The following is a 255,382-nucleotide window of genomic DNA, read 5'->3' on the forward strand; positions in this document are numbered from 1 at the left end:
GGAGTTGAGTTTGTGCTAAGGGTGTTAAGTAGGTTGCCTTGTTTAGTCCTCAGGACTCTGCAAACAAAGCACCTCATCCCTATTTCGCAGATGAGCAAATGGAGGCGCAGAGAAGTTGGTGATGAATCTGGAACTCTAATCCAGATCTTTCCGACTCAGAGGCCAGTTCTCTCAACCACAACTTTGTCCTCCCAATTGGCTAGAATGAGGACACTAATGCCCCTAATTCAACTGTACATTACAAAACAAGTTTTCAGTCCCAGAATCACAGTATTACGGGAAATATTTGGGCTCCTTTACCGTTTTTTAGTTTTATCATCACCAAAGCAAGGAGATGTTGGCAGAGCTGTCCCCAGCCATTCTCCTTGTCCTTCATTTGATGGCTATTTTCTAGCACCTTCCACGCACATGACCCATAGTGACAAGGTTCACATGGGCCGTCAGCGGGACACAGTCCCGCCTTTGTGGAGCTAGAAGAAGGAGCAGACATTAATCGTATAATCATACAAAAATATACATAACCAGACGCTATAAGATGGTCTGGAGTTGCCATGAGATTATATGCAGGGGCCTGGCTTGGTCTGGAGCTTTTATGATGTGAATCATTTTCCCTTTAATAAAAGTCAAATATCATTTACAGGGCACTTGCAATGTGCCAGCCCCTCTGCCAATCATGTCCTATACACCTCCTCCAATCCTGGAAGGTAGTTTCGTCATGCCCAGTCCACCGGGGAAAACACTGAGGCTTCAAGAGCTCAGGAAACCCGCCCAAGGTTGGCAGTGGGCAAGCCAGGCTTTCAGGGAGGTCTTGCCAAGCGCCAAAGCTCCAGACCCTTCTCTGCTCTGCGCTCCTGCCTGCAAGGGTCTTCAAAACGTTGGTGACTATTGTCACAAAGCGAGAAGAATTTGAGACGTGCACTGTCCTTCCACTGAGAATCTGTGGTCAACCTCAGCTGGCTCCCCTCCAACCTATGTTCTCTGGGCTACTGGGCTGCACGTATCCCTCTCTGGTCTAAACCCTGCAGAGCACTCCAGGCTCTTGTTATAAAACTGTTCAGCTCAGTAGAGCATGCTGGGGACCGTCTCTAGGTTGACCTCTCCTCCCCTCCATATCCCTGCTCCAAAGAAGCGCTCTGCTGGCCCTTCCTGTGTCTGTGATGCCCCGCCTCTCTTGCCCACCTGGCTGACTCCTATCTTCCAAGGTCATGTCCTCCAGGGAGGCCTCCCCTGATTCCTTCAATCTCACAGGCTCCTTCCTGCATGCTGTCTTTCCAGCACAGCCTGCATCCCCTGGACTGCAAATGGCGGGTGTTGCCAACATGTCCCGCTGCTGGGCCTGGAGCTCCTGAGGGTCACAGATTCCACCCAGGCCAGGCCTAAGCCCAGTCCCTGATGCTCAAAGCCACCCATTAAATACCTACAAATTGAATTAAATTGACTTTCATCTTCACAGAAGGTGATAAAAGAAGGCCCTTCTTTTTTCATAGCACTTTACCATGTTGGCTGCAGCATTTAGAGTTAAGCCAGATTCATCAACAAATACTAACAATCTAAAACTCAGTGATTGCCTTTCACCATTTTCACTTGCCTAATATGTATAATTTGACTAGTTTCCCTTTCCTCAAAATATGAATATCCTTATGGAATAAATTTCAACAACACTTTTTTTAACATAAAAAATACTGTCTTTTGGAATATTTTAATTTTATTCATAATCTGTATTCTATTTCATAGACTAGCTCTGCATGTCTTTTATTTAACTGAATGGGTATCAAGAAAAAAATAAAGAATGGTTCAATTATTACAGGTGATAATTAATTTCTGAAATTAAAAACTGTCGTCTGTCCAATTGATTTGCAAAGAATAGCTTAATGGACAAAAGAAACTGCATAATATGCCTTCTGGAAAAAAAAGTCAATAATTTTTTGGAGGTAAAGGCATCTTTTCAAGATAATGATTGGTTTCAATTTTTAAATCATACCAGATTTAATATAAAATTATTTTGACATTGTGCTGGTAACCCATTTGAAAAAGAACCTGAAAGAAAGGAGTCCCCGCTTCCTGTGTCCCCCACTTCCCCTCCAAATAAGTCAGGGCCCCAAAGTCCTGGATGCATAAATAAATCAAGATTATGTTAATGACTAGAGCTGGGCGCAATGGCAGGCTTTGACAATTCCAGGCAAAAGACACCAGAGGGCACTACAGGACCACGTTTTGTAATTTCAGACGCCATTTTACCCTTGGATTTGAACAATAATTTCTCAAAAAACTGTTAACCTTCTGAGCTCTGGATGTGGATTTATTTATTGCTTTCAATATCTTATCGCCACTAAGCTTAATTAGCTAGGCTTGGAAGGTTACTTTAAAGGACAATGCTCTAAAAAGGCAGACACTATTCGGCTTTCTCTTTATTTTACCTTCCTATAGAATGTCGGCATGTGGATGAGCGTGTGTGTGTGTGTGTGTGTGTGTGTGTGTGTGTGTGTGTATGTGGCGGGGGGAGGGGGGGTGGTTAGCAAACATTTATGATTGAAGAAACCATTCAGGGAATCCAAAAACTAAAATGCAGGATTCCACTGCCTCCCAGTCCCCGCAAAAAAAAAGTGGTTTCAGGTCAAAAAATTGTTTTCATTGTTATTGCTTGTGTAACTCTCTTCAATCATCTATTAATTCGATCAGCAAATATTTATTGAAGCCTCTAATGTGCCAGTACTCATGTGCCAGGTCCTGGGCACACCATGATACCTGAGTCACATCTCACCCCGCGGTGTCTCACCCATGATGCAAAGGCAGTTCTCTTTACTCCTGTGAGCCAGATTTAGCCTTAGAGCATCAATATCCATAAGTGAAAAGTGACACTTCAGCTTAGATTATTTCTCTTTTCACTGCTCTTCAGAATTTTTTTTTTTTTTTCAGAAGAAAATAGTAAAATCACTACTTTCTAGATGTGACCGTCTCAGCCTGAGCAAGAAGGATCAAAACTCTCTTGTTGGAACTGCTTTCTCAGTGACTGAATTTTTATGAATCAAATAAAATGGTTGCTTGTGGGTTTGGGGAATGCTTTTTTTCCTTCCAAAGTCCCATATTGATTAGAATGAATTACACTGAAATTTCACAAGTGACAGAAGAAAGTGCCACCACTCTTGGTGTCTAACGGAGCTGTTAAGCAGTGCTACCATCCAGGGTTGGGGAAATGGGACACAGGAAGCCTGTTTCCTCCTCCTCCAACAATACTCCCAGCCCCATTGGTTTGTACAAACAAGTATGTGAGACCACGTGCTAACATAGACAAGTTACATTCCTTACCTCAAGTAATACCTACAAGATGGCCCCATTTCCCAGCTGAGCAAACTGAGGCTAAAGGTTAATTATTTGCCCAAGGTCACACAGCCACTACCCAAACCCAAGTCTGTCCACCTCCAAAGATTATGTGCCTTCTGCTACCCAGTATAAATAACCCAAAAGAACTCAAATACTGTTTCTTTTGAAGATAGATGGGGCAGACACTGCTGTGTGCTTGCCCTGAGCCATGCCATCTTCTTCCTGTGCACACAGCTGGAGTACATTTCCCAGTTCGCCGTGGGGGAAGGTTGGCCCTGTGAGTGGCGTCTAGCTAGTGGAATGTGAGTGGCAGTGAGGCCTGCCCACCTCCTGCACAGTCCTTCATTTTCCCTCTCTACCTGTCACAGCCAGATGTAGAGTACTCAGCAGCAAACATTAAGGCCCCTAGGGACGGTGGGGCCACAGAATGAAAGGTGCCTGGGTCACTGAATCACTGCATGGAAGCTGCCCAAGAAACACTGACTTTCAGTGGTTCCAGGAGCAAGAGATAACGTGTTTTGTGTTAAGCCACTGTGACACGGGGTTGCTTGTTAAACAGTTAGCTTTTGATACATAATACACAAGGAAAGATAATGGCTTCTCTGAAGGTGTCCATTTGCTCACCAGGGGACGTGCCTAGTTCTGTGGTAGTGAATTTGTTCACAATTTCCCTGGGCATCAGGAAAGAAGACATTGAGGTAGGTGATCTCTAAGGTCTTTCCCCGACCTGAGAAAAGCCTGTGGTTCTGCGGTGCCCCTCTCTCACCGGCGGGAGCCCATCTCCCACCACTCATATCTGCAGGTGCCAGCTAAGTTACCTGGACCAGGAGGGACTTAGCCCAAACTCTTACCCATCCAAGAGTCTTCCCTCCCACATAACACCTTCCCTCCACTCTGCTGGGCAGCTATACACAGATATGCCCCTCGGCAGTGGCAGCAATATGTAAGATGCCCCCGGCAGGAGGACGAGGGGGAGGGCTTCACATGGCCCGGCACCACCTGTCACAACCTTCTCTGCTCCCTGTGTAGCCTGTGTGGGAAGATGAGCACCTTCCTCCAAGAAAAGGGCTGAGTATAGACCGAGACCTTGAAAACTGCTAGGTATCCGAAAAGTGAATATGAGGAATCCTGCTCTTTGAAAGCACTGCTTCTTCGAGTGATGTCACTAACATCTATGAAATACCATACTTAATCTATTGTAAGTCTACCTCCAGTGACTCACGGGATCTCCTTTTCTGTCACTGAATGTGATATGCTCAAAATGAAGACAATGTTAACGTAGGGAAAAGCAGAACTGAGAGTTTTAATGACACAGACTCCTGGCCAGATCAGGAAAGGAGGGTGTCGTTCGCGGCATTTGTGATTCCGGCTGGGTCTCCCGTGCGGAAGTGAAACTCGCCCCCTGCTGGCCCGCCGCGGTGCTTTCAGAGGGAAGGGAAGCCAGGACGCCCGCGGGGATGGCTGCCCAGCTGCGAGTCACACACGAGCATCGCCCATGCCCGGTGCCCCCGCACTGCCCATGATAGGGACCTACTGAATTGGATACTAGTGGTGTTTCTAGAAAAATCAGGGAGGATTGAGACCTGGGTTTTCGAGTGACAAATTGGGGACGCAGATGAAAAATGCAGGACTCAGTTGCATATGGTGGCAGTCTTTGACTGCCTGGAGAGAAAGAGAGAGAGAGAGAGAGAGAGAGAGAGCGCGCTCACTATCAATATGATTAACTATTATAGTGCACAGTGTTTGGGGCTATCCATTCCTTCCCCTCCTTCTTCTATCACAGATTCCTCCCTCTCTGATTTCAGAAGAAGGAGTTAGGGAGGTCGGTGAGTGCCTGATCTAGGCCACTCAGCATCCCCCTTCCTCCACCAGAGTCCTTGGCCAACTAAAAACCATTCCTGGGAATCTTCTGCGGAACCCTGCCCCTCTACCCTCCAGCCTGCCAAGCCCTTTTTCTGTCCCCTGCAAACTAACCACCAAAGCTATTGATGGTTCCCACAATATGTATTGTTTGAATCCACTAGCACCTGACACAACCCAAATTGTGAATTACCATATTACCAAGGGTAAAACCCAAGGTTAATGATGAAACAAATTAATGCACAGTTTAAAAATATGAAAGTGTTCTATGACTACTACAAAATGAAATAAGGTTAATTAAAGTAATTTTCAAAATATTAACAGAACCATAGTTCCAGCAAGTATAAGAACATTATCAGCACATTTGCATCATTAAAGGATTTAAACAATTTATAGAGCCATAGATAGAACACTTACATTTGTGAAGGTCAAAAAAAGGATAAACTATTTAGCTTTATTTTTGTAAGCCTATTTTGTTTTCTAGATACTGTGGCATTATTACATCTAAGAGTCAAACTGCTCTAAGTATTACTTGTAGATTTCTATTTATGAAAGAGGTTATCTTGCTTATAGGAAAAATAATGTATTAAGCTTAACCATTCACAAATGGACAGTTATTTGTAGGTACTTAAACATGAAGATCTATCAGAGCATGGTAATTTGTCATTTTTAGTGCTTATTTGACTGTCTATAAGAGCAAAATTGAGTACAAAATGACGATGTTTCTGTAGTGCCACTGCTAGTTTGATTGATAATGAGAAGATACAGCTACCATTTTTAATTTTTAAAATGCAAGATTATTCTGGAGTAAATTAACCTAATCACATATCGCAAGTAAATTAATGTCAGTTCCTTACTTAATTGCAAAAATAATATTAACCTAAAGAATCTAAATCCACTTCTGACACATATTCAATTTTTATAATGTTACATAGATAGTTTTTCTGGATTATATGTAATGGTTTCCAGCATTAGCTTCTCTGCTAATTGGAAACGTTGGGAATGGGAGCATATATATTCCAGTGGTGTTGAAGAAGGTTGCTTCCAGAATTGATCTAGCTATATTACAATTCGGACACCATAAAAGAACCATTGGGTATTTTTCGTGGTAAGCCTGCTATAAACTCACCCAATGAGAACTTCTCAGGGCTTTCATTCTCCTGGCGTAAGTGGGTTTTTTCCAAAGCAGACCAACAGCTCTCACTTGGAGAACTCAAGTTTTCCAGCTCTCATTTCCCCAGTCTGCCCCAAGCGAGTCAAACAGTGTCAGTACTGTCTCCAGCAGCACCTTGAGGGCTGGTGCCTGTGTTTTCCCGAAATGAGGGTAGATGTGGTTCCTGCAGACTGGAGGAGAGTCCCTGAACTCACAAAATGTCTCCTCGGCCTTAATGCTTTCCAAGTTGGGAGATTTATGTCGCAACCTTGAGAAGGGCAGAGTAAATACAGAGCCTGCCAGCTATTTGTTTTCCTGTTGATGAATTCCCCAAATTCAGACTGGAAGCCCTCCAAGAACTGAAATATCTTCAAAAGGCAAAGTGTTAACCCTGAATCCTTCGGCTGCTTTTGCCACGTCCTTCTTTCCCACCCAGAAAGCTCCAAAATATCTCTGAGGTTGTGTTTGCTGTATGTGAAGCTCTCCGATGACTCTTCCTTTTTATCACACAAAACAAGCCAGGGCCAAAGACCACGGAGGAAGAAACCAGCTGACCACATGGTGCAGGGATCTTGCAAGAGCTTCTCCTAGTTAGGCTTCCTAGAGCCTCACTCCTGCAGATTCAGTATAGCTTTCTTGAGTCATGAAAGTGATTCCACTACCTAGTCAAACTTTGCTAGCTTGAAATATTTGCCACATGCTCTATTGCAATTGTGGTTTTCATCTTTAAATCATACATCCTTAATCTTCTCCTTGGAAATGTAACGAATTAGCACTATATTTTTGTTTGTTAGTTTTTCCTGAACATGAGCCGTATAGTTTATGAACCAATCTAGATAAAATGATCACTTTTAATCCCCAAATCACTCCTTATTTTTAGCGTTTATTCTCACTGGCTGCTTTTACAATTTAAAAGTTGTTAAATATAGTCTTTTTTCTGATAATAAAATTATAACATCTTATTTATAGAAAACATGGGAAATGGGTATTAAATGTAAAAAATTTTATTTGTAGTCTCATTACTCACAGTTAAGCCTTGTTAACATTTTGGTATACATCTTGTTTGTCTGCTAGTTATTCTATCTGGATGACGACTTTTTTCACTTGGTCTTATATAATAAATATTTTCACATTATTTCCATAATTTTTTTTGTTTTTCTTTTTTAGACAGGGTCTCACTCTATCACCCAGGCTAGAGTGCGGTGGCATGATCATGGCTCACTATACCCTTGAGGTGATCCTCTCACCTCAGCCTGCTGAGTAGCTGAGACCAGAGATGTGTACCACCACGGCAGCTAATTTTTGTATTATTTGGTAGAGACAGGGTTTTGCCATGTTGCCCAGGTTGTTCTCAAACTCCTGGGCTCAAGCAATCCACCCACTTCAGCCTCCCAAAGTGCTGGGATTACAGGTGTGAGCCACTGCACCCAGCACCATATGTTTTTAACTAACCTTTTATTGTTGGAATTGTAAGTAGCATTCCAGTAAACGTATTTCTACGAAAACCTTCAGCCACATATCACATTAATTTCTTAGGACAGATTCCTATAAGTATCTGGGTCAAAGTGTAGAAACAGTACTAATGTTCTCAATACATTTTGCCAAATTGCTTTTTCCAAAGGATGCATATCAATTTGTGCTCCCACCACAGTGAGACTGGCTGGCTTGCTGTGCCCTCATCCACATCGAGGATTGCTGTGTTTGCCTCTGGGCCTACACAATAGACACCTCCACTGAAACAGGTGGTGTGGCCCAGGTTTGGGAAGGGCTTAGACTCAGGTCAGGAGACCTGGCCTTCAGTTCGGATTCTCCTATTACATAGCTCTGTGACATTGTAGAAAACCCTTAGCAGCAAGAATAAAAATTGGGAACAGACTACCCAAATAAGGTAATGAATGTGAAAATGCTCTGTGAATGCAAAATGGGAGGCCTTATTATGGCAAGGCACCTATCTGTTGCTGCTGGTACCTAAATTTCAGTGCTAAAATTAGAAACTGGGTTTATAATGTAAATTAGAAACAAAAATAAAATTTTATGGAAATATTGATTTAAGGTTTTCTTTTTAAAAATAAGAGATAGGTGACTTTTTTACTAGCACACTTTCTTCCATCTCTTTCTGAGCTCACCCCCAAAAAATTCTGTAGTATCTGAATCCCAGGTGAGCCTGCCTAACTTTAATGTGTGAAATAAAGTTGTATATTGTCTTGGATTATGCAAACTAAGCTGGTAATGAAAAGTGGTTTTTTTATTTTTGTTTTTTAGAGACAGGGTCTTGCTCTGTCACTCAGGCTGGAGTGCAGCTGCATGATCATGACTCACTGCAGCCTCAACCTCCTGGGCTAGCATCATCCTTCTGCCTCAGCCTCCCGAATAGCTGGGACTACAAGCAGGCACCACAAAATCTGGCTAATCTTTTATTTTTTGTAGAGACAGGATCTTATTATGTTGCCCAAGCTGGTCTACAACTCCTAGGCTCAAGCGATCCTCCCACCTTGATCTCACAAAGTGCTGGGATAACAGGCATGAGCCACTGCACTCAGTCATTAACACGCTTATGAAGGGTGGATTTGAGTGTAATTGGCATTTAGATGGAGGCAACATTAACTCAAGACATTTTTCTATTTTAACTGTTGCAACTGAATACAAAGGCTTCCCTAGAATCAGGCCACTCTGTTCCTGCCATTCCAACACAGGATACTCTATCCACATTTTTTCCTGCTTCTCCTCATCCACATGGAGCCATATTTCCTCTAAGGTTTACCAGGATCCACCTTCTCCTGAAGTCTTTCCCAACTACTCCAGTGTGAAAGCTTTACTTTCCAAGAATGCTTACCTATGAATCCCCTGGCTTGCTCCAGAGTACCCCTGCTCTGTAAGGTCCTTTCATCATTTCATTTCTAGAGTGTAGACATTTCTTCCCCATCTAAGTCGTAAACCATTTGAAGAGACAGTTTCTTCCTTTGCATTTGAAGCACCATGTATATTCTTGGCCATAAACTAACTTGCCTGAGGTTGACAAAGAAAGAAAGTTTTACCCAGGACCAAGAGTCATTTTCCCAGTAATTCTCACTGGGGAAACTTTCTCTAGACTTTGCCCCTCTTGGCGTGAGGGGTTTGGAGGGCAGGTCAGTGCCTCCAGCTACATTTCTTCTGGGAATTATTTTCCCCTCATTAATTGTGCTGACAGGATTAAGAATAGCTCAAAAGCCAGCGGCAAAGGCTGACGTGGACAATTTTGTTATTTTCTCCTTTTATTTCCTCACCCTACTCCTTTTGTGTCACCCTCCCACTCCTTGGCTAGATATATGTCTTTTTTCTTATAAACGGCACTGTTTTTTAAAACAAAATGACGAGGTTGCATTTTCGTATCATCATTATGATTCCTAGAGAAACATTAAAGTTATGAGGGCAACAATGTCTTATTCACATTTTGGAGGGCTGAAACTCAGCTATATTTTAGTGACCATTCTAGATATGTTCCCATTTCTAGAGGCTTAATCAGGGTGTGTGTGATTGCAAGAAACAGAAACCTACCCAAATTATTCAAGTCAAGGAATAGAATCAAGCTTCAGGGAGGTATACCAGTCTTTCCAGCGCACTAGGCTTGAGATCTTTTATGATTTCTCAAAGGGATCCCTGGTTTTAAAAGCATTGAGAAGGACTGTGTTGGACTAAGAAATTGCTACAACAATAGAGAGGTAAAATTCCTTGCTTCTCATCAGGCAGCTAGTAAGGTTCAGAGAACCTTTCTAGTTATTGGGTGCTGCGGAAAAAGGTTGATGATATCTGCTTTCAACTCTAATGGAATATAAAGATTGTAACATGTGTGTCTCCAATTGGGGCATCAGGCCCCAGGCGATGACCCAAAACAACTTTCCTCAGATTTCAGAACACAGTTTCAAAAAGAGCATTTGGCAACTGTCCCGAGAAGAGGTTCTGAGAAAGAGCTCAGCAACCCAGCCAAATACAATCTCCTCCCAAAATTAGGCCAAAGTTGTCAGCAGTTGCTGAGGACATCAAGGCTAAAGTCAGAGCCCTGACCAATTAATTTGTAAACAAATTCATCACTGGCCTCCTTTGGAAACCACTCCATGGGATTTATCTGCCCTATTGGCAATCATGTTTTAAGAACATATACTAGGGGGGAAAGTTGAAATCTAAGTTTGTGCTCACCACTACCAAAAGAAATGATTCCATGATCCAGAACTTTGAACCACCCATTTCTTTCCATGCCATTTGACATTTCACTTCCTTCTTAGCTTCTTTTTAATTTTAGAATCATCTCACAGCTAATTTTAAAAAGCTAGCAGGTAAAGCCTCTAACACCAGTCTTCCAGCAGTTTTGGGAATGATCTAGCTTTGCCCTGGACCCCAAACTCAGTCATGCCAGGCCCCTCCTACCTACCTCCTTTCAACCTAGAATCTTCTCAGCTTCCACAAACTCAATCAGAATGAAGCTGAGCCTGTCACTAATGTTGTTAATTGTGAACAAAAGATGTGGTCATAGTCTACCAAGATTTAGTTCCAATGATGAAATAAATACTACTTCTGATTTTATTCTTTTGTAAAAGACCAGTTCCAGGGGTTGAGCTAGTAAGATATACCTTCTATAAGCTGTAGACCTTGCTTCATAGGTACCACAGCTGCTGAACCAGAGGGAACAAAAGGGAAATACAGCAGTCTTCTGGACTATCAGAATTTCTCTTTCTGCTAGTATCAGATGAGATGAGCCATGTGGAAGGGTGCTGAAAATAATAAAGCACTAAGGAAATGGGAGCCCATAAAAGAAATATTATAAGGGAAATCATGTCGCCTATTTCAGGCAGAAGTTGAATAAATACTCTCGTTACCATTTTGAATTCAAAGTTCAAATCAGAGGCTGGGCATAGTGGCTCATGCCTGTAATCCAAACATTTTGGGAGGCCAAGGTGGGCAGATCACTTGAGGCCAGGAGTTTGAAACCAGCCTGGCCAACATGGTGAAACCCTGTCTCTACTAAAAAATACACAAATTAGTCCAGCGTGGTGGCACATGCCTGTAGTCCCAGCTACTTGGGAGGCTGAGACAGGAAAATCCCTGGAACCTGGGAGGCAGAGGTTGCAGCGAGCCGAGATTGCGCCACTGCACTCTGGTCTGGGTGACAGAGTGAGTCTCCATCAAAAAAAAAAAAAGTTCAAATCGAAATCAAGCTAAAATCAGTCTGTGGAAGAGGCAAAAGTATTCTCCAACTGGGCCCTACGCTTGGCAACATTTCCAGCCTTGGTTACAGTTGGGCTGGGGGCCATGTGACTACCTCTGGCCAAAAGACCATGAGAAAAAGGGCTGATGGACTATGTATCACTTTGGTCCAGAGTATGCAGTAACAGGAATGGGCCCCCCACACTTGCTCACTTCTGCTTCAGTGATCCTGGAAACCACATACTGAGATGGCAGGAACCTGCATTCCTGGGTCACTGGATGGAGAAGTGCCCTCCTACTTAGAATGGAAAGTGCAATATGAAGGCACAAAACAGAGATTTCCATGTTTATTGAATACCATAGCACAATAAAGCCTGTCTTTTAAAGTATATTGACTTTTTCTTTTTAATTAAATTTCTTTAGGAACTTAGTGCTCTTTGGAGATGCTCACGATGAATGGAAGTGATTGTAAATGGTGCAGCTTCTGTACCAGGTCTATATAATCAATAATCTAGGTAGTTTTAAAAAGTCAATTCCAAATCAGATAACACTGTATACAGTGAATAAACATCTAACCTAATGGCTCAGTGGATTAAAACAGTTGGCTTTGGCACTCAAAGTTCTCATTCTGATCCAGTCATTTATTTTCTCTGAGATTCTAAGTAATTTCATCTCTTTTCTCTGTTTTGGTTTTAAGATGTAGAGAAGGACCTGCTTCAGAGGGTTTTGGTGAGCAATAAAAATAACGATAAAGCACTTTTCCGGCACAAAGTGCTGCATAAATGCTTAATGATTTCCTTTAATGATATCATGGACAGGGGCACTGTACTCTTAAGTGAAATATTTTCATTTGAGTTATAGCATGTAATACTCTAGATGTCAAGGTCTGATGGATGGTTGAAATAAGGATCTTTTGCTTTTTTCTGGAGTCCAGATAATTTAATCATTTTTCCTTCATCTCCAAAAATTACCTAATTAAACACATGCAAGACTCAGATCTCAGAGTAGGCTAATGATGGTCCATATAAAGAGAGGGGAGCTTGTCGGCTGCCATGAATGATACAGTCTTAAGGCCGTCAGTTTTGTTCATGAATTCTGCTCTGAATGAAAACACTCAGTTGGCCTTTTTTTTTCTTAATTTACTCTTTTTAGAAAATCATAGCCTTATATTATACAGAGCCCAAATCAGTCTCAAGAGGCAGGCATTTACTTTCTAATGAACGTGGGCATTTTATTCTCTAGAGCATGAATGAGAGCATTTGGTCAATGGTATCCATGAAGAGGCCCCATTCTTCTCTATAAAGAATAAGAAGGGAACAGGCAGGGACAATTCTTTGGAGGTAATGGTCTTTGATTTTTTTCTGTTTCAAAAATGCAGTTATATAATCATCTATTATTTTCTATGTGTATCCTAAATATCAATGAGTTGAGAAGTTCCACCCTACTGGTCCATTTGCAAACCTCTTGGAAATATGAATAGAGACAACTCTATTCACATAGATGTTCCACCTCTGAATTATTCCATCTCTCAGATGTTAGATGTGGCCTCTCCCCTTCCCACTCATCTTCTCATAATAGCTCCCATTTACCTAATGTTTACCTTATGCCAGACTTTTAACATGCAATTAACATGATCTTAGGTAGTTCATACCATAGTCCTGTAGGGTAGGAATTTTTTTAACCCATTTATCAGATGAGGAAATGATACACAGTGAAGTTCAGTAATTTATCTTAAGTCATACAGCTGTAAGATGTAGACCCTGAATTCAAACCCAGGCTAGCTGCCTCCCCAGTCTGAGCTATTAACCTCAACACTAATGTGCCTTTTCACGTAGCCTGAGCCCCACATGTTTGAGGAAAGGAATGGGGAAGATGGGGCAAGGAAGGGAAGGGAAGAGAAGGAAACAAAGGTTACTGTGACTTTTTTTCTTAGAAAGAATGTTTAGAACTGGAAACAATTGCAGATTTTCCAGCTATTTCTATGGTTTTTAGAGAAAAAACAAAGAAACAAACAAAAAAAAACCGGATTTCTACACAGTATGTTGGGTCCAGAATCAGCGTCCAAGGTTTCCAATTCTCATATATACTCTTTCCACCATAGACCTCCCACCTATCTCCACCCCTAATTTTTAAAATAACTTCTGCGAGTGAATTTACATCGTATTAAGAATACATAAATAATTTCAATTGTTTTAGTGGCCTAGAATAGCAGTCTGTATGAATGGTAAGACCAACCCTTAAATTTCTTCATTGTTCCTTCAACCAACATTTCAGAGCATCTACCTTGTGCAGGGCTCTGTGTCAAAGGTCAGCATATAGTGTCCAAATTGTCTGATTGGTCTCTCCCTGCATTGAGGAGTTTCCAGACAAATGAATCTAATGGTTTAATGAAACTGACTCTTGGCCAGGTGCGGTAGCGCACGCCTGTAATCCCAGGACTTTGAAAGGCCGTGGCAGGTGGATCGCCTGAAGTCAGGAGTTCCAGACCAGCCTGACCAACATGGTGAAAATCCGTTTCTACTAAAAATACAAAAAATTAGCCAGGCATGGTGGCAGGCACCTGTAATCCCAGCTTCTCTGGAAGCTAAGGCAGGAGAATCGCTTGAACCCAGGAAGCTGAGGTTGCCGTGAGCCAAGTTCACACCCTTACACTCTAGCCTGGGTGACAAGAGTGAAACTCCGTCTCAAAAAAAAAAAAAAAAAGGAAGAAATTGACTCTTCTATCATATGCCACCCGTCAAGAGGGAAAAAAAAAAAAGTGAAGGTGATCCGAAATGATTCTTTCAATAGTATCCTTTCTATATTCAAATCTTTTATCCATTTCTGTAATACCCAAAACCCTTTTAGTTATGCTGAAGGAAAGTGTTTTATTCATTGCAAATTCTTGTTGCACAGCAACTATGTACAAGGAAGCTTCTGGGCACATGGTATGCATCCCTGAACAAAATGGACAAAAATTTCTACCCTCATGGAGATTACATTCTTAACTGGTGGAGGCAGGCAGTAAACAATAACCATAATCAGCTAGTAAATTACATATTATGTTAAAAGGTAATATGGGTTAGAGAAAAATGAAATAGCCAAGGGTAAGTGGGATTTGGAGTTCAGAAGGGAAGAGGGACAGGTTGTCATTTTAAATAGGATGGGCACAGCAGGCCTCACTGAGGATCTGTGAGCATTTTTTCAGGTGGAAGAACCTTTCAGCAGAGTGGACAGCTGGTGTACAGCCCTAAGTTGGGAGCAGAAAGGAGGCCACTGTTGCTGAGCAGAGTGAACAAAAGGGAAAACAGGAGGAAACGAGTCAGAGAGAGAAGCAGGGAAGTAGGGGCAGGGTGTGCAGATCACGTAGGGCCTGGGAGTCCACTGTAAAAACTCTGGCTTTACTCAGTGTGAAATGGAGAGTGCCTGGAGGCTTGTGCACAGAGAAGTGATATAATGAGGCTTGGATTTTCAAAGGAGCCCTCAGGTTGCCGTGTTGAGAACATACTTCAGGGGGCAAGAGTAGAGGCCAAGAGACCAAGTAGGAGACATTAAAGCATCTGACCGAAGTCATCCAGTTGAGAGACCATGCTAACCCAGACCAGTGTGGGAGCAAGGGGGTAGGAAAATGACTGGATTCTGGATACCATGGGTTTTCCTGGCAGATTGAATGGGGGAAACACAACAAAAGAGAAAAGGCCTGGAGGATGCCAAGGTTTTTAGTCTGAGCAGCTAGAAGGCTGAAGTTGCCAGTTACTGAGACAGGGAGAATGTGGTTGCAGCTAATTTGCAGTGCTGTATTCAGGAGTTCGGGTGCGGTCAGGTTTAATTTGAGATGTCTAATTAGCCCTTCAAGTGGAGGGGTTGAGTAGGTAGAGATGTGGGCCTGGAGGCTAGGAGGAGGGCCTGAACTGGAGGTGTGAATTTGGGAGTTAGCTCCCTCTGAAAGCCATGAGGCTGAACGAAACCACAATGGAGCTCATGATGTCTGGCAAAAGCTGGTGAAAACCAACTGCTCATTCAGTTGGAGAATTTCATTTTCCCAAACACGTGAAATGACTAAGAGCAACAGACTGTGTGACAATTATAGTCATCCCTCAGAACCTGTAGGGGTTCCAGGATGCCCAGCGATATCAAGATCCATGGATGCTCAAGTCCCTGATGTAAATGGTGTAGTATTTGCATGTCACCTACACACACACTCATGTACACTTTAAATAAATTCTAGATTACTTATATTACCTAATACAAGGCCTAGATTTCACTTCATTCACGTAGATTAAAGGTAGTACTCGGTGTGGGCCAAATACACATTTTGCTTTTTGGAATTCTATGGAATCTTTTTCTGAATATTTTCAATCCACAGATTGTGGATTTCGTTGAGTTCACAGATGCAGAACCACGGATACAGAGGGACAACCATATTTATTTTTGAAGGACCCCAGAAAGAAAAAAAAATCAGGGTAGAAACTTCCATTTCTTAATTAATTTTTCTCTACCATAGTTACAGCTTTTGACCAGCGGCCCCAGACCTCTGTACAGAAAACTCACAAATGTTTGGGTAAAAAGCAAGAATGGAATTTCTCATGTGCATGAAAATATGCACACAGACAAAACCAGAAGGTGCAGCAGAAACCCAGAGGCCATGCTCCTTATTCCAACCCCTGGAAGAGTAGTTCATGCCCACAGAGCTGGCCCAGCCTCCAGCAGCCCTGGACACAAGGACAGAGGGAGTTACAGGGCTCCTGGGTGAAAGAGACCCCCAGGTAATCCTTGTGTAAGCTCAATTGCATGGGCAGATATTTACATAAAAACGGCTATCCTTTTGGAATCTACCATCTTTACCATCAGGAATTGGGAGGCAGAGTCCCTCCTGCTGCTACAATCTCAAAATTGTAAAAATGTTTGGATTGTGAGGTTACCAGTGCTGTGTCATTGATTACTTTATTCTTTCAGTGAGTAGCTATGGAAAGCCATTGCAGCTCCATCCACACACAAAGTGGGTAGACAGGCTGCTCTGCAAGAGGCAGTGGTTGTCTGTTTCCGGGAAGGCTCCCGCATCTTTGCTCATCAGGGAGTCACCTTCTCTTTTTTGCCTCCCACTGGCCACCTCTGCATCCTGCCCACACAACCAATTGAAACTTTCTGGCAAGACATGAAACGTGCACTCAGGAACTCTCTCTGTTGCTGCAGTTGGGGACAGCTACCGTCTGCATTTGCTTCATCCCCCCAAGTCACAGGCACTGCAGTGTGAAGGATGCTACGCTGCACGGCCGGGCAATTAGATCCCTATGATCTTCGGCTTTGCACCCTTCCCCAGCGGGCACTCGGTTGCTTCCTTCCCTCCACAGTGCTTCAGTTGCTTCGTATCAGAATGATCTCTCCTTTTGCAGCCAAATCACACAAGCCTAGGTGTGTGAGACTCAATAATACAGATGTTGTGTGACAGTGAACCAATCTCTTCTTGCTTCCGGATTTTAAATTCCCCTGTAAGTATAGATAGGAGACCCATGTGCCCTACACTTCCACAAGCCAGTCCTCTCTTTCTAAGCAGTCCTCCAAGGAAATTCTAATTCTGCTGGCATCAATGTGGCTGCTGTTATTGCTCATAAAGCTATCCATGGGACTTTGTGGCAGGCGCCTTTACTAAGCTCTGTAATTAATTCTTGGAAAGTCATAGAAGGAGCTTGTTCAGAGCACTGTTAAATCAAAAGCAGGCTTCCTGTTGGCCTGCTCAGATGGAGCCCTGGTATGTTAAAACAGATTATGAACCAGGCTGAAGAAATCGAACAATCATTCATTCCTCTAGCAGTAGAATCTATGTGCCACCCAAGATATAAATAGCATGTGTGGGCCATACACAGATGCAGAGGTCACTGCTCCCCAGACACATGGAGAGACCATGGAACATGAACTTTAACCATTGGCCAAGCACTGGTTTGCTGTATGTGATTTTCTTTAACTCATTTGTTGGCTTGTTTGGTCATGGACTCTGAGGTTGTTCTGATAAAAACATTTCAGGGAGATGTGTGGGTGTGACATGTATCATGTAGCCAGAGGCAGACAAGTCAAGCTGGTTGGTGGGCTCTGGTTTATATGCATGAGCTCTGATTGGATAATAATAGTAAAAGCTACAATGTATTGAGCGCCAGCTACGTTTCAGCAGTGTTTGACCTTTTTGCACACATTCTCCCAAGAGCTCTAAAAGGACAGAGTGATTGTCTCTATTTTACAGATTGAAGCCCACTGTTGTTTGATTGTTAAAATGCTTACACTACATTATAATGTTGTCATGTGCCACAAATGGCTTCATGAGAATGCAGTAGACTACAACTTTCTTTCCCTGTGCCTAAATAAAACTGCTTCCACAAAAGAATGGTGTCTTATACACATTAAAGGCTAAATAAATGTGCTTATTGACTCAGTGAAACTCACATTTATTCACTCGTTTCAAAAGAAGATATGCCATTTCCCTATATAGCAGAACTGGGGGTAATTTTACCCACCACCAGCTCCCTGCAAGACATTTGGCAATGTCTAGAGTCATTTTTCATTATGACAACTTGGGGAGTTTTTGCTACTGGCATCTAGTCAGTAAAAGCCAAGGATGCTGCTAAACATTCTACAATGTCCAGGACAGCTCTCCTACCCAACCCCAACAAAAAAGTATCCAGCTCAAAATGCCAGTGGTGGTAATCTTGAGAAATCCTGATCTATACAGACAAGGTCCACCAATAGATCATCATTTGTTTATTGATATTGATATCATAAAACTTCAAATTAATAAAAGAAAAATGGTTAATCCCATAGTATCTGATACTAAACTGCATACTAGAACTAGCCAAAGATGTGTTCTTTACATTCCAAAATCCAGAAGAGAATTTTGCACTAAGACTAATACCACATACCTTAAGTTGAGAGATTTCTGACAAAGATTGGGATACCAAGCCGGTATCCCAATTTATACCGGTATAAAAATTGGCTGCCCCCTAAGGCCTGAACAGAGACACTTCTGGAACTTGACCACAGGGAGAGCTCCCCAGCACAGAGCACACATGGAGGTTCTACAGAGGCTAAGTCCTATCCAAGATAAGACTGCATTTTTAAAACATATGAGGTAGGCAATGCCAAGAAAGACACTCTATAGCCTCAACAAATAGGAAAATTCAAATCTAAGGAACTAAAGCTAAAAGGACAATGTTTATAACTTTAAAAAAAATAAGCATTTTAAAGTGTTTACAGAGATTAAAAAAAACCTATATTATAAAAATAACGTGGTAGTATGAAATCAGAACAGGGAGATTTGAAAAACAAAGATTCTACCATTTAACAATGGTCATTGAAATAAGAAATTCAATAGATGAGTTAAAATAGCAGGTTAGATCATATTAAAGATAAACTTACTGAATTGGGAGAGAAATCTGAAGAAATTACCTTGAGTGCAGCCCAGAGAGATGAAGACGTGGAAAATATAAAACAAAAATTAAACGACACAAAGGATAGATTAAATAACTATATTTGTTCACTATTAGAACACAAAGATTCTCAGATTTCATTTAAACCCAAAATTTGGCCATGTGCTATTTATAAGAAAGATATTCCTAAAATGACCCAGAAAGGCTAAAAAAAAAAAAAGAAAGAAAGAAAAAAGAAATTCTAGGCAAATAATAACCAATAGAAAACTAGTGTGGAATATTAATATTAATAAAAATATAATTCAAGGTGAAAATAAATAGGAATGAAGAGACATTACTGAAAGGAGCAACCCATCAAAAAAATTCTACCAACAATTACTTTCATTTACTTAGTAAATGTATTTGAAACATATAAAATGAAAATAGATTTACCAGGAGAAACTGACAAATCTACAGCAGAACTGGGAGATTCTAATATGCTTCTCATAAAATCTGAGTGATTAAGCAGCCAGAAGCTGTGTAAAGAATAAATGATACGGGCCAGGCACGGTGGCTCATGCCTATAATCCCAGCACTTTCAGGGGCCAAGGCAGATGGATCACCTGAGGTCAGGAGTTCCAGACCAGCCTGGCCAACATGATGAAACCCCGTTTCTACCAAAAGTACAAAAATTAGCCAGGCGTGGTGGCACACGCCTGTAATCCCAGCTACTCAGGCAGCCGAGGCAGGAGAATCACTTGAACCTGGGAGGTGGAGGTTGCAATGAGCCAAGATCACACCACTGCACTGCAGCCTGGGCGACAAGAGCAAGACTCCATCTCAAGAAAAAAAAGAAAGAAACATTAATATTTTTACTTCATTGTACACAAATGTATTTTACACCATTAAGTTGTTTCTTAATTGGAATGTTCCCAATTGGAAAACAGTTGCACAACACTTCATTCTAAAGGAAGAAGAGGCATAAAAGGAGAAAAAAAATAAGAAGAAACCCTGCATTTTAGATCTTCCTACAAATAGCAGGTTGCTCCAGGAAAAGACCAAAGCAGGTGATAAAGGTTTGTGCCACCATTTCAAAAAGAATAAAGGAAAGGGCAGCACAGACCCTGCATTATCAGACGCCACCATTATAATCTGTCGATCTCACACATCAATATGTAAATAACAGAGGCCAAGCTAGTTCCTCCGCAGGTTGCCTCAAAATTACCACAGCCAGGCAAGCTAGAACAACACAGATTATAAATCAAACAATGAAATGAGCTCATTTAACACTGAGAAAACAAGTGTTTCTAGATAACTACATATCGTGCAGGACAAACAATTCTAGAAACGGGAAATAAATGGGTGAGGCAAAACTAAAAGGAAGAAAATTGGATGAAATTCATCAGGACTAAAAATATTGGCAGTTTCAGGGTAGAGGTATTAGCTGAGCAATAAGGTGAGAGAAATTGACACAAGTCTACATTGTCTGCACTCTGAGGTAGGCCACAGGGAGTGCCTGTTAAGAGCTCTGACTGGCTTCAAACTGCCTTGGCTGGATTTTGGTGGTAGCAGTGGGTGGCCTGGCGAAATTTTCCAAGCCCCGATTTTCTTATCTCTAAGGTAGATAGCTTCTATCCCATAAGGATGCTATGAGGATGAAATGCAAAAAAAAAGTGTAAATAAAGGGCTGAGCCCAGTGTCTAGTACATTTGCATATGCTCATTAAGTGTTAGCAACAGTACATAAACTTCAAAAGATTAAGAAAAGCCAGACGGCCAGTTGAGAAACAGGAACAGGAACTAGATATTGTTACTAATCCCCTGTGATAAACTCTGTAGTTCATGTTAACACAAAAACAAAAATTTGCTTCTATGAACCATTTTTAAAAGGCTCTAGGCCAGGCGTGGTTGCTCATGCCTAAAATCCCAGCACTTTGGGAGGCTGAGGCAGGCAGATGGCTTGAGCCCAGGAGTTCAAGACCAGTCTGGGCAACATGGTGAAATCCCATCTACAAAAAATACAAAAATTAGCCGGGCATGGTGGTGTGCACCTGTAGTCTCAGCTACTTGGGAGGCTGAGGTGAGAGAATCACCTGAGCCCAGGAGGTCTAGGCTACAGTGAGCTGTGATTATGCCACTGCATGCCAGCCTGGGTGACAGAGTGAGACTTTGTCTCAAAATAATAATAATAATAATAAATAAGATATAATGCTCTAAATTTTAAATGTAAAATGCTATAAAATCAGTGTGCAAGTTTCCAGTATGGAGTCTAGTTACTAAAACAGATATTTAATTTATCATGACAAGACGTATTGCCAAACTGAGACTATTGGCCATGGCTGTGTGTCCACCGGCAACTTTAAGGGGTGTGAGATCAGGTTGCCTGGGCACCCAGTTATGCTGTCTCTGATTGGAGGTGAACTGCATTCTTTCGAGTGGTGAGCGTGTAGACCCACTCTACATGATTTGGCAAAAAATAATAAAATTGATTTATATTTGTCAAATGCATTCCCTTGATAATGGCTTGGTGCCAAAATATCGTTTTCTGAGTTTTCTTTTCAAGAATTTGGCTTTGGAATATGGAAATTCCCATGATTGAGAGTCCACTCAGCAAGAACTAATGAGCCCTGAATAATGATCACCCTCCAAGAATTCCCCTCCACCATGTCCGTAAAACCCCTCCAATTGGCGATGGGTTCCACTGCCTTTTAGTCAGAATTCAGTCTGTCTTTATGGAAATTTTTTGACTTCATAATTTCTCCAGGTTGTATTTTAAAGAGTCTTATTCACCTACAAAATGAACCAACAGATAATCATCTTTTCCTTTTCGAAAGCAAGTCTGGTCTCTGTTCACAAATTCCAAATATACTAATCCTAGAAATTATGCATAGGCAAGATTTGTATTTCCAGAGAATTTTACTTTCAAACAAGGTGAACTGTCAAACTGTGAATGTAGCTTGTGGAGTGAATGTCTCCCCGGGAAGGAGGCTCCTTTCCTTGAGGGGAAGGGAAGTGGCTGGTCTGGGGCTTTCTCATTGGCCCCTGGGTGCAGCTTTGCACCTCTGGTTAGGGGCTGGCCGCTTTGTCTTGTCACAGAAACGTATCATCTGTTTTAATGCTGACCTGTAATGTTTTATTCACATTGTAAATCTTTTATCGCCTGTGACTCCTGTGAGATTTCTCCTTTTGTTACCGTTTTTGTTTTTTTTTTTTTTCTGATTGGTATTGATTCTCAATTTTGCCAAAGGGTTAGGAAACCTACTGCCCTGTTGGCACAATTGCAAAGAATCCGACTGCTGTTTTCCTTCCCACAAAAGAAGTATCTGTAGCCATTTAATTACGTAGTTTATTTTTAAAGCAAGAATGAAAGAACCAGGGATCATCTTTCACTTAAATTCAGCTTAGCGTGTTCTCAGAACATTAGACATTCTCAATTCTTTCAGTTATTGAAATGGGTGTCCTTGTCTGAAAGCAAATGAGTGCATTTGGTTTTACCCAGTCTAATGTCACAGATTTTATTGTATGCTGTTTTCTTTTGTCAGCTAGAAATAGAGTTCATAACCTCAAACACTGTCAAAAAGAAATAAATATGCTCCGTGGGAAAAATAATAACTCTTAGACATTTCAGCTGCAGAATAAATCCCTTCCATCGGACACAGCCTGCATATAATGGAAACCCCAAACTGCCTTAAATGCCCTAACAGAAGCTGCTCCTGCATTTATATTTAGAGAATAGCAAGGTGTTCCCTGACAACTGAATGTTAGTATAATAAAAAAGTGTTATTCATAGGTAACAACAAAAAAGGGTACGCAGGGATATGTCTAACAATTCATGTTGTCACAGGCCAAAATAAGTGTATGTATCCAGAGAGAGCTGACCATCTAGATTAGAGAGAGATGTTTCTTCAAAGGAGAAGACCTGTTCTGGGTCATTCAGAGCTCCAGAGCTCATGGTACTCCCTGCTCCACAAACACCTTCCATTCGCCCTTCTCCCTGCCATCTGTGGACTTCCACCGCCATCAGGAACTTCCACCTTTCTAGAAGTCTGAAGCTTTAACACTCCAGTTTTCTGCAAGGTACTATGGCCAGTCTCAAAGGATTCTTCAGTGGAGGGAACTGGAGGGAGGAAACCTGCAGGAAAGAAGCAGAATCCTGCTGAAGTGGAAGAGGTTGCTTTCTGTACACGGAGAGGAAATTGTTGGTCCAGTCTTTCACTGTTCAATTCCACCCCAAGAAACAGACTCAGATCTTGGGCTCTCTGGAAATGGTGGAAGTTTCACAATGTGGCCTATGGCTCCCCACTCCTTCTGGGTCTCCTTCAAACACATACCCACCCTCCCCATTCTGCAATGCTGCAGTGGAGAAGAGGAGAGTTATTTGGCCTGTGACACGGAGTTGACTCAGATGCCCACTCCACATCTTCAGCACTACCTGGGTGGTAGAAAACACCAGGGCATCCCTACTTTGGGTCAACACCAACTACTCTGCCAGTCTGAAGAAGCTCTGGCTCTTCCATAAAGGGAAATGGGTGGGTTCTTGAATGTACAGTGGAGACACACAAATCTGGACTGCATTAGAAAAACAAGCAAGAATGTCTCTACCCATGTCTACCAGACAGATGCGGCTCCAAATGTGTCAATCAAAGCCACAGAAGTGCTGGGGTAGAGGCCTGATGCCTTCAGGTTGCTTAGTCAGAAGTGATGCTTTCTTGGGTTTTGCAATTTTTTTGGAATTTAACTGCCCTCAAACCTCAGCAGCTTAACTGCAGGTTAACATTAATACTGAGCCCAGGAGACCTACTAGGTTTCACCTGCCCACCAAAGGACCTCGTATCCTCCTGTCTCCATGGTTATTTTTGGAAATCTCTTATGAGTGCCACATTTGCTAGAACAAATCCAACTGCATTCTCCTAGGTGTGGCCTCCTTGTGGGAGACTGTGAGCTCCTGGAGAGAGGTGCCACGTCTTGGCCTCAGCTGCTGTGGCCCTGATAAGAACACTCTCTCTGCCATGCTATCGGGCATGGTGGGCACCACCATCACTCTTCAGTCCACCAGACGCTGAGATACTACCCCTGCTTTCCTTGCAGAAACCAAGAGATGTCCACTTCTCCCACTTAGGACTTACCCCTTGCAAGGATCCACATTGAGAAATGACCCCTTCCACATCCTCCTGCACCCACTATCTCTATACAAGTCTCTGAAGCCCTGGGACTTTAGTGAGGATGGGAGTGGCCTGGGAGTTCGTTAGAAAGGGAGATCCCTACATCCCACCCCTAGAGATCCTGATTCAGCAGCTCTGATGAGGGGCTAGGGAATCTGCTTTGAAACGAGTTCCTCAGATGATTCTGAAGCAGGTAGTCTGGATGACACCTTGAGAAAAGTGGGAAGAGACCACACGATGAGGAGTAACACACATTCGGTTTTCTAAAGAGAGGAGCCAGCGAACATTTGGGGAAACTCCGTAATAAAAAACGTGGCCAGTAAAAAATGGCTAGTACATAGGGGGCTAAGAGAATAGGAATAGCATGTAAAACATTAGAATAGCAACCCTGGTGAGGAATCACAACCTAGGGACTGCACAGGAAATTAACACTACACCAATCCTCTTAGCCTCTTTCCACCCAAAGATAGGGGCTCCAGGAAAGAATCCACCAGTTACCGTTTCCCATTCACCATGTTCTTAATTGACCAAGCTGCCCAAATACGGCAAGCAGAAAAGTAGTATCTATTGGGATGCTCCATCCTGTGAAGGGGGAAATAACCAGTTTAATACCAAGCAGCTCGGACCTGGCATTTCTATACGTCTTTTCACCTTGTGATAGAACCTTAGCTATTTGTGCCACTAGCCCTCCACTGCCACACCCTCACCCCACCCTCCTCTTCCTGGCACTCTTCAATCTATCTTGTCCACTCCTAGAGTAAGGAATGGGCTTTAGAAAACAGGCCTGAGAGAAGGAAAAAAGGAGTGGGTTTGGGAGGATTTGCGTTATTTCAAATCCCAGAGTAGATTAAATGTACTGAAATTGTTTTTTATCTCAATCATTCCTGAATGAGTCCAGTGATGCACAGCTCTCCTCCACTCCTCTTGCTTTGTGATGAATGTTGTAATTGACCCTCCAACATTCACTCACCCCCATGATTGGCTGAGGCCAATCAGCACATGGGACCTGTCTGGTCACTGTCCAAACTGTGTCCAATGCCCGGCCCCAGTAGAAATATAATGCAAGCCACATATGCAATTTAAACTTTTCTAGTAACCACATTTTAAAAAGTACAAAGAAACAGCTAAAATTATTTTTAGAAATATATTTATGTAACTCAATACCATATACCCAAAACATTATGTAAATACAGAATCAATATAAAAATTATCGAGATATTTCACATTCCTTTTTTCATATCAAGTCTTCAAAATTTAGTGTGTTGTTTATACTTACAGAACACCTCGATTTGAAATAGGCACATTTCAAGTGCTTGATAACCACATATAGCCATAATTGACAGTGTAGGACTTTAATTCTATATTTTAGAGTAGGGTGAGGAAAAGAGCATTCGTTCTCTTTCCCCTGTTTTTTTAAGCTATGAATGAGGAAGCATATTGCCTATGGCTTCTTGCAGCCATCTTATGTCCATGAAGTGATCCAGACTGGATCCTGTGTCCTTGATCACATAACTAAGCTTTGCTACTCCAGAGTCTGCCTGCCTCTGAACTCCCAGTGATAAGACATGATTCATTTCTCTATAGTTTAAGCCATTTTGAGTCTGACTTTCTGTTAAATGCATCAGAAAATATGCTAATCTACATATCCCTCCCATTCATATTGTATAAAGGAGTATATCTAGCCCTTGTGATGAGTTTTCTTGTCCTATCAAATAAGTAGACACCAGTCAAACACGTTTTTCAACCAGGCTACAAATTGAGAGAACTGGTGAAACTCTAAGTCTCCTATTTCCTTGAACAGTTACTACTATCTTCACTTTTGTTTGAATCCTGTGGCAGTGGATCTATTCTTAACAAAGTTAAGGCAGTACTTTATATTAAATATTTTAGAAGCAAGAGTAGACTGATTTCCTTTAAGCACTGTGTTTCAAACAAAATGAGTCCATCCTTGGATATAGACCTCATCACAATAAAACAAAATTATTTGAGTCCAAAATACAGTCAGTGCAAACTTGATGTGGTTATATAAACAGGAAAAGCCTCTCCAAAATCTCAGATGTGGGAACTGCATGGAACTCTGAAACTGAAATATGAGCAGTGGGCAAGTATCTAATGAGGGTCCCTTACCTGGGGTAGAATGTTGCCAACTGCTCTCTGATTCTTCCTGTAAAGTTACCAGGATAAATGCATGTAGATGGCCCTATTTAGAAATGTCTAAAGCACTTACATTAACAACGAAGAACGATCTCAAATCAACAACCCAAATTTACACCCTAAGGAACTAGATAAAGGACTAACCTCAAAGTTAGCAGAAGGAAGATAATAATAAAGATTACAGCAGAGATAAACAAAATAAAGAATAGAAATCCAGTATAGAAAATCAACAAAACCAAGTTGGTGCTTTGAAAAATTCAACGAAACTGACAAAGCTTTAGCTAGTCTGACTAAGAAAAAAAGGAAGTAATATTCATAACCAAAATCAGAAATGAAAGAGGGAACATTATAGCTGATTTTACAGAAATAAAAAGGATTATAAGGGAGTATTACAAACAATTGTGCAGCAACAAGTTGGATAACTTATATTAAATGAATAAATTCCCAGAAGTACACAACTTATTGTACTGAATCATGAAGAAACAGAAAATCTCAATAAACCTATAACTACTAAGGCAATTGAATGAGTAACCAAAAACCTCCCAACAAAGAAAAGTCCAGGCCCAGATGGCTTCACTGGGGAATTTCTACCAAATATTTCAAAAAGAAGTAACACTGGTCATTCTAAACTCTTCCAAAAAAATTGAATAGGAGAGAAAACATCCAAACTCATTCTGTGAGGCCAGTATTACCTTGACACCAAAGCTAAACAAAGACACTCCAAAAACAAAACAAAACCAAACAAAAACTGCAAACCATTACCCCTAATAAACACTGGTACAAAAAAATCTTCAACAAAATACCAGCAAACAGAATTCAATAGCACATAAAACGTTTATACTAACATGACTATGTGGGATTTATTCCTGCAACGCAAGGATGGCTCAATGTATAAAAGTCAATCAATATAATATATTGCATTAACAGAATAAAAGTAAAAAAAAAAAAACCTCATTATCTCAACTGATGCAGTAAAAGCATTTGGCACATTTCAATACTTTTTAATGATAGAAACAGTCAACCAACTACAAATAAAAAATAACTACTGCAACATAATAAAAACCACATATGAAAATCACACAGCTAAAATTGTACTCAATGGTAAAAGACTAAAGCTCTTTCTTTAAGATCAGAAAGAAGACAAGGATGTCCACTATTGCCACTTCTATTCTATACGGGAAGCCTTAACCAGAGAAATTAGGCAAGAAAAAACAAATAAAAAGCATCTAAATTAGAAAGGAAGAAGTGAAGTTATCTCTGTTTATAGATGACATACTCTGATATTTAGAAAACCCTAAAGATTCCACCAAAAATGTCAGTTAGAGAAGTGAAGTTTTAGGATACAAAATCAACAAACAAAACTCAGCTAGATTTCTATACACTAACAATGAACAATTAGAAAAGGAAATTAAGAAAATAATTCTATTTATGATAGTATTAAAAAGAATAAAATACTTAGGAATAAGCTTATCCAAGAGGCAAAATACTTGTACACTGAAAACTACAAAACATTGCTGAAAAGAAGACACAAATAAATGGAAAGGCATCCTGGGTTCACAGATTAGAAGAGTTAATACTATTAAGATATAAGTACTATTAAAAGTAATCTATAGATTCAATACAATCCCTATCAAAATCCTAATGACTTTCTTTTTAGAAATAGAAAAATCCCTCCTAAAATTTATATGGAATTTCAAGGGATACCAAATAGCCAAAACAATTTTGAAAATGAAGAACAAAGCTGGAGTTCTCACACTTCCTGATTTCAAAATGTAATACAGAATTACAGTAATAACAACTATATTATGAGTGAGGTACCGGCATAGCGACAGACATATAGACCAATGGAATAGGACAAATGGGCCAGAAATAAACCTTCACATATATAGTTGAATGATTTTTGACAAGGGCCCTAAGATCATTCAATGGGAAAAGGAAGTCTTTTCAACAAACAGTGTTGGTAAAACTGGATAATCACATGCAAAAGAATGAAGTTGGACTCTTACCTTACACCATAAACAAAAATTAACTAAAAATGGATCAAATACCTAAATGTAAGAACTAAAACTATAAAACTCTTAGAATAAAACACAGGGAAGAAGCATCATGACATTGGATTTGTCAATGATTTCTTGAATATGATGCAAAAAAGACAGGCAAAGAAAAGAAAATAATAGACAAATCAAACTTCATCAAATTAAAAAACTTCTGTGTATTAAAGGAAAGAATCAAAAGAGTGAAAAGACACCACAGGGAATGGGAAAAAATATTTGCAAATCATACATCTAATAAAGGGCTAATATTCTGAATACATAAAGAATTCCTACAACTCACAACTCAACAACAAAAAGCCCAACAACCTGATTTAAAAATGAGTGAAGGACTTGAATAGATATTTCTCCAAAGAAGATATACAAATGGCCAATAAACAATGAAAAGATGCTCAACATCACTAATTGCTAGTGATGTTTGTGTCTTCCCAAAACTCATATGTTAAAATTTGAATCCCCATGGTAATTATATTAGGAGGTGGGCTTTTGGGGGAGTTGATTAGGTCATAAAGGCAGAGCCCTCATGAATAAAATCAGTGCCCCTTATAAAATAGGCCCAAGGCAGCTCTTAAATCCCTCCCATCATGTGAGGACACAGTGAAAGGCGCTATCCATGAGAAAGTGTGCCTTCATCCGATACCAAACATGGCTGCTTGATCTTGGACTTCCCAGCCTCCAGAACTGTGAGAAACAAATTTCTCTGGGTTATAAGCTACCCAGTGTACAGTATTTTGTTATAGTAGCCCAAATGGACTAAGACACTAATCATTAGGAAATATGCAAATCAAAACCACAATAAAATACCACCTCACACCCATTCAAGTGGCTACTATCAAAAGATCAGAAAATAACAAGTGGCAAAAAATATGGAGAAATTGGAACCCTTGTGCACTGTTGGTGGGAATGTAAAATGATGCAGCCACTATGGAACATTATGGTAGTTTCTCAAAAAAATTAAAAAAAGAATTACCATATAACCCAGCAATTCCATATCTGGTTATATACCCAAAAGAATCAAAAGCTGGGACTTGAAGAGATATGTGTATACCCATGTTCATAGCAGCATTATTCACAATAGCCAAAGGGTGGAAGCAACCTATGTTCATCAGCAGATGAATGGATAAACAAATTGTGCTGTATGTAAATAATGGCATATTATTCAGTCTTAAAGATAAGGAAATTCTGATTCATGCTACAACAGGAATGAACCTTGAGGACACTATGATGTTAAGAGAAATAAAGCAGCCAGAAAGGATGCCATATGATCCCACATATATGAGGTTCTTAGAGTAGTCAAATTCACAGAGACAGAAAGTGGAATGGTGGTTGTCCAAGGCAGCGGGGTGAGAGATCAGGGAGTTACTGTTTAATAGATACAGAGCTTCAGTTCTGCAAGATAAAAAGAGTTCTGTAGATGGATGGTGTAGTCATGATTGCACAACAATGTGAATATACTTAATGCCACTAAATTATACACTTTAAAATGGTGAAAACAGTAAATTTTGTGTCACACGTATTTTACCACAATTTTTTAAAAGTTCAATTCTTGCTTGTCTTAGTGCCCATGAGACTCAATCATCATAACTCAAGAAGGCCATTTCAAATATAGTATTAAAACTTTGATTTTTTATCTTAACATGTAATCAGGGCTGCCACCCCTTTAAGATATAAAGAACCGCAAACAAGATGTTTTACAAACTCCACAGAGAAGCAATATAGTATTCACATCTGGATTATTTTCTCAGGAAAATTTTCACCTTCAACTCATCAATATCTCCCTCTTTATATCTATGTACTTTGTTCAACCAACATTTATTGAGGGCCTACTGTGAGCTAGGCACCAAGAATACTAGGAAGTCCTGGGCTTGAATCTATCAGGCCTCCTTATGTTGAGAATCTACACTTGAGCTAGATCTTGCAGGATAAATAGAATTTGCCAAGTGGCAAAACATAGGGAACTGCATTCTCAGTAGCTGAAAGGGCATGTGCAAAGGCATGTAATTGTGAAAGGGGAAGGTCCATCCTAGGAAATGGGAGACAAGAAGGCATGAGTGGAGGCATGAAGCCAGGGAGAACAAGTTTCCAGCTCTGCCCTGCCTTCTTCTCACATAAGCTGCCTTTCCAATATTAAAGAGTTACCTCCAAAGAGTTCCAATGGTAGCAGAATTAGGTATCTGTAAGTCTCTGTGGTCCTGGGGAAAAAAGCAAGGATGAGTATCTTAGGTCAAGGAAGGCAAATGCCTGCACACATGCCACCGCCACTCCCTTCTCCCAATTCCACAGCAGGCACGAGTAATGACTTATCTCCCAACTCCACAGCAGACATGACTAATAAATAATTGTGCTCTTTCTCTTCAAGGCTACACACAGTCTTGTAACCTCAACACAGAGCTCAGGCAGGCAGAACCAATGAATCAGGATGGCACAGGAGATAAAACCTGTTTAACATCCATATCCCAAGGAGTAGCATGCTTTGGCTGACCCATGTTGAATATACAACAAACAAAACCTTGACCACTTGTTTGCAAACTCATATCTTCCATGTGCCAAGGACCTAGTACATACCATATGTATTTTATCACATGGACTATCCACAGCAGCCTAGCAAATCAGGCATCTTTATTCCTGTTGAAGATGAGAAAAGTGTGACACAAATATCTAAGTAATCTATCCAAGAAAACAAGATTAGAAAGAAGCAAAGTGAAGATTTGAACACCTATGACCAACTGTACCACATTGCCACCATATTGTGCTAATTAATTACATTTTAGGTATTATTTTTATTGTCACATTTTGCAATTTAGCATGGATATTGTTGAGAAGTCAAGAAATTACTCAAAAATGAAGAATATTCACAACGTCAAAAAATAAAGGTCAAAGGGATATTGGCCACAAATTCTAAGAAAACTATGCATAAAACTGAACAAAGTTTAGTCAGTATGAAGGTCTCACACGACACTTAATCATTGGTCTTGAAAGCTTATGATAGGTTCAGAAAAGTTATCTTGCTCTAAGAATCAGGCATTTGCCATTTTCCACATTTTTTTTCCCTCTGTACCGGGCAAGTAGGACATGATGCTTTTTCTAGCATTAGGCATTCAACAGCATTTCAGTTCATCCCACGGGAGCTCTTGTCTAAAAAGAGAAACCACAGAAGGCTCTTGCTACCCAAGGGTAATTGCTATTACCTATACTTGAATCAACTTGATTTGGGTTCAGTGCCTGTCCATTACTCAGGGGAGAATTCCGCTCTGGGTGGAGAACATGAAGATGGTTCCTCCCTGAGGTCTCACTCTAGGCAAAAGTTGACTATCCCAAAGTATCTATCCTAACTTGTGTTTGTTGGACAAAAACTGTACCTGTCTTTTTCAAGTATTTCTTTTAAAGATATGTTTTATTATGGCAGAATTATTTTATAATGCTTGCATTGTATTTTCAATTCCTAAAACAGTATTTGTTATGTACTACTAAAGAGGGCACTATTAATACAATTTCTGTAAAGTTTTAAATTATTATCCAAGTATTTTAAAAATTCCCTTTCTATGTAAACATTCATCACCACAAATAAATAAATGCATCCTTCAATATTTTCTCCTACGTATTCTGAATAAGTTAATGTGTACTTGGCAGGGATGCAACACAACTCATGTTACTGTCCCTTAGGGCTTCAAGTGTAAATATTTTCCAATGTCAAGATCTACAGTCACAGCTGAAATCCAGGAATCGCTAAATCCTCATGCCAAAGCTGATTAAAACACACCAATCAAGTTGTAAGGAAGACAGGTTTCTTGTAGAGATATGAATAATACATGAAATTTAGGGAGTCAAAATTATAAATCTGGGGTCACTGGTACACTCTAAAACCAGCTGCAGCTAGAATGGGCACTCTCAAGGTAATGTCACATGTGAAGGCCTGGGAGAGGGGGCTTGTGTTCTAACCCTAGCTCTACCTCTTCTAATCCATGTAGCTTTGACTCTGATCAGTAAAACGGAAATGAAAACGTTGCCTTGCCTCCTACTCCATACAATTGTTATGAAAAGCAAATGCAGTAATGCATTTAATGTGCTCAGAAAGCCATAAACTTCTCTATCAAAGGCAAAGTTATTTAGACCCTTGCAAAGGCTGTTAGCATTTAAATTACATTAAGGAATACTAGAGCTTTATATATTCAATTAATCCTTTAATCTCTTGCAATCAACCCTCCATCCCTGTACACCATGACACCTTCTAAAGAACGTCTCAACTTAGAAGTTGAGAGAATGTGGAGGTAAAGTCACAAATGAACTAAAAAATAAACTGCCACATTCCATGTCTATGAACTTTATCTCTTCTGATTTCATTTTTACCATAGATTCCCCCTCCCTTAAAAATGCCTATGAAGGGGATGTTTTTAAAATCAAATCGTATTTTAAATATATGAGGTTAGTTCACTTTGAAAGGGCATGCAGTGGTGAATCCATTGAAACGTGAATTATTCTCAATCTATCTGCTGTATAAATACAGATTTTTATATCCTGGGTTTGCTTGAACTATATATACACTTGAGCTGAATGGGCCCCAGGAGTCATTTATTTCTCAACTTCAACTAACAAATTGCTGTTCTCAGTGCATGATCGCTTCAGCAGCAGCACTGGGAAACAAGAAAGAAGGCGATGGATCAGGTCTCCAGTGCGTGGGGATGACTCATTCACAACTCAAACGCACGCTATTGTGGCATTCAGGAAGAGGATTTCTCCTCTTCTCAATGAAAGGCAGTCTTAGTCATAACTAGCTAGCATATTGTATTAACTCTCGACAATATAGTTTTCTTAACTACAAGCTCCTAGGGGCAGATATTTTATTTCTTATTAAGCATATAATTTACCTGTGTAAAAGTACCACATGCAGTTTGTAAGTGCTACCTAAACATGAATTAATAAAACAAATATTCAGAGAAAAGAAACAGTAAGCACCTAGAGGATTAGGTACTTACTCTAAGGATTAAATAACATTCCTTTTTTAATAACTAATCATGCATCGAACCTAAAACAGGATTATCACTTTGGTAATTCAAATGCCATGAATATGAATGAATATCGTTGGGTCCTCTCCCTCTTGCATCTTTCTCTCTTCCAGAATACTTTCTTAGCATGTCTTGCTAATGAGTTGTACACTGGTCTTTCAGCCAGAAAAATTGAGGAACACACTGTTTTAAGAGTACCTGGGATTGTTTTAATCAGAGATGTTAAGGTATGCAAACGTAGAAATGACTGTCATAATGAAAAAAGTTTATTTTGTACTTACAGGTCTCTGGAAACTGGAGGCATGGCATGCTGTTCAGGGCCACACCGGGAAGCACCAGGGCTGGTCAGGAGATAGAGAGAGTGAAGGGGAAACATGAGTAAGAGCCTTCACTGTGGTTTCCACAGGAAGAAATGGGCAAGGCAGAGTAAGCAGGCTTAGGTTAGTTTGAATAATTTCATCAGGCTCTGGGGCTTAAGGGTTATCCCTAGCTGTCTGGTGTTTGGCCCTGGGATGATTAGGGAAGGTAAATAGTGGCCCACAGTGCAATAACCCAGTAGAGGTTGTGGTTGGGAGTAGGGGCTCTGGATTGGTTGGTTTGCATATGAAAGGTGTGCTTGGAGGTGAGTTGTTTGCTGTCTCCAGGAATGAGCTATCTCTGGAAGGGCAGTCTCTCCAGGGTTATCAAGGCCCCAAGATGTCAAAATATCTGAAATACAGAATGAAAAGACATGATTAATAGACAAACCCACTGTAACTCTCTGAAATGATACAGGAAGTCAGGGATTAGATCCAAACATGCACTTTACCACACCCCTCACTTCTGACCAGGAGTTTTCTCAGGAAGACTCTTTCTGAGAATGTGGTAGCAATACAAATTTGAGTTATGGAAATAGGTTTTCTAAGACTTTTCATTGAATAACCATAAAACCAGTTTTTCAAGCTGATAATACTAGGAAGTCCTCAACTTAGAATATGTATCAAGCCCATAAGTAATGTCGTCAATTAGAGTTAGTTTCAGCTACATGTGACTGAAAATCAAATTTGTAACAGTGGCTAAAACCATATAAATCGTTGTCTTTTTCATGTAAATAAAGTCTGGAAGCAGGCAGTCAAGGGTAGGTATAGCATTTTGTTCCACTAAGTCCTCAGGGATCCAGGCTCCTATGAGTTGGGGCCAAGCCCCCCCAGATTCTCTTTTGGTCCCCATGATCCAAGATGGAGGCAATTACGTTCCAGGCAACAGGATGGAGGAAGAAACAAAGGATAAGAGAGTAAAAGGCATATACCAGCGTCTTTTGTGGTTCCCAGAATTATCACATGACATTTTAGTTTTCTCCCATTAGCCAGAACTTAGTCACATGGTCATACTTAGATGCAAAAAATACTTGAAAAACATATTTGTTATATAGCTCAACTAAAAATCAAAGAATCTTATGATTGAATTTGGGAGACAACTAATGGTCCCTGTCACAGCATTCTGCTTTGAGTTTCCATCCCTCCCCTTCTATATTCTCTTCTCTTTGATGCCACCCCCAACACCTCCAAGAGTGGTTGGCTAGACACTCTTCAAACCAGAAATCTGTCCTTAAACTTCACTTTTTCTCTCTCTCTACACTCAGGTCAAAACGAAGTCTGACTTTTCGACTTCCAAGACTCTTTTGAGCAATTTCACAAGAGGGTCTTGCTGTCACCTCCTAACTGGTTCACCATCCTCCAGACTTACTGCCCCTTCACCCTGCCTGATACCCCCACACCCATTCCAGATCATGCTGTGCTCTACAGCAGGAGCCACTTTCAGAATGCTCCCCGGACCATTCCAATTCCTATTCCCAGTCAAAACATAGGCATGTTTCTTCCTGCCTAGAGTCCTGCAGGGGTGCCTCGTGGCCTTCGACTTAAAATTCAAATCCACAGGCATTGCATATGAGACCCTCCATGATGTGTGGTCCCCATCTGTCTCTCTCACTTCATCCTCTGACTCCTGCACATACTATAACAGCCCTACAAGATCTCAAACCCACCATGCAATTTAAAGACTCCATCCATGTGTGCATGCTGTGTTATTTGGAATGGTCTTCTCTGATCTTTCCATCCAGGGATTTCTGGGTCTCCCTCAGGCCTAGGTTATCCATCTTTGGGAAGTATTCATTGATTCCCACTCCTGGCACCAGACAGGTACTGCTTCCCCCAAGGCTTATATATACCCACTGGCCACAATATGGTGCAGTGATTTATTTACACACTTATTTATCATATCGAGTTCTGAGTTTCTGCAAGATAAAAACTGCATCTTACTCATCTTTGTATAACTAATACTCAACAGCATCTGTTGAGAAACAGGTCCCTAGTAAATGTTCATTAAAGAAACAGAACCTTTGCTGACGGGGAGATGCTGTCTGAGCTTGGAGCTCTTACAGCACATTGGCATGTCCACGGTTGCATGTCCCTTCACTCTTCAGTGGCAGTGGCTGGTGTCACTGGCCAGAATCTCAACTGTGAACTGTGCTATGCACCACTTGGCCAGGGGCCATTCCAGTCACAGCTGTTTGGAGGCACGTCCATGTACTTGTGAGTGTTTGTTTGTAAAACAAGCAGGCCAAAAGCCACCATTGTGTATCAAATATTTCAAAGTCAAATTAAGATCCTTGTGGATGACAGAACCAGTCTTAATTTTTACAGTATACTTTGATGGTGACCGTATCCTAAAATGCACCATTGTGAAGACATCAACCCACCAAAGTTTGCACTGTCTGTTGTTAAGATTCAGATTCTATGCAGATTCTGCAACCTCTACCCCACTCATTAAAGCATCTTTGGCACTTTTTTAATCCATTCAGTGACCGTTACGCTAGAGATTTTTAGCACAAGGCAGTTTGAAGTAACTTAAATGGTGAATTGAGATGCTGTGGCAGCTTCTGATGGCAAGTGAACCACGGAATAAAAGGTGGCCCAGGAGACCCTAAAAAAGGGTCCCTGCTTGTGATAACACCATCAGGTGGGGCCCAGCTCCCAAGCTTGCTGCAGAACTCTGCAAAATGGTCTTTGCTGGGGCAGTTGGGTGTCGGGGAGGGATCCAGATTGGGATCCTAGCTCCACGTCCTGGCTTTGCCATCTGCCAGCTTTGTAATGCTTGAAGAGTCACCTGGCTGCTTTATGCCTCCATTTCCTTGTAAATTGGAGAAGTACCCCAGTTACTTGATTGTGAAAATTAAATTAGATAATTTATGTAAAGTGGCTAACACAAAGCCCGATCTCAATTAAGTGCTCCATAAACGTTAAAGATTAATTCTATTGTGATTAAGAAAAGAGTCAGTATTATGGACCCAGACTCCCTGGGATTGAATCCTGGCTCCATCATTTCCCAGCTGTGTGTCCTTGAACAAATTATTTAGTTTCTCAATGCCCCAGTTAACTCATCTATAAAACAAAGCTAATACTAGGTTATTGTGAGGAACAACTGAGATGAGGTATATAAAGTGCTTACGACAGTACCTGGCACATTTAAAAAGGGAGCCTCCTGATCGGTGCACTTTCCAATGTGTCTTTGAATAAGATATACAGGATCTGGGTATGTTGGCAGATATAGTGGCAGCAGTAACTAGGATTAGAGTTAATACTAATAGTACTAGTAAGCAGCAGCATCACTTTATCAATTAGTAATGGCTTCCATATATTGCATGCATATTCTATGCCGCACACAAGCATATGTGGAAGCTTCTCCTTACCTGTCTCCCTCCCCGACTCCCACAAAGCTCACGTGATTTTCCCCATGAGGCTGACACTGGACCCAGCCAAGGGCTGGTCATGTCTTTTGATTTAATAGTGTGTATATATCCTTTCACACAATGCTTAGCATCAGGCTGGTCATAATCCCAGAAAACACAGTCCATAATATTGAAATCTAAAAAAATCAAAATCCCTAACATCTAAAATCCCAAAACAATCACAATCCTGAAAAATTTAAATCCCAAATATTGAAATCCCAAAAGCAGAATTCTGGGGAAGGGATTAGTGCATCTTTAGTCATATGCAGGATAGTTGCATCATGTTAGTTGCATCGTGTTGGGTGGAACTATTACCTTGGTATTGTCTGTATTTGCATTTGGCAGAAAATTCAGATGAGTGGATGGGCCATTCAATAAGGCATTAGGGAAAACTTCAGTTTAAAAATGTGTAATTTGCCTGCATTGGCATTACTTCCAGTTGATGAAATTCTGAGCTTTGAATAAATTAAAGCTTCATTTGTCTGAAGAAGCCAGCAATTTTTGGCTGGTTTGAAAATAATTATGTGCAAAGCAAGGTAAGAAGACATGCAACAGTGTTGCCTTTGATCACCAGTATTGTTTCTGCCAAATGTGTGGTTTACATATGAGTGCATGCAGAATGGATTTCCATCGACCCAAAGCAACACAGAAGCATTGCACAGAAAATGAGAAAATGTAATAGGGAATGCTCATGTCAGTATATATCAAATCATAGAATTTGAAGAGCAGTGTTGCATAGAAAACGAAGATGAAAATATTCTTTGAGGAGAGCCATGTCCTTCAAGAAAAGAAGCAGCGATTCATTTATGACTCAAGACTTCAAAAATATAGTGAATGATCATGAAAGCTGGCCAGCTTTTATGGACTACCTCTTTGCAATTGCCCATAACCTAGCCCTGTAATATACCTTTTCACATGTCAATTTTTTTTTGACTTTTTATGATTTTTTTCATTTTTTTCCCACAATTGTCAGCATTATTTTTTCAAATTTGATAAGCTATGTATTTCATCTTCACATCATTTTCAACACTGGAATTGTCGAGAGAGTTCTAGTTCATTTTATGCATTTTTTGCAAATTTGACACCATGAAAGGGCATTATCACAACATTGACTTTATGTGGAAGTATTATGTGTGCACATAAAAGTGTAAAAACTTCCTCAATAAATGACAAGATGTCCTTTTTGTACATCTGCATTTGTGAAAGATAAAATTTCTTGAGATCTTGGCTCTTTGGGTGGCTACGTGGGTGTTGGTGACCCCTCACAGTTTTTGCTCAATCTTGTCAAAACTTAGGTTGTCTGTCACCATATTTCAGGTGACCACAGTTATAAAAATGAGTGCACACAATTACCAACCATAGTGTTGTGCATCAATACATTTTGCTTTTTGACCTACTTTTTTATGAATATCGTTTGTCTGCCCATAACTGTTATACCTGTCTTGGTACAGCTGAGTGTCTACTCTTGTAAAAATATATATGTTATTATTGCCTATTTCATTGTGGAAAGTGGCTTATGAAGTGTTCCGTCATGTTTTTATGCTACTCAAATAAATCTCCTTTTAAAATGTAAATAAATATATTTTAAATGATTTAAAAATATTTTTTCCAGAACTATATTTTTGGGATTTGATTTTTCAAGATTTCAACATTCAGGATGATGGCATTTGGGATTGTGTCTTTCAGAATTTTGCCCAAACCCAGCTGGCATATAGTAGGTGCTCAACAAATATTTGTTGCAGACATGAAGTACAACAGGGCTGCCATGTTGCATAACTTAGGATGCAGTATATGTGGTGCTCTAGGCTGTTCCTAGAGCAAGGTTCTACCAAACTTTAGCTGTGTTCCTACAAACTCCCTATGATGAAGCTGTCACAGTTATCTATGCTAGTGCCTGAGTATGAATTGTTTCAGGATTACAGCTACAGAGTGGTTCATAAACCTGTAACTGTATCTTATTATGGTAGCATGACTTCCTGGCCTCTATTGTTGACAATCCAAAATAATTGCAAATTTTCATTATCACATTAATATTTACATATTGATCATTTAAAAAGCAGTGATTATTTAGTCAATATTTTATAAATGATCTTCACACTTTTTTTTTTCTATCTCTCCAGAAAAAGCTTCAGTATGATTCTGCTGAATGTCAGTTACAGCCAGGCAATATTGTCATATATTTATTATGTCACACCATCTATCGCCTTCCTTTTAAATCTAATGTGTAGTTTGGATTTCAACTGTTTGTTTACATAGCTACTCCCTTTTCCCATAAGAACTGTGAAAAACTATGTGCCCCCAGCACATACTTAAGTAGATACTTTATATTTTTCATAAGTCTAAATAGTTGTAAAGGATATTATTTCTGGTAATTGAAAACATTGAACAGAAGTTGGGCTGAAGGTAAGGGAGCTGGGAACCCTGCATGGGGCTGCTGTGCACTTGACTCATCCCTGGCCCCCAGTGACTCCAGGGGAATGGCTGAATTGACTAGGTGAGGAGCAACTCACTCTCACTCTGGGCCTCTAGAATCCCAGCAGGATGAGAACCCTCATCCACTACAGATAATTGAGTTGGCAGGAAGAGCTTCTTAGAGTAGTGGTAGGGGAAGCACACCAGTTGATGAAAGCCCAGAGGGTTTGGTGGGGGAGTGTCTGTAGTGGAGCACGGCCAAAAAAAATTAAAACCCACCCAAAAGACAGCAACTTCAAAGATTGAAGGAACACCAGGCCACAAAGATGAGGAAAGAACCAGTGCAGGAACTCTGACAACTCAAAAAACCAGAGTGCCTCTTTCCTCCAAATGACCACACTACCACTCAAGCAAGGGTTCTGAACCAGGCCAAGTTGGCTGAAGTGTCAGAAATAGAATTCAGAATAAAGATAGGAACAAAGATCATTGAGATTCAGGAGTACATTGAAACCCAATCCAAGGAAGTAAAGAATCACAATAAAATGATACAGCAGCTGACAGACAAAATAGCCAGTATGCAAAAGAATATAACTGACTTGATACAGCTGAAAAACACACTATAAGAATTTCATAATGCAATCATAAGTATTAATAGCAGAATAGACCAGACTGAGAAAAGAATCTAAGAGCTTGAAGACTGGCTTTCTGAAATAAGAGAGTCAGACAAGAATAGAGAAAAAAAGAATGAAAAGGAATGAACAAAATCTCTCAGAAACATGGGATTATGTAAAGAAACCAAACTACAACCCACTGCTGTCCCTGAAAGAGATGGGGAGAGTATAACCAACTTGGAAAATATAATTCAGCATATCATCTGTGAGAAATTCCAACCCTAGCTAGAGAGGTCAACATTCAGGAAATGCAGAGAACCCCAGTAAGATACTTCACAAGAAGATCATCCCTAAGACATATAATCATCAGAGTCTCCAAGGTCAAAATGAAAGAAAAAATGTTAAAGGCAGCTAGACAAAAAGATCAGGGTCACCTACAGAGGGAAACCCATCAGACTAACCGTGGATGTCTCAACAGAAACCTTACAAGCCAGAAGAGATTAGGGGCCAGTATTCAATATTCTTGAAGAAAAAAACTCCAACCAAGAATTTCATATCCAGCCAAACTAAGCTTCACATGTACACAGACCATTGACACTATAAAGCAACCACACAAACAAGTCTACATAATAACCAGCTAATATCATGATGACAGGGTCAAATCTACACATATCAATATTAATCTTGAATGTAAATGGGCTAAATGCCCCAATTAAAAGGCACAGAGTGGCAAGCTGGATAGAGAACCAAGACCCAATGATATGCTGTCTTCAAGAGACCCATCACACATGCATTGACACCCCTGGGCTCAAAATAAAGGAATGGAGAAAAATCCAACAAGTAAATGGAAAACAGAAAAAAGCAGGGGTTGCAATCATAGCTTCTGACAAAACAGACTAAACCAACAAAAAATCAAAAAACACAAAGAAGGGCATTATGTAATGGTAAAGGGTTTAATAAGAAGACCTAACTATCCTAAATATATATGCATCCAACACAGGAGCACCCACCTTCATAAATCAAGTTCTTAGAGACCTTCAAAGAAACTTAGACTCCCACACAATAATAGTGGGAGACTTTAACATCCCACTGACAGTATTAGACAGATCTCAGAGGCAGAAAATAAACAAAGATATTCAGAACATAAACTCAGCACTGGATTAAAGGAACTGGATAGACATCTACAGAACTCTCCACCCAAAAACAACATCATATACATTCTTTGCATTGCCACATGGCACATACTCTAAAATCAACCACATAATCCAACATAAAACACACCTCAGCAAATGAAAAAGAACTGAAATCATAACAACCACTCTCTCAGACTACAGCACAATAAAATCAGAAATCAAGACTGAGAAAATCACTCAAAACCATACAATGATATAGAAATTGGATAACCTTCTCTTGAATGACTTTTAGGTAAATAATGAAATTAAGATATAATCAAGAATTTCTTTGAAACTAACAAGAACATACCAGACAACATACCAGAATCTCTGGGACACAGCTAAAGCAGTGTCAAGGGGAAAATTTATAGCACTAAACACCCACATAAAAAATTAGAAAAAAAATCTCAATTTTTTTCTAAATTCACAACTAAAAGAACTAGAGAGCCAAGAGCAAACCAATACCAGAGCTAGCAGAAATGAAATAACCAAAAACAGAGCTGAAGTGAAGGAGACTGAGACATTTAAAAAACACCATTTAAAAGATCAACAAATCCAGGAGTTGGTTTTTTGAAAAAATAAATAAAATTGATAGACCACTAGCTAGACTAATAATGAAAGAGAGAAGATCCAAATAAACACAATTAGAAATAACAGGAATATTACCACTGACTCCAGAGAAATACAAATAACCACCAGAGAGTATTATGAACACCTCTAGGCACACAAACTAGAAAATCTAGAAGAAATGGACAAATTCCTGCATATATACAACCTCCTAAGACTGAACCGAGAAGAAATTGAATCCCTGAACAGACCACAATGAGCTACAAAATTGAATCAGTAATAAATAGCCTACCAACCTAAAAAAACCCCAGTACCAGACGGATTCACAACCAAATTCCACCAGCTGTACAAAGAAGAGCTGGTGCCATCCCTACTGAAGCTATTCCAAAAAATTAAGGAGGGGGTACTCCTCCCTAACTCATTCTATGAGACCAGAATCATCCTGATATGAAAAACCGGTAGAGACACAACAAAAAAAGAAAACTTCAGGTCAATATCCTTAAATGAACATTGATGTAAAAATCCTCAACAAAATATTGGCAAACTGAATCCAGTAGCACATCAAGAAGCTAATCCACCACACAAATAGGCTTCATCCCTGGGATGCAAAGTTGTTTCAACATACATAAATCAATGAATGTGATTCATCACATAAACATAACTAAAGACAAAAACCACATGGTCATCTGAATAGATGCACAAAAGGCTTTTGGTAAAATTCAACACCTCTTCATGTTAAAAACACCCAATAAACTAGGTGTTGAAGGAACATATCTCAAAATAATAAGAGCTATCTATGACAAACCCATAGCCAACATCATACTGAATGGGCAAAAGTTGGAAGCATTCCCCTTGTAAACGGGCACAAGACAAAGATGCCCTCTCTCACCACTCCTATTCAACATAGTATTGGAAGTCCTGGCTAGAGCAATTAGGTAAGAGAAAGAAATAAAGGGCATCCAAATAAACAGAGAGAAAGCCAAATTATCCCCGTTTGCAGACAATATGATTCTATATCTAGAAGACTCCACAGTCTCGGCCCAAAAGCTCCTTCACCTGATAAATAACTTCAGCAAAGTTTCAGGATACAATATCAATGTGTAAAAATCACTAGCATTCTTACACACCAACAACCATGAAGCTGAGAGCCACATCAGGAGAACAATCTTATTCATAATTGCCACAGAAAGAATAAAATACCTAGTAATATAGCTAACCAGGGAGGTGAAATATCTCTACAAAAAGAACTACAAAATGCTGCTCAAATAACTCAGAGAAGACACAAACAAATGGAAAAACATCCCATGCTCATGTATGGGAAGAATTGATATTGTTAAAATGGCCATACCACCCTAAGCAGTTTATAGATTTAATGTTATTCCTATCAAACTACCAATGATATTCTTTACAGAACTAGAAAAAGAATTTTAAAATTCAGATGGAACCAAAAAAGAGCCTGAATAGCCTATGCAATCCTAAGCAAAAAGAACAATGCTGGAGGCATCACACTATCCAATTTCAAACTATACTACAGGGTTACAGTAACCAAAACAGCATGGTACTGGTACAAGAATAGACATATAGATGAATGAAATAGAATAGAGAGCCTAGAAATAAGGCCACACACCTACAACCTCTGATCTTCCACAAAGCTGACAAAAATAAGCAATGGAGAAAAGACTCTGTATTCAATTACTGGTGCTGGGATAACTGGCTAGCCATATGCAGAAGATTAAAACTGGACCCCTTCCTTATACCTTATTCAAAAATTAACTCAAGATGGATCAAAGACTTAAATATAAGACCCAAAACTATAGAAAATTCTGGAAGGTAACTAGGAATACTATTCTGGACATAGGAATGGACAAGGATTTCATGACAAAGACCCCAAAAGCAGTTATGATGAAAGCAAAAATTAACAAATGGTATCTAATTAAAAGTAAAGAGTTTCTGCACAGCAAAACAAAAACAAACCTATCAACAGAGTAAATAGATAGCCTACAGAATGGGAGAAAATATTTGGAAACTATGCATCTGACAAATGTCTGATATCAAGCATCTATAAGGATCTTAAACAAATCTACAAGAAAAAAACAAATAACCCCATTAAAAAGTAGTCAAAGGACGTGAACAGTCACTTTTCAAAAGAAAACATACATATGGCCAACAAACATATTTTTAAAAGCTCAACATTACTGATCATTAGAGAAATGCAAATCAAAACCTCAATGAGATACCATATCACACCAGTCAGAATGGCTACTATTAAAAAGTGAAAAAATAACAGGTGCTGTCAAGGTTGCAGAGAAAAAGGAATGCTTATACACTGTTGGAAGGAGTACAAATTAGTTCAACCATTGTGGAAAACAGTGTGGCCATTCCTCAAAGACCTAAAAACAGAACTGCCATTCAACCCAGCAATCCTATTACTAGGTATATACCCAAAGGAATATAAATCATCCTATCATAAAGACACATGCACGTATATGTCTACTGCAGCGCTATTCACAATAGCAAAGACGTGGAATCAACCTAAATGCCCATCAATGGTAAACTGAATAAAGAAAATGTGGTCTATATACACCATGGAAAACTACGCAACCATAAAAAAAGAACTACATCACGTCCTTTGCAGGAACATGGTTGGAGCTGGGGGCATTATCCTCAGCAAACTAATGTAAGAACAGAAAACCAAATACTGCATGTTCTCACTTATAAGTGGGAGCTAAATGATGAGAACACATGGACACATAGAGTGGAACAACACACACTGGGGCCTACTTGAGGGTGGACAGTGGGAGAAAGGAGAGGATCAGAAAAAATAACTAATGGGCAATAGGCTTAATACCTGGGTAATGAAATAATCTGTACAACAAATTCCCATGGCATGACTTTACCTATATAACAAACCTGCACATGAACTCCTGAACTTAAAATAAACATTTAAAAAATTGAAATGTTAAAATAGCAACATTATTCTTTTATATATCTCCAGTGAAGCTTAAATGTCATGGCAATTTGATTCCAACAATTATTCACTTAAAAATATATGAATAAGCTCTTATTTAATCAGAATATTGACGTTTCCTTATTTCTTGAAACTATAATGCATTCTACTTTCCCTACAGAAGTATTATGACATAATTTTTTTTTCTTTTTTTTTTTTGAGACAGAGTCTTGCTCTGTCGCCAGGCTGCAGTGCGGTGGTGCAATCTGAGATTACTGCAACCTCTGCCTCCCAGGTTCAAGCGATTCTCCTGCCTCAGCCTCCTAAGTAGCTGAGATTACAGGTACACGCCACCACGCCCGGCTAATTTTTGTATTTTTAATAGAAATGGGGTTTCACCACGTTGGTCAGGCTGATCTCAAACTACTGATCTCATGATCTGCCTGTTTCGCCCTCCCAAAGTGCTAGGATTACAGGCGTGAGTCACCACGCCCGGCCTTATGATGTAATTTTTTACACTTAAAGCCTTTTTACTGATTATTATACTTCACTGCAGTCAAAGTACATATAAAAATTGTGATTTAAATTTTAATTTCCCATTGCCATGATTTTCCAAGTATTAATTTTGCTAGATTGAGTCTTCATTATAATTATTACTAATATACAACTGATCAAAATAATGTAACTTTGTAAGTTTTGATAATTACTAAACATAAGAAGGAAAATTTTTCTGAAATGTATTTCTTCATGAGGTTAATGGGAAAATTTTAGGGCCTTAATTGAAAGAAGCAGCATGGATAATATCTTTTTTGCTTCTTGCCCATCTCTTCCATCTAGAATGGAAGCCCATGAGGACAGAAATGTTTTACTGTTGTGTTCACTGCAGTAACTCATCATCCAGAACTGTGCCTGGTATATATTAGGTTGTTTAATAAGTATGTATTATGAAATGAAATCGTCCCTTTGCTATCATAAAGGTTTCTATACCCAGGCAATATACTTTAAAAGATTTGGGATGGGGGAGGGTGGTGCCTTTCTTTTGTAGAGTAGCAGAAGGATGATGGAAAGGAAGAGAGGTAGGAAAGGGTGAATAACTCCCAGCCCAGGGGTTCTGATGCAAGTCTGTTTTAGGAACTCAACGATAGGAAAGTTGAGGACACATAATCCAACACTTCGATGCCCAAGTGCCCCTTACAAAGTCTTTATATACCCCCCTGGTGGGCATGCCCCAGTCTGAAGATCTCTGGATTTTATAACAGTAATCAAAGGTGCCATGCTATTGTTTTTAAAAAGAGAAGGTGTGTCGGCATCAGGAAGAATCAGGACAACAGCTTCTTTCTATTGTAATCATTCCAAGCTGGAAGCTTCCCAAACCAGGATCAACCTAAAAAGAAATGATGGAAGATAAATGTAGGCTTTAATTTAATCCCACAAGAAAAAAGCTTGGAAAACAGTTATATGGAAGGACATAGTTATCTCAACTTCACATTAAACATTAGAGGAGCCAACATTAGTGAAATGAAATTGAAATTATGTTCACTCTCATAGTCAAGATACACACAGGCATATACACACAGATTAGAACCCACAAACTCATTCACACATTCAATCATTTACGGAATGGTCACCATATGCCTTGCACAGTGCTGGGTGTTGAGCTATAGCAACAAATTATGCACAAATGGACCTGCCCTCATGGAGCTTAGAATTGAAGACAATGTGGCCAATGTGCCAGGCATTGTACGATAATTTAGTTTCAACAAATTCTACTTCAGAAACAGAAAAAGAAACCTAATGACTTAGATTGGGGAGGAAGAAAAGATATGAGAAAATCAAGGAAGAAAAGATATGAGATAATAAGTTTCCTATTCTTTCCTGTTTTTCCTAGTGAAGTACAGTTTTTCAAGGTAAATTATCCACAATGCATTATAAAATATCTAAAATCGTTTGAAATCCACTACGTCAAAGCTAAAAAGACAAACTGAATTCAATTTTCGGTTTTCACAGGGTACAGATAAATCCTGATCAATCAACTGTTAACATCAAATGACTTAACAGCCCAGGCTGGTCTTGCTTAACCACTTAACCATCCTCTTCCTTTTGTCTAATCCCTAGATACATCTCAACACCCTAACAAACCAGTTCTCTGGTGGCCTTTCAAAAGCTGCATTGGTTGCCTTTCCTCTTGCCTAACACACACACTCTCTCTCACAGCTTAGGAAGACTGAAAAATCTGAAGGCGTATTTTCTATAGCACTTCAGCTCATGGTAATAACTTCAATATAAATGTTGACTCATAGGAAAACAGTAGCCAACTGAAAGTGCAGCTTAAGAAATGAAGCACACAGCAAGACCTAATCCGCAGATACCAGTTCTGTCTCCATGCTCCTGCAGGGGGTCAGCCTCACTCACCACTGAGGAGATGGAGCATATCCTTTTGACAGCATGCAGCAGAGTTGGGAAAACAATTCTAATGGAGCCCTAATTAAGGGTGCCATTTCTACCATGAAAATGAACCCAGGTCCAGTCCAAGAGGTATCTGAAGGACACAAATCCCCTCCCAAATGCATTAAGTGAAAACAGCACCTCCATCTTCTTCTCACAAGCCTCCTTAATAATGTCTGCAGTTATCCACGTACCTCCCACCTCCAGGCAAGGCGTATGTGCAACTGAACCTTCAAGTAGAGACGTAAGATGATTTTTAACTTTGATTAGAAGCTTTTCAAGATAATCTCTTCCTGTTTTGTCCTCTGGCAAGAGCTCCCCTTCCTTCATTTGGTCACAGAGTGGTTTCCTTTTAAAAGAACTATTCAGCTTTTGGAAAACTGACAAGAAGAAACTGGGAGAATTCACACACCATAGAAAACTGGGTACATGGTTGCTAATAAATTTCATTGTCCTTCTATCTCCAGCCTCTCCACCAACAGAAAGACACAGAGGGAAAGAGAAAGAGAGAGAGAGAATGAATTTGAAGTCTGAAATCTTGTAGTTCTTTTGAACCAGTCAGTTCTTCTTGTTCAGAAAAGAAGAGGAAGGGCAGGAGTGGCTATGGGCGCCAGAGGGAGGGTTAGTGACTCAGTCCTACTCTCCTAACAGATTAAACACCAAGGAACACAAACCTCGGAACCAGACCTGGCTCTGACCCTCTGCCCTGCCCCTTGTAGTGTGACAGGGAAGCTCCAGTTCCCTTATCATACCTCAATTTTATCCAGAAAGTGGCGGCATGAGGAAAATGCCCAGCATTTAGTAAATGCTCAATCAATATTGGTGGAAAGATTCCTAATAACAATTATAATAATACTAGGTAACCTGATTGATGATTGGCACTAACAATTTTTTTTTTTTTTTTTTTTGAGACGGAGTTTCGCTCTTGTTGCCCAGGCTGGAGTGCAATGGCACAATCTCGGCTCACCACAACCTCCGTCTCCCGGGTTCAAGTGATTCTCCTGCTCCAGGCTCTCAAGTAGCTGGCATTATGGGTATGTGCCACCACGCCTGGCTAATTTCATATTTTTAGTAGAGACGGGGTTTCTCCATGTTGGTCAGGCTGATCTCAAACAACTGACCTCAGGTGATCCACCTGCCTAGGCCTCCCAAAGTGCTGGGATTACAGGTGTGGACCACTGCGCCCGGCCGGCACTAACAATTTTAATCTGTTCAACAATTCTGTGAGCTGCATACTATCATTATTCTTGTTTTAATGACTAGAAAGCTAAGAAACAAAGGTTAAACATCTTGCCTAACGCCACCTCGCTACCAAGAGACTAAGCCTATGCTTGGCCTCGAGCAGTCAGGCTTAGAGCAGGACAGTCCAATGGACCCTCCTGCAATAATGGAAAATGTTCTATCATCTGTGATTTCTGACACAGCAGCCACTAGCCCTGTGCAGCTGTTGAACAATTTAATGTGGCTGGTGCAACTGAGGAAATAAATTATGAATTTTATTTAATTTTAATGAATTTCAATTTTAAAAGCTGCTCCCATATCAGACATCACAGCTCAAGAGGTCCCACTGTTAACTTCCAAACAAAGCTCAGGTACATCCAGTGTAGGCAGGAGACTTCAAAAATGACACTAATAAAATTGGGACTAATGTGTCTATACATGCGACTGTAATGTGGGAGAGGAACACATCTCATTGCTAATAATATTGCCATATTATTTCCTATTTGCCTTCTACACATATGACAAACTTATTTTTTCAGTCAAAAAAATCTATTTTTAAAAAGTCAAATGATCAAAAGTGTATAACCTATTAAGCAAAAGTTCCTTTCTCCAGCATCACCACCACTGCCCCCATCCTGATCCCCTTCAGACCAGAACACACAAATTCTGTATCTATTTGAGTCTATATGTACATGAATGCACACAGAGGAATAAAAATGAGATCCAATCCCCCTTAACTGTTCTACGACATTTTCTTTACAGAAAATTACATCTCATTCACCTTCCATGTTGATAGAATACATATCTATCTCATTCTTTCCTAGTAAATATTTTGTTGATGGCTTTATCCCAATTTATTTAATTGGTCTTCTATTAATGGAAATCTTAATTAATTCTCAATTTTGTCTTTAAAAATAATACTGCAATGAGTGTACAACCACCACGGTGTTGCAGCTTTTTAAGACTGCTCCCTACACGTGGTTCAGCGGACACTGTTGTTTGTCTACCCAAAAGACACCCCTCCCCCTCTTCTTTGCTAACAGAATTGACCTGGTTCAGGGTTCACCCCAGCTCCTCATGACTCAGACTTAGGTCCTGATTGGTCTAGGCCACTTAAGTGATCCCAATTTCATCAGCAGTGATTGGTTAATGCCTGGGCATCCAACTCAATTCTGCCCCTTGGCAAATAGCAGAAAATGGCTGGAGGTCTTGAAAAAACAAAGTGCTCAGGGACATTCTTCTGTGAGGGCTGCAGCCATCACATTGCCACAAGAGAACCTAGTCTGAGAATGAGACAAAAAAGCCGAAGACAGCAGAGGAAAAAGCTGGAAAGAAGCCAGATCTTTAATGCAGTGTTGAGCTGCTGAATTAACCAACCTGGACCCTCCCTACCTCTGGGCTTCTTGTAAAGTAAGTTATTTTTTCCTTTCAGCCAGTTGAGTTTGGGTCTACGTTAATTAGAACCAAAACTACCTAACCAATACAAATGCAATTGGTGGTTCAAAGCGGATGCAGATTTTATTCTGATGGGTACCCTATAGTCACTTCTATTTAACCTATTCACAGCATGAACGCCGAAAATGTCTCAATGGCATGGATCATTGTCCATCCTCTAGAATGGCAGCCTTCTGCTACATCCAAGCTTATTTGAACGGCCCTCCCATCAGCATCCACTGCCTGATGTACACAGATGATACTGAATTAAATATAAAACCACAGCCGGGCATGGTGGCTCATGCCTGTAATCCCAGCACTTTGGGAGGCCAAGGTGGGCAGATTGAGTTCAGGAGTTCGAGACCAGCCTGACCAACAAGGTGAAACCCCGTCTCTACTAAAAATACAAAAATTAGCCAGGCATGGTGGTGCACCTGTATTCCCAGCTACTCGGTAGGCTGAGACAGGAGAATCGCTTGAACCCGCGAGGCAGAGGTTGCAGCGAGCCGAGATCATGCCAATGTGCTCCAGCCTGGGAGACAGAGTGAGACTCTATCTCAAAAAAAAAAAAAAAAAAAAATATATATATATATATATATATATATATATATATATATCCAGAAATCTGGTCAGACTAAAGATAAAGATCTTCCAAAGCTACTCATGTTACACACAGAAAAGGATAATATTTTAGGGCACATTGGGGTAAATGGATAGTGATACTCAAAGCCAAGCGTTTTTCACCTAAGGATTCCTGCTACCCTAGTAGGCCCTGCCTGGCCTCCCTGAAGGAGAGAACAAATTTGGGGTCCACTTGAAAGCCAGTCATGGAACACTGGTTATGAGGTCTGCTCTAGAAGGATTCATCATATGCTGATTCCAAGCAACATATTTTTTTCTACATTTTAACGTCTCTGAAATTAGGATGCATTTGACAACCAATAACATCTTAAAAGTGCACTCAGCCAGGTGGTAGGCATGATATCACTAACATTTTCTACCTTTGTTCAAATTCAGACTAACAATCTTCTATTGGTCCCTTCTGGTAAGACCGAGGAGACCCCAGCATCACGGTGAGTTACTGTTTAATGAGTACAGAGTTTCAGTCTGACATGATGAAAAAGTTCTGGAGGTGGATGGTGATGATGGTTGCACAACAAACGATGTGAATGTACTTAATACCACTGGAACGTACACTTAAAAGTGGTCAAAATAGTAAATTATATGTTATGTATATTTCACCACAATTAAAAGCAGGAGGGAAAAGGCCCAGCATTAAACTTTGCAGAAAGAGCATCAGTGGCTTGGATCCAGAGACAATAGCAGAACACTCTTTTAAGAAACACTGCTTCTTGGCTTGTGTTCTTAATGATGCAGAAGATGACACTATGCAAAAAAAAAACAAAAACAAAAAACAAAAACCAGACATGAGGACCCTGAATACGAGGAAGTTTTAGGAATTCTTCAACCAACTTTTTCTCTTATAGGTTTTTTAAAATGTATTCATAGATGTGACATGCGACCAAAAAACAAACAAACAAACAAAAAACGATGCTGGAAATTTCCCATTTGACCCTCCATGTCCACACCCCGCCATCTTAACCCCTGGAGGCCGCCCTCCTTGGACCGTATCAGGGTATTCACTCCCTTGGTTCCCTCCTTGCTTAGCTGTGCGTTGGCAGTGGCATTTGGTTTCCTCCACCAAATGCCCCAGCTCCTGTCGGGCAGCCCTCTCCTAGAGCCTCAGCTCCCCCCAGGAGCTGTTCTCTCCAGTCGCCCCTTGATGGCTGGGAGTGGTCACAGCTTCCCACTGCTGCCAGCACCAGAGTACTTCCCTCTTCCTGGCTGGCCTCCCTCAACCCTGCCCACACCCTGTGTAATATTCCTTTCAGCAGCCTCTCTTCAGTGCCCCCTTCCCTTTGGAGTGTGCTTTGGCAATGGTTAATTTCTTAGATTTGACAAATGAGGGTGAAATTTTCAATATGCTATAAAGAGTTAAAGAGATGTTTCCAATATTACCCTTCCAGAATTAATTTGGGATTACAGCCAAGCAAGTTTAATGTTTCGAAATATCATACACAATGCAGCTGAGCGCCAATTTTATTCCCTGGGTTAGTACTAATCAGCAAAATGTATGTAAGGGCCTCAGGAACAGACTGCCCTGAACATTCCTGTGTGTTGCCCCAGGTCAGTGGGTCTCCCTGCTCTCATATTATGCCCACCCACACCCCTCCTGTCTATGCCACTGGCTTTCAGCATGTCTTCTCTGCATGACTCTTAACAGCTTCATAACTGGCTAGTTTGCCTCCCGACAACTCACCCTGCCTTCTGCTGCCAGAATACATTTTCTACAAAAGCAGAGCTGATCAGGCCATTTTCCTGCTTACGGGCTTTTGTGGATCCCCATGGCTTCCAGGATGCAGTTCAAATGTTTATAGGTACCACACAAGACCCTTCCTGGTTTACCCCTGCCAATCTCCTAGCCTCATTTCCTGTTGCTCATCTGCCTGCCACACATAAAGACTTGCTGATTCCCAAACACATCATACTGTTGCATATTTACATAAGTCTGTACTTGCTGTTCCCTTGAACTAGAATGCCCTTTCCTCCCTTCATTCAGGTACCTCCTACTCATCCTCCAATATCCAGCTGTCACCTCCTCTGGGAAACCTTCCCGGATATTCCAGGTTGATTTAGCAGCATGCTGTGTGTATCACACTGAAATGGCCTACATCCAGGAGCTGACACATGGTAAAGAATTCAAAGTTCCTTGAAAGAATGCATTAATGCAACTTATTTTCTGCTTCTATTGTTTTTCTTGTAGTACACCAACTAGGACACTTTTTGAAGAAACTGCAATTCTTCTCAGCATTCAATTCTGTCCAGTGGCAAAAGTGATCAGGAGATTCAAAGTAGTAAAAATAATCCCCAAAGTAATGCTACCACTAGGCCCTGGAAACCAACCTTACATACTACAGACAGACTGAAGATTTGCATTGAGCTAAGCCCTAATTATGTTCAGTGTTCTTAACTTTAAACCTAGACTCCCAGGCTTTGTACTATGCCATAACCAATTGGACAACTAAATGATACCCGGTACAGCACAGCTGCTAAGATCACAGACTAATCCAAACTGCCCAGCCACTGTCCAGCTATGTGTCTTGGGCAAGTTAGTTAATCCCTTTATGCCTCAGTTTGCTTATCCGTAAGATGGGAATGATATTAACAGTACTGACCTCGTCGAATAAATGATTTAACATATGTGAATGGTTACAACAGTGCTTTGCACAAATTAAGTACTTCTTAACCAGCTATTTTTTGTGTTTCTCCTATTAACTGGCAAAGAAAGAGGAATATCTAAGAAGCAAATCAGAGGTAATTTCAGGACTGTCTCTTTGCTGTGTGGAGACACTCCTGGCTCTCCTAGTGCCCACTTAATTAATTCACAGATCAGAATTGCAAGACCTAAGTCTAATATCGCCCGGGGTCTGCAGAAGAGACACTGTCCTCCTTCCAGCTGGCTCCTCCAACACAACCAAACCAACACGGGTTGTTCATTCCTCACACATCAGCTATAGCTGTGGGAACAATGAGTTCTGCCTTTTTTTTCCCTGTCTACTGCTTTCATATTTAAGGTCACCCCTGTGTCTGCAGTGATTATCCCAGGAGATCTCCCTGTATATACCTCCCCATGAACAAGAAAATTTACATCAATTAACAAGAGACAAGCTTAGGGGAAGAAGTGCTTCCTGAACATCACCTGTGGACTCGACTATAGCACTCTTGTGGGATCCCAACAAATACGTTGTCCACCCCACTCCCAACTATTTAAAGAATATTTGAGAGCACTCAAATTCTTTGGCATAAAGACTCTTTGAAATGCAAGGTTATGTAGAATCCTAGAATTTTACTGCTAGAAGATGTGGTGGGAAATTATACAAAATGGGGAATCAGTGACCCAGCACCGTGGCTTCCCAGCTCCTCTGTATCCCCCCATATTTCCCAACCCTTGCATTTGAAATTTAAAATGTTCTTTAAAAAGTTAAAGGCTTCCAGTGTCGAGTGATAGTCATGTACTGCATAAGGATATTTCAGCCAACAATGGACCAAATATATGACAGTAGTCGCAAAAGATTATAATGGAGCTGAAAAATTCCTACAGCCTAATGATGTCATAGCTGTCATGTCATAACATGTTTTTTTAAATATAGGGTAGCCTAAGCTTATGTTTATAAAGTCTACAACAGTGTAATGTCCTAGGCCTTCACATTCACTCAGCACTCACTCATTGACTCACCCAAAGCAACTTCTAGTTCCACAAGCTCCATGCATGCTGTGTCCCATATGGGTGTAACTTTTTTTACATTTTATATTGTATTTTTACTGTACCTTTTGTATGGTTAAATAAATCCTTACCATTGTGTTACATTTGCCTACAGCACTCAGTACAGTACCATGCTGCACAGGTTTGTAGCCCAGAAGCACTAGGCTATGGCATACAACCTACCATCCAGGTTTAAGAACACTCACTCCGTGATGTTTGCAAAAACAATGAAATCGCCTAACACCACATTTCTCAGAACCTATCCTCACCATTAAGCGATGCATGAACTAAAGTTTCAGCTGCACCTGTTTGGTTCATTCACATGAAGTATCTAAAATAAAGACAGGAGTGCCAGGGCCATGCAAAGTAGGTTGCTACTGATGGTTTCCTTTGCCCAGCGATCTGGGTTAAATCAACACCACGGCCTCCCCAGCGTTTCTTGTTCCTCCTTCCCTGACATGTTTATCACCCTTCTGATTATATTTGTATTGTCTACCTCTTGCATGAGACAGACCTCCAAGAGGGCAGGGTTCGGGGCCTATTTTGTTCACTGCTGCATTCTTAACGTCTAGAGTCACACTTGATGCTCGGGAGGTGAAAATACACTGATTGCTAAATGACTGAGGTCTATGAGACCATGCCAGGTTTACAGTAAACACCCCAAGACTGCCGATTTTCCCAGTTCCTATTCCTGGCATCCTTAGCACCAGAGTAAACCAAAGCCCTCCTGCTTGGTTAGTCCTTAACTCATTTGTGGTCACAAACAGGAGAAACACAAATCATTTAAGCATAGAGGTCAAACCAGACTGAATCATGTCAGGGACGCCAAACCTTACCTTTCTCCGGAGGGAGAGATCCTGACCTAATTCCTTTGTATGGATGACTACTCTCCCAGTCAACCGCTCCACCCTTTACCCTCCCATTCTCCTACAAAGTTGATTTAAGTTTTCTTAGAAGTCCGTATTTTCAGACTATCTTGTGGAGATGTACAGACATAAGAACCAGGAAAGAGAATCCTCTTCCTCACATAAGCACACCTCACACTCATCTCAAATGAACACAAGACGTACTTGAGTTTGGATCACTTTATTTAACTGCACAGAGATAATTCAGCCATTTTTGGGTAAAGGATTGAGGAACAAAAGCAAAACGGTCACTGATGGAAAAGTGGGAGAATGGATAATGGCCACACACAAGAGAACACATGCTGCCTTAGGATCAAGACACAGTATTCCTGTGAAAAGCAACTGGTAGGTCCTGCTATTAAGCTCTAACATCAAGCAACTGAATACTTTCTCCCTCATTGAGCCTTCCTCCATTATCATCCCTCTCCCGATGATAAACTGGAATATACCTAAGTAAAAAAAAAATGCTGGCTTTATCAAGGGCTTCCCAGAGACACAAACAAGCAACCCCAAGGCTTCCGAAGCATCCCATAAAATATATCAGAAGGCCCTTCCCTTACCTGTCAGCACCACGGGCACAGGAACCATTTCCTTTTTTGCCTACCACCGTGCGTCCTGTGCCTGGCCAAAAGCTCATAAAACCAAAACAGGGCAATGTCTATGGAACAGGACTACAATTTGGTGCCAGTCACTGACCCGCTATACAGAGCAGGTTATTGATGGGAACTCACGAACCCAAACCTCCATTCCACTAGGGATAAGAGAGCAGTCCACCTAAAGTATCTCCACAGCCCAAAAGCATAAATGTCCCCCTCCCCCAGTGTCTTTCAAAATGCTTTCTTGGAAAAAGTTCTTCCTTTCCATTAATAAAACTTACTTTAAAAAACAAAAGTGAACTGCACCTAAATCGGAAGCAGAATTGAGACTAGATCTCCAAACTCAATCCCTGCAGGCTGTCATTTATTCAGCAGGTCACTTGAGTAAAAGGACCATTATCCGTGGCTTCTGTACAAATATATTTCCTTCTTTAAGGGTAGAGAGTTTAAATTCCTGCAAGGCACTGCACACTAACACACCCACTAATAAATCTGCAACTCTCCTCTCCTGGCTCAGTTTAAGTGAGGCCAGTCTTTCAGTACCTGTTAAGCAACGTTGAAAAGTCCAAAGCTTTATTTTTTTCTTCTTTAAACCAAAAACTTCTGCAGTCAGGAGTCCACCAGGGTAAGATGAAGTAAGAGATTTGGGGTAATTTTGGTCCCATTTACAGTGTTTAACCCACTGGCTTCAAGGGAATTGGTCAAGTTCCTCGTGCTGCACTTGGACCCCCTCTGGCCTCGCCCCTCCCCCAAGGGAAAGGCGCAGCGACGTGGCCACCAGGGCCACTCGGCCTGGCGTCTGGAGCACTGGCGGTAGCGGCGACCACAGCCTCTAGAGACAAAGTTCTGTAGTGCACTGACTTCTATCATACTCAGAGTCGGAGTGTCTCAGAACTTTGCCTCAAAAGACCAAACGTGCTGTCTTTCTCCAGAAGTTTCTTCCTGCAGGTGTGCTCCCCCACCCCCCAGCTAAGACAAAGAGTAACTCGTTAAAAGCAATTTAGCTCAGGATGCGACCGATAATGGAACGGGTCAGTAATTATGGAAAGTTACTGCCGCAGTCAGCAAGAGCAAAAGCCCAACAGAAACGGTGTTTTAACAGCCCGATTCGACAAATTCTGGTCGCAATGTCACAGCAAATGGGCTGCAAGAATCGCACACTCTCCTTCCTTCCTACCCGTCCTCAGATTATAACCCCCATTCCTGGTCGAACCCCCACCTCCCCGGTAGTTATTTAAACTTTTGCCAGCAGCTAACTCACTCTACCTAACTTGTGGCAACTTTTTACCTTCCCATTTGGAAAGCTGGGGGCGGGGGCGCTGCACGAGGACGAATTTTCGGAGCTGGAAGAGTTAAACGGGGGGAGCAAATACAGGCCCGGGAAAAGCCCCGCAGATGGGACGGCCCAAGAAAGCCCCGCTTTGCGGGGCCTCCCCTGAGACTCCCCTTCCCCAGCCATTCCCAATACTCTATTCCCGGTCTTCCGGCCGTCCGCGCCCAGCCCCGGGAACTCGGGTCGAAGCCGTCCCATCCCCTCCCTTCTACCCACCCACTCTTTGGGATTCTCCCTGCCCCATCAGGCAGCGCTTCCCGCGGACCCCGTTCCCGCACAACCTTGCACACAGTCCCCAACAGGGCTCTTCTCCCCCGCCTGGCACCCCCTTTTCCCTGCAGCAGAAGCGACCACTCTGTCCCCCATTCTAGCAGACCCCCTCCCCCCACATACCGCACCTGAACAGCTGTTGCGCGCGTGCAACAGGTCTGGAAAGTGCTTTCCCATCTTCCCCCAAACCCTCGCCACCGTTCCATCCCCCGCCACCCCTAAGAGCCAAGGCCGGAGGGGCAGTGGGCTGCGTCCCCCGGGCCGGGGAGCACGGGCGGCTGGCGGAGTGCGGGGCGCCCAGAGGCTCCCGGGGCTAGAGGCGGTGGTCGCGCTGGGCCGGGACGCCTTCGCGAGTGGCCCCTCGTGCGCCCGCCGCAGGCTCCCCAGCCTGCCCTCCAGCGCCAGCCGCCAGGCATTCCCGGGCCGGCTCCCCCCTCGCGCTCCGCTCCGCTCCCTTCCATCTTGACTTTTGCCGACGTGGAAATTTTGGGTTTGGAGACGACCTGCGCTCTTATTGGCTGCCGGCGGGCGGGGTCGGAGGTCACGGCTGCTCTCGCTATTCCGCGCCAAGGGGAGCCGCACAGCGGCTCGTGTCAAGTCAGCAGGTTCCCTCCGCCTCCCCCGGGGTCACGTGCGCCCCGGGCGGGCCCGGGAAACGCCTCCTTATGCAAATAGAGTGGCCGCACGGGGCTGGGGGCGGGGGCGGGGGTGGGCGGGGGCGCGTGGGGGCGGTGGCTGGGGCGGGGGTGCGGCGGGCCGGCCCCGCCAGAGGCGGTGCTGGGAGGGCGGGGCGCTCCAGGTGGCCACCTGGCTCGACTTCCGCCCCGCCCTCCTGCCCACCAGCCTCTACCAGCCTGCCTGTGCCGCCTCCCGCGACATTCGGGCCGGGCTCTGTCCCCGGCCAGCCCCGCTGGGCCCAAGGAGTTAGCGTTTTGCAAGGTGCCCCTGAATGCCCGCTTCCCCCGGAGCCCCCTCCTCCAAACCCAACCCAAGCGCTGCCTGGGCCCGGTCTCTCCTGACTGGGGAGGAGGCGGCGGCGACGCTGCCTGCAGGGCAGAGTGCGAAATGGAAACCTCGGGAGGACAGTTTCCTCCCCTGGCAGGGAGTTGAGAACTAAATGCGAGATTCCCGGTAAGGGAATTCTAGGACAAAGCAAAATCAAGAATTCATCAAGGTTAAAAGTCGTTTCTTTTAATAAACTGCCCACCACCCATCCCCAAATAAAGAGGCCAAATTGCTAACTAAAAGTAGTAAAAATGCCAGTTCTGCATTTTTTTTTAACACGTCTACAAGGACTAACCGAAAGCCCGGTTTTCCTCCGCCCTGACGTCTGCTGGGTACTGGGCACCCGAGACTGAACTAGGGGACACGTACTCCTTCCCGCATCTAGATGGGGGTGTGACTCGGGGGCGCCCAGAATTCCCTAAGAAGAGGTCACGGGCACGTAGAAAGAATCAGTTTTAACGTGGTTCCCCAAGCACGCCAAAGAAGATGCTTTTCTAGAAAGAAAGGGAAATTGATGAATGACCACGTGACCAGGATGTCTTCCTTCCTTCCCTCTCCCCAAGGAAAAGAAAGTAACTGCATTGCAAAGGTAGAGCCCATGTTATAAATCGGACTCTGATGCCGGCTTGTAGTCACCAAGGAAAAAGAAGGGGACTGCATTTTTAAAAATATAAATATTTCTCAGAACTGGCCTAGTTATTTTTCCCCTCAGGTAACAAAGTATGTGTATCATCTTTATAATGGTTCCATCTTAAGTCTGACCCAGTGATACAGAAAAACATAAGATACGTTTTTATGGGAAGATTCTTACCTGGAAAATTCTTCCCATCCACTCTTCTTAATTTACTTTCCTTCTCCCCATTTCCCCCTATGGAAAGATAAATCATTGCTCCTTCCAACTGTTTTATCCTCAAGGATCTTTGTCTCCACTCTCCTTTCTCTTCCCTCTCCACACTTGCTTGTTTATCTGACCATTCCCGGGTTTGCAGGGGCCTCTCCCCAGGCATTGTCTCCTCAGCCCTCCGCCCCCCACCCTCGGTCAAGGCCCGGCGGCAGTGCTTGCTGGGCCTCGGAGTGGGTCCCCCCTCTGCTGCCTGTTATGTTGTGTGCACTGGAATATTGATTTTTCAGTGTGTGTGCGCCGGCTCTGTAAAAATCAATATTTCAGTAGCTCGAGCACAGCGCAGGGCAGTGTAATGGAGCCAGCCTGCTGATGTAACGTGCGGGGTCCACCCTCAGCGATTGAGGTCAGTCAGAAAATGGCAGTATGTTTTCCCATTTCATTGTTTGCTTCGGAGAGAAGGAGTTTGCATACCATTGTGTACATCAGATTCCAGGATGAGGTAACCTTACTACTGTTGGGTAACAGATGAACCAAGTTAGAAAAAAGACAACGAGGTGATGATGGAAAACCTCCGATTATCCTTTGTAAGAACGGATCTTAATAAAATATTGGGGGAGGAGGGGAGTTATTGTCTGCCATCAATCCTACCACATTTCACAATGAGAAAATGAAAATAGGCTCACTCCAGGAAAGGACTGGAGTTGATCTTTTAATACTGGATATGTGGGTGCTTATTATTCCACAGCCCCTAAAATATGCTTCTGATTAAAAGGACGATATTTTTCGCATGACTTGAAGAGAAAAAACAATAATGGTCCCAACTTGAGGGCTAGCCTCATGACATTTGCAGCAGATGTGGAAAGACAACTGGCCTTGGAGTCAGGAGGGGGTGTTCTCACCAAGCACCCCTATAAGGAGAGCTTTTAGTGAGTCAGTTCACCTCTATGGGCCTCAGGGAATTTACCTATAATTTAAAGGTTTAGACTAAATCACCTCTAAATACCCTTTTGCTCTAACAGCTATGAATCTACAGAAGAAATAGTGTTATAGCTAAAACCTTCAAAAACAAAAATACGATTGAGTATGTACCATGGATAAGAAAAATAGCTTAATACCAAGAGTGTTACAGAAAAAGAAGGCAGAGATGCTCCGACTTCTGGTTGCATGTTTTATTTTACATTATATTCCAATGCAATCTTTTTTGGGGGTAACTTGACCTAGCATTTCTAATTTTAAGAGTTTTTCCTAAAGAAATAATTAATATCACTAGAAAGATGTTTATCACTGCCGGTAGTACAATATTGAAACATTAGAAACAACCTATGTATTGAATAATAAGGGATTTATTATATAAAATATGAGGAGTGGTATACTTATTGAGTGGGATACAACTATTTAATATGGTGATGCTGAATGACTATCAAAATAATATGGAAGGTTTGCATTCATTGAGATGGATGTACTATTTAAATCTCTATGTGTCCATGTATGCTTATGTCATAATGGTAACAGATACGGGCTCTGAAGCCAGATGGCTTGAAGTCACATCCTGTCTCTGCCACTAGCCAGCTCTGTGGCCTTGGCCAGTTGTAAACTAGGTGTATTAGTTTCCTATTGCTGCTGTAAGAAATTCCCACAAACTTAGTGGTTTAAAATAACATACATTTATCCCAGCACTTTGGGAGGCCGAGACGGGCGGATCACGAGGTCAGGAGATCGAGACCATCCTGGCTAACACAATGAAACCCCGTCTCTACTAAAAATACAAAAAAAAAAATTAGCCGGGCGAGGTGGCGGGCGCCTGTAGTCCCAGCTACTCGGGAGGCTGAGGCAGGAGAATGGCGTAAACCCGGGAGGCGGAGCTTGCAGTGAGCTGAGATAGCGCCACTGCACTCCAGCCTGGGCGACAGAGCGAGACTCCATCTCAAAAAAAAAAAAAAAAAAAATACATTACATACATTTACTGTCTTACGGTTCTAGTGGTCAGTCCAAAATAGGTTTTGCTGGGCCAAAATCAAGGTGTCGACAGGGCCACACTCTTTCAGAGACTCAAGGGGAGATTCTGTTTCTTTACCTTTTCTAGAGGCCTCTTGCATTCCTTGGCTTGTGGCCCCTTCCTCTGTCTTAAAAGCACAGCACTCCATCCCCTGCTTTTGTCATCACATCTGACTCTCATCCTCCTGCCTCCTTCTTTTAAAGATCCTTATGATTACATTGGGCTCACCTAGATAATCCAAGATAATCTCCCCTTCTCAAGAGTCTTAATCACATCTGTAAACTTCCTTTTGACATATAAGGTAACACAGTCACACATTCCACGGTTTGGAATGTGGATATTTTGGGGCTGTCATTCTGTGTACCTTGTTGGGCTAAAGTCAAGGTGTCAGCAGGGGTGCCTTCCTTTCTGGAGTACCGAAAGGAGAAATCCATTTTTTGGTTTTTCAGTTTCTAAAGGTTTCCTGCATTCCTTGACTCTGGCCCCCTCCTCCACCTTCAAAGCCAGCAAAGGCTGGTTGAATCATTCTCACATCCCATCACTCTCATGCTGCCTCTTGTGTCTCCCTCTTCCCTTCTGATTGCATTGGGCCTACCTGGGTAATTTAGGATATTCTTGCTATTTCAGGATCAGCCAATTATCAACCTTAATTTTGTCTGCTATCTTAATTCCCCTTTGCTGTGTAACATAACGCATTCACAGGTTCCTGGGATTAGAATGTGGACATTTCAGGGAGGTTGTCATTCTGCCTGCCACACTGCCTATGACTGATGGTGATAATCTACATCATAGGGTTGTGCAGAAGATTAAACAGTCCACACATGAAGAGTGTTTACAAAATGCCTGGCATTTTGTAAGAAGCACTCTATAATAACTAGCACAGAGTAAGCATTTCATAATAATGATCCGTTAGAGTTATTATCCAGAAAGGAAATACAAAACAGAGAATAGTTGCATCTGAAGGTGGGATTAAAACTGATTTTTATTTTCCTCATTTTGCTAATTTTTGTTTTCTTTTTCTACCATGAACATGTATTATTACTTGGGTTCTTTAAAATTTTTTAATATAAATAAGAAAAAACCATTAAAGGAGGTTGTCACATAGGAGAATAATTTAATTTGGGGTTAGAAGGTCCAAGTGCTCACCTCAGCAATGGTATGAACACAAATTGTGGTACTGGGAGAGTAACTTTACCTCTGTGCACTTCAGTTTTCCTCCTCAGTAAAATGAGAGAGATGAACTATGTGTTTCAAATGGTCTTTCCAGTTCTAAATGCTCTACACCTGACATTTTAAAGATCAACAGATTGATAAATGGATTTTAAAAACCCATGCTGCTTAGTACATAAAGAACCCTGGCTGCTTTGCCTATGGAGTAGCCATTTTTTTATTCCTTTACTTTCTTAATAAACTTGCTTTCACTTAAAAAAAAAAAAAAAAAAAAAAAAACTCCACAACATCAGTAAGAAAAAAGACAGCCCTATAGAAAAAAAAGAATGGAAAAAGGCATAGACAAGCATTGCACAGAAAAAGAAAAGCAAATGGCAAATAAGCATAGGTAAAGATGTTAAGCCTTATGAGAAACAAGGAAATGCAATTTAAGACTTCAGTGAGATATCATTTTATACCCACTAGGTTGGCAAAAATTCACAAGTCTGACAACATCAACAGATGGTGATGATGTAAATCAGTGGCACTCGGGGTCTTTTCACACAACGGGTTATTATACAGCACTGAAAATGAATGAACTACAGCTCCTCACAAAGCTATGGATGAAGCTTGGAAACATAATGTTGAGCAAAAAAAAAAGAAGATGGAAAAAAGCAAGTCCCAGGAGACTACAGATATAACGATGCCATTTTTATAAAGCTCAAACATAGCCAAACCATATATTTCTAAGAAATTCATAAAGTGATAAAAAGCAAGAAAATGATAAATAGAAAATTCGGGATAGTGGTTGCTGGTAGGATGTGGAGGGAAGGAGGGTGAGAAGAACCACCCAAAGGTGAATGCAATTGGCAATGTTCCAGTTCTTAAATTGGACATAACACTTAGGTTGTAAGTGTTCAGTGTATTATGTTTTGTGATTTGCATATGTGTGAGAGAGATATATTTCATATGTACCAAATATTAGATTTAATTTTTTTTTAAGAATTCTGTTTAGGGGCTTCTGTATTCTAATCTAAGATGCTTTAGTTCTTGGAGTTGAGGCTAATCACTAAGATTCCCTTCAAACTCATAAAAGCCAGCTCTTTATTGGCAATTTGCTATTTGTAATCCCTCTAGTTAAACAGACTTCATAACAGCCACCTACATCTGGGCTTGTGCAAAAAATGTTTTCAGTTTATGCTCCAAGTGAGCCTCATTTTCTCTGAGAACTACACTGTACTCCCAGAGTTGGGGGGTATACCAGCAGGAGCAGGACCTCCAAAAGTCTCTTGCAGCGTGCCCTTTGTGTGCCCCTGGAGCCCTTCCTTCATCTTGCCTGCAGCTAGCCATTTGGGCAGCTTCTGCAGCTAGGGCTGAGCTATACAGTTCATAAATATCCTGCTTAGCCCATGTGAATTTGTCTCTACTCCGATTCATTACAGTTTTGATTTTAATGCTGAAAAATCACATTCTGTGTGCTCCTGACTTGTCTTCTGTTGTTTTATAAAGTTTGTCCGTCTGGCCAAGACATCATCTAGGGTGGCTTGGTCTCACAGTCCTGCAACAATCTGGTATTAGTGTTATTTTTGACTTTGATTCCATTGTCTCCCAAAGAATAAGCCAATTTTGTTTGATGTAGTTTTCTACTTCCGTGACTCTAAACGAAGCATTTGGAAGTAATTATTAGAACTCACAGGTACTTTAAATATCAGTGTTTCCACCGGAAGGATTGGCTTACATAGGGTTCACCAAATGAAGTGATGCTTAGCTCATGGAGGAGGGATGAAGGTGGTCTCAGGGCAGCAGTAATATCTGGCACCCAAACATTGCCACCGCTTGATCCACCTTTGGATGTTGGATGCTACACACACACATCAGTTGGGTGGAGTACCTTTTCTTTTTTTTTTTTTGAGAAGAAGTTCTACTTTTGTCCCCCCAGGCTGGTGTGCAGTGGCATGATCTAGGCTCACTGTAACCCCCACCTCCCGGGATCAAGTGATTCTTCTGCCTCAGCCTCCTGAGTAGCTGGGATTACAGGTGCCCGCCACCATGCCTGGCTAATTTTTTGTATTTTTAGTAGAGATGGGGTTTCACCATGTTGGCCAGGCTGGTCTCGAACTCCTGACCTCAGGTGATCCGCCTGGTCTTAGCCTCCCAAAGTATTGGGATTACAGGTGTTAGCCACCGCGCCTGGCCTGGAGTACCATTTTCTAAGATCTGCTACCTAAGGTGGAATGGCCCCCAGTTCTGTACACTTTGTGTGAGGTCTTCAGCTTTGGAGATACAGATTAAAAAAAAAAAAAATTTTGTCATGAAAAATTGCCAAAAAATATACCAAAGGATAAAGAATGTGGTATAAATATAATCCCACAAAAATAGATATAAAAATTACAGGAGGAGAAGTGTAAAGAAATCTGTCACCCACCACCAGTTTCAATAATTAGGAACTCATGACCATTTGTGTTTCGTTTGTACTTCCCCCATGCTCCCCAAGATTATTTTGAAGCAAATCCTCAATATCATGGGGTGTAAATGTTGTGAATGGATCTTCATGACAAGCGTTCTCAAAACTCCTGATAGGATATTAGGAATGGCAACACTGAGTGTAGGAGGCCTTTCTTTGCAACGTTATTACATGCTGTTCATTCTAATTAATTAAATAAATGAGAAGACCAAAGTTCTTTGCAGTTGAGACTCGCTTTAACTTCCCAGTAGAAGGTTTTCTTGAATAAATTTAACATATGGAAAATTACTGCAGGACTTTATAGTTGGGAGGAAGGGGAGCAATAGAACAATTTAACTTTTTAAAAGTTTATAATTCCTCAGTCTCACCATCAATGAAATATTGAGAGAGTCCATGAAATAACATCAGTCTATTACAGTAGTCTTAACTGGTGTCTATGATCCATCCTACATGAATTGCCAGCATTATTTTCCTCAAGCCCACCTTTGCCCAGTGTTTTAATAAATGTGAGTGCCTATTATGTACAAAGCATTGTACTAAGCCCTGGAGAGCATTAAAAGATGAATCAGATATGGAGATATGGCTCTTATTCTTTTTTTGGTTTTGTTTTTGTTTTTTAAGACAGGGTCTTGCTCTGTCACCTAGGCTTGAGTGCAGTGGTACAATCTCAGCTCACTGCAACCTCTGCCTCCCAGGTTCAAGCGATTCTCCTGCCCCAGCCTCCCTAGTAGCTAGAATTACAGGCACATGCCAGCACGCCCAGTAAATTATTATATTTTTAGTAGAGACAGGGTTTCGCCACGTTGGTCAGGCTGGTCTCGAACTCCTGACCTCAAGTGATCTGCCTGCCTCACCCTCCCAAAGTGCTGGGATTACAGGTGTGAGCTGTGGCAGCCAGCCTCCTATTCTGTAATAAAGAATTTGTCTGGTCTTTGTCCTGGGCTCCTGGGAGCTTAGAATTTTCTGAGAGATAGGAGTGCCTTGGTTATTCATGGTGGGTCCCGAGCCCCACCTGAGTTCTGATAAGGAGATGACCTAGGGTGGGGCTAGTCATGATGGAAAAACCGACTATGTGATGAGGCTTTAAGCCAGGAGATATCCAGGGAAGGGAGGGACTGGAGATTGAATTCAATCATGTGACCAGTGATTCACACGATCATGCCTACATAACAAAACCCCAATAAAAATTCTGGGTGCCCAAAGCTCAGATGAGCTTCCTGGTTGGTGAACATATCATCGTGCCCAGAAAACTCACATTCTGCATCCACACTGAGAGGACACAGCAGCTCTGCATTTGAGACCCTCGCCCTCTGTGTCTCTTCATTTAGCTTGTCCTGATTTGTGTGCTTGATAATAAAACCGTAATTATAAGTACAGCCCCTTCCCTGAGTTCTGTGTTATCAAACTTGATGGGGTCACAGGAACCCGCGAGTTTGTAGCCAGTTGGTCAGAAGTGCAGGTGGTCTGGGGACTCCCGAAGTCCGGCTGGTGTCCGAATCTGACGGAAGGGCAGTTCTGTTGAAGACTGTGCCCTTAGCCTGTGGAGCCTGCGCCTGTTCTGGGAAGGCAGTGTCAGAATTGCATTGCAACATTGCATGGAAGGCTTCTAACTTCAAACATTTACAGGTTAGTAGAGGAGATGAGATATAGATGCTAAAAAACAAACAACATAAAAAGTGTCATGTAACAATTCCAAATGTGCTGTGGGAAACCGGGGAAAGGAAAGACTCTGGAGGGGTCCTTGGGGAGAAGGTGGTTCTTGCCCAGAGTCTTGAAAGATAAGTGAGACTTGGAAATGCAGAAATTGTAATAACAGACAACATTTATTGGGTGCTTACATGTAATAAATTATTTAATATACACAGTCCTCTGAGGTCACACTAATATTGTTTCTCTTTTACAGTAAGTTGAGGCATCCAGTGATCAAACTTGCCAAGGCTTACACAGCTAGGATTTAAACCTAGACAATAGGTGTCCAGTGGCCACTCTCTTAACTATGTCGCTCTACTGCCTTTGAACTGGGAGGAAAGAACATTCCAGGAGGAGGGAATAGCAGAAATTGATGTGAAAGCACATAAGGGAAAAAATAATTTCAGATAGGTACTTAAATGCCCAACTAAAGAATCTGACCTTGGCTCAGGAGACATTGGGGAACCTATGGATCTTGGGGACAGGGCTTTATAATGGGATTCTGTGGACTTTGAAGCACTACAATGATGTAAGGAATTGCCATTGAAAAGCATGGTCCCCTCCTCCAAACCAGAGAGTTGCTCTTCCCCTTTTAAAATAAAATCACTTTCTCCTTGGTACTCTAGTTGTGGTGTACAGACTAGAGACTCCAAGGAGGAACTATGTCATTCTCATTTTTGAACCTCCTGTGACAGTTGGCCTAAGGCACTCAAGTATTTGCTGAATGATGGATATTATACCAGGTTGAACCATATTAAATTGCCAATATTTGACCCTTTTTGACCTTCAAAAATGGCTGTTTATTATTTCAACCTGTTTTAAGAATCATATTACAATCATGCTGTAGAGATAGACTGATGTTAAAATTCAAGTACATTGCTGTCAAAGGCATTAAAGTAGAAATTAGAAACTTTATAAGGAAATAGTGTTTGGTTACAAACTTAATGTTGTACAGATTTAAACTAGAATGTGTATATATATATATTCATATTCATGTATATATGAAAAGAGAGACATAAAGGCCTATTTATAGGTAATTTCTACAAAGACAGTTATCTATGCAGTCTGATCATGATTTCAAATCAGAAGCTCACATCCCATTCAAATAAGGTTTATAAGTTTGAGGTAAAGCCCAGCATAGTAGATCAAATATGAAGGAAGAGAAAGAGAAACAAGAAAATTGGATAAACTTTATCCAATAGTTGACAGTAAAATAGTGTTTCATAAAGGATTATGGGAGATTCTCTCAGTGGGAGAGAAAAGGTTATTCTTTAGCCTTCTTCTACCGAGAAGTCAGGAAATTTTAAAAATTTGGGTAGGTGTCATGTTAGAGATGATGCCATCCATCAAAGGAAGAAGACAAGCTGATGTTAATGTCACTCCTAAGGCAAGAGACCTGTTCACATCTCCCCAGGCCCACATAAACCCTCTCACTGAGCTCATAGATGGTTCCACAGAGGGTCAAGAGTCAAAGTTGAACCCCCAAGGGAGGCCATCATCTGTGCAGCTTAGCCAAAAGAAAGGAACTAGTGCCCCAGACGGCGTACGTCAAGAATGCACCAAGTTGACCAGCCACCCTCAAACTTCCAGAGAGGAGTCTACACATATGTAAGAATCACAGCTCAAGGAGAATGAGAATCTACAGTAGATTGAAGCTTAACTCAAAATCCTGCCCAGTGAGCCTGTCTTTAGTCAATGTGTTTGTTTACTTTAACTGAACAGGAGATTGTAAAAGACAGTTTGTTCCTGAAAGCAGCTTAGACCTATTTGTTTGCAGACTCTCCTGAAACAGACCTACTAATGGGAAAGATTTTCCTAAAGATTCTTTTCCAAATAGAGTGCTCTAAACTAAATATTCAAAAGAGATCATTGTTGCCAAGCTAGAGGAAGTGAAGGAGCTGGATTGAGATGTAAATCATATGGCGTTCAATTTGCACACAAAAGGTGTTTGCTTCAGAGTCGGAAGGTAAGAATAAATTAAGTGCAAAACTTTCCACCTACATGAAAAAAATGTTCATCAACTGGAATTACTTGTATCTTAATTTACAAATAACTGGGGAATTCTATTACAAATTCCAAGCTATTTAATTTTTCTAACATCATATTCAGAAAAACTATAGCTTCTAACCTTTAAACTTAATAATCAATACTCGTTTTACCTTTTAGATGCTGATCTTATAGATGGAATCTATAGTGTAGTTTACTAATACTCTGTTAAAATGTACAATTGGGCCAGGCACGGTGGTTCATGCCTGTAATCCCAGCACTGTGGGAGGCTGAGGCAGGTGGATCACTTGATGTCAGGAGTTCGAGACCAGCCTGGCCAACATGGTGAAACCCTGTCTCTACTAAAAATACAAAAAGTTAGCCAGGAGTGATAGCGCGTGCTTATAATCCCAGCTACTCAGGAGGCTGAGGCAGGAGAATCACGTGAACCTCAGAGGCAGAGGCTGCAGTGAGCCAAGATCATGTCACTACAATTCAGCCTAGGTGACAGAGCGAGACTGTCTCAAAAAAAAAAAAAAATTACAAGCCCCCTTGACGGCACATTTTGAAGATAAGTCTACCAATACCAGGCCCCTCCACCAAACCACACAACCACATGTACAAGCATCCTCAATCCCTCTAAAAATCTCAATTTGAGGTCCTATGGAACTAACAGTACATTCCTGAGAATTGTTTATCTTTACTCCAGGTTCTGTTCTAATCTCAGATTTTTTTTTTTTTTTTAACAAGGGAAGAGAGATTTGGAAGATTGACTCTTAAAACTGGAATGTCTGCAGGGCCCTCCCTCCGGTTGCTGGCAATCCTACTAAACGTGAGACCTCTGCCTAGCACCCCAGTTGCTTTCCCTTGATCTCACTCCCTTTCCTCCCTTTCGTTCCTCCTGGCCTAACATGAGGCAGAGCCTGTGTCTCCTGCAGCCCTTCTTGCTAGGAGACATCAAAACCCCATGAACTCTTTAGGGAAGCCGTAGCGCCGTTCTCTGAAAGGAAAGGCCAGATTCCAAGCTCTTAGAATGCTTATCCCTGGTTTTCAGTTCACTCTCTTTATTTCCTGTTTGGTGCCTTCTTTCCTGCTCCAATCTCCACTGGGCTAAGGGGTGCAGACGAGTGCCTATTTTCTTGGCCTATATAGCTTCCCCACCCACCCTCTTGTTTCTCTTCATTAGCAACAAAGCTTTTTCTTCATCTTTAGCAGTAAAATAATGATATAGCCACCATTTTGGGAACAGTGCCTGGAACTATATGGAATGACACATCCACCCCAGCGCTCAGAGCTCCCCATCCCCTGCCTTCTTCCCATCTGACATAGTATATGCTTACCCAATGCTTTTTTCTCCCCAAGACTGTAAGCTCCCTGAGGGCAGGAACTTTGTCTTTCACCCCTGTTGTCCCCAGACAGCAGCACATACACACTGTAGGCATGCTATAAATAGTTGCTGAATGGATAAATGTGCTTAGAGTGGAAGATGTAAACAAAGGGAGTGAAGACCAGATATGCACCACATAACTTACCTAAGCCTTTGTCATGTAACCAATAATTGTAAAGTTTACAAGCAATAATTGTAAACCCAGTAAAGGGTTATGGAATTACCCAAGGGGTGTTAACACAGTCAATGACATTCTAATGCTGCCATCTAGTAAGAAAAAACCTACTTTTGCTTTCAGATGTCTGTTGTAGCCTGACATTTATTGTGGGGATTTTTATTTTGTAAAGAAGCAATCTGTTAGGCAACTGTGTGAGACCTTCTTATTTAAAGCATATAAAATATTGAGTCATATCATTAAACTCAATGTTTTCCTTTCTTTATATTCCTCAGCCACCAACAACTTGTTCTACTTCTTAATTTGATTATCTTTTTGGAGAAAAGTCACCTTCACCAAAAATCTATATCAGAAACACATATGCCTTTTTAAGCAGTATCCTTTTAAAGATAGACTACAAAATCATATGGTACTTTCTAAAATCTGAACAAGTCAGAAAGTGTGTTTCACTAAAATAATGAAAGAAGAGGAAAAGGGAAGAGAATGGCTTATAAACTCTTTTAATCTTCCGATAAGATTAGTTTTTAATAATTTTATTTCTTCATCTATTGTGAATATCACAGTAAAATATTTGATTTACTCAGGATCAAGGAATCTCCTGTCAAATCAAAAGCTGATGAATGCATTCTCAATACAACTCAGTTCAAGTCTGCCAAACGATAGTAGGGATAGCTCTGCTCTGGATTCAATTTTGCCTATTAAATATGAGTTGCATTATTGAAGTTGGTGCTGATCCTCGGGTTTATTTCTGCTCACTGACAGGTTTTGATTGCAACTTTCCATGACATCGGCTCTCCAATCAGTGGAGAAAAAGCCTTTTGCATGATACAGAACCCCAGATGTTCCAGTGTTCTGCTCCTTCTGCCTGGAATTCGAACGTTCTTTTGACTTACCAGGCACCATTCAGTTGCTTTCCCCTTTATGCTTTCAACAAATATCCCTCTGGCACCTATCACAGAGTTTTGCAATCAATAATTTATACCCAGAACTATTGTTGGCCCATATGGCACCTTTGTGTAAATTACAAAAAGACACCCCTTCCTATGGGTGAGTCAGAGAAAGATGGGATAACACCAACTACCTATTTTTATGAAGTTTAGGGAGAAAATTAGGGTAGGGGAGTACACACATCTTCTTCCTTCTTTCTAGACCCAGTCCTCCATCATGAAACAAGAGAGGGATTTGCCACCCACAAATTTTTTTGCTGTTTAGTTCAATTGTGAGATGGTTCCTGCTAACAGTAATGAGAGTTGTCCTGTCAAGACCAAATCTCTTTCAGAATAAATGGAACTAGGTTTTGTGCAAGGAAGATTTTTTTAGAGACAAGTCACATGATCTTCAAATGCACACTTTGCAGGTTGTCAGCCATTCAATGATCTCTGACATTTTTAGGGATGGTCTCATATTCCAGGTTTTCAATGAGAACAAGAGGGAAAATGCAGTGGTGCTTTTTTCTTGTGCCTGAGATCACTGCAACAATAATCTTAATCATGTCTGCCTCCTGCATGCTCTTTTGGGTAGCAGGGAGAGAATCGAAGGGAGAGGGAAGGAAAAGAGGTGTGGGAAGGGCTGAGAGGTGGCTGCCACTGGGATCTCAGAAGTATCCCCCGGACACAATCAGGATGCCCTGGAGCCTGGGGTGCTTTTCTCGCTGGCCTTGGCTGCTGAGGGGATGGAGTGCATACTCTCTCTCTCTCAAGGGTCCTTCTCAGTAGGCTAATGGTGCCTCCCCATGAGACTGGCTCTGCACAGACTCCTCCGCTCCTACTTTCTCAACCATGCTCTGAGCACTTTGATGGTAGTTACTGATGCGTATGGCTAGGAGTGCTCATTTCCGGAAGTCTTGGATTTTCAGCCTGAAGAAACCCTAGAGACATCTATTTCAGTGTTTTCAATCTCTTTTATTATACCCCATAGTAGAAAAAACATTTCACATTGCAACCCTGTGCACACATAACCATATAAACAGAGATTTAACAGAAATGACAACTTTTGGCAACAATAATATGTCATACGACATGTAATGTGCTCCAACATTTTCTATTCTTTTCTTTATTATTATTATTATTATTATTATTATTATTATTATTATTGAGACAGAGTCTCACTCTGTCACCCAGGCTGGAGTGCTGTGATGTGATCTTGGCTCACTATAGCCTCCGCCTCCCAGGTTCAAGCAATTCTCCTGCCTCAGCCTCCCGAGTAGCTGGGACTACAGGTGTGCACTGCCACGCCCGGCTAATTTTTGTATTTTTAGTAGAGACAGGATTTCACCACATTGGCCAAGATGGTCTTCCTCTCCTAACATTGTGATCTGCCTGCCTTGGTCTCCCAAAGAGCTGGGATTACAGGCGTGAACCACCGCGCCCAGCCTCTTTTTTTTTTTTTTTTTTTTTAATTTTTAATGCTGATCACAACTCACTCACTGATCATGATTCACTAGTGGATTGAGGCCTACAGTTTGAGACTCACTGATCTATTTTAATCCTCATGGGTTATAGAGCAGGAAACCAAAGCCAAGAAGGTTAAGTGATCTGGCCAAGGTCACACAAACAGTTACTGCCCGGTGGCAGAGCCAAGACTAAAACCCTGGTAGCAAAATCATCTCACTTAGCTAATTATTAATAATCAACACTCCTCTTGCAAAATGCTGTGCCAGTACTGAGAACAGTGCATGCTGTTACAAAAACATGTAGTTTTTTTTTTAACGGTAGAAAGTTAAAGTCATTCAAATTAGAATTAAATAGAATGTCATTCCCCAAATCCCCGTATACGTATTTTCAGTTTCAAATTCCAGTGTCTAGAGGGCTAAGTCCATATATATGTGTATATGTATGTGTGTGTATGTGTATAGGTATGTATATATGTTTGTTTTAAATTACATCTGTAATTTGGCTCTAATGTGCTGGCTCATGTAAACTTCTCTTTACTGATGTTTCCAATGCAATAGAAAAAAACCTGAGCAACCAGTCCTTCCAAAGATCTTCAGTTAAGCCTGTATGGTCAAAGAAGGGCAGTGAACAGCTCTGGGATTCAAAGGGGCCTCTCACTTACGCAAGAGGGGACTCCATTGAGGTATGAATAAGAAGTGGGATGCATCAGACAGAAAAAGCCAAGCCGCAATAGTGTGAGGCTAGAGCCTCCTCTGCAAAGCTCAACCACGTCACAGCCCGTCATTCTTGGATGGCTCCCCATCAAGTAACTACACCCATAGTAACTACAGTTGACTACAGTTGACTCTGACCTCACCACCCCTGTAAGAGTAATAATTCCGGTAAGAGAAGTTCGTTTTTAAAAACGTCGCCCTAATTCTCGGCAACCAGCATATTTTCTTTCATAAAAGCATGGGTGCCTTCCTGTTCCACCTATTTTTATCCTGTAGAAAAAAAAAAAAAAAAGTCCCTTCCAGCCAATGCAAATACTCTCTCACTCTGCCTCACCAGCAGCAAAGCGGGTTGCAAACCTGCACAGGATATGGAACCGAGGAGGCAGTGTGCCTGATTTTGCTGTCGTGTTATTCTTTTCATTGATATGGTACCTTTTCTGCGGTTCACGTGTCAGCTGATGAAAGCAGCTGTGACCTTTTACAACAATTGGCCTCTGTCTTTACATTGGCTGTCTTTGCTTTACTGGGATTCATGAAGATCACCTTGGGGGCATCTTTCAACCCATTCCTGTGAAATGGCAACCGAACAGAAAATGGCACAAAGGGAAAGAGACAACATTTGTGGATACACTGAGGGATAGATATTGGTACTTTTAGTTTGTGAATGTGAAAATGTCACAGGTCATTTCCGAGTATATTCCAGCTGGAGGCAAGAAATGCTTTGGGGTAAACATGAGGACCACATGTGCAGAAGCACTGACAATTAGGTATGAAAGTCATATATGCAAAATTGCCACAAAAATTCCCGCTGTGATCATTTGGAAATTGCCTTGGAGTGTGGGTTTCTGGCTCATTTTCCAAGCTATGCAATTCCTTTCCAGAAACCCCTAGGCAGCACTGCCTCCCTTCCCTAGGCCCACCCTCCCTCAGCAAATCACAGTGAATGTCCTGACTCCTAGAACAGCTCCTTTTGGGGAAATAGGAAGAATAGATCAGAGGGTTTGATTATAACCTTTAAAAATCAATTTTTAAAACTGGTATAGTGCTGTACTTTCTGAAGACAGATATCTTAAATAGTGCCTAACTATGTTTGTTTTGGCAGATACGTGGGTGACTCTCGCATTGGCAGACATCCATATCCGTATTTATGGCAAATATGTCAGCATTTAATCCATCCCAGTGTCTGTGAAGGAATCAACAATGATAAGTTATCGTTTCTCTCTTATTATATTGTTTTACTTCTTTTCAAAGACTGACACAGAAATTGCCATGAAATGGAGAATAATCAATCCTCAGTAGAAAATAGCATACCAAATCTTACAGCTCAGTAGTTGGCTGGTCTATGTAATCTTCGTTTCATTTCTCAGCTCCTCTTTGAGTGACTCAATGTAGCACCCCACAACTCAATATTAGCAAGGAGGTATCATTTCACAGGAATGACTGCTATCATTGGGAGGGAAGGTCCATAAACTAGATTTCCTGCTGATGACATCAGCAATTCTGTGACATTTAAAGAAAAAGAATTGAGTACCATTTCCAAAAGGGATGAGTACCTTTGAAGAAATAATACTGCCCTTATTTTTACTTCCATGTGTCAGTTCATCCCTAACAGATAGGTGCTCTGAGGAACCTGTATCCGTAATGTGAACAATATACTTCCTTTAATATTAGTCCCAGGTGAAATTAAACCAATCAGGAAGCACATGACAATCTCTCTGATATTAATAGTCAAATGGTCTCTCAAAAACAACAATCTTTTGTGATTGTTGTTATTCCAGCGAATTGGCAATTTACAAATAGGTTGTGTCCAAAAAAAATTCATTTGTATATTTGGAATATAGAGTGTCAAGTACAAGTTCCCATATATGCAGCATTACAAATGGTATTCCCAAACCAGCCCGCAGACACCTATTTCATTTATATCTTGCTGATGGTGTTGGAGAAGACAAAGAAATATGCAGGATTCAAAAGGTAGGAGTTGGCTTTGGAAAGACAATCTGTGGCACAAGATCCCAACACAATATCCTCATAATTTCTACCACTTCCAGAAGGAAGGAAGGAGGAAAGAAAGCAGGAAGGGAGGGAGGAAGGGAGGGAGGGAGGGAGAGAGGGGAGCAAGAAGGGAAGGAGGGAAGGAGGCAAGAGAGGGAGGGAGGGAGGAAGGGAGGGAGAAAAGGAAGGAAGGAAGGAAGGAGGGAGGGAGGGAGGGAGGGGAAAAAGAGGAAAGCAAGGGAAGGAAGGGGGAGTGAAGGAGAGAGGGAAGGAGGATAGGAAGGATGGAGGAAGGAGAGAAGAACAAAGGGAAGAGTGGGAGGGAGGGAAGAGAGGGAGGGATTGAGGTAGGGAAGAAGGAAGGAACAGAAGGAAGAAGAAAAGGATGGAGGAGGTTGAGAAGGAGGAAAGAAAGACAAGAAGTCTCTAAGATGACCTCCAATTATCAGCACCTCCTGGTATTCATACCCTTGTGTAGTCTCTTCTTGAGTATGAGCTGGCCTTATTATTAACTTCACTTGTGGCAAATAGAATACAGAAAAAGAGATCGGATGCCACTTCCAAGATTAGGCTATAAAAAGGCAGTGGTTTCTGTCTTGGGCTTTCTCTCCCCTTCTCCCTTTCTATAACTGCTTGCTTTGGTGGAAGCTAGCTGCCACATAACAGGCTGTCCTGCAGAGAGGCCACATAGCAAGGGGCCAAGGACCACTAAGCAAGTGATCTTGGGGATGAAGCCCCCTCACAAGTCATGCTTTCAGATAAGACCAAAACCATTACCAACAGCTTGACTGCATGAGACAACTTGAGCCAGAGGTGCCCAGCTAGGCCATGCCCAGATTCCTTACTTACAGGACCTGTGAGCTCACAAATGCTTATTGCCTAGGGTTTAGAGTGATTTGTTATGCAGCAATAGATAACTAATTGGAAGGAAGGAAGGAAAAAGGGAGGGAACAAGGGAAGAAGGGAGGGAAGGAAGGAAAGAAGGCAGGAATAACTGTGTCTGCCATGATGCAGTCAGGGAACAGAAACCACTCTGAGTATTTTGGTTTCTCAGGAAACATCAAAGCTGAGCAGTTACTAGGAGACGGTGACACAAACCAGAGATGAGCAGGAACAGGAAGCTATACTGCCCTTAAGTGGAGGGTCAAAAGAGGAGGCGGTGTTACCAGAAGCCAGAAGAAGCCAGGTCACCCTGCGGAAGCTGGAACCACAGGGGCCTGATCGGTAGGGGCTGGAGCCGTAGATGCCATTCAAGACAGGGAAGGACAGGGAGAAACATTGTGGTTTCTCTCTTCCTCTCACCATGCAGTTCCCATTGGTGCCTTCCATTGGCCAAACCCAGCCAGAAACCAGTGGACACTGGATCCTAAGAGATAGTCCACAAGGGCCAGCCTCCTGCATTACACAGCAGAGCTGGGAAGGGACGGCCTCCTAGGCCAGGCCTGGCACACTAGTTAACTAGCTAAAGAGAAGGGGAAATATCTATTGTCAGTCCTCAGCAGATTCAGCCAGAAGGGGCTACTTATTAGCTCTGTGAACAAGGACCATTCACGATCTGCATGAAAACTCAAATTATGAGACAACAAAAATAACTCTAGCAATCAACAGTACCCCCTGGTAAACCACAAGGTAAATCATGACACCTGCCAAATGAGTCCTCCAGAGATGGGAGGGACCACGACGGCCTGGGACTGGTTGGATTTGGGAACTGGAGAGAAGGAAGGTCAGGATGAAGTCAGGGCTCCTGGGGCCCGAGGGAAGAGGAGGTGATGGAACCCATGTCAGAGGGAGCAGAGCAGGGGAGGCTGGCAGGAGTGAGGCCATCCAGTGCGGGCACCATGTGTGGAGACACACAGGTGTTCCACTGGGTCCAACACTAGGTCTTCACAGTCAAAAGAGAACTGAAACATGAGGGTAAAGGGAGGGTAGCCGGTATGAGTGACTGGTGATCTAGGCAGGAAGCCAGGTTGTAGGGCATTTAATGAGTAGGTGCAGTCACGTGGTAGAGTTTGACAGTGAATGGAAAGACAAAAACAAGCTTGCAGCATGGCAGGTTCCCGCCAAGGATCTGTTTTGAAAACAGAGGAAGAGAAGGTAGAAACTAACACCAAAGGCTAAGAACCTGCACAGTAAATTGCCTATCAGTCTTCCTCATAGCCTACAAGCTACTCGAGACACATTTGCAGCACATGTGTCTCACTCAGTTTTCCCAGGGCCTTGGACAGTGTCTGGCCCATTGTAGGTGCTCAATGCATGGCTGTGAGACGAATGAATGAGCCCAAGTGAAACCACAGAACGTCATGAGGGCAGGAGAACCAGGCAGAACCCACGGAAGATGCTCTGAAGTGATGTGGCAGCGTGGTGGCCTGCTGGAAAACCCCAGCAGCGGCCAGACCCATGTGGGCAGCTGAAGTCAGAAAATGAGATGGTTCTCTCTGAGCAAATATGCAGAGTTATAAATAGCACAGGCCTATGCAAATCGCCACAGCTGCATGGCAAAGGACTAGAGGGTGCGCTCAGCACAGAGAACGTTCCTGGCCACCAAATTCCTTCTGAGCTATCTCCACCATCAGCAGGGGCTGCCGCCCAGAGGGGAGACCCACGCCATGAGAAAGGTCATAATTGACTTACGTCTTTTTAAGGCTGCTCCTGAGGGACTTGTCCTGAAGAGCCTTATGCTTCAAAGCTCACTCACCTGTAAAAGTGTCCCAGTCACTGAGCTGGTTCCACAAAGGCATTAAGAAATGACCACTGTGGACTAGGCACGGTGGTTCATGCCTATAATCCCAGCACTTTGGGAGTCCAAGGTGGGTGGATCACCTGAGGTCAGGAGTTTGAGACCAGCCTGAACAATATAGTGTAACCCCGTCTCTACTAAAAATACAAAAATTAGCTGGGTGTTGTGGCGCACACCTGTAATCCCAGCTACTCAGAGGCTGAGGCAGGAGAATTGCTTGACCCAGGAGGCAGAGGTTGCAGTGAGCCAAGATCACACCATTGCATCTGCTCGGGAAGCTGAGGAACAAGAATTGCTTAAACCTGGGAGGTGGAGGTTGCAGTGAGCTGAGTGAGATCACGCCACTGCACTCCAGACTCGAGATACAGTGAGACTCTGTCTCCAAAATATATATATATATTTCTCTAAATTAAATATTGAAATAAATTTTAAAGTGCCTGGTTCATGTAGTTATAATAATAATAACAACAACAACTACTACTACTACTAACATGTGTTGAACATGAACTAAGTTCCAGAAACCATGCTAATCTACAAAACGGTGGACACACTCCCCTTGCACGCCCTGTGGTAATTCACAGTCCACACTCAGAAACTGCTGTTGGTTGCATGTCAAAACTTCAATGTTTTTTATATTTATTTACTCTGCATCTTCTCCCAAAGATTTGAGGTGGTCTGCAAGAATACATACGTCAAAATAAGATTTTTTTGTGTGTATAGGTCAAGTATCCCTAGTCCAAAAATCTGAAATTTTTTGAGTGCCGACATGACGTCACAAGTGGAAAATTTCACACCTAACCTCATGTGACAGCTCACAGTCAAAATGCAGTCAAAACTTTGTTTCATGCATGAAATTATTTAAAATACTATATAAAATTACCTTCAGGCTGTGTGCACATGTGTATATTAAAATAAATAAATTTCATGTTTAGGCTTGGGTCATATTCCTAAGATATCTCATTATGTATATGCAAATATTCCAAAATTCAAAGCAATAAAAAAAAAAACCTGAAATCTGAAATGCTTCTGGCCCCAAGCACTTCAAATAAAGGATACTCACCCCACATAAGTGACCTGGGACTGCTATAACGAAGTACCAGAGGCTGGGTGGCTTAACAACAGAAATGAATTATCTCCTAGCTCTGGAGGCCAGAAAGTCCAAGATCAAGGCTATGGAAGGGTTGGTTCCTTCTGGATGAGCTAAGGAAGGATCTGTTCCCAACCTCTTTCCTTGCTTTTGGCTTGTGATAGCATAATTCTAATCTTCACATTGCATTCTCCCTGTGCACATGTCCATGTCCAAATTTCTTCTTTTTATGAGGACACCAATTACATTGGATTGGGCATCCACCCACCTCCAATGTGGCCTCATCTTAACTGATTATATCTGCCACATCCCTCTTTCCAAATAAGGTCACATTCTGAGGCACTAGGGGGTGGGGCTTCAGCATATGAATTTTGAAGTGATACAGTTCAACCCACAACAAAAAGTAAAAATCAAGAAACTATTGGGTTCCCAGCAAACTGAACACATACATTCATCTAGTCACCCTCCTAAGACCTCACTAAGACTACAATAAAAAGTTAGTACTCCACATGCAGAAAGAGGCTCCAGGGAAGACAGTAGTAAACAGGAGATGGTGCGTGGGTAGCCAAGACAGGAGCAGTAACTGACCTGGCAGAAAAGAATGAAGTTACAGCCCAGGTCCAATAGAATGTAAGTCAACTGACTGCTCAGAACCCTGGAGAACCTGCACCGGGAGATGCCAGATGTTAGGGGAGGCAGATGTCAGGTAGGAAGCCGGACACAGACATGGGTTTCACAGGCTTTATTCAGAAGCATTGGACCTCCTCCCCACCACATACAGCCAGAGGACAGGGTTTCCCAAGCAGCCTCCTAAAAGACTCAGGAGATTGATTTTTGGAGGGATTGAAAGGAGAGACTCAACCTAGAAGACACCAGCCTTATAAGAGCACTGGAGTAGGGGGTAGGCACGAAGCTAAAGCCAGGAGTAGAAATGAAAGCCCACAGAGCCATGAGCTCTAGGTCCCTTCTTCTACCTAGGTGTCAGATCGTCAGCAACAGGGAATATGAGTACAGACAGGAGGACTGGAAGACCCACACTGCAGACCCAAACGGACCGGAGGTATATCCTGTGATGTGCACATTTAAGATTCTCCTAACAAAAAGTTGGCACTCACCTGGTTATCCTCTTCCTGCCAATCAACAATTCTTGCCCTTGTTTACAGAACATCAAGTGAGCTTTTAGCATCTCATTCTTAAATATGAAAGAACAACCAGACATTTGGTGAAAGCCTATGACCTGAAGACACAGACTGAGCAAACAAGGGGACCAGGAGGAAAGAGAAAATGAAAGGAATCAAAGAACATTTAAAAACATATTTTAACTAATATTCTCAGAGAGATACGGAAGAACAGAATTTTCAATAAAAAGAGAACAATTGGAGAACATGAAAGGACTCTTGACAATTAAAAATATGATAACAATTGAAACTCATTCAGAATATTAGACGATAAAGGCAATAAAATATTTTAGAAAGTAAAACAAAATGTTTCAGAGTCAGAAAACAGGGTCGGGCGCAGTGGCTCATGCCTGTAATCCCAGCACTTTGGGAGGCCGAGGTGGGGAGATCACAAGGTTGGGAGATCGAGACCATCCTATCTAACACGGTGAAACCCCATCTCTACTAAAAATACAAAAAATTAGCAGGGCGTGGTGGCAGGTGCCTGTAGTCCCAGCTACTTGGAAGGCTGAGGCAAGAGAATGGTGTGAACCCAGGAGGCGGAGCTTGCAGTGAGCCGAGATCATGCCACTGCACTCCAGTCTGGGCGACAGAGCCAGACTGCATCTCAAAAGAAAAAAAACGAGTCAGAAAATTGGAAAGAATAGATAAGAACATTTAAAAATCAACCTGGGAAGTCCAATATCTGAATAATAGGAGTTGCAAAATAGAGATAGGAGAAACAGAGGGAAGAAAATTATCAAATAATAATAATTAATAATAAGAGAAAATTTTCCAGAATGGAAGGAAACATGCCTCCAGATGGTAAAGGTCCACTGAGTACCTAACATGACAAATGGAAGATCTAAATGCTCCCAGAAAGATAACACAAGTCACATAGAAAGTACTGGGAAAGAGAATGACATGACAGGTAAGATAGCATAGTGGTTAAGAACATGGACCCACTACCTGGGCTTGTAACTCAAATACTAGTTGTGTGATTTTGGGTAAGTTACTGAACCTCTCTTGCTTCAGTTTCTTCATCTCTAAAACAGAAATAATAAGACTACGTCCCACTTATCTAGCATAATGGACATAAGACACTTAAAATAGAGCCTGGACCCTAGCTCATGTTATAAAAATGCTGACTGTTTTCCTCAGACTTCTCAACAGTAACATTGGAAGCTAGAACCCATGGAGTAATAGCTTCACATTTTTTTTAGAGGAAATATTTTCAAATCTAGAATTGTATAACAACTAAGCTACAAATCAACTGTGAGGGTAGAATAAAGACCTTTTCAAACATACAAGGTATTTAGAGCTTGATTTCCCTTATATTCCTTCTCAGGAAGATACTGCTGGCTTAAAAAGAACCAGGCAAGTTGAAGACATAGAATGCAGAAAAGAGAGGACTCAACAAAAAGAGAGGAATTCCTTAGGTGATAGTAAACGGAAGTCCCAGGATAACAACTATGCTTCAAGTATTCAGTCTCAAAAATGGAGGACAGAGGGCTCGAGGAGACAGACCCCCAGGGGTCTGAGTAGATATATGTGAATTGAGTAGATATATGTGAATATATAAAAAATATTATTGGCCAGGCACAGTGGTTCATGATTGTAATCCCAGCACTTTGGGAGGACAAGAGAGGAAGATCGTTTGCACCCAGGAGTTTGAGATTATCCTGGACAATATAACGAGACCCCCATCTCTACAAAAAAAAAAAAAAAAAAAAAAAAAACCTTTAAAATTAGCTGGGTGTGATGGCATGCACCTGTAGTCCCAGACACTTAGGAGGCTAAGGCAAGAGAATTGCTGGAGCCCAGGAGATGGAGGCTACCACAAGCCATGTTTATGACACTGCACACCAGCCTGGGTGACAGAGTGAGACACTGTCTCAAAAAAATAAAATAAAATTATTGATAGACAAGTGACAGAGATATAGAGCACTCAAGGAAAATTATAATGACACAGAAAATTAGGTTGATTTAAAAATTAAGCAGGTTTTAACTCCAGAAAAAAACAAAGGGTGAACAAGAAAGAGAACGTGCTTTAGTCATTGTTCGCTCAGAAGCAAATAATATTTGTATAGTCAAAATCATGTAAATGCTAACTTTTGAGTTGCTTGATTTAACTAAAAACTGAGATACAACTGAGTTAGGGAAATGGAGAGTGGGGAAATGGTTAAAAGGCAGTGGAGAGAGCTCAGTCCTCATTTACCAAAATGGGAAGTCAATAGTTAAAATCTAAAACTGAAATTTAAAAAATAGCAAGATGGGCCGGGCATGGTGGCTCACGCCTGTAATCCCAGCACTTTGGGAGGCTGAGGCGGGCGGATCACTAGGTCAGGAGATTGAGACCATCCTGGCTAAAACAGTGAAACCCCGTCTCTACTAAAAGTAGAAAAAATTAGCCGGGCGCAGTGGCTGGCGCCTGTAGTCCCAGCTACTTGGGAGGCTGAGACACGAGATTGGCGTGAACCCAGGAGGTGGAGCTTGCAGTGAGCCCAGATCGCACCACTGCACTCCAGCCTGGGCAACAGTGCAACACTCTGTCTCAAAAAAAAAAAAAAAAAAAAAAAAGGCAAGATAAGCATATAATTTCAAGACATGGACATGAACACCTGGGGATGCAGCCAAAGAGTTACAGTGGGACTGTTGTTGGGGTTGCAAAAGGCTGAGGCAGGAAACTCCTAGTTTTGCATTATAAATATTTCCTTGTAGTACTATTTGACTTTTTAAACCACACAGATGTGTTATTTTGATAAAAATTAACTTTTAACTTAAAAACAGAAAGAATAGTGGGAGGTAATTCAAAATAGTAGTAGTGGGTATATGTGGATAGTGTGGTTACCAGTGATGTGAATTCACTCTATATTCTTTTTGCATTGTCCACTTTTTAAAAAATAATGTGTTAATTTTACAATTCAAAAAATACATTTTATTTTTTAAATACAATCAGGATGAAGAGAAAAAAAGAAAGATTATATAGTTTGATGCAGATTAAAAAGTGATTTTCAAAAAAGGCAAAATTATGATTCACACAAAAATATAAAATGAACACACATCAAAGATAAATTAAGTGAGAGAATCAATGAGGTATTACAGTTTATTCAAAGAAGTCAAAGAACTACAAATTTGCATACAGTAAAGAAATTGAAATGAATTTGCAAAAACTGGTTTATCCATAAAGCAATAATCAATTGCATTCTGCAGACAAACTATATATGTTTCTATGGACAACAAATACTTGTGTTGCTATCAGTTCTCTATAACTTTTCCAGGGAGTTGTAAAATCAATAGGGTTGCATACTCCTATAGGATCAGATAATCCCCAAAGGCTCCCTTGAAAGGATACCCAGTAAAGATTTTTGTCTGGGGAAGCCAAGATCGAAGATTTATCCCAGCAAGCACAACTAGCAGCTGCTGAGAAATTCAAAGTTCAAGGTGAAGCTGTCTCAAACATTCAAGAAAACACACAGACTCCAACTACACAAGAGGAGAGTGAAGAGGAAGAGGTCGATGAAACAGGTGTAGAAGTTAAGGACATAGAATTGGTCATGTCACAAGCAAATGTGTGGAGAGCAAAGGCAGTCCAAGCCCTGAAGAACAACAGTAATGACATTGTAAATGCGATTATGGAATTAACAATGTAACCATCTGAAAGCAACTTTTTTTGGTGTCTCAAAGGAGTAACTGCAGCTTGGTTTGAAATTTGTACTGTTTCTATCATAAATAAAGTTATGGCTTCTTGTTGGAAAAAAAAAAGATTTTTGTCCATTTGAATGTCTTAAATTTCTCCTTATGTATAGTTAAGGGCTAATGAGTTTATGCAATCTTGTGTCTTAAAGTCCTGCTGGTTATTCAATAGTGGGATGCAAGTTTTGTTTGAATTCCTAGAAGCAAAAGCAAAAAGGGAAACTAGTTATAAATTTTTTGGAGTGTCCAGTGGGGTTTAAAATAATTTGAAGCTGAAAAAGTTTCATTTCATTTTTAATTGCTTGCAATTTTTTTCTCTAGAGGTAAAAAGAGATCAATGCACCTTTATAGCCAGCTTCCTTTATTTGCGGGAAAATCACCAAAATGATCCCTGTATTTATACAATATAGAGCAATACCCACCCGTTGCTCTTAGAAAACCCTGTGAGGATGCCATTAACTCAAATGCAGTTAGGTTAAACGATGTGTTTAGTACAGGAAATTGGGCTTATTTTAAGTAATATCATGTCCTTGGAGAGTTTCTTTCTTTTTAATTCTTCTTAATTATTTTCTATAGGGATTTAGACTAAAACATCTCTGAAAATTAGTTTTTGGGGGGAGATATATGTCTTTTTGAACAAGTATTTGCTCCTAAGAGAGAGAAGACTGGATTTCTCAAAAAGCCTATGAAAATCTGACCTCTCTTATGCTAGACTGTGAAAGGGGGCTAAATTTGTCTGGACTGAACTATAGGAGCCACATACACAGTGTTTTTAAAAATAATCCAATTTGGGGAAATATACTAGCAATTACTGAAATTCTCTTCTTCAAGCTGGCAAAGCCAGACCAAACACCACAGGTATGGATTTCCTTGTTCCTATTGTTAATCTTTCTGGGACAGTCTGTGAGCAGAAGGGACAGAAGAGATCAAGTTTCGCCTTCCCAGAGCAAAACTCAAGAATTGTTGGTTTTTTAATATGAAAAGGAAATACGTGAACTTGAATTTCTATTAATGAAGGATTGGGGGAAAACAACAATTATAGCACAATATATCCAAACAATGAAATACTATGTAGACATTAAAAAGAATATAGAGAACGGCCACGGTGGCTCACACCTGTAATCCTAGCACTTTGGGAGGCTGAGGCAGGCGGATCACCTGAGGTCAGGAGATCAAGACCAGCAGGGCCAACATGGTGAATCCCTGTCTCTATTAAAAATACAAAAATTAGCCAGGCGTGATGCCGGGTGCCTGTAATCCCAGCTACTCAGGAGGCTGAGACAGGAGAATTGCTTGAACTCAGGAGGCAGAGTTGGCAGTGAGCCTAGATCATGCCACTGCACTCCAGCCTGGGCGAGAGTGAGACTCCATCTCAAATAAATAAATAAATAAATAAATAAATAAATAAATAAATAAGAATATAAAAGGTATATATGAACTGATTTGGAAAGTCACATATGGTTAAGTGGAGGAAAACTAGTTATACAACACTATCTAGATGAGCGTATAACCCATTTTTATGTTCATTTGTTCATTCATTCAACAAGTATTTCTTAAGCATCTCAATGGGTTAGAAATACAACAGTAAACCAACCAAAGTTCCTATTCTCATGGAGTGTACTTTATAGTGGAGAGAAACAAATAAGAAACAAATGAATATATCACGTTCACAAAAAAAATGGGGCAGGTCACTGAGATAGATATTTTCGAGGGTGCTGGTGTAGAACGAGTAGTCAGAGGTCTTTCTGATGACTCAGTAAAATGACATTTGCCTTGAGACTACCTGAATACATATGTGCATATATGTATATAATTATTTCTGTTAGGATTGTGTTTGGCACTATGTAACAGAAAACAACTGCAGTGGCTTAAACACCTCAGGTTCTTTTTCTCAAATGAAAAAGGAAGGTGGGGCAGAGCTGGTGCAGCTGCTCAAGGAACAATTACCCTCTATTTTCCCAGACTATCATCCTCCATGTCTGGTCACAAGATGGCAGCTGCCACTCCAGGATTCACACCCACACTTCAGGCAGGGTGAAAGAGGAAGGGCAAAGCACAAAAAGGCACAGACCAGCTACTCCCCGCCGCTTTTTTAATGAGGAAAATAATAGCATTGTCAGAAGGCCTTCCCCCAGTAGACTTCTGCTTACCTTTTATTGGCCAACACTGTGTCACATGATGGCTCCTAGCAGGAAGAGAGCCTACACACTTTGATTTCTCAGTTGAGCACATGCTGCCTTGAATGCAAGCCTGAGTATGGGCAGGTACCTGGCAGTGTCTGCCTCATGAGTGCATCGAAGACGAAAAGAATGTACACCAAATAGTTAACAGGGCTTGTCTCTGGGGATAGCATTCCAAGTGATCCCTAACCTTCTCCTTTGTGATGGCTATCATTTGCAGCTGTATCATTCTGTCTGATAACAAATCTGGAATCTCTGGTCCCATCTCAGACCTGCTGAATCAGAAACTGTGGGACTAGTAATCTGCAGATTTACTAGTTCACCAGGTGATTTTGAAGCTTGGGGAGGAGAGGGCTGAGAACCAGTGCACAATACCATTTAAACAGAAAAAGAAGATATTTGCATTTTGCGAGAAAAAATTATGACAAGTCAAGGATCTCATTTAAGCGAACAAGTCCTTTTCACAGTAGAATTACAAACACAACCTAATTAATGAACGTGTCAACCGTTTCTTCTTTCTTTTGAATCATTAGCATTTATTCAGGTCCTTAGCAGTAATGGTTTGTCAAAGCTGACATTCAGAAAAAGTACAAAAAAGAAAAAAAAAAAATCAGCCTTGTGTTTTGATTAATTCCCGTACATCTTTCTTATGTTTCATCTCCCAAATTTACAAGGATTTGATTGGTTTATGGTAAACTTTTTTTTTTTTTTTTGTGGAAATGGAACTCACTCTGTTGCCCAGGCTGGAGTGCAGTGGTGCTATCTCGGCTCACTGCAAGCTTTGCCTCCCGGGTTCACGCCATTCTCAGCCTCCGGAGTAGCTCGGACGACAGGGGCCTGCCACTACGCCCAGCTAATTTTTTTTGTATTTTCAGTAGAGACAGGGTTTCACCATGTTAGCCAGGATGGTCTCAATCTCCTGACTTTGTGATCTGCCTGCCTCGGCCCCCGACAGTGCTGGGATTACAGGCGTGAGCCACCGCGCCATGCCTGCTTATGGTAAACTTTTTAAAGAAAAGTAAGTACTTGTCTTAACAATATCCTGCAGAAAAGATTAATTATTTTTACTTATCACAGGATGTAATTTTAGAATCCAAGAAACTCTTCTACCCTTTAAATCCTCAAGAATCCAGAAAGGAGAACAAAAAGAATAAGGAGAGGAGGTGGGAGAAGAGAGAAGCCAGTGTCAAATGGGCAGGCTCGGACCACAGACTTGGACTGAAAGCATGGCAGCTGAGAACTGCAAACTATTTTCTATTTTCCTTCTCCTTGAAATGATAAGTGGGCAGGGAAAGAAAAAGGGAGGATGATACAGTTTTGATTGGGTAATAAAGGCAATAGTGAGATTAATTTTTAGGCATCGCCAAATGCCTAGTAATAAAACCTGTGTCTCTCGGCATCAAGAAGCAGGGTTTTTCTTTTTCTGTTTTGTTTTTTTTTTTTGGTGTTGTATAAATACCATAAGATTTTTAATTTCTTCTTTTAAAAAATATATTATGTAGCTGAGGCTTAATTAGCAGGTGATGTATAAATGAGCATGGAAAACTTGTAGCACCTGAAATGATATTTCACTAATTTGAAAATATATTGTCTCCAGTCACTATTTACAAAAAACAAAAACTTTGTTGCTTTTGTCTTGCAAAAGGTCTGTAAGCAGATCCTGAATTAATTTCTTACAACCATATATGTAAGAGACTAACATGCCCATTACTCAAATTTTATCAATCAGAAAATGTCACCCAGAGAAACGGTATATATGTAATAAAAAATACTAGAATTTCACATAAAATTTTAATGGCTGGCTCTTTCTCATTGTGAGATTTCACCCCAAAAATGGATGACAAACTAGGATCTGAGTCAAAGCACAGATGTCCGTGGATGTCAGACAGCAGGGAGGTGGCCAACTTCACGACACGGATCTTCTGAGGATCAATGAATCTTAGGTCACTAGTATGATGACTATCATACGCTTCACAAATACAAGAATACTTTCAAAATATTCTGTTGTTGCAAACATTTTTGTGGAAATTATAACTTTCAATTCTTGCTTATTGCCATCATTTTTATAAAATAAAATATCTTCTATATTCACAGACATTTAAACTACTGACATCCAGGACTACTTACAGTACTCTCAAATATTGCCAAACTTGAGTAGACACAAGCAAAACAAGCCAGGAGAGTTGAAATTGGATAAAGTAAAACTAAAGATGCTTTACTATTGAGAATCACTGGAATCTCTCCAATGCCAGACAAAAAATGCCTAAGTATGAATGAGCTGCATTTGCCTTGTAAGTTACATTTATACTTCTTTCTGTCATTTGAATGACCTAATCATTTATAAAGAATAGATCAATCAGCAGGAAAGTCTGAAGAAAAGAGAATCCCAGAAACAAATGCTAGTGGTGTTCATCCTAACCCTTTGAGAAACAGCTACCCAAGGGCAGCCAGTCAATCTTCATATTTCAGTATGTGGGTTTTGCCATCAAGCAATCTGTGGGGGTTGGAGATTTGAACCTCCCATCTTCAAACTGCTACCTATGGTGGGGCTTTTATTGGCCCCTCTATACCTCAGTATCATCATCTGTAAAATAGGAATAATAATAGTTCCCATCACATAGGCTAGTTGTGGGGATGAAATGAGATACCATAACCTAAGTGTATTAGAATGGTGCTTGGCATGTGGTCAGCACTCAATAATATCACTTAATAATAATATCACTTAATAATATCAGCTATTATTATAATTATTATAATATCAGCTATTATTATTATTATAACTGTATAATAATATCAGCTATTATTATAACTGTATAGTTATTTCAACATCAAATGTTGCTTTTGAAAAAATACAATCTAAGTGTTGCATGTGAATGCTTCACACAGTTGAATATTAAGTTAAAATTCATTAGAGTTTAATTTTTTAAATGATGCTCTCCTGTGAGGCTGCTGAGTCTCTTGAGTATACGACACCACCACCACCACCCACCCCTTTCCCTGGTGGATTTCATGGAGTCTGAAAGACAGAAATAGAACACAGCTACTATATGTAAGTTGGGGAGGCCAAGGGAGCAACATACCTACTGTGGCAGACACACCCTAAGGTGACCTCCAATGAGTCACACCATGTATAAGCCCCTCCTCTTCAGGATGGGAAGAACCTGTGACTATATGTCACTGCCATCATTGGAGAGAGAGAGAGAGTAAGCAAGAAAGAGAGCAAGAGAAAGAGTGTGTGAGCAACTCCATCTGGAGTCAGAGAGAGAGAGATTCTCTCCTGAGCCTTGAAGAAGCAAACTTCCACATTGTGAGCCGCCCATGGAGAGGGCCTGGAGGTAGGGATCTGTGGGCCCCTCCCGCTGACAGCCAGGACAAAGCCAGGGCCCTCCATCAAGCAGTACCAAGGAGCTGAATTGTTCCAACAACTTGAATGAGCTTAGAAGCAGATTCTTCCCTAGACCCTCCAGATGAGAACACATTTGAGGCCACACTTTGATTGTGGCCTTGTGAGACTGAGTAGGGGACCCCGTCAAGTCATGCCTGGACTCCTGACCCACAGAAACTACGAAATAATCAATGTGCCTCTTCAGTTGCTAGATGTGTGGCAACTTGCTGCACAGCAGTAGAAAATGAACACACCGGCCTTCAACGATGCTTCCTGTTATGGGTTGCATTAGGTTCCCCAAAAGATGTTGCTGTTGTAAGCCCCAGTGCCTGTGAATTGGACCTTATTTGGAAATTGGGATCCTATTACAGATGATCAAATAAGATAAGGTCATTAGGGTGGGCCCTGATCCAATTTGACTGATTCCCTTAGAAGAAGGGGAAATTTGGACACAGAGAGACATGTCACAAGGAGAATGATGAGAAGGCCTAAGGAGAACACTATCTCCAAGCCACAGGACACCTACAGCTTCCAGAAGCTCAGAGAGGCATGGGGTGAATTCTCCTCACAGCACTCAGAAGACACCAACTTTTCCAACACTTTGGTTTTGGACCTAGCCTTCAGAACTGCAAGGCAATCATTTCTGTTGTTTAAGCCATCCAGTCTGTGGCACTTTGTTATGCCAAACCCAAGCAACTAATACAGTTCCCAAAGGCAAGACGCTGGGAAGGATTCCTTTCCAGTCATGAATGGAAAAGGACTGATAGGAGCATAAAATTCATCCATGCATGCATGCATCCATCCATCCATTCAATAGACACAGAGCCTTTATTTTGCCAGGTGTGGCACTACACAGTCACCAGATGCCACACAGGCCCTATGTGCTATGCAGTGAGGTTACAGGGATCAAAGCACAGCCCCTGCCCTCAGGGAGCTCGCCATTGAAGGGAAAGAGGGTACAGCAGGTGCAATGTGGGTTTTGCCACATGCTAGAGCCCAGGACACACAGAGTGTGGGGCGCTCATAGGGAAAACACTTAATCTCTTCCTGAGAGAGGTAAGGAAGATCCCAAGAAAAGGAACATGCAAGAGGGGGTGGAAGGAGAAGGGAGAGGGCGGTCTGAAGACAGGGACTCACATGGAGGCATAAAAGAGCAAGGACATTCTAAGAACTACTTGCAGCTCTGCGTGACCGGAGCCAAGCGGTCGTGGGAATGAGGTGCAATGTGCTAGTGTGTGCCCTGCAGAAAGGTCTGAACTGTATCCCGAAGGCTGGGGCAGCCACTGAGGAGCCTGATGGAAGTCAGCAACATGACTGGATTCAGGCAGGACTGGGGCAGAAGGTCCTGCATCATGGCCATGGCAGAAGAGATGCGTTCCAGAGATATTTAGGAGGCAGAATTGACAGAACTTGATGTATGGCTGTATTGGAGAATTAAGGAAAAGAGAGGAATCTAGAATGATTCCCATTTCTCCTGTTGACTAAGGAGGTGGTGATAACTTTCCCCAAGCAAGGGGATATGGGAAGAGCTATAGGTTGGGAGGAAGATGAGATCACTTGTCAGCCCAGCAGCCATTGCCCCTCTTTCCCTTTGCTAAGAAAGTCCCAATTTTGTTTGGTGTCCTCTGAGGGGTGATGACATCAGGGAGGCTGGACCCTCTCTCTGCACCCAGGCAGTCAATCTCATCAGGCCTAGACCTACACTGTCCAATACGGTAGTCACTGGCCAGTGCAGCTATTGCCCACATCATGTAGCAGCTAATTCAAACTGAGATATGCTGTGAGTGTTAAATATGCACTGGATTCCAAAGTATGGTTGGGGGCGGGGGGAGAATGTAAAAATAAAATTAATAATTTCTTATTTAGTTATACGTTAAACTAATGTTTTGGATATATTGGGGTCACTAAAATACATTATTAGAACTAATATCATCTGTTTCTTCTTTTTCTTAAAATATGGCTGTTAGAAAAATGTTAATTATATACCTGGCTCCTATTATACTTCTACTAGACAGCACAGGTGTAGTAAAAGTTTTCTTCCTTTTCCTTGCCTCTTGTACATGCTTTAGACATTGGCCAGAGTTCCCAGTCCCATTCCTTTACCAAGTAAAGGGTTTAGGTAAGTGTGTGAGCACGATGCCATTCTGGCCAATGAAAATGGGGGGTTGGCAACAAGTTTCTGGGGCTTTCATTTTTCTTAAAACAGAATATGAGATAGGGAGGGACATTCCTTTTTCTGCTATGGATGTTGTTATCCCATTGTACTTCCTGGAGCAATGGCAGCTATTTGGAGGCCTTGAGAATAACTGGCTTAAGAAAATAAACCACAGAAGAAAGATGGAAAAAAACTGTGTCCTTGACAACAAAATGGAATCCATGGATTTTTGTGTTAAACTTATGGTTTTACGTTAAATAAATTAATATATTGTTAAAATTGAATTTGTTGGATTTCCTGTTACTTGCAGACAAAAAGCATCGTAACCGGCCTTTGTTGAGAAAGCAGTGTCAGAAGGCTGTTACTTGAGTGTGTGTTATTCCTGTACTTCACCAATATTCAAGTTTTTCTCTGAAAAATAAGGAGAAAATTGGAGAAATATTTGGGTAATTCTTTTGCAATTAATTCTAAAATGCCACCCTCTTTCATGCCTCTGAGGAAAAAAATCATCAGTGGCTGAAATGGCGTTGGAAGGGTGACACTTTTTCGATTAATACACTACTTTTTGTTTCCAATCTGTAAATAAGGATTAGGCCTGGGTCAGGAAATAGAGGATTGATTCATTCCTGTAGTAGCACACATGTAGTTCTCTTGGGGTCCGTAAACAGTGGGAAGGAAGCCATTTTTCTGGCCAGCTGCCAGTCTCCAAACCATGCTGAACTTGATTGTCATTGTCTTTGAAGGCAGCTTTATGTGGCTTCATGGAGATGGGAGCCTGATGTGATAATCACAGTCTATTGCATTTGTGGAACCCATATTAAAAATATCAGTTTCACAGATCTTTTCTCTGGTGCTTGATTACATACTAATATGAAAATGTTGGTGTACATGACCTTGACCCACTAATCAACAGCATTATTCATCTGTCCTCCGAAAGGCCTAAATATAACAAGCAGCCACCCTCAGAAGTGAGAAACACTGGGAACTCTGGCCAATGTCTAAAGCATATAAGAGAGGCAAGGAAAAGGAAGAAAACTTAAAGCAGCGTTGGCTACAGAGAAATTTGGGAGTGTGGAAGCAGTAGAGAGAAAACAGAAAAGGTGTGGGAGGGAGCATGGTGTTGAAGGGACCTTTGAGCTCCCATGGTCCAGCCCCTTCCCTTAAACATGAGGTAATGGGGCCAGAGCGGGGCTCTTGGCTCCTTCCTTCCACATGCACTGAATGCCAGCCATGAACCACTCTCTGCCAAACACAGGGCTATGAGGATAGGAAGACACCCATGCTCCTGCCCTCCTAGAGCTCTCAACACGAGCTGGTACAGAGTCAAGATCAAACCCAAGTTAGGGACTTTTTTGTTTTGTTCTTATTTTGTTTTGTTTGTTTTGTTTTTCCTGCAAAATCACTGTCCTGCTCTATCCCAGATAGTCATCAGCACTGGCTCTCGCACTAGTTCTGCTTTGTATCTGTGCTTGTGGGGTTTGGTCACCATGAGATTAAGAAAATGAAGTGGTAAAATTTTGCTCAGATGTTATTCTAAGGAAGGTCTTTCTCTCTCCCTCTCTCTCTCCCTCCTTCTTTTTCCTTCCTTCCAGCATATATTATTTCCCTGTGTAGATTTATGATTCTTCCTCACCTTGACCTTGGGAACAACGAAGACATTTCTTGGTTGGAATCACAATCCAGACAGAAGTACTGCAAGCCTAGGATTCAAGAAGTAAGTGCCATGCACCACCCGTGTTCTCATATTTCTCTGAAATGTTGACTTGCAATGTAGCTATCCTTTAGAGAAATAGGAAATAGGGCAACTTGGCATCCTTTGCCCCACCTGGTGCCTGGATTAATACACTGAGGTTAGAATGGCTGAAGGGGAGAAAGACCCAACACATTTAGAATGATATCCAAAGATGGCCCCAGACCCGGTGGCTCACGCCTGTGATCCCAGCACTTTGGGAAGCCAAGGCAGTTGGATTGCTTGAGCCAAGGAGTCTGAGACCAGCCTGGGCAACATGGTGAAACCCCATCTCTACTAAAAATAAAAAAAAAAAAAATTAGCTGGGCACGGTGGTAGACACCTGTAGTCCCAGCTATTCGGGAGGCTGAGGTGGGAGGATCCCTTGAACCTGGGAGGCAGAAGTTGTAGCCTGGGTGACAGAGAGACCCCATCTCAAAAAAAAAAAAAAAAAGGTTGGGGGATGTCAGCTGTCAGGGAGGACTCTCTCTCCCCTCTCCTCCCCAGGCCTTACATTCCACAGTCCCTTCTCCCTGAGTCCCAGCCCCAACCAGCCACAAAAAGCAGGTCTGGGACTTAAGCACTGAAAACCTGGCCCAGGAGAGTTGGACAGGGCCGGCACGTCTGAGGCAGGGGTGGCCAGTGATGAAAGGAGGATGGCAGGATCAATAGGGAGGGGGAGAAGAAGAGAAAAAGAGTGAAGGCCGGGCTCAGTGGCTCATGCCTGTAATCCCAGCACTTTGAGAGGCCGAGGTGGGTGGATCACCTGAGGTCAGGAGTTCGAGACCAGCCTGGCGAACATGGTGAAACCCCGTCTCTACTAAAAATACAAAAAATTAGCTGGGTATGGTGGTGGGCACCTGTAATCCCAGCTACTTGGGAGGCTGAGGCAGGAGAATCGTTTGAACCTGGGAGGCGGAGGTTGCAGTGAGCCAAGATCATGCCATTGCACTCCAGCCTGGACAAGAATAAAACTCCGTCTCAAAAAAAAAAAGTGAAAAGAAATGTGTCCCCTACAGAGGCAGTGGGGGCATCAACCTGGATCTTCTGTGTGCCTCACCCACCACCACATTGTACCCACCAGCCAGACCTGTGTGCTTTTCAACATATTCCAAACCCATCACTTCCTCCCTCCACCCTGTCCAATGCACCCCCATCACCCATTTTAGGGCCCTTGCCTCCTAAATGGTTTCCTGGCTTCCACTCATTTCTCCAGAAAATTCACTCTTCAACAAGCAGCCAGAATGGTCTTTTAAACCATAAATCAGATCATGCTTTCCCACAGCACCAACAATGCCTATGTGATCTGACCCCCAAGTTCTTCCCTGACCTTAGATGTTTCCACTTGCCCCCTAGCTCACTCATACAGTCACACTGGCCTTCTTTCTGTTCTTTGCACAGCTAATCACATTCTTGCCCTAAGGCCTTCGAGCTTCCTGTTCTCTCTGCCTGGAGTGCTCTCCCTGCAGCTCCTGCCATGACTGTCTCCTTCACGTTCCTCAAGTTAGCTCAGTATAACTGCCTCCAGGCAGCCTTTTCTGACCGCCCTGGGCCAGCCTCATTCTTCTTCACCTTTATACCACTCATAGCTATTTGAAGTTATCTTGCCCATTCTTCTTACCTTTTTTTTAAAGTCTGTTTTTCAACAAGACTGAAAGTTCTAGCACAGCTCAGAGACTATGCCTATCTTGTTTGAGACTGTATCCACAGAGCCTAGAACAGAGCCTGGCACAGGAGTAAATGCTCCATAAATGTTTTGTTGAAGGAATGAGTGAGTAAATGTAGAGATGTGGAGTTGCCCCAGGAGTCCAGAATGAAGACCCCAGAGCAGGGATGCCATTTTACACATAAAAACACAGTGCACCCAGTTATATTTGAATTTTGGATAAATAATGAATGCATGCAATGCTAGCTAAGTATAAGTATATGCCCCAAATACTGCATGCATCATTGTTTGTCTGAAATTCAAAGGTAACTGGATGTCCTGTGTTCTATCCAGTTCTATTGAGGAGCTGGTGTGAGTTAAACAGAGCAAAGACGACCCTCCCAGTTCTTTGCCTCATAGACCCTTATGGGTTGGAACAGACATGAACTGGTGTAAAGAGCTGTTTTCTTCTTTCTTCTGGACTTCATGCATGTGCATGTTCAGCTAATAGTAAGGTAATTTTGTTAATGGGTTTACCACCCCTCTCTTCTACCACTAAGAGTACAGAATGGAATAGAGGGCAGTGAACAAAAAAGCGAGGGAGCACACACAGCCACGGGAAGGCGGGGCTTGTTTCAGAATGACACAACCACCCCAGGCAGCCGCTCTACCAAGGAGAGCTGTCCCTGCTCAAACCCTTTCTCATCGCACAGGAGAAAAAGGAGGCTTGATCATAAACTTTGGCAAAAATTGAATAATTAAATAAATTAAATTTTTACTTGGACTTTGCGATTAAAAGAAAGCCCACATTCTCACAAAAATATCTGCAGTTCTTTTAGTCTCAAAAATACCAAATCTAGCAACTTTATGAGTAAACAAAGTTAGTACATTCCAGTGTTATCTTGTTATGTCCATAAAACGGGTTCACATATGTAAAGTGCATTTTAAAAGCTGTATATATTTCAATTTCCTCCAAAAGTTTAGTCAAAGGAATTTTCTTTTTTTAAGCCATGGATTCAAAATCTGATTCTAGAAATCATATAGATGTGCTGAGAAGTGGTCTGGTCCAGAAGCACAACTTCCAGGAGGTTGTGGAAAGGCCCTCAGGGCAAAGGGACTTTTGCATATCAAACAGGTCAGGTCCAGTCCCACCACACTGAAGGAAAGCTAAGCATGAGATGCTCTGTGTTGCACTGTTTAAAGGCTGCAGTGGGTCAAGTTCATTCCTAGAGCCCTGGCACTTCATCCAGAGGAAGCCCAGAGTCCTTATGTGTCCTGTCAAATTTCACATGAATGACAAATACCTTTGATGAATGCAAAATAGAATATTGTTTAATATATACCTCAGTTGTTTTATTTGTTTTGTTTTTGAGGCCAACAGGGCTACTAATTAGCAACAGCAATTGTTCCTTGGATTGATATAGCCATTTCCAAGGATCTCAGAGCAATTTATACATTTTATCCCATTTTATTCACGGTAACTGTCTAGGTAGGTTGGGTTTTGGTATTGACATCCTCTCCTTGAAATTTTATGGACTGGGCAGGTGCCTAAAAAATTTAGTCATCTGCAATAAATTAGAAGCAGAAAGTCTTCTCTTACCCAAAACCAATTCAATACTTCAGTTCCACTGGCAATTAAAGAAGATACAAAGGTAATAACATTCATTCTACTTACCTACCAACCACATCAAACATCCACCCTTTTCCCATTAGCCACATTCTTACACATTTTATATTTATTTTTATTTATGCATCTCATTCCCAAAGAATCTGTGATGATTGTAGAAAACACAAAGAAAAAAAATATGTAAATGTTTAATGTAAATATATAAAATATTTACATACATTAAAAAGCATGCAGGGCTTTTTGTTCTTGAATCTAACAACATAGAACTTTCTAGAGCAGAGGCTTAATTTGTTTTATAGGCTCAACCTATAAAACAAATGAGCATGCTGATTAGTATTGAGAACAGGGACCTCAAAACTGGGCTTTCAGATGCTGGCTGAATGAAGGGATGATGCAAAGGCAGAATAGACCCATCACTAAAAGTAAAGCTTACAAGTCATTGTTATTGCCATTACTTTTAATGGCAGAAATCACAATTACTTTTGCACCAACCTAATGTATGCCAGCGTGTACTATCTTTTCACTGCATGGAAGATGTCCAGAGCTCCTGCTGGGCAACTTCACAGAGTGTTGAGCCTGAGCATTTGTACTGGGATTCCTGTGACAGCTCATTTTGTTACCATTAACCCATCTCAGTATTCTCATATCATCCAGCATTTTCTCCAGTAAGCTAAAATCCTATTTCTGGTTAGCTTCCAGATAAAAGGTATAAGCATACCACAGTGCAAAAGCCTAGTCCTAGAAAAGAATTGTTTATCAACTAAAATTTTGTGAATTAAACTATATTTTAAATGGATAAAGTGAAATGAAAAACAAGGAGTTTGGTGGGGAGTCTACTGTTTTAAAAAGCCCTTCAATAAATTTTTAAACCTACATGTCATATAACTTTTTATATTTTATTTGATTTTTTAAATTCATGAGTAGTAATAATGCACACTTATTTAAATAAGCCAAAGAATACAGAGAGGTACCAACAAAAAGCTAATAATCAGCTGGATACAGTGGCTCACACCTGTAATCCTAGCACTTTGGGAGGCTGAGGCAGGAGGGTTACTTGAGCCCAGGAGTTAGAGACTAGCCTGAACTACATAACAAGACCTTGTCTCTACAAAAAAATACAAAAATTAGCTGGGCATAGTAGCATGTGCCTGCGGTCTCAGCCACTCAGGAAGCTGAGGTGGGAGGATCACTTGAGCCTGGGAGGTTGAGGCTGCAGTGAACCGTGATTGTGACAATGTGCTCCAGTCTGGGTGACAGAACAAGAAGACCCTGTCTCAAAAAAAGAGCTAATAATCTTACCAACTCCCTAATATTTCAGCTCCTATTTTCCCCCCATGTGATTAATATTGATGGTTGGAAGCAGATTCTTCTACACTCTTCTCACAAAAAAATATATATGATGGAATTGCAGTTCTTGTTTTCATTCTTCTTATTACAACAAATTAGATTATACACATTATCCTTTATATTTTCTTTCACTTAGCAAGGTAGAACAGATATCCCTCAGATCATTATGTATGGTTCCATCTCACTGTTTGGTAACAGCCATGGTTATCAAATATTTACATAGTATAACTATATAATGGTTTGCTAACCATGCCCCTTTAGATGGATGTTCCATATTTTTCTTTTTCTTTGTTTTCCTGCCACAAACCAAGCTGCAAGAAGCATGCTGGTACCGCCTTGCCTGTAGGACTAGTGACTCTTGTGCTTACTTTCAAAGTTTAGATTTTTGCATACTAATTCTCCTTAAAAGAATTAGAAGCTAAGATTGTGTCATCAGAAGATCCAAGTTTTGTAGACTGCATTATATAAACAGGAAAAGTCATCGCCTGTGCCTCAGTTTCCTCATCTGTAAATTAATAGAGAATAGATACCTGTTGGAGTAAACTACCATCTCTCTCTCTCTCGCTATCTCTCTTTCTCTCTCTCTTTTTAATGCATGTTTTTACATCAATTGAGCTGAGTGCCAGTGAACCCTGAGCCAGCTTTCTGTATAAGTAGAGCAGCAGCTGCTCCTTGCTGGAGGCAGGAAGTGTTTGTCCTGCAGGCCTTTGATCATCCCGTAGCCTTTCCACACTGGGAACAATTTTTTCCCCATCTGCAGTCTCTGTAACCGGTTCGTGAACTTTCACTCTCCTGTAAACTTACAGAGTTGCATAAAAGTATGAACATTCAGCCTCAAAGCCATCTGAGCAATGGATTCCTTTATAAAACTGCAACCTACTTATTCAACCGGGAAGGTGAAACGCCAGCAAATGTTTGTATATTTGATGAGTGCGAGCACGCAGGGTGTCAAGATGCCAGAGAGAGCTACAGAGCTCCAAAAATCCTTATTTTGAACCTACACCACCACAGAGAATGATCATATTTTTCTGGCTGTAATAGTAGAGTTGTAAGATTTAGGAATTAAAGAAACTAGATGCCCAGTTAAATATGAATTTCAGATAAACCACACATAATGTTTTAGTTATTTTATTATCATTTATTGTACTATATATTACATAGTATTTTATGATTATAGCATTACATGGGGCATACTTACACTAAAACATTATTCATGGCTTGCTGAAACTCAAATCTAACGGGGCATCTTGTATTTTATCTGGCAGTCCAATGTAATAGAAGAAATTTGTTCCCCCATCCGTCCCCACCAATCCAGAACTTTCTTTGCTTTTATCTCTGTGTCAGAACCACATAGCAGAAGGATTCACCTTTCCTTCCTCAGCCAAGGCTTCCCTGCAAATTTGGGCGAGCTCATGACTTGATCCCAGCTCCGTCGGCATAAGGGGTCATCTAGGCCCAAAACTCTTTGCCCCAGGACTGATCTCACTTGTGGTTATCTTACATCTACTGCGTCAACTTCCGGGTTGAAGGATCTCTGTATTTCAAACTCCCTCTCTCACTTTGACCATAAAAAACGGCCCACTCCCTGACCTAAGTCTGAACTTTCTAGACTGCATACTTCTGTATTCTCTTGCCTCTTCTGCATTTCTGGTGCCCTCAGGGTTTTACCTCCTAACTTCCAAATCAAGCTAAGATTGTTTCATGAGAAGATCCAAGTTTTGTAACTTGTGTCGTGTAAACAGCAAAAGTCAGCACCTGAGCCTCAGTCTCCTCAATTTGTAAAATGGGTGTTGAATTCTGTTAGGAGATACTCAAGATTGTTCCTAGCTCTGACATGATGTGGCTCCAGACTCTTCTCCCATTGACTTCAATCCTCCTGGCCACAGCCTTCATCTGAGCCTCCCTCTGGGACCTGAGAGTGCCTATGTCCCAGTATGCTACTCAGCTTTTTGACAGAAACCACTTAGCATGGCTCCAAGGGTAGGATAGCCAATCCTTGCTCTTCTAAACATTTTCCTTAACTGTCTAACTTCATAAATTGTTGGCTTTTAACATTTGCAAAGTGCTTGACCAAGCAAAACACTCACCTTGTCAGAGATGGTCATTCCAAAAGTTCCTGTAGTGTAAATTATTGTCCTGTGTTAAATCAAGCTATTTACATGTTAACATAATTAAGTACTATATAGCTGCAACAATCCTAAATTGTATTGACTTTTACTACACAGAAATCTTCATAAGACATTGTTTGGCCCCAAACAGAAATACATGTTTTTTTAAAGAATAACCAGGCAACATGTATAAATACACATGAACAACAATCAGAAGAGAATTCAAAAGAGCAAGATGTGTTGCAAATACAGAAGTTTTAAAAAATAAAATTGCTCACATATATAATGGTTTTAAAGGTTTTCAATCACACCAAATATTTTAAAGTAGAAGTTTTGTAGTGAAAAACCTAGAAAGGCCAGTCTGATTAAGTACTCCAAATTCCTTAAGACCCAAACCTTCCAAATCACTGGGCTATTTATCTTGTTTATTTTAGTGCAAAACATTCTTCAGAAATATGTAGAAATTTATACCATGCAATGAGAGTGTGAAACATATTCATTATGGGAATTAGAGAATCAAACGAATGAATGATCATTAGAGATTATCTAATCCAGTGTTTTGTAAACTTGTTTCTCCTGACCTGCCATAAATACATTCACAAGATAACAGTTACTATTCGTAAGATGATTTGATGCTGTTATTCTACTTCATTTCTCAAAAGTTGGCTGTGCCCCATCTTATTGATTTCATGGTTCATTAATGGATCACAACCCACAGTTTGAGAAACACTAAAAAAAAATTCCTAGCTCATTCATCTCTTAAAACTAAGAAAAATCATCTGGGCACAGTGGCACTTGCCTGTAGTTCAAATTAATCGGGAGGCTGAGGGGTGAGAATCCCTCGAGCCCAAGAGTTCTAGTCTAGTCTGGGCAACACATTGAGACCTTGTCTCTAATTTTTAAAAAAGAGAGAGAAAAATAAGAGGTCAAGGTGATAAATGACTTCACCAAGGTTAGTGCAAGGTAATCATATAACCATGAGAAACAAGAAATAGGCCTGACACAGTAGCTCATACCTGTAATCCCAGCCCTTTGAGAGGCTGAGGTGGATGAATCACTTGAGCTCAGGAGTTCAAGACCAGCCTGGCCAACATGGTAAAACTCTGTCTCTAAATACTAAAAAAAAAAAAAAAAAAAAAAAAATCAACCAGATGCACACCTTAATCCCAGCTACTCAGGAGGCTGAGGCATGAGGATTGCTTGAATCTGGGAAGCAGAGGTTGCAGTGAACCAAGATAGTGCCATTGCACTCTAGCCTGGGTGACAGAGCAAGACTGTCTCAAAAATTTTTTTAAAAAGGAGAAACAAGAAATATGCTAATAAATACACGAGTCTATTCAATCAAAATAGTAAATAGGGACTGGCCAGTGGGATATATTGTGTATATTAAGCCAGTTCCTAAAAAATTAAGGTACTGATACAGAGAAAAAAATTTTTAAAGGAGAGGGGGCCACCACATATTGAGTATCTGCTATGCATTAAGCATTCATGATACTGCTTGGCTCTGTGTCCCCACTCAACTCTCATCTTGAATTGTAATCTCCATGTGTTGAGGGAGGGATCTGGTGGGAGATGATTGGATCATGGGGTCAGTTTCCCCCATGCTGTTCTGGTGATAGTGAAGGAGTTCTCATAAGATCTGATGGTTTAAAAGTGGCAGTTTCCCCTGAGCTCGCTCTCTCCTGCCACCGTGTAAGACGGTGCTTGCTTCCCCTTCGCCTTCAGCCATGATTATAAGTTTCCTGAGGCCTCCCCAGCCATGCAGAATTGTGAGTCAATTAAACCTCTATTCTTACAAATTACCCAGTCTCAGGTAGTATCTTTATAGCAATGTGAAAACGGACTAATACAATTAGTTTAAGCAAAAAAGAAGAATATATCAGAACCAAGGACAGAATCTATTGGAAACCATCAAGATTTTTTTCATTCTGTCCCTTATCTCTGCCTCTAAAAAAAAATTCATTTGTCAAAAAAAAAAAAAACCCAGAAAAATTGTAGAGAAAATCAGTGAAGTCAAAAGCTGGTTCTTCGAGAAAATCAATAAAACTGGCAAACCTATGGCCAAAAGTGATGAGGACCATAAAAGAAAAGAAACAAATGATCAATATCAGGAATGAAAGAGGTGGCATATCTATATATTCTATGATATTAAAAGAACAATAAAGGAATATTTAAAGCAACTTTATGCCTACAAACTCAACAATTTGGATAAAATAGAAAATTCCTTGAAAGATATATTACGAAAGCTTACTCAAGAAAAATAGATAACTTGATTCTCCCTGTATCTATTTTATGTATGTATTTATTTATTTTTTGAGATGGAATCTCACTCACTGTGTCATTCAGGCTGGAGCGTAGTGGTGTGATCTTGGCTCACTGCAACCTCCACCTCCCAAGTTCAAGTGGTTCTCCTGTCTCAGCCTCCAGAGTAGCTGGGATTACAGGTATGCGCCACCACACCCAGCTAATTTTTCTATTTTTGGTAGAGACAGGGTTTTACCGTGTTGGCCAGGCTGGGCTTGAGCTCCTGACCTCAAGTGATCTGCCCACCTCGGCCTCCCAAAGTGCTGGGATTACAGGCATGAGCCACCATGCCTGGCTGCCCTGTATCTAGTTTTAAAACTGCAATTGCAGTTTACAATCTTCCCAAAAAGAAAACTCCAGGCCTAGATGGCTTCTTTGGTGAATTCTACCAAATGCTTAAGGAAGAAATAATATCAATTCTACACAAACTCTACCAAAAGAATTGAACAGGAAGAAATACTTCTCAACTCATTCTCTGAGGTCGGCATTATTCTGAAATCTAATCCAACAATATGTTAAAAGGATGATACATCCTAACCAAGTGGGGTTTATCCTGAGAATGCAGGGTTGGCTTAACATTGAAAATTAATTCAATGTAATATATGAAATTAATAAATTTAAAAATAAAAACATATGATCATCTCAGTAGATACAGGAAAAGCATTTAACAAAATCTAACATTCATTCCTCATCAAAGCTCTCGGCAAACTAGGATGAGATGGAAACTTTCTCAGTCTGTTAAAGACATCTATTAAAAAATTATCTACTTAATGTAAACACTACACTTAATGTTGAAAAATTGAATGTGTCCCCTCTAAGATCAAGAACAAGACTGTTATGTTCACTCTCCTCACTTCTGTTCAACACTGTATGGAGGTTCTGAACAGTGCAATCAGGTGAAGAAAAAAGAAAATAAAAGAAAAATTCATCCAGATTAGAATGGAAGAAATTAAACAGACCTGATAATCATCTACATAGAAAACCCAATGTAATCTACAAAAAAAAAAAAAACCTGCTAGAACCAATAAGTAAATTTAGCAAGGTTGCAGGATACAAGGGATACAAGATCAATATACAAAAATCTACTGTATATCTATATGCCAGCAACAATCAGATATTAAAGTTGAAAAAAATACCATTCACAATAGCCTAAAAATATAAAATATTTAAGGATACATCTGACAAAAGACATGTAAGACCCATACACTGAAAACCACAAAACATGTCTGAAAGAAATTTTTAAAAACCTAAATAAATAGCAAATGGATTAGAAGAATCAATATTGTTGATATGTCAATATTCCTCAAATTGATCTATAGATTCTGCGTAATTGCTATTAAAATCCTAGCAAGCTTTCTTTTTTTTTAAAACAGGGTCTTACTATGTCAACCAGGCTAGAGTACAGTGGTATGATCATGGCTCACTGCTACTTTGACTTCCCTGGGCTCAGGCAATCCTCCCGCCTCAGTCTCCCAAGTAGCTGGGACCACAGGCATGCACTATCATGCCTGGCTAATTTTTCTATTTTTTTTGTAGAGATGGGGTTTTGCCATATTGCCCAGGTGTGTCTTGAACTCCTGGGCTCAAGCAATCCACCCACCTCAACCTCCCAAAGTGCTGAGATTACAGGTGTGAGCCACCGTGCCTGGCCCAGCAAGCTTTTTATGTAGGAACTGACAAGTTGACTTTAAGTTCACATGAAAATGCAAATGACTTAGCCAAAATAAGTGTGAAAAAGAACAAAAAAAATTTTTGAATAGATACTATTCAAGCGACCCGCCCATCTTGAACTTCCAAAGTGCTAGGATTACAGGCGTGGGCCATCCTGTCCAACCAGAACAATATTAAAAAGATAACATTCACCTGATTGCACAAATTATTATGAAGCTACAGTAATTAAAATGGTTGTGTTTGACATAAAGAGAGACAGATCAATGGGAAAGAATAGAGAGTCTGGAAATAAATCCACACATATATGGACAACTTATTTTGGCCGGCACAAAAAGGTAATTTTATGGAGAAAGGATGGCCTTTTAAACAAATGGTGTTGGAACAATTGGCTATCCATATGCAAAAATAAGAGTGAATTTGGATTTATATCTTGCACTATATTAAAAAATTAACTGGAAATTTATCATAGATTTAATAGAAAGCCTAAACCTATAAAATTTCTAGAATAAAACAGGAGAAAATTTTTGTGGTCTTGGGTTAGGCAAAGGCTTTTTAGGACAACAAAAGCACAACCAATAAAAGAACAAATAGCTTGATTGGACAGCATCAAATGTAAAGACTTTTGCTTTTCTACTAAAAGAACAAAAAGATACTCCACCAACTGGAAGAAAATATTTGCACAGAATCTATCAGATAAAGAATTTATACCCAGAATATATAAAGAGCACTCTGAACTCAACAATAAGAATAAAGACAACCCAGTAAAAGACGAACAAAAGATTTTATCAGATCCTTTACAAAGAAAATCAAGACCACTTCACAAAGGATCTGCAAAAAAGCACATGAAAAGATGTTCAACATCGTTAGTCACTAGAGAAATAAAAAATAAAAATCACAACGAGATACTACTACACATCCATTAGAATGGCTACAATTAAAAAGACTGACCATGTCAAGTGTTGATGAGGATAAGGAGCAGCCCCTCTGTGCCTCAGTTCTCTTATCTGTAAAATAGCACCTACTTTATAAGGTCATTATGAGGATTTAATGAGTAAATACATCTCAAGTGCTTAGAGAAAGTGCCTGGCACATGGTAGGCAGAGCATGAATGTTGGTTGTTTTCACTGTCCCAGTAAGGAGGTGTGATAACCTGCAACTGTCTCTAAGGGTAAGCAGCAATTTAACAAGAGAAGAAGAAAGGGGAAGGGAATTGGAGCAGAGCAAAGGCCACTCAGACATCTAAGTGAGACAGGGAAAAACACTGTGAAAGGGGAAACTCATTAGTTATTTACAGTCCCTTAGCCTCATTTTCAGGAGGGCAGACCCTGGTAATCAGGAGGGCCTTTGTTTGCTGAAGGTGTGGAGGAGGTGAGGCTGCCTCTGGAGAGGTGGTTTCTCCAGCACAGCTGCTGGGGCAGAGCGTGGGGTGCACTTGCCTCGAGGAGGGAATGCTAGAAGAGGTGACCTGCCTCATGGAAGTGACATTGAGAACGCCGTGCATGGAACTCTCACCACCAGCAAGAGCAATAAGCTCGGGGAAAACGTTCATTTCTCTCTGGTACCTTTTAATTTGGGGAATCAAGAAAAGTGACAAATTCCTTCTCCACGGTAGGCAGAGGCTGAGGACCCAGCCTGCCCTTGAGCCCTAGGGCAGTGGGTTACGGAGACAGAAGACCGCAGTGGTTACTAACTGCCTTCCTGAGCACCTCCCATATGCCAGGCATTGAGCTAAGAGCTGCAGGAACCCAATGATTAAGACACACTTTCTGCCCTTGAGGACCTCACAGGTCCAGTTGGAAGACAGACCAGGAAGCAAATAATTACAATTAAACACTGTCACATTACTGTTAGAAGGGCCATTTAAGAGGTGAGTATAAAATGCCTTAAAAATGTGGATACGGAAACAGTCTCACCACGGAGCAGATTACAAGTATTAGGACTAAAGGAGCAAATATTAGAAGCAAAAAGAAAGAACATTTCCCTGCTAATTTTGGCATGCTTAAGCCACCCATAATGAAAACAGCTTCTTAATCAAATCCAGCTTTTATTTCCAGGCCGAACCACAGCCCTTTCTGTTTTCCTCTTAAGCCAGTATAACATTTTATTCCAAGCTGTTTTCTCCCATCATCTGTCAAATAGGGCCACTTTAGATCTAACACCAGGCTCTTGACGGGGAGCAGGGGCTGCATCAGTAGAAGAATGTCCTTACATCCCTGCAGAACTCTCTGGGTTCTTTGCTATTACTAGAAAAGATCAGAAGAAAAAGATAACATAAAATTAGGTGATTTAGCTAATATCCTCCTATCTGGTTCTGAGGACTATTCACACAAGGAATGAGATCTGTTCTCTCAGTTTAATTTGAGCGCTCTTGATTCCTAGTACAGAAATACACTATAAGCTCTGACCATAATCCTTCTCTTAGTGTTTGTTTGTGTTGCAATATTTACATTTGTGATCTTCAGAATCATTAATGCTGTTCTGCAGCCATTGTCTCATCAAGTGAGCTAACAAATGATCATCCATCAATAAGAACCTGAAAACCTGGCACCTACAGAGATCAAAATAACCGTCCTCAGAAGCCCGATACACAATCATAACTCAAGCAGCAGTGGGGATCCACAGTGCTCACACTCCCAGATGGTAATGGTCTAGCCTCCAACTCAGGCTGAAGAATAGACCACAAGTGGGCACTAAATTGCCTGTCAGGTGTCTGAAGCCCCACGGCTTAATTATTAGCACAAAGATTACAGCCTCTGTATCAATGTGACTTTACTATTTGTTCAAAGAAATTCTGGCTCAGGAAGATAAGGCTGTAAACCAATAAGATACCTCCAATATTCATTTATCAACAATAGATTGCTCAACCAGCCATCTTCTCAGGACAATAGGTTATTCATACAGGTAAACAGTCCCCTTCCCAAGACAGTAGGTCACTCACCTGGACAAATCCACTTGCCTATCAAACAGCTATTCATGAAGACTCACCTTACAACTCTCTTCTTTGTTGCATCCATCAACTCTAAACAATTTTATCATAAACTTTACCTAATTCTAATCAGATTCCTATGAAAATTAAACCACTTGAACTCAGGCCCCAAAACTCGATGACTATTTTTCTTCTGAGACACTACTAAGTCTCCACCAAGGTGATACTTCCCTTATTATAGTAAATAATAAACTCAGCTTTGTTTGATCAGCTGATTATTCTGACAGTCTTTTAGGAGAGTCAGATACCCCAGATGGATTAAATGAAGGAAATGTAATGAAGAGGCTCCTTTCAGAAGTGAAGGCAAGATTACTGGGATACACAAGGGATGGTGAGGTGTCCAGGGACCAGCAAAAGTGGAAAGCCATTGCCACCCCTAGGGCTGAAGGGACAAGGGGAGGAATTAGTGTCAGTGGAACCCAGCAAGAGTGGGGACTGTAGAGTCATGGCTGCCCAGCCAAAGCAGAAGTCATGGAGGCCCACACCCACCATCAAAAATCAGGGGGAGTAGGGAGGGAACAATGCCTCTGTTTCTTTTGCCCTTCAGTTGCCTGCTGGTTCCTCTCATTAAACAAACCCAAATGGAAGCCAGCAAGCAAGCAGACCCCGATAATGCCGGAATCAGTCTGCTGGGGGCCAGCAAAGGGCAGAGAAGGGAGGAGACTGGATCTGTGTGAACATGGGGAAGTAGGATGGTAAGTGAAGAATAACCAGTACACAGCACAAGGAATATTGGTTGAATGAATAAATGAATCCCCACTGGTCTTCAGCAAGGTTATAGTAATAGTATTTGCTAATGAATGAATAAATCAATTATACTGAATATGCATTATCTCTACTTAGCATATTGGCTTTGCAGGGGGCAGGGGGATCATAATCAGTAAATGTCAACTTTGTTCCTTTGCTTATAACTTTATTTCAGCCAAGATAGTTAAGGCACTGATATTAGTCCATTCTCACATCGCTAATAAAGACATATCCAAGCCTGGATAATTTATAAAGAAAAGAGGTTTAATTGACTCACAGTTCTGTAGAGCTGGGGAAGCCTCAGGAAACTTACAATCATGGCAGAAGGAGAAGCAAACACTTCCTTCTGCACATGGTGGCTGCAAGAAGTGCCGAGCAAAAGGGGGAAAAGTCCCTTATAAAATTATCAGATCTCGTGAGAACTCACTCACTATCATGAGAACAGCCTGGAAATAACCACCTCCATGATTCAATTACGTCCCATGGGGACCCTCCCACAACATGTGGGAATTATGGGAACTACAGTTCAAGATGAGATTTGGCAGGGACACAGCCAAACTATATCAGCACTCAAAAAGTAAAATAGAGAAGAAAAATTGGGCATGTTTTAGAGATGTCATAGATATTATCTGTGATATAATTTGGCTTAAAGCCTGGACTTAGGAGTTCTGGCACAAATATCCTTCACCTACTCCCTAAAATGTCATCAAACCAAGACTTCTTATCTAGGAAGTTTACCATAATTGCAAGAGCTCACCACATCACATTTTCTGGAAGGACTTGAAAAGGTTAGCAAATTTGGAAATACCAAACCAAAAAAAAAGTTGCCAAAATAATCCTTTTTTAACAGTTCTGTTTTAAATTATATAGTCTAGTAGAATGTGAGCTTATGAGAGTTGGTCAAAGCCAAGGAAGCAAATTAGCTTTTTGGGCTATCTGCCCTGTAACAGATAGCCCCCAGTATAATTAAGGGTTAAAAAAACTCTAGTTCTGAAATCAGATAGACCTGGTTTTGAATCTTATACTACGTGACTTTGGGCAAATTACTTGCATCCCATGCCTCAGTTTCCTCATCTGTAAAATGAGAATATTATTCTGTGCTTCTTTTTTTTTATTGGTGGCTATTATTTTTGGCCACCACAATCACCCCCTACCTCTTTCAATACTTTTTCCTATAACCCAGGACTGGAAGTCTGGCAACTACTACATGTCCATCTCCATTTCTTTCACGGTTCTTAAAACCGTATATAAATACATTCTGCCAATGATACGCCCCTGTGCAAGTTTCGGAAGTTCAAGCTTTAGCAGATGTGAGCTTCATAGCAACTTCTAAGTTTTCCCTTCCTAGTTATCAGCCTGGGTGCTTCAGGACGGCTATGACCAGCGGTGACCATGGGCAGCAGTTTCCTGTTGTTTTCCTCATCTCGGTGGTGGCAGCAGTTTCTTATAGTAAGACTGTAAGGGTGAACCTAAAAGCTCACGGTGCCTCCCCTGACTTTTGCTCCTTCAGCCTTTTAAACTTTTTTTTTTTTAATAAACTTCTAATTCCTTCTGTTAAACTTCTTCCTACATGAAATATCTAAGATGGTTTCTGCTTTTCTTTTCTCTTTTTTTTTTTTTTTTTTTTGTTTTGAGACAGGGTCTCGCTCTGTGACCCAGGGTGGAGTGTAGTGGCACAATCACGGCCCACTGCAGCCTCAACCTACCCGCACTGAGGTGATCCTCCCACCTCAGCCTCCTGAGTGGCATGGACTATAGGTGCATGCCACCATGCCCAGCTAATATTTTGTATTTTTTGTACAGACAGGGGTTCACCATATTGCCCAGGCTGGTCTCAAACTCCTGGGCTCAAGTGATCCACCCACCTTGATCTCCCAAAGTGCTAGGATTACAGGCATGAGTCACCAGGCCCGGCTGGTTTAGGTTTTTCTAACTGAACCCTGAATGAGATCTACCAGAGTGTACATAAGTTTTATACCCCAAAAGTACTTTTTGTAGAAATGATCTTTGAATTAATCACTCCTGTGGAGGTCCTTCATCATGCACATAGCTGTTACGGATCCTTCTATAAAACTGAAGACTTCAGAATTCTCCAAGGCAGTGAAGGTAAGTTAACAAGTATGTTAATCATCCTAATGGCACTTTGATTTAAAAATCCATTTATTTGGTTCATGTGACCATTTCAAACACCTTATTTATAGAATTATATAAAATATAGGCTGAACCAGGTTTCTTGGTGAGAAAAGTACAATTTATAAAATTCAAACATACATTTAGAAACTCGATGGCATTTTCATTTACGAAGAGCCATTAATAGTCATTCCTCAAGACAAACCTTTAACTTTACATGATTGCTCTCCTAAATGTAAATGTAAATACCTTACATGTTTGTTTATTGTTCTCTCATTTAGTTTGAGAGAACCAGAAAGCTCATCTTCAAGTAACAGAAATTTGCTAGCAATTTGTATATTTTTTGCATTAAAGACAGAAGAAAAGTCAGACAGATTGTTATAAACACAATCGGTCTTTGCCAATTCTGCTAAAATATAGCAGGATAAAAGATGGTTCCAGGCCGCTCTCAAACCACTCCCTACTTTCAATCCCAGCACTTTTCATAAGTAGCGTATAGTATATATTTCAACATATGATAAGAGATATTGCAGATCTGGTTACAGACCACTGCAATAAAGTGAGTCGCATGAATAATTTGGTTTCCCAGTGCATATAAAAGTTACATTTATACTATACTATAGTCTATTAAGTGCATAATAGCATTATCTTAAAAATAATGTGCATACCTTAATTTTAAAAATACATTTTGTTCTGTGCTCCCAGAGGTTGAAAAAAATACTGTTTTGCTAAAAACTGTTATGATCATTTGAGCCTTCAGTATGTCAAAATGTTTTTCTGTGGAGAATTTTGCCTCAATATGGATGGCTACTGCCTGATCAGGGTGGTGGTTACTGAAGCTTGGGGTAGCCGTGAAATTTTCCTAAAATAAGACAATGAACTTTGTTGCATCCATTGACTCTTCCTTTCACAAAATATTTCTCTGTAGCATGTGATGCTGTTATCAATGTTAGCATTTTACCTACAGAACTTTTTTCAAAATTGGAATCAATCCTCTCAAACCCTGCCACTGCTTTGCCAACTAAGTTTATGTAATATTCTAAATCCTTTGTTGTTATTTCAACAGTGTTCACAGCATCTACACCAAGAATAGATTCCCTCCCAAGAAAGCACTTTCTTTACCCATCCATAAGAAACCACTTCCCATTCATTCACGTTTTATCATAAGATTGCAGCAATTTAGTCATACCTTCAGGTTCCATTTCTAATTCTAGTTCTCTTGCTATTCCTACCACATCTGTGTGACTTCTTCCACTGAAGTCTTGAACTCCTCAAAGTCATCCATGAGGGTTGGAGTCAACTTCTTCCAAGCTCCTGTTAATGTTGATACTCTGACCTCCTCCTATGTGTCATCAATGTTCTTAATGGCATCTGGAATGGCAAATCATTTCCAGAAGGTTTTCAATTTACTTTGACCAGATCCATCAGAGGAATCACTATCTGTGGCCTTATGAAATGTATTATTAAACAATAAGGTTTGCAAGTTGACACTACTCCTTGATCCATGGGCTGCAGAATGGACACTGTGTTAGCAGGCATTTAAACAACATGAATTTCCGTCTGTGTCTCCATCAGAGCCATTGGGTAACCAGGTGCATTGTCAATGAGCAGTAATATTTTGAAAAGAATCTTTTTTTCTGAGCAGTATGTCTTACAAGTGGGCTTAAAATATTCAGGCCAGGCGCGGTGGCTCAAGCCTGTAATCCCAGCACTTTGGGAGGCCGAGACGGGCAGATCACGAGGTCAGGAGATCGAGACCATCCTGGCTAAAACGGTGAAACTCCGTCTCTACTAAAAAAATACAAAAAACTAGCCGGGCGAGGTGGTGGGTGCCTGCAGTCCCAGCTACTAGGGAGGCTGAGGCAGGAGAATGGCGTAAACCCGGGAGGCGGAGCTTGCAGTGAGCTGAGATCCGACCACTGCACTCCAGCCTGGGCCACAGAGCGAGACTCCGTCTCAAAAAAAAAAAAAAAATTCAGTAAACCATGCTGTACACAGATATGCTACCATGCAGGATTTGTTGTTCCATTTAGAGCACAAGCAGAGTATATTAATAATTCTTAAGGCCTCTAAGATTTTCAGAATGGTGAGCACTGGCTTCAACTTAGAGTCACCAGCTTCATTATACCCTAACAAGAGAGTCAGCCTGTCCTTTAAAGGTAGACATTGACTTCTCTCCAGCTATAAAAGTCCTAGATGGCATCTTCTTCCAATAGAAGGCTGTTTTACCTATATGGAAAATCTGCTGTTTGGTGTAGCCACCTTCACCAATGGTTGTAGATAGATCTTCGGAACTTGCTGCAGCTTCTACACCAGCGCTTGCTGTTTTGCTTTGTACTTTCATGTTATGAAGATGGTTTTTTTCCTTAAATCTCATGAACCAGTCTCTGCTAGCTTCCAACTTTTCTTCTGCAACTTCCTCACCTCTCTCAGCCTTCACAGAATTGGAGAAAGTTAGGGCCTTGCTCTAAATTAGGGTCTGGCTTTAAGGGAGTGTTGTAGCTGGTTTAATCTTCTATCCAGACCACTCAGACTTTATCCATATTAGCAATAAGCCTTTCCTTTTTTTTTTTCTTTTGAGATGGAGTCTCACTCTGTCGCCCAGGCTGGGGTGGAGAGGCGCAATCTTGGCTCACTGCAAGCTCCGCCTCCCGGGTTCACGCCATTCTCCTGACTCAGTCTCCCGAGTAGCTGGGACTACAGGCGCCCGCCACCATGCCCGACTAATTGTTTGTATTTTTCGTAGAGACGGGGTTTCACCGTGTTAGCCAGGATGGTCTAGATCTCCTGACCTCGTGATCCACCCGCCTCGGCCTCCCAAAGTGCTGGGATTACAGGCGTGAGCCACCGAGCCTGGCCTGCAACAAGACTTTCTTATCATTCGTGTGTTCACTAGAATAGCACTACGTCGCTTTTAATTTTCTTCAATAACTTTTCCTTCATATTCACAACTTGGCTAACTGGTACAAGAGGCCTAGCTTTTGGCCTCTGTCAGTTTTCAACATGTTTTTCTCACTAAGCTTAATCATTTCCGGCTTTTGATTTAAAGTGAGATATGTGCAACCCTTCTTTTCATTTGAACACTTAAAGGCCATTGTAGGGTTATTAATTGGCCAAATTTCAATATTGTTGTGTCTCAAGAAATAGGGAGGCCCTAGGAAAGGGAGAAAGATAGGGGAGTGGCCGATGCCTGAAGCAGTCAGATACATACATCGTTTATCAATTAAGTTCACTGTCTTATATGGGTGCAGTTCATAGTGCCCCAAAACAATTAAAATAACAATATCAAAGATGACTGATCACCAACAGTATTGTAACAGATATAGTAATGAGGAAAAAGTTTGAAATAATGTGAGAATTATCAAAATGTGACACAGACATGAGGTAAGCACATGCTGTTGGAAAATAGCATAGACAGACTTGCTGAACACACAGTTGCCACAAATTTGTGTTGCTTCAATTTGCAGAAAGTGCAACATCTGTGAAGTGCATTAAAGCAAAGTGCAACAAAACAAGATATGTCTGCACTCCATTTTGTATTAAAGCAGCACTCCACCCCTCCTTGATGAGATTGTAAGCTTCTTGAAGACAGGAACCAGGCTTGTCCAATTGGAGGAACTCTTGGTATGGTGTTCTGCATACTAAAAATATCACTGAGGAAGTCACAAGTTCACAGATTTGCAGAGAGACTCACCATTTGAGCCTTCCTTTAATGCCTGAGTTTTTCAAAGCCAAGTCCAGTCGTGACTTGCCTTAAACATCTAATTAATCTTATCTCTGGACTAATGAAACTGATTACATGGCACTTTATAAATATCTAAGGTACTCCCCAAAAGATAAACAGCGGCAATGGTCAAGATCAAAGCCTTGGGTATAGAATGCAACTGTTATGGCTCGAGGGTCATGGCTGCCTGGAAGAACAATAAACGCAGGCTGGCTTTGATCATCTCACTCCCAACACACAACCTTCAGTGGTTCCCCACTGCCTTCAAAAGGACACACTTCTTGGCAAACTCCTCTGTGCCACTACCACCTGGTCCCAGCCCACGCTGCCTGCCTTATCTTTCAATGCCTTTCACTACCATGAACAAGCTCACCAAACACTCCATGAACAACTCATGACTGCACTGACTGGCTTCCTGGTCTCCAAATACTCCCTTTTCTTTCCCCTGCCCCTCCCCATCGGGTGCATTCTGCATCAGCCAGCTCGGGTCCCTCCTCTTCTCAGAACCATTGTGTAATAAGCCTTTCCTGCCACCTCATACAGTTGACACTTCTTGCATACTCATTAAGCACTTTTCATGTATTATCTCACTTACTCCTCAAAATTATGAGGTAGGATTATTTCCTCCATTTTATGGCTGACGAAACTGAGGCAAACACTCTAATATTTTTAGACTGTGTAATTCAAGTCTCAGATAATATTTATAGCTCACTTATGCTCCAGAAGAAAATCTGGTTAATTTAATCCTAAAACAGCTGATGCACATCTATAAGATTTCTTAAACAAAGCAGTGAGTGCTTTCAAAATTCAGTATAATGATCTCAAAATTGCAACAGAATATATGGTATTAAAAAATACTTTACACATGTAGGCCAGGCGCAGTGGCTTACGCCTGTAATCCCAGCACTTTGGGAGGCCGAGGCAGGCAGATCACGAGGTCAGGAGATCCAGACTATTCTGGCTAACATGGTGAAATCCCGTCTCTACTAAAAATGCAAAAATTAGCTGGGCGTGGTGGCGGGCACCTGTAGTCCCAGCTACTCGGGAGGCTGAGGCAGGAGAATGGCATGAAACCGGAGGGGTGGAGCTTGTAGTAAGCCGAGATGGTGCCACTGCACTCAGTCTGGGTAACAGAGCAAGACTCTGTCTCAAAAAAAAAAACAAAAAAAAAACAAAAAAAAAACGCACAACTTTACACATGTAAAGATGCTCAATATCACTAATCATTAGATAAATGAAAAATCAAAGCCACAATGAGATACCCCTACACACACATTAGGATGGCTATGATTAAAAAAAGAAAGAAAGAAAGTAAGTGTGGGTGAGAATAGGGAGAAATTAAAACCCTTGGGCATTTGCTGGTGGGAATGTACAAGGTACAGCTGCTGTGGAAGATATTTTGGCAATCCCTCAAAAAATTAAACATTGAATTACCATATGATTCAGCAATTCCTCATCTAGAGTTGAAAGCAAAGACTCAGCTATTTGTACACCTGTGTTCATAACAGCATTATTCACAATAACCAAAATATAGAAATAACCCAAATGTCAAAGATGAATGGATAAACAAAATGTGGTCTATACATTTATTGAAATATTATTCAGTTTTAAAAAGCAATGAAATTCTAGCACATGCTACAACACGGACAAACCTTGAAGACATAATGCTAAGTGAAATAAGCCAGTCATCAAAGGACAGATGTTATATGATTCCACATAGATGTGCCAGCTAGAATAGCCAAACTCACAAGTAGAATAGTAGTTGCAAGGGGCTGAGGGGAAAAGGGAATTTAAAGTTTGTGTTCCATGGCACACAGCTTCAGTTTGGGAAGATAAAAAGTTCTGGGCTGGGCGTGGTGGCTTATGCCTGTAATCCCAGCACTTTGGGAGGCTGAGGCAGGTGTATCACAAGGTCAGGAGTTCGAGATCAGCCTGACCAACATGATGAAACCCCGTCTCTACTAAAAATACAAAAATTAGCCGGGTGTGGGGGCATGTGCCTGTAGTCCCAGCTACTCAGGAGGCTGAGGCAGGAGAATTGCTTGAACCAGGGAGGCAGAGGTTGTAGTGAGCTGAGATCACGCCACTGCACTCCAGCCTGGCGACAGTGCAAGACTCTGTCTCAAAAAAAAAAAAAGAAAAGAAAAAGTTCTGGAGCTGGATGGTGGTGATGGCTGCACAACAATGTGAATAATGCCACTGCACACTTAAAAATGGTTAAAATGGTAAAATTTTATGTGTATTTTGCTACAATAAAAAATACAAAGATACTTTTATATCATGCACTTGATCCTCCCAAACACCCTGCGAGGAAGTAGACGGGATTTACAAAGCAGAGTCGGGTTCATGGTTCTGGGTAGGGCCCGACACTCAGAATTGCTACCCTGCACCTGGTGATGCTGGGGATCTACAGACCAAGCCTTGGGGCAGGACAAGGAAGTGGCAGGACTGAGATGCAAAACCTGATTCCTCATACTCACAGTCTTTTAGCTCTTTCAGGGAATCCCTCAGAAGTGACTCTAACCTCACGAGGAGGAAAGGGCTCACTGAGAACACAGATCCTCACCATCTTGATGGATTGATCAACTCAAATATTTCCAGGTGACCATCATGAGGCTCACCTATTGTTGTGAATGCCGTAGACACCCTGAGGATATCTAAGTTACACCCTCCTTTGATCTTACACAGATTGCTCTAAAAAAAAAAAAAAAAAAAGACTACCTGTACTTTAGCTAAAATTAAACTATAATAAAAACTACTTGGATTGCAAACTAGTTGAACTACTTAAAGCTTTCCTTAACAAGATTATTTGTCAGAAGTTCTAATCCCCGATGCACATCAAAATCATCTGTTTATTTTTTTAAAATACCCATGCCCAGGACCCAGAGAGACTGATTTCATTGGTCTGCTGCTTAGTTTTGTTTTCTAAGTTCTCCAGGTAATAGCAGTCAGAGATGGAAATCATTGACCTAAGATTAAAACGCAACCTAAATTCAAGATATTTAATAAATTGCATTGGTTTATCTTCTTGATTGACATTACTAGATATCAGAGGAAAAGTATGGTATATTTTATGTGTTAACTCCAAATGCAAATGAAATATTTCAGCTATTTCATTGGGTCTAAATTTACTCTAGGGGCAAACTTTATGCAAAATCACACAAGACTGCTAGCAGCAATTACATGCCCCTAGCAACACAAGGGTTAATTTTAGCATCACAAAATTCTCAGTTGGACCCACCAATCTACTTAAAATTGTGGTTAGGCTTATCTGCTTAATTCAAATCAATAGCTGCTTTACTTCCCCTGCTGAAACAGAGCTTGCCACCATAGCCATGTTGATGGTACCCTTCTTATTGATTATCATCGTTCATATTCAGCCATAATTTGGATATTGCCAACCAACATTTCCAGCCAAGGACACTTCAAAATAATGCATATAAATTGTCTTATTGATCACAGAACATCTGCTGGCACTTAAGTATGTTGACATATAAACATGAACAGAAGTTCACATGTTTGGATTTCTGATGTTTACAGAATTATAATTTATAGTAAAACAAACTTATACTTTTTTAAAAAACACTTTCATAAAGATAAAGTAGTATAAACAGGTTTAAATTACAAAAACCATTAAAAGAATATAAAGTCCTATGGTTTTTTTCCAAATGATTTATGGAAGGAAAACATCATTATTTCTCTTTTACACTTGATATCGTTTAATTGCATTTTGCCACTTGCAAGATAAAAATAAATTTGCCAAATCATAATTACTGAAATCAGAAATTATAATGTAATGAAATAATGTGTTCTTAAGAGAGATATATGTGTATATCTTTTCTTATTTTAAGATTTCAAGAGTTCACAGTAAGATTAGCACAGTGCTTGAGACACGTTTCCCGAAGATAGCTTGGCAGAAGCAGAGTAGAGCACTGTTATTAAATAAAACACATGGCCAAAGTCTCAACCCCTGTCATGAGGTGACTGCTGTTAACTCTTTATTAAGAGTTAACAGCTGCAACTTTTCCCATAGAAAACAAGATAAACCAGGCAAACAGTGCACAGGTGCTGACCTGACCTGCTGCTGCTCAGAGTCTCAGAAAGGGCCACATGACATCATCAGGGGCACCGCCCTAACTCAGGGAAAAGAAGAATGAGTTTCCTGGAGAAACTGAGGAACAATACGTTCACAGACATAAGTTGAGAAGCTGCCATCCTATCTCTCTATCACTTCCTTTGCTCTGTTCCCAGAGCGAGAGAAACGATAACTCACCGAAGGCACTCCACAGTCTCATAGTCTCGCCTGTGCTAGGAAGCCTGGGAGAATATATGCCACGTAGACTGTAACAGGAATAATATTTGGAAACTATGAGCGGTGTGTTTTTTCATCCCACGCCCTAGTCACATTCTCTGCACACATTCCATAGCTCCAGGGAAGAGGGAGAAGAAATGCCATTCTGGATGGACAAGAATACGAGCCAGGCAGGAGAGGAAGTCAAAGCAAGTCTCCCGGGTCCAAGAGGAAAAGGATGGAGCTGATGAAAGATGGGCTGATGGACGGGAACAGATAGTTGGACCCTGAATCCTGCCCCCTCATCCACCTCTGGTTGGGAATCCTGATACGGGGTGGAGCCAGGCTTCAGCTGGATTAGGGGAGGGCTGGAAGATGAGGGGTCTTGATACTCTGTTCTTCATTGGGAACTGCAGGAGGTGACTCCCGGTCCTGGGTGTCACCCTGCCAATACAGGGTAGGCACAGTGGGGTGGAAGCAGTAGCCCAGTGTAAGTCGGGTAGGGAAGAGTCCTGAGTGAGTGTCCCTCAACAACACTGGTTCCTATGGAGCAAAGGGGAGTACAGAGTCCAGGAGATAAGGTGCTAAGGGATGAGGCGACTCTACCAGACAGGTCAGTTAAAAGGCAAAGCTGAAATTCAGAAAGGTCTGCATTGCCAGGGAGAGCTAAGGTGGAGAGCCAGGTAAACAGGGGAGAGAAGATGCACCAGCTCCATGGACTGCAGCTAAGAAGATCCCCGTCATGAGATCTCCTACTCTGTGGTCGCCTCAGCACTATTGATGTTTGGACCAGATAATTCTTCATGGATGGAGGCTGCCTGCACATTGTAGAATATTTAGCAGCATCCCTGCCCCCTACCCACCAGATGCCAGTAGCACTCCTCTCCCCTCTTCAGTAGTGATCATCAAAAACACCTCTGGACACCAAGTGTCCCCTGAAGACAAACTCTGCAGGTTGAGAACAACTGCATCAGCCCTAGACACTGCTTGGAGAGGATGGCAAGGGAAGAGGCTGGAAAACTGAGCACCTATCCCAGAGACAGCTATTTCACACCGAGATCCCAAGGCCTGAAGAAAGTAAGATCCCATCAGTGGCAAGTTGAGGGACCTGACCCCTCCACCTCCACCCACCCATCCAAGCCAAGTGGGTGCCCAAGAGCAATAGAAAATAACAATTCTGGGAAGAGCAGGTCATCACTCCATTTTACAGATGAGGAAACTGAATTTCTAAGAGGTTAAGCAAACCACCCAAGGTCCCACACCCAGTTAGTGGCAGAGCCAGCATTCAACACCAGCGAGGCTCCCTCCAAAACCATGCTCATTCCTATAAGCCAGGCAACAGCTCCCTTTCACACAGAGTGCCAAGTTAGAACTTCATGTGTATTGCAGTGTCATCTCAAGAAGACGTGAGCTCCCGTTGGGAAGGAATGATATATGCCTCTATGCCAGCCTGTCATTTGTGCTCCATAGATATTTGCTGAATGAATGAATGGATGAAACTCTCTCCTTCACCTCTGGGCTAAGCAGGCTGTTTCCCAAGGCCTCGCTGCACCTGGAAAAACAAGAATGAAGATAAAGCAAAGGCTAACAATTGCAGGACCAATGTTCCTTCTCAGAGATCCCTGAGCGAGGCAAAAATAATGTACAGCTGGCTTCCAGTCAACAGCACTAATGCGTGCGTCAAGAGATAAGCTCAATGAGCTTGCAGAGCAGGGAGAGATGGGAGGGAGCAGTAGGAGCCAGGCAGGAGATGAGGGACCCTGAGCAGTGACTTGGGCTGAATTTGAAAAGACCAGAAAATTAGTGGGGAAGAACACTCCAGAGTTTAGTTGGCACAAGAAGTAAGAACAGCCAGGTGCAGTGGCTCACACTTGTAATCCCAGCACTTTGGGAGGCCAAGGCGGGCAGATCACCTGAGGTCCAGAGTTTGAGACCAACCTAGCCAACATGGTGAAACCATGTCTATACTAAAAATACAAAAATTAGCTGGGCATGGTGGCAGGTGCCTGTAATCCCAACACTTTGGGAGGCTGAGATGGGTGGACTGCTTGAGGTCAGGAGTTTGAGACCAGCTGGACCAACATGGTGAAACCCCATCTCTACAAAGAATAAAAAAATTAGCCTGGCGTCATGGTGTGCACCTACAATCCCAGCTACTCAGGAGGCTGAGGCACGAGAATCGCTTGAACCTGGGAGGCGGAGGTTGCAATGAGCCAAGAGTGCCACTGCACTCCAGCCTGAGCAACAGAGAAAAAAAAAAAAATGGAACTGGTACTGGGAAACAAGATGGCAAGATCAGGGCGGGTGAGGGGCATGGTGTGGGATGGAGGTGCCACTGATGAGGAACCTGAAGTTCAGGCAAGACATTCAAGTTATGCAGTAGATTCCTCAGTAACAACAGACATTAACATTGATTGAGGGTTTACCATATGCAGGCGCTGCTCTAAGTGCTTTGCAGGGATTACCTCATTCGTGGAAGGCTGATTTCCCAGCTGAGGAAACCTGGGGGAGCTCAGCATCCCTGAGGCCTTAAGGAAGGTACTCAGGCCACATGACTCCTGAATGATGGGACAGGGTGGGAACCCAGGCTACTGCATGCCCCAAGAACCCATGCTGTTCGCTGCCAGCCCCTATCCCTTCCTGGCATGTAATGTGATCAAAGTGATAAGCACAACACTAAAAAGGAGATGAAGGCACCAGGGTTCCTTCTTCATACCCTTAATCTGCATAATAGTTAACTCAGGGTAGGGCTTAGGCAGTGGCAGGTTGGGAGATTCAGGATATGTTGTAACAAAAGCTAGAGCTTAAAAGCTATTTGCTAAATGACTGTCTCTGTTGTGTGTAAGATGCAGTCACTTCACAGAGGGACTATATATTAACCCTCTTTGTTCCTTGGTTTGGTCATTGGTAATCTGTATCACATTAGCATATTCATCTTAGTTTTTTTTTGTTTTTTGTTTTTTGTTTTTTGAGATGGAGTCTGGCTTGGTCACCCAGGCTAGAGTGCAGTGGCACAATCTCAGCTCACTGCAGCCTCTGCCTCCCAGGTTCAGCAATTCTCCTATCTCAGCCTGCCAAGCAGCTGGGATTACAGGCGCCGGCCACCACACTCAGCTAATTTTTTTGTATTTTTAGTAGAGACAGGCTTTCACCATGTTGGCCAGGCTGGTCTCGAACTCCTGACCTCAGGTGATCCACCCGCCTCTGCCTCCCAAAGTGCTGGGATTACAGGAGTGAGCCACTGCCCCCGACCTCATCTTAGATTTAATACCACTAAGGAGATGGGGAACACAATTGTATTATTCCCTTCCTTGATAAAAGCTCAGCTCAGCACCACCCTCAGTGAGCACCTTGATGATGGAATCTGGTGGCCACTGACTGTAAAAACGTGTAGCCAGCAATAATTCTGGATCTTAGGAAATGTAATCCACATCCTGGTTGGTGAGGGCAACTGACTCGTGTGTGGGGTATTAGGAGGGGGCTTATTTGTATGTGTATTTCATTCATTCATTCAATAAGTACTCATTCACCAGGTACTATTCTTTTATATTTATTTTTTAATTTTTAAAAATTTTTTAGAGATGGAGTTTTGCCATGTTGCCCAGTCTGGTCTTGAACTCTTGGACTTAAGCAATCTACCTGCTTCAGCCTCCCGAAGTGCTGGGATTACAGGTGTGAGCCACCACACCTGGCTAGCCAGGCACTGTTCTAGGGGCTTGGGACACATCATGAATACGACAGACAAAGATCCCTTCCCTCATAGAGCTGGCATCTTCAGGGAGACAAGTAAGTAACTTATATAGGGTGTTGGAGGATAATTCCTGTCTTGGAAAAAATAGAAAACAAAGGCAAGTCCAAGAGAGATCAGGATGGGAGAGGGTAGGAGTAGAGCGGTTTGTAGTTTACATGGGATAACCAGAAAAGATGACACTTGAGCCAAGACTGAAGAAGGTGCGAGAGAAAGCCATATAGACATGGGGAGGAAGCCTGGAGCTCAAGGCACAGCAAGGACGTCAGTGTGGCTGGAATGGAGGAAGCTCAGGCTGAGGGCATGGTAGAGAACATGAGGTAAGAACATGAGAGGCTGGAGAGTCACATCATAAAGGGCTGTTGGAAGAGCTTGGGCCCTTTACTGTCAGTAAGACTGGGAGCCCCCGCCAGGTCAAAAGTATAGGGGTGGGACAGGCGCAGTGGTTCACACCTGTAATCCCAGCCCTTTGGGAGGCCAAGGCAGGTGGATCACCTGAGGTCAGGAGTTCAAGACCAGCCTGGCCAACATGGTGAAACCCCATCTCTACTAAAAATACAAAAATTAGCGAAGTGTGGTGGCAAGCACCTGTAGTCCCAGCTACTCAGGAGGCTGAGACAGGAGAATCGCTTAAACCCGGGAGGTAGGGGTTGCAGTGAGCCAAGACCGTGCCATTGCACTCTAGCCTGGGCAACATGAACAAAACTCTGTCTCAAAAAAAAAAAAAAAAAAAGTATAGGGATGACATGATCTTTCTTAGACAGAAGAGCCTGTAACAGGCTATACATAAGAATAGCCTGTAACAGGCAAGGGTAAGCTAGTGCAGTAATCCAAGAGAGAGAAGGTGGTGGCTAAAGCCAAGGTAGTCATATTTCCCCCCACTGTAGTGCCTGCCCAATGCCGTTCCAGAGCTGAGTAGTAACTGATGGGGTCAGAGTCAACCGAAGCAAATCCTCATGAAGAGACAGCAACAAGGGAGACCAATGCTGGAGAAAATGGGACACACCATCGTGTACTGTGCAAACGGCAACAAAATGAAGAATCAGACACACAGAACTACTGGTTACAAAAAAGAGTGTCCCGCCACCAGGACCATATTGCAGGCAGACAAAGCATTAACACCTGCGATATTGAAACCGCAGTCTCTTTGACCTGCTGCCCCCCAGTGTAAGTCATCAGCTTTGTCTTTATACTGTCCGGGAGTCTTTCCATAGGGATCAGCGTTATGGCCAGTCCTTCCCCAGATGATTCCTGTCCTCATGTGAAATGCCTTGCTTCCCCGTGAGATGTCTTTCTCTAGCCACTTATAAGTACTGAAGAAATCCACTCTGTTCTAACAGGTTGCTTTAACTATATTTCTAATGTATATTAATAGTTTCACGAAACCACATAGGAAGTATTTTGCATTTGTATTGTATTTTTTACCATAGAAGTCACCACAAGTGCTTCTTTGCATTTTCTTGTTTCCTGAAGCAATTTCCTCTGCTCTTGTTTTAGTTACAAAATGTTTTATTAATTTTAAAACTGGATTCTTTGGTGAAATTTTGGTGGTCTTGTGTTAAAATACTGATATGAAGGGCTTTGCCGGCTAAAGGAAACAAATATTTCTGAAGGTTTTAAAAGAAAGGTCCACTTGGTCCTTGTTTACACAGATCGCTTTTAACTACAAAGCTGAGACTGAAGAATGTGCATGGAAAACCACTTTGTATTTCCCACTGTTTTGTGCTCAGTGAAGTATCATTCTTGGATTATTCAGAATTCATTCAATCTAGCCACACCTCTAAAGTTGAAAACACCTATCGCCTCTTCCTCTGGGCTTTGAAGAAAAAGGAGGAATAATCCCAGATTTTCAGGCCCTTTAGCGTCTCTGTCCAGTTTTTCACCCAGATTCCTGCTCAGGTGAAATTGGCTGTTGGGTGAAAGTGCAGCTTGATAGTTCATCTTGGGAGCTCATCTCTTCCTCTGCCAACATGACTCTGGCACTGCCATCTTCATGTACTTCAATTTATCAGTGAAAGTTCCAGAGAGCATCCTATGACTCCCCCAGAACACCAGCAATGACCCCTATTTCCAGAGATGGAGTTTGGGGACTGGGGAGGTCTCATGTGATGGAAAAGTAGTTCTGTCATTTGACAAGTATTTTTTAAGCATCTGCTACCTGCCTGCACCCTGCCTTCAAAGATCCACCATGCAGCGGCTCCAAAATGCTGCAGCAGGTTAGCCTTCCCCCTGGAGAGGACATCAAAAGGCTCTCGCAGGACGTCTAGCTGTGGGACCACGTTGGACACATGGAGACATCCCCCTCGGTGCTGCCTGCATATCAGAAATACCCAGCATGGGCTAACCAGGGGACATCACTGGGAATGATGTGATGAGCAGGAAACTCATCCTCACACCCATGGTTCAGAACACAAGGCCTGGAGCCAGCCAGGTGGGAGTGAAACCACAGCCCCGCCAGGCACTGGCTATGGAACCTTGGACAGGTCACCCCACCTCCCTGAGCCTTGGCCTCCTCATCTGTAAGGTTGGGTCAGTCAAAGTGCCAACCTCACAAACTTATCAGGAAGGTTTGATGAATCCTCACACATAGTGTAGGGCCTGGAACAAAATGCATGGCCAGGCCATGCTCACTGTCATGTTAGTTATTGATTCCATTTCAGTACAGGGTAATGAGCAGCATCTGCGGGTGGTTGATCACTCAGGTATGAGCAGAACATGGAGCTAATGACTTTTTTTTTTTAATTTTTTTTATTTTTTGAGACAGAATCTCACTGTGTCACCCAGGCTAGAGTACAATGGCGCGATCTCAGCTCATTGCAACTTCTGCCTCCCACGTTCAAGCAATTCTCCTGCCTCAGCCTCCTGAGTAGCTGGGATTACAGGCACATGCCACCACACCCAGCTAATTTTTGTATTTTTAGTAGGGACGGAGTTTCATCATGTTGGTCAGGCTGATCTCAAACTCCTGACCTTGTAATCCACCTGCTTCGGCCTCCCAAAGTGCTGGGATTACAGCCACCATGCCTGGCCTAATGACATTTTAAGACAAAAATATGTGGCAATCCTCCACTGACCAGATTAGCCCTGCCCACCTCCAAGAGCACCAGCCTCAGTGACAGGGAAGATACAGATGTCTGAATTCAGAGCAGAGGCCACATAGGGAAGGGCTGGAACAATGTTTTGTTGTCACTGCTGCTGCTGCCGCCGCAGCTGTTTCATTTGAATTGAATGTGAATGCATGTGGAGAAGGACCTACCTATGTTCTCCAAGGACCTCCGAGGACCTACCTGTATTCTCTGATTGCCTTGTCCAGCAGCTGTCCTCCTGCCTTGCTCTGAAGCCTTTGCATGTCTGGCAACCCCTCGCCTCAGTAAACACCCAGATGTGCCCATTCAGTGGTGGCAAACCTCTCGGTGTCAGATTGTAATATAATCAGGATTCTTTAGTTCTACCGCTTTGGTAAAAAATGAGGACTTCCTTATCAGCCTTCTTCTTGGCCCTTAGCCAAGGCTTTGGGTTTCCAAAGCGTGGGTGACATTTGGGCTGTGGAGGTCACGCTCCAAAAAGGGCAGAGAAGGCTCTCTTACGCTTTCTGATGGGGCGTTCTCTTGGTGGTGTGCAGCGGACCTCAAATCCTGTGAGCGATTTTTCTCCAGACGTGGATAAGAGGCCATTCTTTTTGTTCATTCTCCTGTAGACTCCGGTTGATGTCTTGCCAATGTAGCAGGATGCTTCCCCACTCCAAATGGGCAGGAATCCAAGAAATGCAATTTTCTGTTTGTCCGGGCACAGATAGTTGAGGAAAAGCCCTGAAGCAAATGTACAGTTTATATTTCTCCAGCGCCTGTTGCAGATAGTCTCTTATTTCTTAGCAACAGGACAAAGCCTGAGGCAAAATTCGGTTCAACACAAGAACCACGCTTTTCCAAACCTATAGGGTCCTACTGTGCATCGGGTTCTCCATCCCCACTGTGCAGTGGTGTTTTCTCTTGTCGCATAAATTCCTCTCTACTGCTTGTGACATGAGTAACCCTGAGAAAGCAGAATGATTTTTAACATCATCTTATAGCAAACTTAATCTGGAGGGCAAATCTGCTGCTAACAGCCACACAACGGAAAGGCCACTTGATTACTTCCAAAGTCAAACTGAACAATCCTTTGCATTATCAGAGCCCTCTTCTGGGAGAGCCCACACGCAAAAGATCACATCTTGCTGTTCATAAAATAAGGCTTTGGTGAGTCAACGGGAGTCGAGGGCTTCGCTTGTGAATTCAGATTGTAGTTAGTGGTTGTTTTTTCTTTAAGCCACTAAGCTTGAATTAGATGAAGAGTGTGACTCATGAAATAGGTTTTATTTAAGGGATTTGGGGTCTTGATTTTAAATGGATGTTTATGGGTATGAGAATGCTGTGGGGGGAAAAAAAACATATAATCACGGGTAAATAATCAGATTAGAAATCCAGAATGCATTCCAGCTGTAGGATTCGTGTTGTTGTTGGCTGGCTTTGTTCTGGGGATGGGGGGAAGGGGTGCAGTCTATCCAAACTTGCCCCATGTAACTACACTTCCCACAGGATTTGTTTTTTTAACATCACAACAAATGCTTATACACTTAAAAGTGAGAGTTAAACAGTGTATCTTTATTTTGATTAGCCAACCAGTAGTTTAACCCTGTCTTTTTTCCACTCTGGTTTTCTAACCTCACCAGTGGCAAGAGTTGAAGAGAATCCCTTAGTTTTCACTGGGAACCTCATAACTTTTTTTTAACCTTTATTTTAGGTTCAGGGGTACATGTGAAGGTTTGTTATATAGGTAACTCATGTCATGGGGTTTGTTGTACAGATTATGTCATCACTCAGGTATTAAGCCCAGTACCGAATAGTTATTTTTTCTGCTCCTCTTCCTCCTCCCACCCTCCCCCGTCAAGGAGGCCCCAGTGTCTGTTGCCACCTTCTTTGTGTTCATAAGTTCTCATCATTTAGCTCCCACTTATAAGTGAAAACATGCGGTTTTTGGTTTTCTGTTCCTGCGTTAGTTTGCTAAGGATAATAACTTCCAGCTCCATCCGTGTTCGCACAAAAGACAAGATCTTATTCTTTTTTATGGTTGCATGGTATTCCACGGTGTATATGTACCACATTTTCTTTATCCAATCTGTCATTGATGGGCATTTAGGTTGATTCTGTGTCTTTGCTATCGTGAATAGTGCTGCAATGAACATTCATGAGTGTGTATCTTTATGGTAGAATGATTTCTATTCCTCTGGGTATATACCCAGTAATGGGATTGCTGGGACAAATGATAGCTCTGCTTTCAGCTGTTGGAGGAACTGCCATACTACTTTTCACAATGGTTAAACTAATTTACATTCCCATCAACAGTGTGTAAGTGTTCTCTTTTCTCCACAACCTCACCAGCATCTGTTATTTTTTGACTTTCTAATGATAGCCATTCTTACTGGTGTGAGATGGTATCTCATTGTGGTTTTGACTTGCATTTCTTTAATAATCAGTGATATTGAGCTTTTTTTTTCATATGCTTGTTGGTCACACGTATGTCTTCTTTTGAAAAGTATCTGTTCATATTCTTTGTCTACTTTTTAATGGGGTTGTTTTTCTCTTGTAAATTTCTTTAAGTTCCTTATAGATGCAGGATATTAGACCTCTCTCTGATGCATAGTTTGCAAATGTTTTCTTCTATTCTGTAGGTTGTTTACTCTGTTGATAGTTTCTTTTGGTGTGTGCAGAAGCTCTTTAGTTCAATTAGATCCCATTTGTCAATTTTTGCTTTTGTTGCAATTGCTTTTGGCATCTTTGTCATGAAACATTTGTCTGTTCTTATGTCCAGTATGGTATTATCTAGGTTTTCTTCCAGAGTTCTTTTAGTTTTGGGTTTTACACTTAAGTCTTTGATCCATCTTGAGTTGATGTTTGTATATAGTGTAAGGAAGGTGTCCAACTTCAATCTTCTGCATATGGCTAGCCAGTTATCCCAACACCATTTATTGAACAGGTACTCTTTTCCCCATTGTTTTTGTCAGCTTTGTCAAAGATCAGATGGTTGTAGGTGTGTAGCCTTATTTCTGGGCCCTCTATTCTGTTTCATTGGTCTATGTGTCTGTTTTTGTACCAGTGCCATGCTGTTTGAGTTATTGTAGCCCTGGAGTATAGTTTGAAGTCAGATACTGTGATATCTCCAGTTTTGTTCTTTTTGCTCAGAATTACCTTAGCTTTTTGGGCTCTCTTTTGGTTCCACATGACTTTTAAAATAGTTTTTTTCTAATTCTGTGAAGAATGTCACTGATAGTTTGATAGGAATAGCATTGAATCTATAAATTGCTTTGGGCAGTATGGCCATTTTAATGATATTGATTCTTCCTATCCATGAGCTTGGAATGTTTTTCTATTAGTTTGTGTCTTCACTGATTTCTTTAAGCAGTGTTTTGTAGTTTTCATTGTAGAGATCTTTCATCTCCTTGGTTAGCTGTATTACTAGGTATTTTATTCTTCATGTGGCAATTGTGAATGGGACTGCCTTCCTCATTTGGCTCTTGTCTTGGCTGTTGTTGGTGTATAGGAATGCAAGTGATTTTTGTACATTGATTTTGTATCCTGAAACTTTGCTAAAGTTGTTTATCAGCTTAAGACGCTTTTGGGACGAGACTGTGGAGTTTTTAGATGTAGAATCATGTCGTCTGCAAACAGGGATACATTGACTTCCTCGCTTCCTATTGGATGCCCTTTATTTCTCCCTCTTGCCTGATTACTCTGGCTAGGACTTCCAATACTATGTTGAATAGGAGTGGTGAGAGAGGGCGTCATTGTTTTGTGCTGGTTTTCAAGGGGAATGCTTGAGCTTTTACCCATTCATTATGCTGCTGGCTGTGGGTTTGTTATATATGGCTCTTATTCTTTTGATGTATGTTCCTTCAATACCTAGTTTTTTGAAAGTCTTTAACATGAGGTGGTGTTGAATTGTATCAAAAGCTTTTTTCTGCATCTATTGAGATAATCATGTGGTTTTTGTCTTTAGTTCTGTTTATGTGATGAATCACATTTATTGATTTGTGCATGTTAAGCCAACCTTGATATTTGGGATGATGTCTATCTGATCATGGTGAATTAGCTTTAGGATGTGATGCTGGATTCGGTTTCCAAGTATTTTGTTGAAGATTTTTGCATCGATGTTTATCAAGGATATTGGCCTGAAGTTTTCTGTTTTTGTTGGGTCTCTGCCAGGTTTTGGTATCAGGATGATGCTGGCCTCATAGAATGAGCTGGAGAGGGCCAGGCACGGTGGCTCACACCTATAATCCCAGCACTTTGGGAGGCTGAGGCAGGCGAATCACGAGGTCAAGGGATCGAGACCATCCTGGCCAACATGGTGAAACCCCGTCTCTACCAAAAATACAAAAATTAGCTGGGTGTGGTGGTGTGCACCTGTAGTCCCGCTTACTCGGGAGGCTGAGGCAGGAGAATCGCTTGAACCCGGGAGGCGGAGGTTGCAGTGAGTTGAGATAGCACCACTGCACTCCAGCCTGGTGACAGAACGAGACTCCATCTAAAAAGAAAAAAAAAAGAATGAGCTGAGCTGGGGAGGAGTCCCTCCTCATCAATTCTTTGGAAGAGTATCAGTAGGAATGGTACCATCTCTTCTCTGTACATTTCGTAGAATTTGACTGTGAAGCTATCTGGTCCTGGGCTTTTTTGATTGGTAGGCTATTTATTACTAATTAAACTAGACAGACCATTATTGATCTGTTCAGGGAATCAATTTCTTCCTGGTTCAGACTTGAAAAAGTGTATGTGTCCAGGAATTTATCCATTTTTTCTAGGTTTTCTAGTTTGTGTGCATAGAGAACCTCATAACTTTCATCCAGTTCAGGTACATTTGAGGGTTTCTTCTAACAAATGCATCAGTACTTTCCATTCCCCTTCCCTGCCACGAGTACACATAGGTTTGGTTGTTTTTAATTGATTAGTCTGATGTAGAAATGGAAAGATCTGTTAGGCATCAATTTGGAGTGTTGGGTTCAGATGAAGGCAAGAGGCAGGGACCATTGGTTCTTAGTATCTAAATGAACACTTCAGGATGGCCAGCCTCTGCAGACGTCTTGGATCGGACACCACTCACCACGAATGTTGCCTCTCTGATGGACCACCCGTTGACCCAGGAGAAACCAAAGCTGGAGAGGCCCAGAGTGATGGAAGGAGGTATTCTGGAAATGTCACCTCCCATTCCCTAATTTGGGATCTTGGCTCTGAATCCTTATTTGAATGCAGGTGAATTAGACCATCTCTCATGTTCTTTCCAACTCTAAAATTTCATCCAAGCTTGATTCGCTTTATGGGCCCATGAGGTCTCAGAGGTCATGCAGGAAAATTCATAACTGTGCCCCAGGAATTAAAGGTCAGGACCCTGGAAATGAAGTCTGGAGACTTAAGGGTACAATTGTCAGGAGAGCCCCAAAATGTGATTTTTCTTCCTCTCTAAAATTATGTATAGGGAAGATGATTATCTACTCCTTAGAGGTGTTATATTAATTGAGATAATGTGTAAAATGTATAGCACAGTACTAGGCACTGTGATCCACCCTCCCAATAGAAATTAATTTTTTATAATTCTGGAGGCTGGAAAGTCTAAGATCAAGGTGCTGGCAGATTCAGTGGGTGATGAGGGCTGTGCTCTGCAGATAATGCCTTATGACTGCATCCTCCAGAGGGGACCAACACTGTGTCCTCACATGGCAGAAAGTAGAAAAAGGGCAAAAGGCCTAGCTGGTTCCCTTTAGCTCTTTCACACAGGTGCCCATCCCATTCATGAGGGTGGACTCCACATGATTTAATTGCCTCCTAGACCCCCCACCTCTTTTTTTATTTAATTTAATTAATTTATTAATTTATTTTTTGGAGTGGAGTCTCACTCTGTTGCCCAGCCTGGAGTGCAGTGGCACAATCTCAGCTCACTGCAACCTCCGCCTTTCTGCATCTATTGAGATAATCATGTGTTTTTTGTCTTTAGTTCTGTTCATGTGATGAATCACACCACTACACTCCAGCCTGGCAAGAGAGCGAGACTCCATCTCAAATAATAATAATAATAATAATAATAATAATAATAATAATAATAAAATGGAAAAATAGATATCTCAGGAAAAATTTTAAACAATTTTAAATGAGAAACCTAGGATTCAACCTCCTGAGTAGCTGGGATTACAGGCATGCGCCATCACACCCAGCTAATGTTTTCTATCTTATTTTTTAGTAGAGACAGGGTTTCACCATGTTGACCAAGCTGGTCTCAAACTCCTGGCCTCAAGTGATTCACCCACCTCGGCCCCCGAAAGTGCTGAGATTACAGGCGTGAGCCACTATGCCTAGCCTCTCTACACATTTTAAAAACAAGCCTGAGATCTGTTTTCATGGTAACAACTAGTTTCCAGGATAGTAAACAGAAAAGCACAGTTTCTTCAGGTTCCTCTCAGCAGAGCACATGGCTTTCAGCATCCAACAGCTTTTGTTCCTTGTGCCATGGAAAACTTACTCTCTCAAGGAAGGCTTTTTTAGTTTTTACTTGCCTGTTCATTAAAAAAAAAAAAAAATCCAAACAATATCAAAATACATAGTCTTTCTCCACCTCATGTTTAATATGCATGGTTCCAGACTCACCTTTTCATATAAAAACATATAGGATATACATCTATACAGCTTTTTAAACTATAAAAATTAAATAATAATGTAGATTCTCTTTGGTGACTTATTTTTCAAATCTACCAACATATTGTGGATACCATAGATTTTTTAGGGAGAAAAAGAGAAAGCAGAAATAAAAACTGGGCTAGAAAGTGAAAACGGCTTCTTTAATCTGGATGCCAGGAAGAAAGTATGTACGAGGTTTGCTATGCTAATTGAAACCACATCCCAAGACTATTATATACTTTGTCCTAAGTATGGGATTGAGGAATGAACTACGTGGGTTGCCATTTCTTAAAGCACCCAGAACAAATAATAAATGTATGGAAATATGGCCTAAGAAAAGGTTTAAAATAAGTCTTAATCACATGCCATATGTGATTAAGCATATGGCATGAGCCTGAAATTGTACTTTCTTTTTTTAAACAGACAATATTGTTAGAAAATAGTGAATGCCAAAAGTACAGATTTACCTTTTCCTTTGAAAAAAATGATCAATTAGTTCTTTGTTTTAGAATTTTGTATTTTATTTTATTTTATTGACCTTGAGAAAGTTACTTTTTTTTCCAGAAGTTATTGGGGTAAAGGTGGTATTTGGTTACTTGAGTAAGTTCAGTAGTGGCGATCTGTGAGATTTTGCTGCACCCATCACCTGAGCAGTATATACTGCACCATATTTGTAGTATTTTATCCCTCGCCCCCCTCCCACATTCCCCTCAAGTCCCCAAAGTCCATTGTATCATTCTTATGCCTTTGTGTCCTCATAGCTTAGCTCCCACATATGAGTGAGAACATACGATGTTCGGTTTTCTATTCCTGAGTTACTTCACTTAGAATAATAGTCTCCAGTCTCAACCAGGTCACTGCAAATGCTGTTACTTCATTCCTTTTTATGGCTGCATAGTATTCCATTATATATATATATATATATCATGGTTTCTTTATCCACTCATTGACTGATGGGCATTTGGGTGGGTACCATGATTTTGCAATTGTGAATTGTGCTGCTATAAACATGCATGTGCAAGTGTCTTTTTCAAATAATGACTTCTTTTCGTCTGGGTAGATACCCAGTAGTGGGATTGCTGGATCAAATGGTAGTTCTACTCTTAGTTCTTTAAGGAATCGCCACACTGTTTTCCATAGTGGTTGTACTAGTTTACATTCCTACCAGCAGTGCAGAAGAGTTCTCTGTTCACCACATCCATGCCAACAGCTACTGTTTTTTGATTTATTGATTATGGCCATTCTTGCAGGAGTAAGGTGGTATTGCATTGTGATTTTGATTTGCATTTCCTTGATCGTTAGAGATGTTGAGCATTTTTTCTTATGATTATTGTTTATTTGTATAGCTTCTTTTGAGAATTATCTATTAATGTCCTTAGCCCACTTCTTGACAGGATTGTTTGTTTGAAAAAAACAATCGATTAGTTCTATGAAGTACCGAGTGTCTCTGTGCCAGGTACTGTGGTAGGAGATGGAAGATATCACTGAATAATAGCCAAAGGTCTATGCTGTTCCTGAAGGTCAGGTATTGGGACAGACAGTTGACTATAAGCATGTCAATAAAAAGAGTTAAACTCTGTAAAATATTTGAAGAGATTTATTCTGAGCCAAATATGAGTGACCATGGCCTATGAGGTCTCAGGTCCTGAGAACATGTGCCCAAAGTGGTCAGAATGCAGCTGGGTTTTATACATTTTAGGGAGACATGAGACTTCAACCAAACACATTTAAGAAATACATTGATTCGGTTCAGAAAGGTGGGGCAACTTGAAGGTAGGGGGGTGGCTTCCAGGTTATAAGTAGGTTAAAAATTTTCCCGGTTGACAATTCATCTAAAGTCCTGGGATCAATAGAAAGGAAATGTCTGGGTTAAGATAAAGGATTGTGGGATCAAAGTTCTTATTTTGCAGAGGAAGCCTTCAGTAGGCTTCAGAGAGGATAGATTGTAAAGGGTTCTTATCAGACTTAAGGTCTGTGTAGACATTAATGCTAGAGAGGCATAATGAGGCATGTCTGACCCCCACTTCCCATCATGGCCTGAACCAGTCTTTCAGGTTACATTTTAAGAGTGCCCTGGCCTAGGAGGAAGTCCACTGAGATGACTGGGGGGCCTTAGAATTTGTTTTTGGTTTATGGCAGAATAAATAGGTTTTGCCTATGTTCTAAGATAATATGTGCTTTTAAAAAAGAAAAAAAAAAGGAGCAGCTTAAAGGGACTTAGAATTTGGTGCAGAGGAGTGGGGCAGATTGGAGTATTAAGATGGGGGAATTTGGAATAGGCTTCATTGAGAACATAAACTTAGAAGAAGGCACATTTAAGCAAAGTTCTGAAGAAGGTGAGGGAGCGGGCCAAGTAGATACCTGGGGCAGAGGGTGCTGCCCCAGTGTTGGCTATGAGTTGAGTTGTGCCATCCCCCAAAAAGATATGTTGGAGTCCTAACCTCCAGCATCTGTGAATGTAACTTTATTTGGAAACAAGGACTTTGCATACATAGTCAAGATGAGGTCACAAGCGTGGGCCCTAATCCAATGGCTAGTGTCCTTCTGAGCAGAGGGAAATTTGGACACAGATACACAGCCAGAAGGCCATGTGGAGATGCAAAGACACACAGAGGGAAGAGGCCATGGGAAGATGGATACAGAGACTAGAGTGATGCTGCCTCAGCCAAGGAACGCCTGGGCTTCCAGAAGCTGGGAGAAGCAGGGCAGTATCCTCCCATGGAGGCTTCAGAGGGCACGTGGCCTGCCAACACCTTGACTTCCAACTTCTGTCCTCCAGAACCGTGAGAAAATCCATTTCTGTCAGATTCAGGCACCTAGTTTGGGGACTTTGTTACGGCGGTCTTAGAAACTAATCTGGCGTTCAGGACACAGGAGTCCATGTGGCTTGGAGGAGAGTGGCAGGGGTGAAGTGAGGAGTGGAGCAGGAAGGCTTTGGGAGGAAGTTGAGGGCGCATAAGTGACCCAGTTGGCCAAGGTAAGGACTTGAATTTTATTCTAGTGAAATGGGTTTGTGAGCAAGGGAGTGGTAAGATCTGACTGGTGTTCCAAAAGGTCTCTCACTGCCGCTGCACTGAGGATAAATTAGATAGTTGCAAGGAGGCCAGTTAGAAGGCCTTTGCAGTAATACTGGTCAGAGGTGACCATGGCCACGGTAAAAGGGACAAGAGATGGTTGGATTCCCCATGGATTTCAAAGGTAGGATTTGCTGATGTGTTGAATGTGGAGTGTGAGGGGAGAAGAAGGGTCAAGGATTACTGACATGCATGGAGGGTAACACAACCAGAGAGCAGCTCAGCTTAGGGGACTTGGCACTTTGATGATTCAAGCAGCATGAAACAAACCAACAACACATTACAGACACCAAAGAAGTAAACCACCATTGTTTACACCACCTAAGTGAAGCATTGAACAACCCTAAGCCCTCTGACTGGGCATTAGGATGCTATTTTTAAAATAATTTTGATTTATTGAGAAATCATTTAAAACCTTATCTTTTTTGTACTTACCCTTTTCTCTGGGAAACAAAAATGTAAACACATGGTTGTTCCTAGCTTTTTATGCCTTAATAAGGAAAAATCACCTCAGATATAGAAGATGCCATCTCTGAATTTAATAGAGAACAGTGAAATCTTTTCTGTCAGTTTCATGATGACGCCATGAAGGCATACATGCAGACACTGATGATTCAATGAGCGTTAGGGGCCCTAAATGCAGGAAACACTCATAAGCATCTGCTCCTGGTGCTGGGAAAGGCTTGGAGGGACAAAGATGAACAGTGCATGCTCCCATTCGAGGAGAGGAAGGCAAAGATGGAAACATAAACACACAAAAAACAGGGGGTGTAAAGCAGAAATAAAAGTTCTTGGAGCTACAAAGAAAGAAATCACTAAATCTTGAATTGAGATATCAGAGGATGTTATAAATTAGAGATGATATTTAAATTAGGTATGAAAATATGAAAAAGCTTGATGGGAAAAGAATGTAGGAAGAATATGCAAGGCTGCGGGAACACGTTGGGCACAAGCAGAGGCATGAGAATAAACTCGGTGTTTTATTGAGTGGGATGACCAGGGTCCAAACATGAAATAGGTGAAAGCAGGTGGTGGGGAAGAGGCATGAGAAGCACCAGACATGTTGCACATGCCCTGTCTACCTTCCCATGCCCCTTCTCTGAAGCTCTGTTGGGTCCCATTGCCTCTGCCAAGGACAGAACAGGCAACATGAAGGGTGAGGACCTTCCTCAGAGCCAACTATTTCATTGGCGACCATCAGCCAATCAGGTGCTTCACCTCACGTCTCACATAAGAGACACAGAGACTAGATACATCTTAGAGATGCCGGTGGTGACCTCTGAATTGAAATGCAATGTGGAATAGTCATGTTCAAGCCAAAGTAGGGAGAGAGATTTCAAAAGAAAGAAAAGCAGAAGCAATTATGAGAAAAGCCAGGGTAACCCACATGGAGAAAGAGTAAGAGACAGAGGGAGCCATTCTGTGTACTTTAGCATCTGGGAGGTCCAGGTGTACTTTCTACAACCAGCTTTTATGCAATTGTCCTGTGTTTTATAATGAATCCTCTCTTTACCTGAGATGGTTTGAATGGGCTTCTGCTTCTTGCCACTCTAGAAAGGGATCATAGAGGTGGTAGAGTGAAGAGACAGGCATTGAATGTTGCACTTTGGAGCAAAGATTTTATTTCTGTATTGTTCTCTTCATATCTCTTCATGTTAGAAATCAGGGAGCCACCTTTTGCCCACCCTCTTCCCCAAGTCCTCTCCATGTCTGTTCCTTGCTGTGTCTCTCAATAAATGCTCTGGTTTCAGAAACTGTGTCTGTAATACTTATCTATTGGTCCTTGGAACCAATCAGACAAGTTTTCTTTCAACGTGAAAGTAGCATGATTGGCCCTGTTTTTGGCTTTTCTAGTCAGTGACAATTTCCATGTATCCACGTTGGCCGTAATCCTACACATCACTTCCCCTCTTTGATAATGCGTGCCCTCACCTTAAATGCCCCCACGTCATATCCCTTCCCAGCTGTTTCTCCTTCTCTGTAAATTAAAGCCTCTAACTTTGCATGGTTTGTCCTATCACTGAAAGTCTCCATCTTAGATTTATACTTGTGAACTTCACATCCACAAGCTAATGGAATAAAAATTATTTGTAAGCAATAATGTATAAGCAATGGAAGATTCATGCTGCATTTTTATCTCAACCCATTTGTTCATACTTGTATTCTAATTTTAACTTAAACTTTTCTGTGATTATTTTTTGCTACATCTCCATTGAAACAAATCAATCAATACAAAAGTGGTTTGTAGAAAAATAGACTTTTCTTCCCAGCTCTGTTTCCACCACAAAAGAAAGCCAAGGTAACAGCCTGGAATGTATTATTTAACTTTCTCTAGGTTTATACAAGCATATATAATGTAATACATATATATATAATCCCATAAATACAGATGTGGTATTTGTCTCTTTAAAATGATTGGATTATGACTTACAAGGTACTCTACAAAAGAATTTTTTTCTTGTAACAATATGTCTTAAACATTTTCCCAGTTAATATGTAGATTGAACTCTCTTTCTTAACAGTTGCATAATATTCCAATGTGTGAATAAATCACAATTTGTTCAACTGTCCTGCATCAATAAGCATTAATATTTTTTCAATTTTTTGCTATTTGTCATACATCTATCCTTATTGGCTGGGGCATGTTATTTCTGTAGAACAGATTACATAATAATATGCCCTTTAAACAAAAATATATTGACATTAAAGATTTATGACTATAAAATGAAGTATCTTTGCTTCTCATCTAGAAATAACTCCATTACATCTCTAAGTCCTATTCTGTATTGTAGAAATGGGTGGCTAGAAAAAAAAAAACACTTTTGAAAAGACGAAAATGACTCATGTTTTTGCCTTTCCTGCTGAGTGTTCACCACTGCTCTGTGCTGTGGTGGGCAGAAGTAGCATCACAGTTATAGGCATTTTAATAGAAGAAGTAGGTGTCCTTTCTTCTGAAAATCCACTCTGTTGGGGAATAAAGCTGGTCTGCTTTAAAGCACCACTGAATTTAAAGGAGAAGAGCAAAGGAGGCACCAAGCAGCAATTTCCCTGTAATTTCCCTCACATCACTCAACCTAATAAGCCTCTTCTCCCAAACGTGGGCCAAGTGCAAAAGAGTGTTCTTTAGAAATGTTCCCATTTCTGCCACGGCTAAGCAGGAGATAGTTTCTTGTAAAGGTTAGCATAATTCCTGGCATGTTGCTAAGGTCAGGTCTCAACCTTTAGCCAAAGGAATGGGCCAATTTAGACGAAAACAAAGTTCAACTCCATTGGGTGGAGCCCAGCCTGGTGTCAGACTCTTTGAGGCCCAGTCTGGGTTGAGGCTCCCAACTGGTTAGACTTATCTTCACATACCGAAGGAGTCTGGCTAAAACTAAATGGGAACTGCAGAATTTTTGTAAACCATGTTGCACTTTGTAAAAAAATTTAACTCCCCCCAACCCCAAACCTAGCTAGGTAACAGCTGAAGTTGATTTTAGAATGTTAACTGCAGTTCTCCGTGCACACAGATGCATTCTCTGCAGCCATATGGTCATCTTTTCTAGACGGATCCATAAGAAGATCAGGAAATTTTATTATTGCTAAATTTTTGATGAAACACATATTAAGATGATGAGAAATGAAAATGACAAAGTGGCGGTGATGAAAACTTCCTCCCTTCTCATCTCCCAGTGATGTTCTGTCCAGGAACAAGGGTAATATATTTGACATTTGGTTCATTGAATGTGCTTCAGCGTGAAATTGTCAGAATTGCACATGGATTGCTCTTGATATTACATACGTTGCACGACTGTGCAGGGCGTGTCTCCCAGAGACTTTTCCCTAATGGTAGGAATTAGACTGTGAGCTTTTTCCCAAATATACTTTGGATGATCATCTGTTTCCCTGCAAGTGCAGGAGGAAGTTCACAAAGCACCATGGAAAAAAACCTAAGAGGAGTCCAAGGCTGAAATGAGGTAGGATGATGCTAAAGACACAATCAAGAAGATACTAAAGATACAACCCTTTCCCTGACTAACACTCCAGGATCTTCTGGAGTTACTCTCTCTAGGCAGCACTCCCTCTTACCCCTAGACTAGATGAGGGCCCTCCAGGATGTACCCACAGCACTTGCTACTCTGTATGGAAACTGTCTTCTCACTGACTGTTCACTCCAGGACAAGAATGGTGCCCTTTCTTGCTCACTGCTGTATCCATGGCACCAAGAAACAGTACCTGGCACAGGGGAGGCACACAGTGAGGCTGGGTACAAGAGAGAAAAAGGAAGGGCTGAAGGGGGTGATGTTAATGGGTACAAGAAGGTGCAAGAAAGTTCCCAAATCTAGGAATGCAGAGATGATTACCCACTTGTTCATAAATCTTAGGGTTTTTTAAATTGTTTGGGGGTGTTTTTTTGTTTGTTTGTTTGTTTGTTTGTTTGTTTGTTTGTTTTTGAGACAGGGCCTCGTTCTGTTGCCCAGGCTGGAGTGCAGTAACATGATCACAGCTCCCTGCAGGCTTTACCTCTGGGTTCAAGTGATCCTCCCACCTCAGCCTCCCAAGTGGCTGGGGCAACAGGTGTGCACCACCACACCTGGCTAATTTTTTTTTTTTTTTTTTTTTTTTTGTAGAGACGGGGTCTCATTATGTTGCCCAGGCAGGTCTCAAAACTCCTGGACTCAAGGGATCCACCTGCCTTGGCCTCCCAAAGTACTTGGATTACAGTACAGAACCACAATGCCCAGCCTATAAATCTTAGTTTTATATATGTATCTGTAGATAAAGAGAAGCAATAATGTAAGATACGCTTCTTAGAATAGGGTTTCAGGAAACACATAAAAGAGAGCTCTCTGGACTGGGTGTGGTGGCTACTCCTGTAATCCCAACAGTTTGGGAGGCCAAGGTGGGTAGATCACCTGAGGTCAGGAGTTCGAGACCAGACTGGGCAACATGGTGAAACCCCATCTCTACTAAAAATACAAAAATTAGCCAGGTATGGTGGCACTACGCCTGTAATCCCAGCTGCTTGGGAGGCTGAGGCAGGAGAATCACTTGAACCTAGGAGGCAGAAGTTGCAGTAAGCCAAGATTGTGCCACTGCACTCCAGCCTGGGCAACAGAGCAAGACGATGTCTCAAAATAAATAAATAAATAAATAATAAAGCATAGCTATGTACTGTTTGAAGACCTAAAATTCAAATTATATTTTATTTCTTTTCAAAGATGCTGAAATAGTTACAAACAAAAAGATACAATGTCTGGAATTCAAAATTACTGAGATATTAGGTAGGTGGGGATACAGCTGAAACAAAATCAGCGTTTATTAAAAATTGGTGAAACTGGGTGACAAATGTGTCAGGTTCTTTCTACTATTCTTTTTACTTTTATTTACTTTTGAAACTTTCCATAATCTTTTTAAATTATACAACAATTAGATAGGTTGCAAATATACAGTGTCTTGTTACAAACCACACTGACGCCACCTAAATTTTTTTTTATATATTGGGATACATGTGAAGAACGTGTGAGTTTGTTACATAGGTATACACGTGCCATGGTGGTTTGCTGCACCCATCAACCTGTCATCTACATTAGGTATTTCTCCTAATGCTATCCCTCCCCTAGTCCCCCAGCCCGCAACAGACCCCAGTGTGTGATGTTCCCCTCCCTGTGTCCATGTGTTCTCATTGTTCACCTCCCACTTATGAGTAAGAACATGCAGTGTTTGGTTTTCTGTTCTTGTATTAGTTTGCTGAGATGATGGTTTCCAGCTTCATCCATGTCCCTGCAAAGGACATAAACTCATCCTTTTTATGGCTGCATAGTATTCCGTGGTGTATATGTGCCACATTTTCTTTAACCAGTCTGTCATTGACAGGCATTTGGGTTCGTTCCAATCTTTGTTATTGTAAATAGAGATGCAATAAACATACGTGTGCATGTGTCTTTATAGTAGAATGATTTGTAATCCTTTGGGTATATACTCAGTAATGGGATAGCTGGGTCAAATGGTATTTTTGGTTCTAGATCCTTGAGGAATCGCCACACTGTCTTCCACAATGGTTGAACTAATTTACACTCCCACCAACAGGATACCACCTAAATTTTTAACTTAAACAAGCTATTGCTCGAGCTCTACCCACCCATCTCAGCCCTCAGCAACTCACCCCTTCCGTGCTGACTTGCTTTTATTCACGTCCGCATTGTTCTCTGCAGCCATTTCCATTCACAGGGCTTGAGACACTTTTCAGCCGACAGAAAAGTGACTCACTAAGGAGCCCTGACTCCTCCTATCCTGCTTCCCACTTACAAGAAAAAGCCCTTTTGATTAATTTCTGACAGTTTCTGCTTAGATTCACTCACAACTAATTACGTTGGTACAACCTACTCAGACAAAAGCAGCTCTAAAAGTTCTGCACCAGCCCTAGATTTAAGAGTAGGCAACATCCTGTTTAGGAAAAGAAAGAGGTAGCCCCAGACCCAACGAATTCTGTCTTCTTCGATTTAGACAAAAACCTGATTCATCTCTGTGTCCCCTGACATCCAACCCGGCACAAAGCCTTCCACAGACTGGGAGCTCAAGAAGTTCTTGCGGAGGGCATGTGTCTGGTTCCCTCAACACTCCACTTTTTCAAAGATACTCCAGAGCAGAAGCGAGCTAACAGGGGCTTGCTTCTCACTGTAACCACACTCGTCAGCTCACACTCATCTAGAGTTTTCAGCTGCTGCCAGGCACAGAGTCCTACTGAAGTCCACACCCCCATGCGCATGAAGCCACCCACTTTCCTGTATCCCACACAGCCAACATGTCACTCAGAGACACTCCCAGGTTGGTGCCACATTGTCTCCAGCTTTCAACTCCACAAAAGGGCTTCTCCCCTTTCACAGATCATTATTTTAACATCTTACTATTTTAGAAGCCTTCTATTTTAAAAATAGCAACTATCGCCAGCTCCTTCTACTGAAGCACCGTTGTCTAAAATGTGTTCACCCTCCAGCGAGGTGCCGGAAAGGAAGGAGGCTCAGAAGTTCCCTCTACCTCTGACAAGGTCCTCCTCTCTGCATTTTGGGTGCATTTTCATGTCTAGAAATACATCTGGAATCAGTCCAATGTATTAAAGATTTAGTCCTTATTTCTAACTTTGCTTTTTCTTCCTGATATCCTATAAAAACTTGAGCCTACTTGCTTCAATCCATTGAATTTTATAAATGAACAGAAATAAATATTTTGCCTCTGAGTTTTACCAAGAATGAGAAAGGATTCAATTTACTCTTAATATATCTTTAAGAAAAAAATTATTTAACTTAGTAAATAATGTGATTTTCTGGGAATTCAAGAGGCTTGCATTTTTCTTTTTGGCTTATCTGTATTTCCATTTTTTTGATAGGGAGCAAGTACTATTTTGTCATTTTAAAAAGTAGTTTTCATTTTTTCTTTCTTTTAAAGTAAGGTTTCTCAACCTCAGCACTATTGACATTCTGGACTTGATGCTTTGTTGGGGCTGGGTGGCAGGGGGCAGGTGTTGGGGGGGCCTGCTGACACCTTGATTTCTGTGTTAAAAGACAGAAATGGGCAAAACATGCACATGTCTGGTGCACTGCAGGATGTTTAGCAACATCACTGGCCCCTACCCATGGCCAGAGCCCAGAGGTGTTCCTGTAGAAGTCTGAAAAAACATCTGAATTGGTGGAACTGGACTCCCGTGCTTACCAATTGGACACCATTGCTTCTCAGATGAAAGAGAAGCAGAGCAGAGAGAATGGGAGGTAGTTTAATGTGAGGGGAGCTATTTAAGCAGAAATATCATAAAACCATCATCATCAGAATGCGCAGGGAAGAGGGTCCTCTGCTCCCAACCCAAAGGGAAATGGAAACTCCTGTTCCCTTCCACATCAACCTTCCTTGAATTCATCAGTCTGTTCTCCACTCTCCAAGTGCATGCTGCTGTTGACTCTTCCAATGGCAAAAGCCATCCCACTATTGCACTATGCAGGTGACCTGAATATATGTAGCAGCGATGCATGAGGAGGAGAAACTCAGAGGAGAAAGACCAAGAGTTTCCACAGGCACCCTGGGAGATTGGAAAGGAGTGGTGAGGAATGCTCAGAGCTTTGGAAGGGCGGAGCAGGCAGTAGATGCCCCTGAGACTGAGACGGAGCGGAATTTGTCCACTTGGAAAAGACCAAACACTTGCTTTACCCACACAGCACCTGGGCTGGAGCAGCACCGCAAAAACATGTGCCTGGTTACCTGGCAAGTTTGAGTCAGCACCTGAATTTAACATAGGGGCCTTGAGCCTCAACCACATCCTCGTGCCCAGCTAGCCCAGAGCAGTAAACCTTTACGCAGGCATATCAATGGGGACCAGTGTGGACTAAAGATCGCCAAATTTGGGGGCAACCCTAGGAAGAATGTCAGGAAAAACGTTAAAGGACTGAAACAGGCACAAAAAAAGAAAAAAAAATGGTACTGGGTATCTTGTCTATCACATCTTTCCTGACCTTTGAGCTATTTCACTATTAATATTTTGTATTGTAGAAAATAGGTAGTGTTTGCTGGGCATGGTGACTCATGCCTATAATCCCAGCACTTTGGGAGGTCGAGGCAGGCAGATTGCCTGAGCTCAGGAGTTCACGACCAGCCTGGGCAATACGGTGAAACCCTGTCTCTTCTGAAAGGCAAAAAATTAGCTGGGCGAGGTGGTGTGCTCCTGTAGTCCCAGCTACTTAGGAGGCTGAGGCAGGAGAATTGCCTGAACCTGGGAGGCGGAGATTGCAGTGAGCCACTGCACTCCAGCCTGGGCAACAGCAAGACTCTGTCTCAAAAAAAAAAAAGAAAGAAAGAAAGAAAGAAAATAGGTAGTGTTGTAAGTTGAATTGTGTCCCCCAAAAGATATGTCCAAGTCCTAACACCCGGTACTTCAGAAAGTGACCTTATTTGAAAATAGGGTCATTGCAGGTATAATTAGTTAAGAGGAGGGCATACTGGAGTACAGTGGACGCTTAATTCAGCATGACTGGTGTCCTTATAAGAAGAGAAGAAGGCCAGGTGTGGTGGCTCATGCTGTAATCACAGCACTTTGGGAGGCCAAGGCGGGCAGATCACTTGAGGTCAGGAGTTCAAGACTAGCCTGGTCAACAAGGTGAAACCCCGTCTCTACCAAAAATACAAAAATTAGCCAGGTATGGTGGTGGGTGCCTGTAATCCCAGCTACTTAGGAGGCTGAGATAGGAGAATTGCTTGAACTCAGGAGGTGGAGGTTTTGGTGAGTCGAGATTGTGCCATTGCACTCCAGCCTGATCAACAAAGTGAGACTCCATCTCAAAAAAAATAAAAAAGAAGAAGAAGAAGAGAAGAAGAGGTACAGAGACATGACAGGAGAGCACCGTGTGGACAATGGAGGCAGGGGTGAAAGTGCCACAGCTGCACACCAAGGAACGCCAGGGTTTACCGGCAACCACCAGAAGCCAAAAGAGACAAGGAAGGATCCTCCCCAGATCGCAGAGGGAGCACAGCCCTGCTGACACCTTGATTTCAGACTTCCAGCATCCAGAACCAGGAGACAATTCTTCTCTGTGGTTTAAGCCCCCCAGTTTGTGGTACTTGGTTACAGCAGCCCTAGGAAAGTGATACAGGTAGTAACATGGATGATTCTTGCCCACGGAAATGCAAACGAATTTTGTCTGGTGGAACACAGTTGATTATCGACCTGTGGATATTGACCAGATTTGCGCCTCTTTGTAAGTTCATTTCAGCATTCCTGATGGCTGATATAGTGTATGGTTTGAATTCTCCTTTCAGCCAGTAGTGACATCTTCCTGTTTCCTCATTAATGAGTTAAGTAAAATCTTTCACATTGTTCATTTTTGTATTTATTTGAGAGTTATGATTTTACTTTTATTTTTAAACTGTTCTTGGACAAATCAATGGGCTCCTCAAAACTTCCTTCTCTTTACTTCCTTATCACAGAAACACAGAGTTAGATTTAATTCTACTTAGAAAATCAAAGCAATGTAACCATGATTGCACCCAACATAGAGGAGGAAAACTCACTGCCACCACAAGGAGAAGTCAGCCCGATGGGTAGAGTTACCCAAAAGCCTAATGTGGAAGCCTCTGGTTTGTTTTATTTTATTTTTCTGTTTGTTTGTTTGTTTTTGAGATAGTCTTGCTCTGTCACCTAGTCTGTAATGCAGTTGTGCAATCATAGCTCACTGCAGCCTCAATCTACTGGGTTCAAGCAATCCTCCTGCCTCAACCTCCAGAGTGGCTGGGACCGCAGGCACGTGCCACCATGCCTGGCTAATTTTTTTTATTTTTAGTGGAGACAAGGTCTCACCATGTTGCCCAGGCTCATCTTGAACTCTTGAGCTCAAGTGATCCTCCCACCTCGGCCTCCCAGTGTGCTGGAATTATAGGCTGTTTTATTTAGTTTTGATTCGAAAGAACAAAACTACAAAGAACAGTTTCATTCATTGTTATTGACTTTAATTTAAATCTATTTTTTTCAATCAAAACTTCATTGAGTCTCCACAAGGCCAGCCTGTAGAGACTTTGAGATTCAGGTCAGTTGCTATTCCCAAGGAACTCAGAAATGAGTGCTGTCACAGAGTGAGTATTTGATGCTTATCAGAGATTATTTTGTCAAAAATGGGATATACCAGCAGCTCACAGAAGACAAGTTCATCAGGTTTTAACTGTAGTATTATACAAAAATGTTCCCAAGTAGCAAAGCATTTTATGAATCTGTCTGTAGGTAGAAATTCTATACATTATAAACACATCGTAATCCAACTTATGCAGTAGAACGCCTTACTAGAATAAAGAAAATGAACTGGAAATGTTCTGCAAAATTAGTCATTTCTTGTTGTTTTTGGTGTTTGTTTTTTAAAAAACAAGGCAGGCAGTAATTATACATTTGAAAAATGTATAATTTCAATGTATACATTTGAAAAATGTATAATTCCTGGAAATGAGGGAATTACAGTAGCCCTAGGCAAAGTTACATTTGCCGCAGTTTTTTCTTAACTCCCCTTTATCATCCTTCCTCTCCTTCCTGGGATACTCACAAGGCTCAGCTTGTCTCTCAAAGGAGCCCAGTGCTGCAAGTCTTTCTGTTATCCCTTTTTAAACATCAGCTTTCAAATAGTTGTCATAAAATAAACACGTAAATTCATACTAATTGAGATGACTAAAGACATGCAATGAGTTATCACTTTGGGAGCATATTTACGTTTTAATGAGAGCAACACAATCCATTAAGCACTTAGGAAGTATCTTCATGTCCAGGCCCTGTGTTCCTGCTGCGGACTTTACCTCAGAGGGAAGAGCTCAAGGCCGCTGTTAGAGTCTTTCGTCCCACAGAGTATTCCCTTGGTGTAGTCCTCTCCCACTTCTCCTAAGGATGTGGCTTCCTGGGAGCTGCAGTGATTGTTATTTCTCTTCTGCAACTAGCCACCCAGCAGGTCTACCAGGCTCCAGAGGCTGGTACTGGGAGCTGTGTGCACAGTCTTGTGATGTGAATCGTCTGCAGGTCTCTCAGCCGTGGATATCAGCACAGAATTTGGGGTATCTCCCAGGTCCTGCAGGAGTAACCCACTTCCTTCAGAGAGTTTGTGGGTCCTTTCAGCCTTCCTGGTTTATTCCTGCAATAGTTCTGGAGCAAAAAATCACGATGTGAGTCTCCACACACTGCTCCGTCCATCCATGTGGGAGCTGCAATCTGGTCCTGCTTCCCATCCGCCATGATCCCTCTTCTCTCTTGCTGCAGACTCTAAATAGAGTCCTACTCCCAGTACGGGGGAACGTAAAGTGAGGCATCCACAGAGCTTCTCTTCTGAGCTGCAGGATCTTCCAGCTTAATGCCTGCTCGACGCTTCCAACCTAAACGATGCTCTCACCCTCCCCACACACATACAGCCAGTTCCTCCTCCCGTGTTCCCCATCTCAGTAAATAAAATCCACTGTCCATTCAGTCTCAAACCAAAAACCAAGGTGATGGTTATGATTTTTCCCTCGACTTACCCTCCATGTCTAATCCATCAGTAAGACTGTCTGCTCTGCCTCCAAAATACCTCCCAAACCCAGACGCTTCTCTCCATCTCCTAGTCTAAGCCACCATCATCTCACATTAGGAATGGAAATATCCTCCCAACTGGTCTGTGATTTCCAACTTGTCCTTTTATAATCTATTCTCTACACAGCAGCCAGAGAAGCCTCTCGAAAACATATATTAAATCATGACACTCTCCTCTAATGACTTTGTATTGCATGGTGGACGTAAAATCTGAACTTCTCGTCTTGACCTCAAGGCGGGTACCCAATCTGGCCCCCCTCCCCCACCTCCCTGCTCTCATTTCTTGTCTTTCCTGCCCTTGTTGCCTCTGCTGCAGCCACCCTGTTTTCCTTTCAGGTCTCCGAATCAACCAAACTCGTCCTGCCCCAGGGCATTTGCACTTGCTGTTTCTTTTGCCTGGGCTTGCCAAAGGTTCTGGCTTCTTCACATCATTTAAATGCCAACCAAAGATCACCTCCTCAGAGAGGCTTCTCCTCCCCATCATGCCCTGCCACAGCTCCCTTTTTATTGACTTCACCACACTTGGCACCCTTTAGGCCCCCTTGCTTGCTTATCCATCTCCCCTCATGCCTCACCCTCCAATAAACATCCTCGGGAATGGAGGCTCCATGCAAGCGAGGATCTGGTCTGTCCTGTTCGTGACTACATCTCAGTTTGTATTAAGCACACAGAATATGCTTAATTGATATTTATCGAATGAATGAAAACCCAAGATAGAAGGTTCTGGGGAGAAGTCCTTCTCAGCCCCTTTCAAATTATACCTATCATTGCAGCCAGTTCCCTCAACGGGCAAGGTCAGCCAGTCCTATGTAAAAGAAAGATATGAATGATGGCTTCCAAGTACAGGTAGTTTTAGAAACCACAAGGAAAGAAATTACCCTAGACACAGTTCCAAGTAACAGACAGGAAAGCCTGCAGGAAGTTCAGTATGAAAGGAACACTGGAGTCGCCGTTCGGGATAGAAAAGGAAAGGGAAAAACATCACCAGGCCCTCGCTCCATTTGAGAGAAATATCAAGAATATCCAACTACTTCTTTAGATACTCCAAAAGAAGGAGTTTGAAAAAGAATCACTGGAAAATTCTGAGTTTATATGAGCACTGCTTATTAAAAGATCTGAAAAGAGAGTTGTGCACATCACCATACCCAAACCCCCCAAAGCAAAGACCAGTCATGTCTCATTTGACTCAAGAGTTATATTAGGCTGCGAAGACCAGGGGGCAGGCAGCTTAACAACTGAAATTCATCCCGAGGAAGCAAGGGAAAGTGTGCTCCTTCAAGAGCAAAGGAGAATTGAAGAAGATACAAAAATATCCTTTAAATACAGAAGATACAAAATAATCCTTTAAGTGCATCAAAGACACCTAATAGCTAAAGTGTGCATCAATGCCATTTGATCATCACAATGTAAAAAAATTGCTCAGGGTAACGTAAAGGAGAGTGGATTCTGAATGTTCTGCTTTGATCTTAAGAGAAAAGTGGAACAGTCCTATATCCAAATAGGCAGAAGTAAACAACTCCAACAACGATCACCATGACAAAGGACAAAGGTCATTTGTCCAGAGAAGACTGAGGCAGCCACGCTGCCATTCCCTTCTGCACAGTGCTGTACATGGAAACAGTTGAGACCCTTGAATGCTTATGAAAGGGCCCACTGGGGGCAGGTTCAGTGGCTCACGCCTGTAATCCTAGCCCTTTGGGAGGCTGAGGCAGGAGGATCATGTAAGGTCAGGAATTCGAGACTAGCCTGCCCAATGGGGGGAAACTCTGTCTCTACTAAAAATACAAAAAAAAAAAAAAAAATTAGCCGGGCATGGTGGCACACACCTGTAGCCCCAGTCACTCAGGAGGCTGAGGCAGGAGAATCACTTGAAGCCAGGAGGCGGAAGTTGCAGTGAGCCAAGATTGCGCCACTGCATTCCAGCCTGGGCGATAGAGCAAGACTACCTCTAAAAAAAAAAAAAAATAGAAAAGAAAAGAAAAAGGAAGGGCCCATTGGGCCAATCACACTAAGGCTTCTGTGATCCACTGGGATAAATAGATTTGTTAACAACCCCAAGCCATCTCTGAAAGTCATTTCAACTTCAAAGGATATGAGACAAGATTCTCCACCAAAGGCTATTAAAAGTTATAGACAGAGAAGTGGTTCTGAGTCAGGATATAGAGTATGGATATGGCTAAGGACATCTCTGGGCTCAGAGCTGGTAGGCACCATGAAACAAGTAGAGACTTTGAGGCCAGTTCTGGACCAAATTCCAATTCTGCCACTTATTAACTGCATGGCTTTGGCAAGTTCATTAAGATCACTATACCTCCAATTACTCCTCTCTCAAATGGTGATAGTAATACTGACATCATGGGGTAGAGTGAGGATTCAAGGAAGTCATGTATCTATATCTTTGTAAGTGTGATAAAGTCTAGTACATGGCAGGGGTTCGGTAAACAGTAGTTTGCTTCTCCCTTCATGGGGATCAGAGCTGGACTTATCTTTAAAGGGTCTGAAAAAGGCCAATGACAGAAGGTTTTCTGGCTCCCCGCATGCCAAGCTCACAGATAAACTGTAAAATGATTTCACAGGGTCATGGAAGAGGAAGAAACGAATCAGATCATGTCTAAAGAAGAAAGGTGACTTGGGAGGCTGAAGCATGGGAATCGTTTGAACCAGAGAGGTGGAGTTTGCAGTGAGTTGAGATCACGCCACTGCACTCCAGCTTGGGCAACAGAGCAAGACTCTGTCTCAAAAAAATAAAATAAATAAAACAAAATAAGTAATAATGAAGAAGGTAGGTGGAGAGTTCATGCCAGGAGGACTCCCCAGGGTGCCTGGCTATCTGCTGAGTTCAGCCCTGCTCTGGGAGGCAGTGAACAGCCCATGCCAGGGTTACAGTTCTGGCCCAAAATAATCCTAATAACAACATCTCTCATTATATAATGCTTTCTCTATGCTACTCAGGATTCTTAGCACTTACCATATATTATCTCATTTAATCTCACAACAATCCTACCAGATTGGAACTGTTCTTATCTCCACTTTACAGATAAAGAAATTGAGTCACAGATAGGATAAGTGACTTGTGCCTGCACCTACTCTGTTCCCAGTCTCGTTGCGAGTCTCATTCTCTGACCTCTACTCACTGCTTGCTTTCTAGAATCCAGCTGAATAATTAGTATTTCCGGAGAGCCCCCATGGCTTTAAAACACTTGTCCAAATTAGCAATATCCTTCAAAATTTAAGTGTACACACATTTGACCCAGCAATTTCTTTCCTAGGAATATATGGAAATAATCACTCGAGTATATAAAAATACTGTAGCACGACACTGTTTGTTGCAGCATTGTTTCCAATGGTAAAAAATTGGAGACAAGCTCAAACAGCTACCACCATTAAATTGGTTACGTAATTTATGGGGCACCCATGCAATTAGGGTCCTATGGAGGCATGGAAATAATGTGTAGTTCTCTGTGCACTGACCTGGAAAGAATCACAATGTATGAAATGAAAGAAGAAAAAAATTGAATGATCTCATTTTTGTAAGAAATAAATAATAATCATATTACATGTTATTAGTCTGAGAGAAAAAAATCTGTGTATAACCAAGTTAGTCCTAGTCATTATTATTTCTTTTCTTTTTTTGAGACAGAGTCTTACTTTGTCACCCAGGCTGGAGTGCAATGGTGTGATCTCGGGACACTGCAACCTCCACCTCCCAGATTTAGGCAATTCCCATTCCTCAGCCACATGAGTAGCTGGGACGACAGGCACAAGCTACCACACCCAGCTAATTTTTATATTTTTTAGTAGAGATGCGGTTTCACCATATTGCACAGGCTGGTCTCGAACTCCTGGGCTCAAGTGATCCACCTGCTTTGGCCTCCTAAAGTGCTGGGATTATAGTTATGAGCCACTGAACCCAGCCCTCTAGTCATTATTTTTAGAAATTTTCCTTTCATTTCATATTCCTTTTATACTTTTTTTTTTAACAAGCACATATTAATTTAAGAAAAATTGAGACAGGGTCTCATTCTGTTGTCCAAGCTAGAGTGCAGTGAGGCGATCATGACTCACTGCAGCCTCAGCCTCCCCGGCTCAAGTGATCCCCCCACCTCGGCCTCCAAAGTAGCTAAGACTACAGGTATGTGTCACCATGCCTGCCTAGTTTTTTACATTTTTTTGTAGAGGGAATCTCCCTATGTTCCCCAGGCTAGTCTTGAACTCCTGGGCTCAAGTGATCTTTCTGCCTTGGCCTCCCAAAGTTCTGAAATTATAGGTGTGAACCACGACACCTGGCACACATATTAATTTTAAATCAGAAAAAAATAAAGATATGTATCTTTACACTGGTCTATACTTTGTCTCATTTGGTCCTGTGATTACTCTGGGAGGTATGTAAAACAGGAGAAGAAACTGAGGCTCAAAGGAGGTCAAATGACTTGCCCAAGGTCACCCTGCTGTCAAAGACCACCTGGGTAACACAGTCCAATCCATCTGACCCACAGTTAGTGCTGCAGAACACTAAGTTCTTGAATTAAACTTTTAAGCATGGCATTAGTCCACCCTTATTCAAAGTCACGATACATCTTTACCTGAAAAACTGTATGAGTTCTATGGTTAGACCTCAAGAAAGATGTAAAAGGCATGGAAAAGATTCAGGGAGAAGAAATCAAAACAGTCTAAACGGGTGGTGCAATTTCTATACATGAGACAGAGAGAGAGGGCTTGGATTTTAAAGCTGAGAGTATTTAAGACTAAAGTTTGCCCTTTCATCTCAAAATCATAGAAGAAACAGATGCATGGAACAGAGATTTGTTCTTTAAGTTCCAGGACTCTAAAATGAGAGGACATGATTTAAAGTTTGAAAATACTAGCTTTCGGTACAATATAAGGTATCATCAGTAGAAAGCATTAGACCAAAGCTGACACAAGGTGAAAATATAAATAATTGACATTTATATCATTTCATAAATAATAGGTTAATAACTGTAATCTGGGAGCCCAGGGCCAGGCTTGACCTGACACAAAACACCCCTCAGAGTCACTGCAGGGACAGAATTTCAGGACATGGGCCACCAGCATGACTCAGTGGCACATTTGTGATTAACTTTTTCTTCCTTTTTCATTCCTTGAGAGCAGTAAGACTTCTAATATTTTAAATCACGTACTTTGGGTTTAGGTTTCTTTTTCCAAAGTGGATCATTTTCAGCTATTTGAATTTGCTTTTGTGTTGCTGCTGAAGACAACACTTTATTGCACCCATTATTATTGTACATGATTGTACCCAGATCCTCTCCTGTTTGGCATTCAGCAAATCCTGTGACCTTCAGTATTCTTCTCTTGGATATTTTTGTGTATTATATGTGTTGTATTTTCAAAAATTACTCTCAATGTTGAATGTATTAGAGTTAACAATATCGTTATCCTAAAGATTCAGGCTACTCTCCATTTTATACCCAGCTTTTGTTTATTTAAACATAATCTAGTCTTTGTCAAATCTATGTATCCCCAAATCTATGTCTGAAATTTTCATCTACTAAATCATTATATAATTTACTAATAAGTTATATACTAGGATATAATGATATTGGTGTAATATAATAGGTGATATTAGTAAACTACCTTGAGATACAGAGATATAATTGGTGAGGTAATGAAGAAGGCACAAGCATGTCACTAATCTCTCTCCCCATGACCCTTCAGAATGTTCTTTCTGTCTTCCTCAGCATATAGAAATGAAGCAAAATACTGTGCATTTCAAGATTTATTTTTTTTCACTCTGATTCTTTCCAAATTCTCCATATGCAATTTTGACAAATGCACAAACTACTTGTACAGCGTAGTTTTGCTGCCCTACACATGCCCGGTGCTCCACCTGTTCATCCCTCTCCCCTCAACCCCTAGCAACCACTGATCTTTTTACTGTCCTATAGTTGTGCCTTTTCCTGAATGCCACACAGTTGGACTCATACAGTATGTAGTCTCTTCAGATTGGCTTCTTTCACTTAGTAATATCCATTTAAGGCTTCTCCATGTCTTTTTATGGCTTGATAGCTCATTCTCTTTTTTTCTGTTCTTTTTTTATTAACTTTTTCCCTTTTATTTTTAGTTGACACACGTATTTGTACATATTTATGGGATACACAGTGATACTCCAATACATGTATACAATGTGTAATGATCAAATCCAGGTAATTCACATATACATCGCCTCAAATATGTATCATTTATTTGTGTTGGGAACATTCAAAACCTTCTCTGCCAGTGTTTTGAAAATATACAATAAATTACTGTTAGCTATATTCACCCTATAATGCTACAGAACACCAGAACTTATTTCTCCTATCTAGCTGTAATTTTGTTACAATTCTACTCTACTTCCATGAGCTCGACTTTTTTAGCTCGCACATATAAGTGAGAACGTGCATTATTTATATTTCTGTGCCTGACTTATTTCCCTTAACATAATGTCCTCCAGGTTTATCCACATTGCCTCAAATGACAGGATTTTATTCATGTTTATGGCTAAATAGTATTCCATTGTGTATATATACCACATTCTCCCTACTTATTCATCTGCTGATGGACATTTAGGTTGATTCCATATTTTGGCTATTATGAATAGTTGTACTATAAACATGCGGTGTAGATACCTATTTGGTATACTGATTTCCTTTCCTTTGGATAAATTCCCAGCAATGGGATTACTGAATCATATGGTAGTTCTATTTTTAATTTTTTGAGAAATCTCCATACTGTTTTCCATAAGAGCTGTACTAATTTACATTCCCACCAACAGTGTATAAAAGTTCCCTTTTCTGTGCATCCTCACCTGCATTTGTTATTTTTGTCTTTATGATAGTAACCATTCTAACTGGGGTGAAATGATATCTCATTGTGGTTTTGGTTTGCATTTCCCTAATGATGAGTGATGTTGAGCAAGTTTTTCACACACTAGTTGGCCGTTTGCAAGTCTTTTGCAAAATGTCTGTTCAGATCTTTTGCCCACTTTTTAAATTGAATTTTTTTTTTTCTGTTGAGTTGTTTGATTTCCTTGTATATTCTGGATATTAGTGCCTTGTGAGATTAATAGTTTGCAAATATTTTCTCCCACTATACAAGTTTGTTTCTTCTTTCTATCAATTGTTTCCTATGCTGTACAGTAGTTTTTTAGCTTGATGTAATCCTATTTGTCTATTTTTGTTTTTGTTGCCTGTGCTTATGAAGTATCACCCATAAAATCTTTGCTTAGATCAATGTCCTGAAGCATTTCCCCCATGTTTTCTTCCAGTCATTTTATAGTTTTAGGTCTTACATTTACGTCTTTAATCCATTTTGAGTTGATTTTTGTACATGGTGACAGACAGCGGTCTCATTTCATTCTTCTGTATTTAGTTATATAGTTTTCCTAGCACCATTTATTGAAGAGGATATTCTTTCCCCCAGTGTATGTTCTTGACTCCTTTGTCAAAAATCTGTGAGCTGTAAATAGATGCATTTATCTCTAGATTCTCTATTCTGTTCTACTGCTCTATCTGCCTGCTTTTATGCCAATACCATGCTGTTTTGGTTACCATAGCTTTGTAGTATGTTTTTGAAGACAAGCAGTGTGATGCCTCCAGTTTTCTTTTTGCTCAGATTGCTTTGGCTATTTGGGATCTTTCGTGGTTCCACGTAAATTTTAGAATTTTTTTTCTTTTTCTATGAAAAAATGTCATTGGTATTGGTATTTTCACAGGGATTACATTAAATCTGTAGATTGCTTTAGGTAGTAGGGTCATTTTAACAATATTATTTATTTTAATCCACTAGCATGAGATATCTTTTCACTTTTTGTGCCCTCTTTGATTTCTTTCATCAGTGTTTTTTAGTTTTCATCATAGAGAAGACCTTTTACCTCCTTAGTAGCTCATTTCTTTTTAGCACTGAATAATATTCCATTGTCTGGATGTACTACAGTTTTTTAATACATTTACCCACTGAAGCACATCTTGATTGCTTCCAAGTTTAGGCAAGTATGAATGAAGTTGCTGTAAATATCCATGCACAAGTTTTTGTGTGGATGTAAGTTTTCAGCTCCTTTGGGTAACACCAAGGAGCACAACTGGTGAGTTGCACGATAAAAATGTTTAGTTTTATAAGAAATTGTCAAACTGTCTTTCAAAATAACTGCACCATATTGCATTCTCACCAGCAATCAATGAGAGTTCCTACTACTCCACATCCTCACCAGTATTCGATATTGTCAGTGTTCTAGATTTTGACCATTCTAATAATTGTGTAATGATACCTGATTGTTATTTTAATTTTCAATTTCCTAATGACATGATGTTGAGTGTCTTTTCATGTGCTAATTTGCCATCTGTTTATCTTCTTTGGTGAGGTATCTGTTCAGATCTTTTGCCCATTTTTAAAGTCGAGTTGTTCGTTTTCTTGTTGTTGAGTTTTAAGAGTCTTTTGTATATTTTGGATACCAATCCTTTATCAAAAATATGCAAATATTTTCTCCCAGTATATGACCTGTCTTTTAATTCTCTTGACAATGTCTTTCATAGAGCAGACATTTTTTTGTTTGTTTGTTTGTTTTTGCTTTTTTGAGACGGAGTCTCACTCTGTTGCCCAGGCTGGAGTGCAGTGGCACGATCTTGGCTCACTGCAACCTCCACCTCCCAGGCTCAAGCAATTTTCCTGCCTCATCCTCCCAAGTAGCTGGGATTACAGGCACGTGCCACCATGCCTCCCTAATTTTTGTATTTTTAGTAGAGATGGGGTTTCACCATGTTGGCCAGGCTGGTCTTGAACTCCTGACCTCAGGTGATCCACCTGCCTCTGCCTCCCAAAGTGGGTTCTGGGATTACAAGCATGAGCTACTGCTCCCAGCCCATAGAAGTTTTAAATTACAATTAACTTCAGATTATCAATTGTTTCTTTCTTGGATCATGCCTTTGGTTTTGCATCTAAAAAATCATCACCATTCTCAAGGTTATCTAGAGTTATTCTTATGTTATCTTCTAGGAGTTTTATAGTTTTGTGTTTATATTTAGGCCTCTGATCCCTTTTGAATTAGTTTTTAGTGCCAGGGATTCAAATGGGATGGGGAGAGGTGAATAGGTGAAGCACAGAGAATTTTTAGGGTATGAAACTATTCTGTAGGGTACAAGAATTATGCTTTTGTCAAAACCTGTAGAATTGTACAACACAGAGAGCAAAACTTTCTGTAAACTATGGATTTTAATTAATAATAATGTGTTAATATTGGTTTGTTAATTTTAACATATGTACCACACTAATGTGAGATGTTAATAACAGGGGAAACTAGTGGATGGTGGGGCTTCATGGGACCTGTCTGTACTATCTGCTCAATTTTTTCTTGAATCTAAATCTGTCCTGAAAAATAAAGTCTATTAATTAAAAAAAAAACTTTCTAAGTGTCTTTTCAACATGAGGATGCTGCTGCCAGTGCTCTAAGCCCCTCCTCCAAGAGTGGTGGTGAAGAATTAATGTTTTTTCTAATAACTCTCAATGGCCTGTCCTGTGAGCAGGGAAATAGGAGTATCTCTTTTCAGGCGTAATAGGCAACTACCTTACCTTTGGAGAACTAGTCCTTCCCCCATCCTATGTGGTCTTGTGTGGTCTTGGTAGGATGACCAGGCACAGCGTCTCTTCTCATCTAAAGGATGGGCATATAACCCAGACAGGTCAACCACTCACCCTCCCAGAAACAAGGAAACACAGAGGTGAAAATGATAGGAATGAGTCACTTTAATGAAAGATCCACAGAGAGAATGTTCTTTCATTCCTGCTGCCTGCTTCTCTTCCCAAGACCTGATGATTCAACTCTATCTACACAGATATTCAACATCTTTGCAAAAATTCCTTTTTTCTTGAATTAGCCAGAGACAGTTGGGTATCTGACAACCAGAACTCCACTGAGACATGTGGGGAAAAAAATACTAAAACCCAATCCTATTATTATGGTTTGAATATCCCTTTAAAAACTCATGTTGAAATTTAATTGTTAAATTTAATTTAAATTGTCATTGTAGTGGTATTGGGAGATGGAACCATCAAAAGGTGATTAGGCCATGAGGGATCTGCTCTCAGGAGTGGATTAATATCATTATGGTGAGGGTGGGTTAGTCATAATGAGAGTGGCTTTGCCATAAAAGCAAGTTTGGCCCCCTCTTGCTCACTCTTGAGCTCTCTTGCCCTTCTGCCTTCCACCATGGAATGTCACAGCAACAAGAGCATCACCAGATGCCAAGCAGATTATGGTATCATGCCCTTGGACTTCCCAGCCTCCAGAGCTGTGCGCCAAATACATTTATTTTCCTTATAAATTATCCATCTTGTAGTATTCTGTTATAGCAACACAAATGGACTAAAACACTCATTTATAATAATTTCTAACTAAGTAAAATGGTTAAAACTATCTGGAAGAGAAAACAAGGGATGAGGAAACAGCATATTGCTAATGTTTAAGGAATGCCTTCTACGTGCCAGGCTCTGAGTTGGGCACAGGAGTACAGAAATTGGTAAAATATAGGTTGTATTTCAGGGACATAGAGTGATCAAATGTGTAGAATGTGAGCTTGGGACAAACCTGGGTTCAACCTCTCTAGTCTGCTCTTACTTCCTGTGGGCCCTTGTTCAAATCACTTAACCCTCATGCAGCTTAGTTTCATCATCTCAAAGGAATTTTAAAAGTCTATAGCAATACCACCCTGAATGCACCTGATCTCATCAGAGGACTAAAAAGAGCCTAGCTTTCATGAATATTGCTGGAATTAAAAATAATTATGTACAACCCCACTATAGTGCCTTGTACAATGAAGACATAAAATAGACTGACTTAAGAAATGGAAAGTTATCACAACCTTTGAAGCCTTGGGTTGCCCATTCCTAATTACCTCTCCCTCCTTTCTTCCCCACAAAGAGGTGATCTTTATGTCTTATTACTTTCTTTTTCTCTTTAGCTCTAATGTCTGTATCCTAAAGAAAATATTGCTTGGGCCAGGCATGGTGGCTCATGCCTGTAATCCCAGCACTTTGGGAGGCCAAGGCGAGTGGATGGCTTGAGCCTAGAAGTTCTAGATCAGCCTGGGCAACACAGTGAAACCCCATTTCTATGAAAAATACAAAAAATTAGCCAGGTGTGGTGGTGTGCATCTGTGGTCCTAGCTACTCAGGAAGCTGAAGTGGGAGGATGGTTTGAGCCCAGGAGGCAGAGGTTGCAGTGAGCTGAGATCACGCCACCACACTCCAACCAGGGCAACAGAATGATACCCTGTCTCAATTTAAAAGGAAAAAAAGAAAATATTGCTTGGTTTTGCCTGCTTCCAGTCTTTAGATAAAAGGACTCACGCTTGCTTTTTCTCCCTCATGCTGTGACTTTCCTTTGTTCACTCAAAACGTTTTTGAGATTCATCCATATTGACTGTGCAGCTCTAGTTCATTCATTTCCTTTCACTGGTGAATGGCATTGTATGGTAGAAATATTCACAACTTAAGTATGAATTCATTCTCATGATGATGGTCATTTCAATTGTTTCCAAATCTTTGCTGTGAACATTCTTCTGCAGGTCTTCTGCAGGTTTCGATGCAAGAGTTTCTCAGGATCTCTGAGTGGAATTACTGGATGTGCACACATTCAACTTTGCCTAGGTAATGACAACTTGTTTTCTGATGTGGTTGTACTAATTTGTATTCCCAATCCCGTATATGAGAGTCTGCATTGTGCCCAACATTAGATTATCAGACTACATTTTCTGCCAATTTGATGGGTATAGATAGTATCTCACTGTGATTTTAACTTTCATCTCCCTAATTACTAAGAAGATTGAAAATCTTCTTATATGTCTATTGGCCATTCATGCTTTTGGGGAATTCCTGTTTGTGTCCTGTAACTAATTTTCTACTGGGTCATTTGTCTTTTTCGGCTCTATTCTTAGGCATACTCTGTGTATTCTGGAAACTAACCTTTTGTCAGTTGTACATGTGCAAGTACCTTTCCCAATTTGTGGCCTGTCTTTTCAATCTCTATGGAATCTTTTGATGAACATAAGTTCTTAAAGTCAGCGGAGTAAAATATATTCATCTTTTTCTTTATGGCATAATTTTTTAATGAAAATAGTTTTCAATTCACTTCTGATGCATCTCTCTTAATTGTTAAGCAATTTTTTTCCTGAAGCCTGCATATCATCAAGGCTAAGCCACGAGGCTTAGCGACCCAGGGAAGAAAGGGCAAGTCCCATCTAGGGTAGGGAAAGAAAGCAGAAGGAAATGACATAAGGGTGAGTTCCCACCAGGGAGAATGAGGAATCTGAAGCGCTTCCTGGAGAGGTGGTAGTAATAGAGAGAGATTTGGAGAGGAGGCAAAGAGAAGACACTACCTGAATCTCTCAGAGACTCAGCACTGCCTCCTCCTTGGGCCTTACACCGGTCAAAAGAACATAATCCAAAATAAGAGAGAAGCTGAAAGTGAATGGAGCTTGTGCCACTTCTCTGAAACTGTGGAACAAGACCATCTCATAGGGTATTCCTTTGTCAAGATGTGACACAAAGAGTTCCAAGTCTCTTCCAGTTCCTTTGTAGAATGAAGGGAATTCAGATGGTCCAGTGGGCTCTCCCACTGAGTGACACAGAAGCTAGTTGACCACTGAGGGCCAAGAGGACTGCCATACGGCTGGCAAAGCTAGTGTGAAAGTGATCCATAGCAGAGACCACAGAATGGACATTCCAGGCCAGAACTGGATGGATAATATGGAAGAGGATTAGAGCATCCGCACAGCCAGCAAGGGTCAATGTGGAGCTCAATCAGCAAACAGAAGCCTACCAGCTCCTGATCAGGCCAAAGGATAGGCCATGAGTTATGTTGGCTGCAGCCTTCGGCAGCGGATGCCAGCAGGATGCCTGGAAATGAGGTGATTAATCCACAATTCTGAGGAGGATGGCATGAACACAGACGACAGCACAATAACCATCACCTGAACCAGCCATCCTCCCCTACTGCCATGAGAATGTGTAAACCTTCTCTACACCTCTGGAGAAAGGATAGGAGGAAGGCTTTTAAAGAAGAGAAACAGCTCCTCCCCACACACACACAGCTCACATGAAAATGTGGCCTTGAGACTAAGATGAGAGCAGTTAGAGAAAATAAAAGCAAACTACCTTTTTCTTTTTTGCATATTTGAGAGATTCTATGTACATCTCTACTCTGCTTCAGTAGTTATTATTATGGTCCTCATTGTATATGGGAAGTCTGGACATGCAAAAAAAGATTATAGTTCAATCTAAATACAATAACTGAGCTATATACAATATACATGGTGCCCACAGAAAAGGCAGAACTTAGCTACATATATTAGTTTTATATTGCTGTATAATAATATTACTACAAACTTAGCAGCTTAAACCAATACAGTTTTACTTATCCACAGTTTTACTTTCCATGGTTTCAGTTACTCACAGTCAACTATGGTTCAAAAATATTAAATGGAAAATTTCAGAAATAAACAACTCATAACTTTTAAATTATGCACCATTCTGAATAGCATAATGAAATCTTGCACCATGTTACTGCATCTTGCCCAGGACATGAATCATTCCTTTGTCCAATGTATCCACACTGTATACACCTCCCATCTGCTAGGCACTTAGTAGCTGTCTTGGTTATCAGGTCAAAAAAGCATAGTACAGTACTATCCACAGTTGCAAGTATCCACAGGGAGTAGGTATCCACAGGGGGTAGGCATCCACGTAGCTGGGTCTTCTGTAAGCCTTCAATCAAGGTATTGGCCAGGGCTGGGTCCTTATCTGAAGGTTTAACTGTGGAAGAATCTGCTTCTAAGCTTACAAGATTGTAGGATTCATTTAATTCCTTGTTGGTGGTGGACTTAGAGCCTCAGTTTCTTCTTGCTGGTGTCAACTAATGGCCACCCCCAGTTCCCTGCCACATGGGCCTCCCCAACATGACTGCTTGCTCATCAAAGCCAGCAAGGGAGTTTCTCAGCAAGGTAGATATTAGAGTCTTATGTAATGTAACCATGGAAGTGACATCTCCTTTGCCATGTTTTATTAGTGTGAAGCAAGTCACACATGCTACTTACACTTAAGCGGAGGAGATGAAGGGCGAATGCCAGGAGACAGGGTCATGGGAGTGCCTTAGAGGCTGTCCACCATACTAGGCAAGGTGGGTGGCTGGGGAGGACATGCCAGATGTAACTTCTCAGAGAAGACACAATCTGAGCTGGTTTTTGAAGAAGGTTAAGGGCCCCAGAATTGCTTGACAGCCCCAGAACCTAGCAATGTTTAGCATTATAGGAGGCAACAACAAATGTTTGTGAATGACAGTATTGACTTTGGGAGAAAAGTCTGGTCACCTTGATAAGAAAGAAGATCGTATTTTACATGAGGCAAAAACAAGAAAAATAATTGTCAAATTTCATCTCAATAGCAATAAGTAACATTAAAGCCCTTCTAGCAATATTAAAATGGGAGAGGCCACTGCATTAATGTCTCAGCAAGCCTCACCAGGAAAGCGTAATGAGCATCAAGGGCACTGAAAGTACAGGAGATGATCTAATGCAGGAAGCTCCCCAAATACTATATTTATACAAATGATAAATAGGTTTCAAGAAAGGAAAAACCAACTAATGTTGATGACTAGGGAAATAAATAATATTAGAACTTTACACTGCAATAGCATCTTTCATCTGGGATCCTAAAAAGCTTTAAGAGTAATTAAATTTGGGTGCCGCATCAAAGTAGACCCATTTTTAAAACAAAAATATGGATGTTATGCCCTTCAGCAGATGTAGTACTGAATACTCTCACAGATAGTGAAACAAAACCTGGAGATTATTTTCTCTTGAAGAATGTTTTATCATTGTTTCCAAGGTTCTAAATTTGTAACTAGCTGAGTCTTACAGAAATGCAGGGTGGAGCCACATCTCTTTCTATGTATTGGAAAAGAGGCAGTAGTTTCAGCCCAGGTGGAGTGTGGGGGGACTGGGGGTTAGAAGCAGTCCCCATGGAAAACTCACCTAGGGAACAGGAAGCAAACATTGGGTCAAGAGGAAAATCAATCGAAGTAGAGATGAGACTTCAGCAAAGGTATGAAAAAGCAGTACGTACAGATTTGCCAAGGGACAAACCCAGGTAGATCTGTGACTCTACATCTTGAAACAAGTTTTGGAAGAACCCAGGTGGAATAACGACTTACTGCAGCACAGCTGATGGGCAGTGAATGTGCGTGGCACTCTCATAAATGCAGACACAATCAGAAAAACGTGCAAGAGTCAGGGTGTTTGGTGATGGCTAAAGTCCACTGGCAGTCAGCAAAGTTCACCGTTTCTGTTTTCCATCAAATGGTATAACAGGATTCTGCAGAGATTCCAAACACGTAAAATGGGTACAAAACCATATGGTCTGGAGAACAAGTAAGTTAGCATTATGTTGATGTGTGGGAGCAGCTTGATTTATTGGAAGATACTGACCATCGAGGGCATCAGTCAGTAGGAGGACAGTAGCAGGAAGCTCTCTGTAAAGTCACCCTTGACATATGAAAAAATGACAATATGACATTTGGAAAGCATCCATCTGTGTCAAACTCTTTTCCGGTTTTCAAGTAGCATTGTTGGAGTGCATCTAAGTCTCAAAAGCCCTCTGTGTATCATATTGTTTCCAAGTCAGAGACAAGTCCATGTTTAGTGACTTGGGAGCAAGCCTCCATTCCTGATTGGTGGTCTCAGTATGCTCCCAGATCTTGCTGTCTTACTATTTTATGTAAATGAAGCTCCTGTGACCATGTTGAACCCACTCACAACCTGGGTGTGTCTCTGGGAAGCCTGCATCTCACAGGGGCATTTACACCACTGCTGGGAGACTTAGCGGTTCACACAGGAAGTTTCATCGCCAAAATCAAGTCTCACATGCTCCCTTCCATGTACCACTTTGCCTTCAAGATGTGGGAATCAGCTTGCTGCTTCGGCAGCAGAACGTGGAGACAGCTTTCCACCCCCGGTTTTCCATGGGGCAGTACACGGACCATTGTGTGAGCTGGAAGTGCAGAAGCATAAAGCTCCTTGGCCATCATTCCACTCAAAACAGGGCCATGCTGCATCTGGGGAAAGGCCCGTGATCATGTGAGCATGACTGGTCATGGTCTATAAGAAGGATACAAAAGAATCTGGGAAATAGACACCATTTATTCACTGACTCCTACTAGAAGAAATGAGTGTTGAGTCCTTGAACTAAAATAATGTGAAGAAATATTCCTGAAGTTAGATAGGCAGAGGATTAGGAATGTGGGAAGATGCTTGACTGGAGGTTCAACCGATGTCCTGTATTTAACTTATTAATGTAGAGTTCTAGCTGGGCATCTGATACTCAAAGACAGGGGAACAAAGTTTCACAGCCTGTTACAGCTTTGGACTGAGCCCAGGCTCATGCCCATCTCCAAATTGGTCAAGTCCTATTTGTCCTATAAGATGCACCTGCTGGCCGGGTGCGGTGGCTTACGCTTGTAATCCCAGTACTTTGGGGGGCCAAGGCAGGCAGATCACGAGGTCAAGAGTTCGAGACAAGCCTGGCCAACACAGTGAAACCCTGTCTCTACTAAAAATACAAAAATTAGCTGGGTGTGGTGGGTGCCTATAATCCCAGCTACTTGGGAGGCTGAGGCAGGAGAATCGCTTGAACCCAGGAGGCAGAGGTTGCAGTGAACTGAGATTGCACCACTGCACTCCAGCCTAGGTGACAGAGCAAGACTCTGCCTCGGGGAAAAAAAAAAAAAAACGCACCTGCCATTGACACCCTCCCCAGGCTTCTCATCTACGAGTCATTCACTCTCCCATGAACTCCTCACCATTTTATACATACCTCCCTCGAGACCCTCATCCCTGTGTCCATCCGATTTTAGCAGTTTCTATACGTGTTATAGCCTCTTTTCAATCAGAAGTAACTCGAGGGCCCTCGCATTGTGGCTCACATATACTAAGTACTCAGTAAACACCTTGGAAAATGAGTGAATGGTTATTTAATACTTATTAAAATACACAGATCTAACCTACCCTCTGGCCCCTCCAGATCTCACCTGGGGAGCAGTGCCTTTGTGCTCAGGAGGGCTGCCGTGTTCCTAAATACTTTGGAATACAACAGAATTCTGGTATGCTTTCTACAGACCAGATATACCCAAGCTTCAGCCCAATTTCGGTTTTTAAAAACAGGATCAAGGGGGCCAGATGTGGTGGCACACACCCGTGATCCCAGCAATTCGAGAGGCCTTAGAGGGCAGATCACCTGAGGTCAGGAGTTCGAGACCAGCCTGTCCAAAATGGTGAAACCCCATCTCTACTAAAAATAGAAAAATTAGCTGGATGTGGTGGCACATGCCTGTAATCCTAGCTACTCAGGAGGCTGAGGCACAAGAATGGCTTGAACCCAGGAGGCAGAGGTTGCATGGAGCCGAGATTGCACCACTTGCACTCCAGCCTGGGTGACAGAGTAAGACTCTATTTCAAAAAAAAAAAAAATAAACGGAATCGAGACCCATGCCTTCCTGAAGTAGTTGAGTCTGGGGTCACAGTCATTAGTATCATCCTTCATAATGACCTTAAGCCTCTTTCAAGTGTGTGATATTCTATTAGGTTGATGCAAAAGTAATTGCAGTTTTTGCCCCCCCAAAAAAGGGCAAAAACTGCGATTACTTTTGCACCAACCTAATAAATGCAGTTTCATAAGCTCTCTGAGGTCAGGACTTGTGCCCATTTTGTTGATGTTATTGTTACCCACACACTAACTTGTAAGGAACTCTGCCCACACTGGGCAAACATTAGCTATGGACTAAGCATATCATTTTTTTTTTAAAATACAATTAGATAGGAAGCCCTGAATTTCAAGGAATCCCTTTAGCCAAAATCCCTTTAGACTCAGCACACACCTTTTCTTATCTGCTTCTTCAGTCCCTATGAGCCATGCAATTCCTTCTCTCCTGCCTAGAGTTGGCAATTTCAATTATTTCTTTTCCAGAAAGAAATAAAAGTATCTGGACTGAAATAGATTTCCCTGTTTGGAAACTAATGCAATGAGGGGTCTGTTTGTTACAAACACTGATAGGCAGCCTTCTCCGCAGACGTGAGCTGTCCTTTCCCATGGGCTCCTCTTTGCTCCTGCCTCTACAGGAATCCATCTACTCTGGTTCATATACAGAAGGTTACTGTGGTTTTTCCAGGAAACTGCTGCCTGATGAGGGAGGCAAATTCTCTGTGTACAAAATTAAGGACCATTTGCACAGAAACAGACATAAGTAACAGAATATAAGCCATATTAATGTTTTTATGACTATACTTGGGCCTTGTCAACAATGGTTAAGTGTTGCCAAACTAGATTTACTTAGTGTTGGCAGAACAGGAGCTGTAATATATAGTTCTTTTTGTCTTGGCAATAAGGCTGGCACTCCTGCCAGAATCTACTCTAAAGGAAATGAACCAGAGACAATAAGTCCATTCAAATGCACTAGCAATTTTTTCCAGCAGGGATTTTTCAATTTCTAACTTGATACAAACTTTAAAACCACGTATTTTAAGTAGGGAGTGGGAGATTTATTTTCCAAAAGAAGATGTTATATTTACCAATGTATTTCTGACATCTGTTCACAACAAGAAATATTATAGTGCCAGGTAATTGAGAAGGTGTTCAGAACAAAACAAACAAAAAACAAACAAAAGCAGAGAGAGATGTATTCCTTTCAAAAAGATGTAAACACAAAAGATAATTGATGGGCTTCATTCAGTCAGCCATTTAATTTGTGGTGTTTAAGTACTTACATAAAATGACATTACTGCTGTGCTATTGTCTCGCTGGTTCCATGCATTTTATTTATGACCATGTGTCTTTGTGAGTGAATAAAAAAATGTGGAGTTGCTAGCAGCAAACCTTACACATTTCAAAACCCAAAACCAAGAAAGTCTTAAAGGGCCACCTATAAAAAAACTTTGTTAACACAAGGTTCAATATTTTCCTGGGTTGGCACAATCCTACTTGGGCGCGGGGGAGGGAGAAGGAGGTGGATTTTTCTGGCTTTAGGAGGCGGGATTTCAGGTAAACCACTGTGAAGGTGCCGGTCTACGACTCTGAATTCTAGAGCCTAGAGCCCCCTGCTGGTTAAAGGAGGAAGAGACCTGAATGGACCCAATGGCCATAATTTCAAACCCTTTATTTCCCCCCAATTCATTCATTCATGCAGCAAATATTTGTTGAGGCTTGCTCTGTGTCAGGCACTGTTCTTGGCTCTGGGGATAATATGTTCAACAAGACAGACAGGTCTTTGCCTTATTGGAGTTTACACTGCAAAAAAAGAATTCAAATGGCCGGGTGTGTTGGCTCACGCCTGTAATCCCAACACTTTGGGAGGGCGAGATAGATGGATTACCTGGGGTCAAGAGTTCGAGACCAGACTGGCCAACATTGCAAAACTCCATCTCTACTAAAAATACAAAAAATTAGCCAGGCGTGATGGTGCACACCAGTAGCCCCAGCTACCGGGGAGGCTGAGGCAGGAGAGTCACTTGCACCCCAGGAGGCAGAGGTTGTAGTGAGCCAAGATCACGCCACTGCACTCCACCCTGGGTGACAGAGCAAGACTTCATCTCAAAATAAATAAATAAATAAATAAGAAAAGAAAACCAAATAACTATAAACTATAATGTCACATAGAGATTGATACTATCAGATAAGCTATGAATCACAGCAGACAGGGAGAGGAAGTAGAGAGTGATGGGAGGAGGATGCTATTTTTAGACAGAAGACTGAACATTGAGCTGAATAAAGAAAATGAAGAAGAGGAGGAAATTGGTAGGAGGAGCCTCCAGGCAAGGGGCGGAGCAAGTGTGAAAGCGGGCGGGGTCGGGAGTACACAGAGCAGTTACCAGTGCAGAAGGCCGGGGTAGCTGAGTGATGAACCGAAACTTAAAAATGAGCCCAATGATGTGGAGCCTTACATGGTACAAATTTTGGATTTTACAGTAATCCACTGGAGCGGCTTGAACAGAGAATTAACTAAATATGCTTTCCATTTTAAATAGACCATTCTGTGTGCAACAAGAATTAACTGCGAGTGTAAAATCTGAGCGGCCCATTGGGAGGCTACTGACATCATATTTCAAACAATTCAATCAATGAATTTCACCAAACTGAAATTCCTGCTGTTTACAACAAGGTTCAGAGAAGAAGAAGATATCTTGGTTTCTGCCCTCAGAGAGCTTTCAATCAACTTGGGAAAACAAGATAAGCACACTTCAGATTAAACTTACAAGAGACAGTGAAGGATTGTTCTGGCTTGTACAAAAGAGCAATAATAATGAAGATGACAAAGGTGATGTCACCCGCAGCCAAGCACCAGCTTGAGACAGTTTAACTTAATGATTAAGAGCAGGCCAGGCGCGGTGGCTCAAGCCTGTAATCCCAGCACTTTGGGAGGCCGAGGCGGGTGGATCACGAGGTCATGAGATTGAGACCATCCTGGCCAACATGGTGAAACCCCGTCTCTACTAAAAAATACAAAAAACTAGCCGGGCGTGGTGGCGGGCGCCTGTAGTCCCAGCTTCTCGGGAGGCTGAGGCGGGAGAATGGCGTGAACCCGGGAGAATGGCGTGAACCCGGGAGGCGGAGCTTGCAGTGAGCCGAGATCGTGCCACTGCACTCCAGCCTGGGCGGCAGAGCAAGACTCCGTCTCAAAAAAAAAAAAAAGGTTAAGAGCACAAGTGCTAGAACCAGGCTGCTGGGGTTCATAATTCTGGTGTCACTTACTAGCTGTGTGACCTCTGGCATGTGCCTCGGTTTTCTCTGTGCCTCAGTTTTATGACCTGTAGAATGGATCTAATAATAGGACCTACCTTATAGTGTTGTTATGAGAAATAAATGTGTGTCAATGTCATGTAGAAGGTGCTTACATCAGTGTTAGGTACTCTACCGAAACTACTCAAAAGGAAGAAATGTCTCCAAAATCATTAGTACTGCAGTAGGTCAGATGTGGTGTGATAATGACTTAAATATCAGTTGTGGAAACAGAATAAAAGGGGCAATATTTCTGGCAGATTAACTTAGAAGATTTGATGACAACAAGATGGTAAATGAGGCATACAAAGGGGTACAAGATGATCATGAGATCTCAAGCATAATGATAAGAAAACAGTAGAAAAGAGAGAAAAAGAGAATTCGGGATGGGAAATTGGTTTGAGAGGCAAGGCAGGTTGGATTTCAGGCATACTGAGTTTGAAGTGGACAAGTGATTAGAAATGTCAGACTAGGGCTCAGAAGAGAGATCAAGGGTATCCCTATGGATTGAAACCTCTTCCTTTGGGGACTATCTTTGAAGCCATGGAGCTGACAGATAACTAAGACAGAAGTGGCTGAAAAAAAGAGCTCTAAGAATGAAATTCAGGAGACATGACCATAGTTATGGATTAGAAAAGAGGCTGAAGAGGTCAGGTGTGGTGGCTCATGCCTGTAATCCCAGCACTTTGGGAGGCCTAGGCAGGCGGGTCACCTGAGGTGAGGAGTTCAAGACCAGCCTGGCCAACATGGTGAAACTCCATCTCTACTAAAAAGAAAAATACAAAAATTAGCCGGGTATGGTGGCGGGTGCCTGTAATCCCAGCTACTAGGGAGGCAGAGGCGGGAGAATCGCTTAAACCTGGGAAGCAGACATTGCAGTGAGCCAAGATCACACCACTATACTCCAGCCTGGGCAACAAAGTGAGACTCTGCCTCAAAAGAAAAAAGAAAAGAGGCCAAAGAGAGGAAAGCATCAGAACATCAGGAAGAGACATGTTATTTTAGCAAAAATATTGAGAAAGATGGAAAAGTTACTGTCAAACACTACTAAGAGATAAAGGATAACTAAGGATGCCTTTGGAGGAGATCACTAAGACGTCATTGATGGGCCAGACAGGTGGCTCATGCCTGTAATCCATCCCAGCACTTTGGGAGACCAAGGCTGGTGGATCACCTGAGATCAAGAGTTTGAGACCAGCCTGGCCAATACGGTGAAACGTTGCCTCTACTAAAACTATAAAAATTAGCAGAGTGTGATGGTGCCCGCCTATAATCCCAGCTGCTTGGGAGGCTGAGGCAGGAGAATCACTTGAACCTGGGAGGCAGAGGTTGCAGTGAGCCAAGATCAAGTTACCGCATTCCAGCCTGGGCGACAGAGACAGACTGTGTCTCAAGAAAAAAAAAAAAAAAGTCATTGATGGCATCAAGAAAGTTTCTCAAGTGCAGCTTATCCTGAGGGTCTCTGCTAAATGTTTGTCGTGAATGCTGTGCTGTGCCACCCAGATTTCTCCATCAGGATCCAAGGTGCTGTCCCCTCCGGGGAGGGTTGTAAGCTGACAGCTCCCAGCTGCTCTGCTGAGGAAAGCCATCTTGCCCAAGGTCATGCCCTGGTCCTGGGGCAGCCTGCATTGATGGCTAGTTGACTTTGGGGTATAAAAGCCCAGTTTCTTCCCAAAAAGGGACAACTCAAAAGGGCCATTCCAGGTGCAGAGCTCACCACGGAGTCAGCTAGGGCTGAGTCACAACACATTGTGACTGCACTGCCGCCAACCTCCCCTTCCCCACACAGCGTTGACGCCAATGAGAAGAAAGGACCCCCAGGACACTTTAAGCAGCTATGCCAATCTCTGAGTTGGGGTCTGCTTCCCCAGGAACCCAGAAGCCACAATGTATTAGAAAATTCAATACAAATAAAAATGATAACATCAGGGAAGAGTTTTGGCACAAAGAGATCAATATAGAAATAGTATTTAACAGGCCGGGTGCAGTGGCTCACACTTGTAATCCCAGCACTTTGGGAGGCCAAGGCACGTGGATCACTTGAGTTCAGGAGTTCAAGACCAGCCTGGCCAACATGGTGAAACCCCCATCTCTACCAAATTACAAAAATTAGCCAGGAGTGGTGGTACATGCCTGTAATCCTAGCTACTTGGGAGACTGAGGCACAAGGATCACTTGAACCCAGGAGGCAAAGGTTACAGTGAGCTGAGATCACCCACTGCACTCCAGCCTGTGCAACACAGCAACACCCTGAAAAAAAAAAAAAAAAAGAAACAAGAAAGAAAGAAAGAAAGAAAGAAAGAAAGAAAGAAAGAAAGAAAGAAAGAAAGAAAGAAAGAAAGAAAGAAAGAAAGAAAATGCAAAGAAATAGTATTTAACAGATAAATGAAAATAGTTCCTTAGAAATAGAAATTCTGAAATTGAAAGGTTCAAATTAAGGAAAGTGAATAGGAATGGGCTTTTCTCCAGGACCCCAAACCCATCAGACTTGCAAAAAATGAGATGGTGCCATTTACCTTTGGTGATAATAGAGTGCTGGGTTTCCTAACCCGATTGATGGTACTGTCACCGTATAACCTCACAATCTCTTTTAATCTCTGCACTCTTGTCACTTTGCTGCCACCTGGAGAGAGGATTAATTTCGTTTGTCCTGCAAGGAGATTAATGTATCTGAATGGATTCCAACACACAGAGGGATACCATTCTCTAACCCATCGGCACTGTCCATGGCCAGGGTGCAAAAGCCCATCCCACTTCTCCCAAGAAAGAAGCAGCTCTGAGGATCCTGAGACACTGTGGAAATGATGCTTGCAAAGTTCAGTTTCACATTGGGCTGTCTTTCTAGCCTTCCCAGTGTTGAAAGATCTCTCCATACACCCAGTGGACCTTCCCATAGCCTATGGGGGCAGGGCGGGGGAAACTCACTGCTTAAGTAAAAGAATGTTCTGGCCGGGCGTGGTGGCTCAGGCCTGTAATCCCAGCACTTTGGGAGGCCGAGGTGGGCAGATCACGAGGTCAGGAGTTCGAGACCAGTCTGGCCAACATAGTGAAACCCCGTCTCTACTAAAAATACACAAAAAATTAGCCGAGTGTGGTGGTGTGCGCCTGTAATCCCAACTACTCAGGAGGCTGAGGTAGGAGAATCGCGTGAACCCGGGAGGCGGAGGTTGCAGTGAGCCAAGATCGTGCCACTGCACTCCAGCCTAGGTAACAGAACGAGACTCCATCTCAAAAAAAAAAAAAAGGAATGTTCTTTCCTGCAACCAAATTCACTGTCCAACCCCTCAGATGCTTGGAAAGGCATGGATCATGCCTGTTTGTTCACCTCTGTACCTCAAGAAACCAGCAAAGTGCCTGAACACAAAGGAAGTGCTTGATTGTTGAATAAATGATTTAAAAACTGGTGCAAGGTGGATCACGAATGAAGTAAACAAAACAATCAGTAAACATAGATGATAAAGATGGCTAGAGACAGTTTGGCTCTGTGCAAATTATGACTAAGTTGGACTCCTTTTCCTATCACCTCAGTGAATGTCTCAGTGATCCAGTTGCCCATGGTAGACACTTAAGAAAAGCTCTTTGGACCGAATTAATCTACAATAAAACCTCATTGGTGGAAGCCCAAATATAAAAGCATATTCATTGGTGAAATACTTCAGAAGAAGGGACATTATTCATTATTCAGCACAAGGATATAAGAGTGACAAGGAAGAGAAAGACAGGGACAATTTCTAACAATGAGAAGAAAGGAATCCAAAGGTGGGAAGTCTAAGGAAAATGATCAATTATCCACATTAAGGGAACTATTCAGTTTAAAGCTTCAAGAGTTGGCCTGAGGGACCACCATGAAATCTGCTATCTCAATTAATCCTTGCAAAGTGAAAATAATACATGTTAGCTGTTCTCACCGTTCTAAGGACTTTACATGTATCCTCATTTGATCCTCTCAAGAACTCTGTGTGTTAGGTTTGCCAGTACTGCCATCCCCATTTTACAGATGAGGAAACCGAGGTCTAGAGAACTTAAGTGACTTGCCTAAGGTGGCACAGCTGGTAACTGGAGCCATGGATCTTCAAACCTGGACAGTCTGACTCCAAGGCCATGCTTTTAACCTGTTCACTGTATCACCTGCAAGGACAAACATTCCACCTTCTTTTCCCCTCTTCAACCCACAGGTAAGTTCCATATTTCCTGGTTTTTAAACTCTAGAAAGAATGCTCTTGGAGAACAACTATATGACACTTTTTAAAGTGTAGTTGATATTTAAGACTCTATCTCTACATTTAAATTCCTAAGAAATAGCATTTTTAATAATATAGATGTTTAAAACAAAACAATACAGAAAGTGGGCTGTATTTGAGGGCTTTTTTTTTTTTTTTTTTTTGTCTATTTTGTTCACAGCTAAATCTGTGGGCCTAGAATAGTGCCTAGCACATGGCAAGCTTTCAAAAATATTTGTCAAACTTGTAGTTGAACCAAAATGAGATATACAGAATCCCCTGTATGGGTACGCCCACATAAACTTCATGGCACAATGAGACTCCACCTCCAGGGCATGGTTTCCTGGGAGAACCCAAGTGGCTAAGTCTTTCTTGCCTTGTATTTGCCTTGTATTTTATATTAGAATCATCCTGTGAGGTGATTAAGGCAGTTTTATGATGGTTAAACAAAGACACATAACTTGGCCAGGTAAGGAGGCTCCCACTTGTAATCCCAGCACTTTGGGAGGCCGAGGCGGGTGGATCATTTGAGGTCAGGAGTTCAAAACCAACTTGGCCAACGTGGTGAAACCCCGTCTCTAGTAAAAATGCCAAAAAAAAAAAAAAAAGAAAGAAAGAAATTAGCCAGGTGTGGTAGTGCACACCTATAATCCCACCTACTCAGGAAGCTAAGGCAGGAGAATCATTTGAACCCATGAGACAGAGGTTGCAGTGAGCTAAGATCATGCTACTGCACTCCAACCTGGGCAACAGAGGGAGACTCTATCTCAAAAAAGAAAGAAAGAAAAGAAAGAGAGAGAGGTGGGGGGTGGGAAATGGAAGGAAGGAAGGAAGGAAGGAAGGAAGGAAGGAAGGAAGGAAGGAAGGAAGGAAGGAAGGAAGGAAGAGAGGGAGGGAGGGAGGGAGGGAGGGAAGGACACACACAACTTGCTAAAACATATCTTCTAGCAAAGATGCAAGTATAGTAAAAGTTTTCTTAACCCAATGTGTCCAAGTCTGATGTGTCCAAGTTTGAGTTTCTTCACTGACAACTTGATAGCTTTTTGTTTGTTTTTTGGGGTTGTTTCGGTTTGTTTGTGTGTTTGTTTTTTGAGACAGTCTTGCTCTGTTGCCCAGGCTGCAGTGCAGTGGTACAATCTCTGCTCACTGCACCCTCCACCTCACAGTCTCAAGTGACCCTCCAACCTCAGCCTCCTGAGTAGCTGAGACTACAGGTGCACAAAACCACGCCCAGCTCATTTTTTGTATTTTTTGCAGAGAGAGGGTTTCACCATGTCTCTACAAAAAATTGGTTAGGCTGGTCTCAAACTCCTGGGCTCAAGCAATCCTCCCACCTCAGCCTCCCAAAGTGCTGGGATTACTGGTGAGAGCCACCACACCAAGCCTTTATTTGTATTTTGAGGCAAGATTACTTCATGGTTAAGAGGCATGGGCTGAATAACCAGGCCTGTGTATGTTTCTTAACCTCTCTGAGCCCTAGTTTTCTCATATGTAGAATTTAGGTAATTTATTAACCATCTATATCAGTCAGGTTCCAACCAGGAAAAAAGAAACGACTCTAGGCATTTCAAAGAGGGCATTTAATATGTGGAACTGGTTCCCTAGGTGAGGGAAGAGTGGGAAAGCTAAGTGGGATGCTGAGATGACCTGGAGATGAGCTGCAGCAAGAAGCCACCACCATCCATAGGGCTGCAGGGACAACCAGAACAGGTGGTGACAGTAGAGCCCAAAAGCCAGGGCTACTGGGCACTGGATCCATAGGGGAGACACAGCTGCTCCTGGAGCCAGCACCGATATCACCACAGGAAAGGGATCAATACCCTCACATCTTCCCCCTTCCTGCCCTCCAGCCTCTGCCAGTGCCTCTTATTGGCTGAACCTAATGAGAAGCCAGGGAGCTTGGGAAATGTCGATGGCTGAAGTACAGAGCAGACCAGGAAAAGGGCAGAGAATGGACCTAAGAGCAAATGAGAAAATCACCAGCTCACGACCTCACTGGGCTGTCGTGAGATTTAAATGGGTTACACGTGTGGTGCTGAGCACTCCCCCGCTGGCACATTGTGGTGCTTAATGAAAGTTATTTTTGTTATTATATGTAACAGGCCCTGGACTGGACATGGGTAACAGAAAAGATGTAGACTCTACTACCAAGTAGCAACCAGTCAAATCACTGTAGCCCATTTGTTTTTTAGCAATGACCCATTCCATGGGCCTCTAGTGTGAACCTTCTAGCAGGCTTTATCTCCCCATATTGATACAGGTGACCAACTTTGGAGTATGCATATCAACCATCAGCATCAATGGTGACCAAGAAAAACAGGCTAACGTTGGCCTGTAAGTGTTTACTCTCCCAGATAAAAGGGGTCCTTAAAAATGCAAAATATTTTATGTAAGATACAAAATGATCTGTCAGTAAAACAGGCATTGACTCCACCATCTTACCCGATAAAGGACTGATTTAGTGAGTGTGTCATTTATACAGTTGATTGCATGTCTGGTTTTAAGGTATTTGATGATTTCCTAAAAAGACAATGGCTTTACCACTAGAAGCCCATTTTAAGAAAGAATTTTCTCAAATCAGACAGGCTCCTCATACTGATGACATGAAACCTTGGATGAAGTGTTCATGAGTCTGGTCATGAGCAGAGTCCATGGGTGCTGCCAATTAGAGGCCAGGAAATCTTGTCTCCTCATCTCTTCATTTTTAATCCTGGCCTTAGAGTCGCCAAATATTAGTTCTGGAACCCAAAAAACACATTCACGTGCCAAACACGTAGAAATTACTCCAAACCACCAAGGCCAATTACTGCTAATATTCGTAGCAAATCGAAAGATAAAGTGGAAATTGAGATAGTGACTTGACCGTGGCAGTGGGTTCAACTACACCAGGAAAGCATGGGCCATTCCCTGGCTTCTTGTCCTGTCTGTCTACTCAGGCAGATGCAGAAAATTGGCTGTGAGGAAAAATTACACTCTTTACTGTTGGAGTAACAGTGCTATCTTAAATATCAGGCATCCTGGAGCATTTTAATTAGGTGGGAAGATACCAGAAGGCATCGTTTGTATCTTCTGTAGTACGACTAAATGAAATAGCTGGGAGCTTTAAGCTCATCTTTAAAGAACATGAATGAAAATAATATTTTATATGGAGAAATAAAGGGGAAAGATGGAGTGAGGTCCCAAAAATTACACATGAACTTGAGCTGGATTAATGGTCTCTTTCCTATACAAAGTGAATCGGTTTGACAGCTCAATGAGTCAGAAATCACCATAGGTTTAAGACAATGGAACAACTTTGCCATTCTCAATGCTAATCAAAAACCTTTCAAAAAGCAGAGTTCCTGGACACAACAAATTTCATTCTAATTTTGTTTCCTGGTTCTGTCTTTCTGATCCTCAGTATAAATGATGTCACCATTCCCATTAGTTAGGCATGAGATACTGCCAACCCATAATTACAAATGCCTGCCCCCGGCATTCTGTTACATTGAGCTGTCAGTGAGTTTCATCTCCAAATTGTAATGGCACTATTTGCTTTATTTGGTCTTAGGTGATGTAGGATGGATGCCCTTCTAAAATAGCATGTGCATTTAAGATGGCAGAGCAAGAATGATTTATATGGGGAATAACTCCTTAGTCTGTCAAAGACCTGGCAGAATCTTTCTGGGAAACTAATTGCAGCCAGTTCCTTCCCCAGCTCAGAAGTGAACTATTGGCATCTCTGCCAGCCATCATAAGACACAATCTACCAGCCATAAGAAGAGAGGAAACCAGATCCCTCATTCTCAACATTGGTACATGCCGGTTAATGCAAAGTTTCTCAAAGGCCAATTATTGAGATTGAAATGTCCCCTATACAAACATTAACCATTTTCCTTTGATCACTACAAAAATCACATCACCTTTCTGAACTACTTATGGTGCATACAAAAATCATTTTTACTCTACAGTCATGCTGTGAGCTGCTGTGAATGTCAGGTCTGTGATGCCCCTGTATTCTCATAAAGGGCCTAGAGCGGGCTGTGAATTCAATGGGAAAGGGTAAGGAAATGATCTGTCCTCAAGATCAGAGATGCTTTGCCCTGAGTTCAGAGTTGTCCTGTCCACTGAATGTTCTCCCTACTCTCCTTATCATGGTTCCTTCTCCTTTGCTTCTTCTCCTGGACCACTGTTTGAATGAGATACACACTGAACTCCTTGTTTGTCCTCTAACACCGCAAAACCAAGGCTAAAGAAAGGGGCACAATGCAGAACATTTCTCCCTGGAAGACCCAGAGACGTCCCAACATCCCTGGGAAAGGCTCAAATCCAACCCTGTCTCATTATCCAGACCAGTAGTTATTAATGGGGGTGACTGTCCCCCAGGAAACATTTGCAATGTCTGAAGACATTTTCAGCTGCTACAGTTGGGGGTAGAGGGCGTCACTGGCATCTAGCGGATGGAAACCAGGGATTCTGCTAAACATCCTACTATGCACAGAACAGGCCCCATAACGAAGAACTGTCTGACCCCAAGTGTGAATAGTGCTGGGACACCTGTAGTCCCAGCTGTTTGGGAGGCTGAAGTGAGAGGATCACTTTAGTCCAGGGAGTTTGGGGCTACCCTGGGTAACAAAGCAAGACTCCATCTCTTTTTTAAAAAGTCAATAGCGCCAAGGTTGAGAAACCCTGAACTATATTTTAATCAAGGTTTGCAGACAAGAGAATTTAGGAAAGTGGCTCTCTCTTCCAGTTGGCACCAATCCCGCATGGAAGCGACACCCCAGGCAGAGGCTCTGTTTAGGCCCCACGTTTGCCTGATTCAGCACATCACACTTTAATCATGTAATTCAATTTTTCCTCATTTTTTTAATGTTATTTAGGCCCTTTAATATGATTTGGCAAGCTATTATAGTTGTTACAGCTGCTAGTTCTGCCCTCAATACTGATTTCACTTATGACCTCAGCTGGAATAAGATTTAAAGTTTGAGATGATGTAAGTGAATAAGGATTATTAGATTTATTCGTATGGCAATTTAAATAAGAAACTGCCTGGCTTAGAATAAGTGGTAAATGAAAAATGCTAGTGATTTATAGACCTGTCCATTTTAAAGATTTATATGATGTGTAGGATGATTAAGTAAGAGACAGCCCTGATTATATGAAATATGTAATTTTTGTAAATGCAATATTGGAAGCAAGCTGCTAAACAGTGTGGCATAGCAACTCTCGGCTAAGCCATTTTTATTACACAATTATTATAAACTGGTATGCAGAGACATGTGTGAAATACACACAGAGTCCTTGCTCTCTTTTTAGCTGGATAGGAGCATGTTCACAGGAAATGCATCTAAAACTTCAGCCTTAAAACATCAGTCCCATTGGTACCCCAAAAGGCAGGGCAGGCTGGGGATTTCAGACCTGCATCAGTGACTGTCAGGCCTTGAACAATGCTCTCCTTCATAAAGGGCATGGCCACCATGCCCAGGTCTCAGCACTTCAACTTATGAAATGGAGATGCTCCATCTGTCACATATTAGTGATACACTTGAGGGAAAAATGACAGCAGTCAGAAAAAGAAATATAAGACATTGTGACATAGTTTCCTTTCCCCAGTTTAAATACTCCCCTCATCGAGGTAGCACATAGAACCTGAAAACCCAGAGAGCCCGGGGTGATTCACCCAGCTCAGGTTGCTGCCCCCTTTCCAGAGCCTCAGAATCCTATGGAGAGAGTCGAGAACAGGTGCCTCCCTGAGGTTTTGGATATAGTCCCAAAGTCAGCCCTAGGATTGCCATAGAGGAATGAATGATGGTTCAGTTCTTATCTATCTCTCAGGAGTGGAGAATATGTAAGAAATGTTAATATTTAAGCTATTTTAACAACTTTTTGGTACAAACAAAAACCAGAACAAAGCACCTGTCTTAGGAGAGTAGAGAGACCTGGTAGTAGTCAGATTTCTTCCAGAAACTGAGTGTAGGACCTTGGTAAGGTAAACTGCCTGCCTCTTTAAACTCAGAGTTGTTAGAACTCCTTTAGCTACGTCTCAGGGCTGGTAGGAGGTATTAAGGGAATAATTGAAAGGAAAGTCCTTTCGAAAGCATAGGGCAAAGCTTCAGAAGACAAAATGGAGGTCACAGCAGAAGCGGGAAACACCGTCATTCAACAGACATTTATGGCGGCCCTGGAACCCTGCTGGGCCCTAGGGTTGCCAAGAAAGGCAAGCCACCAAATCCTGGGACATCCAGCGCTGAGTGTGAGGATGTCTAAACTCTAAATCTGCAGTGTATACACAACAGATTAAATGCTGAAGGTGAGCTTAATTTAGTTGTGGGGTGGGGGCTGTGGTAACAAAGTAGAAAACTTCACAGAAGAAATAACATTTAAACCAGCTCTTACAGAACGTGGAAGAATTAGAGAAACAGAAAGAAGCTTCTAGTCCACCCAGATGTAGAACCAAACTGCCCCTGAGCCCACCGTGAGAAGGAGAGGAAAATTACCAACATTTTGATAATCAGGAACCGGAAACACACATACAGTCAAGCTTGTGGAGGAGAGTGACAAAATGTTCTGAGGGTCTAGAAACTTACAAGGCCGGTGGGGATCAGAAACTCTTAAATTCTTGAAATTTAGTATCCATCATAAAATATGTGGAATTGTTAATGAATTATAACAATTATACTTCCTCCTCTGATAGAATGTGTCATTTACTAATAAAATATAATATTTTTAACTTTTAGCATGCCCATGAATTTTAATAAATAATCCCCAATATAGTGATTTTATTTTCATGTACTTATTTATTTTATAAAAACGAGGTCTCCTTCTGTCGCCCAGGCTGGAGTGCAGTGGTGCAATCATAGCCTTGAACTGCCAGGCTCAAGTGACCCTCCCACCTCTGCCTCCCAAGTAGATGGTATAGTCATGTGCCACCACACTTGGGTAATGTTTAAAAATTGTTTGTAGAGATGGGGTCTCACTATGTGCTCAGGATGGTCTCAAATTCCTGGGCTCAAGTGATCCTCCCTCCTCAGCCTCCAGAAACACTGGGTTTACAGGAGTGAGCAACCGTGCCCAGCCAACACAGTGATTTTAATAAGATAAGTATTTTATTTGACTTAAACAGTAAATGTTTTGGTCCGGAGTTCTGATAAACCGATTAGTATTTCTGAAAGACGTATGCTGCCCATCTTGATTAAATGTGACAGCATGAAGACAGAATTTTATTTAAGCCAAATGAATTGTTGTTTTGTTTTGTTTTGTTTTTGGGACACAGTCTCATTCCTTTGCCCAGGACTGCAACCTCCACCTCTTGGGTTCAAGTGACTCTCATGCCCCAGCCTCCCGAGTAGCTGGGATTACAAGCCCACACCACCATGTCCAAATAATTTTTGTATTTTTAGTAGAGATGAGGTTTCACCATGTTGGCCATGCTAGTCTTGAACTCCTGGGCTCATGTGATCTGCCCGCCTCAGCCTCCCAAAGTGCTGAGATTACAGGAGTGAGCTACCATGCCTGGCCATTTGAATTGATTTTTTTTAATTCAAAAATATCTAATCTGTTAGCTGGAAATTTATTTTAATAACCCCAAAATCTATGTCCAGTTTCTCCAAGATAAAGGCAATAACAAAAGGAGCCCATGCTGTCAAATTATGGCTATCTGCACTCAGAAAAGAGAAATATTTTTAGTTGCTAACTGAAGACATTGCATGGAGCAAAAATTACAGGCCAAGAGAGAGAAGAGCAAATTAAATAATAAGATGCATTTGTTTGCTTGAACTTCATCCTCATTCCTTTTTTAAAACCTACTTATCAGACAAAGGTAGGGTTTAGATTTATTTCCTAACTACTACATTAATAGATACCCTAACACTTTCCTGATCAGTTTTATGAATTGATTAATAAGGCAATCATGGTTTGGAAAAGCTTTTATATGCCACCTGATATTGATGCCATCTATAAAAAGACAACCAACCGAGCACCTGATATTCAGTAAAGGCAGGTTCAAAAATTGCAGTCTTAGAAAGATAATGGAATGACCATGACCTCAAGTACTTTGAGCCAAATAGCAACTGTCAACTCCTGATAGCAGTATTTGACCTCAGAGGCAGGTGACAGCAACCAACCTGAAACAGCCATTTTCTCAAATTCTGCTAAGGATAATAAACCATGATGGGGGAAACCACCTGCCCTAGTAAGGAAGCCTCTTGTAATCAATGACCTAGAAACAGGGGACCATGATTTGAGCAGAAAGCAGGTGGAGGAATTGCGGGAATGTGCTTCTTTATATTGCGGATCCACTAGATTTTGGCACGGTTGTTTTTGTTGTAGTTATTTTGCTTTGTTTTCATCATTTTTAGTTCATCTCATGGAAGATCTCAACATACATAAAAGTAGACAGATAAGCCACCACGTACCGACCAGGGAGCTCCGACAATTACCAAGGCAGTGCCACTCTCGTTCCTTCTATACTCAGACATCATATCATTTCATCCATAAATTTTAAGTAAATATTTAAGTGCCTATTTCTAAAATATTTACTTACACATTTCTAAAAATAAAGACCTTTTAAAAACCAATCCAAAACCATTATCACTACTAAAAAAATTGACCAGGTGTGCTGGCTTATGCCTGTAATCCCCACACTTTGGGAGGCCAAGGCAAGCAGATTGCCTGAGCAAAGACCATCCTGAGCAACAGAGTGAGGTCCTGTCAAAAAAAAAAAAACCCACTAAAAATTAACCATAAGTCTTTAATTGTATCAAGTGTCCAGTCAATGTTCACTTTTCCCAATTGTCTCCTAAATGGACCTGTCCACATGTGGCAGTTGGCTGCCATTCCATTGACATTTTTTTAGTCTGAGGTTCCCTCCCCACACACTTTTTCTGGCTATTCCCTCATTGAAGACATTGAGTCATTTGTTCTAGGGGTTCCCATGTTCTGAGCTGTGCCGCCTGAGCCCTATTATTTTCTGAGAACTGCTAGTTAGACGGAGGCTTGAATAGATATGGGCTTGATGTTTGACAGGACAGCTTTATTGGAGGGGTCATGTTCCTCCGCCAGAAGTGCCATGTCTCCTTTCATGATGTTATTGGCATTATGGTCAATGGGCTCTGATAATACAATATAAGCTGTTAGAAGAAAACCATTGAACCAAAACATTCAGATGGTTTTGTTTAACACACACACACACACACACACACACACACACACACGGATCCTTTTTCTCTGTTCTAGGCTCTGTGTTTTCCTGCACATAGTGTCTCATTTAATCATTGTAACACCCTCATGAGGTGCTGATGGGAGCGGATTTGAACCCATCAGGGAGCCTCCAAAGCTCATTCTCTTAGCTACCACAGAAACAGATCACCTTAAGAGTCCTATGGGCTGGCTGCAAAGAAGAAGCCCCTTTTGACGTAGGTAGCACGAATAATTGAAAGAGGTAGAAGTGAAGCAGTAACCAAAAAAATAGTTGAATCTTGAAACACAAGGCATGCATTCCTGTAAGACTGATCAAAACACCAAGTGGGCCAGGCGTGGTGGCTCATGCTTGTAATCCCAGCACTTTGGCAGGCCGAGGCAGGTGGATCACCTGTGGTCAGGAGTTCGAGACCAGCCTGGCCAACACAACTTAACCCCATCTCTACTAAAAATACAAAAATTAGCTAAGCATGGTGGCAGGTGCCTGTAGTCCCAGCTACTTGGGAGGCTGAGGCAGGAGAATTGCTTGAACCCAGGAGGCGGAGGTTGCAGTGAGCTGAGATCATACCACTCCAGCCTAGGCAACAGAGCAATATTCCGTCTCAAAAAGTGTTCTTTAACTGGCAAATGCAATCATTGGAAGGGCATGTCATCTGACAGAGGATGCAAGTTGGACTGCAGTCACAGTGTCATCTCGGTGCAGGCGTGGAAACAGAGGTTGAGGAAGTCCCGGACAACCTTCATCAAATAGGGCTGAAATAGCACTCTGAATGTCACCAAAGTGAGTAGAAGCCACGATGCTCTGTTTAAAGTCTGCTCTGCCCTTTGCACAAATCAGCTTAGAGTTACGTTACCCACTCTTGGTGTGAAGGGTTGCCAAAATTAGAGTCATTTCATTAAACTCCCAGGCCAGGAGAGGTGGTTATATATCACTCCAGGTTACGTTGGCAGCAAGACAATCATTGCATTTCCACAGTGCGTAAAGCAGCATTTCTTTCAATTCATTTGCTATCAGAGTCTCTATAAAAACACCTTAGAACTAAAATATGTTTCTCGGTCCTTTAGATTTTAACAAGACTTCCTTCTAGACAAATATTTTTGAAAAATTCCAAAGTATGAAAAGTATGGAAGCTTCACTTCAAAGGACATCTCTAAACAAATATTTTAAATTAATATGTTTACAAAATGATTGTCTCATTCCCAACAGGGGAAAGCACCTTGTGATTAAAATGAAGAAGAAGAGAGGGAAAGGGAGAAGAAAAGATGGAACAAAGGAAGAAGAAAGAAAGGAAGGGAGGGAAGGAGGAAGGGAGGGAAGGAGGGAGAGAGGGAAGAAATGGCTTAAAATATTTAGAATGTATTTAGAATGTTTTTATTACAGTATTTAGGGAATTGAAATGTGTCAAAAACAAAATAAAACTGAGAGAAACCAAAATTCAGTATGTAGGTAGAAAGTGACTTTTTGTCACTAAATATATTTTTGAAAATAAAATTGGGGCCGGACAGGATGGCTCAGAGCTGTAATCCCAGTCCTTTGACGGGCCGAGGCAGGCAGATCGCTGGAGCCCAAGAGTTTGAGACCAGCCCGGACAACAGGATAAAACCTCCTCTCTACAAAAAATACAAAGAAAATTAGCCGGGTGTAGTGGTGCACGCCTGTAATCCCACCTACTTAGGGGGCTGTGGCATGAGGATTGCTTGAGCCTGGGAGGCAGAGGTTGCAGTGAGCCGAGATAGCACCACTGCATTCCAGTCTGGGTGGCAGTGAGACTCTATCAAAGAAAAGAAGAGAAGAGAAGAGAAGAAAAAGAGCCAAGCAAATTTAAAATTTCTTCTTCCTAGATCTTCCTCTCTCAGTTCACTGTAAATCACTGTGTATTTGTTTAGGATTCTAAATAGACCATGGGTAATTTATAAGTTCTCATGGAATCTTCTGAACTTTTCTAATGGTGTTTACCAACAAGAAACTGTGTCATATAATAGAGATTTCTGTAAGCCATCCTCTGAAATAGTATTCCTCCCCAATTACTTTTTAAAACAATGTGTTTTAAATCATGTTTGATATAAAAAAAATTTTTTTAATTGAGTGAGGTATTAAAAAAAAAAAAGGATCTATGGCCAGGAGCAGTGGCTCACACCTGTAGTTCTAACACTGGGAGGCCGAGGTGGGAGGATCCATTGCGATCAGGAGTTCAAGACCAGCCTGGGCAACATAAGCAGACCCCACCACCACCTGCGTCTCAACTAAAAACAAAACGTAGCCAAGCGTGGTGGCGCACACCTGCAGTCCTAGTTACTTGGGAGGCTAAGGTGGGAGTCTTGCTGGAGCCTGGGAGTTCCAGGCTGCAGTGATCTGTGATCTCACCATTGCACTCCAGCCAGGGCAACAGAGCAAGATCCTGTCTCAAAAATAATAATAATAATAAAAATTAAAAAAAAAAACTAGCAACAAGAGCTAGAAGTGAATGTACTGTAAAATAAAAATCAGAGAAAGGGAATAAAGTCAAGAGACTTGTGCTATCATCATTTTACAGCTGTTACTGGCGGGAATAAAGTGTTTACATTGCCCAGTTCCACGTCTTTGATTCTTCCAGCTCACATAACTTATTATTTTACAAGGTGTTTCTGTAACAATTCACTACACAGTAGTCCTTGCAAACAGTTCTGGTGCTCTGAAATCCAAGATTTTAGATAATATAATTTTTAACATAAACATAATTTCAATAAAACTAAAGAGCTCTTTACTGTGCACTGAACAAACTACTCGGACAGTAGAGGTCTGGCCAACAATGCAACGGACAAAGCAAAGCCGGGATGGCTCAGGCAGGGGGCGCGCGGATCACTGGCTGCAGACAAAGGGAGAAGGAGCCGACGCGCCCACACCGCCCGCGCATGCCCTGTGCCCGAAGGATCAGGTGTCGCGGGGTAAGAGTTGAAAGCGCAGAGACAGCTGGAATTAGCCGGGCCTGGAGAGCAATGCTGCCCTGCTACTCAAGCTGTGTGGTTTGGGGCAAGTTGGGTAATCCTTCTTAGCCTCGGTTTTCCCATCTGCCGCATGAAGAAAATGCCACCTTGCAGAGTTACTGTGAGGACTAAAAAGATAACCCATATACATCTTCTTAGTTCTGCTGTCAATGCTCAATAATAAATGATATCTGTTATTACCATATGCCATCCCAGCTCTAATCATCATCCCAAATAGGCAAGGGACATCACCACAGCGACACAGCTGTGCTTAGACCAAGGATGCAGAAAATTAAATGGAAACAAATTTAAATAATACCCATCCCTCTTTAGACGCTCTTCTAGAATTTGGGCTGTCTGGAAGTGGGCTACTGTAAGTAGATTATCCACTCATGTGCCTAATCCTGCCTGGGTATTCAAGGCTCCCTTCCTCTGTTCAGACAAGAATAGAAATTGGAATCTGTGAGTGTAATAAGTGAAGAGGAGTCTAGAAAAAGCAGCATGGGGTGAATGGAGCCACCACACTGTTCAGCGGAAGAAAGTCTGAATAGAGAGCTTCAAGCTCAGAACCATCCACAATTTCATTATTAGACTTAACATTCTGTGTTAATCAATCCATCCTAAAACCCCACCTCTGAGGCAGACACAGAGGCCAAATATAACACTACCCACACACCATCCAATTCAGGATGTTGTTCAAATATTGATGAGTTTCAAACCCTCTATCAATATAAAGATGTTATAAGCCACATCTAAAAACCAAACTTGACCTTGGAGGGAGAAAAGGGCCAAAGACAGATATTTATTATATAAATTTCCTTTCTGAAGTTACGGGGAAATGTCAAATCGTATCGCAGTTTAACTATTTATTTTACTTTCTTTTCCTCCCCAAAAAAGGAAAAGGAAAATTCTGGAATTTAAAAAATCAAAGAGAATAAAAATACAACAGTCCGTACTATTGTTTCTCTAGGTCCAAAAATACATGCATATACTCAGCTGGCAAAAAAAGAAAAGAAAAGAAAAGAAAAATAGACTTTGACAAAGAAAGGCATTTCCCTGGGAATATCCTACCTCTAGAAGGATAGCAGTCAGGCATTTCTTCTATCTTGCTATTCCTTGAGCACAGGCCTGCCAAATATCCTCCTTTCACCATTTGCAGTTACCATGAGAAAAGCACAGAAAAAGCTCTGGACAACCATGGAGTCTTAGCTGGATCTACAATAAACGGAGTCAGGTACCCTCCTACCTTCCCAGAAAGACTGTGCTGGGGCTCAGAAAACAACACCCCAAAATGAAGCCCTCAGCAGCAGCCTCAGTAGCAAACGATTTTCTCTGACCTTCTGTCTCTCAGTCCCATTCTCCTCAGAGGTTAGCCATAGAAACCAGAAGCCTTTACCAAAGCCATCCATAAAACCTAAAAATATTAGTTTAACTTTCCCTCCACCCTGTCTGTATGAAAACTGGCCATCTGGGCCGGGTGCGGTGGCTCTCGCCTGTGATCCCAGCACTTTGGGAGGCCGAGGCGGGAAGATCACTTGAGGTCAGGAGTTCAAGACCAGCCTGGCCAACATGGTGAAACCCCATCTCTACTAAAAATACAAAAATTAGCCAGGCATGGTGGCATGGCCTGTAGTCCCAGCTACTCAAGAGGCTGAGGCAGGAGAATTGCTTGAACCCGGGAGGCGGAGGTTGCAGTGAGCTGAGATCGTACCACTGCACTCCCAGCTGGGCAATAGAGCAAGGCTCTGTGTCAAATAAATAAATAATAAAAATTAAAACTGGCCATAAAGAAATTATCCCACCTACCTTGTTTGATAGTAGGTCATAAGACCCCCATTCCAGAGAGGGTCCTGCCCTACACCCGGAAGTAAGAAATGCACGCTCCAAGAGGCCAGGGAGAGTCTAGACAGACAGCACCTGCTGGGCTTCCCCGCTCCTTCTATCAGCCTTAGAGCTACCCTTTTCCTCCAATCATATTCCTACATGGCTGTCCGTCCTTTGTTGAACCTAAGCATAAAAATGGACAATTTCCTCTGTATCTTTGATTCTTCATGCTGAAGGCTCCCGTGAATGCATGTTAAATAAATGTATATGCCTTTTCTCCAATTAATCAACCTGCCTCGTCTCAGTGATTTTCAGCAAACCTTTACAGAACCAAGAGCCTTGGCCCCTACAACTATGACATGGGATAAAAGTAAACTTCTCCATGCAGATGAATTTGGTAGGCTCAGAAACATATATAGAATTAACACAAGATTAAGTGTCTGTAATGTATATTTGGGGAGGGGACAGAGGGAAAACAATCATAAGACACAGGAAAGCTCAGGGACATAAAACAGCTCAGGGAGCATGTGCCCCTTTGAGAAGGTGACTTTCTGCTCCTCTGCTGTGTCCAGGAGTTCAGACCACCACATACAGTTCTTAAGGACCACCTGATGCAACTGAAAAGACCTTGGAGTGGATGCAACCTCTTCCCACGGAGTGCCTGCCACAGCGATGAGTGCCTGGAGTGGCTGTCACCTCCGGGGAACTCTGAGTGGGCCAAGGAAGGAAGTCATCCCCTCCTGCATTCAACTCATTAATCACAGCTGTTAGGTTAAGAACCCCTGGGGGTTCCCACAGTACAGCATAGCCTTTCCCTACCCACAGCCAAGCCTAGTCCAGAGGTCTTGGAGGCCCTGGGGTTCCTGGTCAGGGCCAGCCTCCCAGGCTCTGTTCAGTACGACTGTAAGGGTGATAAGAATCTCTCTGTGCAAAAGTTCCTCCTCCCACATCCCCCAAATGCACCACACCCATCTTCCCAGGCTAAAAGCTCCAGAGTTCTATCTTTGAATTGCCCTATCCAGAAACCTCCTTTAAAATGCAAATACACATAATAGAGATTTTGAAAAAACACTTTAGCTTATACCAGTTCTCTAAGGAGATAGGAGGCTGGGGGAAGAGGCAGGAAGGAAAACTGCCTAGGAAGGGGCAGTCTAAGTAGGGGTCCAGGAGAGGCTCTGAGCAACCCAGGAGAGCAGGCAGACTCTGAGGTTGAAGAGGAGATTCAGGTGGAAAGGGATTTATTAAAAAAGGAACATCCAGTGTGACACTTAGATCCTGGCTAAAGTCCAGAAGGATCTAGAATAGGATGGGGAGTCCTCTTACAGTGATTGTTTCATCCTCACTTAATTTGTTCTATTTTCAATGATCTAGATCAGAGCTTGGCAATCTATGGCCTGCAGCCAAGTCTGGTCCAGCATCTGTTTTGTACCTGTAAGCTAAAAATGGTTTTTACCTTTTTAAATGATGGGAAATCAAAAGAAAAATAATATGTCATGGCATTAAAAAAAGATGTGAAATTCACATCTCACTGCCCATAAGTAAAGTTTTATTGGAACAGAGTCATGACCATTCTTTTACATATTATCCAGAGCTGCCTTCTGCTGTAAGATATTTCCACAAAGCCTAAAATATTTACTGTCTGACCCTTTACAGAAAAAGCACCTGGATCCATGATCTAGATACTGGTTAAGAGGATGTGCTTTGTGGCCAGTGTTGTGGGGGTGGAAGCTGTGCCACTTAACTCCTCAGGCAAGTCCCTTAATTTCTTCATCTGTAAAATGAGGACAAGTCCTTGTAGAATTAGGGCAAGAACTAAATAAGTATTTGAATAAGTAAATGTTTGGCACAGGGTCTGGTGCATAGTAAGTGTTCAATAAATATTAGCTGTTTTTATGTTTTAATGTGATTAGACACTGACACATAATCTTATTCTTCCACAGTTCCCTGTCCCCCATTACAAGTTAGAATAATACATCTTGTTCCTGAATAAGACTGGAAAGTAATCCACTTTGGTATGGCCACGACTACCAAAAGATTTCAGAAAAATATTAAATAGCAAGAGTTGACAATCATTTTGCATCAAGCTCTAACCTCTAGAAGGTCTATTTCCCATGATTTAAGTAAAAGCAAGTACATTATCTTAAAACCACTTTAACAGAAAAAGTTAATTAACGCAGAGATTTGATGTGACTCACAATAAATCTGACAAAGTTACATAGGCTCAGGCAACAGGAGCTGAAATGAATCACTGCTTGTAGAGCTCCCTCACTGTGGTGAAAGCAACCAATCAGAAGTTAGGTACCTTGGGTAGAAAGAATCTTGTGCTTTGATTCAAGAATTTCCAGTTTTTTAAGGTGCTCATTAGTGTCATCTGAGGCGTCTTTGAGGGATTAAGTTACAGAATAATCATTGGAAGGAACAAAGATTAGAGTGCCTCAAGTGTAAAAAGGGAAAGGGAGGATGATGGAGGGGAAGAAATGAAGGGAAGGGTCAGCCCCTAGCACAGGCAGTGTGGTTATACTGCCCTCAACCAGATGCTGACGTGGCGCAGGTCACCAAATGCTACAACGTGAGAAACAACAAGGTAATGATCATTGTTTTCCAAGCTTCTAGGCTTTGGGTTAAAATAAGAAGGCAAGAAACAGAATTCTAAGTACCTGGGTCGGCCAACAAAACAATAATAGCTACTATCTCATGAATTCATACAATAAATGAGCCAGGCAGTCTGCTAAATAATTTGTGTGCATTACCCAATCCAGTTATACAGGCTTTCTTAGCTCCATTTTACAGATGGGAAATGAGGATTAGGAAAATCAAATAACTTTCTACAACGTACACAGCTGGTGAGCACAAAAACTTGATTTATTTATTTATTTATTTTATTATTATTATTTTTGAGATGGAGTCTTGCTCTGTCTCTCAGCCTGGAGTGCAGTGGTGTGATCTTGGCTCACTGCAACCTCTGCCTTCCAGGTTCCAATGATTCTCCTGCTTCAGCCTCCTGAATAGCTGGGATTACAGGCCCCCTGGGATTACAGGCCCCCGCCACCATGCCCGGCTAATTTTTGTATTTTTAGCAGAGACGGGGTTTCACCATGTTAGCCAAGCTGGTCTCAAACTCCTGACCTCAGGTGATCCACCCGCCTCGGCCTCCCAAAGTGCTGGGATGCCAGGCATAAGCCACCACGCCCGGCTGCCAAAAGCTGGAATTTTTAAAATGTAAAGTTTTAAACTAGACAATACATGCACACATTACTAAACTCAAAAGGTCTCTAGTGAAAAATAAGCAAATAAATCTCCTTTTCTCTCTCCATGGAGGAAGTTGCTACTGCTAGTTTCTCTTGGATTCATCCAAAGAAATTCCATGCATTAACAAACATGTGTGAACATGCTCTTTCACTCACAAGTGGTAGCAAAATACACTGTCCTGTAACTTGTTTTTCCCCCTCAACCTTTAGTAAGATTTTTTAGAGACCTTTCTGCCTCTGCATATGTAAAGCTGAAACTTGATTCAGACTATCCAGCACCAAAACTGTGCTGATAACCATTTTGCTATATCACCTCTGGGCACCCCTAACCCTTTTGCTGCATCACCTCTGGACGCCTGTGGGGAGGTAAGCAGAAGGCACTGGTTCTAAGCTCAGAGTATGAGCTACAGGAGGAAATTCTCATCGAGCTCCTGCTATTCTTAGGGCATGGAGGTAAATCCAAAGAGGGGTGAGACCTAGTCCTTCCCCTCCATTCATTTGGAATTAAGATGCATAGGCCTGATTTCAATCATGCAAGCAGAGAGTTGCGCAGTACAGCCGGTGTCTGTGGGCTTCAGGGAAAGAAATCTTGGAAGGTGAGAACTGTTCAGAAAGGAAGGTGGGAAGCCTGGGTGGAAAAGGAATGGCATGAGGAAAGGAAAGCCAGCAGCTGGGAGATGTGTTTGGAAGGCCCATGAGGACCGAGGTGTAGCCAGATCAAGTGGAACCAGCCTTGCAGGCGTCCCTCAAAGACACCTCAGATGACACTGGGTAGTCTGATTCAAGTTTCAGCTTTACATATGCGATGCAGAAAGGTCTCTAAAAAATCTTATTAAGGGTTGAGGCAGTCATGGTGTGACCACACACTGTTGGTTGTAGAATGTATTACAAGTACTTTGCTATAAATAGCAGAAAGAGTCTCAGCTTTTTGTCCCCTTTTAAAATGTTAAGGGTGGCTCTGCTGCTATTAGGGAAGTAGGTCCCAGCTACAGGGATTTTCAGAGGTTTTGTGCCTCGCCCACCCCCAGGCACAGTGGGGAGGTTAGAAAATCCACTTGAAACACTTTCAACTACTCTTCCAGGGGCTGAGAACCCCCAACCTGTCTCAGGCATTCTGAAAGTGTATGAGAGGGGAAGCAGCATATTTTGAAAATAATTCCACATCTACTTCTAAAAAGTCTATCCTAATATCACCCTTCTGCACTACACGGTGGTGTGCTTTCCAGAGTGGACAAGAAAGTACATCATCAGCTGGATTCTATAGATGGATTAGGAAGATGCTGTATGGTAAACGCACCTGAGAGCAATAACTTCGGCATACCCTGAGGATGACCCTGTATTGCAGACGCACCTGAACGTGTGTTCTGAACTAGGGAATTGGGCGTGGCCAAGCCAGATATTCATTCCTTGTCTCTAAGGAATATCTGAGCCCTCAGCCTCTCCCACGGAACACCGGCTGTGCAGGGACTGAAGCCCTGAGTTTTGGGTTAGATGAAGGTTGCCAGGTGGAGGTCCTTGGGTGTAGGGTGTTGAGTGAAATGGTACATACACTGCAAGCTGTTTGCAAGTGGCAGTGGTTTTCCTGCCCAGCCCGCTGCCACTGGACTCTCTCCCCTGTATGTAATCCCTTAATAAAACCCTGAGTCTCATTTGCTGGCTCTGGGTCTCTTCTTTGGTCTCTTGAGCCTGGTGCCTTCTCTACTGAGGTTATTAGGGGTTCGGCACAACAATGGAAGACCCTGAAATCATTTGAAAATGATGAGGGGTAGAGCTACAGCTTCCATCACGTTCTCCACAGAGACTCTAGACTTGGATCTTGCACCTAAAGACTGTCTTCTTGATGAAATAGAAAATGTCAAAGCACAAACATATGATGGATATATTTGTTCACTGGGCATATTTATTTATTTATTGAGGCAGAGTCTCGCTTTGTCACCCAGGCTGGAGTGCAGTGGCGTGATTTCTGCTCACTGCAACGTCTGCCTTGGGTTCAAGCGATTCTCGCGCCTCAGCCTACTGAGTAGTTGGGATTACAGGTATGTGCCACCATACCCGGCTAATTTTTTTGTATTTTTGGTAGCGATGGGGTTTCATCGTGTTGGCCAAACTGGTCTCAAACTCCTGACCTCAAGTGATCCACCTGCCTTGGCCTCCCAAAGTGCTGGGATTACAAGTGTGAGCCATCGCACCTGGCCACTGGGCATATTTGTGTTTTTGTGTGTGTGTGTGTGTGTGTCTGTGTATAGCCTGAGTCTCGGAGTAAAATGGAGTTCTTAAACTGAGTCATAGTCCAGAAAGTTTTAGATCTGCTGCTCTAGAATATGTTACTCCCCAGAATATAGCAATCTAGTCTTGAAAAATCCAAGCAACTAGATCATGCCCAGGTTTGCAAATCACACATTCAAGGGAAATCGAACTTCATTCAGGAAGCCACACATGACGAAGGCTGACAATCGAAGGGAAAGGTGCCATTGGTGACTGAGGCTACTGAGGGGAGTGCATGGGAACACCAGGCTTCAGGACTGAGCAACATGGAGCAGGCACTGGTAACTCAGACAAGACAAGTCAGAGCTAAATGGCATCTGCTGCCTCTTCCTGTGAAGCTGCAGTTCTGAGCCAACAGTCAATGGGGCCTCATCTAGCTCATGGGCAGCTGTAGTTGATTTGAATTTGACACAGGTGGGTCAGCCTCCCTGGGCCTCCGACTTCAGTATGCTGGATGCTTCACCTTGATACTTGTCAAACATCTGGGTGCCTGGTCCTGGCTCCAGAAATTCTGACTCAGTTGGGAAGGGGAGAGAAGGAGATGGTAGAGTTCACAACCAACTCACACTTGGAAATCACTGGGAAAAAAAAAAAAAAAAAGCATTCCATTTCCATGATGGCAGCTAGGGCAGTTTCCACACAGCAAGTATGTATTAGGCAAGCATACAGGACTAGGACTGTGTTAGGCGCTGCCAGGAATGTTTTGGATTTTTAAAAATATATCTTAGGGCCTTGTGTTAAGGAGCATATAAATGAGCTGTATGTACATGCTTGCATGTGTGTAATTTAATTACGAAAGAGCAGGAAAATAGTCAAATAAAAGGGGGAGATGACAAATAGATAAAGGTACACACGTCCCTTCTCTTATAGCATTTGGGAAGCAAAATTGTGTTCTCTTCTATTCATCTAAAATAACAAAAAGGGTAGCGATGTGAATGAAGCTAGGGAGTTCCTCAGAGGCCCTTCCTTAAACAGTAGAAGGTGATTAACTAATAGTCGCAGAACAAGCACGTGGAGTGAAGGTCCGGACAAGCAGATCCCATATCCAGGCCTGCTAGGAACAAGAACAGAGAGAGGCCCCATCTCTGCCTGGCTAATGTGTGACTTAAAGCATCGTTGGTTCTTTTGACAAATATTAAGATGGAGAATTGAACTTCAGCGCTCATTATGCAGCAGAGATTAAAGCCCAGATGTGGTCAATTATGTGCTCAAGGCCACACAGATGGAGCCAAGACTTGAACTTAAAGCCCCTTTGATGACCATATTTGACCTACACTGTTTTTTCAAGATATGAACAGCTAGCTGGCCACATATACAAAAATAAACAAAGCTAAGACCAGCACCTACAGTACAGAATGTACCTGGAACATGGTAGGCACTCAGTAAATATTTGTCAGATGAATTAATGTGCTGTTTAAAAGATACACATGTTGGGTCAGATGGCTGTGAAGGGCCTTAGTCCAGCGCCTGATGGCTTCCCCACAAAACATGCCTGATAATCAAACAAGCTGTATTGATCCCTTTTTTATATTCCCAGAACAATAATAACAGCTAACACTATTAAACACTTACTAGGGGCTAGGCACTTGCTTTACATATGTTGACTTAATCTTTACAATAATCCTATGAAACAGGAACTATGATTATCACCATTTCACAGAGGAGGAAACTGAGGCACAGAGAGGTTAAAGCAGCACAGGTCCTTACTTCACAATGCTTATAAGAAAAATTCTAGAACAATTAAATTCTCACTGATGGATGCAGCATGGGATTTATTATCCAAATAGGAATTTGGATGTATTAAAGCAATAGGAATTAGCCTGTGAGAAAAAATCATCTTAGGCTGTAGAATTAGAGAAAAGGTCACGGTGGAGGTGGGATTTGAGCTACTTCAGAAGATACAGGCAAGACTGAAGGATAAGGGAAACGGCATAAACAAAGGCCCGGGGCCAAAATATAGAAGGTGTGCCCAGAGACCTTCTGCCTGGAATGGAAACTGTGCCTCAGGGATTAGCGAGACGTAAATTTGGATACTGTGGGGTAGAGTCGGAGTACAGAGGGCTTAGACACAGGCTAGGGAGCTTGGCTGGTTGTTTAAGAAGCCTGTCTGGTTTCTTGACTAGGAAATAGCCCAACAAGAAGTGAACTCAAGGGGCATTCGCTTGGCCAACAGCCTGTAAGAGCAGTGGGAGAGGGCAGTTTGAAGGCCTGGAGACCAATATGGCAGAGGTTGCATTAACCCAGGCCTGGAGACAACAGAAATGGAGAAAAGACACAGCTGTGAGAATATATTATTAAAAATTAAGTAGCCATGCTGAATACCTCCTCTGGGCCAGGCCCTAGAAGATTCAACAAGGTAAGCTCACCAACTGGGACTATGAGGTAAGTGTACCTACGAGGTAACCTCGAGACCAAGCCTGTGAGCTTAGCTCGCTGCATCCTCACCACATACCTGGGAGAAGGGGTGTTATTGTCCCCATCTTAAAGAAAAGAAAACCAAGGCCCCAACTTCACCGCCTATGCTTCCAGTGGCATAAACAGGCTCTAGCAATGCATTGGATGCCGCAATTTCTTATCAGGAATAGCTCCTTTTTTTTCCTTCAAAGCCATTTGAGGTCAGGGAGGTAGTTGGAGGTTGATATGGTTTGGCTGTGTCCCCACCCAAATCTCAGCTTGAATTGTTTCTCTCAGAATTCCCACGTGTTGCGGGAGGGACCCAGGGGGAAGTAACTGAATCATGGGGGCCGGTCTTTCCTGTGCTGTTCTTGTGATAGTGAATAAGTCTCACGAGATCTGATGGGTTTATCAGGGTTTCTGCTTTTGCTTCTTCCTCATTTTTCTCTTGCTGCCACCATGAAAAAGTGCCTTTCACTTCCACCATGATTCTGAGGCCTCCCCAGCCACGTGGAACTGTAAGCACAATTAAAGCTCTTTTTATTCCCAGTTTTGGGTGTGCCTTTATCAGCAGCATAAAAACAAACTAATACAGAGGTGATGAATTCTGTTTGGAGTCTGTTGTGTCTGAGCTAACAGAGGGACACGCTGGTTTAGGGAGTTAAGAATGCTAGCCAGCATTCTCACAGTGTCATCTCTGAGATTAGAGGAGCCTGCCCAACTGAGAGATAGTGACTGTGGCTAGGAAGGCTCTGTAAGAAGGGAAGAAACTGGCCCTTATCGACCATCCTTGACCTTTACATCTCAAATCTCATTTAATCCATATAAAATGGGTATTGCTTAGGCCCTTTGAAAGGTAACATGCTGGGCCGGGCACCGTGGCTCACGCCTGTAATCCCAGCACTTTGGGAGACCGAGGTAGGTCAAATACCTGAGGTCAGGAGTTCGAGACCAGCCTGACCAACATGGTGAAACTCTGTCTCTACGGAAAAAACAAAAATTAGCTGGGTGTTGTGGTGGGTGCCTGTAATCCCAGCTACTTGAGAGGCTGAGGCAGGAGAATCACTTGAACCTGGGAGGCAGAGGTTGTAGAGAGCCGAGATTGTACCATTGCACTCCAGCCTGGGTGACAAAGCGAGACTCCGTCTCAAGTAAAAAAAAAAAAAAAAGAAGAAGTAACATGCTGAGCATTAAGTAGCTGGCCCACAGAGAAGCTGGGCTAGACCCCAGCCAGACACTTCCTGCCCAAGAAGCCGTACACAGCATGGTGCGGGCTGGCTCGTCTAGGAATAAGTGAGCCCTTCTCACGGAACCGCTCTTGAGTTGAGGGCCCTTTTGCCGCAAGCTGTGGATTGAAAGGTGTAGGCAAAAGTTCACCTTTTAATCCACAGCATGGTGATTCTTTTCTAAAAGAATTCTGGCTCTTGTATAGTCAAGACAAGAAAAGTCTTACCAAAGCAACATAGCTTAGTAAATTACATATGTACATTTTCTTCTCTTTTATGAACATTCTTATTCCATGATTAGACAACAGCTCTTTAAAACTCAAGTCGGCATAAAAGGTGACAGATTTGTCCCTGTCTTGCAAATACTACTCTTTCAAGGGTCTTTGGAAGTTGTGGAAAAGTAAGTCTGCCAATCCACCAGCAGATGTCTCTGTTTTGCCTAAATGAATAGGGCTCCCTCTGTTCTCAGCCACTCCATTTCAGATCCAATTAAACAAAACCCGTTCTCAGATTGTCCCCAGAGATCCCAACATGCTTAAAAGCAAAGAATTTTCTTCCTCCTTAATTTTTAAAATGGAGAAATGTAATAGAATAGTTTCTCATTCTCCTAAAAATCAGCATTCAAGTCTCATATACCTATTTCTTGTAAATCTTATAAAACCAAGCTTATACTGGTAGTTAAGATGATAAATTTTACGTTTGTGTATTTTATCACAATAAAAAAAAAATTGAGGGGAGAAAAAAGCCAACCTTATACCAAAGAATATATTACCCTCAACTTTAGTCCTTACTGTAAATTCCACTCATGAATTGGCAAAATTAGCTTAAGGAAAGTAGATTTCGATAAAAGTTTAAATTCTGTGCTCTCAAAGTAAAAGTTTATTAATGGACCACCTTTTATGAATAAATAAGTCCATCTTGAGTGGCGATGGAACATCTCCTTTTGGAAGTTTTTGTGATAGAAGAGATGCTGAAAAAGAATTTAACCTTATGATGGGAGTCATTTTTCATTTAAAATATCTCTACTATGTATGATCCAGAGCCTCTGTTACTTTCTTCCTGTTACACTTTTTCCCCTCAAGAACTCTGAATTTAAAAATTAAGTAGAAAATATTAATTAATATTTGCTGAGTTTTTTTCTCCCTAAGCAAATTAGAGCCCCATTTTCAGTCAATCCATGTGACCCTTGAGAAATGCCTCCCCTGTGTCAAAGCACGCCTAGTCCAGTAGGAACCCTTTTCAACCAGCAGTACCCTCAGGAGGCAGGGAAACCTTCTTGTCTAGAACTTCCAAACAGGAAGTGCCAAAAACTAAAATCTTGCCCCAGGCAGTGTTCAAGATTCAGGTTTCTATGGCAACACCTTTTTACATCCTGACCACTAAGCCAAAAAACACACGTACACGTGAAAAGGAGCACTTTAGGAATAGACTGACCCTAAGAGAAATAAAACCTCAAGAACTTCCGGTAAATTTATTCAGAAGATCTCAATATTGCACTTAAAATTCTATCTCAGTTCAATGAATCAACTTACATTGAAAAATGCATTTTCAAATGGAGGGCACATTAGGGATCTCACCCCAAACATAGCTCTTGTGTTTTTCCAGCCGAATGTTGGCCCGACTCTCATACTAACCTCTCCTGTGTGTGAGAGAGAGCATCAGCCTTGATGCAGCGTTGATCCAATTCTCCTGTGCTAAGCATGTCTACATTTCACTTAATCACTGTATATCACTTTCCTTTGTATTCAGGGAAGAAGCTGCCATTGGTGTTATTTCCTCGCATAACCCCCTGTTCTGGCTCAAACTGTGCGAATAAGTGATCAGAATTTACTGCCATGTTGGACAACAGGACCAGCTATGCTTTAGATGTTTCTTTTCAGTGGAAATAACCATGTGAACGTGTTAATCAGCTGATATTATACCACCAGTGGCATCTCATTAAAACCTCCTTTTTATTTTTAGCTAGATTCTGACAGGTGAACACCATCCAACTATTCGAATGTTGCTCCCCTTATGGAAGCTTTCAGAGGAATTTGGAGCTGAAGTTGCCAGCAACAGAGAGGGCCACAGCTAACACGATAGAGCTGCTCTCAGTGTTAGATCAGGCCTATGAAAACTTTGCACTGCAGATCCTCCCCAGCTGTAATCTAAGTGGGAGGAAGGCCTTCTAGCTCTGTAGCTGTCCTATCAAAAAACAAAAGTTTCTCCATGGAAAACTCCACTTGTGGCCAAAGAGAAGAGGAACTGGGGACCTGGCAGGGAGGAGCTGTCAGAGCCCAGGGGGAGAGTGTGAAGCCATAATCCTGGTGGCCAGACAGGCCTGCTTAGAGCCTGGCTCTGTCACCTGTTACTATGTGACCTTCAACAAATCACTTAAACTCTTAGACCTCAGTTTCTTCAATTACCAAATGGCAATAACAAAATCCACCTTGCTGGTATAATGGGGATACTTTTCTACAAATAGTAAATGCATGCATTTTTTACTAAATATCTTGTCTATATATATATACAAATTATAAATTAGCTATAGATTTTCACGGCAAACATACCCAGATTAAGAAACAATGTAACCAGCACTTCATTCCCTCCCAATAGTAACCACATCCTGACGCTTAACACCATAGACTAGTTTTGCCTCATTTTGAACTTGATCTAAATGGAATCTTGCAGTAGGTACTCCTTGTGTCTGGCTTTTTTTACCCAGCATATTTCTCGGAGAAATATCCACGTTGTTGTGAGAAGCAATTGATTGTTCCTACTCATTGTTATACAATATTCCATTGTATGTTTTTTAAAAATATATATCATTGTATATGTGTATATATATATTCCATTGTACGTTTTTAATAAATATATACCTTTGCATGTGTATATATATTCCATTGTATGTTTTTTTAAAAGTCCATTTAAATAATATTTCCTTCAGTCTACTTCCCCCAAGGCCAAGTACTGTGTTTTTTTGTTTTGTTGTGTGTGTGTATGTGTGTGTTTTGTTTGTTTTTGGAGTCTTGCTCTGTCGCCCAGGCTGGAGTGCAGTGGCGCGATCTCAGGTCACTGCAACCTCTGCTTCCGGGGATCAAGCCACTGCATTCCAGCCTGGGTGATAGACTGAGATTCCATCTCAAAAAAAAAAAAAAAAAAAGGTAGATATTACTATTAGAGTTTTTACCTTACCATCATCATTGTTACGACTACAATAACTCACATATCCCAAAGCAGTTCTATTGTCTTGGGCATATTAGGAGAGCACCTCCCAACATATTCTTAGGAGGATCTGTAGTTGCTTCCCTTAAAGGAGCAATTAATGATGGCTGTGCTGATCCTACAGTTCTTCCCTAGACCCCGTCTTCACCATTCCCCTTTCTTTGTCTGCCTTTCTTCCTCCACCTTTCTTTACCCATTCCCCCCAACCCCTTACCCCAAAGCATCTTGACTGTTTTCTTCTGGGAAACGTGGTAGTCTGCAGTGAGCCCACCTCAGTTAAAGAAGAAACCAGAGGGCCTCCAAGAAAGGGGAGCCAAGTGAAATGTTCTTTCCAAAAGTATGTATGTCTGTATGATCACAGTGGCTTCCCAAACACCCAAAAGAGAAGAAAAAGTGATGGTTAAATTATGTTTGAGCGTTGATGATAGCTGAAACTCAGAAAATCTTTAATCATCCACAGCAAAAAATGACATTACTATATATACTTGCTTAAAGTCCTTGCATCCTTAACCTGATTATCCAACCTCCCTCTCGTTTCCATCATTGAGTATCATGAATTTGTATTCAAATTCCTTCTCTTTGTCTAAATTTTGAAGGTCACCATGTTTCTATTCCCCGTCCCATATCACCACCAACTTTTGCTGGGATGCAGTATTGTTCACATCAGTAGATCTAAAATATTATCTATTATTATAACCCTCTTAAAGACACTTATATTCCCGTGCCCAGGGTTGCTGAGTGTTCAGGATTCTCCACTACAATCTTAATCTTGAGTTTCTCTTTCATTGTTCCTATAAATTAACTTATAATTTTTCACACTAGGTGTCCCATTTTGGGGTTCTGAAAATATGGCCTGTGTATCTTTCTATTCTCATTTCAAAAGAGGCCAGAGCAATTTTTCAATGTCTTACATACAAAGAGAAAGGGAATGTTTGGGGAAAGATTTCCAGGACCTCATAACAATTCCCTACTGTTCCCTAAGGTGGGTGTTAAGAAGCTCACTTTGTGAACCCAGGTGACCAGAAAATCAAATCAAGAAACTGGAGTATTGTATTCACCGAGCTGTTACACCGGAGCAGACTGAGCAACTTGGCTCAGCAGGCCATGGGCATCATTCCTCCCTGGGGGCTTGTCGGGAAGTCGTGGACTCTTGCTTCACCTCACTTTTCTTGTCCATCAAATGGGACTAACGAGGACATTATGAAACATAATTGCTGTTTATGGAGAGCCTCGGCATCTGAGATGAAAGGCATTTTAACCAGGTAAAGCTTGTTCAAGGTGAGTTAATGCTTTGATTAGTGGAGTTCAAGGAAGAAAAGTATACCCCATGTCATCTGAGAATGATCCTGCCTGCTGGGAGAAGCAAGGTTTCACTTTACAGAGGACTTGTGGGGATTTTTTTTTTGTTCTCTTTTACATGGTGTTCACAATGCTTGAATTTCTTTCCATACTTGACATTAGAGGAAATCCTCAAACACAAAGGAAAATCTAACTTATTAGAATCACGGTGACATTCAAATCATTATTTCCATATAGCCAAGCACATAGTAAGTGCTCAGTAAAGATTTATTCCATGGCACAATAAATTATTTGCTCAAATCTGGCCCAATGTCCAGAAGCAGGTCCTAAGATTGACATAGCTGGGCGCGGTGGCTCACACCTGTAATCCCAGCACTTTGGGAGTCCGAGGCAGATGGATCACAAGGTCAAGAGATCGAGACCATCCTGGCCAACATGGTGAAACCCCGTCTCTACTAAAAATACAAAAATTATCTGGGCCTGATGGTGCGCCCCTGTAGTCCCAGCTACTCGGGAGGCTGAGGCAGGAGAATTGCTTGTACCCAGGAGGTGGAGGTTGCAGTGAGCCAAAATCATGCCACTGCACTCCAGCCTGGGTGACAGAGCAAGACTCCATCTCAAAAAAAAAAAAAGAAAAGAAAAGAAAAAAAAGATTGACGTAACACTTTCATGTCATAAAAAGATGAATCCAGTGAAACACACGACATGATGATTTTGAGTTATGAAAAATGTTCATGCTCCATTAAGAATCATTTAGAAAGCCACTCACATATTTCCGCAGGCTATGCCTGCAAACAACAGCAAACTGACACACAATTCAAGTTATTTGTAGTATTGCGTCTATATAGAGAGAAACTCTAAAGTTCTGCGACAGATTTTTAAACAAATACATCAGAACTTACACATCCTCATTAGTACAAATCTCAGGAGGCTCCATCTTTATTCCAACAATGATATCATTGCTCAAAGCATTTTAAAATTCCTCTTTAGAAACACTACACAGAGACTGAGGCCTGTGCTTTTTAATATCTGCTGTAGTGGCAAATCTTCATATTTGGAGGGTACATTTGATTCTTCTAGATAACTAAAGGGCATTAGGAACTGGTTGGTGATTGAGAATCCCAGATTATAAACCAAAAGGGAAACATGATTGCCATGTAATAAGAATTAATTTTCTTACATGGCTTTTACACTGGTTCTAAAAGCAAATCCAGAGAAATAGTTCCAGAAATGATTTTCAAGTGTTGATTTAGTAAATCTATCCACTCCACAGAGGGGACAAAACAAGAAGAACACATCATAAGCATCATTATGTCTAACACCTGTACATTAGGATCCGCATTTACAATGTATCTAGCGTAATAGTGCCTCATTTGCGTTCGTATCTGCCCCGCCTTGGCCTGACCCATGGTTCAAATAACCTCAAAGGTATCTACAAGATACAATACTGAGGGCCGGGCATGGTGGCTCACACCTATCATCCCAGCATTTTGGGAAACCAGCCTGGCCAACATGGTGAAACTCCTTCTCTACTAAAAATACAAAAATTAGCCAGGCATGGTGGTGCACACCTGTAATCCCAGTCATTCAGGAAGCTGAGGCAGAGGAATCGCTTGAACCTAAAAGGCAGAGTTTGCAATGAGCCAAGATCGTGCCAGTGCACTCCAACACAGGCAACACAGCAAGACTTTGTCTCAAAAAAAAAAAAAAAAAATATATATATATATATATACACACACACATATATATAAATAAATATATATACAGTTATTTTAGCACTCAATAATTAAGACATATTTTTAAATAGTCAATAATAAAAATGTATCAATATTCCTCTATTGTATCAGGAACAGAGAAGTCATCTTTCAACTAGGTGACATTGTAGTGAGTGAAACCTCCTCATCATATGCAAAGGCTAAACCAGCAGAGCAAAGCAAGAAAACAGGAAATTAAAAGGCCACAAGAAATGTGAGATCTTAAATCCAAATCAAATATCTTTGTTCTTTGTTGTTACCCCAGAGTCATTGTCTTTTTGTTGTTGTTTTGGGGTTTTTTTTGTTGTTTTTTTTTTGTTTTTGAGATGGAGTCTTGCTTTGTCACCCAGGCTGGAGTGCAATGGTGCAATCTCAGCTCACTGCAACCTCTGCCGCCCGGGCTCAAGCAATTCTCCTGCCTTAGCCTCCCGAGTAGCTGGGATTACAGGCACCCGTCACCACACCCAGCTAATTTTTGTATTTTTTAGTAGAGACGGGGTTTCACCATGTTGGCCAGGCTGGTCTCCAACTCCCAACCTCGTGATCCACCTGCCTCAGCCTCCCAAAGTGCTGGGATTACAGACGTGAGCCACCGTGCCTGGCCAAGTCATCATTTCTTAACATTTCTTACAACCAGTCCTTTTCACTAGACTCATTCATTGCATGAGAATATCTACAACCTTGGGCAAGTTACTGAACCTGGGTAGGGGAGGAGGGAGAATATCTACAATCTTGGGGTTGAGAGGAGGAGGGAGAACATCTATAGCCTATTAAGACAACCGGAAGCAACCAGATGGATACCTACGCCAATACTTCTAAGCCAATTCTGGAAAATATTGTAGAGAAGGGTCAAAGTGGAGTTTTCTGGTAGCACAGGGAAGAGCGGTACACACAGGAATGAGTCTATGTCACTGGGCTTGTATTGTCTTGCAGAGACAATTCATTCCCCAGTGGTTGTCAAAATACATACCAAAGATCAAAATCAGAGCTGTTTGTGCCTATGGCTGTTTGCACATGGAGGTCAAATGGTATTCCCTCATTTACCATGGGTAGTAGGGCGTAAATGTCTTCTAACTGTCCCAGTTTGCATGGAACTGTCCTGGTTTTAGCACTGGTAGCCCCATGTCCCAGGAAACCTCTCAGTTCCGGGCAAACCAGAACAAACCATTGGTCAGAGGAAAAGGAAGCCCACATGTGGCCATAAGATATATTTCAACTGCCCATTGAGAATGGAAGCCAGTAATCCTGACATCAGCCATTAGGTTATTTTGTTCTACTTGGCTGGTGTTCACCTCCAAGAACTTTCCCAAGCTTGTGACCCAACATGATAAGAGAAGAAAATGGCGGTAAGCTCTGGGCCCCTACTGTGGCGTGAAGCTTGAGCTATGCCACACTGCCTCCCTGGGCCTCAGAGCTATAACACGTAGGTAAGGAGCTGCACCAAATCAGTGTTTTCAAACTCCAGACAACAGTTTGATTTTCATGGGCCAGGAAATCAATGTAGAGGCTTGCAAACAGCATTTTAAAATAATAGAATAAAATAGAATATGTGAGAGGGCATTACACGTGGCAAGAAAATATTGTTTGTAAAATGTGTTTCAGCTACATATCTACGTCCATGTGTACCGGGTCTCAGTGTAAAATTTAGTGCTTAGGGCGGGTTGCAAAGTCCATATATGGAATAATCTCCAAACTTTCTGCCAGCTCGAGAATTTTGTATCCTACAGAAGTCATCCTAATAATTTCTTCCCTTACATGTGGCATGAGATTTGGTAACTAGAGTGCATGGGACTTCCTTCACTGGGCATTGGGTTATATTATTTTTATAAATTGTTTTTCTCTTTTATTATTGTAAGGAAAAGTTATCCCTCACCTATTTATAGCATCCAGCACAGTCTTACAGTTAGGTCACTGTCAATAAATGTTTCTTGATTCTTTTTTTTTTTTTTGAGACAGTCTCACTTGTCGCTCAGGCTGGAGTGCTGTGGCACAATTACAGCTCTCTGCAGCCTTGACCTCCCAGGCTAAATCAATGTGCCTGTTTCAGCCTCCCAAGTAGCTTGGACTACAGGTGTGTGCCACCATGCCCAGCTAATAATTTTTATTTTTTGTAGAGACATTGTCTCCCTATGTTGCCCAGGCTGGTCTCGAACTCCTGGCCTCAAGCAATCCTCCTGCCTCAGCCTTCCAAAGTGCTAGGATTACAAGCATGAGTCATATGCCCAGCCACGAAATGTGTCTTATATTCCAACATACTAACAAGAACACACTCAAACATCATCACTGGTGCCATCTTCCAGCTCCAGCAAAAGCAGAAGTCCCAGGGCTGGATGGTTGTCCCAGACAGCAAGTGCATGGGCTCTTGAACAATTTTGCCTTTCAACTGCAGAGAACTCAGAGAGCCCAGTAAAGGCCACAGTGATGCAACAGCAGCCACTGTAGATGCAAAGTCTGACCCTAAGGTAAGATGCTGTTTCGGCCAGGCGCAGTGGCTCACACCTGTAATCCCAACACTGGGAGGCCGAGGTGGGCAGATCACAAGGTTAGGAGTTCGAAACCAGCCTGATCAATATGGAGAAACCCCGTCTCTACTAAAAAATACAAAAAAAAATTAGCTGGGCGTGGTGATGCACGCCTATAGTCCCAGCTACTCAGGTGGCTGAGGTAGGAGAATCGCTTGAACCCAGGAGGCAGAGGTTGCAGTGAGCTGGGATCGCACCACTGCACTCCAGCCCAGGCTACAGAGTGAGACTCTGTCTCAAAAGAAAAGAAAAAAAAATGATGCTGTTCAACAGCAACCTTGTTCAACTGCTGAAGAGAGGAACACAAAAGGGAAAGGCAAAGGAGAAAAAAGAAGGAAAAGATAGATCCTAGAATGAAAAACAGGTACACACTAATCACACATCAACAATGACTTCCTGTTTTGTGTGTGTGTGTGTTTGTTTGTTTTGAGACTGAGTCTCACTCTGTCACCCAGGCTGGAGTGCAATGGCACAATCTCGGCTCACTTCAACCTCTGCCTCCCAGGTTCAAGTGATTCTTCTGCCTCAGCCTCCTGAGTAGCCGGGACTAGGCACATACCACCATGCCTGGCTAATTTTTGTATTTTTAGTAGAAACCGGGTTTCACCATATTGGCCAGGCTGGTCTTGAACTCCTGAACTGGTGATCCACCTGCCTCGGCCTCCCGAAGTGCTGGGATTACAGGTGTGAGCCACTGCACCCGGCTAATGACTTCTAGGAGTGTGAAATCTGACAGGCACTGCCTGCACATTGACAGGAAGTATAATTTTATGGATCGTCACTCTATAATAGCAGGGTATAGAAAGAATAAAGGTTAGCAATTTTTACATCAAATCTATTAGGGGACCCTTTTCTTTTCTACTCCGCCCCGCCACCAAAAGTTATGCAGGAATTTCCATATAATCAGGACTTCAAGTAAAAATTTCAGCATCCTGAAAAGGAAAAATGTCATTTCCTCTTAAATCACACTTATTTCCAGGGGTAATTCTGAAGTTTGTCTAATGGACAGAAATGGAGAAGTTTCATATTTATGGTTCCCAGTCTTTTAAAAACTTAGGAAGTGAAATTGCTTTTGCGAAATATAAGAACAGATCAGAAATTAAAATTTAAGGCGCCTACTGCAGTGGTTCGTGCCTGTAATCCCAGCACTTTGGGAGGTGGAGCAGGGAGGATCACTTGAGTCCGGGAGTTCAACACCAGCCTGGGCAATATAGTGAGACCCCCGCCCCCACCACCACCCCCCCCCCGCAGTCTCTTCAAAATGACATTTAAAATGTATTTTAAAAATTAAGACATTAAAACTTAACTTTTTACGAGCACAAAATTAGGCCACATCGTGAGCATGGCTGGCCATGGGATGGGCTCAAGCCCAAATGAGGGTGCCCAAGCCCCTGGGGCCACATCCCACACAGGGGAGTAAACTCCATCCCAGTAAGAGAAATGACATGATTTGGAGCGTGCTGGCAGGGGCGAGGGGTCGTCCAGGCAGGTGCGGAGGGACACAGTGTGCGGAGAAGGCAGTTGAGCTATTCTTGCCAGGACCTACTGCCTTGGAAAAACAAGACCTCTGGAAAGGACCACAGCCTCAGAATCCCAGGTTAAGCTAAACAGCCCGATCTCAGGAAAGCGGAACTGATGCAGTTGAGAGCTAGCCATTCCCTTTTCTGCTGTCTGTACTTTTTAATTATGTTCCTTTAAACTACTTGTTACGGGAACTCAATTTTTAACAACTACGTAAAAAATCCAACAAAACTATGAAACTAGCACCTAAGTTCCTCGTGCTTTTTCAAATTTCTGGACTCCAAATTTCCAAATTTCCAAATTCCCAAGGAAGGAACCAGCTCCTCTCTCCCAGCAACACACACCTCCAGCCTGACCAGGGCGGGATGTTTTGGGGGTCAAACTTATCCAATCGGCCGAGGGTAGGGAGAGGAATGGTGCCCCGGGGACCCAGCGTGGCTGCTTAGACAGCGGGGCTGAGGGTAGGCAGGGGCCACCAGTCTGCGTGAGCCCTGCAGCTTCAGGAAGTACGACAGCAGGAAACGGGCAAAGCTCAGATAGGACCCAAGTCCTGGGTGCAGCCCGGAAGGCTGATTCCAGAGGAACAAAGAGACAAATACCAACGCGGATTCTGGCAGAGGGGAACAATACAGGTGCCCAGTGAGTAAAACTGGGGCACAAGAGGAAGGTTTAATTACCGGAAAAAGACAGCAGGTACTGAATGTGGGGCTGAGGATGAGAGACAATTGCCTCTCTTGCTAACCCAGCAGAGAGTCCTGCACGTGGGAGGAGATCAATAAAGATTGTCTGGCTGTTTCGTTAATTAACTCAGCAGCTTATTTAGCTCAGCCAGGTCTGTTGAGTCTTTAAAGAAACTGGATCAGTGTAAAGGCAGGGCTGCAGCCCTCCTACATCAGAATCACCTGGTGGGGGTGGGGGATTGGGGCTTGTTGAAAATACAGATGCCAGGGTTCTGAAAGAGACTTAATCCTAACCTCTTGGGCCTGGGGCCCAGGAATCTGTATAACACTGGGCTACATGGCTGTACCTGTGGGTCGCCTTGTTCTATTGGAGAAACTTGTTATTGTATTGGGTACTGTTTGCCTTAAATTTCAGGTTAAAATTAATTTTCCCCCAATTGAGCAAAATAGAGGCAGTGACAGTATTCATACGAATGTATCTGGTGTGATTCGTCCCATTTTTCAGGTGGAGGTTATCTCATTCCCTGCCTCCACACTGGACCGGTTTGCCCAGATCTGTTTTTACCTACAGGGCCAGCTGCAGGGCTGGGCAGTCCCAGTTTCTGGTGCAATCCCAATGGCAGGAATCTCGGCCCTACCCTCTACCCACTGTGCGGATAATTAGGTCATCCTTTCCAGACATGACATCCCAGGCCCAACCATCCCTGCTCCTAATTGTTCCCTGAAGGTGCTCCAGAGCTGGAGTACCACGGTGAGCCCTGGGGGTCCGCAATACCTCTAGATCCCAGCATCTCACCTGCCCATACCATACTGACCTAACACACAGGAATGGGTGACTGCCTTCACTTCCCTCATTCGAATCTTTCCCTCACTCAGAAACAAATATGTACTGAGCACCCACTGTATATATGCCAGGCACTGGGTTACCTAAATGAGAGAGGATTGGAATTCCTGGGGGTCTCCATTTCTCCACAAGAGTGTTGGTTTGGTTTGGTTTGGTTTTTCCACTTTGATGGTAATCTTTTAAAAAAAAAAAATTGATATTCTGCTATATAATTTTTTTTTTTTAATTTTTGAGATGGAGTCTCGCTCTGTCGCCCAGGCTGGAGTGCAGTGGCACAATCTCAGCTCACTGCAACCTCTGCCTCCCAGGTTCAAGTAATTCTCCCTGCCTCAGCCTCCCGAGTAGCTGGGATTACAGGTGCCCGCCACCACACCCAGCTAATTTTTTATATTTTTAGTAGAGATGGGATTTCACCATGTTGGCCAAGCCTGTCTTGAACTCCTGACCTCAGGTGATCCGCCCACCTCGGCCTCTCAAAGTGCTAGGATTACAGGCATGAACCACCGCACCCAGCCTCTGCCATATAATATACAGTCTATATTTATATTCATAAACATTCTCTTCAAGTGAAGGCCAAATTATATCATGTGGTGATGAACCATGAAGGATCCAAAATGATTTAAATAGAGTGCCCAGCATTTTGTTATCCAAGCTCAAAGGAAACTTGTAGCAATCAAAGCAACATTCTCATGTTCATGGACCCTATTTTGTACCTCCCACCTTGTAAAAGTTTGTTGTGAATGTGGCAGTACATGAACAATGAAAAACCTTTCTGTTCCTCATTCTAGCAATTATGCAATTAGACACTTCTTTAAGGCAGATTTCCAGCATGTGGCAATGCTAACTTTACTTTTGAGTGAACAAGACAGTCCCTCAGTGATCAAGTGGCCTTTCATTAAAATCGGCATTTCAGGAATGCTCAAGGGCAGAGTTTTAATTAACTATGAGGTCAGATTATTCCGAGCTAGCAAACAAGGCAAAGCTAACAGGTATTCTCTGCATTAGCACTGAACCCAAAGGCCAAAGACAATAACTATACCATTAGTTTCAGGACAAGAGCATCATCTGTCATATTAAACTAATGTTGCTTTACTTATACAATACTGGTTTTGCAGTTGTGTTTGGGCTTCATTCATACATCAGCTTTGTTTTTATGATAATAATTAGTGCTTACCACATGCCAGGCACTGTGCTAAGCCTTTTTCATAGATTGACTCTTTAATCCTCAAAACAATCCTATGAGATAGATGCTATTTCCTGCGTCTTACCAGTCCGTAAACTGAGGCCCAGAGAAATTAACTTGCCTGAGGTTACACACCATGTAAGTGACAGGTCTAGGATTTAAACCCAAGTGGGTCTTGCTCCAGAAATTGTGTTCTTAATGCAACACTGTACTGTTTTATCATTATATCATTTTATATATATATATGATTATATATCACTTTATATTTTAAATGATATGATTTCATTTTATATTTTTTACATATTTAAGTAGTTATAAAAACTGCTTAATCTAGTATTTAGCTTGTAAGAATTTCTTATTTAAGAAAAAGAAAGGTCTATGTACTATTCAAGTGAAAGAAATGCTGTTTAGTAGAATTTCTGCTCAGAGTAACTGGGACCTGTTCTTTGTTTTGATGTTGTTTTTTTGTTTTGTTTTTGTTTGTTGTTTTTGAGACAGGGTCTTGCTCTTGTTGCCCAGGCTGGAATGCAGTGGTGTAATCACAGCTCACTGCAGCTTTGATCTCAAGCAGTCCTTCCCACTTCAGCCTGCTGAGTAGCTGGGACTACAGGTGCGCACCACCAGGCCCAGCTAATTTTTGTATTTTTTGTAGAAACGGGGTTTCACCGTGGTGGCCAGGCTGGTCTCAAACTCCTGGGCTCAAGCAATCCACCCACCTTGGCATCCCAAAGTGCTGGGATTACAGGCATGAGCCACCACGCCCGGCTGGGACCCATTCTAGATCCCAGTGGTGATGTGAAGGAGGAAGTGGCTCCGATGCCCGGCTTAGCTCTGTCAGCCCTTCTGATCCTCTGCTCACAGCCCAGCAGGCCCTCCTCACTAGGGAAGGCCGACTGGGTAAGAACCGAGACTCCTGAACTCATCTCCACTTGTCAAGCCCCTGAGTTTTCCTGTGAAGTGTTCTGCTGTTAGGTCAGCTCTCCTGTTAGGAATGGAAGCTGGAGTTGCAGCTGACATTGCCATCTTTGAACCCAAAGTATTCCTCATCCCACCCCACTCCGACCTCCAGCCTTCTGCAGGGCAGGTGAGTCTCCCAACTCTCTCTCACAGCTGACACCTGACTGTGAGGTCCCAATCAGCACCAGCTTCCTCATCCTCCTTCTCCCCCTTCTCCCTGCCAGACTCATGTTGCTGGGGTCCAGATGCTTCTCCTTTGACTCAGTGACAGCCTCAACAGCATATGTGATCACACTGCCAACTGCCTGGTGCCAACTCCAGTTCACCAGGCCAGTATCACAAAAGTGAATTACACTATTATAACTGCATTGAAATGAGGCAGTAACTCCTTGAAAGGGTGTCAGTAAGATGCAGGTAATAAATGCTTCTAGTCTGCTGGAGGGCCCATGAATTGCAATCTTCCCTCTTTATAATCACAAAAGATATGATGCGTAATTACAAGTTAATGGAACTGACTTTTGCATGTGACTTGGGAATTATAAAATTATAAAGCTGAGAGGGTCCTCAGAGTTAGATCACTCCCTGCGAGATGCATCACTTGTTTACAAACGCAAGCACTTTTACCATTGTTTCAGCACTAACAAGTGAGCCCCCATAATCTTGATACACAATGGCGCAATCTCGGCTCACCGCAACTTCCACCTCCGGGGTTCAACCGGTTCTCCTGCCTCAGCCTCCTGAGTAGCTGGGATTACAGGCATGTACCACCACGCCTGGCTAATTCTGTATTTTTAGTAGAGATGGGATTTCTCCAAGTTAGTCAGGCTAGTCTCAAGCTCCCGACCTCACATGATCCCGCCTAGGCCTCCCAAAGTGCTGGGATTACAGGCGTGAGCCCAGGGGATTACACGCCTGGCCCAGTCTCCAACTTCTTGAGTGATGAGAGGTGGTTAAGTAGCAGCCAAGTAGCTTCCTGGTCCCTGGATCACAGCTATGGCATTGCATTCTTGAAGTCAATCATCCTGTGATAGTCTACAATCTTCCTTCCCAGTGATGGCAAAGGAGGCAGCTCCCAGCAGGCCAGTTGGGAAGCGTACTCCAGAACCCATTCCTGCAGCCTGGGACCAGCTTCTCTAGCCTTTCACTGGTTTTTATGTTGCTAGATCCATGCATCAATTTGGTTCTGCTTAAAATACTCTGAATGGTTCCTATTTAAGAGCCCTGACTAATACACCTGCACTATCATGTCACAAGAAACCCTATGAAGGAAGGACTAGTATTCCCTTTTACAGTCTGAGGAAACTGAGGCACAGGAGATTAATAAGGTTGCCCCAGGGCTTATATAGTAAGTGGCTGTTTCTTTAGTAAGTGGGTCTCTGGCTCAATCCAGCCCAATCCAGCTCCACAGGCCACACTCCAAAGGCTACGCGGCCTCTGTCTTAGCTGGGGCTGCTCTAACAAAGTACCAGAAGCGAGGTGGCTTAGAAACAACAGAAATTCACTTCCCATAGCTCCAGAGGCCAGAGCTCCAAGATGAGGGTGCCGGCATGATCAGGTTCTGGCAAAGACCCTCTTCTGGGTTGAGAATCCGGGTTACTTCTCGAGTCTTCACATGGCAGAAAAGAACAAGAGAGCTCTCTGGGATCCCTGTTTTTTTTTTTTTTTTTTTTTTTTTGAGACGGAGTCTCACTCTGCCACCTAGGCTGGAGTGCAGTGGCCGGTTCTCAGCTCACTACAAGCTCCACCTCCCGGGTTCATGCCATTCTCCTGCCTCAGCCTCCCGAGTAGCTGGGACTACAGGCGCCTGCCACCTCGCCCGGCTAATTTTTTGTATTTTTTTTTTTTTTAGTAGAAACGGGGTTTCATCGTGTTAGCCAGGATGGTCTCGATCTCCTGACCTCGTGATCCGCCCGTCTCGGCCTCCCAAAGTGCTGGGATTACAGGCTTGAGCCACCGCGCCCGGCTTGGGGTCCCTTTCATTACAGCACTAATCCCATTCAAGAGGGCTCCACCTACCACCTGAGTACAGGATTTAGAGACCCGCCTGGCTAACATGGCAAAACCCCGTCTCTACTGAAAATACAAAAATTAGCCAGGTGTGGTGGTGCACACCTGTAATCCCAGTTACTTGGGAGGCTAAAGCAGGAAAATTGCTTGAACCCGGGAGGTGGAGTTTGCAGTGAACCAAGATCGTGCCACTGCACTCCAGCCTGGGTGACAGAAAAAAAAAAGAGGTCTCCACCTTAACAACTTAATCACCTCCCACACCCCACACCCTAACACCATCACACCGTGGGTTAGTCTTTCAACATACAAATTTGAGGAGGACACATTCAGTCCATTGCAGTCTCATCATTGTGCTACTTGACATAACAGGAATTAATGCTGCTTTGTTGGACTTGAATTATTTTTCTGATCTGATGTCATTCTACTCATGATCAAATACCCTGAAGAGTCTGATCGGCCTGCCATGGGTCTCAGATCTCACCTATCCAAGGCTCCTTGATTGACAGTTCCCTCAAGACTGCAGGCAGTGGAGTCAGGGTAGTTCCCCCAAAGGAAAAGCTGGCTGCTGTTTTCCAATGGCAGGGAAAGGGATGTTGGTCAGACCAAAACAGATGTCCACCACAAGTACCAAAACTCATCTGAGTCGGGCCATTGCTCAAAAGCATCATGGGACAAATAGACAAATGGAAAATGCCCAGATGTTAAGTGGAAACGTGCCTCTATTCAGTCACTAAATTGTCTCATATGGACTTTAAAGACAGCTCATGAAATGTGAAGACTTTTGTAAAATGTGGGCATAGCCTCAAAGCTATGGGGGAAGTCAGGCACTCTGGAAGGGAAGGTAGGAAAGAGAAGACACTGAGGAGCATGACTGGGTGCCGCGCTCATGCTCACACCCCCACCCACTCCGTTAGGACCACTTGAAGCACTGGTTAAAACCCCTGCAGAGCTTGGTGATGGCACTTCTGCCACATACTGACACCATAACCAACTAAAGAATGGCCTTGGGCTAGAATTGAGAAGGCCTTAGAGATGCCCAGAAACAGCCTGCTCCTTTGACAAATGGGAAACCTGATGCCCAAAGCCCCAAATCACAATTTATCCCCAGGCACCTGGTGGATTCTTCTGTTTCCTGGAGACCAGTAATTTGATTTCAGGGGTATGATTCATGTGCACTTGAATGGTTCCAACTCCTTATTTAATGATTTTAAGTTTTTGTTTAAATTTTTTTTTCCAGAATAAAATAAAAAATACCCCCTCTCTCTCTAGCTCAAACACACACACACACACACACACACACACACACACACACACACACACGGTCTTCAAAAAGCTCATAGAAGCCAGACATGGTGGTGCACGTCTGTAATCCCAGCAGTTTGGGAGGCCAAGGCAGGAGGATCACTTGAGCCCAGAAGTTTGAGACTAGCCTGGGCAACATAGGGAGGGCCTGTCTCTACGAAAATTCAAAACTTAGCCTGGCATGGTGATATGTTCCCATAGTCTCAGCTACTTGGGAGGCTGAGGCCAGGGCATCCCTTGAACCAAGGAGCTTGAGGCTACAGTGAACTATGATCATGCCACTGCACTGTAGCCTGGATGACAGAGCAAGACCCTGTCTCCCCGCCGCAAAAAGTTCATGGAAAATGCATATTATGAAAAAACTATGCATAGATTTCAAAAATAAACTGATACTAACTTGTTATGTGTCTGAGTAGGATCTAGTTTAAGGCACTAAGAAGAATAAGACATAAGTATGAAAAGAGCCTCTGTCAGAGCAACATGAATTCTGCTAAAACTGAAGCAAGGACAAATATCAAATTTATGATGAAGCTTGGGTGGAAGAATGGCGAGATCAATGATGCTTTACAAAAAGTATATGGAAATAATGTCTCCAAAGAAATCAGCAGTTTTCAAATAGATAACTTAGTTTTTTGTTTGTTTGTTTGTTTTTTAATTTGTAGAGAGGGGGGTCTCACTATGTTGGCCAGGTTGGTCTCGAACTACTGGGCTCAAGCAATCCTCCTGCCTCAGCCTCCCAAAGTGCTGGGATTACAAACACAAGCCACAACACCCAGCCTTGTTTTAAGAAGGGATGAGATGATGTTGAAGATGTAGCCCACAGCAGCAGACCATCCACATCAATTTTCCAAAAAAAAAAAAAATCATCTTGTTTGTGCCTAATTAAAGAGGACTGACAATTAACTGCAGAAACAATAATCAACACTATCTCAACTGGTTCAGCTTACAAAATTCTAAATGAAAACTTAAAGTTGAGCAAACTTCCCATTCAATGGCTGCCAAAACCACTGCACCCAGATCAGCTGCAGACAAGAGCAGAGCTTTCTACAGAAATTTAAACAAGTGGGACCAAGATCCTGAAGAATTTCTTTGAAGAACTGTAACCGGAGATGAAACATGGCTTTACCAGTATGATCTTGAAGACAAAGTATGATCAAAGCAATGACTACCAAGAGACACAAGTCCAGTCAAAGCGAAAGCAGATCAGTCAAGAGCAGAGGTCATGGCAACAGTTTTTTGGGATGCTCAAGGCATTTTGCTTGTTTACTTTCTGGAGGGCCAAAGAATGATAACATCTGCTTATGATGAGAGTGTTTTGAGAAAGTTAGCCAAAGCTTCCACAGAAAAACACCCAGAAAAGTGTCACCAGAGAGTCCTTCTCCACCAAAACAATACTCCTGCTCATTCCTCCCATCAAACAAGGGCAATTTTTCTAGAGTTTCAATGAGAAATTATAAGGCATCCATCTTACAGTCCTGATTTGGCTCCTTCTGACTTCTTAATTTTCTAATCTTAGGAAAAATTTTAGGCCAGGTGTGGTGGCTTATGCTGTGATCCCAGCACTTTAGGAGACCAAGGCAGGTGGATTGCTTGAGTCCAGGAGTTCGAGACTAGCTTAGGCAATGTGGTGAAACCCCAACTCTATAAAAAATACCAAAAACATTAGCTGGGTGTGGTGGTGGTAGCCTGTAGTCCCAGCGATTCAGGAGACTGAAGTGGGAGAATCACCTGAGCCCGGAAGGCAGAGGTTGCAGTGAGCAGAGATCATGCCACAGCACTCCAGCCCAGCCGACAGAGTGAGACCCTGTCTCAAAAAAAATAATTAAATAAATACAGATTTAAAGGGCATCCATTTTTCTTCAGTTGATAATGTAAAAAAAAGACAGTATTGAAATGGTTAAATTCCCAGGATCCTCGGTTCTTTAGAGATGGACTAAATGGTTGGTGTCATCACTTACAAAAGTGTCTTGAATTTGATGGAGCTTACATTGAGAAATAAAGTTTATAAAGTTTATATACCACTTTTCCATGAACTTTTTTTTTTTTTTTTTGAGACCGAATCTCAGCTCTGTCTCCCAGGCTGGAGTGCAGTGGTACAATCTTGGGTCACTGCAACCTCCATCACCCAGGTTCAAGCCATTCTCGTGCCTCAGCCTCCCAAATAGCTGGGACTACAGGCACATACCACCGTGCCTGGCTAATTTTTGTATCTGTAGTACAGACAGGGTTTCACCATGTTGGCCAGGCTGGTCTCGAACTCCTGACCCCACGTGATCCACCCACCTCGGCCTCCCAAAGTGCTGGGATTACAGGCATGAGCCACCGAGCCGTGCATAACTGGTTTAATTTTATAATCCCTTTCTCCCGTGCAAAAAAAAAAGAGAGAAAGAAAACCCAGATTTTTCAAATTTCAGACAGGTGCTCTTTACTGCTTTTACTGAGATTTTTCCTTGCCAATCATTTCCTGGAATTTCTCCATTGATGCCTTTCATTGCTATTCCCAGCTTTTTGCTGAAGGTTTATTATGTGACTAAAAGTTGCTTGCAAAAAATGTCCCTACATATCGCATTTTCCCAAAGTTCTGCTCTTTTTCCAATTCAAACTTCATGGTTTTACTTTTCCCTGCAATATAAGTAATCTCTCAGCTGCTAATTCACAAAACCTCAGAGTTGGTGACTTCTCTCCCCATCTAGTCATTCTCTGAACTGACCAAAGTAGGAAGGTTTCAAGCATCATCTTATGAAGACCCACTTTTCCCAAAGGACACTGTACAGGAGGGACAGGAGGATTTATTCTAGTCGAGGCAAGGCTTCTGCAGCAGTCAGCAAAGCAGCAGAGTCGTTTAGCACTAGCCAAAAGGATGATAGTGCTTTATCTACCTACATAGACAAAGTCACACCTGGAAAGAGGCAAAAATAGAATAACCCCTGGGCATTATTTATTTTAGAATAGGAAGAAAGAAATTGAGGAAGACTGGGCCTTACCTGATACGCCTGGCAATTAATGAGCAGAGAGCAGTGCTGGTTACCATATTAGCTGAGGGACAAAATGTGTAAGGGAATGAAAGGAGGCAAATCTCCTCCTAACAATGGGACTTGGACTCAGTCAGATTTCCCAGAGTCCAAGCTCTTTGGACATTCAAGGAGAATTTTCTAAAGCTTTCACTAAGTTGCTAAACCATTGTCCTCCAACAGCAAATAATTTATATCAACCTAGAGAATAATTGGGCCTTGTATCAAGACACAGTGAGGCAGAGCACTTATAAATGATGAATGAGCAGCAGGGCCAGACACGCTGATGTAGACTCAAACCATGGTGGCCACCATCCATTAGGAAGTTCCAAGGGGAATCTCTCCAAAATGGGATTTTATAGTCGTACCTGTGCCCAACCTTGCCACGGCAGAATCCCCATTTGTGTGCCCAGAAGTGTAATCAAGGAGTCATCCCTGCACTATGGTCCTGTCTTGAATTTCTTAGCTATGCGTGACCTTGAGCCTGGGCACTTCCCTTCTTCATGTCAGGACATTAAAGGGAAACAATAAAATATATTTTCTTTTTTCATATTAGGATCTCACAATTTTCACTGCTTCCTTTTTAACTTTGTAATACAATACATTCATGTAATGCCAAAATGAAGTCAATGTTTGGGAAAAACCCAAATATCCAATTTACCAGATCACTCCAAAAGCTAGCTGATCAATATGTCCCCCTTTTGTTTCTGCAAAATTAGATTCATAATGTATATGTGATCTGTTCATCTGCTGCTTTCACTTATGATTATGGCAGGTATTTTCTCCTATAAGTTTCATAATCACAATTTTTTACAAAGGGTATATCAGCATATTGTTGGCCCTAATTTAGTAAATCATTTCCCTATTGTTCACCCAGGCTGAAAGAGTATCAGTACAAGACCAAAGAAGCTTCCATTTGCTATTAAGTTTTGAGTTGGGAACTCTATTCCGAGAACAATTACTATGAAAGCTCTATGTGACTCCTTCAGATGCAAGAGTGAGGCCAGCTCAGCTGGGATAAGCTCCTACTACAGAAAGGTATGGGGAAAATTCCAGAATCTGGTGATTCATCTTAGAGCTAGCACTAGGACAAAAGGATGAGCTTCCCACCTCAGGGACAAAATGAAAAACAAAACAAGAAAGCCACACCAAAGAACGAAAATTTTACCCATAATCAGTTGTGTTGAATATTGCTTGTTTTCCCCTTTTAGTTACTGGCATGTAAACTTTTAACATGAGCAACAACAACAACAAAAAACTTTAATCATTACTTTGTTTTGTTTTGTTTTGTTTTGAGTCAGAGTCTCACTCTGTCACCAGATCTGATCACAGCTCACTGCAGCCTCAACCTCCCAGACTCATGTGATCCTCCTACCTCAGCCTCCTGAGTAGCTGGGACTACAGGCTCGCACCACTGTGCCCAGCTAAACCTTTGTATTTTTGGTGGAGATCAGGTTTTGCCATGTTGCCCGGGCTGGTCTTGAACTCTTGGGTTCAAGCAATCTTCTTGCCTCAGCCTCCCGAAGTGCTGGGATTATGGCATCCATGTAATAATTACATTTCTTTTTTTGTTATTCTTTTTTTCATTGGAAAAGGAATAAATGCACAAGATTTTTTTTAATCCAGACACAGTAAATTGTCTCAGATCTCAACCTCTATCCTTCTGGAATGTTTCTTTGTGTATACATGCATATTTGCATATGATGTCCCTTTTTGTTTACACAAATAAGAACACACACTGTATTGCACTTGCCATTTTTACTTGACCTCAGGTCTCAGATTGATTCATCTTGGCATATATAATCTACTTCATTATTTTTTATAAGAGCTGCATAGTTTTTCACTACATGAAAGTGCTATAACCATTTCCCTAGTGTGAGACATTTTCATAGTTTCTAGGGTTTTTTCATATTAAAAATAATGTTGTAGCCATACACTTTTTGACAGATTCAAGGCAATCGAAAGTCCTGGATTTACTGAACAGTCTTAAATTAATGTAATAAATGATTTTTAATAGAATAATGTATATAGATTCCAAAACGGCATTTGATAAAACTTAACATTTTATTCCTGATTCTTTAAAAAGAAATTTCAGCAAAGAAAAAATTATTTTTTTAATTTTTATGCTTAATGGGGAAATAATGGAAGCTTTTCCATTACAGCCAGGAAAAAGACAAAGATACCCATTCTCACCATTATTGGTTAAATTGCTCTAGAATCACTAATGCAAAAGAAAGAAATAGAGGTATTAAAATAGAAAATAAGGAGGTAAAATTATCTTGACCTGCAGATGACTATTATATATCATGAAAAACACACAAAATCAACAGAAAAGCTTTTAGAAGGCCAGGTGTGGTGGCTCATTCCTGTAATCCCAGCACTTTGGGAAGCTAAAATGGGAGGATCGTTTGAGCCCAGGAGTTCCAGACAGGAGTTGGAGACCAGCCTGGGAACTTAGTGAGACCTCCATCTCTAAAACTAATTTAGAAATTAGCTGGGGCCGGGCGCGGTGGCTCAAGCCTGTAATCCCAGCACTTTGGGAGGCCGAGACGGGTGGATCATGAGGTCAGGAGATCGAGACCATCCTGGCTAACACGGTGAAACCCCGTCTCTACTAAGAAATACAAAAAACTAGCCGGGCGAGGTGGCGGGCGCCTGTAGTCCCAGCTACTCGGGAGGCTGAGGCAGGAGAATGGCGTGAACCCGGGAGGCGGAGCTTGCAGTGAGCTGAGATCCGGCCACTGCACTCCAGCCTGGGCTACAGAGCGAGACTCCATCTCAAAAAAAAAAAAAAAAAAAAAAGAAAGAAAGATATTAGCTGGGTGTGGTGGCGTGCACATGTAGTCCCAGCTACCTGGGAGACTGAGGTAGGAGGATTGTTTGAGTCCAGAAGTTCAAAGCTGCAGTGAGCCTTGATCATACCGTTGCACTCCATCCTGGGTGTCAAAGCAAGACCCTGGCTCAAAAAAAAAAAAAAAAAAAAAAGGGTCCGGCACAGTGGCTCATACCTGTAATCCCAGCACTTTGAGAGGCCGAGGCAGGAGGATCACCTGAGGTCAGGAGTTTGAGACCAGCCTGGCCAACATGGTGAAACGCCATCTCTACTAAAAATACAAAAATTAGCGAGGCGTGGTAGCGCGCACCTATAATCCCAGCTACTTGGGAGGCTGAGGCAGGAAAACCACTTGAACCTGGGAGGGGGAGGTTGCAGTGAGCCAAGATCACACCACTGCACTCCAGCCTGCGCAACAGTGTAAAACTCCATCTCAAAAGACAAAATGCTTTTAGAAACAATAAGAACATACAGCAAAATTACTTTCACACCATTGATGAGTGGCAAACTGGCACAAGCCCTTGGGGGCAATTTGGACTATCTGTCAAAACTCATTGAGCCAGGAACCTTACTTCCCAAAATTTCTCCTTCAGATATACTGCCCCATGGTTCAGAGACACAGGCACAGGTATGTATATGTATATATGTTCATTAGAGCATTTTTTATAATAGCAAAAAGGCTGGAAACAACTGGTTTTATAAGGGGATGCCTATATACATATGAGCTGGTATTTGGTATGAGTACAAAACATTTTTCAAAGAGTAGCCAAGAAAGTGGTATCAGTGAGTGTCTCTAAAGAATAAAACCTAGAAAGGATGAGAAAGAGCTTTATTTTTTACCATATGCCTTTTGTATGGTTGGAACTTGCCATGTGCTCCCGAAACACATGCCTTAAAATGTTTTTGTAGGACAAGTAAGACTTTTCTAATGGATAAATTTATTTTCATAAAATCCTAGATTAAACCAGAAGATTAATTTTTAGCTCAAAATAGATGGATCTAGACTGGGAGTGGTGACTCACGCCTCTAACCCCAGGCATTTTGGGAGGCTGAGGCGGGTGGATCACCTGAGGTCAAGAGTTCAAGACCAGCCTGGCCAACATGGCAAAACCCCGTCTCTACTAAAAATACAAAAATTAACCAAGATTAGTGGCATGCACCTGTAATCCCAGCTACTCGGGAGGCTGAGGCACGAGAATCGCTTGAACCCGGGAGGCAGAGGCTGCAGTAAGCTGAGATCGTGTTACTGCACTCCAGCCTGAGCGACAGAGCAAGACTCCATCTCATAAATAAATAAATAAATAAATAAATAAATAAATAGATGGGTGTCCTTCGTGCAGTACAGAAAAACCTCTCATTGGCATTAAGGAGAGGGAAATAACACCTAAGGATTTTTTTAGTGTTTTTGTTGTGGTTGTTTTAGACTTGATGGCTTTGAAATGGTGTAACTATGTCTACCCATCATCAACTTTACTGGTCAGTGTTTTTCAAATCCTGTGCCCAGATACCAATGCATATCACTGAGCAAGGTGAATTCAGGTCGGGACATAACCCAGGACCAACCTCGCTTTTTTGAGGGCTTACAGTGACCCAGTCGAATAGAGCAACACTGACTCAAAAAGCTTGGGACAGGCCAGGCCAGCAGGAAGGAGAATGAGAACCTTATCTGTGGTCTGTTCTGTTTGGTCCTGCTGGCTCTTCTGGTCACACTGACCACCATCAGTGACAACACAGTTCCATCCAAACCTTTTTCATCTCACGCGTTCTCCTCCTCTCATTTCTACTTCTAATATAGGGAGGGAAGCTTGGGCAATTCTGGTGAGTGGCAGGAGGAAAAGAAACAAGGGCATGTGGTGTTAGCAACAGAAAATTCTGCAGCTAAAAACAATAACGTTTTACCTTAAAATCACATGAAACTAAACTATATTTATCAGTTCCCAAACCCTCGTCCACTAACTAGGCTGCTATACCTGAATCACTGGGGAGCATCTTTAAATGCAAGAATTCTCAGGCTGTACTCTGCTTCACTGGATCTGGAGAAGGACCTGGAAATCTACATTTTTAAGACGTTCCCCAGGTAACTCTGATGGGCAGCCAGGCTTGGCAAACATGGGCATAAATTATTCAGTTACACCCAAATAATTGTGACCTATATAACAGTCTAATGAATTTGGATGTGACCCCTTGGGGGAAAAATATCCCAGGAAAAATTGCTATCATAAAGGAATTAAATTAATCCTCAAGGGTGTGTAAATTAATCCCAGTAAACACATTATAGTTACTGCATTAAGTAAAAAATTTTGTCTGCCTACTCAATAATGAAATAAGCAGAGAGAGGACATTTTAAAGCCTGCAGGAGATATTATAATTCAAACACTAGCCTAGAGCTGATAAATATTTTATAGACAATCAATTTTATTTCATTCTACTTGAGAATGAATAAGGGCGTACGTTTCTATTTGGCAACATCGGAGTTTTTGAATCGAATTGGAAGCTTATGGTGTTGGTGAAATTAATGTGAATTTCTCCCTCAAGATGAGTATTAGCAACTTCATAACTAAAAGACAGCAGGTCATTTTTTCTCCTCACTGTAAACCACTTCACATGACTTGGTCTTTTGACTCTGCTCTGAAGTACAGTGCTGCGAACCGTCTTTTGTAGAGTCCTGTAAAATGTACTTGTTCTCTAGAAACGGACAGATCTGTAGATGTCTGGTCCTGGTCCTCCTTAATTTCCTCCTGGTGAGAACCTTGCAAAACCTCACTACAAAGTAAGCCAAAGCAAGTTGGAAAAGTAGGTTCTTTTCATTCGTCAACTTTCAGGACCACAACAAAAAGTATCTGCAGGTGGTAGGGGAGTTTATGGTGAACACCCACGGGCGGTGAAAGTTTGTCATGGGTTTGTTTTCTCATCCTAAATTGAGTAAGACGTTTTGTAAAGGATAAAATAATACAAGCCTAGAAAGCCTTCAGGGATTGACAAACATATGGAGAGATTCTTTTAATACAAATAGGGAATCTGGACTGTGAAAATTAGGTGTTCTCTGTTCTGAGAAGTGGGAGGACAAGTCTGCCCAACTGCATGTGAAAATGTACTAGAGAAACGGGCGTTGACCAGAGAAATGGGCGTTGACCAGAGAAACTGGTTGTCAGAGTTTAAACTGAGATTTTTCTTCTAAGAGAAATGGTAACTTTTTAAAAAGATTCTTTCATCCATTTCCAGACCTGCTTCACGGCAGGCAGGATGCTTACCTTGGACGCTTACATTTGGTGTCAAAATGAAGGGAGGGCCTTTCCTGGATGTCACTGGGATGCCACAGCAGGCCTGTAGAGGTCACACTGCGGGAAAGACCTTGGACTTCCCAGGAGGAAAAGGGAAAGGACTGGGGATGAAAGATCAAGCTCCCAGACTATGAGGCTGAGACCCCTGAAAGCCACCCTTTTGGAAACAATGTCCTCAGAAGAGAGAGAGCGAAGGTAGAGGAAATTCAAAAATTGCATGCTTTATTTCAAGACCAAAGGTGAAGGCTGCTACACAGGGATGTGTCATGCGAATGCCCCCAGCCTAGCCTCCCAGGAGCTGCCAACCTGCTTCTGGGCAGCTGTGATAACCTTCAGTGCAGACCGTCCACTGCTGGCTGAGGGCATTTTGCTTGAAGAGGGTGTCCTTTTTGGGGATGGGAAGAGAACAGTGTCTAAGTAAGGGAGGAGACCACCCCTCATATTGTCTTATGCCCAATTTCTGCCTCCAAAGAAAGAAAAAGTAAAAACTAAAAGGCAGAAATGAAATCCACAAGCAGACAGCCCGGTGCCACACCCTGGGCCTGGTAGTTAAAGATCGACCCCTGACCTAATCCGTTATGTTATCTATAGATTACAGACATTGTATAGAAAAGGACTGTGAAAATCCCTGTCCTATTTTGTTCCAATCTAATTACCAGTGCATGCAGCCCCTAGTCACGTACCCCCTGCTTGCTCAATCGATCACGACCCTCTCACGCGCACCCCCTTAGAGTTGTGAGCCCTTAAAAGGAACAGGAATTGCTCACTCGGGGAGCTTGGCTCTTGAGACAGGAGTCTTACCGATGCCCCTGGCCAAATAAACCCCTTCCTTCTTTAACTCGGTGTCTGAGGAGTTTTGTCTGTGGCTCGTCCTGCTACATAAGCAAAACATTTGAAAAGCAGTGATGCAGAGCCTCTGCCTCAGAGTAGAGCCACAGTGGGGCAGTGACAGGGACAGCCACCAGCAGCCTCCAGATCCATTCACAACCAACCAAGAAGGGGTTGGGACTGAGGACGACAACCCCCACATCAGCACGTACGCACGTAAGAGGAGAGGACACCAGCCCCCAGTGGAAACTCTGGAGACTAGCATCCCAGTACCAACATCTTTTTTGTGATAATCTTGGCCTCCAACTGTCCCTCCTTTGGAGTGTGCATGTGTTGAGGAGAAAGGGGTAGATATAGTTTGCTAATGAATTTCTCCTATTTCTGTATTTATAATGGACAGGAATATATAATCAAATATAAAGAAAGCATGATTCTTTGAAAATTATGTAAGAATTTGTATATGAGAATTATGAAAATTCAGAGCCTTAGCTCTTTACTAAGCAAGAAAAATTACATCAGCTGGGCACGATGGCTCGAGACTGTACTCTCAGCTACTCAGGAAGCCGAGGCAGAAGAATTGCTTGAGCCCAGGAATCCAAGACCAGCCTGGCCAAATAGTGAGACCCTGTCTCTAAAAAAATAATAATAACAAATAAAAATAAAATTAGCCAGGCATGGTAGGTAGTGCACAACTATAGTCTCAGCTACTTGGGAGGCTGAGGTGGGAGGTTTGCATGAGTCCAGGAGATCACAGTTGCAGTGAAGTATAATCATAACACTGCACTCCAACCTGGGCAACAGAGCAAGACCCTATCTCAAAAGAAAAAGGAAGAAAAAGAGAGTACCTCAAGCTAGTCAATGCAAACTCCTTTTTTGTTGTTGTTTTTTCTGAGACAGGTCTCACTGTGTCACCCAGGCTGGAGTGCAGTGGCTCAATCACAGCTCATTATAGCCTCAACTTCCTGGTCTCAGCTTCCTGAAGTAGCTGGCACTACAGGCACCTACCACCATGCCTGATTTATTTTTTGTAGCTTTCGTAGGGTTTCACCGCGCTACCCAGTCTGGTCTCAAACTCCAGGGCTCAAGAAATCTATCCACCTTGGCCTCCCAAAGTGCTGGGATTACAGGTGTGAGCCACCATGCCCAGCTTGGCAATGCAAACTTCTACCTCCCTTTTACATATACAGGTTTTTCCTGTAGTTACTAGAAGCAAAATATTTACCCTGACTTCCAAGAGTTTTATTTTAGATGAAATGACAAAATGTCCATGTAATGATTACAGATCAGCATAAAGCAGAATGTAACCAGAACCTAAATGGGGCAGGTGTGGATTAAAGCCATAACAGTAATCTAGAGAAAGAAAACATCCCTGGAAGCTAAAGCTACTGCTACATTAAAAGATTTCATAGAAGTGGGACTTCAGTTGAGCTCTGAAAATAATTTAGTTAAATGTACACGGGAATTATGGCTGGGCACAGTAGTTTATGCCTGTAATCCCAGCACTGTAGAAGGCAGAGGCTGAGGTGGGAGGATTGCTTGAGCCTGGGAGGTCAAGGCTGCAGTGAGCTGTGATCACACCACTGCACTCCAGCTTGGGTGACAGAGTGAGACCCTGTCTCAAAAAAAAAAAGTATATGAGAATGAGATGGAAGTTTATCCAAGGAGAAGAAACAGCAAAAGTTCAGAGGTCAGGACAAGAGGGGCTGTGTGCAGGACTATATGTCTGCCTGGCTCTGTCCGCCTTCTGTGCAATGGGCAGGAGTGTGCCCCATGTTGCCTGCTCACTGTATGCCAGCCCCTGTGCCAGACACACTCACTTATTACCCTTCCTCACGGAAGCTTTTCCACACCAGAGGGGAAGGAAGGGCTCAGAGGGGTTCAGTAATTGGTCCAAGGTTGCATGTTAGTAAGTGGCAGAGCTAGGACTCTAACTGAAGTTAACCAAGTCCAGAGCCTATACTGATAACTCCAACACTTTTACATGAATCCATGGTTGGGTGGCCAGTTGGCAGCAGTGAGCAGCATAAAGCCTAAAGATATGTGTTTTGGGTCAGAACAATGTGTAGAAAAGCATATTGACTTGGCTGGGATAGGCTGGCTGCCCAATCAGCTTAATTCCTGTTTCCCACCCTCCCAGTTTCACATGCTCATGCTACCTGTCCAGGAAATCCTGCCTAAGGTCCCCAGCTGACACTGAGGCACCTGAGGGGAAATGGAAAAGAAAGAGCCCATTCTTTTTTTTTTTTTTTTTTTTTTTTTTTTTTGAGACAGAGTCTCGTTCTGTTGCCCAGCCTGGAATGCAGTGGCACGACCTTGGCTCACTGCAACCTCCACCTCCCAGTTCAAGCAATTCTCCTGCCTCAGCCTCCCAAGTAGCTGTGGTTACAGGTGCCCACCACCATGCCTGGCAAATTTCTGTATTTTTTTAGTAGAGATAGGTTTTCACTATGTTAGTCAAGCTGGTCTCAAACTCCTGAACTCAGGTGATCTGCCACTCCCCCAGAAACTCCTAATCATCCTTCAAGTTTTGGCTCAGAAGTAGTGAAAATAATAATCATAAATCATGTTTCCCTATTCGACTCTGTCTTAGCTTACTATATAATTTCTTTGATAGTTCTCATCAAAGTCTTTCATGATCTAATTGTGTCATTATTTTATGAGCACCTATCTATCCCACTGAAAATCACGCTGAGGGCTGAGACCATTTGCTTCACTCAGACTTGTATTTATAGCTTACTACCATGTCTGGCACCTGGTAGGTACTCAGTATTATTGGATGAATTCAAAGGTTTCCATTTACTGAGCACTTAACAATGCGTCAGGTACTACTATGTGCTCCTGACATATGATCTGTTTTAATTTTCCCAACAACCTTCTGAGGTAGGGTGACAAGGCTCATCAAGGACTCAGGGATTTGTCAGGGTCACACAGCTAATAAGTGTGGGTGCTTGGATTCAAACATGAGTTTGTCTACCTCTAGATCTCAGCTCTCACCCATGACATTATACACCTACTGTTTGACATAGTCAGCTTCCATAACTGTTACCTTCTTGGACACCCTCTTCCTAGAATTAATTGTTTCCTTCACTGTCTTTTTCTCATAACATTTCAAACATTCTTCCATTGCCACACTACTACATTGCATCAGGATTTAAATATGTGTCTGAGAGCCCCATGAGTGCATGGACCATGTTTTATTAAACCAGTGGGCCAATTCTAACCACACAGTCCATATGCAGGTGCGATTACAGTACAGGATAAGTGCCTGATTAACCCAGCATCAGTCCCCTTGATCCATCACTGTGGAGGGAGATACCATTAACCCAAGTGGACAAATTGACTAAGGAACAGTTGGAGAGCTCAGAGGTAGACCCACTAGATACAGAAACCTGGAATATAAGAAGTGCACTGGGAAAAGGATGGAGCCAGCACATTCAGTGGTCCATGTAACAAAGGAATGAAATTAGAGCCCGTATCATACATGATACATAAAAAATAATTCTAAATGGGCTGGGCGCTGCGGCTTACGCCTGTGACGCCAGCACTCTGGGAGGCCAAGGTGGGCAGATCACCTGAGGTCAGGAGTTCGAGACCTACATGGTGAAACCCATCTCTACTAAAAGTACAAAATTAGCAGGGTGTGGTGGCTGGCACCTGTAATCCCAGCTACTCAGAAGGCTGAGGCAGGAGAATCGCTTGAACCTGGGAGGAGGAGGTTGCAGTGAGCCCAGATTGCACCATTGCACTCCAGCCTAGGCTACAAGAGGGAAACTCCATCTCAAAAATAATAATTCTAAATGGACTAAAGACTTCCATGTGAAAAATAAAACTTTCAAACATATAAAATGAGGAGTAATCACAATGACAATCAAGGAAATTAAATCAAGGCTATCATAAGATACTCATTTTAAAGCCACTGAATTGGCAAAAATAAAGAAATCTGTTAATACTCAGTATTGGCAAAAATATGGATCACTAGGAATTCTTAATCCACTGTTGATGGTTTTATATATATATTAGCAAACCACTTTAGAAAAAAGTTTGGCAATATCTAAAGAATTACATTTATACTATAAAATATATGTAGCACAAAATGAATTAACAGGTACAGCTGCTGTAGAATATAGTATGATTCTTCAAAATTTTAAATTTAAATTTTTTTATTTTAAATAAAAAATTCTTCAAAAATTTAAACATAGGATTACCATACAATTCCACATCTGGGTATATACCAAAAAGAAGTGAAAGCAGGAATAAGAACATACATTTGTACGCTTATATCATAGCATGATTCACAATAGCCATAAGGTGGGAGCAAACCAAGTGTCCATCAATGGATGAATGGATAAACGAAATGTGGTGTGTGTGTGTATGATGGAATATTATTCAGCCTTAACTTAAATGGATGAACCTGAGGACGTTATGCTAAGTAAGATAAGTCAGTCACAAAAGGACAAGTATCTTATATGAGGTACCTAAAATAGGCAAATTCATAGAGACAGAAAGTAGAATAGAGGTTGCCAGGGGTTGGGGGAAGAGGAGAATTTAGAGTTTTCTTCTGCAGATAACTACTCTCCTTTTAAGTGACAGCTTTTGGCCTGTTACTGGGCTTTGGTGGAAACTGAACATTGACTATTGGTCATCAAGTCAACATGTAAACCTGAACTACCCATCATGAACTGGGTGCTTTCTGACCTATCTATCCATAAAGTGAGTCATGCGCAGCAGCATTCCATCAACAAATGGAAGTGGTATATACGTGATCAGGCTGGAGCAGGTCCTAAAGGCACAAGTAAGTCACATAAGGAAGTGGCTCAAATGCCCATGGTCTCCACTCCTGCCACCCTGCCTTCTCTCCCCGAGCCTGCACTGATGGCCTCATGGGGAGTTCCCTATGATCAGTTGACAGAGAAGGAAAGACTAGGGCCTGGTTCACAAATGGGTCCGCATGATATGCAGGCACCACCCAAAAGGGAACAGCTGTAACGCTACAGCCCCTTTCTAGGACATCCCTGAAGGACAGTGGTGGAGAGAAATCTTCCCAGTGGGAAGAACTTTGAGCAGTGCACTTTGTGTGGAAGGAGAAATGGCCAGATATGTGATTATATACTGATCGATGGGCTGTAGCCAATGGTTTGGCTGGATGGTCATGCACTTGGAAAAAGCATGACTGGAAAGTTGGTGACAAAGAAATTTGGGGAAGAGGTGTGGATGGACTTCTAGAATGGTCAAAAACTATGAAGAGATTTGTATCCCATGTAAGTGCTCACCAACAGGTGACCTCAGCAGAGGAGGATTTTAATAATCAGGTGAATTGATGACTCGTTCTGTGAACACCAGTCAGCCACTTTCCCCAGCCACCGCTGACATCACCCAATTGGCCCATGAACAAAGTGGCCATGGTGACAGTGATGGAGGTTAAGCATGGGCTCAGCAACATGGACTTCCACTCACCAATACTGATCTGGCTACACCCACTGCTGAGTGCCCAATTAACCAGCAGCAGAGACCAACACTGAGCCCTCGATATGGCACCATTCCTCGGGGTAATCAGCCAACTACCTGGTGGCAGGTTAATTATATTGGACCTCTTCCATCATGGAAAGGGCAGAGGTTTGTCTTCACTGGAATAGTTACTTACTCCAAATATGGGTTTGCCTATTCTGCACGCAATGCTTCTGCCAAGACTACCATCTGTGGACTCACAGAATGACTTATCCACCATCATGGTGTTCCACACAGCATTGCCTCTGACCAAGGCACTCACTTTATGGCTAAAGAAGTACAGCAGTGTGCTCATGCTCGTGAAATTTACCGGTCTTACCATGTTCCTCATCATCCTGAGGCAGCTGGAATGATAGAACGATGGAATGGCCTTTTGAAGTCACAATTACAATGCCATCTACTTGACAATACTTTGCAGGGCTGGGGCAAGTTCTCCAGAAGGCCGTGTATGCCCTGAATCAACATCCAGTATACTGTACTGCTTCTCCCATAGCCAGGATTCATGGATCCAGGAATCAAGGGGTGGAAGTGGAAGTGGCACCACTCACCATTACCTCAAGTGATCCACTAGCAAAATTTGTGCTTCCTGTTCCTGCAACATTACATTCTGCTGGCCTAGAGGTCTTAGTTCCAGAGGGAGGAATGCTGCCACCAGGAGATAAAACAACGATTCCATTAAACTGGAAAGTTACGAGTGCCACCTGGACACTTTGGGATCCTCCTGTCTTTAAGTCAACAGGCTAAGGGAGTTACAGTGTTGGCTGGGGTGATTGACCCAGACTATCAAGATGAAATCAGTCTACTACTCCACAACAGAGGTAAGGAAGAGTATGCATGGAATACAGGAGATCCATTAGGGCCTCTCTTAGTATTACCATACCCTGTGATGAAGGTCAATGGGAAACTACAACAGCCCAAGCCAGGTAAGGCTACAGATGGCCCAGACTCTTCGGGAATGAAGGTTTGGGTCACTCCACAAGGAAAAAAAAAAAAAAAATACGACCTGCCGAGATGCTTGCTGAAGGCAAAGGGAATACAGAATGAGTAGTAGAAGTAGTAGTCATCAATACCAGCTATGACCATGTGATCAACTGCAGAAACAAGGACTGTAATTGTCATGAGTATTTCTTCCTTCTTTGCTAAAAACATGTTTGTGCATGTATACACTTATACTAATTTTATTTCACTTTATTTCCTATTTCCTTTATCATGTGACATAAGATGTGTTGACCTCATATCAACATTTAAGTATTGTCAATTTTATGTAATAATATTTTGGTTGGGGATTGGTGTGTTTCTGGTTGTATGAAGGATAGTTGTATTATGTTAAGCATAACTATGACCTTATTATTGTCTTTATTTGAAGACTATGTATGATCTCAGGAGATGTGTGTGGGTTCAAGTTGACAAGGGGTGGACTTGTGATGGTTAATACTGAGTGTCAACTTGATTGGATTGAAGGATACAAAGTATTGATACTGGGTGTGTCTCTGAGGGTGTTGCCAAAGGAGATTAACGTTTGAGTCAGTGCTTCAAACTATACTACAAGGCTACACTAACCAAAACAGCATGGTACTGGTACCAAAACAGAGAGAGAGATAAACCAATGGAACAGAACAGAGCCCTCAGAAATAATACCACACATCTACAGCCATCTGATCTTTGACAAACCTGACAAAAACAAGAAATGGGGAAAGGATTCCCTATTTAATAAATGGTGCTGGGAAAATTGGCTAGCCATAAGTAGAAAGCTGAAACTGGATCCTTTCCTTGCTCCTTATACGAAAATTAATTCAAGATGGATTAGAGGCTTAAATGTTAGACCTAAAACCATAAAAACCCTAGAAGAAAACCTAGGTAATACCATTCAGGACATAGGCATGGGCAAGGACTTCATGTCTAAAACACCAAAAGCAACAGCAACAAAAGCCACAATTGACAAATGGGATCTAATTAAACTAAAGAGCTTCTGCACAGCAAAAGAAACTACCATCAGAGTGAACAGGCAACCTACAGAATGGGAGAAAGTTTTTGCAATCTACTCATCTGACAAAGGACTAATATCCAGAACCTATAAAGAACTCAATCAAATTTACAAGGAAGAAACAAACAATCCCATCAAAAAATGGGCAAAGGATATGAACAGATACTTCTCAAAAGAAGACATTCATACAGCCAACAGACACATGAAAAAATGCTCATCATCACTCGCCATCAGAGAAATGCAAATCAAAACCACAATGAGATACCATCTCACACCAGTTAGAATGGCAATCATTAAAAAATCAGGAAACAACAGGTGCTGGAGAGGATGTGGAGAAATAGGAACACTTTTACACTGTTGGTGGGACTGTAAACTAGTTCAACCATTGTGGAAAACAGTATGGTGATTCCTCAAGGATCTAGAACTAGAAATACCATTCGACCCAGCCATCCCATTACTGGGGATATACCCAAAGGATTATAAGTCATGCTGCTGTAAAGACACATGCACATGTATGTTTATTGCAGCACTATTCACAATAGCAAAGACTTGGAATCAACCCAAATGTCCATCAGTGACAGACTGGATTAAGAAAATGTGGCACATATACACCATGGAATACTATGCAGCCATCAAAAAGGATGAGTTCGTGTCCTTTGTAGGGACATGGATGCAACTGGAAACCATCATTCTCAGCAAATTATCACAAGAACAGAAAACCAAATACCACATGTTCTCACTCATAGGTGGGAATTAAACAATGAGATCACTTGGACACAGGAAGGGGATCATCACACACTGGGTCCTATTGTGGGGAGGGGTGGGGAGGGATAGCATTAGGAGATATACCTAATGTAAATGACGAGTTAATGGGTGCAGCACACTAACATGGCACATGTATACATATGTAACAAACCTGCACGTTGTGCACATGTACCCTAGAACTTAAAGTATTAAAAAAAAAAAAAAAATTTGAGTCAGTGGACTGGGAAAGGCAGACCCACCCTTAATCTGGGTGGGCACCATCTAATCAGCTGCCAGCACAACTAGAATATAAAGCAGGCAGAAAAATATGAAAAGACTAGACTAGCCTAGCCTCCCAGACTACATCTTTCTCCTGTGCTGGATGCTTCCTCCCCTCGAACATTGGACTCCAAGTTCTTCAGTTTTCGTACTCAGACTGGCTCTCCTTGCTCCTCAGCTTGCAGATGGCCTATTATGGGACCTTGTGGTCGTGTGAGTTAATACTTAATAAACTCATATATATATATAGCTATCCTATTAGTTCTGTCCCTCTAGAGAACCCTGACTAATACAGATGGGTGCAGAGTTTCAGGTGGGGAAGATGAAAACATCCTGGAAATGGATGGTGGTGATGGTTACACAACAAAAATGTGAATATACTTAATGCCACTAAACTGGACACTTAATGCCACTAAACTGGACACTTAAAAATGGTTAAAGTTGTAAATTTTAGGTTGTGTATGTTTTACCACAACAAAAAAAATAGAAAAAAAAGAATGAATAATATACCCATTCTCCTATCAATGGACATTTGGGATATGTCCAGTTTGGTTTGCTTGTTTTTGTTATTGCAGACAATGCTACCACACACAGTCTTTACATGTCTCCTGGTACATATGTGCAAGAGATTCTGTAGAGTATACAACTACAAATGGAATTGCCGGGTCAACTTTACTATGCCAAATTGTTTTCCAAAATGGTCATATTAAATTAAATAATTTACATCATACAAATAATAATTTGTAAAAGATGTTCAGGAAATGTTAAATACAGCCAAAAGGAGGTAGGTGAATCTCTCAACCTGCCCAACCATTTAAAATTACATTGCCCAGAAAAGGGAGCTCTGACCAGACTACACCCACCATATTTCATTTCTTTGCTGGGCATCCATTTTAAGACCATTGGCTAATTGATGCCCATCTCATGGTGGACCTCCAGAATGTGTAAAGCAGATTCACAGAACACTGGTAATTAACTTGTTTGAGTCGGATGAGACTGAACACCCACACACAAGTTACATGAAGGGGATTTACTACTTCAGACAGGCAGCAAGAGACAACAGAAGCCCAGGATTCAGGATGAGCTGGTTCCCCAGGGCTCAGGAAAGCTGCCCGGAGTGGATGGAGTCTCCCACATGTGCTTCACTTGCCCAGCAGCTAAAGGTTCCCCCAAAAGCGACCTCCCTGGGTTTTATACCCCAGGGAACATGAGTTGCTGGGATAAAGCATTGAAGGACATCCTGTTTCTAGTGGGGGAGCTGGAGAGAATTCAGGCTGTTCCAGTCAGTCCCTCCCTATCTCAGGATGTTGCACTCCCAGCACATTCTACAGTTATTCTTGAGAACTGCAAGCAAGAAAGTCGGGGAGAACTGGGCCAGTCCAAGGTCACCCAGAAAACTGTCCTGCATGATGGTAAAAGATCTGGAAACTGCCAGGGAGGAATGGGTGCTGGTCTGGAAAAGTGCATGTGGGCCTTTTGGAGAGCCTGGTTCAGAAGCACAGCTACTGCTATTGCTTGACTGAAGCACTGCTCTATGGGAAGTTCACCCTCTTTGATTAAGTGAGCAACTTCAGAAGCACCCAGATCTACAGAACTAGCCTGGAAAAGGAAAAGGGAGAGTATGGGAAGCATAAGACCTAACTTCAAATCTTAGAAAGCCTGTTTTATAGAAGTGGGATTCACTGTGAGAAGTTCCAGAGATCAGGCCTCATGGTTAGAAGCCACAGGAGGACTTTACAAACTGAGCAGGGCAAGCACCCATGAGCTAGGCTGCCTGTGAGGTCCCGGGCATGTTCAACCATCTAGACTGTCAAAGAATCAATTGCAGGACTCGAAGCAGGGGAAGCTGGAGAAGATGCCAGCTAAGGTCCTCGCCTGCTCTGTGACGATGATTCAAATGCATCCAGGTGGTAGACACCCCACCTGCCAGGAACAGCTCTCAATCTCAGAACCATTCAGTCAACACGTATTTTGAGTTGGATTTTCTAATTATTCTAGAACTTATTTGGATCTTGCCATGAACCAAATTAGCCCTTTCCACATTAGCTGCAGTCCCTGGAGTATTAAAAATGCTGCCAAGCCTTAGGTTTTACTACTTATAGAGTAAGCCTTGTGTTCTAATAAAATGATGCTTAAAGCAGATACATACATCTTTTTTTCTATATTCTAAACAGTACATAGTTTGCCACCTCTCCTATAAATGGGTCTACCATCTTTTCAAGATTTTCTCCCATAAGCACTTGAAAGCACTTCTGTAAGCCCACAAGATACTGAATTGAAAGATTTATATAAACACCTGCAGGCAGATCTCTTTTGATACTTGTCCAAGGCACAATCATGAAGAAGGGACCACAAAATAAGTCAGCTAATTACATGTCACTTTAAAACCACTGGATGTAGACTAAAGGCTGCTGAAAGGTTTTGAGCAATACTGACTCTGCCTTGGACACCATGAGTAATGTGATGCATGCTACTCATGTCTTTTCCTGGGCACCTCAATCTGGCAACTTCTTTTCTAAGCAGTAATTAAATCAGTGAAAATTGCATATAGTCATGTGAGTGGCAAAAATTTTTAACAGCAATCATGAAACCAACCCCCCCACACACACACACCGCTCAATACACTTTAAAAATCTACAATTGGCAAATTTGAAATATCAGATCCATGCTAATTTATTTTGCAAGCTACTCCAAGGAAGCCAGACATCAGCCCGTCCCCTGCTGTTAGATGAAAGGTTCCAGAAAGTCCTGCATAGGTGACGGCAGGATGCAGTGGGCTCTCTCCTCCCTTCCCTGGCACCATTTGGGTGGCATCATTGTGAAATGCTCTTTCTGCCGCTGGTACTGGCATCCTGTCAAATCTCAATTTGACACTCTGGTGTGCGCTGAGTCACAGCAGGTGCAAGACTTAGGTAACTGCTTTGTGCCCACATTTGAATATTTCAGCTCGTGAGCAAGTTGGCTCAGGTGTGCTTCCTTGTCTCATTAGCCATGGTTTTCTCAACCCAAGAGCGGTTGACTACCCAGCGTGACCTGAACTGGTTGCTTCATCAAATATTGACAGCATGTTTGAAGTTCTCCTTTTATTCTTACGAGGTAATTTCCTTCTGTGGTACTTTCCTTCAGAAAGTACTGTTTCAAGCAGTACCCAGACCTGGCCCTGAAATCATGTCTGCAGATGTCATGGAAGGGAGGCAGGCCTTGTATTTGGCCTTAGTAGCACCTCACCACCTTGTTCCTCACCCAGACTGCCAAGCACAGGGAAGCACATACCTCCTCTGTGAACAGGGAAAATAACCAGCTGACTCAGATTCACAAAGAACTTAGCAACAAATAATGAGAGCTTTAGCATCTCATGCTTGATAAGTGGGCAGGACCAAATAGATACTGTACCATTTTTTTTTGTTTTTAGAGACAGGGGTCTTGCTATGTTGCCCAGGCTGGAGTGGAGTGGTGCAATCATAGCTCACTACAGCCTCGAACTCCTGGACTCAAGCAATTCTTCTGCCTCAGCCTCTCGAGTAGCTGGGTCCACAGACATATGCCACCACTTTGTCTGACTTGTACCTACTTTTTAAGGTTAACAATGATTATGAATTGGGAGGTGGCTCTCAGACTGACACAGGGACTGAGGCTGCTAATTAGAGAATGCCAAAGCAGTCTGTTAGAAACAATCAAGGCTTACTAGACACCCATGAGGTTTGCCTTTAACACACCAAGCTACTGTGTGACTTCACAATGGAACCAAGGATGAACCGAGGACTCAGCTTCACGCTACACCTCACTGGACTGGCCCAGAGGTGCTGCTGAGAGAACACAGAGGGACATAGAAGTGAGAGGTGGGAAGAACTAGAAGCCCAATATTCATGATTTTGTGCAGAAGTATAGAGCTGAGGAATGACCCAGAGGATGTGAGACCCTGTCTCTAAAAATAACAATAAAATAAGGAGTGCAGAGGCACAACCATAGCTCACTGCAGCCTTGAACTCCTGGCCTCAAGCCATCCTCCCGCCTCAGCCTCACAAGTAGCTGGGACCACAGGTGCATACCACCATGTCCAGCTGATGGTTTTCTTAAATTTTTTGAGAGATGAGGTCTCAAACTCCTGGGCTCAAGTCATCCTCCCACCTTGGCCTCCCAAAGTGCTGGGATTACAGGTATGAACTACAACACCTAGCTTAAATTTAAAAAAAAAAACAAAAAACAAAAAACATCAGTATATTTCTAGAGCACCAAGTGTAAGGGGCCAGATTTTTCCGAGACAAAAGTGAAAATGGATGGTATCAGGAGGGGGACAATAGTAGTTGCTTGGCCTGGCATTAGAGCCCCAGATTACCATGAGAGGGGAGGAAAGTGGGGCTGGAGACACTGCACTGGGCAGCTGGCATGGTACTGGCATAGAAGGTCGGATTCCTGCCCTGAAAAGCTGGGGCAGTGACTGCACAGAGCCCCTGGTGCAGACAGGCCAGACAGCCGGCCGCCGCAGAAACTTCTGAACCCCTGGGACTTTGAGGCACTTGGCACTCTCCCCACCCCACTTTCATCGAACTATTATCAAGAGGAAGGAAAAATATATTTCAGAATCCCATGAAAACTCTGGAATGAGCCAAATCTTCTTTTCTTGTGTAAAAAAAGAAAAAGAAAAAGCAAGCTGAGTGATCAGAAAATGAAAAATTATAACCTGACATTAAGTTTGAAACTTTAGTGAGTGACCTGAAGAGAACAGGATGGGAGATACATGGGGGCCTCTAGAAAGGAGGCCACCAGGGGAAATCAAGTAACCTAGAGACACAGATATGAGCCGGCCATCACCCCTTCTTACCCGGAAGAGAGCAGCAAACCATGACCTAGGCCTATGAGCCTGGAAAGGGGGCCTATGACCCTCCTTATCCTCGAAATAGCTGTCTGTGCGATGAGGACCACAGCTTTCCCTCACTCTCTCACTGGTGGCTATGTCTGCTCCCTCCCTGCCTTGGCTCCTGTCCACCTGCCCTGGAGCACCCCCTCCTTACCATGGCTTATCCAGCTTGCACTCAGCTCTCGGACACCTTACTGAAGTTTCCTTTCCTCAGAGTGCACCGGGCTGAAATCACTGATCTGTCCTCTAAACCCACAATTTGATATTAACAGGTAACACTCAGCATTTGACGTTGTGCCGGGCACTGTTCTAAGTGCTTTTACGTATCTCAACTCCTTTAATCCTCATAACAACACTATGAGGGAAGTATTTGTCTCCACTTTATAGATGGGGAGCCTGGGACACAGGGAGGTGGAGCAACTTGCCTGAGGTCACATAGCTGCACTAGGATTTGAACCCTGGAAGGCTGGCATCAGCGTCTATAGTTTTAATCACTCCATTATCCTGGCTCTCCATTTCAACCTGTCCTATAGTGTTAGATATTAGGATGTGTCTGTTAATGTTTAGGCCCTGCTTTTTTTTTTTTTTTTTTTTTTTAAGACAGAGTCTCACTCCATCGCCCAGGCTAGAGTGCAGTGGTGCAGTCTTGGGTCACTGCAACTTCTGCCTCCCAGGTTCAAATGATTTTCCTGCCTCAGCCTCCCAAGTAGCTGGGATTACAGGAGCCTGCCATCACGTTAATTTTTGTATTTTTAGTAGAGATGGGGTTTCGTCATCTTGGCCAGGCTGGTCTCGAACTCCTGACCTCATGTAATCCTCCCATCTGGGCCTCCCAAAGTGCTGGGATTACAGATGTGAGCCACCACGCCAGGCCAGGTTCTATTATTTTAGCCAGAGAAGCCTCCCATAAGCGTACTCAGCCCTGCCTAACTTCTGAGCCCATCAGGACCAAGGCAGTTTATTGCTGGGATCCTGGCACCCTGTCCAGCTCTTACCAGGTCCCTTCCCCAGGGGCTTGGCCCTAACTCTGTATCGCCAGCTCCTGGCTGGGGTCCTATCAAAGCAAACCTCTTACCTAGGACCACCATGCTGCACCTGGGCTGACTTTGAGTCCCATCTCTATATGGAATCCTGCTTACTTCACAGCAGTCACAGGACTGGACCCTCTTAATGGTAAGTTGGCCCAGGATCCCCACTTTCCTTCACACCGGACTGCTCACACCTCATCTCCCCAGCTTCCTCCCACTCCCTACGAGCCCCTGCTTCCCTACAGAGCCTACCTGAATTATGACAAGCTCAGATATCCTATGAGGGCAGGGCTCTTGTCCATGAGGTCAGCACTCCGCACAGCTAGTGGACTGGTCCTGGCTCTTTAAAAGCAAGCTGGTAAGTGAAACACAATGAGAGTGGACACTTCTTCCTAAAGGTCACATGAAAGAAACACTATGAAATCCCTGCCTTTACAAAGTCAGTCAAGGGCCAGATGCGGTGGCTCATGCCTGTAATCCCAGCACTTTGGGAGGCCGAAGCAGTCAGATCACAAGGTCAGGAGTTCAATACCTGCCTGGCCAACATGGTGAAACCCCATCTCTACTAAAAATACAAAAATTAGTTGGGTATAGTGGCGGGCACATGTAATCTCAGCTACTTAGGAGGCTGAGGCAGGAGAATCGTTTGAACCCAGGAGGCGGAGGTTGCAGTGAGCCGAGATTGCACAATTGCATCCCAGCTTGGGCAACAGGGCAAGACTCCTTCTCAAAAAATAAATAAATAAATAAATAAATAAATAAATAAAAGAAAGTCAGTCAAGGCCTCTACTACATCACCTCTCCAATGTCTCATTTGCTATCAGCTAACCACAACGTGCAAGCGGTGACAGAGTTGACAGCACTGTGACTCAGGGAAACAGAAGGGGAATGGTCCCCTAGGTGTGCTTCAGAGATTACGTGGAGGAAAGCAATGAAGACAGAGAGTAACTCTATCTAGTATTAGCATCCCTGGGTGCACACCAATGTGGCATTTCTTGAAGGTTTATCACAGGGGCTACCAGCAAGCACTGTAAGATTGAGGTGATACATGAAATTGATATTTTCTTTTTTGCCTCTGGCATTCATTCCCAGGGATACAATGCCAATTCAGAGTTTCCAGGTGAACCTTTGCCAGAAATATTGCCAATTCTGCCATCCAGGGCTTATCTAAGAATGCATTCAGCTTATTGTGAACACAGCCTCCAGGAGACTGTCAGATTGGTTCCAGACAGCTAAGGAACACATGCATATATTAATAAGTGGTATTATTTTAAGTAACCTAGACACTAAAACAGTATTCTCCAAAGCTTACTCCAGTGGGTAGTAAAAGATATGATAAACAATGTTGCAAGTAGCAAACAATGTTGCAAGTAGCAACTAGCTGGGGCTGGTGGCACATAGTTAGGGAATTTACCAAGACAATTTTAAGTAAAAAAAAAAGGCAGATTTATAGGAGAAAGTATGAAAATACATTGCAAGGGTGCAATGGGCAGATCAGCAAGAGAGGAGCTGACTGCCAGGAGACAAAAGTTTGCTGGGGAATTTATAAGATGGTGCTTGTGCCGGAGAGGGCTATACCGATATGTTATGCTGTGCTGATAACACCAAGGTTGCGGTGAGCTAACTTGGATTTTTCTATCAGCCGAGGATCTGGTGATAAATCAGTGCAGGGATTGTGAGTTTTTTGTGCAGGAGGGCTACATGTCCTGGACCACGAAGAAAGGCAGCCTTAAAGCTTATCTTCTTTTTCTTTTTGTTTTCCCCTGCTCCCACCAGCCTAACTCCCTTTCCCTTATTAGGACTCCACATAGAATACAAAGTTCATAGTCAAGTGTACTTGGAAAATACAGAATCAAACAAAGCTAAATGGGCTTCTTTCCTGCAGAACTTCCCAGGGGCAGTGGCAGTGGAGGCTGCGGAAAGAGGAGGCCATCAGAAGCAGATTTTTCCTCACATTTTGGTCACTAATCCCTCCTTCACCTCCACCCCCATTTTTTTCCCCTCAGAGAGTCCCATGAATTTGGTTGCCTAAAACAGAGCTGCTTTAACGTTAACTAAAAGCAAAATGGTCAGAGCACCTCACCTCTATGAAAAGCACACTGTAGGAACCCTACTGTAGTAGGCAGTGACTGTCAATGGCAGCTAAAGCTGTCAGATGAAAAGTCTCACAGAGAACTTAATCATAAATGGATCAGGTTAATGCCAACTGAACCCACCCATCAATCCTAACAACACAAAAAGAGAGGCAGCGAGGCAGGACGCCTCCTGATGGGATGCAATGAGAAGTTCCCAGCACCTCCTATGAGGTTGTCTTGCCAAAAAATCCCACTGATTATGCTTCTAGAACTGACTACTATCTGTAGGAAATATAGAAGGAAGTGAAACATTTTCACTAATGTCATGGGAATGTATTCAACAAAATCCAGAATCAGGGACATCTAAGGAAAAATGGTCAAGTTTCTTCAACAAATAAATGAAAAGAAAGAAAGAAAGAGAGAGAGAAAGAAAGAGAGAAGAAAGAAAGAAAGAAAGAAAGAAAGAAAGAAAGAAAGAAAGAAAGAAAGAAAGAAAGAAAGAAAGAAAGAAAGAAAGAAAGAAAGAAAGAAAGAAAGAAAGAAAGGCAGGCAGGCAGGCAGCCTGGCCAACATGGTGAAACCTTTTCTCTACCAAAAAATACAAAAATTAGCTGGGTGTGGTAGCATGTGCCTATAGTCCCAGCTACTCCAGAGGCTGAGACACAAGAATCGCTTGAACTCAGGAGATGGAGGTTGCAGTGAGCCAAGATCGTGCCATTGCACTCCGACCTAGGTGACAGAGTGAGACCTTGTCTCAAAACAAACAAACAAAAAGGATGGTAGGGTAAATAATCACGTTTATTCTTTTTAGATTTATAAGACCTATCAACCAAATGCATGCAGTGTTTGAATCTTGATTTAAACAAATCAACTATTTTTAAAAACACATTAATGAAACAACCAGGGAAATGTCATAACTGGCTGGATTTTTGGTTGTATTAAGAAGTTATAGTTAAACTTTTAGGTGTGATTATGGTATTGTGGCAATGCAAAAAGAAAAGGTTTTATTTTTAGAGATACATACTGAAGCATTCATAGATGAAAAGATATGTCTTGAATTTGCCTCAAAATAACTCAGTGTAAGGAAGGGAAAGAAAATGGATGGCAGAATAGAAGAAACAAGAATAGCCTTGAATTCATAATTGCTTGGAGATGCCTGTTCTATCTAATCTTGTATTGAATTTGAAATTTTCCATAAGAAGAAGTTTTTAAAAAAAAATACATTGCTGAGCAGCAAAATGTAGAGAAGGGCTTAAAGCCTTGGACATGGGGCCTTAATTTTCTAATAATCCTACCTTTTGTAGATGTAGGATGTGGAAATTCACCTAGAGATTACAAGACCAGGATTTTTATATTTGCTTTCCATCTTTTCTGTCAATTTTAGAAAAGACAATACCGTTAGAAAAAGACAACACAATTTGTATAAAGCAGAATAGAGAGCTCCTTTAGCGTCAAGGAAAAGTAAAATTTAAAGGTAGGCTTTTTTCAGTACTCACTATGTGTGACATATTGTGTTTTGTATGTATTAATTTCCTGTTCAAAATCCTCTAATAGACTGGGGACAGTGGCTTACACCTATAATCCCAGCATTTTGGGAGGCCAAGGCAGGAGGATTACTTGAGGTCAGGAATTTGAGACCAGCCTGACCAACATGGTGAAACCCTGTCTCTACTAAAAATAAAAAATAGCCAGGTGTGGTGGTACACATCTGTAGTCCCAGATACTCAAGAGACTGAGGCAAGAGAATCGCTTGAACCCAGAAGGCAGAGTTTGCAGTAAGCTGAGATCATGCCACTGCACTCCAGCCTGGCTGGCAAAGCGAGACTGCATCTCAATAAAAATAAATGAATAAAAATAAAATCCTCTACTAGCTTCCTACCCTTCTCAGAATGAAATACAAATTCTTCACCACAGTCTGTGATGTTCAGTATAATTGGTACATAATACAGTTTTTCCTTCCTCCTACATTGGCCTCTCTCCATTCCTCAAACATGGTTGGTCCTCTCCTGCCTCAGGTTCTTTGTACTTGCTATTCACACTTCCTGAAATACTCTTGCCCAACCACCAATAACTGTGTGGCTTTCTCCCTCTTTCAGGTCAGACTTTCCCTGCCCACCTCCTTATGTAACACAGGTAGATGATCCCATCTACATACCATCACTCTCCTCCCCTTCATTCTTTTGCCCCTGTTTTATTTTTCTTCTTATCACTTAGTATCCACTAGAAAAAAAAAAAATCTGTTGTCTGTCTCTCCCAAGTGGATTGCAAGCTCCATTAGATCTGGGACTTTGTTTTATTCATGGAACAATGTTCTCAGATCAATGCCTTAAATATAGCAGGTACCCATGAAATATTTTTTGAATTAATTAATTAACTTAGCACATACAAAAACCTATTTGGTAAACTTGCCCATGTATCTTTGGAGGCTGGAATTATGTGTTTCCATGGTGGCCAAGGTCCTCCTAGATGAGCTGTATCTAGTTAAACTGTGCTAAGATGTCTGCAGAGCAGCTGAATGCCTTGCAATGGAAGAAGACACACACTCCTGGTCTATTCCAACCTAAGGGAGGGACAACTGCAGGAGCTGGCCTAGGACCCTGGCTGAGGCTGGGATGACTGTTCTTTTCTTGGGAAAAGTGAGATTCGATGAAGGTCTAAATAAAGGGTGGCAGTATCTGTAGAAAATAAATTGGGAAGGAATGGCATAGCTGGATGGAGTGTTTGGGGGCTGCAAGAATGTTGTGGAGTCAGACTCTACAGATGGTTTGAGGTTTCCAAATTAATTCATTTTCAGGGAGAGCTAGAGGAGACACAGATGGATAGAAATTCTGAGGTGGCAAACATCCCACTGAGCAATCCACTGCAGGAGGAGAAATGGGCCCTGAAAACTGTCTAATGCATTTTGAAGAATTTCACTTTGTTGAACTCAAATGAAATACACAGCCAAATCTCTGAAATTAAAATGTTTTATTTGGGAAGAAAGAATTGCCATTTGGGCCATACACACAGACCAGGTGGTCTTCAGTATGTCTGAAGAACAAAGAGAAGGTCGGAAGTTTTCTTTAAAAGGATAAATGTTACATATTGCTCTTTGAGAAAGTTCATTGGCACTAGTAAGGTTTTAGGAAGCTGGCAAGTTTTGATTGGTAAATGATGGCAAAGGGCAAAATAATTCTTAGAGTCACAGGAGGTAGTTTCAGTAGCTAGTAGATAAAACTGGCTTTAGGCTACAGCAGGCAGTTTCAGCAGCCAGGCTTGCAGAGAATGACATTCTTGGAGCAATGTTATGTGCCCTGAGGGCCTTCTCCCCCTGGCCTCTCAACTGTTTTAGTTGGGTAGAACAAAGATGACCCAATTTATTGATCAACTTTCACAATTCCCACCTGAGATGACCTTTTGAATTACTCTTCAGGTTACTATTTGAAGGAATCTTGAGTTTTCTCCAGAGGAATTCAGGTAGCTAAAACCCTCCTTTGGAACTCAACTCAGATAACTGACCATACTCAGAAGCATGTTGAACACACTTGCCTCCTAAAAAGAAAGGCTATTGATGATGGGGGTGAGGTACCAGCATAGACCTGGGAACTGCAACACTCTGAGGTGCTAGACTTAGTGTGTTATGCTTCAGCCTGAAAACTGCAAAAAAACTGTGTTTCCATCCGTAATAGGAGAAAGTAGTGAGTTTACTTGCTTCAGAGACAGCATAGTTGAAACAACAAAACCATGAGAGGGGCCTTGTGTTTTACCTATCAATTGCGTACTTTCTAAAATGCTGTATGACAAAATAACTTGTTAATGAACTGAATGTTTAAATCAATTAGGTAATCTTGCTGTTTAAAAGCTTCCTATGGGAAATACTTTGGTAAACATAGTAAACAATCTCTATACTTTCAAAAATGAAACACATTACTGTACTTCCAGTTTTCACATAACAAAGCACCTCTTTATTTATTTTAGACAGAGTCTCGCTCTGTCACCCAGGCTGGAGTGCTGTGGTACAATCTCGGCTCATTGCAACATCCACCTCCCAAATTCAAGCCATTCTTCTGCCTCAGCCTCCTGAGTAGTTGCAATTACAGGCGTCTGCCACCACGCCTGGCTAATTTTTTGTATTTTTTGTAGAGACGGGGTTTCACCATGTTGCCCAGGCTGGTCTCGAACTCCTGACTTCAGCTGATCCACCTGCCTCAGCCTCCCAAAGTGCTGGGATTACAGACGTGAGCCACTGCACCCGGCCTAGATAAGCCAGTTTCTGATCTGTAAGCCATGTTACTGAATGTGTGTCAGTTACGCCAAATAATTGTCTCTTGGCTGGGTAAAGATTTTCCGGCAGGCCCTCAAAGACAAGGACAGATGGCATTCCATTGGGGGTACTCTTTGTTTTAACAAATATTGACATTTTTGTAGGAAACTGATCCAGATCCTGTTTCTTCCTAACTCTTCTTGGCAATCTTGAAGGTTTGAAGAGGTGTAGTTCAATAGAATTGTGAAAACGCACTTACCATTGAATTATAAAAAGACATACATCTTGAAGAATAATGTTCTTGGTTAATTGCTGCTTCTAAAAGTCACAAAGTAATAAATAATACTGGGACACTGTGATCACAAAGCACTTTCAAGCAGAAATGAGACAGGAAAGAAAGGGAGAGAGGAGAGGACAGAAGAAAAATGCTTCCCAAAAATTCAAATTGCTATATGAAACTTTTTAAATTTTTATTTTTATTGTTTTTGAGACAAGGTCAGCTCTGTCATCCACCCTGGAGTGCAGTGGTGCAATCTCAGCTCATTGCAACCTCTGCCTCCCGGCCTTAAGTGATCCCCCCACCTCAGCCTTCTGAGTAGCTGGAACTGCAGGTGTGCACCACCACACTCAGCTAATTTTCGTATTTTTTGTGGAGATGGGGTTTTGCCATATTGCCCAGACTGGTCTTGAACTCCTGGACTCAAGTGATCTACCCACCTTAGCTTCCCAAAGTGCTGGGATTACAGGTGTGAGCCACCACCGCCAGCCTGAAACTTTTTTAAAAAGACCCTTTCCAACCTAGATGTTAGTAAGAGCAAGGTTATGGTAGTTTACCTAGAAAATCAGGAAATATTTACTGTAATTCAAAATTTGTATATACTGTTTTTCTTGTTTGTTTTTCAGATGGAGTCTTGCCCTATTGCCTAGGCTGGAGTACAGTGGTGCAATCTCGGCTCACTGCAATGTCCACCTCCTGGGTTCAAGTGATTCTCCTGACTCAGCCTCCTGAGTAGCTGGGATTAGAGGCATGTGCCATCATGCCCAGCTAATTTTTGTAGTTTTAGTAGAGATGGGGTTTCACCATGTTGGTCAGGCTGGTCTCGAACTCCTGACCTCAAGTGATCCACCTGCCTTGACCTCCTAGAGTGCTGAGATCACAGGCATGAGCCACCATGCCTGACCCAATAACTCTCTTATTAAAGCCTTAGGTTTGTGTTTTCCTGCAGCCTTGTTGGGGATGGGAGGAGAAGGATGAAATGAAGATGGTACAGATCAACCTTGAAGGTGAGACAGGGACAGAAGAAAGGATTCAAGTGGTCTTCTCAGACAAGAACCCACTGTCAGTGCCAGACCATCTCCTGTGTTCATGCTCCATCATGTTAGACAAGTGCTGGCCCCGAGCGGCAGTATCTCAACACCCTGCTTCAGCAGTACTCCCTCCTGTACCTTTGCTCCAAGGCTGCCTTGAACTTAGCAGCACCCAGAGTCCCCCAGTTTTTACTCAGGGAAAGAGTTCATTTTTTTCCCAGCTTTATTGAGGTGTAATTGACAAATTAAAATTATATATATTGAAGGTATACAATATGATGACTTGATATATGATATACATTGAGATGATTACATCAAATGAATGAACACATCCATCACCTAACTAATGCAATTAGTTGCCATTTATGTGTGTGAGTGTAGTGAAGACACTTAAAATCTATTCTCATTGCAAATTTCAAGTAAACAATACAGTATTATTAACTATTATCATCATGCTGTACATTAGATTCTCAGAACTTACTCATCCTATAACAAAGTTTGTACCCTTTAACCAACCTCCTAGCCCCTAGAAACCACCAATTCACTCTCTGCTTCTATGAGTTTGACTCTTTTTTTAAATGATTCGACACATTTAGCTGGGTGTGGTGTTGCACACCTGTAGTCCTAGCTACTTAGGAAGCTGAGGCAGGAGGATTGCTTTGGGCCCAGGCATTTGAGGCTGCAGTAAGCTATGACTGCACCACTGCACTCCAGCCTGGGCAACAGAGTAAGACGCTGTCACTAAAAAAAATTTTTTTAATTAAAAAAATTTTAAAGATTCTATACATAAGTGAGATCATACAGTATCTGTCTTTCTGTGTTTGGCTTATTTTACTTGGCATGATGTCCTCCAGATTCATCCATGTTGTGCCAAATAACAGGACTTTCTTCTTTTTTATGGTTGAATAATATTCCAAAACTGAACATGGTGGCTCAGGCCTGTAATCCTAGCCCTTTGGGAAGCTGAAGCAGGAGGATCACTTGAGCCCAGGAGTTGGAGACCGGCCTGGGCACCATGGTGAAACTTTGTCTCTATCAAAAATACAAAAATTAGCCAGGCATGGTGGTGTGCACCTATAGTCCAAGCTACTTGGGAGGCTGAGGTGGGCCCAGGAAGCAGAGGTTACCGCGAACAATGGAGAATGCTCCATTGTACTCCAGCCTGGGCGACAGAGCCAGACCCTGTCTCAAAAGAAAAAAAATATATACACACACACACACACACACACACACACACACACACACACACACACACATATATATTCCATAGAAATAGTTCTTATGTAGGCCAGGCACGGTGGCTCACGCCTGTAATCCCAGCACTTTGGGAGGCCGAGGTGGGCGAATCATGAGGTCAGAAGTTCGAGACCAGCCTAGCCAACATGGTGAAACCCCATCTCTACTAAAAATACAAGAAAATTAGCCGGGCGTGGTGGCACGCGCCTGTAATCCCAGCCACTCAGGAGGCTGAGGCTGGAGAATCGCTTGAACCTGGGAGGCAGAGGTTGCAGTGAGCCCAGATAGCACCACTGCACTCCAGCCTGGGTGACAGTACAAGACTCCATCTAAAAAAGAAAGGAAGGAAGGAAGGGAGGGAGGGAGGGAGGGAGGGAGGGAAGGAGGGAAGGAAGAGTTCTTATGTAATAATAAGAACAAAACAAAAAGGGAAGGAAAATAAAAAACATAGCTGTATTAGTTTCCCTGGAATGCCATAACAAATGACCACAAACTTGGTTGCTCAAGATAACAGAAATGGGCCAGATGTGGTGGCTGACGCCTGTAATCCAAGCACTGTGGGACACCTAGGTGGGCGGATCACCTGAGGTCAGGAGTTCAAGACCAGCCTAGCCAACATGGTGAAACCCCGTCTTTTTTTTTTTTTTTTTTTTTTTGAGACGGAGTCTCGCTATGTCGCCCGGGGTGGAGTGCAGTGGCCGGATCTCAGCTCACTGCAAGCTCCGCCTCCCGGGTTTTTACGCCATTCTCCTGCCTCAGCCTCCCGAGTAGCCGGGACTACAGGCGCCCACCACCTCGCCCGGCTAGTTTTTTGTATTTTTTAGTAGAGACGGGGTTTCACCGTGTTAGCCAGGATGGTCTCGAACTCCTGACCTCGTGATCCGCCCGTCTCGGCCTCCCAAAGTGCTGGGATTACAGGCTTGAGCCACCGCGCCCGGCCGAAACCCCGTCTTTATTAAAAATACAAAAATTAGCTGGGCATGGTGGCATGCACCTGTAATCCCAGCTACTTGGGAGACTGAGGCAGGATAATTGTTTGAACCAGAGAAGCAGAGGTTGCAGTGAGCTGAGATAGCGCCTCTGTACTCCAGCCTCCGCAACAGAGCAAGACTCCGTCTCAGAAAAAAAAAAAAAGACAACAGAAATGTATTCTCTCATAGTTCCAGGGCCCAGAAAGTCTGAAATCAAGGTGCCGGCAGGGCCATGCTCCTCTGAAGGCTCTACAGGAGGATCCTTGCTTGCCTCTTCCAGCATCTGGTGGCTCCTGGCATTCCTTGGCTTGGGACAGCATCAGTCCAATCTCTGCCTCTGTCTTCATATCATCTGCTTCTCTGTGTCTTTGTGTGAGTTTTTCTGTCTCTTTTAAGGCACTCTCATTAGATTTGTGACCCATACTAATCCAGTATGATTTATCTCCATCCTTACCTTAGGGTTATGTCTGCAAAGACCCTATTTCCAAATAAGTCAAATTTTGAGGTTGAGGTAGATGTGAATTTGGGGATGGGAGGTATATTCAACCCACTCCAATAGCATAGACACATTTGTTCAGCAAACTAAAATTATAACTAGCATTTACCTTATAGAAAGCAGATAGAAGGCAGGGGTTGAGGGGCTCAGAAGTTGGCCTAGATGGCTGGGGAGTCTCACCTTCTGTTCTGGTCCTGCCTTCTGACAATCAGAAGGCTGCTGCCTGTTTAAGGTCAGAAAGAGATTCCACAGAGCTGATGATAAAACTTGGAATTAGATAAAGCCAGCAAGGACAAACAAACAGTTGAAAAGGAATTGTTTAATGATGTGAATTACTAAAGAGAGTATTGTAGCTGCTACCAAAAATGTAAATGTACTTAAGGGAGATGATCAAACAATTGAGAGAATTCAGGTGCTAAACTAACGGTCAGTTCAAATATAAAAAACCATCAACTTTATTAAATACTGATCAGGGTCACTGGCCTCAAAACTAAAGTTTTTTTCTAGCAAAGGAGTAATAATTAGGCCCTCTGCCAACTGTGCTTGTGTTAATTTTCAGTTACAGGTGCTTGGGTTTTCTACTTTGTAAATAATCAGTGACTTTGCCTACAGTCCAACTTACATATGTGCAGCTTTCCTACTGTCAAATAGTGTGCAATTAGGGAATGCAGATCCATATGAGTGTCACATGTTCACAATGTCATCCGGCAGATACATGTGCTGACAAAAAGAGTAAGATGCATCCCAAAGCCAGAGAGAGGCCTTTCAGATTCTTCCTCCAGATGGAGATTTAACCAAGAGTAGAGTGAAATATCTTCTTTCTTTTCCAAATCTATGTGGTAGTGCTTTTAGGGCTGAAAGCCACAGAGTTAAGCAAGAACACCAGAGTTTGGTCATTATCTAGCATAATTCCTCACTTGTTGCCAGGGCTTTTAGAGACACTCAAGGTGCAAAGGGAACTTAGAAATCTGTCCATTTCAAGTCCTCACTGTGAAGGTGAGCGGCTCTGACGTCCGGAGATGTAGTAGGTGTTCCTTCTAAAATGACTTGCTTGTGCCAAACTATGATGAGACCTAAACCCCAAGCTCTTTCCACGATGTGCCCCACGTTGACCATTCTCACCAGGCAGCATTTCCTAAACACCTGGACTGTCAGGGCAAAGTGCTGCTCTACCATGAACAAATCATTGAGGTTTGTGTTAGTGTATTAATTCACTATGAGTGGCTAAAAGAATACGTTTAGTCAAAAAAGAGCAAGATACCCAGTAGGTATTGAATAAGTGGTTTGCAAATGAATGGAATACAGAATAAAACCAAAGGACAGTAACTTACCACATGCGGCAAAGATAGCCATCCATGCTCTCTTCTTGGTCTTGAGCAGAGTTAGGTCCTCCTTGCAGCTTCCCTTTGTTACCAGCAGTGAATCCATAAGGCTCTGCAGCAACCTCAATTCTTGCCTCCTCAGAAGAAAGAATGCAAACAAGGGGGAATAAGGCAGAGTGAGAGACTGAGGCAAGTTTTAGAAGAGGAATGAAAGTTTATTAAAAAGTTTTGGGGCAGGAATGCAAGTACATAATATATACTTGGAAGAGGGCCAAGCAGACAACTTGAGAGACCAAGTGCATGGTTTGACCTTTGACTTCAAGTTTTCTGCGTTGGCATACTTCTGAGGGTGTTTTGTTTTGTTTTGTTTTTGAGACGGAAGTACCCCTCTCTCTCCCAGGCTGGAGTGCAGTGGCATGATCTCCGCTAACTGCAAGCTCCGCCTCCCGGGTTCATGCCATTCTCCTGCCTCAGCCTCCGGAGTAGCTGGGACTACAGGCGCCCGCCAACACGCCCGGCTAATTTTTTGTATTTTTAGTAGAGACGGGGTTTCACCGTGTTAGCCAGGATAGTCTTGATCTCCTGACCTCGTGATCCACCTGCCTTAGCCTCCCAAAGTGCTGGGATTACAGGCATGGGCCACGGCGCTCGGCTTCTGAGGTCTTGCTGTTACTTCTCCCCTGATTCTTGCCTTGGGGTGGGCTGTCAGCATGTGCAGTGGTCTGCCAGTGCTTGGGAGGGGCTGCAGGAGCAGTGTGTTTACTGAAGTTCTATGCATGCTCACTTGAGGCCTTCCTAGAGTAAGATCATAGAGCAGTTAAATGCTGCCATTTTGCCTCTTAGTGCGCATGCGTGAGCCCACTCACTCAACTCCTGAGATCGTGTTGGGAAAGTGCTGATCACCAGTTTCAGGTTTTTCTGTCTGTTGGGAGACTGCCTTTCCCTGGTGTCGGCTGTGACCAATTATTATTTTAGAGAGACAGTTAACCATCACCTGATGGCCACCTGACATTCCTGGTGGGGAGAGGGAAGCCCTCTCCTGCCCTGTTGATGTCTGACTAGCTACCTACTGTAACACCTCGCCCTTTAGGTGTGGCCCTGTGGCGCGGTTCTGGCCAATGAAGTGTGAAGTGGAAGTCATGAACGCCACTTCCTAGCCTGGCCCATACCATCCTCCCGTGCTTGATTTTCACTTGCTCCATCCACCGGCTGAATGGACAGGACTCTGAGGATCCAGAGGAGCCCAGAGCCACAATAAGAAAAGAGCCTGTGTCCTCAAACGACTTTAAAGGACACGGTCTCCCTTTATCTTACACCCTTTTTCTGAACCACAAAATAAGCAAGAGGCCAGGTGCAGTGGCTCACGCCTGTAATCCCAGCACTTCTGGGAGGCCAAGGCTGGAGGATCACTTGAGCCCAGGAGTTCAAGACCAGCCAGGGCAACACAGCAAGACCTCGTCTCTAAAATACAAAAATTAGCTGTGTGTGGTGGTGTGCACCTATAGTCCCAGCTACTCGGGAGGCTAAGGTGGGGGGGCGGGGATGGCTTGAGCCCGCAAGGCAGAGGTTACAATGAGCCAAGATCGTGCTACTGCATTCCAGCCTGGGTGACAGAGCCAGATCCTGTCGGGTTAAAGCACTGAGATTTGGGGATTGTTATAGTGGCTATCCCATCCTGATTAGTGCACTACGCTTGTGTGGGTCGTTAAACAGAACCAGATCCAGCACTTTGGATCTGATGGATAGGACAAAGGTTGCCAATGGTAGTTCCCCTTTGCTTCCAAATGATGTATGCTATAATCCCCACTGATCAGCTTGACTCCAAGGTCCCCTAGACCACTTTTCCTAATTCCCTTTCCATCCTCTGCACACACACACACACACACACACACAGAGAGAGAGAGAGAGAGAGAGCGCGCAATCACAAACCCTGGAACCTTAACCTGAGTGTAAGAATTCCAAGTCACACCAAAGAGACTAGGTGGGAGTCAGCAAGCCTACTTAGCTTATGATTTCCCTGGGATAGGCCTGGTCCTAAACATGTTTCTCATATGAGGAGTCCCAGACTCCTCAATCAGTGGCATGCATTTCACCCTGTACACACCCTGCTTCCCTAATAAGACCGCAAGCTCTTGCCCTGACAGTCTTTGTATCCCAGGGACTGTCACAAATGGATGCTTAAAATATGTCTTTGAGAGTAAACAAGGCCGGCATGAATCAATAGGAACGAAAAGAATGCAGGAATCACCAAAGAGCCAAGCAACAAGATAAAATGCTTTAAATACAGTTAGTTGTTTTTGTGTAAAAGATCAAGAAAGGCATCGTACGAAGGGGCAAAATCCAATACTTCATTTCTTCTGACACTTTGCAGAGAAGAGATTTTGGCAGATTTTACGTTTTCCAAAGCTGGGAAAAGAATGCTTGGTTGAAGAAGGGCATTCCCTCTTGCAAAAGGAGGAGGCTGAGTCATGAATAAACAAGCGAAACAGTGCAGAGGAGTGGCGGACAGCAACAGAAAGTTGACAGATTGTTAATTTCAATTCTGACTCTGCCGTTTATTGAGGGAATTTCCTTAGGCAGAGGGTGGCATGTCCCTGAGCCTCAGTGTCCTCATCTAGACTACATAAAATGAAGATAATTTTAGGAACTCTGGCTAGAGTTCCTAAAACCCTTGTAACTTCCTAAGTGATAAGAGTGATAAAAGTGGCCAGGCGTGGTGGCTCATGCCTGTAATCCCAGCACTTTGGGAGGCTGAGGCGGGCGGATCACGAGGTCAGGAGTTTGAGACCGGCCTGGTCAATATGGTGAAATCTGTCTCCACTAAAAATACAAAAATTAGCCAGTCGTGGTGGCGGGCGCCTGTAGTCCCAGCTACTCAGGAGGCTGATGCAGAAGAATCGCTTGAACCCAGGAGGCAGAGGTTGCAGTTAGCCGAGATCGTGCCACTGCACTCCAGCCTGGGCAACAGAGCGAGTCTCCGTCTTAAATAAATAAATAAATAAATAAATAAAAATAAATAAATAAAAATAAAATAAATAAAGTGACAAAAGCATCTTTTGTTATGATATTTGGTTTTTATCCCCGGCTACCCTACTTCACAAAGATGCTGTAAGGAATAAATGCACAAAAAGGGGCCAGCGCGGAGCAGGGTTCAGTACATCGTGGCTACTATTGTGAATACTATGTGCAAGCACTTAGCGATCATTGTCCTCATGATGTCCAAAGCAACGTTAAAGTCAAACTTTTGGAATATTATAAACTAACCAAAAAAAAAAGCACAAACTCATCCTTTGCATTAAGTATCAGTTGATTCTTCATCACCAAGATTGGTATTACACAGCAAATCCGGTCATTCATAAAGCTATTCTCTTTTGCAAAAGCCTTTGGCAAAATGTCCCAAGAACTTCAATTGTAGTGACTATACCTGTTTTAAACTAACTATACTTAATTATCCCTCCTAGATGATACAATGTATATCTTAATTTATGTCTTGGACTTTAACAGGCTATTTTGCTTAATCATGGAATTTCTACCACAAATTTAAATTTCCTGTGGCTAATATTAACAGACACTTTCTAAAAGAAGGATGTCAAGGTTTTGACCTGTTTTCTTTCTTGCTGATTTTGGATAGATGCTGTGATCTTGTAATACAATGAGAAATATATCTTTGGCTGGGTGCCGTGGCTCAAGCCTGTAATCCCTGCACTTTGGGAGGCTGAGGTGGGTGGATCGCTTGAGTCCAGGAGTTCAAGACCAATCTTGGCAATGCAGAGAGACCCCGTCTCTACAAAAACTACAAAAATTAGCTTCGTGTGGTCCCAGCTACTCAGGAGACTGAAGTGGGAGGATCTCTTTGGGAGGATCTCTTCAGCCCAAGACACAGGGGGTACAGTCAGTCAAGATTGCACCGCTGCACTCCAGCCTGAGTGACAGAGGGAGACTCTGTCCCAGAAAAAAAAAAAAAAAAAAGAAAAGAAAAAAGAAAAACTCCAAACCCACCATATATACATAGGTCTTTGGTCTTTGTCTTGGCTCCTGGCCAGAGCACCTAAAACCCTTATAACTTACAATGTGATAAGAGTGGGACAGGAAAGGGGCTAGAGATTGAGTTCAGTCCCCAAAGCCTAAGGAATTAATCAATTATGCCTACAAGCCTGGTGTGGTGGCTCACGCCTCTAATCCCAGCACTTTTGGAGGCTGAGACAAGCAAATCACTTGAGACCAGGAGTTCGAGACCAGCCTTGCCAATGTGGCGAAACCCTATCTCTACTAAAAATAAAAAATAAAAAAATAAAAAATAAAAAAAATTAGCCAGTCATGGTGGTACATGCCTGTAGTTCCAGCTACTAGGGGAGGCTGAGGCACGAGAGAATCACTTGAACCAGGAGGTGGAGGTTACAGTGAACCAAGATTGCACCACTGCACTCCAGCCTGGGCAATAGAGCAAGACTCTGTTTCAAAAAAAAAAAAAAAAAAATCATGCCTACGTAATGAATACTTCATAAAAAATAAATAGACAACTAAAAGGACGGGGTTTGGAGACCATCTGGGTTGATGCACTCATAGAGATGCTGGGAGGGTGGTGTACCTGGAGAAGTTATGGAAGCTCCGTGCCCCTTCGCCATACCTTGCCCTATGTGTCTCTTCCATGTATTGTATCTTTTATAACAAACCCATAAACATGAGTAAATGTTTCCGCGTTTTATGAGCCATTCTAGCAAATTATCAAACCTGAGAAGGGAACCCCCAGTGTATAGCCTGTCAGTCAGAAGTTCAGAAGGCAGAGATGAGATTGGCATCTGAAGTGAGGTCTGATGTTAACTCCAGGCAAATAGTGTCAGAATTGAATTGGGTTGGAGGACACCCTGTTGACCCCAGAGAACTGGAATTGAAGAATTGCTTGGTGTCGAAAACCCACACATTTGGTTGTCAGAAGTGTTGTGTGAGAGTATAGAGAGGAGGAAAAAAGTGTTTTCTATTTAGAAGTCTACAAGAAATTGCTATGTTGTGTTCATCTCATACCAGGTAGGGGTGGCCATGTTTTAGTGGTTACTATCTTTCATGGCAAGTTATAATTTTACATTTAAAGGGTTAAGCCCTTTAAATACGTCTAGGGACTAGAATGTACTACTGTAAAGTTACTTCCTAGTTATAAATTATTGACTATATCATTAACTGTATGGCACAAATGCAGTTACATTTTCAGCTTTTCCTTCTACTTGACTGATGTCTACCTCTTTTTCTTTTTTAAATAGAAACAGAATCTCACTATGTTGCCCAGGCTGGTCTTGAATTCCTGGACCCTGGACTCAAGACTGGAGGTCCACCTCTTTTTTCTTTTTTTTTTGGAGACAGAGTCTCGCTCTGTCACCCAGGCTGGAGTGCAGTGGTGCAATCTTGGCTTACTGCAACCTCTACCTCCCGGGTTCAAGCAATTCTCCTGCCTCAGCCTCCTGAGTAGCTGGGACTACAGGCGCATGCCACCACGCCTGGTTAATTTTTTGTATTTTAGTAGAGACGGTGTTTCACCATGTTGCCCAGGCTGGTCTCAAACTACTGAGCTCAGACAATCCACCCGCCTAAGCCTCCCAAAGTGCTAGGATTACAGGCGTAAGCCACTGCGCCCGGCTATGTCCACCTCTTACACAAGGTATACAAGTTACCTACAACTATGCAACAAATCACCCCAAAATGTAGTGACTTCAAACAACATTTATTATCTTAGATTTATTTCTGGGTCAGGAATCCATGTGCAGTGTAGTCCTCTTGCTCAGGGCCTTTCACAAAGCTGCAATCAAGGAGTTAGCATGGGCTACAAGCCAACTTAGTCACTTCAAACCTCAACTGAAGAAGGATCAGCTTCTTTTTTTTTTTATTTTTTTTTTTTTTTATTATTTTTTTTTTTTTTGAGACGGAGTCTTGCTCTGTCACCCAGGCTGGAGTGCAGTGGCCGGATCTCAGCTCACTGCAAGCTCCTCCTCTCGGGTTCACGCCATTCTCCTGCCTCAGCCTCCCGAGTAGCTGGGACTACAGGCACCCGCCACTTCGCCCGGCTAGTTTTTTGTATTTTTTAGTAGAGACGGGGTTTCATCTTATTAGCCAGGATGGTCTCGATCTCCTGACCTCATGATCCGCCCGTCTCGGCCTCCCAAAGTGCTGGGATTACAGGCTTGAGCCACCGCGCCCGGCCAGGATCAGCTTCTAAGCCCACTCAAGTGGCTGCTGGCAAGCCTCAGCTTCTCTCTCACTGGATATTGGCCTTGCCATATGAGCCTCTACGTAGGACTCCTTAAAACATGGTAGCTTCCCTGCTGGGCATGGTGGCTCATGCCTGTAATCCCAGGACTTTGGGAAGCCAAGGTGGGTGGATCAACTGAGGTCAGGAGTTCGAGACCAGCTTGGCCAACATGGTGAAACCCCATCTCTACCAAAAATACAAAAAATTAGCTGGGCGTTTTAGTGGGCACCTGTAATCCCATCTACTCAGGAGGCTGAGGCAGGAGAATTGCTTGAACCTGGGAGGTGGAGGCTGCAGTGAGCCGAGATTGCACCATTGCACTCCAGCCTGGGCAACAAGAGCCTCGTCTAAAAAAAAAAAAAAAAAAAAAGGTCATTTCCTTCCCCCAGAGTGAGGGCTCCAAGAGGGAGAAAGTGGGAGAGAGGGTAAGCAAGATAAAAGCCACTCCATCTTTTTGTAATCTAAACTCAGAAATGAAAGCCCACCATTTTTGCCACATTTTGTTTATTAGAAGCACATCACCAGGTCTAGCCCACGCTCAAGGGAAGGGAATAATCACTGAACATTATCTTAGGCATTGCCTACCCTACCAGGATGCCATTTAAGGCAGTGCTTCTCAAACTAACCCTGGTGAAGAATCAACTTAAAAAAAAAATTCAATTTGTTGCAAGTCAGTACTTTTGTCAAATAAAATAGAAATTCATTTCTAGAAACCTAAAATTACAAAGGCATTAAAAACCCGCAAAATCTCGGTTCATCTGTTGATGTTGTAATGATGTCAAATTGCTATATAAATTTCTTTAGGCCAAGCATGGTGGCTCACACCTGTAATCGCAGCACTTACGGAGGCTGAGGCAGGAGGATCGCTTGAGCCCAGGAGTTCAAGACAGGCCTGGGCAACACAGCAAGACTCCATCTCTACAAAAAGAAAAAAAAATTATTTCAATTCTCAATTCTATTACTTATCTCATTTGGATCAGAAGCAAATAGTTTACATACGGGCATCAGTTTCAGGTCAACCTTTGAGTTGATTTGCACTGATTTCAGGATTTTATGAATGCAGATGACTTTTCGAGGCTTTTACAAGACAATGGTTTGGACTTTTCACTTGGCTATTCCTAGATGGAAGATTCTAGAAATAAACCTTAGGAAGTTTTTCCTTCTAATTTCATTCCATTCTCTCCATGCTCCTAAAAATGGGACTTTTTATTGTGAGTAAAGTCAAGGGTATGTAGGATAGTCTCCTGGTTAACACTTTACTGCAAGATCTTTTAGGTACCATTGTTCCTGCCAGTCAGAAGCCACAGAGTTAAGCCACGCTTTTGAAGTGTGTAGTCTGAAAGATATTTAACACTATGATTATCAATTCACATTGTAAAATGGTGAGGGGT

General features: G+C 42.2%; 3 long non-coding RNA genes across 5 annotated transcripts in view; all 3 read right to left on the reverse strand.

Moving 5' to 3' along the window:
* Positions 1 to 6,822, reverse strand: part of LOC105475724 (uncharacterized) — a 15,008-nt gene extending 8,186 nt beyond the window's left edge. The window contains exon 1 of one of the 2 annotated variants that reach the window (XR_983604.3): positions 6,311 to 6,822. This is a non-coding gene — a long non-coding RNA (uncharacterized lncRNA). The remainder of the gene's footprint in view (positions 1 to 6,310) is intronic. The other variant, XR_983603.3, reaches the window with a different exon arrangement.
* A 39,105-nt stretch (positions 6,823 to 45,927) lies between these two features.
* Positions 45,928 to 236,230, reverse strand: LOC105475726 (uncharacterized). Of its 2 annotated transcripts, none has more exons than XR_983607.2 (3): positions 236,150 to 236,230; positions 155,911 to 155,992; positions 45,928 to 46,113 (listed from the first exon to the last, which is right to left on the reverse strand). It is a non-coding gene; the product is annotated as an uncharacterized lncRNA (long non-coding RNA). The 2 variants fall into 2 exon arrangements; XR_983606.2 differs by lacking the exon at positions 45,928 to 46,113 and adding an exon at positions 119,259 to 119,308.
* On the reverse strand, positions 55,224 to 57,153 carry LOC139362820 (uncharacterized). The gene is made up of 2 exons (XR_011622246.1): positions 56,198 to 57,153; positions 55,224 to 55,507 (listed from the first exon to the last, which is right to left on the reverse strand). It is a non-coding gene; the product is annotated as an uncharacterized lncRNA (long non-coding RNA).
* Positions 236,231 to 255,382: the final 19,152 nt, after the last annotated feature.

This window comes from Macaca nemestrina, chromosome 4 (assembly GCF_043159975.1).
Source record: "Macaca nemestrina isolate mMacNem1 chromosome 4, mMacNem.hap1, whole genome shotgun sequence".
NCBI lineage: Eukaryota > Metazoa > Chordata > Mammalia > Primates > Cercopithecidae > Macaca > Macaca nemestrina.